The sequence below is a fragment of the Furipterus horrens genome, unplaced genomic scaffold, assembly GCF_987537825.1.
Source record: "Furipterus horrens unplaced genomic scaffold, mFurHor1.1.pri manual_scaffold_1, whole genome shotgun sequence".
In the NCBI taxonomy this organism is placed as follows: Eukaryota; Metazoa; Chordata; class Mammalia; order Chiroptera; family Furipteridae; genus Furipterus; species Furipterus horrens.
Window position 1 is genome coordinate 31,027,449 of NW_028327171.1, and position 234,190 is coordinate 31,261,638.

Sequence of the window (234,190 nt, forward strand, 5' to 3'; positions counted from 1 at the left end):
TTAAATATCCAAACTTATCCATACTACCAGTTTATATATGTGTTTCTATGTGATCATGACCCCTATAAATATTTAAGACTACTATATGTAAGGTACTGTGCTGAGGGGCAAGAAAATGTCAAGGGCCAAAGATATTTGTTGTTTGGGCTCAAATTGAGTCAAATAGGGTATTTGATGCCTATATATAAAAGCCATTAAGCAAGGTAGACATTATGAGAGTTATAAGACTTATACATGTAATAATAGAAGTGAGAGAAAAGAGAGAATTCAAAGGGGCTAGTATTTTGACTATGGCTTTAAGGAGAAGCAGGGCTTATATATTATACTATGTATTGAATGAGCTTTACACATTGTAAGAAAGTATAGCTCTTGAATGGGGACTAATGTCAGATCTGATTGGACTGACACATAGGTTACATAAAGGGGGAAAAGTAGGCATAAGATTGGAAATGCAGGCTGAGGCCCCGTAATGGGTGGCTTTAAGTGCCAACTTAAACCTTTTAGAATTTATTTTGTAGCTAATGAGAGTCCCTGAAAAGTTTTAAAGAGAAGAACATAAAATAACTCTGGAGGCTCTGCTCAAAGACTTAAGGAGACAAGGCATCACAACAGGAATAACCAAATGGAAGGCTATTGTGACTTCAGAGTCTACATAATCAAATGACTAGTTCTTCATTGTTGTTCTTTAGGGAAAACCGTAATTTCAATGATGCAACCACCAATAAAAACATTTTTGGAATCCTCTTTTGAAACCATCTGCAGAGTTCATCATACCCTCAAAAAACAAATCTACTCTGTTGTGATTCATTTAAAACTAAAAATGATATAGTCCAACAGAAGTGACTACTTTGTTCAAATTACTCTACCTCTGAATATCAAATCTAGCATGAAAGAGTTGATTTTTACAACCTTGGAGAAAATTCTAGAGGAATTTTATTCTCTGAAGATAATTCCAAAATGGAATTTCACAAAACAATTTTATATCATAAGCAATTCAGTGGTTGGCCTAAGCATAATTGTGCCTTTGATCAACAAACATTTATGTAGCTGCTCCTCTGTGATCCTTACTGCTGGTACCGAAGTCACAATGGTAAACAGCATATGGTATCTTCCCTCAAGAACTCACAGTCAAAGGAAAGGCCACACAAGCAATAGCAATACCATGGGATTTAGTGACAGAAGTACTTAGGAGGGATGTCCAACTCAGATTCATTTCTAAAACATCCAATCCTGCCTCTCAAAACTAAAATCAGTGTCAAAAAGAACTAAAGGTACCGTGAAAATGAAAAACTAAGACTTTGTTTGCTTTTGGGGAGGATGCATCTTTGTAGATAAAAGCTTTGTGTCATTTTTATCAAATAGAGACTACAAAAGCTATTTTTAACAAAACCTCCAGGAATAATCCTGCTCCTATAACAAAGCCTATATCCTTTTTTTATTATAATCAAGAAATTCAACTGTCATCATTACCATTAGCATTTAAAAAGTAAAAGAATCCCCAAAGTCAATGTGTCTAATTAATTAAATTATTTAAATTGCCCCAATTATATCATGCATTAAGATATATAATACAATTTATATGTGATGTACATAGGCATAAAGCTGATCTATACACAAATACTGAAATGAATAAAAGAAAAGTCAGTGAATTTCATTAAGGATGAGATGATTCAGATTTATAGCTCTGCTGACATTGCGTTTTAACCAATAAATGGTCTTCTTCAGGGGGCATTTCACTTCACTGAATGCAATTAGTAAGATTTCGTCTCAATTAAATGTTCTATCAAGTTACACACATAAACCAATTTTCTTGTATGAAGAAAAAAGGAAGATTATAATTCTGAGTCATGCTGTTCTGCCTATTTCCTTTCATAAAACCAACAGAGAATTAGTCACCTTTCTTGGGACGGCAAGAATAGAACAATGTCATCAGGAAGAATATCAAAGCAGAAAACTTCAGTCACCTAATGGAACCAGGGAAATACATATAAAATCCCTGTTATGCAAACCTCATAGTTCCACCTGTCCATTATCCAAACCTCATAGTTCCACTTGTCCTTTGGTCATTCAATTTTTTAAATCATTAAATACCAAAAATTTAATAGTTATTTGGAAAATTTTCTACATACCTGATTTGTTAGGCTGCATCATTTTTCTGACCCCAACCTTGTTCTTTCCCACACATACACAAACAATAAGACCTCAAAGTATCCAAGATGGTTTGATGATCCTTCTACACAGTTCTCACTCTGAATGCAACCCAGGCACCAAGGCCTGCTGCCTTTGAAACAAGGAAATTATGATGAGCTATAAACCTGGAAACCCAGAGCATCCATTAAGAGTTGCCCTAGTCTCCAATGGCAGAATGGGAGGTTTAGGAAAACACTGTTTTCAAGTTCATGGTTATTTTTTAATAACTGAAAACTTATCTAAGGTTAGTTGACTTTTCTAAAGCTCAAGATCATCTTAAACCTGAAAGCTTAAAAGCCAACAAATAAGGATTTTTTTTTATGTTAGCATATATTTTTAGAAGTCTAATAAGCAAGCTCTTTTTGGGTGGATTAACATGTTTACCGTGTACTTAGAAATCAGAGACTCATGCAAGAAATGTTAAATGAAAATGAATTTAAATAAAAATAATAGTTTTAAACTCTTAAGAGCTGTACTTTTAATATATTCTCTTTTTATTCCCTTATTCTAGTATATACATATATTTAATTTTTAAAGAAAAAATGTTAATATATAATTCCTAGCATAATATCTTGTGCTTGAGTAGCCTACTAAATAAATATGTCATTTTCTTCCAGCACAGGTCCTGAAAGGAAATCAGGTATTGACTGAAGTTCAAGCTGCACTCAATCCTTTAGCCAACATGCTATCCTATCATTAAACTTGACTTCAGGGCACTAAATGGCACTCGAGTCACCCATGCTTGGCATTCTATGTGCAAGCTCCCTTGAGAATAACTGAGAAAGTTTCTTCAGATATGAAGAGGCAAGATATCCTTTTAAAATCTTTCCAAGTAAAAATGATAAGTAATATTAAAAGATACTGGATTTCAGTTCCGAAGACTTTGTGTCAGTGATTTCTGAGCTTCACTTTATGCACATGATGAAGATAATGAGGATGCACATGAGGATGCCCCCCACCACCAAACTGAATGGTTTATCAAACAAAAGCTCTCTGACCTGTAGCCTGTAAAACAGTGGGCTCCTAAAGAAACATCAGAGAGCTTGGGGTCCAGAGAAGGGGACACCCGTAGCAACTACCTTAGGAAGGGAATGAGGGGAGTAGCAAAGGCTCTGCTTTCCTTGCCTCCAGCTTCTCTGATTTTATCTGTTTTACATAATGAGCCTCTGGGTCAGATTTAATATAAAGAAACTCTTCTATAGCTTAAAAACTTTTTTGAAAGTCATGACAGTAAAGCAATATACAATTATTATTAATTCTGTGTCAACTAAAACATGTAAATATAAATAGCAATAAAAATATTAAATTTATAAACCATAACTTTAAGAAACCTAAGCCCTTTCATATATTTATATTTTATTTCTCCCACCTATTCTCATACAATCCACTCTTACAGGTGCTCCCTGGTGAATATTTTAGGATTGGGAAAATTACGGTATCCATCCAAGATTGGTATCAAAGTCCTATTAGCTCTTCTTAAGACTCAAAATGTAAATATGGTTCCATTTACTCTAAATAATTCAATCATATCATTCACATTCATCCCCTTTTGTACTCTTAACTGTCATAAAAAGGAATATGTAAAGGACTGTTTGACATCAAATATTTTCTTAATTTTACAGCAATATATTTAAACACCATTAAAAATCTTGAGTGTCAAATTGCTCTCATGTAATGTGGGGTCACAGATTTTTGTCTCTAAAATAGTTTCCCGTACCCATAGGGGAAAAAAATTACCCAGTTGCTCTGCTTGACACTTAACATCTTCCATTATACATGCCAATCTTACTTAATTTTCTACACTCTGCTCACTAAGTTTTTTCTTATTCAATGCCCAGTTCAAAGGTCACCTCTACCATGAATATTTTTCCATCAAGAGTGAGTTTCACCTACTGTGAAGATATCATGTGTATTACACTCATTTGCTATTTTATGGTGCCTCCTGTTATTTTTGTGGTCACTTTCCCTATACACGTGGTGTTTCCCCAAGTATCTCAAATACTTGCGGGCAATCCCACCATTGGTCTTTGAATTCCCTGCAATTAGTAGAAGGCCTACACATAGTGTACTGCCAATAGTAATGTCTGAGCTTTAAGTATTTAATTTATTCTGCTTTGAATTTATTGCACAATCAACCTTACAAAAAACATTTTTAATGAACACAACAACCTCTTTCCCATGTCAACATATCTTTTTCTTTTCTTTTTTCCAGTATCCTACCAGACTTGGATGAGCTTTCAACAAATATACATAGAACACCTCTTCTGTGACAGGTTATCAGGTTAAGCACTGAGGAACAAGGTGGATGAAACAGATAAAGTAACCAATCCTCACTAAACTTACACTCCAGCAAAGAAATTAAGAAGAAAATTGCAAACCAAATAAAATAATTGTGGGAAGTATTGTGTTTTGAAGAAAATAAAGGACCAAGGTACTTTAAAATAATCTCAAATAATTAATTTGTAATACAACTGGCAATATTATAGTAGGTCGGGGCAGACCTCTATGCAACGGCTAAGATAAGATGCCAGAAGGAGCTGTAGGGTTTATTCTGTTTTCGTTTTTGTTCTTGATGCTGTTGTTGGCTTGTCTGATTTTCCATTAGCATACAGTTTGCATAGCTTTATCTTGTTAAGTTTTAACTTTATATGACTTTTTCTTTTTTGAGACTTGATAACTCTGGATTTAAAAAATCAGGGTATTAAAAAAATACATAATTGAACTTATGTATCTGAATGTGTCTGATGCTAATTTGGGAAAGAAGGAAAAAGTTCCACAGCTCCAGATCAGTCAGGGATCTGGCATCCCTCTCTCTGACTTTTACTTTGGAGGAGTGTACTTCTGGAGTGAAGTGGGGGTTATGTGGCCGCCCAAGCAGAAAGAAGGCTAGAAAAGGGGATGTGATCCTGGTTTTTCCCGCACCAATTTTTTTCTAACTCGCTAGTGACTTAAAAGAATCAAAGAGGCTAGCATTTGAAAAGATTGGGTACCATTGCCGAAGGCCGGGTTTCGCTGCCTGGGATTCAGGTCCCCATTAGCATCCTAAGCTGGGAAGTCTTTTCCTTATACAAAAGACGACTTTTCAGCTCCTGAGTTCAAGGCCGAGTCTTGCAGCCCCCGGGCCTGGCACTGCGTCAGCATCTGGCAGGGTCTCAGCACACACCTTCCGTCTCGGCGCCCTCAGCGACGCCGGGAGCCCAGTCGCTTTTCCCGCGGTCCCTCCGGCACCCTCACCGCCCAGACCCAGCGCGCTGGCTGCTGCGCCGACCCCGAGACCCTCCGCCGCCGCCTGCCCACCTGGGGCCCCCAGACCTACGAGTCACCAGTCACCGCCGCTGGCCTAGCTGCCCTGAGCTTCCGCCTTGGTCTCCTTGGTTACCGCGTTTCTTCCGTACCCATAGCAACCGAAATGCTGGGTCCTGCCGCTGTCTGCCCGCAGAGGGAGCGAAGGAGCCACGCAGGGCTAAGGACGCTGAAGGGGAGGAGGGGGAGGAGGGGGAGGGGGGGAGGGGGGAGGAGGAGGAGGGGGGAGGGGAAGATGGAGGAAAGGAAGGGGCTGCGAAGCTCGGCAGGCCCTGCTGTAGGGGTTAATCCTTGGCTACCACTTACTGAGCCCTGATTTATAACATTTAATTCATCCTCAAAATAGCCCCATTTATATCTAAGAAAATTAAGGCACAGAAAGTTTGAATAGCAACCCAAAATTACAAAGCTAGCAAAAGGTAGACCGAAGAAGAATTAACACAAGCAAGTTCAGAATTCTCATATCTATGCTCTGTTCAAGCGCTTATCAAAGGTCACAACAGATAAATTCAAGATGAGAACCCAGGTCTCTTGGCAAACTTGGAACTTTTTTTTTTTTTTTAACCAATATATCGAACAGAGTCGCCTATGGTGAGCTTATTTTTGGCTTTTAAAATACGTTGACTTTTTCATCGCTGTTTTTATATTCTGTAAATAGAATGTGTGGCTGCTTCTACAGTCGGTCAAAAAAAAAAAAAAAACTTCTGTGCTTATCCACGCTGACTCTCCCTGTTACTAGACTAATAATCTCAATGTATGTGGTTAAAATACTAACTTTTGCACCACTGCTTATAGATTAATGTGCCTGCCAATACTCATTTAAGAACACATCTAATGTTTTTTTTTTCCTTGGCAGGTTCAATTATATTAGATTTTAACCAGAATAGATAAGAAAGAACAATGATAGTCTGTGGTCATCACTCTGGGCTTTGAAATTAACGGCAGACCTGAGTTTGACTTCTAAGTCCTGCTACATTTCACCTGCTGTGTGACCTTGAACAAGTTATAAAATACAGTTTAACTAGTAGCATTACACCTAGTCCATACATGATGTAGTATGGAATAGTAAATAAAACAATGTATGTTAAGTCTAGCGCTAAGTCAGGCCCATAGTTAGTACTTAATAAATGCATAAAAATGGCGGTGGTGGTGTGACTGTGCTGGTGGTTATCTTAATGTTCGTGGTATAAATTCACTAGGTTTTTCCTTTAAATCTAACAGTGACAAGTTTTAGATGGATGTGTCATACTCCTAGAAGTTTCTTGTTCAGGACTGTGTTTCCCAGGTAGATAGCTGCGCTCTTCAAATTACCAGGCAAAGTCATGTCTTGATCCATTCATTCATTCATGTATTCAATAAATACCTGTTAGGAGTCCACCATTCCAGGTTCTAAAATTATGTCACGGAAGAAAACACAGCCTCTGCTGCTGTCAAACATATATTTTGATGGAGGCAGAAAGATAATAAATAGACATATAAATATATATCAGGTGTTTTCAAGGCAGAGCAGAATAAAGAAGAAAATTATCAGCATTTCAAATTTAGGTAAGAAGGTCAGAGAAGTCTCTGACTGCAGGGAAAGAGAAACACCTCAGCTAATCAGGGCAAGGACTACTCCAGAACAGGAACAGTAAACAAACCTTACTTCTGATGTAATGAAGAGCAGTATTTTAGGTTAAAAATCTCTGATCACTTATGTACACACTTTTTTTTTACTTCAGAAAGGAATTCCTAAAAGCATATACTAGTATAATAGTAAAATTAGACTCATAAAAATAATGTGTAAAATATTCTGGCACTTTTCAAAAGCATTACTGGACATCATCTTGCTTATATTTAGGAACATAACTTAGTTCATGCACAGCTTTGAAAAACAAATCAAAGCCACACACACACACACACACAAAAAAAAAAAAAAAAAAAAAAAAAAAAAACCATGGCACAGTGCATAATAAAATGAAGAAAATGAAGTATTTGTCTTTCAGAACCATGATTAGTGACAAAATGAAGTGTTTTCTTTCAGAACCATATAAAGACAATGACACCTCTAGAAAGCCTGTATCTTGAAGCAAAGTGCATTTAACTAATACACCAACAATTCTGCAAATAGTTTATAAAGTCTATATCAGGAGTGTGGGGCTCCTGAAAGATTTTGCAAATGCATGCTTCATCATGCCAGTGTGAAGACAAGATTTGAATGTAAGTTTTCTGAGCTAGGGGTATTCAATTTAAAGAGATAAAAATTACCCACAAGGAAAAAATTGAGAGCAAAAACTTATTGAATTTAAAGGGTAGCTTCAAGGTCATGCTTAAAAAGATACACCTCTCTCTCTCACACACACACACACACACACACACACACACACACACACTTCCATTAAGTAAGCCCAACTCATTAAGCAACCTCATTTTGTACTTGGTAGGCAGCTGCCTAGAAAAAAATTGTGGCAGGCCTCAGGACCTTTCTGGTCATTCATGGTAATAAATGTTCTAAGATGAGGAAGAAAAATGTCTGGTCTCACATAATTGTCAAAGCTTTGCAAATGATTTAGCATTAAGGTTTTTTGTCCTTTTGCTGTTGTCAGGCGTGCTGACTATAGGCAAGCATGAAGTCAAGGACTTACTTAAGAAAGGCTTATGGTTCTTGACTTTTTCTGACATAATTCACTTAACATGATATTCTCAAGATCCATCCATGTTGTCACAAATGGCAGTATTTCATCTTTTCTTATGGCTGAGGGGTATTCCATTGTATATATGTACCACATCTTTATCCAGTTCTCTATCAAAGGACACTTCAGTTGTTTCCATGTCTTGGCCACCATGGATAAGGCTGTAATGAACATAGGGGTTCATATGTCTTTGCAAATAAATGTTTTCAAATTTTTCCTCTAGACCCCCAGAAGAAGGGTTGCTGGATCTCATGGTAACTCCATTCTTAATTTTTTGAGGAACTTTCACATATGATTTCACTTTTATGTGGGAAATAAAACTGAAAGCAACAAATAAACACTAAAAACAACAGAACTCACAGACACGGGCAACAGTACTATGGTTACCAGTGGGAAGAGGGATGGAGGTAGTAAAGGATAAGGGGGTTCAAATCTACGGTGACAGAAGATTTAACTTCAGGTGATGTATCATAGAATTGTACATTTGAAACATATATAATTTTATTAACCAATGTAACCCCAATAAATTTAATTAAAAAGGCTTATGCTTTTTTTTTTCTCATCCATTCTTCCTTCAGTCTTATTTATTGCCTATATTAGGATCACAGAAAAGGATAAGGATTAAAGCAGAAGAGTCTTAACTTGACTTATACTGATCCAGCCAGGTGTTTAAAGCTGTAGATGAAAAGGGAATTCTATGGAAAGTAACTTCACAGGATGATCTGATGATAAATTCTGAAATGGGTAGGTGTTATAGTAGCTAGTCATGCCCCAGGCATATAGCATTTTAGTTAAAGGCTTATTTTTGCCTTAAGCAAGCCCTGTTCATTGTGTCTGTGCATCTAGGCTAACACACCTTTAAAATACTCCCTTCAGACTCCTCAAGAGAGCACATAATCTTAACTATGTTGTAATCCCATCCTTGCCTTGCTTTCTCCCACCTTTATCATGTAATCTTCCTTATAGTTCCTCTTTAATTTGCATGCATAAGAGAAGCCGAAAAATGTCATTTTAGGAAACATTTTTCTTAGTTTGTTGAGCTCTTGTCTCCAGGTGTATCCTCTGTTTGACTCAAATAAATTTTTTTTTTAATTCTCTATAAAGTTAGACATTCTTATGTCAACAAAACTGTCTAATCCAAAAAGACCACCAGTCCCCATCCACTGGAGACCTCACACTTAAATTCCTTTAGATGCCAGTAATGCATTCTCCTCTGACCTTTGCTTACTGAGTTGCTAGGCATCAAGTGATTATTTCCACTTCTTTCTGCAGGGTCTCAGTTGTCCTCCTGGACAGAATTTTAAGTAACCCACTTTCTCTTAAATTTTTGCATGTTCCATGTCTGACCTACAGGAAATGCTATTGCGTGCTTTTCCCTGCCACACTGTGAGAACAGGACAGCCAGCACAGTTGCCTCTCTTTGTCCCATAGATCAAGCAACCAACCAGTCTAATAGTTGCACTTCTGACTCATCCAATGAGAGTCAAAAATCAGTGCACTGTATCCTGGCTGGTGTGGCTCAGTGGATTAAGTGCCAGTCTGTGAACCAAAAGGTCACTGGTTCGTTTCCCAGTCAGGGCACATGCCTGGGTTGCAGGCCAGGTCCCCAGCTGGGGGTGTGGGAGAGGCAACCATACACTGATGTCTCTCTTCCTCTCTTTCTCCCTTCCTTCCCTTCTCTCTAAAAATAAATAAATAAAATCTTTTTTAAAAAATTAGTGCACTGTGTCCTCAGCTGCAGGGACCCACCGATGTATCTCTTACTAGGCTTCACATGATAGTCAGGGACTGTTAAGTGACATTGTTCAAAGCCTGAAGATAAGGAATGACTACATATCTTCTCAATGTCCACTCTAAGAGCTCACTTCAAAGTTACCTTATTCTCTAAGAAAATGTACCTTTTTGTGATTATCATTTACTATTCATAAGGCTCTGACTCTTTACATGTAACTGTTCTTTAGATAAAATAATTCCAGAGCTTAGGGTTTCACTGCCCTATACATTAACCAATTTCATATCTAACCTAGAAATTGTACATTAATATTTTTGTCAATGTCCCTATATAGTTAATCTATCAAAGTTTTTTGAAGCAGCCTTTCCATTCTGATGGTTCCTTTCTTAATGAATTAAAATATGAAACAAGTACTTATAAAACATTATGTTCTTAACTACTAAAATAATAATAGTAAATATTAAATAATAAATATTATTATTATTATTTTACCCAGAAAAAGTGTAATTACAAAGTAAGGGCTAAATGAAGACATTTTTTAAAAAGAAAAAGTTTTTTTTAAATACCCTTATTATATTGACTTCGGTTAGAAGAAAGACCCTATATAAATATCACTTTTTTTCTTACTGAAAGTAATTTTTAATAAGGTATTTACCAGGAGATTAGATAAATATAAACTTTCTCCAGATTCTTTACAATCACCCTTAACCCTTTCCTTCCCAGGGGTCAATTCTCCACATAGTCCAGTCTGTTCAGGGTCTATGCTTTGCTGTGGCTGGCTCAGTGGGGACAGAACCCCTGACTGGTGTATACCCCCACCTCAAGAGCAGGATTTAGATATTTCTCATTCTAACCCGTTTCTTCTCAGTTTATACCACTGCCTCTTCTTTCCGCTGACTGCTCTTTAAATGTTTGTTTTTCATGGTTATGTCTATGCCCTTCTCTGTTTCTTTTTTATTAATTTTATTGGAATGGTGTTGGTTAATAAAATCATATAGATTTTAGGTGTAGACTTCCATAATACATCATCTGTATATTGCATTCTGTGTTCACCACCTCAAGTCTCCTTCCATCACCATTTATCTTGATAGCACCAAGCCTTACTCTTTTGAAAGGAAACGAGATACATAGTATATCAGTAGCTTTCCAAAAGTACTCCTTTAATTTCCACTTCTTGGCTCCTCAAACTTTTATAAGCAGAAGTCAATGGTCAGTTCAGGATCACAAAACTAATTCTCTAGCTTCTCCTTCTTACAAGTCCTGAAATGCATTCTTACTTTGAAGTGGGGCATCCACTTCCCTTATGCCTTGACAGATACTGAATATAACATCCTATTATAAGTTAATTGGATTTTTTTTTAATTGTCAAGGATAGCTGAGATTTAGAGGCAACATAAAATTACAAAAAGATTTTTCAAAAACCTAAATTAGTATGATATTATATACTTAAATGTGTCTGAAAGGCTAAACTTAAAAGAAAAAGGAGAAGCTTGTAGTTAGGAAGTGACATTACCATTTTGTAATATTTTTCAGCATTGTAATTTCTGGCTGTCATCCATGACACAGAATTCTTCAATAAGTACATTTTCATAACATAAGGAAATTACTACTGATGTTTCACAAGTGTAGGAAAATCATCACATTTATGATGATAAATTTTTGCTTCTACAGTGTGAAATTCTTTCTCAGTTGAAAAGTAAATGCTTAGGCTTGTTGGATGGGAATAGTTTCATTTACTCAGGGTTCACCCAACACCTGTTCTATCCTAGGCTCTGCCCTAAGATGGATACAGAGGGAAACAAAGATTGCATGCCCGCCCTTGAAGAACTCATTGTCTATTGAGGGAAGAGAGAATGTACAAAAAAATTAACATGTGATGTAGCAAGTATAATATAATATGTATTTACAGTGCATAGGAGCATGCCATGTTTGTTATATGGCCAGAATTTCTCTATAGTTCAAACATATTATGTGTGACAGGGAGATAAGGATGAAAAATTATGCCTTGGACAAATTTAAAGGTATCTCAGACATTACACTGATTGCAACAGAAACTTAAGAATTGTTTTTAAAACAAAAAATAATCATCTCAGTATGTTTATAGCAACATCTTTTAAAAGTAATTCTGGTGACAATGTGAAGATGTGCAAAAAGAGTAGACAGAGACGAAAGAACAAGTTCGAAATACGGTTATCTTGGTCCAAGATAGAAATAATGAGTCTGGAATGTATCCAAGTAAAGGGCACAGACCAAGTGAAATAGATTTCTTGAACTCCAACAAGACTTGAAGACAAGGAATGTGGTTGTTGAGAAATAAGGAACTGTTCAAATACAGTGGGGACAAGGAGGTGATGCAGAAATGAGTTCAGTTTTAAGTTTTACTTAAAGATAGCAACAGAAAGTAATACAAATGAAATGTAGGGTTCATTATTGGGAAAGTAATGGGGGCTGGTCAGTATATTAAGGTGTCATCAGAATATAGAGAGTAACTAAAGCTAAAGGAAGAACTGAAAATGTCCCAGAAGCCTTCAAAAATCTACAGAGGAGATAGTTTTGAGAGAGACATTCATCCAGCGGTCCTAATGTAGACCAATATGAAACCCACACTCGGTTTACTTTATCCAGCAGTACTTATTGCAGGGTCCTCCCAAATGAGTTTAATAACATGAATGAGTTTATTAACACGATCCTCAATTATTCTGTGTCATTCATATGTTTACAGCCAAGAAGTGTGCAGTACATGCAGTGGTCATAAGATAATTGACATTGGTGTCTGAAATATCTGTTGCTTATAACAACTTACCTACATACAATTCATGTAAACAGGTCTAGAGTAGATGAAGGTAGAACTCACCTAATGAGGTTTTTAGAAAGACTTTATTGAAACATAATTCTTTTTTTTTTACTACACTCCCTAATTGAACATGAGGCTAATATTTCTTGGTACCATCCAGAAATTGATAAACAGCTATAATGGGCTCTGATAGTCAGCCCTCATACCCCTCCTTTTTCCTGGAAACACTGTGTGTCTTGGCAGCAATGTTTCCCTTTATGACCCAGCCTACCCTTGCAATAGTTTATTGGACAGGAGTCCAAACTGCACCAGTCAGGTTCTCTCTTATGAGAACGTGGAACTGAGACTGAGAGATTCTTAGGTTAACAATATCCTGCCAAGTGGACAACCAGAAGGAAAAAAGGAAGAGAAGATGAAAGAGGAAAAAAGAAGGAGGAAGGGAGGAAGTTTTATGAAAGTTTCCCTTTCTTGAGAACTAACTACATCCTAACTTGGGTTTCAGGATATACCCCTGCATCCTTAAAATAAATTTGCCTTTGTTTCTTTAAATAGTATGACTTGGTTTCAGTTGTACAGAACAAAGAATCTTGACTAAGAATTGTAATATAAAGTAACTTCCTTTATAAGGCAAGTCCAAAGTGCACATTCCCAGAGAATTCTATTAAACAACAGTAGAATTAATATGTTTCTCATAATTTTAAATTAATATTTATATGTTTACAAAGATGGGAAAGTCATCTGCCATTTTTTAAGTCATTTCTTCCAAAAGAGCTAACATCTCTTGTTTATATTTTAATCAGTTTAATTTCATAGTTTGCTTTAAGTTTAGCTGTGCCAGTTTAGTAGACAATTATTTATAATTGATGTAGCTTTAAGAAAAAGCTCATCTTCTTTTAAAAAAAAGTTGGCATTTAAGAGAAAAAAGTCACTAATTTCTGATCCTTGCCAAGTTTTAATAAGTGTATCCTACTGTCTTCTTGAGATTTATGCACGATTAGCTGTACTTCAATTGGAAAATTTGCATTTTTCTCTTAAGCTCTCAAGCTGGGAAGCACAAAACAAGAGTTACAAAGTTTGTTTGACATAAAATGTCTAACAATAATTTTCTTTCATCAACTTTATTTTCCTAAAGTTCTGATTCCCAAGGGCACATTTTTTTTCATCAGATTTTGTGAAACATTTTATAATAAGAGCTTTAACTTTGCAGAAGTTGTTCTCAAAACATTCAAAAGAAGCAGTCAAAACTCTCTTCATTATAGAACAAACTAAATTTACCATTCTTATGCCCACTGTGAGTAACGTGACCTGTGTGCCCATCTTCGCTTTAATTCAGAAAAGCATATACATCTAATGCAGCTAGCTTTCATGAAGGTGTGGATATTCACAGATACTTATTGAAGACTAACTATGTCCCAGGTACTTTGATAGATAATGACTGTAACCATGAACAGGACAGATTTATATTCTGTACTTTCTGGAAAAATAGTCTAGATTGGTGATACAAATAGGAATTTAAAATAATAACTGCTAAAATTGTGTGAGAACGTGATACTGTAGTAGCACAGAGGAAGAACACTAATTCAGCCCAACAGCTGAGGCTCAAAAAAGGCTTCTCAGCTTAAGCAATGCCCTCTAGATTTAGCCCAGATGGGTGAGTGAGAGTTTCAGACTGCTTTGGGGTGGAGGGGTAAAATTAAGACGTGCTTTGTGTTTTTTTTTTAAAGAAGCATATGCAAATTTCCATACACATTCTGATTTTTTGGATCTGTTCATTTCTGAAAGAAGAGTGTTAAATTTTCCAACTATAATTATGAATTCATGTATTTCTTCTTGCAATTCTACTAATACTTGTCTCATATATTTTGATCGTTGTTAGACACATAAATATTAAGAACTGTTATATTTCTTAGAGAATCAATTCCTTTATCATTCTGTAATCCCCTCTCTACTCCTGGTAACTTTTCTTGCTCTGAAGTCTTTTCTGTCTGAAATTAATATAGCTACTCCTGTTTTTTATTAGTGTTAGCATGCTTTATATTTATACATTTAATTTTAATCTATATGTGTGTTTATATATGAAGTGGGTTTCTTTAGATGATATATAGTTGGGTTTTGGTATTGGATGGATTCTGACACTGTCTTTTTAATTGGTGCATTTACTTGACTTTCAAAGTGACTGTTGATATAATTGGAATAATTTCAACAATACATTTTACTTCTTTTATCTGTTGCTCTTGTTCTTTATTTTTATTTTAGTCTTCCATTGTTCTGCTTTGTGTGGTTTTAAATTAACACTTTATATGATTTCATTTTTATTTCTCTCTTTGCAAATCAGTTATATCTTTTCAAAAAATGTTTTTAGTGGTTGTCCTAATGTTTGTAATATACATTTACAACTAATCCAAGTCCACTTTCAAATAACACTATATTGCCTTACAGGTGTTATGAATACTTTATAATAACAAAATAATCCTAGTTGATCCCTCACTTCCCTTGTGCCACTGCTGTCATTCATTTTATTTATATATAATATACATATGCTTATAACGCTGAATGCATTGTTGCTATTATTATTTGAACAAACATGTTAATTAAGAATAAGAAAAACAAAAGTTTTTCTTTTACCTCTACTTATTCCTTCTCTGGTGCTCTTTTTTTATGTAGGTCTTTTTCTGACCTATTTCTGTCTCTCTAAACAACTTATTTTAACATTTATTTCAAGGCAATTCTACTACAAACCAATTCCTCAATTTTGCTTCTCTGAAAAAATTCTTTATTTTTTCTTTTCTCTTGAAGAATAATTCTAGGTTAACCTTTAAAGGTACAGAATTCTGGGTTGATGATTGTTTTTCTCAACACTTAATATTTTACTCCAATTTCTTCTGACTTATACTGTTTCTGAGGAGAAGTTAATATAATTCATATATTTCTTCCTCTATAGGTAAAGTGTTTCTCCTTCTGTCTTCTTTTAAGTTCTTTTTAATCTCTGGTTTTCCATTGTTTGAGAATGATATGCCTAGGTGTAATTTTAAAGCATTTATTCTGGTTGGTGTTTTCTAAGCTTCCTAGGTCTGTAATTTGGTGTCTGGCATTAATTTGGAGAAATTCTTCATTGTTCAAATATTTCTTCTGTTTTTCTTTTTTTTTCTGTCTTGCTCTTTCTTCTGGTATTCCCATTACATTTATGTTACACCTTTTCTTGTTTATTTTTTTTTTCAGTCTCTTATCCATTTGTTTTTCAGTTTTGGAAGTTTTTATTGAAATTTTATCATGATTAAAGATTCTTTTCTCAGATGTCGTCGTCGGCAGCCGTCCGTCTCGAGAGATGATGGCGTAGCTTCCTGAGAGTCTATCTGCACCGCCGAGAATGGCTGTGCAGTCCGATTCGGGAGTGACAATCCCTGCCGCACTTGGTACAGGTGAAGGCAGATGGCCGTTGTTGCTGCTGCTGACGCTGCTTCCGCCTCGATCTTTTCTGGGCCGCCTCATCGTTGCGCGCAGTCTCCGCGCGTGACGTACCTTGCCTGACCGCGAGCCTCCAGGCTAGGCGGTCGTCTGCTTGAACTTCCCATGTGTTGAGATTGATGGAGCATTGTGTCATGTCCTTTTTGCAGATGTCTTTGAACCGCAGTTTTGGGCGCCCTGTCATCCTCTTGCCTTCTGCTAGCTCGCCGTAGAGGAGGTCTTTGGGGATACGGCCTGCATCCATTCTTTTGACATGGCCGAGCCACCTGAGGCGTCTCTCGCTAAGAACTGCATGCAAACTGCTCATATTGGCTCGCTTCAGCACCTCGGTGTTGGGGACCTTATCCTGCCAGGCGACATGCAGGACGCGTCGCAGGCACCTCATGTGGAAGCTGTTGAGTTTCCTTTCGTGCCTTGCGTAGGTGGTCCATGTCTCGCTGCCATAGAGGAGAGTGCTGAGTACGCAGGCTTGGTAGATGCGCAGTCTGGTTTTCTCAGTGAGGCTGGAATTGTTCCACGCTCGCCGGTTGAGTCTGGCCATAACTGTGGCTGCCCTGGCGATTCTCCGGTTGACCTCCAAGTCGACTGACAGAGAGCTCGAGATGGTGGACCCGAGGTAAGTGAAGTCGTTGACAACCTCCAGGGTGTATCCGTCGATGGTGATGCATGGGGGAGTCCCCGTGCCTTGAGCCATAACATTCGTCTTCGTCAGGCTGATGGCTAGTCCGAACTCCTTGCATGCGTGGGAAAGGCAAGTGACTAGCTGCTGGAGTCCCTCTTCGGAGTGTGATGTCAAAGCTGCGTCGTCGGCGAAGAGCATCTCACGGATGAGCACCTCTTTGACTTTGGTCTTGGCTCGTAGACGGGCCAGGTTGTAGAGCTTGCCATCGGATCTGGTGTGAATGAAGACACCCTCGCTGCAGTCCTTAAAGGCGTATTGGAGGAGCATGGAGAAGAAGATTCCGAACAGCGTAGGCGCGAGGACGCAGCCCTGCTTTACTCCGCTGCTGACTGGGAAGGCCTCAGAGGTTGCGCCGTTGTAGGACACCGTGCTGTGCATGTTGTCGTGAAAGGACATGACCACAGCAAGCAGATGTGGTGGACAGCCAATCTTCCGTAGCAAGCTGAAGAGACCGCTTCGACTGACCAGATCAAACGCCTTCGTGAGGTCGATAAAGGCGAGGTAGAGTGGTTTATGCTGCTCGTGACACTTCTCCTGCAGCTGGCGTAGGGAGAAGATCATGTCCACTGTTGATCGGCCAGCTCTGAAGCCACACTGGGACTCTGGGTAGACGCGGGAAGCAAGGGTCTGCAGGCGGGCAAGAGCGACCCGGGCGAATACTTTGCCGACGACGCTGAGGAGAGAGATGCCCCGGTAGTTGTTGCAGTCGCTGCGGTCTCCTTTGTTCTTGTACATGGTGATAATGTTGGCGTCTCTCATATCCTGGGGGATGTAACCCTCCTTCCAGCAGAGACAGAGTAGATGGTGGAGCGGCTGTAGCAGGACTGGTTTCCCGCTCTTTAGGATTTCTGGAGGGATTCCGTCGCTTCCTGGTGCTTTCCCGCAAGCGAGGCGGTCGATGGCTTTGCCGAGCTCTGCCGCAGTAGGTGGGGTGTCTAGCTCCTCCATGACTGGTAGGTCTGGGATGGCTTTAAGAGCAGTGTCTGTTACGGTGTTCCTCATCGCGTACAGCTCGAGGTAGTGCTCGGTCCACCGCCGCATTTGCTGTTCCTGGTCAGTGATGACCTCACCTGTCTTGGACTTAAGGGGGGCGATCTTGGAGGGGATTGGGCCTGTTGCCTTCTTGATACCCTCATACATTCCTCGTGCGTTGCCTATATCGGCGGCTTCCTGAATGCTTCTGCACAGGTTTAGCCAATAGGTGTTGGCACAGTGGCGGGCGGTCTTCTGGACTTTGTTCCTGGCAGCCCGTAGAGCTTGAAGTGTACTGGGAGTGGGCGTGACTTTGTAAGCCAGTAGGGCCTTCCTCTTAGCCTCGATCATGGGTTCCATTTCTTCCCAGTGAGCCTCGTACCAGTCAGCGTTCTTCCGCTCTTTCTTCCCGTAAGCAATAATGGCGGAGTTCTATATGGCGTCGCGGAGACGTGGCCAATTGGATTCGATAATGTCGTCTGCCGCCATTCCCTCGCCGAGTGCATCTTCCATCTTGTTGATGAATTGCTGGGTCTTAACTGGGTTGCTGGCACAACTGGTGTTGATGCGTGGGCGACCCTTCATCTTGGAGTGGAGGAAGGACATCTCTAAAATCAGAGAAGGAAAACTCTGACTCCAAAAAACCTCCGCTGCCTTGCGGCATACCTCTTCAGGGGAAAGGCTAAGGGAGTAAACCCCGACAGAAAATCCGGAGCCGGAGTCCCTAAGGCGGTTTGACATTGTAGTCAACACCGGCAACTCCTGCGGCGCACCTGAAGCCAAGCTGTATTGACTTTGTCTTTCCCTTGGACCCTTCAGCTGCGAAGAGAGGGGGGGTCTGCTGCATGGGCAACAGCAGACCCTCCATATCACCCTGCCCAGGCTCTGTAGCTTCAGTTTCACTGGAGAGGACACTCCAGCGTCATCGCAAGATGTCGACTCAACACGGGAGGAGACAGATACCGGTTATAAGCTCATCCGATTGGCGAAGGAAACGAGCGCCAGGGGTCTCCTCTGACGGTGGGAGAGGTCATCGCACCTCACTGGACAGCTACCGTCTCGCCATGGCTCGCCTGCCCCACTGGGTGCGTGGGGATCAGAGAGGCGCCTCTCGAAAAGTGGGCCACAAAACACCCGCACCAGTTAATTCCAAGCAAACAACAAGAAAGAAGCCTCCGGCTCTTCGCCTCGCTAGCTGGAACATCAGGACCATGTGCCCCGGACTTACTGCAGACCTTCCGTGGATCAAGGGTGCCAGGAAAACCGCTGTCATCGATAGGGAACTGGCACGACTAAACATCGACATTGCGGCTCTACAGGAGACCCGGTTGGCCGACAACGGAACTATCAGAGAAACCAACTACACCTTCTACTGGCAAGGGAAGTCTCCGGACCAACCAAGACAGCACGGTGTTGGGTTCGCTGTGAAGAACACGCTTGTTAACTCCATAGAGCCACCCACAGGAGGCACAGAGAGATTACTTACCCTCCGATTGTCAACAACTTTCGGCCCAGTCAGCATTCTTAGCGCGTATGCCCCAACCCTCTGCGCCACCACCGAAGAGAAAGAACAGTTCTACCATGCACTGGACGAAGCGTTATCCAAGATTCCCAGAAGTAACGCTCTCTATCTCCTTGGAGACTTCAACGCAAGAGTAGGAGCCGACCACATGGCCTGGCCCACCTGCCTTGGAAACTTTGGGAGAGGAAAGATCAATGAGAATGGTCAGCGACTGCTTGAGCTTTTGTGTCACCACGGCCTGTGCGTGACAAACACATTCTTCAAGTGCAAAGAGATCCACCAGGTGTCATGGAGGCACCCCCGCTCCCGTCATTGGCACCAGCTTGACCTCGTCATCACCAGAAGAACGGATATTGGCAGCACCCTCCTCACCCGCAGCTACCACAGTGCAGACTGCGACACGGACCATGCCCTCGTGGTAAGCAAGGTGCGCATAATGCCGAAGATGTAAGCAGTCAGCTATATGAGCAAGTTTATCAACAGCATTTTTCACTTCTCTTACAGTTCTTTTTTATTTCTAGCCTTTGTTTTTGTTTTGTTCTTAAAATGTCATCTCTCTGCTTACATTGCCGTTCTGTTCTTGCATGATGTCTATTTTATCCATTAAAGCTCTTTGTGTATTAATCATAGTTGTTTTAAATTCCCAATCTGATATTTCCACATCCCTGCCATATGTAAATCTGGTTCTTATGCTTGTTTTGTTTCCTCAAACTATGCGTTTTTGTTTTGTTTTGTTTTGTTTTTGCCTTTTAGAATATCTTGCAATTCTGCTTTTTGATATATGAACATGAAGTATGGGTAAAAGTGTTGCCAGACATGGACCAGGACCAAGGCACGTCTGTCAGATCAGTCTGAAATGGGTTTTGCAAAGTCATGAGATAGGCATTTCAGGGACCCATGTGTGTAGAAAACTATGACATGTAGTGGCAAGAGTTAATGGAAGGGTGCACAGGGCATAGAAGCCCCTGAAGAGACAAGCGCACTGCCTCATCGACGACCAGGTGGCTTGGCCCCATCTAGCTACAGAGGAAGTCCAGCAACTGGGACCATGAGCCCAGGAGGAGAGCCAGGCCCCAGAGCTGCCTGCCACTAGCCTGGCATCTGCGCTCCAGCAGTCCAGCACTGTCTCTCATCCCATCCAGGAGCCTCTCAGCTCTGCACTTCAGCCCCCAAGGCCACCACACCCAGGCTGGCATGGCTGCTAAGGAGAGAGACGCACCAACAAACTCCACCTGTGTGAAGCCTTCATGATATTTCCTTGGGCTTGGGAGAGAGCAGGCTTTCTTTCGGACTAACCAATCTTCTTCCTAACCATTCCCAGACTTGTGCTGATACACCCTTTCAATTCCTTTCCGGGATCTAATAGGTTTTCCATGCCCTTATCCTATTCAGTTGGGTTTTTTTTTCCCCCAGGTTTTCCTAAGCTAAACTCCTCTCCTATATGGTCACCATTTTGGCTACTACTGCTCATGCCTCCAAGTTCTACTTCCTCATCTGGCTTCTACTGTTCATGTGCCCAGGAAGAGAACATTCCCTAATATTTTATTGCTCCCAGTGGAGATTGGAAAGTTGAGCCTTGCCTGCCTGCTCAGACCTGCCTGTTCTGGGATTAAGTTCCTTTGGCAGAGGATATTGCTGTCCCCTGGTATGTCTGTGAAGTTGCAGCTTCCTAGTTAATGAGGCTTAATGTCTGATTCCATTTGCTCCCTTTTGTTAAGAACTAACTACCTACCTACTGTCATAAAACAAACTACTCTGTGCAGGGTAGGCCTTTAGTAATGTGGTGGAAGGTGTGGGAAGAAGGGAAACATTCAAGTCCTATGATTAGGCCTCAGTCCTTAAGTAAATCTGTGCCTCTAGACTGCATACTTTCCACATGCTCCTCAACTGTTTCACCTCCCCTTTAGGTGAGACTGTAGGGCTAATGCCAGCTGGAGTTAAATATTTCCCTTCCCCCAGATGAGTCAGGTTCTGAAAAAACCATGGGTTAGAATCTGGTTAAATAATTTCTCCTAAAGGTATACCTTCTCAAGACAAACAGAATGCTCCGGAGTATTTTTAAGTATTTTCTTTTTTGCCTTCCACTGCAAGATGCATCAGGGAATTTTCCTCCATTATTTACTGTGAGAACCTGGTAGAATTTCAGGAGGCAAAACTCACAGAAATGTGGGGTACCTCCAAGGATTGGATCCTTTCGGAGTTTTTAACTCTGAGTTGTCCACACTGTACCTCCAGCCATTCTTTAATTATAGTTCAAGTGTCCATACCCTGGACTTCTTCCCAAGGAAGTTTCTGTTCCAGTAAGTTGTGATTCTCTGTATTTACCTGTAGATCTCTGTGACTTGGGGACAGTGGTTTGCCCAGTCACTTCTCTTCTCTTATAGATCTAAGGATCATTTTTGACTTCTCCGTTTGTTGACTTTTTTACTTATTAGGATTGAATGGTGACTTCCAAATTTCTTACATGTCATTCCAGAAACTGAAATCCTTTGCTTATTTTTTAATAATAAATATGTGAAAATCACATTTTAAATTTGCATTTACTTTATTGTGAGTTTGAACAATGGTCTTCTGTATTTTTATTTCTGAGAATTGTTTCTTTTCTACATGATTGATTTTTAATTGTTACTATTTAGTCTCTACTGTAATAAGGCAATCATTTCTTCATCCAACTTTATTGAGATATATATAATGCACATATATTAAATTATACACATTTTTAGTTTACAGTCACTGAATTTTGACAAATGTATACACCTGTATAACTACCACTAAAATCAAGATATAAAAAATATATATTACCCCCAAAAAGTTTCTGCTTGTCTATTTTTAGTTAATACCCCCAGGCAACCACTGAGCTGCTTTTTGCTACTATGGAATAATTTTTCCTATTCTAGAATTTATCATAAATGTAAACATGTCATTTGTATTCTTTTGTGTAAAGCTTCTTTTACTCAATACAATGTTTCAGAAATTTTTCTATGTTGTGTTCCTTTTTGTTACTTACAAGTATTCTATTGGATAGATATACCACAATTTGTTTATACATTTATCTTTTAATGGACATTTGATTGTGTCTATTTTTTTTCTGTTATGAATACAGCTACTATAAGCATTTGTGTGAAAGTATGATAGTTCCATTTGTCACCACTTCTTTTATGAGCATAACCTGGAAATTGCATGTAGAACATTAGTCTATAAATCCCATTAAACAGAAATTAGTCATGTGACCACACCTGACTGCAGGGAAAGCTAGAAATATAGTCTGTAGCTGGGAGGCCAAGTGCCCATCCAAAATTCAGGGTTTCTATTTCAAATGAAGATAAGACAAAATGGCAACGTCAGAAATTGGCTTAATGTAAAGGGGAGAAATCACACATGGTTTCTAGATTTGAGATGGATTTTTCTGCCATTGAATGAACTGACATGTTAAGTTTGAGACATTATACAACCACGTGGATGAGTGAGTAAACTGTTCACTATATCATTCTAGTATATTTCCAGCAGGGATCAAAGCTGGAAATATAAATTTAGAAATCAACAATATGTGGGTGGAGTTTAAAGCAATGGTATGAGATGAGATCAACTGGTGAGTAAATGTAGGATATGACTTCTTCCTGATGATGTAATAATTTCACGAACTCTTTTGAGAAACCATGCTAAGTTTAAATGTAACTCACAGAATACTAGTTAGCCTAAAACAAAACAAAACAAAACACCTTTTTACCCCCTTTCCCTGTTCATACATTATGCCACTTAAGAATTAGACTCCCAGTCTCTCTCAAAGCTAAGTATGGTTGTATAACTAAAATCTTACCTATGGAATGTGAGTGCTATAGTCTCTCTACCAATCTGGATGCCCATCTCCAGACACACTCTTATATATAAGGAAAAATTAATTTCCCTCTTATTTGAGCCACTATATATATATATATATATATATATATATATATATATATATTATTTTTATTTTTATTTTTTTTGGTTTTTCAATTACAGTTGTTCCCTTTTCTCCCAATTTCTCTCCCAAGCCACTATATTTAAATTTTCCAGCAGCAAAGCCTTACCTTAACATTCACAAAGCATGTTTAATTATTTCTTATGCTCAACTAAGGTCATTTTTATTGCCACTTATTTTATTCATTTTTTATTGATTTTATCACAGTTTTGTTTTTTTTAGCATTACTTATGTAGATGTACTTTTTTTTCAAAAAAACTAGGTTGCTAGTATTTCTAAACTGCTCCAAGAAATAAAGTAATGGTGTTCTCTTGCAGAAAATTAATGAAAATTTTCTTCATGTACTTGTGATTCTTTCCAGTCATTGCCTCGATTAATTCTTGATGGTAACATTTAAAAAAAGCTAATGTAGTTGTCCTTATTTCACTGAAGAAGAAACTGAAGTAGAAATATTAAATTATTTGCCCATAAGAGCAAACCAAGTTAATGAAAAAAGTGGAATTAAAACATAATTATCTCACTTCTGTTTTTATTGAACTATTGGGTTATAAGTTACAACCAATTAAATACATGATGTAAGAGCTAAGAAGCATAACCTTTTTATCATGCAGACAACCTCAAAAAACTGCCTATCAGCATTTTTTAAATGTTAAGGAATATTAACATTTAAACATTTTAAATGTTTCTTAATGTTTAAAATATTAATTTTATTGACATTCTTACTAAGTTTATGTATATACATAGAGACAGATAAATGAAAATATGGAAATTATTTTTCAAGCAGAAAATATACTCACTCTTAGTTTTTCACACATATCAAGAACTGTTTATACATGGATATATTTTCTGCCAGCCTTTTCACTATTCACATCACTAATCATTTAATTTTCACATATTTGTGATCAAATATAAACTCAGATGGCATCTAGCATATATTGTGTTTCACAACAGAAGTGAAATTCAACAGAAATCCATTGGGTGGAGTTGTACTATAACTTACATTTCAAAGTGTTTCTCACTTTTCTGTTTTTAACCTTTTCCCCAGGCTTTATATTGGTTATGACTAAGCAATATCTGCTATTTAAATACTTTAAAAATATTTTATTCCCACTTTATACTGTTTGGAGATTTGGGTTTAGGTATTATTTTCTTTTCTGATTGCATCAAGTATAAGCCACATGCACATGAACAGAATTTCAGATTTAATAATACTATCAAAGTATAGAGTTGTTTATTATTCAAAACTATAAAAATTAATAAGATTAACTAGAAAATAACAATGAACATGGTAAAAAACAATGCTGTTCTGTCCTTATATCTCTTCAATTTATGTTTTTTCTTCCATCAAGAAGAGATGTCAGTAGTTGATATTTCAACTCCTGTGAGATAAGATGCTATGTGTCCAAAATAAGCAAGTCTTCATTAATGTTGATTCATTTTAATTGGTGCCACAGAAAGCTGCCAAAAGTTTGACATATACTTGGGGAACTAGCTTCTCAAAAAAGGCTTGTACTTGCATACACAATCAGGTATTCTCTCTCGGGCAGAATTTCTGACTTAAGTGTAAATAAAAATCAAAGACTCAATCCTAGAAAATCTGATTTCATCAGCCTGAGATGGACCTCAAGAATCTTTACATTTTATAAGCACCTGTAACATTCCAAGGATCATATGCGGAAGCACTAACCTGAGGAAAAGACAAAGAAAATGATGATCTTGCTATCAGTTAGTTCTCAGTCTTGAGCTATAGAAGGAAATAGATGCATATTAAAACTAACCTCTGGTTCAATTATCCCTCTAAATCCAATTCAAACATCCTCTGAAGGGAGATGTCAAGTTTTCTTATTGACTCTCTAGGGCTCATGTATCATCAACCCTCTCAAAAGTGCTCCAGTTACTTATGCCACTTAGAAGAATGGAGCCCGAGACTGTGGTGGGACAGTGATGAATACGAAGATTTAAAGATTGAACTAGATGGGTATTTTCTTTGGCTCACTAAGAATTACTAAATTTTTTCCTTAAAAGGATATAATGTCCTGAATATTTCACGTTTGGTCTCAGGTTTTGTATACAATAGTTATCAATTTTGGTACCAGCTGGAAGGGCTACCCAGTAAACACTGTGCTTTGTGAGGTCGCACCTCGTCTCTTTCTTCCATTCAGTGAGGCTGGACAGAGGAGAGCACGAGGGACTGCTCCTGTACCTCTCATCCTTTGCCTCTCGCCTTCCGCACTTGATCGCTAAATCTAGTTATGTTGGCCTGGCCTGAGGCTCACCCAACAGACAGTTTAAGCCAGCTTTACCATATTGGGGCACACAATCTCTTTAATTTCCTTTACAGCTCTCTTTGATTCCAGCTCATTTTACCTTTCTGTCTATTCATATCATAAGTTGCAAATTTAGAAGGTCTAATGCAAGAACACGAAATAGAGAAAGAAAGTCATGTCGCATGCTTTGGTTTGAGAGTTGGCTTACTTGGATTATAAGGGGCCTGCATGATTGACCCTCACTTACTGAGTTTTGCTTTCAGACTTGAGTCCAGACCAGAGTTAAAGAATTCTCTGTGCACAGTTTGTCTTTAATAGAGTCAAATCTTTTTTATGCAAAAATGAACTTCCTGAATATATTTAAGCCCATCTGCTAATCCTGGGCCTGTTTGCTCCAAATTCACATTTGCCCTCTACTCTGTGCTGTCTTGCAGCGGAGCCGCTGGCAGCGGGATGCTTTTCCCTGGCTCTATGTCAGTGCCTCCTAACTGTTCCGTTGCTGAATGGACAGTTGGCCCTTGAACACATGGGGTTAAATTCATTGACCCCCACTCACTCACACAGTTGAAAAATCGATGTGTAACTTCTGACTCCCCCAAAACTTAATTACTAAGAGCCTACTATTGACAGGAAGACTTACTTACAGCATAGGCTATTCATTTTTTGTCTGTGCTATATGTATTTTATTCTGTATTCTTACAATAAAGTATGCTAGAGAAAATAAAAACATTAAGAAAACCATAAGTAAGAGAAAATATATTTACAATATTTATTAAAAAATATACAAATAAGTCGGCCCACGCAAGGGTCAACTGTATAAATGAATAAGTATAGAAACAAAATCAGTCTGCATGGTTGTATGCCTGGATGACTGAGAGAGTGAAGATTACTATTAGATTGTTGTTATATTTTTATGCCTAGATTTGACCTTCTTGTATTTTTAAGAAGTAGTAGCTCTTTTTTTTTATAAGTAAATACAATAATAATGATACATTGAAGTTCTTAAAGTTTCATAATTTAAATGCCCTTCTCTTACTAAGAGCAAAGGGTGATGAAGCCTGGGATTATGTCAGGGAATTTAAATGACCTGTCTCTGCTTTTCACAGGACTTAAGTAAGGTGTCACTACAATGTCAGATATGGTTATTCTCATTGGAGAGGAAAGGCCAGGGAGAAAGACTTTGTGTCCTACCTAGTCTCATATGATAAGCATTACACTGCTTACCTTTTCTTTTCCCTTTCCTAATCATTAAACACTTGAGTATCTAATTTATAAACATGAAGAACTCAACCACTCACCTGCAGAAGCGATGAGATAATAGCTGAGCACAGAGATTCTCGGGGGTAGAAAATCTGGCTTGTTCTACAAACTCCTTTTACATCTTACTTATCTTCCCTGGTTCCAATTCTTTTGCATTTTTTAGGGTTTTTGTGTTTGTTTGTTTGTTCAGCCACCAACTGAACTGCTGTTTCCTTTGAATAAGGAAAAACAACACCCAAAGTCTGCCAAGATACACCTCATATACGCATTGTATGAATGGCCCATGATACTCTATTGAAAATAAATTATTTCCTATCCCATTGTAACATATGCATACACATCATACACACACATACTTTTTTCAACATAAGAAAATGATCAGATATGTATTTCCTTATTTTTCTTCTTTCTTGAAATACTGCTTACTCATATATTAATATTTCATTTCCAAATGTAACATGTCAAAGTGGAGAGTTGTGTTGACTAGCAAGAAGTCAGAAGGTAAGAAATTTCCCCGATTCCAGAAAAACTATTGTTAGCACAGCAAACAATAAATAAATGGGAAAGGCAAGAGGGAGCCTTTTATGCTGAGAGAAATGCAGACGATGAGAAAACTTATGAGGCTATGGAAAAACAAATCATCTTTAGGAGAACTTGCACTGGAAATGGCTTTGCCTTTCAAAAGGAAAAATGCCCTGCTGAATCAGCAGCGTTTGAGGGAGAAAAAAAACTTGTGTGGTTTTTGAAATACTAAACTCAAATTCACTGGCAAAAAAGGAACAGAGGTTGAAAGGTTGTGTTTGCATGTAAAATAAGAATGAGTTTAAGCTCAGCAAATCGCAAATTGCAGACAAGGGAAAATCAAGCCAGGGATTGGGAAGAAAAGAAACAAAGCACGCCTGGGCTGGTAGCATCCTGATGTACAAAAGAAAAATACACATAGTTGGTAGTGTGCCCATTTCACCCCACACTCTGTTTCACCGATGTGCTATAAGAAGGGGGAAAAATGAATGAGCTCTTATTCTTCTTCAGTCATAAAGCTGTTCAGCCAAGCAAGATAACAGATGATGAATCTCTACAATGGAAAATTGATTTGTGGGTTCCCAAATTCTTCATTTTGTTTATGTTTCAGAACTGTGTAGATATGACAGGATGTCTTACTATTTATTTTCCTTTTCAGTATTTTATCACAGCAAAAAAGGATGACTTGATTGTAACTGTGAAATGTAAATTTATTTTATCTTGAAATGTCAGATATACTATTGTCAGTCTACAACAAACATAAAAAGGAATAAGATCTCTGAAAGACCAGATAACATAGTTGACATTATGCTTTTACCATGGGAACCAAATTTTTAAAAATCTTCAATTGTTCAAAAAAATATTTAGTCTGGATTTTTATGAACTTTAAAATTACAGGCCATAAATTATAATATGTATGTTGTATTAGTTAGAAAATATTTTTTATCCTTAGTGAATTTATTATGTAATATGTATACATCAATTGTATAAGGATTTAATGAGCAACTATTATCACTACTGGTTAGTATTTACTACAAACCCTTGTTCTGTTTTTGTTTAAAGAATTATGATAGCACATTAAAAAAAGTTTAGTTTTAGATATCTGATACATGCAACCTTTTAGCAAAATTTGAGGACGTGTGAAACCAAGAAATAAATCATTCTGTAATTGACAGGGTATTATCGCAGGTCAACTTGGCTTCATAGAAAACCTTGCACAGGAGCAGTTAATTAAGAGCCATTGTTAAACTAATAAAAGTAAGCAAATCCCCAATACAAGAAGAAGTAGTTCACAAAAATAATCCAAGTAAAAAATCCAGCTATTGCTCATTCATTCACCCACACTCATAAACTCACTCATTCAATAAATATTTTATGAATACTTTGTAATAATAAATATTTTATTGATACCACACAACAATAATAACTGCCATTTATAGAGGCCAAATATGTGTCAGGCATTGCACATATGCAGTTTCAAAAAAGTGAAGAAGCTTGCTAAAAATTTCAGAGCTATTAAGTACAAACCTAGCCCATTTAAACACCATTGCCTCTGAAACTGAAGCCAATGTTCTTTCAACCACACTATGCTCCTTTCCTATTTCATAGCTTATACCTGGTGCTGGAGGTTAGGATGTAATTAAGATTACTATATCATGGGGTAAGCGTTCTGAGGGTCTGACTACAAAGAGATTTACTGATCTGAATGTTGAAGTGTAAGCTGGAGTTTCCCAGGAAAAGGAAAGAAAGGGAATTTCATGCAATTGGGGGATGGGGCAGCATGCGCAAGGCCAGGGAGGCAGGAGAAAATATGATATATTCAACAAACTGTGATTCTGTACCAATTTTGAGGCAAAATTTACACTATGCACTGGATGAACAAAATGTGGCCCCTGGACTCAAATATGTTATTATCTCATAGAAGGATACATCTTATAAACAACTAGGTACTTGGAAGTATGGCAGCTGATATTGTAGAATTGCATACGGGGGCACCGCAGAATTGCTTTCAAACGAGAAGTTCGTTAAAGACTTCTAAGTAGCATTTCAAGAGTCTCAAAAAGTGTTTAAAAGTTCTCCAGGCACTTTCTGCTTCCAGTTAAAAGACAGAAGACCTCAACACCATGGGAACAACTAAAACATGTAACTAATATAAAAATAACACTTACGTATGGGACTATCAAAGGATAACGTACAAAAAAAGAAAAAAGCTTGATGAACTGATTTCCAGCTAGAGGAGTCTTTCACAAGAGAGCAAGAGTGCTGGGCAATCTGGGTGCAAGGAGATCCAACGTTTGTTCAAGACACAGACCTTCACTGCCTGATAGGGACAAAACCAACTGAGCTGCTGGCAATGGTGAGGATTGTGGGATGCACAGGTATCTGAAAGATGATAAAGTTTAATAATAATTTCCTCAGCAAAGCAATCTTCTCCACCCTACTCTAACTTTGTTTAGAAAATTGAAGTAAAAGCAGAACTGATAGGCAGAAAGAAATCATTCCATCTGGCCCATCTACCACATTCTCTGTATACCTGAAATTGTGAAACCTAAAGAGATAATATGGGATTACACATCAAATCCTAATGAAAACAAAGAAATGCCCTACCTTGGGAGTCTGTATTTTGGCCAGTGGGCTGACCAAAGATGAGCTGACTCTTAGTCCCATTCAAATGAACCCTTCATGAAATATGAATAATCAATCACCTCCTCACTTTAGCCAACAGATGAGAAAACTTGAAATTCCAGGAGAAAAAATAAGCCTTATTTTTTCATTCTCATTTTTTTTCCTATTCACAATTGCTGGATGAAATAAAAAATGGAACTCAAAACCAAGGAAAAACATCAGACCATAAATAATCCCATACAAAAATTAACAGAAAATTATTTAAAACATCAATCATAAATAGGGAAAATAAATGGATAGTTTCAGCAGAGAAATATAAAGTATAAGAAAACAGATAAAATTATATATCTGAAAAATACAATATATGAAAAAAATTAATGGGTTCAGTAGAAAAATCAACAAAATAATTAAATAATTAGTGATCCTGAAGACAGGTCAGAAGAACTTATCTAAAATAAAGCCTAGAGAGAAAATATAAGATAAAAATACAGTAAGAGCATTAGTTGACCTGTAGATCAATATCAAACAGTCAAATAAATGTGTAATGGGAGTCCTAGAAGGATAGAAAACAAAAAATACGGGAGGAAAAATAAAACAACAAGATATAATGACTTCTTTCCTATCTTCAAAAATACATACATCTACAAACCTAAGAAACTTAGTGAATGTCAAGTGGAATAAGTTCATAGAATATGCACCTAGGCATGTCATTGCCAATCTATCTACTGAAATCCAAATGTAAAGTGAAAAACTCTAAAAGAAACCAGAAAAATATATCACATGTAAGGGGTGCAGGGGCAAGCTCATTAAAATACAAGGCATAACACAATGAACTGACATCTTTAAGGTGCTAAAATAAAAAACAAAAAGGTAATGTCATCCTAGGATCTTATATTTAGTAAAAATAGCCTGCAAAAATGAAGTTGAAATACATACACTATTAGATAATGAATAAATAATAAATGAAAGCTGAGAGAACGTGTTGCCATCAGATCTGTGCTACAAGAAATGCTATAAGAAATTTTTTTAGTCCAAAACAAAATGATGGCATTTGGAAATTTAGATATTCAAGAAGAAGTGAAGAATACTAAAAAGTGCATACGAGGCACCTCTAATCTTTATTCCCTCTAATTTATTTGAAAGACATTTGACTACTTAGATTTAAAAAAAAAAAATCTAAAATGGGAGTAATGGAGTTATAATCTGGTGAGTTTCCTACCTTATATGTGAAGTAAAAATAATATTAATTCAATATCAAAAATTATAGATTAAATGTGCATACTTTAGTCCCTAGAGCAACTACTTTAAAAAATAAAATAAAAATACAACAAGTAAGATAAAACATAACACTAATAATAGAGTAATTTAAAGGAAACAGTAAAGTAAGATTAAAGGAAAACAAAGAAAACAAATGGAAAATAAAATAATATTTCAAACTTCAAGAAAATTATATCAATAATTACATTAAATGTAAATAGAATAAACATGCCAAAGAAAAATTGATATTATCAAAGGTTTTTAAAAATAATTGCTAACAGTAACCAGTAACAATCAAAAAGCAATTACTATTGATCTGTGTGCCTGTTTTTATGAAACTAGACCACCTTCTTACACCACACAATAGAATAAATTCACAAATGGGTCAAAGACTTAAACGTTAGACCTGAAACCATAAAAAAGAGTAGAAGAAAACATAGGCAGCAAAATGTCGGACATTGCACATAGCAATATTTTATCAGATATATCTCCCCAGGCAAGGGAAACAAAAGAAAAAATAAACAAATGGGACTACATCAAACTAAAAGGGTTTTGCACAGCAAATGAAATATTCAACAAAATAAAAAGACAACTAACAGAATGGGAGAATATATTCTCTGATATATCTGATAAGGAGTTAATATCCAAAATTTATAAAGAACTTACAAAACTCAACACCAAAAAAACAAACAACCCAATTAAGAATAGGGCAGAGGACCTCAATAGACACTCCTCCAAAGAGGACATACAGATGACCAATAAACATATGAAAAGATGCTCACTGTCACTAATCATCAGAGAAATGCAAATTAAAACCAACATGAGATACCATCTCACACGTGTCAGAATGGCTATTAGCAATAAATTAACAATCAAGTGCTGGTGAAGATTGGGAGAAAGAGGAACACTTTTGCATTGTTGGTGGGAATGCAGACTAGTGCAGCCACCGTGGAAAGCAGTATGGAGGTTGTTCAAAAAATTAAAAATTGATCTGTCTTTCTATCCAGTGATCCCACTTCTGGTAATATATGCAAAGGAACCCAAAACACTAATTCAGAAGACCCCTATGTTCATTGCAGCATTATTTACAGCCGCCAAGATAATGGAAGCAGCTCAAGTGTCCATCAGTAGACGACTAGATAGAGCAACTCTGGAACATTTACACAAGGAAATACTAGTTGGCCCTAAAAAAAAAAAAAAAAAGAAGAAGAAGAAGAAGAAAATTTTAGTGTTTGCAACAGCATGAATGGACCTGGAGAACATTATGCTAAATGAAATAAGACAGCCAGAGAAAGACACATACCATATGATTTCTCTCATATGTGGACTCTAATGAACGAACTGAACTAACAAAGAAAATGGGGAAAAACTCAGAGATGGAGAACAGATGACAGCTGGTAGGGGGAAAGGTGAAGAGGTGGAGGGATTGATCGAAAAAGAAAAAAGGACTCATGGACATGGACAACAGTGTAGTGATTGCTGTGGGCAGGAGGTATAAGGGGACTAAATGGTAATGAAAAAAATACAATAAATATTAAATTAAAAAATAGTTACTAATTATATGCTCTCTACAAGAATTTCAATTTAAATGCAACATAGGTTGAAAGTAAAAGGGTGGAAAATATGTGCCATGCCAACCCCAACTCAGAGGACCTAGTGTGGCTATGGTAATATTTGACAATGTAGATTTTGAAATCAAGAGTATTACTAGAGAGCAGGGGATTTTCACAGTGATAAATAGGTCAATTCACCAAAAAGACATAATTTTTCTTAACATGTATGTTACCAATATTGGAGCTTAAAATTAAGTGAAGCAAAATTGTACATAAACAAAATCTAGACTAATCCACAGGAGACTTTACCCCTTTTGCAAAAATAAATAGAAAAACTTAAAATTATTGTAGTAGATTTCAACATGTTTTCTGTCGATAATCAATAGGACAACTTTTTAGTATGGAAATAATATGATCAGATTTGCATTTTTTACTCTGGTAGAATTGTCAAGGAAGTATTGAAGAAAAGTGTGTGTGTGTGTGTGTGTGTGTGGTGAGAGAGAGAAAGGGAAAAGGAAAGGGGGAGACAGAAAGAAACTCTTACTTAGTAGTAATTATAGTAATCTAGTGAGAGATGACAATGGTCTACATCAATTTTTTTTAAAAAAAACCATGGGAATAGAGAGAAAGTAATTAACTGGAGATATATTTGGTTTCTAAATATAAAAATTGATCATTTCTTCGATGTTTGGAGAAGGTGGGAGATGGTAATAGGGAGACATCTAAAATTTTCAAGGGTTCTTTTTAGTAGAATAAATGAATGTTTTCATCGAAATGGTGTGAAAGAAGAGAATCACATCTGAGAAGAAAGGCAATGATTTCACTCTTAGACACTTTTATAATGTGTGTGAGACATTGTTGGAAGTGTCCAATAGGCAATTGAACATGTGGGTCTGGATGACAGGAAACACCTCTAAAGATAGTTGCAGTGATTGAAGTCATTGGCAAGGCTGAAATAACCCAATAAGCACAGATAATAGGCCACAGGGAGAACCCTTGAATTTTGACATAGGAATGTTAGGTAAAGGAAGAGAAATCTGCAGTGGGGACAAAAATGGAAACAATGAAATGCATGTTAACCAGAAAGAGCCTGCCACAAAAACTAAGGAGGGATATTCATTTAAAGGAGGTAACTGCTGCAAGAAAGTGAAGGCTGAAGTGCATTCACTAAATTTGTTATTTAGAAAATTTCTCCCAACTCTAATAGCTTTTGTGAAGAGGTGAATTGAATAAAAGATAAAGGTGAACAAAAAGTTAATATAGATATATTTTTTTCAGGCAGCTTGACTTTTAAACTGAATAGGAACTACTGACCTGAAATTAGTAATTGTAGAAGGCATTCTTGGTGAGTTGATGTCACCAATAATTAAAAGGACTACTAAAAGCCACTAGAAAGATGCAGGAGGCATTTTCTTCAACTTAAGTGACCAATAAATTCTTCCTTATTGGAGAGATTATCATAATTTGTTTAATGTTATGTAGATATTCAACCTAAGTGACATCTTCAGAGATAATTAGCCTTTAAAAACATCTCTTTATGAGCAGCACTATCTGTGTGAAGTTTCTAGGAAAGGTATGCATTCATAAAGAAGAATGTAAAAGGACTTCTGGCCAAGATGGAGGCCTAGACAGATACGCTGGGTCTCCCTCCAAAACAAAAAAAGAATACATACACCTCAAAACTAGAGACAACCAGAAGTTCCAGGAAATCGAACTGAATAAAAGTCCAACAAAGATATAAAGAAGAAATACTCATTCAGACAGGTAGGAAGGGCAGAGCCAGGGCAGAGAGGATGCAGTGTGGTGGCATCAGCTGGATGGCGAAAAGTGCAGTCACATGTCTTAAAAAGTCAGGAAGAACACATAGAGAGCATTCCCAGCTCCTGACCAGACTGCACAGCTCACAGTCCCAGCACTGGAGAAAATCAAACCTCATTGCTTCTGACCATGCAAACCAGTGGGAGTTGGGGTAGAGGAAGAAACTGCTGGTCTCTCAGCAGAGTCTGCTTGTTTAAAGGGTCCCCATGGTCCTAGAATGTCCACGGATCCTCCCACTCTGGGAACAATGGCCAGGGAAACAGCTAGAGAGGCACCAGTCCTATCCCATATGAAAGTAGGAGAAGTACCTGGAAAGGGGGCAAATGCTGAGCAAGGGCATTGTTCCCTCTCACACCCCTCCCCCACAAACAGCACCACAACGTGGTGAAACGGGTCACCCTGTACTGACCCACACCTAAGGCTCTGCCCCTTACCACATCATAGGTGTGACAGCTCTACCTAAGACACAGAGGCAAACAAACACAGGAGCCTGTCAAGTTGAGGAGACAGAAAAGTATGGCCAAAAAGGGGGAATGGATCAAGGTTCCAGTGAGAGAATTAAGCGACAAGGAGATAGCCAACCTAACAAACAAGGAGATAACCAACCTAACAGATGCAGAGTTCAAAACACTGGTGATAAAGATGCTCACAGACTTGACAGATATCCTTAAATTTGGCAAACACATAAGGGAAGAAGGGAAAGCTATGCTAAATTAAACAATGGAAAATCCACACAAAACCAATGATGAAGAGAATAAAACTGAGATTCAAATCAATGACTTGGAACATAAGAAAGAAAAAAACAGTTAATCAGTACAGAATGAGGAAACAAGAATTGAAAAAAAAAATGAGGAGAGGCTTAGCAACCTCTGAGACAACTTTAAACGTGCAAACATCCGAACCATAGTGGTGCCAGAAGGAGAAGAGGAAGAGCAAGAAATTGAAAACTTATGTGAGAAAATAATAAAGAAAAACTCCCCAAATTTGGTGAAGTAAATAGGCATAAAAGCCCAGGAAGCACAGAGAGTCCCCAACAATCTAGACCCAAAAAGGACCACACCAAGACACATCATAATTAAAATGCCAAAGGTTAAAGAAAAAGGAAGAATCTTAAAAGCAGCAAGAGAAAAGCAGAGAGTTGCCAAAAAAAGGGGTGCGTATAAGACTTTCAGATGATTTCTCAAAAGAAACTTTGCAAGCAAGACAGGACTGGCAAGAAGTATTCAAGATGATGAAAACCAAGGACCTACAACCAAGATTACTCTATCCAGTAAAGCTATCATTTGGAATGGAAGGGCAGATAAAGTGCTTCCCAGACAAGGTAAAGCTTAAGGAACTCATCATCACGAAACTATTATTCTATGAAATCTCAAGGGGTCTTCCTTAAGAAAAAGAAGATCAAAATTATGAACAGTAAAATGACAACAAACTCACAGCTATCAACAACTGAATCTAAAAAAAAAAAAAAAAGAAAAAAAAAAACCAACTAAGCAAACCAGAATAGGAACAGAATCATAGGTATGGGGATTATTTAGAGGGTAATCAGCTGGGAAGGGGAAGGGGAAGAAATGGGGAAATGGTGCAGGAATTAAGAAGCATAATTGATTGGTACAAAATAGACATAAGGAAGTTATGAATAACATAGGAAAAGGTGAAGCCAAAAAACTTATATGCACGACCCATGGATGTGAACTAAGGGGGGTGAGATTGCTGGAGGGAAGGGGGTAACTGGGCAGAGGGTGCAAAGGGGAAAAATTGCAATACTGTAACAACATAATTAATAAAATATACTTCAAAAATTAAAAGTAAAAAAAAATAAAGAAGAATGTGAAAAACACTTCAAGGCAATTCAGCAAAAGCATACTTCTATTTTTCACAACAAACAGTGGAAAGTTTTAACATGCCTTTCTTAGTCATTTATACAGTAGAGATCATCTCCAGGTTTCTCATGAGATTGAAAAGGTGTGCAGAAAAGATGTAAATGTTAGAAAATCTAAATTATAATCCTGTAAGTAAGATGTTTCTTCTTAAGATTATCTCTAATTTGAGCACCATGCATATATCTAAGAAAATATATTACAATTCAGATTTCACTGCAAATTAGTAAACTCTCGGTTCTCTACTGTGATCTCTGGGAATCTGGTAAAGGAAGTGAACAGACTGAAAAGTGGCAACAAAGAGCCAAACCTTAACTTTATTCCTGAAAAGTAGGTGAGGGATGGGAATTTTACAAGGTGAAAATTTTGAATTTTGTATGTAGGAATTGGCACTTGCAGAGTAATGACCTAACTCAAAAGATCAGTTTTCTGATCTTTGTAGTAGTTTCTGAATGGCATGACTGCCTCCTGTCACAGGAATGAGCACAGGCTGTCTTATCGGAAGCTCCACTCAGTCCACCACTAGGAAAGCCTTCCAGCCATCTGGCTCCACTCTCAGCCCTGTTTTATAAAGCGACCCCAAAGTCAATGTTTGCTTGGTCTGCTGGGTGGCGCCAGATCATCACAGAACTAGAGAATCCCAGAAGCCTTAAGCATTTCAAAAATCTTAGATGAATAAATATAAACATATGCTTATGACCCTCAGTATACATTTTAAATTTTTATTAAAAATTTCAAAGAAGGATACCAGAAAGAAAAAAATTTGAAATCTCTCAAGTGTGGATACATTAATTTAAAATTATTTTTTCCAAATTAATGCTATAAAACATTTTTATATGAACAAATGCCCAAAGGTAATGTTTATACCTGTGACTTTCCCAATCAGAGAGACAAATATAGGTGTAACATGGTATGCAAAAACAGTGTGTGTATTATAATCACTGATGTGTTTGCAGATTGCTCTGGGAAGATCTTGACCTAGTTTGACTACCAATGTAATATCTTCACTGTGTCCCTACGTGATCCCTCATAGTGGCCCCAAGTTGATCTTTGGCTGCCATATTCTTCTCCAAGCTCATCTTAGACAACTAGAGTCTCCACACCCAACTCACAGCAAGGCCCAATTAGCCTGCAAAGTGCTGTTAACTCTCTCCTTATTAATAATAGTGCTATTTTGTGCCTCACAACTTCAAGATTTTACTAAAGCAATAGCTACTTTATTGAGGAGACTATGCAGAAGATGCTGATGCTTTGAGTGATTTTATGGTAAAGACTACTAGTTGTCAATCAAAATCCATACTCCTATTCTTCATAGCAATAGAGTTCAAAGTCGACTGTGGTCGCCTGGTTAGAGACTATGTTTTCCAGACCCCTTTGCAGCTATCTCTGAGACGTGACTGAGTTATCACCAGGAGAAATTAGTGAAAGTGATAAGTGCAATGTCTACCTCATTGGTGAAAGATAAAATTGTTTGCCTCAATATCTGCTCTTTTCCCTTGCCTTGAGTCAGCACATGGGATGCCTGCAATTCAGCTTTGACCACTGCCAGTAACTGACAGATCGTTTAAAGCCTCTGTATTTGGGACATTCTTTTTTTTTTTTTTTTTTATGGCAACTTAACCTTTACCTAACTAATACAAACATTACTAGACCAGTGACTTCTATCTCCCATGATTGCATTTTTAACATAGGCAGCATAGAGACCTAGTTACTTAATGACAAGGAGCACCTCTATCTATTGCAAGAATTCTCTACATCTTGGCAAATCAACCATGTCTGTTACTCTCACAACACTATTGACTTGAAAAGCAAGACTATGTCTTTCTAGCTCTAGCACTTAGAACAGATTTTAGTACAATGATAAGTGCATAGTAATAGATGTTTTAAAATATTGGGAATAGGAAGAGTTTGCAGTCTCTAAAATCATGCCCCGAAGGCAGCCATCTAACCTGGTTATACACAGGGTGAGCCCTGCAAAGGTTAGGCTTTATGAGCACTAATATTGCTGATAGCTGGATATAAATTCAGCCTGAAACAGACCACGTGGCTAATGCTTCCACATTTTGACCTGCCAGAAATTACATCAGTTCATCAGAAGATCAGCAGTGACTAATATTGACATCGCTAACTTTACTGGCATCTAAACTGTGCTTTAATATTACGTGTCATAAAACTGCATGAATGGTGAGATACCTACAGGTTTAATAAAAAATACGTCAGGACTAATTTTCCAGGTGATAGTAATAAGAAATTTGAATGTCTGGCATTAATGCTGCTCCTTGGATGCTGTGTAAAAACAATTCTGGCTCTCCCTGGAGCATCATCGGAAGCTGTGTTTGTGTGTGTTAGGGCACACCTGGGAAGATACTAACCTCATTGAAGCATTAGTCACCACTTCAGAGCATTTCTCAGGCTGTTCCACAAACAGTAATCTTAGCTTCAGGTGCACATTTGGTCTGCCAAGTCTAGGTATCAGTAGAACAACCCTTGAAAAGTGATTTTTATTTTGGGCTGGATCATAACAGCAAAATGAGTCATAGAAGAAAGTACTCAATCTAATAATTATTTAATCTAATATATGCCCAATGAATACAAATAATACCTTGGTGATCACTGTCAGTTTCTTCACTGAGAAATCATAGTCAAGTGTAGAGGAAATATCTGTCAGGACCCAGAGGAGTTCTCAGATACAGGAATCATAGAATCAGTGGTTTTGGTCCATTAGTCTCTGAGTCTGAAAGTGAACCCTGTCTCCTCTACTCTCCTCTGTCAGGCATTTTTTAGATTCACTTCCCTTGCTTTTGAATATTGAACATAAAGGGATGAAAGGTAGCTCTGTGCTTGGGAGAGACATAAACAAGCTGCTCTGCCTGGTGTGATTCCAGTTTAAGCTGTCTTATCATAAGCCAGAGGGTTTTGTTTTTGTTTTTTTCTGTCCAGCTCAGTCTATAAAACAAATATTTTAGTTAGGGCAAACATCATATATTAATAAAGCATTTGCATTTTTCGGGAAACTTCTAAGAATCTTGGCATGCTGACCTCTAACCTTTGTAGGTTCCTGAAAAGAATACAAATGGAGACCCAGATACCATATGTGTATGTATTTAAAAGTTATAAACCAAGCCAAAAATTTTAAAATGTATGTTTATTCTCCTGCTTCTACAAATAAAGTTTTATAATAACCAAAACTGGTTTGAATTTAGAATTCTTAAATTTGTTGGGCTTCTGTAACAAAATAGCAGCATAAGGAGAGACAGACCCCTGTTCCCCAAAGAAAGTAAGCCACTTCTTTCTCTCCAATCTCTGCCTCTATCCCACTCTGGAAAGGGCTTGGTTGCATGCCTATCCCAACCTGTACCTTGTCTATCTACGCTCCTAAAAACACCAGTACTTTGGTCCTTTCTTGGATCTTGGGGTGGACCCTCTGGCTATGCAATATCTCTTAGAGAGAACAGACTCTAGGAATGCCTTATAAAGCATTGGAGCAGACTTGGGGCTGCTTGGGAAGTGAATTCTAGGGCTTGAATTATCCAAAGCATGGTCTAAAGAGAGGCTCAAGCTCTGGATAGACATACCTCTTGGTTTTACAGACTTTTAGCTCCTTGAACAAAGGGCATAATCAGAGAAGGTTGTAACACGGGACCCAAACTCTCTTGCCTGGATCTAAGGGTGATACTGAATCTAGGCGAACGCTGTGCGTGGCGCTGTTTTCAGGCTGCTTGGGAATCTGTGAAACGCTTCCTCTCTACTCCCCGAGGCAGCGCTGTCGCCCCGGCTGGGTGGTTGATGAGTCCTTGGCCCGGACACCCTTGCCTTTCTTCTCACTGGGCCTCTTCACCAGGGACGTCGGCCGGACGAAACTGATTCTGTCTACAGCTCAAGATATTTGACAAGAGATACTCCAGGAATACAGGTGTTCCTTCCAACATGAGCTCCAGCCCTGTGCACTGGGCTAACAGCCAAGATGGAGGCCTAGACTCACACGCTCCCTCTTCCTCCACAACTAAGAAGGAATAAAACTACCACAAAACCAGAAATTCCGGAAAATAAATGGAAGTCCATCATATGAAGTTATAAAGAAGTGGTGCTCATTCGGACAGGTAGGAGGGGCAAAGCTAGAGAGGAGAGTTCAAGCAGTGCTGTCCATGGCAGCAGCAGTGATGGAGGCGGGACAGCGTGACAAATGAGATTGAGCATCTTTTCCATTCGTTTACTTCTCATCTATATATCTTCTTGACTCCTATATATGCGCTTGACTCCTGAGAGCTGATCAAGCCCAAGCCTTCCACCCATCCCCCTCTGATCAGAATCAGGGAATCAGGTCCTGGAGGGGGCAGGTGGCTCAGACACCAAGTGGGCCATCTCTACTCCTGTAAAGGAGGAAAGAGGAAGGACATCTCTAAAATCAGAGAAGGAAAACTCTGACTCCAAAAAAACCTCCGCTGCCTTGCGGCATACCTCTTCAGGGGAAAGGCTAAGGGAGTAAACCCCGACAGAAAATCCGGAGCCGGAGTCCCTAAGGCGGTTTGACATTGTAGTCAACACCGGCAACTCCTGCGGCGCACCTGAAGCCAAGCTGTATTGACTCCGTCTTTCCCTTGGATCCTTCAGCTGCGAAGAGAGGGGGGGTCTGCTGCATGGGCAACAGCAGACCCTCCATATCACCCTGCCCAGGCTCTGTAGCTTCAGTTTCACTGGAGAGGACACTCCAGCGTCATCGCAAGATGTCGACTCAACACGGGAGGAGACAGATACCGGTTATAAGCTCATCCGATTGGCGAAGGAAACGAGCGCCAGGGGTCTCCTCTGACGGTGGGAGAGGTCATCGCACCTCACTGGACAGCTACCGTCTCGCCATGGCTCGCCTGCCCCACTGGGTGCGTGTGGATCAGAGAGGTGCCTCTCGAAAAGTGGGCCACAAAACACCCGCACCAGTTAATTCCAAGCAAACAACAAGAAAGAAGCCTCCGGCTCTTCGCCTCGCTAGCTGGAACATCAGGACCATGTGCCCCGGACTTACTGCAGACCTTCCGTGGATCAATGGTGCCAGGAAAACCGCTGTCATCGATAGGGAACTGGCACGACTAAACATCGACATTGCGGCTCTACAGGAGACCCGGTTGGCCGACAATGGAACTATCAGAGAAACCAACTACACCTTCTACTGGCAAGGGAAGTCTCCGGACCAACCAAGACAGCACGGTGTTGGGTTCGCTGTGAAGAACATGCTTGTTAACTCCATAGAGCCACCCACAGGAGGCACAGAGAGATTACTTACCCTCCGATTGTCAACAACTTTCGGCCCAGTCAGCATTCTTAGCGCGTACGCCCCAACCCTCTGCGCCACCATCGAAGAGAAAGAACAGTTCTACCATGCACTGGACGAAGCATTATCCAAGATCCCCAGAAGTAACGCTCTCTATCTCCTTGGAGACTTCAACGCAAGAGTAGGAGCCGACCACATGGCCTGGCACACCTGCCTTGGAAACTTTGGGAGAGGAAAGATCAATGAGAATGGTCAGCGACTGCTTGAGCTTTCGTGTCACCACGGCCTGTGCGTGACAAACACATTCTTCAAGTGCAAAGAGATCCACCAGGTGTCATGGAGGCACCCCCGCTCCCGCCATTGGCACCAGCTTGACCTCGTCATCACCAGAAGAACGGATATTGGCAGCACCCTCCTCACCCACAGCTACCACAGTGCAGACTGCGACACGGACCATGCCCTCGTGGTAAGCAAGGTGCGCATAACGCCGAAGAGGTTGCACCACTCCAAGATGAAGGGTCGCCCACGCATCAACACCAGTTGTGCCAGCAACCCAGTTAAGACCCAGCAATTCATCAACAGGATGGAAGATGCACTCGGCGAGGGAATGGCGGCAGACAACATTATCGAATCCAATTGGTCACGTCTCCGCGACGCCATATACAACTCCGCCATTATTGCTTACGGGAAGAAAGAGCGGAAGAACGCTGACTGGTACGAGGCTCACTGGGAAGAAATGGAACCCGTTATCGAGGCTAAGAGGAAGGCCCTACTGGCTTACAAGGTCACGCCCACTCCCAGTACACTTCAAGCTCTACGGGCTGCCAGGAACAAAGTCCAGAAGACCGCCCGCCACTGTGCCAACACCTATTGGCTAAACCTGTGCAGAAGCATTCAGGAAGCCACCGATATAGGCAACGCACGAGGAATGTATGAGGGTATCAAGAAGGCAACAGGCCCAATCCCCTCCAAGATCGCCCCCCTTAAGTCCAAGACAGGTGAGGTCATCACTGACCAGGAACAGCAAATGTGGCGGTGGACCGAGCACTACCTCGAGCTGTACGCAACGAAGAACACCGTAACAGACACTGCTCTTAACGCCACCCCAGACCTACCAGTCATGGAGGAGCTAGACACCCCACCTACTGCGGCAGAGCTCGGCAAAGCCATCGACCGCCTCACTTGCGGGAAAGCACCAGGAAGCGACGGAATCCCTCCAGAAATCCTAAAGAGCGGGAAACCAGTCCTGCTACAGCCGCTCCACCATCTACTCTGTCTCTGCTGGAAGGAGGGTTACATCCCCCAGGATATGAGAGACGCCAACATTATCACCATGTACAAGAACAAAGGAGACCGCAGCGACTGCAACAACTACCGGGGCATCTCCCTCCTCAGCGTCGTTGGCAAAGTATTCGCCCGGGTCGCTCTTGCCCGCCTGCAGACCCTTGCTTCCCGCGTCTACCCAGAGTCCCAGTGTGGCTTCAGAGCTGGCCGATCAACAGTGGACATGATCTTCTCCCTACGCCAGCTGCAGGAGAAGTGTCACGAGCAGCATAAACCACTCTACCTCGCCTTTATCGACCTCACGAAGGCGTTTGATCTGGTCAGTCGAAGCGGACTCTTCAGCTTGCTATGGAAGATTGGCTGTCCACCACATCTGCTTGCTGTGGTCATGTCCTTTCACGACAACATGCACAGCACGGTGTCCTACAACGGCGCAACCTCTGAGGCCTTCCCAGTCAGCAGCGGAGTAAAGCAGGGCTGCGTCCTCGCGCCTACGCTGTTCGGAATCTTCTTCTCCATGCTCCTCCAATACGCCTTTAAGGACTGCAGCGAGGGTGTCTTCATTCACACCAGATCCGATGGCAAGCTCTACAACCTGGCCCGTCTACGAGCCAAGACCAAAGTCAAAGAGGTGCTCATCCGTGAGATGCTCTTCGCCGACGACGCAGCCTTGACATCACACTCCGAAGAGGGACTCCAGCAGCTAGTCACTTGCCTTTCCCACGCATGCAAGGAGATCGGACTAGCCATCAGCCTGACGAAGACGAATGTTATGGCTCAAGGCACGGGGACTCCCCCATGCATCACCATCGACGGATACACCCTGAAGGTTGTCAACGACTTCACTTACCTCGGGTCCACCATCTCGAGCTCTCTGTCAGTCGACTTGGAGGTCAACCGGAGAATCGCCAGGGCAGCCACAGTTATGGCCAGACTCAACCGGCGAGCGTGGAACAATTCCAGCCTCACTGAGAAAACCAGACTGCGCATCTACCAAGCCTGCGTACTCAGCACTCTCCTCTATGGCAGCGAGACGTGGACCACCTACGCAAGGCACGAAAGGAAACTCAACAGCTTCCACATGAGGTGCCTGCGACGCATCCTGCATGTCGCCTGGCAGGATAAGGTCCCCAACACCGAGGTGCTGAAGCGAGCCAATATGAGCAGTTTGCATGCAGTTCTTAGCGAGAGACGCCTCAGGTGGCTCGGCCATGTCAAAAGAATGGATGCAGGCCGTATCCCCAAAGACCTCCTCTACGGCGAGCTAGCAGAAGGCAAGAGGATGACAGGGCGCCCAAAACTGCGGTTCAAAGACATCTGCAAAAAGGACATGACACAATGCTCCATCAATCTCAACACATGGGAAGTTCAAGCAGACGACCGCCTAGCCTGGAGGCTCGCGGTCAGGCAAGGTACGTCATGTGCAGAGGCTGCGCGCAACGAGGAGGCGGTCCAGAAAAGATCGAGGCGGAAGCAGCGTCAACAGCAGCAACAACGGCCATCTGCCTTCACCTGTACCAAGTGCGGCAGGGATTGTCACTCCCGAATCGGACTGCACAGCCATTCTCGGCGGTGCAGATAGACTCTCAAGAAGCTACGCCATCGTCTCTCGAGACGGACGGCTGCCAACAACAACAACTGAATCTAGGGCAGCAGTAGGCAGCGAGGAGATTTGGGAGATGGGCTCTGGTTCTGTTTCCTGATGCTGTCACCTGATTTTGAGCTTTGGGAAAGCATCCATTTGAATACATCAATTGTTAGTTATGTTATATGATGGCATGGAGATTGGTAACATCAAATCGGTTCCCTAGGATCTGTTTAAGACTAGAAAAAAACTATTTCTGGGCACAGCCATGATAGGCATTGAAAATGGGGATTTCAAATGAATGTTTATAAAATGCATTATCACTGCAGCATATGTCACATTGCCCTAGTTACTAAATTAGTCTAATTAAGACCCAACTTTCTAGTCCCAAGTGTGAAACTATTGGAATCATTTTTCCCCTTTAATTAAGCGAGTACTCACATAGAGATACAAGTAAGACTGTACTGGTAAGATATAGGCAAGATTGACTTCCACTTCAAATCCCTCCCATTGACTAGAGGAACAAAAGATAGAGTGCATGGCCAAAGAACAGTGGTAGGTGTTACATTTTCTCAGCATCTAGACAGGGTTGAAGGGGAGTAGATCACATTCCTTAAGGTAGGGCCCATTATCACATGCCAGTCAGGATGACTGCCCTATTGACTCAGGCTGTAAGGAAGGGGTCACATTAGGTCTTTCATTTTATGAGTGCAATCCGCTGTACTTTTAACATCACCAACTGTGATGAAGCATTCTGACAAAGAATATTCTGGACAGAATACTTTAAGAATCAACCACAATGCATCTCAGTGGAAGGAAGAGGTTTTTATAAGGAGGGAGAGGGGAACAGAACAAAAAGATCAAGGAAGGGGGTTGAAAAGTTTTCTATGAGCAGGTGAGCACAGTACATTCTGATAAGGCAGGTGATAGTCTGGTGTGCGTCATCCTGGTTTAGTCATCCTGGGTTCACATCATCCCAACTTCACGTCATTTTGGATCCACAGTTGAAGGTCAGCAAATGCCCCAGAGCTAGGAAGCTTAAAGGTGGGAAGCTATATATTTTGAAGTTAGTTTCTAGGATTTTTGTATAAACATGCTGTTCATCTATAAGCTACATATTCATCAGAGTCAGCACTTACAGAAACAATGTCAAAAAATGGTGGGGTGCGTTACAATTCCCCAATGTTAGAATTGTCCACTATTACATTCACTTTTTTAAAGCAAGTAACACCTTCCAGACATAGAACACAAAGTCAGCAAAGAAAAACAATAGCCAAAACTACCTTACAATACAAAGTCAGTCTCCGTAGTAGGGAAGTTGAGGCAGACATTTAGCAGATCTTACTAAAGAAAAGCACATACATTAGGAACATATTAAAAAAGGAAAAACATGTACTGAAAGTTAAACTTGGGCAGTCATGTTACATTATCTTATTTAATAAAACCCCTTATTTCCTCATCCTGTTTTCCTAGTCATTACTTTTCACAATTTTAAATTTACTTATTTTTTATCTCTTCACTGGTTTACTGTCTTTCTGCCACCAGCAAAATATCAGTCCTTGAGGGCAGAGACCATGTCAGTTTTGCTCACTGGTTTATCCCCTTTATCTAGAACAGTTACTGGAACATGGTGGAAGCTCAGTTAAGATGTGTGAAAGGAAGGAATGAATCTTCAGAGCAGACTGACTTGTAACCCATGGAAGAAGATCTTAAGAACTCAGGCAATCCCAGTACAACAGGAATCTGGACCAGGCCTGAATAAAACTACTATACTCTTAGCTGAGCTGATTATTCTCTTCTGCCTGACTAGAGGAAGCACATTTTTAAACCAGTTCCAGGATAACGAACAAATTTATGGCATGTCATTAACATATAAATTAGTATTTGCTGTAAGCTCAAGTTGACAGTCTAGGAAAACGAACATTGCATTCAATATGTTATGGTTTTAAGCAATCACCATTAATTCTAAAATTGTCTTCACAATATCTTGAATATTGCCCTAGATGTTACTGTAGTTGGAAACCTAAAGTTAGGGGACTAGATAACACAAGGTATCAGGGGACTTGTGCTATGCTGAAGGACTTACGTAGAAGGAATTACAACTCAGTGATTATGGTCACAGCCTTCTAGATCAGATAGCCCTGGGTTCTAACTTTGAAATCAGGTCAAGACCACCATATTTATTTTCTATATATTCTTGGCTGAATTATATAACATCTTTGAGTCTTAGTTTATTCATCAGAAAGATGAGAAATAGTATCTCATCAGATTTTTTTAGTACATTTAACATAATGTAAAGTGTTTACTTTAGTGCCTGACACATAATTAGGGCTCAATAATGGGTAGCCATTATCATTAAGCCCTCTGCCAAGAATTGCAAAGACAAACAAACAAAAAGGCACTTTACATCATTAACATACAAATGGGAAAACTGTGGAACATGTTATATCAAGTCATTGCAATGTAGTATTATTTTAGATATTCCCAACTGACATTTCAAGGTATTCAGAGGAAGGGTTCTGCATTTAATCTTTATAGATTGCAATCTTCACTCTAACACATTCTTAGCTCAGTGTTGTAAAATCTTGGAAGGTCAGCTTCCTGAATCATGCTAATTTAGCTGCCACTTTGCCATGTAAGAAAGCTTTATTAAAGCTCTTATCATTTCTACTTTCTAGATATGTTTAAAGCTTAAATCAGAACAGAAAAAAAAATGATATGCCCGAAAAGGTATTAAAGCAAGGCAAATGTTAAATGCAACACACAGAATATCTAATTAAGAGTAGCAAAAAACACAAAAAAACTTTTCTCTTGTCATAGATACTGGATTTCTACATTTTAAGTAGCGTCCCCAGAGAGGCACACACAAACATCCACTCTATTAGACCTTACTTCCCAATGGTCTGGGTAGTGCTATTATACCTGGGAGTAAACTGGTCCAGTGTTTTAGAAATTTGATATCTAAAATATCTTACACAGGATTGTTCTAACATGTTAATAGTGGTATTGATACAAGTTCACTGCTTTTGATCGTATAAACTTTATAAAACATACAAAAAAGAACAGAAACACTAAATAAATTTTCATTTATCAATAATTTTATTTATTTACTAATACAGGTCTATGTTAATACAGATTAACATAGGCACAGTTTAAAACAGGAAAAGACATATAGAATGTATTTGCAAGATGATGATATTGCTAATCAACAATTTTCCAGTAATCACCTTTTCTGCTGTTCACTTCATTCAGAGTGAATCTAAATCTCTTCCCTTCACGTTTTGAGTGTCAGGATTTGTCACCCGTCCCATAAACAAAATTGAATCTAGAAAAGAAAAAAAAAAAAAAAAAAAGATACTTAGTGAATTTCTGGAGGAAAAACAAAGTTGATAGCAATTAGTTTTTTTAAATAATTTAATAAATCATTTAGTCTTTGTTCTCTATAAGATAAATAAGCAATGTCTAACAGCAAAGCCATCTCCTTTGTCTAAAATACATAATTATATCATTATTAATTATTTTCTGGTAATTTATAAAGTAAATTAGCACCCACAACACCTTTGTATGAAAAATGCTGTTATCCTGTTTTTCATATAGGAAAGCAAAAATAAAGTGACCTAGAGATGTTCTTTAAATATAGATGCTCAGGCAAACACAGCATAATAAAATAGGGATGAGCATGACAGGATTTTAAATGTAATGCATTAGCAGTCATCTTTTCATGCATGTAACATAAGCCCTTAGGGTTAAAAGTACAGCTTCTCAGATCTTCAGCTCTGAATCAAAGATCACCGCTAAAGACAATATTTTCATATCTTTAGTGCTTTCAAAACCTCATGGAGGTGATACAGTATATACATCATAAATGCAAACACCTATTTCCAGCCATTCTGTGCTCCTAAGTGAAAAGGAACTAAAAACTAGAGGACAAAACAGAAACAAATGATGTGTCAAAAATCCATTCACCTGTTTTTAAACTAGGGTAAGGGAAGTGGTTTGAATGGAACTATGTCAAGTGTTGCTTTAAGTCCTTTACAGTCATGTGTAGTAAAGGTTAATTTCAAAAGCAATAAAGTAAGTCATAATTTTAAAGCTAATGAAAAGTATATTTTAATGTATTTGGATACTATCGAGAGAGCACTTTTTCATTAATTTTTTAACTGTTCAATCCAAAGACTGGCATACTCTTGGAAGAGCCAAAAACATGGGAATAGACGTAATCTCCAGCAAACTGTTTCTTCTTTTTATGAATAATTACAACCAATAATACCTTTATGAAAAATTATAATCAATAGTAATTAAAAATTTCAGAATAGTTCTGTAAAAAGAGAAAAAAAATAATACTCCTATTTTTCAGATAGAGAGGGGTGCATAATTAACTTTTCCCAGGATATTTTATCACACTAAGAATCATCAGTGACTCACATCTTTATAATCTATTGGTATCAAAATTCTTATGAGAATTATTTGTTCAGGAAATTGTTAAAGTAATTTTTATAGAAATTCATAACTGAAAACAATAGTTTAAAATATTAAACACTCAGAAGTGTAGGACATTATGCAAAACCATTTGTCTCAGCCATTTCAATCTGCTTCTTTGACCAAGGAGAACCACATTTTAAATTAAGTATTCATGAAGTAACCAATCTACTCACTACTAAACTGGAAAGATTAGTGAAATCTCCTTTGACGTAGTAGCAATGGATTTAGAGGCAGGATGATACAGAAATCATAACTATTTTCATTTTTCTCTTCATGCCCTCTTCTCAAAGAGGTGTCCCCATACTTGTCATATTTATAGACATCTACATAAGATGAAAACAACTTTTGCCTCCTAATATTAAAATATAATAGCATAACCAAAACTAATGGCTTAAAAGCAAAGATTTCTTAATAAATACCCTGCAGTCTGTCTCTCTCTTCAACTCAAGATCTGAAAGAGTTCTAAACACAGTATTTTTTAATATGTGTATAGTACTGTCAGTTTCAAAATCACGAATCACTACTTTCTCAGAAATGACACATTTCAAGTAGCATCTTTCACAATTTCTCCTGAAAGTCTCTAAAGTTGCCCTGTGTCCTCAGCCCCACATCCTAAAAGAACAAAAAAAACATTATTTATTCCCCTGGAAGTTTAGCTTAGTAACAGCCCTGAAAAACTATACTAAAGTATAAAACTAAACTGACAGAAAAATACAAATAACGTATGGATATTGCACAGGGGAATTGTTTGACCCAAACCAATTTTTAAATCTAGATAAAAATTGCTACACTAAATCTGAAATCATTCATTTTCATTCTTCTGAGGTTGTCAAAGGAATATATTTTATGTAGAGCACTATGTCTCTCAGCAGCCTCCTATGCTACACAAAATCAGCATCTTCATTAATCTAAATAATTTCTTGAGTTCATTTGTGAAAGAAAAACAAATAAATCTCTGAATGTATATTGTCTTAAGATAGTAGCCCAGTCTATATTTTATATGGCTACAATTTACAGCCCCTGATAAATGAGTGGCCATTCATTTAAAATAATACTTTAAGAGAATAACCCTAGTTTAGAAAGTTACATTACAGTTAAGATCATAGAATAGTAGAAATTATCTCATTAAGATCTGATAGTGAAGCCCTATCACAAATAAACACATAAGTACTTTATTTTGGGTTTTGAATTTCTCTGCTGTTTAACTGATGACTATTGTATAGTCTTAGTCATCAACTTAGAAAATAGAGTCAAACATCACTATTCTAAAGGCCATGATTTCCTTGTTCATCAATGTCCAATGTAGCTTCATTTCTTTCTGTTCTCCATACTAAATAATTATATACTAATTGTAAGAAATTTGAGTTATCCAAAGGTTAAAGATGTGTGAATCAAATGACATACTGAAAGTATCTTTTAACACTGACACATCTACTATCAGAATTGAAGTTGTGTTTATGCAACTTCAGCAAATCTAAAACTGCTCCACTGCTCCCAGGGTATAACTTTCAGAAGAGTCATTCAGTATCAGTTTCATGGAGCCTAAAAGAAGAGATTGGCATATCCTTTAAGAGACCAATAACATCAGAATCCCTAGTTAATCTAACAGATTTAGATTCTGAAATTAACTATTTTCCCTTTCATATAAACCAACTTATACAGAGAAACTTTTTCATTTTCATTTATTTATTCAGTCATTTACTCAATTATATTTATTATATTTATTGATTTGTGCCAGACACAGTTTTATAGACTTCATATTTTTTTAACTTTATGAGATGAGTTATTATGTTCATATAGGAGATAGGGAAAATATGACCTAGAAAGTGTAAGTGATTGTGTTAGAACTATTAGTTAATTGAGCTGGGACCTGAGCCCACATCTGATGCTCAAGTCCATACTCTCTCTCAGTCTCTAGGGATACTGACATTATGTGCAAGGCACTCTGCCAAATACTGAACTGGATACATGAATGAATAAAAATTAATTTTGCTCTCCTCAGCTTTATAACCGTCACATAATCATTATGACTCCTGGAGTCCTAAATATAAACCTAAAGAAAGCTCCCTCACTGTATCACATTCCTGACCTCTCTTTTTCATGAAAGAAAGTACAGAAGCATCTACCCAGACAATCTACAGTTTCACAGGTTGACATTGTGTCAAATGCCTGTGCCATCCACCACTATTACCTCTACCTTTTGTACCTAACTGCATTACCTTTTACCAAATGACCAAACTGGAGACTTAGAATTGTGTGTAGCCCCTCTCCCCCACTTAGAGCCTCTACTTAGTCAATTATTGTTTGGGGATCTACTTCTGAAACTTTTCACAACTCTACAACTCTCAATTTTGACTCATTTTATAGCATTGCAGACAGCTGACTTCAGAGACAGAGTCCTAGTGCCTCTCTGCCACTTAGACAAATTATATAACTTCTGTCAGAGCTTCTATGTCTTTATCAGTCAAATATCTAACCTATTGGAATGCTGTCAATTTTAAAATAATGTTTTAAATGGTTAGCACATATAATAGCTATGTGAGCAGCTATTATTACCACTGCCCTATTTTAGGTCCCTGATGTCTCTTAAAATAGAATATCTGGTACAAAACAGGCACTCAACAAATATTCATTGAAAGAATAAGTGATTCAGATATTTAGATTGCAATTAACAACTAGAAATAGGTCTGTTTAACACAAGCAGTTCCCCCAGTGAATTCTCAAAAAGGTACCTGTTGGATTATTCTTCATAATAAACAGAAATGGATGATTTGCTATAAATTGGTTCCTAGCCAGGCTCATGATCACAGGGGTGTGTACTCCTATAAAATAGAGATGATGGTTATAGATGTTCACATTAAAATATCAGTAAAGAAAACATCCTTTAAATTAGTAAAAAAAAAAAATATGTCTGTAATACATTTTGTAGACAGGAAAGGTCATCTGGTTTGAGGAGTTAACATGTGGAAAAATTACCATTTTGTAAATGCAGAGAAGTTTGAAATAAATTTAAAAACCAAAGAGCATAAGAATAAATATTGGATCATCCATGGACCAATTCCAACTTCACATTTATGCTCAATGAAGAAGAAAGCCAGATACTAGATTCAATTTTGTGAAAGCAGTTGAAATATTTCATCTTTTAAACAGTAATTTTCTTCTCACTTTTTATTTACATTATGTGATTTATTCTTATAATGTTTCAACTCTAATTTCTATGCAGATATGTTTGCACTTTATTTCTATTCTTCAGGCTTGTGGTAATCACATCTGAGTTTAAATTCATTTCTTTAACTTACCTTTCCAAAATTATTCTGTGAGTTCAGAACTTTTAGGAGTGGCGCTGTTCATGTGTATAGGTTTTTTTTATTGTGAGATTAGGAGCAGAGATTTGCTGCTTTAACAATTATTTTGTATGATGATTTATACCATGTTGCTCTGTAGTGTCATTTGTCAATATTTAGAGTGGGTAAATTTAAATAATTGAATTTTTTTCTCCCTTACTAGAGTAAATATTTCTACACTTGATTCAGATGTTTTCTTCACTAAAAGTACGATGATTTTGCACAATTTTTTAGAACCATGAAAACAATAAGCCTTTAAAAATGTAACTTGTGTTCAGAATTAAAAAACAATTGTACAAAAGAAAGAAACTGTTCCTCTACACTCTGTTTGGGGTATGCAAATTAAACTGACAAAACGTAGATTAACAGAAGATACAGTTTGCTTTTTATCCATACAGGAGCTTCAGAGAAAATAAGTAAATACTAAAAGAAGTATTAGTCTGGAGCACTTATATCCCATATTTACAGAGGGTGGTAAATTGTGGGGAAGTGAGTAGACCAAGGAAAAAAGATTTGGACTTCTCGGGGTGGTAAAATGTGGAAAGGCAAATTATGCGGGCGGAATTGTTGGTAGATAAGGGTTCTTCAGTGAGGTTTGTTATGAGGACTCATTTCACTGCCAACTTGCTTCTGCTGTGATAAAGGTGCAAAGGCATGGCCCGATTTAGGCAGAGAGGAGTGGGTGGAGAGCTGTTTCTGTATCTCTTGTTTCTCAATTGCCTTCAGCTCAAAATAGCATTTCTGCCAAAAGCGGCATATTTTGGGGTGGCATATTCTGTTCCCTTTCACAATCAAACATAAACTTAGTAACATATAATACATGGCATTGTCCTGTCTGGATTGTCAGGGTTATGTTGCCCAAATTATCAAAAAAATACAGCACAGGCCCATGCCTGAATTAATAATTGGAAAAGCAGTGTCAGTATAACTTCCATTCTCATTTGGGTGAATACTAGAGGTTTTTTGTTCTTAAGCAGCCCCTGAGCAATGCCTGAAAGTTAAAATACTCATGCTGGCTATACTGAGGTGTAACAGATCAGGGTCACCTCTGATCCCTTAAGAATTGTTACAGCCTCTTCGAGAACTCGAGACTTAAAGTGAGATCCAGGGGACAATAGCAGAAAGAGCTCAGAACATGAAGTTAGGAAACCGACTAAGTTCAAACTCAGCTGTCAGTTAACAGTCTGACCTCAAGCAAGCCACTTCCCAGGCTGGGTCTGTTTCTTCGCCAATATAATGAGAGGGTCAGATAATGATCTATAAGAACATTTTTGGTTGTATGTAAAAGCAACTATAAAATTTGTCTACATGGGGTATAACCTCATATCAATGCAAACTTTTGATTTCTCCAAGAATTTAAAAAGAATTGCATCCCCTCAAATATAAGTTCCTTGAGTACAGTAATGCAAAACCTTCAGGAGATGATGAATGAGAATCCAGTGTGCCACACCCAGATGTCAAAACCCATTGGCCCTCTATTAAAATTAATCAAGAAATTCACATATATATAAACTTATAAAATTATCAATAAGACAGTTTAAATAATACATATTTTTGCATATTGGTTAGAGTCCAAGTAGTCCAAAAAATTAAAATAGACCTATGAAGGATTCAGTAAAGTGGCTTTTTCATTTCTAATTAAATATAAGGCTTTTCTCTAATTATTTTTAAGTGCCTCTTATATGCAGCATAGTTTCTATTCCAAAGTCCATTTGTTCAAGGAAATATATCACAGAGAAGTTGGTCTCAAACTGTAATGTGCACACAAACCACCTGGAGACCTTGTATTTTTCTGATTCGGTAGGTCCAAAGTTGGGCCTGAAGTTCTGCATGTCTCACAAGTTCCTGAGTGATGCTGAAGCTGCTGGTCTGTGACCTACAGTTGGCGGTAGCAAACATTGACTGTCAGCCACTACAGAGCACTGGCCCGAACCCTGAAAGCACAGTGCAAATACTTAGGGGAATTTAAGAAAATGCTGGAGCCTGGATCTTATCTCCAGACATACAGATTTACCTCAATAATAATTTTGGGCTGTGTACTGGGCACAGGATTTTTAAAAGCTTTCCAGATGATTCTAATGGACCTCTAAGTTTGAGAACAACTGCCATGGAGTGATGACGACAAGAATCAATGACAAAAGACTGACTTGGTGTGACAGAAGAATGAAGTTAACAATTGCTTAAGAGTGAACTTTCCTGAATGATGATGATTTTTTTATTTGAGCCTAAAGTTTTCTCCAGGTGTTCCATCTGCTAAGTGACAGGCTATCCAATTTGCAAATAAGCATATATCAGTAGATGGGCCTCAATCCCTAATCAAATTCCTTCCCTTCCATTTACATTAAGTGATAGCTGCAGAGATGCATAAGCACCTGATAAAACCAAATTATGTGTTCTTACTATAGAGTGAAAAGTGAGATCAGAATACTGCAAAAATGCCAGCACCCTAATGCTCATTGTCCCCCAATCTTTCCTCCCAGCTTGTTGTGAATCATTTGTCCTACCAGTAGATGTTGCAGCTTCACTGCCATCTTCATTTATCTCAAAGAAAACTTGTTGCATGACCTGGGAAACATACAACTCAGATGCATCTGTTGGAAAATATAAGAGTGTATTTAAGAGTTAAAATTCAGAGTCATTGCTTATTTGGTCCCAGGTTAATTACATTTTCAAATGAACAAAGAAAACGAAATAAAGAACCTCTTTCCAAGTTAGTTAATTTGCTAAAGATAAAGGTGGTTGACAAGGTTTAGCTTTTGCAGAACTGATTTAGACACAGGTACAGAGACACCAAGCTTAGACAGAAGAGTATCACGCTCAAATCAGATATCCCATTAAGTGCAATATTTGAATGGTCAGCAGGTTTTGTTCCCTTCAGCCATGGTCTGCACAGAAGATGAAAGAGGCTTTATAGATTCAATTAATCCCACTCTATGTGTTCACCCTCAAAGCCAAGTTGCCTTTTAAATTCCGTATTCAGTTTTGATCTGAGCTTAAATCAAATTTACTTTCCTTTAAGACTGGTGAGACAATGGAAGTCTAAAGAGCTTTTGTGGTATCTGTTACAAAATCACTTCAGAGCTATACTTTAATTTATGTCAAATTTTTCCGTGTACAATGGGTGTCATAGAGCGTTTTGTTCTGGTGGATACAAGCTGAGAGAGAAAACCCCTCTTCTCTCTTTGGTGGAGCAAATGTATGTGTGAACACTTCTCCTAAGGTGGCCTGTGAGGATGGTCTCCCTGCGAAGGGGGAACAGAAACCATGACTTCAGAAGTCATCAGCCATCCCTGCTCTGATAACGGTCAGCAGAGAGACAACTGAAATGTGCTCCCACGTTCAGAGGTGACAAGAGGAAGATGCACTTTGAAACTTGAAAAGAAAAGAGAAAGAGGAGCTTCCTGCCTCTGGAGAGGGAGCTGATGTGATGCAGGTGGACTCCACCCAAGCCACCAGATGTTAAAGGATTCCTGAAGAAACACCTGAGCCCTGAGCGAAGAGGAGCCAGCTTACTGGAAAAGAACATCCTCAGGCAAGCTAGACAGAGGTCATTAAGGGACACTTGCATAAGAAATGGCTTCCCATCCCTCTAAAAATAAACTCCAAATCACTTAAGATGATTGTATCTGGGCCCTGATTACTTTTATCCTCTTCTCCCCCATGTCTATATCCAGCTACAAAGTTAAGCATCAAGGCCTTAATCCTAGCTCTTCCTCATCCTTCTGATTTAGAACTCCTTTCCTGGGTTAGCTCCCTTGTTATTCAGGTTTCAGCAAAAAATTGGCACTTCCTAATAACGGTCTTTCCTCATCCTGTTTAATTCAGACATACAAGATGGAGAAAAGGGGGCATTCATTTCATTGTGTAGATTAATTGAAACGCCGAAGAAGCATCCTTAAGGTCAGTCAACAAGGCGACTTTCCCCCCAGGATTTCTGGGTATACAACAGGACTCACACAGAGAGCGCAGAGCAGATGACTAGGGGCCCATACCAAGGGCCAAGACCAAAAAGCATGTTGGGGAGGAGAAGAGAATTTCACCCATTTTCACAATGTCACCAGATCAAGTGACTCTAGCTATGAGACTGAGCAACTTGGTTTTGTATATTTCATCCTACTGTTACATAGTGGGGGTCTCCAAAAATCCCCAGAGCCTGCAGGTTGGGGGATGGGGAAAAGGGAACACCTTTTAAGATGCCTTTGCTTGACTATAGCTAGTAGCTAGTGTCTTAGTTATGCAAATGGTTTGGTTCTTCCAAGGCTCCAAGGAGGTGGGAGGGAATCTGACCCTGGAATGATGGGGAAAGAGCATACAAAGCCTGTGCAAGTTTCTGTGAATGGTCAGAACTGGTTACCATGCCCACTACATCACTGGACGCAGTCCGGGATTTAAAAATAGGCAGCAACCATTTTAGAGAGGAGGAGAGGAGCTCCACGCGGTTTGCAAGGAGGGCAGAGGAGAACTCCATGAAGCTTTGAAAGGGCAAAGAGAGAACCATGTGTGATCCAGTACAACACGGCACATGTTTTCCACTATTATATGGAGGCTGATGACATTGTATACCAGGTCCTGAAGGAGGCAGCTGACAGATGAGGGATGGGGAATTTCAGGGCATCTTTTGGGGAGCAGAGGAAGTGCTGGGTCCCGTGGGAGAACAGGGCTCTGAGCTGAAGTGCTCACTGTCCTCCCCAGGTTGGAATGCTGTAAATAAGGATCTGTTTTCCTCAACACTAGTAGTTGGGCTTTACCCCAAAGTGCCACGTGAAAGAACCCTCTTTCTCTCTGAAACACTACCACCAAGAGGGACCAGTCTGGAGAAAAGAACAGGACCTGGGAGGTAATAGGCCAAAACAAGAAATCTTGACTCCATAAACTCACTCTGATCACCTTTGTAATACTTTCCCTTAATTTTCTATGAAAATTCCACAAATGTCTTTATCAAATTAAAAAGACAAAAACTTTCCATAGCTGCTAGAAAATGTGCAAGTAAATAGTTTTGGGCCATTTGCCCCGCTGGTTTTTATGTTTAATCTAACATTTATTGAGTAACTACTATGTACCAGATGTTAAATGAGGTGATTTACATACATCCTTTTATTTATTTCTGCCACTAGAATAATTATCTCACTTAACAGATTTGTATGTTGATATTCAGAAAGGTTAAATATTTTACTAACAATGACATAAAAAGTAATAACAGAAGTCAAATCTTCACCTCAAAATTTTTGTACTAATGCTCTGAGGACATTTCACCTCAAACTTCTGAACTGCCCTGGCTGGTGTGGCTCAGTGGGTTGAGTGACAGCCTGCAAACCAAAACATTGCCAGTTTGATTCCCGGCCAGGGCACATGCCTGGGTTGTGGGCCAGGTCCCCGGCTGGGGGAGTGCAAGCAACTGATCAGTGTTTCTCTTGCACACTGATATGTCTCTCCCTCTCTTTCTCACTCCCTTCTCTTCTCTCTAAAAAAATTTAAAAAAATTAAATGATATTGAAAAACAAAACTCTGAACTACATTAGCATAGTGTCTCTTTTGTGTAAATATCCCCTAGCACTAGTGGTGGACTGGTTCACAGGAGCCTTTCGTGAATGCTTACTACACAAATGAAAAGTAGGGATAGCATGGAATCCACTCTCTTCCTAATGACCAGGCAGTGTGTAGGCCTTGGCCACGGTTGTTCTATTTCAGACCATAAGACAGAACAAAAATAGTTAAAACAAATCAAATAGGTAATTCAAAAGAGAAAGAGCTGAAAATGTTGGACATTTATTCTCTGTTCAAGGCTATTCTGTTGCACAAATTCTTTTATGAATCATTTTGGAGCTATTTTCTTGACAACTCTGCCTATAAAAAAAGATTTTATGGAATTCACAAATTGCTGGGAATTTGCAGAGTGAGTGGCTGTTTGAAATGTCTGAGGTACAGCTAGTAAGCTTCCAAAGGCCAGAAAGAAGTTGAAGATGAAGAGATGCTAGAAATATAGCTTAGTTTATTTCAGGTGGCTGCATTCCAGAACACACTCAGGGAGTGTCCTGTTGCAGTGTTTAATGTAAACTCTAATTTCTGATGCCAATGAAATTGTTGAAGAAGTTAGATCTATCTGTCAGCATAAGAACAAGTAGCAAAATCGTATATGAAGGTGACAGTGAACATCTATGTCACCTGTCTGTGTACTCCACCCAAATCCTCCACCAGGAAAACTCATTCTGTTCATTTACCCACACAATTGATGAGTGGATAAATTAAGGAATACTTCTTTAAAGCCCATATATTTTCATCATAATACACAGGATTTCCATGTTATAACACAAAAGCCCATCAGATAGATAGGCTTGCACTAATCAGGACCCCTTTTATAAAACAGAAGGCTGAATTTAAAAGAGGGGAGTTAACTAGGAGCCAGCTGGCCCTCCTCATCCATTTTTTCTCTTTAATTGTGTATTTTTTAACTAATGGGTGCTGCCAGGATGAGGAAAATTAAAAGACTGCCTTGAGTTTTGTAGTGCAAGTGAGTATCTTAACCCTGCACAATTTCCTAGGTTCAAGTTAGCATAAGAACTTCATGTCCTCAGTTTTGTAGTCAGTCCCAAGCTAAAGCTACAGGCTGCAGCATTAAAGTTCCTAGATAGTGTTCATGATCTAGCATGTTGTGAATGTCTATTTCATGGGCTCTGATGTTACCGAATTAACATTTGAAAATTGGCTTATGAGTTTTATTGGCTCTGCTTAGATGAGAGACTCAAAGTTGTAGTTACCATTGTTCAAATAAGAAAATCCAGATAAGACCAAAATAAAATCCCATATAATACTTTACCTACATAGTTTCATCACAAGCATGGTTGAAAGGCCTAGTTAACATTTTAAAATGCTTTCTGGCTTTCATTGAAGAAAAATATTTAAATGCAAAATAGAGTGCTTGTTTACAGACAGCTCAACATGACTGACATTTATTCATCATCGTGTATGTATTTTCTGGGATGGAATGCTCTTTCAGTGTTAAGAGCAGTCAGTTAGCATAGTTACTAAGAAAGTACATTAACATGATAATATAAGAATTATTTATTATATTACCTGTTATTCCAGAAAGGTCACAGCCACCACTAAATATTTCAGTTACGTTCAAAGAATACAATGCTTCTTTGAAATCTAATTTTTGTTCTACTTTAAATCTGTTAAATAAAAGAGAGATAGAGATGAAACCTCTTGAAACACTAAATACATTTGTTACAATTTTTCTTTAACCTATAAACTGGATGACTTAGAAGAGGTTATCTTGTGAAATCTTTTGTTTTCAGTACCCCAATTACATTTCCTTACATTTCCACATACTGTATTTCCCCAGTTCCACTTCGTTCTGGGTTGTTAATAATTTGTTTTCCAGATAAATGGTTGGTGGGAAGGGGGAAAGAACACTCTATCTTTTGAAGTAACAATTAACCCACTAAACGGGGTGAATGTTTTAAGTTTTCAATGGCTTGGCTCCTATAGAAGTGTACTATTCTCCTCCAGCAGCTATATGCGCTAAGTTTTTTTCACACCATCCAAGACTGTTCCTGGCAGATGTCCAAGGTGCTTTGAGAGGGGAACAGGAGCCAACAATCCTTGGAGGTAACTGTTGGCTACTGAACTACAGAGAGGCATTAATAACCTATTATCCTTCCCATCCATTGTCATAATTGAATGTGACATCATTCAGTTTATGCACACACCTAAAATCTTTCCAATAGGCCTAGTAAGGGGGTAAAACACTGAAAAGGAACTAAACATCTTCCAAAAGAAATAAAAGATAAAAATTATAGGAGAAAAACAAAAATGTCCAGTACTTCTGGTGCCACACAACACCCAGGGGGCCCAAGGGAGGCTTCAACCTGATCCAGGTCCTTGTCACAGAACAGGAAGGAATTCAAGAGACTGAGAGGAAGACTTAGCAAAGCGCAGTGAACTTATTAAAGCAATAGGATGCACTCAAGAAGCAAGAACGGGTGACCTCAGAGAAGGAGCCTGCCGATGGGTGGAAGAGTTTTATTAAGCACAGGCAAGGCAGGGTGGATGGGGTGATCTTCTGCTTCTGACACTGGTGGGCTCATCCTTGTCTCTCCTCTCAAGAAAGTGATGTATTTTTTGGTCTTCCAAATTACAGGAAATTGGGGAAGGGGAATAGGTGGTCAGTGAAGGTCAGCTTTGTGATGTCCCAGCCAGGACAGAGAAGGGAAGGAGAAGGAAAAGGGTAGAGTTTGAGGCTTTAGTTTCCTGCTCTAACTTTTCTGCCTCACGTCCAAAGAAGGACCATAAATTAGGACTTCAGGATCAGCTCACCTTTCCAGGCTGATAAGAAGACGGATATTATACAGGGAGTCTCAGAGATTCTCCTAGGCACTGACTGAGCATTGATTCCAAGTCAACAGCAATCACTGAAGCTTACTCTCCCATTTTAATATAATAATGATAATAATAATATTAATAATAATAATAAAAGCTAATCCTCACTGACTTTATAGATGCTTAAAGCCTCAATTTGCATTTGAAAACCAGGTTGCAAACTTTTTTTTATGAAAGAATAGAAGGTAAAGTCCTCAAGCAGGGAGCTATGTACAGTGACACCTCGGTTAATGACACTGCTAACAAATTTTTAGGCTTATAAAGATACTTTTCACTGTTTTCGGACTCGGCTTATGAATGTTTTAGTGGATGCGCGCGCTAACATAAAGCAGCAAACATGAACGGTCGGGCCATTCCAGGAACTTATCTTTTCCGCTGCATGTGTGTGACAAAGAAATGAGCTTGACCACATCACATAGGGGAGACCCACCAACCTGACTGGGTTGTTTCTGTTTGAGACAGTAGAAGTGAGACGCCTGATAACAAGCTGCTTCAGATCTGATGACGATGTGCTGTAATAGTGTAAGGATGGTCAGTTTCTCGTTCTACTTTCCATTCTCCTTCATCCATTTGGGTAGCTGTTCCTCTCCACCTTTGGTGAGCTTTTGCCCTTTTATAGTGTGCTTTTTACTATTTTATAAAACTTATCTTTAAATAGTGGGCAGCATCCAGAACAAATTAAATGGTTTTATATAGAAAGCTACAGGAAATCACGTTTCAGCTAATGAAGATTTTGGCTATCGAATGTGATTCTGGAACGAATTATCTTCGTTAGCCGAGGTATCACTGTATACTCCTACATCAGCCAAATTCTCAGGCAACTCCTGCCTGGGTTACTCTGTCTGTGCCCTGTTGGACATTTGCCCCTTATTCTCGGGTTGGGATGCAGACACAAATGCTCAAGCACAGGATTCTTGCTAGTTAACAGGTAAGCCCACACTTGAGCTAGAAATTATCTTGGGCAATTGGTCTAACAAGATCATTGTTTTAATTGTCAAATACTGAATGAACAGCTTCTTAAATTTAATTTTTCAAAACAATGAACAAGTCACAGCAGAAATGTACTGGGTTTAAAGTATTTCTGGTAAATTATTGTGCACTTTTGGAAGATGTTAACTCACGTAAAACCCTAGCTAAATGGAAATGGGTACAACAGGAACATTAAAATCTACTGATAATGAAAATAGCTTGCTTTATGCCGATTGTTTTTAACTTCCTGCTAAGAAAGATATTGGTTTTGAGGGTTCGTTTGTTTGATGCTTTATTACCACACTCTATTTTTAAACCGAATGGAGTATGGGCTTCTGAAAGATAGAGAATAAATGTCCCACCTATAAACTAACTCTTTTTAGGATAATAGCAAGAAGTACTGTATGTCTAATTACAATGTCTAATAATGCCTAATTGTCACCAGAGTCATTTAAGTAATAGTCCTACTTGTAACATAGTCTAATGAAACCTAGAGCAATAGGAATCCATTTAACCATTTAATAACAACACCCTAAGAAGTTAGGATTATCATTTTCCATTATAATTCTTCTTAGCATATAAAAAAGTTGAGGTTTCAAGAGGCTGATTTTCAGGTTCAAGGTCAAGATATAAGACAGAGTTAGGATTCAAACCCAGGACCATTCCAAGTCAAAGCTAATGTGCTAACTCCCATTGCCTTCTAATAAAAACATAAATCAAAATCGTAAACACATATAGTATGAATTATGTACTTCATCCAAATTTTGTCTTGATATTTGTTCTAGATTTGTTCATTTCCTTTTTCCCTTGGTCTTCCTCTAAAACTATCAAAAGAATACAGATAAAATAAAAGAATGAGCAAAAGACTGGATAGACAATGAACAACTAAATAATCATGTAATGTTTTAACATATATAAACACATCTATTTGCTTACAAGACAGAAATTGACAATAAATGCAACCATTGTGCTTAAAGGGGTCTCACACAGGTAAAAACTGCAGAAAATGAAAAAAAAGCAATTCAGAGTTTCTGTTTTGAGATGGATGTTTTGGGATGTTTCTTCCTTTTCCTTTACATCCATCTTGTTTGATGAAGAAAAAAAAAAAAAAGAAAGTCTTGGCTGGGTATCCTTTGGCGTCCCTGTCTTTATTATTTGAAATACTAGCTTTGATACAGTGAGCTTAAATAATTCTTAAAATTTTCAGTCTTAAAACTAACAAAACCAAATTTTAAAGTTGCACACAAGGATAAAAATATAACAAAATTTATAACAATGGTGAACCTGGACTATTATGTTAGTAAGTAGTAGTTTCTGGTCACTTTCTAACCAATTACCTCAAAGAGTGTGTGTGCGTGTGTGTCTGTGTGTGTGTGAGTATGTGTGTGTGAAATGTTCTATTAGCATCAGGGTTAAATGAAAAATAACTTGTTATTAAATACATAAAATATATCTGGACAATGTTTAATGTAAGCTTGGGATTCTAATTTCTATCAGTGTCCAATAGATTAAAGTAATCGAATATTTTGTAATTAGTGCTGCAGATAATCATGGCATATCTATTATCATATCCAGACTTATTTTCCCTGAGTTCACCTTCTTTCAGTCACACACAGTTCACATTCATCTACTCAGAGATCCATAGCTGGCCAAGCCTGGGATTGATTTCTAGCTCAGCAAGAATATGATACTTCATGAGCTACAGCAAGAATTATCTTTTTTCAAAAGTCTTCTTGCACTGCTACTCCACATCTTTCACCTTGCTGCTCATTCTACCACTGACCATTTGTTCTGTTCTGTGCTGTTCGTCCCTCCTGCTTGCCTCACATTACACCTGTTTTCTTACTCTTGCAATTTTGGCTCTGCCATTTGTTAGCTATGTACCCACAGGCAAGGTATTTATCTGTCTTCACTTTACTTGTAAACCTGAATACCAAAGTAGATCTCTGTCAAATTTATTGTGGGGAATAAATGAGATATGATAAAAAGGAGAAGCCTTGAGACTTCTGGTCAAGGGGAGGGGAGAGAAGGAGAGGGGAGGGGCGGAGAATGCTAGTCAGTGTGGGGTTATTCTGGGGTTATTCTTGCCACTTTGCACAACCACATCAAAGTTACAACTAAAATATGAAACAACCATCATTCAGAACTGTCAGAAATCAAGCTGAATGGAAGTCTGACAACTACCAAATGAAAGAAACCACATCTATCTAAACAGGTAGGAGGGACACAGATAGGAAATGAACTGGCCCCTCACCCACATGTGGTGGACACATATTTGGGAGGGATATCTTGGGAGTGAGGAGTCCCAGCCCCACACCAGACCCCCCAGCCTAGGGTTCCAGTGCCAGGAAGATAAGTCCCTACAACTTCTGGCTACAAAAACAAGCAGGGATTGAGTTGGTGAAAGAAACTGCTGGAACCCTAAGAAGTTTCTCTTAAAGAACCCACACACAGACTCACCTACCCAGACTCACACCCTTTGAGCTCCAGCACTGGGATAGCAGTTTGAAAGGCACCAGTGGTATACAGGGAGAAACTGAAGTGTCTGGCATCAAGGTGAGCAGAAGCTATTGTCCCTTTTCTAAACTTTCTCCCCAGAGAGCAACAGAGCCAGCAAGCTGGTACTATATCTGAGACTCCATCAACCTGGCTAACACTTTTTGACCTGCCTTGGAGATTCCCAGAGACTCTACCTCACCCAACTTATGGGCCCACCCAAGCTGCTTTTCCATATGAATGGCTGGTTTTGACTCATGGTTCACAACTACCTAAATCCTCTCAAACAAGCAACAGCTGGCCTCAGTGAGCCTCAGGCCTGGCATTAGCAGTAGCCAGCATAGATTTGCAGTTTGGCTTTGCCTGGGAATCTCCAAGCCCAGCACAAGTAGTAGCCATCTCAGATTGCTTTATAGCTCTACCAGAGTGGTCCTGGAATAAATACAGGTCAGCCCCACCCAGGAAACCCCAGGGTCTGTACACCCAATGGAGAGCTACAGACCAGGCTGGAGCACCATCACCCTGCCTCTGCACAGCTGATCATCCACAGAGGTGGAGGTTGGTGGTTAGTGGTCACAGCCAGTCTTTCCAGCTGACTGGCCTGAGTAAACCCCTCCCATTGATCTGCCAGCAGCAACCAAGGCTCAACTACAAGAGGAGGATGTACTCTGCCCACGTGAAGGACGCACCTTGAGTATCCAACTTGGGTGATAGGGGAGGCTGTACCACTGGACCTTACAGGACACCTACTACATTAGGCCACACTACCAAGACATAGAGTCAAAGAAGCTCTACCTAATATACAGAAACAAACACAGGGAGGCAGCCAAAATGAGGAGACAAAGAAACATGGCCCAAACAAAAGACAGATCAAAACTCCAGAAAAAGAGCTAAACGAAATGGAGATAAGCAATCTATCAGATGCAGAGTTCAAAACACTGGTTATAAGGATGCTCAGGGAACTTAGTGAAGACCTCAACAGCATAAAGATCTAATCAGAAAGGAAGGATACACTAATTGAAATAAATAACAATTTACAGGAAAACAACCATAAAGTGGATGAAGCTGAGAATCAAATCAATGATATGGGACATAAGGAAGCAAAAAAAAAAAAAAAGAACAACAACAAGAAGGAAAAAGAATTTTAAAAAATGAGGATAGTGTAAGCAGCCTTAGGGACAACTTCAAGAGGTCCAACATTCACATAATAGGGGTGCTAGAAGGAGAAAAGAAATAGCAAGAAATTGGAACTCTATTGAAAAAAATAATGAAAGAAAACTTCCCTAATTTGGTGAAGGAAATAGATGTGCAAGTCCAGGAAGTACAGGGAGTCCCAAACAAGATGAATGTAAAGAATCCCACTCCAAGATACATCATAATGCCAAAGGTTAACGATAAAGAGGTTAAAGATAAAGAGAGAATATTAAAAGCAACAAGGAAAAGAAGTTAGGTACCGACAAGGGAGTTCCCATAAGACTGTCAGCTGATTTCTCAAAAGAAACTTTGCAGGCTACATGGGATTGACAAGAAATATTCAAAGTCATGAAAAGCTGGGTTTTACAGCCAAGATTGCTCTTCCCAGCAAAGTTATCATTTAGAATTGAGGGACAGATGAAGAGTTCCCCAGACAAGAAAAAACTAAAGGAGTTCATCATCAACAAACCATTATTGTATGAAATGTTAAAAGGACTTATTTAAGAAAAAGAACAAGATCAAAACTATGAACAATAAAATGGCAGTAAGTACACATCTATCAACAATTGAATCTAAAAATCAAACTAATCAAGCAAGGATAACAGAGACAGAATCATGGATACAGTAAGTGTTTTGATAGTTGCCAGTTGGGACGGGGGTGAGAGGGAATGGATGAAGAGGTAAGGGGATTAAGAAGTACAAATAGGTAATTGCAGAACAGCCATGGGGATGTAAAGTACAGTATAGGAAATGGAGTAGCCCAAGAACTTTTACTCATGACCCAAGGTTACAAACAAACAAACAAACAAAAATGGTGGGGGGATTGCCTGAGGATTTGTGGGATACTGGGTGGAGGGAGGCAAAGGTGGGAAAATCAGGACAACTGTAATAGTATAATCAATAAAATATAATTTAAATATAAAATATAAAAAAATAACATGAGGACAATAAAAAGAGAAGCCTTTAGAACAATATTGACACTGTAATAGATGCTCAATAAGTGTTAAAACTGAGTAAAAATAATGACAGAAAAAAGAGGAGATAATATTGAGTACTAAAATAGTTTTACATATTATCTTATATAATCCTCACATCAATCTTAAGAAACATGTATTATCATTATTCCACATGATCACTTAAAAGTTAAGGTAAGATAATTAAAATTACATAGTTAGAAGGTTCCAAAACTCTTGGTCTTCAATATTATGTTTTATTTTCTATGATTTTCAACAGTTAATAAAAGATATTTCAAGATGCCATATCAGTCAATATTTTTAAAGAATATCTCTCTGAAATATTATTACTATTATTTAGTTACTACCATATTTTTGAAGAGAACTATAGTATTTAACGAGTTTAAACAACTGGACTTTCAAAAATTTAATGACAACTATGAAACTTTTCCCAAGGAAAATTCATATATGACATTACTTACATGCATAAACTTGCTAATAATTTCAAGGTCTTTAAGGACTCTCTAAAATCTACTCCAGAACTCCCCGGAGTCCATGCTGCCTAGTTAAGGACTGATACAAAAGAACAAAAGTCACAGTCTTCTCATTTTCCTAATAAATTTAGAAACTCAAAACAATCTCACCCATATCTAGTTAGTCACACACTCCAAAGTCTGTCTACTTCACCAGTTCCTTTAAATAATTACTACTCAGTGTCCAAATTATTGCAGTGGTTTTTAAATGATCTTCTGGGCTTTAGCTTTTCCCTCTTTTCCAAATCCTGAACATGACTACTATTTATATTAAAGAAACACATTTTCATCGAACAGCTTCTATTTTTCAAATGCCTGCTTTGTGCTGGGGTCACAAAAAGGAAATATGTGCAACTCCTGACCTCAAGAAGTATACAATCCAATGAGGAAGACAAACAAATAATTTTAATATAACTACTATGCAGAACTAAACACAAGGCACAAGGAGAACTTTTCCCAGCATGGAGAAAGGAAGATGCTGTGGGATCTTCTATAAAGAGATCAAAAAAGCTTTCTAAAACTCAAACTTTGTTTTATGGACCAATAGAAGTCATCCAAAAAATGGAGGTGAAAGTGGAAGAGAGTTGGAATAGAGTTCAGACAAGTTATTCAGCATGAACAAAGGCATTGTGACTACCAAATATTAATATATTCTTCTAAAACACTGCCTTAATCATTCCATTATTCTCCTTGAAAATTTTTAGTAACTCCCTACTATATGCAGGACTAATCCATTTTGATTCTTTCAAAGCTCAGAAGAAAAGAGAGAGAGAAGTAAATTGTTTTTAAAGTTTATTTCAAAAGGTATTATTTCTATTATTAAAAAGTAAACTGCCTGTCACATACACCATTATATTCCCCATGTTTGGCACACAGTAACAGCTTAAAAAACTACTCTTTGAAAGACTGAATAATCTCCAGGGAGAGATATATGGATGATGGGGAATTGGAAGAGAGGTTGAAGAGAGAAATTCAGATTTTAGAGACATGAATAATAAAAGGACAAGTTTTTTTTTTTTTTTTAAGAGTAAGAAGAGAAAAAAATTAAAGATAAAACTCTGGTAAATATTATTTGGGAAGAGAAAGAAAAAAGGGTAAGTCAGGGAGCAGGAAGATTTTGCACAGAGAGAGAATTAATAGAGAGAGAGTAGTGCCATAAGGGATTACAGAAAGATTTCAAGAAAAATGAGATGGTTAATGATATTTGGATCAAGAGCCCAAAGTTAGAATGAGAAAATCATAGGCTACCTTTACAGGACATCAAGGGAAGTAGAAAAGGAGATGATTGACAAAGATTTATACATACTTTGTTGTGAAGGGTAAAAGGGTGAGTTTGCTTGACAATATGTTTCTTTAAGGAACAGGAAGTTGAGATACATGTTGCTTGTAAGAGAAGGCCATGTAAAGTAGCACATGGAGAATAGAGCTGAAGTCTGGGTGTGGGTGGGTGTTAGAAAAGAAAGTGGTTTGCAGATAAACATGGATTCCCCAGCTCCATCCTTGTTGAGACCAGAAGTGAATGCTTTCTGGATTTTGCTAAACAAAATCAGTAGTTAAAAAGCAGAAGTGGTTTTATGAGTCTACTCAAGGTTGAGGGTGATTGGAGAGAGAACTAGAGAGAGGAAAAGACAAGGTGAAAAAAACATTAGAAATGTTTGGTGAGAAAATTATAAAAATGACTGATTGGATCTTGGCTAAGTGGAAAAGGAGGGAAAAGCCAAGAGTTTTAAAAGACCAAGTGTTTAGGAAGAAGGCCACAGATCCCTTCATGAGTTAGAAGGGAAAATTAGAAGTAAAAAGACAAGATACAATCTATTAGACATCTGTCTTTTTAAAAATTTAGATAGAGTATGAATCGAGCTCTTTGGGCACATCTTACTCTCTGAAAATATTCCTGTCATCTAGAAGCATAACATTAAAAAGTTAGTATTTAAAAACCCTGGCTGGTGTGGCTCAGTGGATTGAGTGTTGGCCTATGAACCAAGTGTCACTGGTTTGATTCCCATCCAGGGCACATGACTAGGTTGCACGTCAGGTCCCCAGTTGGGGGCGGGAGTGAGAGGCAACCACACAGTGATGTTTCTCTCCCTCTCTTTCTCCTTCCCCTCTCTCTAAAAATAAATAAACAAACACACAAATAAATAAATACTTTTTTTAAGTTAGTATTTAAAATTATTGCTTACTGAGACATGTCTTTGCGATTTCCATTTTGTATTGACTATCTAAAGCTGATCCTAGGAGTCTATATAATTCAATGACTGTTGTAACATTGTCTGTCAAAGGTGATTTAATGTATCTTTTAATTGTATAGTATCTAAGTATTTGGGGGGTCTATTTTCTTAAACATATAGGAGATAAATATTTGAAATTCTATCAAGAAAAAATGAGAAAAGTGTGAAAAAAATTTTTAATCCTAGCTTTCTAGTCTGAAGAGTTACATTTCTTCATCTCTCTGAGAGAACACTGAGCATTTAAATTCAGTCCTTCTCATGGCAAAGCAATGCTGGCGAGGTCCAGAGCTGCCTTTGTGTCCACACATGGAGTGATACTTCCAAATGCACTTTCCTTTTCACTGTTTGTCTATAGCCTTTCAAGCATTTGTTATCAGTCAGTTGACTATTCAAATTCCCCAAAAGTGAAAACATAAGAACCAGAATAATAAAACGACATTACTAACCTAGGGAGGCTTACTTCCACTTCTTCTTCTTGCATCTCAGAGAACCATTTCAAGATCTGATGAGCAGTAATTAGTTTTTCCATTTCTTCTATGTTCACCTCTTCTGCAGGAAGGATAAGGATTAAACTAAACTCGTCACCTTTGTAAGGCAATTCCAAAACCTGGTAGTTCATGGAGAATTCAGAAAAATAACCTGGAATAAAGAAAACAAAATACTAAATATACCTGGCAAGTCCCAAAGTCATGCTTTAGAGTGGGATTTCTCATATTACCGTATTTTGTTCTCAAAAGAGCCTTCATTGTTGGAATTTTGACTGCTGTACCATCTTTCTTAGTGAAATTCATCAGCTCTGTGTCCTCTTTTCTGAATTTTTGTTTCCAGTCCCCCTTGAAATAAATAGCATTCACCAGGACAAGCCGAGTCAGGGGGCCAAATTCTTTCCCTGAAAACATGTCTTTAATTTTTCCTGTGAAGGGGATAGAAGAGGAGGCAGAAAGAAATATGCAACAGCTCAGTGGAAATACTTTAATATAATTAAAACAAAAATTTATTTTGCAGATCACTTAAAACAGGGTGCTTCATCCCCTAAATGTAGCAATTTTGAGAGTAAAGGGCAGCACTGTTACTAAATATTTGACTTATAAACAGGTACAAACAGTATCTCCCTAGGCAACAGGAGAGACAAGATTATCTTAAAGTTGAACTGACCTAGTTAGAAACTCTCTTTAGTAAAATTATTTTCTGTAAATTGTTTCTCAGATAGAAAAAAAAATCTCTTCCTGTGTATTTAATGGTATTTTTCAAATGTTATTTAAAGTTTCTCCAACAGATCTATAGAATTAATAAGTTAATGTACCCTCAGTCTTCTATTCTTGTAGCCGTAGCCACTGACCATTGGAAGAGACAAATACATAGTTGCTGGTACGGTTTTCTTCATCTAAAAGTCCAGTCTCCTATATCAATGTCCAATGAGTATTTAAGTTATGAGACAGAGGCAGGACTGGGCACCATGGAGCTGCCCAGAGAAGTTCTCATTTTGTATGCTATTAATAAGACTTCCCTGTGAACACAGCTCACAACACCCACCTCACGCTTTCAACTTACGGTTCCCCATATGAGGCTTCCCATAAAGAATATAGTAGCATCTCACACCATCATCATTTTCCTTCAGAGAAGAATGAATAAGCAAAGAAACAGACCACTATTTATCGGGGCCCAGATATATGCTTGTCATTTCACATACATTATTGTTAGACTTTCTAATAATCCTGGAATTTAATAATATCTTCATTTTAAATGAGGCATAGCTTAGAATGTGTTAAAATTTGAATTTATCTGTGTGACTTTAAGCTTGTGTTCTTTCTATGATGTCATTCCATACTCCCTTTGGAATATTTGCTAGTTCGTATTTAATTTAAAGTTAAGATTACCATGTTTATGATAGGACTATCAACATTTATTATTAAACATTAACATGTCCCACTAAGATGTGTTAATTATTTATAGTATTTATGTGGGAGGGAGCATTCAGGATTGACAGATCTCCTTTTTTTTCTGGCCAAAGATATTATTCCTGCTGCCATACTTTAAAACTCTATACAATAACAAAAATTATTAATAAAATTCATCCATTAAGTATTCCAAAAATAGGAGTTTCTCAAAAAACAGAATCTGTGTTATTTTCAAAGCAACTCACAATTTCTCTCAGTTTTACAATTTAGTTTTCATTTGAATAGCAGGACATAGACATAGGAGATTTATCCCTCTGAGCCAGTTTAGTAGGGAAATATTCAACCATTCTTTAAGATATTAAAAACCGTGAATACAATATCAAATAATTATTTTATGAAAATGGGAAACTTTACCATCTGTTTTGCTTTCTACCCAGGCACTTATTGTTTCTGCACAAGCCTTTGAATCCTGAAAATCCACCACTTTTATGGCACTCTGAAAAAATTTCTTGTTGCCATGGAGATACTGTTCTTTCACAGCGAATCCTTCTTGAAGGTAGAGGGCATTGGCAAGATTAAATGTAAATTCTTGTTTTTTCTCTGAGATGGCAGAGAAAAATGACTTCAGCACAGAAAATTCTTCTCCTAAAAAATAATTATAATGTATACTGACATATTGAAAACAGAAAAACAACAGCTTTTCAGCTTTTTTCTAAGCAGTCTGGTTCATATCACCACTTTTTGCACCCTTAGGTATAATTAATAATCCCTTCTAATTTAGTATAAATATTTAAGCATTTATCTCCCATAAAATATTCATTTCTTAAAGAAATCAACTCTGATGTAGGAAAAAACTGCCCATGTAAATTTGAAATTTGTCAAAACAAAAATATACATTTAAACGGTGTGAAGGAAACTCCCTCGTCATAGTCAAATTTAACTTATTCTTAGTTGTTGGAAATTTATCTTTAGAATCTCATTCTTTGCATAATGTGGTATTTATTAAAGGGTAACGTTAATGGATGCTGGTGGAGCCTATGACAGTGATTACCGTCATATTTCAATATTACTTTTATTTCAGCTTATGGGCAACTGCAGCTGTCCAAGATTTGAATTTTACTAGGCAACCCCTATGATCATTTCTAGAGATGAATAAGAATCAGAGTTGCCCGTTTATTAAGGCTCATGAATCTATATACTTTGGTTGTCTACATAAACAATAAAAACCTTTAGCCATCCCAACTACATATAGCCACTAGCCAAACGGGTCCATCAGAGACAGCTAAGAATCACCGTTGGCCTATTACTTATTGTCAGATCATTCTGACCACAGTGTTGTCAGAAAGGTGTATGTGCCTATGAGAGAATTCTAGGATCTTACTCAGTGACTTTCTATTCATTACCAAAGGGTACCAATATTTTTTATTTCCTCTGGCTTAATCCTGGAACTCAGTCTGCGAACTGTATTACACACCAAAGGTTTATTCAGGGACTTTGTTATATTTTCAGTTAAATACTGAAAATATCACTTTTATAACTTTAAAGTTGATTAAATGCAATTAACTTCTACTGAAGAAACAAATAATTTATCATTGTAAGATGCCCATTTAATAAAAAAATTTAAAAGGTATTACAGAGATAAACTCAATACTCAGTGTCTACTGGATATAGGCATGTGTGTGTACATTTGTGTGTGTGTGTAAACACTTTATCAGCCCAGAAGGCATCTTCGTGCAAACAAGAGCATATACCTTCACTGGGGAGCTATCACCCCATGACTTTATATCTTGTCCAGCTGAGTAGAGGCTACATTTCAGTTCCTACTTGCCTCTTTGTCCCGATACTCTTGTGTAGGTACAGCCTACACAATCATACAGGAGGCTCTGGGAAGTATATTGTATTTCAAACTGTAATTCCCCATACAGGGAACATAGACAAAGACAGAAAAGATTTTAGATGTAAAAAGTTCACCTGAAGAATTTAGATAATTCTCTACAACCCTGTAATTCCTTACATAAGGAAGGGAAGAAAGTTCATCTATTTTACTTGTGTATGCAATGATTTCAGATGCCATCATTTCTTGCTATTTGAAGACAAGAAACATGTCAATAGCTGGGAGGCTACAAAGAAGACTTCCTGGGGGAAGGCATGAGAGCTTTTCTAAAAGAATTAATTAAGGTCAGAAATAAAATTTGAAACCAGTTTTCAGGAACTTGTAACTTATGAACATCTTTTAAAAGAAAAGGGGGAAAAAAAGAGAGGAAGAAAAAAATAGCTCCAACTCATTTGTCAGAACAAATAGATTTATGTCATGTACTTAAAGATCTAAGACCGTGTGACAAACAACCAGCTGCCCTTTGATAAATCATTAGACTCAGAAGTCAATAAAAAAATGTCAGCAAGTTGTACAAATTTGGAGGAAAAATAAAGTTATCTGCCTTACAAATTTGATTTAATTTAAAGATTAATAACCTCTTTTATCATAGGTCAAAAAGAATACATATACATGGGTCCTAATAAAATATAAAAATATGTTTAATTTCTCAAAATAGAGCCATGGAAAATCTACTAGTCATGGGATAAATAACTCTTTCGGTTTGATTGTACCACACCTTCATAAAATGTTTTAAAATTTAGCACATGTTTACTTCTCTTCTTATGAGGGCTGGAAAGCCAATTGTGAATGCAATGTGAGAGATCCAAAGATGAAAACAAAGATGGACATAGTATTAGAGAGTTTATTATAGTCAAATGGTCCATATAAATTATCTCATCCAAACTCCTTTTTTTAATAGTGTGGAATCTAAAATCCAGAGAGATAGAGTAGCTTGAGAGGTGCCAAATTACAAGGCCATTTGAATGCAGAGCCCAGGTCTCTTTCCATAATGCTCTTGGAATAAAGAAGCACCTTCATGTTAGTAAACAAAATTATTAGCGGCAAAGAAAAACAGCATTATCAGAGGTTCAGTGAACTGGAGAAGGCAAATTCTGAGCAGATGTTTTGGTAATGGGGGGCGGGGGGAAAGAGAACTGAGCATACTGAGAGCCCCAGTGGGGCAGGATACCAGGACTCATATGTTCATCTGTAGAATAAGCTAGGTGTTAATGTGAAACAGATTGGGAGCAGAAAATTGAAAATATAAACTGATTCAACAGAGCGCACCTTTTGATAATCATTGGGAACTGAATGCAGGACCAGGACTAAGATGAGTCAGGCAAGACACTTACCTTGGACATAAAATCTAAGGAGATGACAATGAATTCAGTAATCAAGATAAATAATATTTTACTGTCATATGTATTTTTAAAATCGGTATTAATTTAAATAAATGTATAATGTACAAAACATAAAACTTTAAATACAGACAAGATCATGATTACTGGTTTTTCTTTGTCTTGGGTTCCAACATGGCACTTCCAGGCACTACCTTCCTATCTGTCACGGTCTTCCTTCTGCCCTTATTGCCACTCTGCTCTTCTTTCTGCAGATGTCCTGGACATTTTATTCTTCTTCTTATTCCCCCTTCTTAATTCTGTCTCTTTTTTCTTTATTCCTTAATTTCCCCATCTTTTTTTATTTTTCAAGTCTTCTCCCTTTTCTTTTTGTACTTTTCTTCCATCTGTTCCCCCTCTCTCTCTTAACAAAGCATAACAGAAAGCAAATTTGGCATATCTTGTTATATGTGTAAAAATGTTAATGTCTAGTTGCCTGTATATACTCTTCTAAGGAAAATATAACGATTTTTATTATTGTTCTTATGATCTATAACCCTCACTGAATCATTTTTGGAATTACTTTCAGGCAAGTCACTTAATATTTCTTTGCTTTGGTGACCTCATGTGTACATCAGTATTATGTCTACCTCACAGAGTAACTGAGAAAATTAAATAACACCATGTATATCAAGCACCTAAAACAGTATTGCTAATATATATATATATATTTATTTATTTATTTATTTATATATACATGTTTGACACTGTCATCATTATTACTCTGATTATTATTATATTCACCCAGAGTTGTTAAGATATCTGTGTTTCTCTGTAAAATTAAATCCATTTAAAGTAATTTAGATTTTAGGGGTTCTAATTTGTTAGTTTATCATGGAATCAACTTCACACATCTTCATAAATGTTCTGTTTTCAAAACAGTATCATGTGATTTAAATGTTTCTGGGACTGTAGCGGGATTTGCTGAAATTAATACTGACAGTCAAGTCTAAATCTGCAACACACTGGCTTCCTTTTACAGTATTCACAACGGAAAATGCTTCCAATTAACTTCACTCTCACCAACTTTTGTTATTTTACATAAAATTGTCTTTAACATGACCCAAATAAAACCTTGTAAAAAAGAAAAATAAATTTCGAAATAGAACTACACTGAGCTAAGACAAATATAGTAAAATCAGTTATAATGAATAAACTCCTCTGATGTTCAGGACATGTTATCTGACAGAGATGTAAAGTTTAAAATGAGAATTATCATGGAACTTGAGAGTACAGGATAGCCAGGGAAATGCGTAACCTTCCTTACATGGGACACCAGCAGACTCCAAAACAACCACCATTCACACGCAGAAAAACCTCTGAAAGGATTATTTTTTCAAATTGTATTTAAAAATAACCAGATAAGCATTAAAAATGTACTCATTAGTTCTTTTTGGTCTCATTTAAGGGAAAAGTTTCAATTTTACCTAGAAAACTAATTTTTAAAAGCTAATGAAATAAACACAAAGAGTTCTGGGTGAGGGTACTCACCAAAACATTTTTATAAGTATTGGAAACAAACTAATGAAGAAGGTTTAAGTAAGAGGCAATAAAAGACAACAATTAAAAATTATATTCTGAAAAAAAAAGTTATATTCTGAAGCAGTTGTATATGAGAAAATGATCACAATATAGTAAGTCATAGAGGAAGAATATTTATGTGTATAAATACATATATGGATATATATATGCATATACAGAAACACACATACACAAAATTTAATCTCAATTAATTAAAAATATCTAAGATCAGAATAACATATACAGATATACTCATAATTTTATATCTGTATAAAATTAATTTCCTAAAAAATTATTTTGGTAATGTTTTCATTAGAAGACAATTATAAATGAATGGACATGATTTACATTATAATTCTGCATTTTATTATAATTTTATACTTTTTACAATTTTTTTTATTTATTAAAATTCCATGACCCTGTAATTCTCTCTAATATTTTAAAAATTAAATTTGGGTAGATATCATCCAGTACCCATAATCATATATAAGAATCTTACCAGTTGAAGTTTCCTGAAATTTCAAAGTTTGTCTAATCTGCTGAAGAGCTTTTCCTTTTGCTCCCAGTTGTACCATTCCTAGAACCAAAGTTGTTCCAAGTGGGGAAAATATAATGTTGTTCTCATGAGATGAACAAATAGCTTGATAAAGATCAGCTGCAAATTCAGCATCTCTTTGAGCCCAGCGTCTTGAGGCTTGACTTCCAGAGAAAGTCAGTAGAAGACTCCACAACAAGATCTTAAACATTTTGACCTCTGTGTATTAATTCAAAATGTATTAGTTTTCAAAGTAATCAGAGTTTATCATATCACACTCAAAAGAAAGCCTTCTACTTATTAGAATTTTCTGTCTTATTGGAATAAATTACCACAAAAATATTCTAATGTCAATTTTCAGATTAAGTATCATGTATTAAGAGAAATAAGCTTTGTGCTAATGGTATTTTTTATATTTCTTTAAGAACCAGTTCAAAATACATAGCAGTTTCTCAAAATCAAAAGGAAAATTATAATTCTGGAGTATTGTAAGTAATACTATCTCTAAATGGCTACATGATATATTTTTCTATTTTTTCCCATGGTTTTAAGTAGAATACCTGGAGCTGATATCAAGGGAACTCTCCTTCCAACTACTCTAAAATGGTTTATAGACCAAAAAGAGAAATAAAGTTAAAAAAAATAAACACACTCCAGTGTAGTTTCATACCTATAACATTAGAAAGTTAATATATTCTAAATCAATTAAGTAACCTGGCTTTTTACAACAGTAAAGTTATGAAATCTTTAGGGCAAAATACTTCAAAACCAACATGTACTTTTCTAAAGGGAGAAAATAAAACCCTCAGAAAATTATAAAGAAATGAAATTACAACCAAATATAAGCAGTACAACAATAACAAAAGAAGAAAGCAATTTTTTTAAATGAAAGAATAATTCAACAAATAACAAATATAAGAAAGCTGCAATTGAAACCCAAATCCGAGTCACAACACTACTCACACCCCACTGAAGGGCTCTCCATTAAAACTGCTGAAAATTCTGCCCTGATTACATCTTGAGCACAACGAGCTTTTGCAATTTTACTAAAGACTTGGTGGAATACTGACACCGCAGACCTCATAACTTATAGTAACAACTGCTTTTACCTTACAAATAATACATTTAGTAACCCTTAATAACTCCTAATTGAATAAATTGCTAGGAAGTAACTTTTCATTGAGGGGTAAAGATAAAAGTTTATGTGTTATTAGTAAATAATTGAAGAACTATATTTCTAGAGTGTTTTGCAGATCATTAGGGGGGTTATCGTTACTCACAAATGACTTAAGTCATGAAGAATCACTATTACATGTAAAGATCACTAATAGTCAAATATTCTCCAAAACTAAGCTGTGGAGTCATTAACTATACACACACACACACACACACACACACACACACACACACACACATACATACATACATATATATTAGAAAATAATTTGAAATATCTAAATAAACTCTACTTGCTTAGATATACAATTGGCAAAGGAAAAAATTCTCAAAGTGCAATCCAAAATAATTGTCAGAAAATATTTTGTTAAACTAAAAATTAGATACATACAAAAATCAAGGATTAAATTAGTACACAAAGTTGTAAGTATCAGTGCAACAATAGTAAAAGCTAAGGCGTAAGAGAAGTTTTACATGAAAAATAAATTTCCGTGTACCATTTTCTAATATATTCACTATCTGAGACGATTTCTGCCTAAAATATCAGTTTGTAGATATATAGTCAAAATGTTATCAGTACCTTTAAGTCATCAAGGCACATCTTTATGTTATTGGTTTGTATTAGAATAAACAACAATATTATGAAGGATGTGACTTTCTCCTTAAAGAAGAATCTGGATTATCCTTTCATTATTGTTAACAATCTTAATAATTAAAATTTACATTCTTTGAGCATCCATTTCTCACAGAAAATTTCTAAGTACTTAGTAATTACAAGCTCACACAAAATATTGATTTAAAAAATTAATTTACCATTGGCTTTTGTATTATATCTTATTAGAAATCACAAAGTACTAATGAACTAAACAACTTGATGTATAGTCCTATAAGAATTTGATATTCAAATATATAGTGACATCTTTTAAGGTGAATAAAAGCAATGTATTATTTTGATAAATTTAAGTATTTACCAAAGTGAACTGAAATGCTATTCCTATTCTATTAAGCACTCATAATCAATATTATTGCATATAAACTTTATTCAAAAGCTATTCAATTTTAAGGTACTTACTCAAAATTTGCTTCTGATCATTCACAGCAAAGGTATAAGTAAAATATGGCTGCTGAGAAACACTAGTACATGCAACACCTGATCAGCCAAGGCCAACTCTATTTACCTTGAACACTCCTAGATTAATTCCTCTAAAACCAAAATAGGTGTTCACCACATTTGTATGAAAGGACTCACATGATCAGATTAATGATCCATGATGAAATATTCCAGAACTGAGAGAGAAAACAATACTAGAATTTTTAAAGATCATTCAGTTTATATTCTACTTCCTCTATAATAAGTAGAAACAGAAGTTGGAAGAATGTGCCAGTGTTTGCAAGTTTGCTAATAATTAGTCCTTTTTGTTTCTCAGAGGACTCCCACATCAGATCACCAATGTACTCCATCATAAATATTTCTGAATGCCTATGAGAAAAAAAGGGCAGAGACAAATTACTGCTGCATTTACAAAGTTCTCTACAAGTCATTAAATTATACAATAGCCAGAGGAATTTCCTGTGGCTACAAGGCCACAATCTTTAGTAAAAAGTTTAAATATTAAAGAAATAGAATCTTTGTGTTGAACAGAAAGACCCAATTTATGATTACATGTTTATCTAATTGTATCAAGGTATTACTATTAAACATAGGTAATTGATAGTTAACATTGGTGTTACTTTTATGTGCTCTTACATTTTTTCATATTTTTTCTACAAACAGTTCATTAATAAAAAATGGATGTGTAAATTGAATGGGTTTTGATCTCATTATTCTAGTTCAAATCAATCATGTCGATGGCAATCAGATATTAAATACATTGCATTATTCATAAGGGGCCTCTGAGAAGAGAAATAAAAAATTTGTTCCAGTTCCAGTTAAATACATATTTACTATTGATTACTAAATGTAATATTTTTCTGGTAAGCCTATGAAAAAGAAGTAAAATGAATATGGATAATCTTTAAAAGAGTTAGTTCAAAAAAATTTTTTTTCAAGGATCCCATTAACATCTTCTAGAGTCTTAATAGAGCTATAACTTAATAACAGGTTTGAGAATCTCGGTGAATGATATTGGCCATAATCTTCTTACTAAAAGTTTTAATTGCCCATCCATGCATCTCTAAATGTTGGGTTATAACCTAATATTACTTACTCAGATATAAGCAACACAATTCCAGCTTTTAACTTAACACTGTTCAAAGTTATTTTCCAGAAATACAGTTATGCAATACAAAAACACTATCGTTCTTTTGTTCTACTCTGCAATTCATAAATAATAAGTCTGAATATCCAAGGCTATGATTCAATCAATGCTTTTCCACCCATGCAGTGACACCAGCAAACATCCATCACAAGTACACTTGGGCACCAAATTGTTGTGTCTACAATGCTCAGATCATAATATAATCTACCACAGAACAGGCCATTATTTTTCCTTCCAATGACAAAGACAGGCACTCGGTCTTTGTAAGATCATTTAATGCAGTTGTTCTGTAGGGAACTCATGTTAGAGCAGTTCAAGCAGACTGTACATGTTCCTTTCTTTTGGGGAGTGAAAGCAATCAATGGTCATGAGTTTCTCCTCCAAGGTTTAAGCTCTTTTACTAAACATTAAGATACCGCAATTGTTCATAAAACATTACTGCAAAATTTTAAAAATATTTTCACAAATGTATTCCTTTTGCAGCTCTGTTTTGCCTCTAAAGCATCAGGAAAAAAAATTATTAATTAGTGAGAGCCAAAATGTCTTGATGCACCATCACTACACCCACTGTAACAAACAAACAAACAAAACAACCTGGGAATATGTAAAAAAAAATAATAGCAAGGGGTTAGAGATTCAATTTTATTATCTTTCTCAGCATTTCTCAGTATTTTATAATTTTTTAAAAGTAAAAATGTATTTAATTCCATACTTTAAAAATACACAATCAAGTGCTCACATTAATAAATAAAGGGCTTAAAAGTTAATTCCTCCATAGGTTAATTTCTAGTTTTTTCCCTCTGTCATTTTGGTCCATATATTTTGGGTAATAAGAGGAAAATTGTTCTGAAAAGAGAACAAGTTAAATTATATTTAGTGTAAATCTTTATACTACAAACTAGACTACTGAAATGTATGGCATACCCTATTTTAATGTGACAAAGTTTTTTTATTGTAGAAAAATGGTTCTTAAATAATTAAACCTAAATGTTAATCTCAGAATTAGCTTATAAAGTCTTTACTTCTATTAACATTTGGTAGGTGAGACCCTGCCTAGCACAATTATATTAAGGTGTAAAAGAAGAGTAAGACATAACTGTCTTCTTTTTCCTTTTGGGTGTGTTTTTTTCCTAAACATTAGAAACAGTATCATTAAAAGACTTTCATACTTTTAAAAGTTCTATTCTCATTAACTATACTTGTGAGACAGCTCCTCTTAATTCCTTTCACAGAAGAAGCACTGATTTAGGGATTAAGGGCACAAACACCATACGTAGTGCCTTACACATGTAATAGAATAGAGCGGATCTGTCTGTGTGAACCAGACTATTTCAGACTAATCACTTCAGACAAAGTCATCTCTAGGGGTAGAAAAAAGTGAAATATGTCTAGTAAAATAATTTCTAAATTATACTAGGAAAACTAGGGGGTTCATTTAATCTTTGCTTAATCAACCATTATATTTTATGTGCCTTCACTTCAGAAAGCTGATGGCAGGAGAAGTGTATTCTATTTATTTGTGTATACATGGTGTTTAAGAACAGTCCCTTGCATATGCCTTCAATAATTGGATGGTAGATAAAAGGACGGATGGACAAATGGATGAATGAATGGATGCATGGGCAGAAGAATGGATGGGTGCATGGATAGGGAAAAGAGCCTTCACAAAGTATTTGGTACCCATATTATTTCTCTTTAACATCTTAATAGCCTTTTAACTTGCTGGAAATGTGGCTCAAATCTCAGTCCACTGTTCTGTCACCAATAGATGATTCATAAATCATATGCTCAAAGTTTGAAATGATGAATTGTCCAATCAAATCTTCAACCAGTGGAGGAATTCTCTGTAATAACCTTGTGAAAGAGTTATTCAGCCTCTGCCTGAATATCTCAAGGAATCCTTTGTCCCAAGGCAACATTTTCATTTTCAAAACTGATTTACTTTGAAATACCTGAAGTTTAGAGAAAAATGCTGATATAATACAATTCCTCTTTCTCTCTCTGTTTCCCCAGTTGTTAACATTTCACCACATATGTGTACTCTATCTGTATAACTAATTTCCATCTATCCTTCCATTTCCCTGTCTCTATAATATGTGTGTGGGGATATATATGTGCATGCATGTATATAATTTGTATTTTCTGAATCATCTGAGAGCATGCTCCAAACATAATTTTCTGTCACTTCTAAATATTCCTTTCTATCTGCTTGTCTATATATCTGAAACTGTGAGTTCACAGTGATATCTCTAATCCCAATCCAAAATCTCAGGGTTCTTTCTAGTTTCCCTCCTTTCAAATGTTATAATTACCTTCTACAATAATGAGGTATCTGACTCTCATTATTCTCAACATATTTACTAATTCCATTCATGTATTTATTCAGTTATTATTTGCTCACTGTAATTAATCTTCCAACCACGCCAGTCATCTCCTTCACTCACCCCCTCTGCCTTCTCACCTTCTAATACCCTCTCCCTCACCCATCCCATTCTCTTGGCTCCGGTAAGCATATCTCTGGTGGGTCTTTCGAGGCTTCTCCTTCCTTTGAGAGCCATACAATGGGCCTGCAGCCAACTACTCTGCACCAAGATGGTAAGTGACAATGGGAAGAAAAGGGAAAAAGAGATACTTTTTCATGTTATTACAAGTATTAGGAAGCAATTCTAAAATCTGCCTTCTTAAAAGTAAATCCATCAGTTCTACATTTACTGCTTTTCTTCTCTACAGCTTTGAAATTTTTGAGGATAGGTTGTATCTCCATGAATTCTCATTCTTAAATAAGATGTGACATGTCTCCTTCCTCTTAACATGCTTTCTAGGGTCTTGACCAACTCTGAAAACATTTTCCAACATTTGTTCCTTGATTCTGTCACATGTATTATTATTCTATATTTTTCCTATATCTGGTTGTCACTCAATGAGAAAGAAAGCAATATATATAAAAGTCCCAATGCCTGACTCAGGATACATTTAATTATAGATAGAATAGGTAATTGTCTTCTAAAAAACTTCCCTCTGTCTTCCTCTCCACCAAACTAGAATGTGTGCTCCACTGATGCTGGAAATGCTGTTGTTAACGTTCAGTTCACTGACTTTATAAGCAGTAAGAAGTGAGTAAACACAATGGTGAAGGGCAAAACAACAGTTTTTGGAGTAAAAGAGAGAGATCTGGCTCCAATCCCAAATCTGCCATCCATGATTGGGTATTCTTCTAATGAATCCAAATCTCAGATTTTAACCATAAAATAGATATATCTTATATGACTATTGTGAAATTTAAACACAATGAATTTTTGTAGTTACTGGACAGAATAGGCTCTAATACACTGTTAATTATTAACCTTTATTTTTATTTGTTATTGCAAAATCTTCCTAAAATAGAAATATTTTGAAATGATGCTTTAAAATACAAATATATAGTAAATCAAGTTATGTGAAAGATTTTAATTATTCCTACAGAACACAAAACATAAAGCAACATAAGAATATTGGTTGCTTGATAGATGATGATATTTATAAAGAAAAGTGGATTAAAAACGTGAAACATTTGTTTCAGAACCAAGCATTTTTTTATTTGTTCTTCCACGCAGAGTGAGTTTTTATATAACCTTGCAACCCTTTTTTTTCTTAAGGCTGTTACCTCTTTGGTTGTACTATGCCACTCAGTTTTAGAGTACAGTATAACGAAGTCTAGTAGTAGAACTTATGCAGTAATTCCTTAATAAGTACATATAAGAATGGATATAAGTCAATAAGAATTAATAGGACATCAGTAATGACAAGGTCTAATTGCATTATCAGTATCATTTTTTAAAAATCTAGAAAGTGTAAGTAAGTGGGCATACTCTTCTTTGTCAAGTTTGTTCATATTCACTGTGTCAGTACTTTTTGTGTTTAATTTCAATGTAGGTTTTACAATATAAGTTGACCAAAATGTTTGTTATAGAAGAAAATTAAGGTGTAACTGGTCAAATGCTTTGTTCTTAAATTGTTCATTTTCTATATAAAAACACTTGAGAATAAGTAATACCAATTGATACTGCCCCTCTTCAGGCCAATCTTTCTTTTATTGAAAATAGAAAGTGAAAGGTGATAGATAAAAACATTGTCTGAAAACAAAACATTCTGAAGTTGAAATACAAAGTAAAAAGGGGGGACAAAATTCTCAATTTATTTTGTGCATTTTATACACATACTTTATGTCAATAAAATATTTTTCTTTCAGTTATAATTGCCTTTTATTTCTTTTTATCTTCACTTCACTACTTGTTTCTTGACGTAATTGCTTGGCTTTCCTTTCACGATCCAGAAAGTCTTTGGGAAACAGGTTTTCTTCAACAAATACAGCTTTCAAAGCTAAAAAGTGTGAAAAAAATGACATGTAAATTATAATTGAGAAGGGACCCAATTAAATGAAATAGTGGGGAGAAAAATAATCAAGTTTCACTTCATTTTAAAAAATGTATGTTTCAAAACCCTGCATTTTGGTGGAGCGGGAATTTTTCTCTTAAATTTCTGTTATTCTTTTGACTTCAATTTAAATATAAAAGTTAAATTTTAACAAAGTTCTATTGTTGTATTCATATAATGATAGAGATCCACCATTTAACAGTAGAAGACTAAAGAAGATTGTTTTCCATTTTTGTTTTTTAATATATTTAACAGCTATCAAACACTCATAAAAAACCAAGAACAAATTATTCTGTATTGAAAAAAAGACAATTAAAATAATCAAAACACAGTTTGACTGTCTGCATGACTGAACAAGTACATTTGCAATCATATCCTTTTAAGATGCTTTGATCTGCAGGGATCTGTGGCTTCAGAAAGAAAAAAAATAAAAAGCCAAATTATTCCCATGAGTGATTATATTGTGCATCAGTGAGAAGTAAGAGGAAATTGTGCCATGCATTCAAAAACATAATTTTGGCCTTTTGCTTAATTTTATCGTTTCAGCAAATGTTTATCAAATATATATTATGCACAATGTTCTGTACTCAGGTGTAAATGGGGCACAAATATAACTAAGTCAGAGGTTTTCTTCTCTGGTAGAAAGTAGGAGCAGTACCTAAATAACCAAAATATCATATAAAATAGGATACAGTTCTAAAAAGATTTAAGCAATGGGAATTGTGGTTAAACATATAAAGAAATTATAACATTATGCAGAAACCAGAGGGAAAGCGTTAAGAATTAGATACCTTTTCAGGGGAACTTGAAGCCCAGATGAGATTTTAATTGATTATAAGAATCATGGAGGTGAGGCAGGGTTACCACAGTGGAAAGGAAAGGTCAATCGGAGGGAATGGAGTGAATAAAAGTGTGGGGAAACAAGAAGTACTGTTCAGGTAACTCTGAATAATTCAATACAATTTAACAAACATGTAAAATATATGAAGGAGATGAAAGCTGAATGAGTTTGGAGCTGGACTGAGGAGCATTTTAAATGTCAAGCCAAGGAATTTGAATTAAACCGTGTAAATATTGAGCAACTTCACAATATGGTGGGATCTTTATACATTTAAATTGAAAAAAACAAAAACCAAAAACAAAACTCCATACTTCCCATTCAAACCTATCTATATAAGTCAATATATTCCTCCTTTTCTCTTAAATTTATACAAGAACAACTACGAAAATGAGGGAAAATAACTCTGTAAATAAATTCCATGTCAGGCAAAACCCAAAGGCAGATGTAAGCTGCAGCCTACAACATATGAAGAAGGGCGGCCGAACAGCTGAGATTGCACAGAAGCTACACAAGACAAAGTGGTAAGAATGGAGAGTGGAAGTCGGCCAGCAGAAGCAGCATCTCAGGAAGTGTTAGCAAAATGACAGCAAACGTGAGGAGCTCACCCTGCAGTGCAAAAGCTTGTCTTTCCTTTATACCTACGGATGTAAACAGAGGTGAATGAAGCTGGATATAAAAGCCCTCCCTTACCTCCCGTGGTTCAGAGGAACAGACAAGGCAGGGCTACATAAGAATCATACCCATGAGCCATTTGTTGCTAACAGCAGTCTGTGCCTGTGGGTTGTAAAAATTGAAGGCCACACTAATCGTATCACAAGCTCTCATCCAGGGACCTACTACAAATTTCAAGTCTAAGAAAAGCCATTTCAATAGGTTACTTATTTAAAAGAGAAAATTCAAAAAATAAATAATTGCCATATCATGGACACAGTGGTGTTATAAGCAAAATTAAAAACAAAACTTTTTTTTTAATAAACAGCAAAACAAATCAATATGTGGACTACCACCACTGGATAGATAAATATTGCTACTAAGCATTTGACACAAATTATTTTTTAATACTTGAAAAAGCACTTGTCCCTATAAAGGAAGACCACAGAGCAAAAGTGAAAGAATTCAGGGAAGAAATAGGAAATGGTGAAATGTGAGCTGATAGGACTCAAGAAAATATAGAAAAGAAATATCATAAATGAGAACAGACATAATGGGAACATGGAATATACAAATGAGAAAAACAAATAAGATGAAAATTACAAAGAGAACAAATTAAAGAGGAAAATGACAGATGTTGAAAAAAATAGATCCAACAAACACATAAATGGGGTGAGTCCTTAAGATAGAAAGTCAAAGCTGAACAAATATTTAAAGGTATCACATAATAAAACTTTCTTCATATAAGCAACAACTTGACATATATAGAAAAGACATGCGTCATCCTTCAGATTCATCCAGGATTGGATCCAGGAGCCCATGCTCTAAGTCTCTTATGTAAAATGGCCTGGTACTTGACTATAACCTACACACATCCTCCCATATACTTAACTCATCTCTAGATTACTTATAATACTTACTACAATGTAAACACTATGTAAATAGTTGATACCCAATATTGTTCAGGGAATAATGATAAGGAAAGAAGTCTGTACCTGTTCAGTATGGACTCAACCATCATAGGCCTAACTACATAGTACGTATCGGCAACAAAGTAACGTTCTTTTTCTAATATTTTCAATATGCAGTTGGTTGAATCTATGGTTGCAACAGCCACAGATATGGAGGGCTGACTGTACTGTGTACCAGGAATAATAGACTTGAATGGTTAAAACTAAGCCATAGCCTAGTAAGTTATTAGACTTTAAAGATTAAAACAAAATCATTTAGTAGCCAGACAAAATGATCAAGTCACTTAAAAAGGGAGAACTGTGTCTTGCATTAGATATCTTCATGACAACGATCAATACCAGAACACAGCAGAGCAATACCAATGAGATAATCTAGGAAAGAACATGTGAGGTTTGAATATTATAAACATCCAAGCCATGCCTCAAATCTAAAAATGACAAGTAGTTTCAACATGCAGAGAATTCAGAATCATCAGTCCCACAAGTCCTTTATAAGAAAATTGCAACAAAATAAACTGAGAAATAACTGGGGAAATTTTGGAAAAAGATTTGGTGGTGAGCACTGAATATAAATGTAGAAGTGAGACTAAAATAATGTGCAGTTTAGGATGACAAAACACAAGGTATATGCCACATGCCTGACAATGAAGAAATGATTTAATTAATAAAAATTGGGAGGGTAAAGGAGAAGAAGCTTTATTAATGATAAACCAGTAATAGCTACAGACAAACAACTTAAACCAAGACAGGTAATAGCAAGATATGCAAATTTAAAATAAAAGTAACACAAAGAAAGATCATATTATTGAATAAATTGGGTTGAAGAACAAAAAGAGGGAAATGTAGAAGCATTTTTATTTTATTGTCACTCAGCATGAATCTAATAGTCACTGTCTTAGAGAAATTAAGGGCTAGAGGGATTAACGAACCTATGATTATAAAGGCACCACTAGAAGGAACATATAACAATTCTCCAAACAAAAACAAAGAAAAAAAGTAAAGATCATGTGAAAACCTTAAAGTATATATAAACAATAAATAGCATAAAAGAGTACGACAAATACAAAACTAAAATGTCTAACTTATCAATAAAGGTAAATGTGGTTAATTTTATGATTTAAAAAAATGTCTTTAGTTGGATCCAAAGTAAAAGCCAACACACATTTAAAATAAGAAATATAGAAATAAGCCAGTCATAGAAAGGCAAATACCATATTATCTCACTTATATATGGAGTCTAATGAGCAAAAAACGCTAACAAAAACAGAACCAGAGGCATGAATACATGGAACAGACGGATGGATGTTAGAGGGGAGGGGGATGGGTCAGGATAAGGGGCAGAGGAGATCGGGGACACACGTAACAGTGTCAAAACTAAAAATCTTTTGAAGTGATTGAGAGAATTTGAAATAAAAGGATTGAAAGAGTATCTAGGCAAATGGAAACAAAGGAAAGCAGGGCTCAAAATCCAGAATCATAAATGCATATAGAAACCCTCAAAGGAAACACAGAAACTCATAATTATGGTCCCCAGAAATAGATGATAATAGGAACTGGGTGGATCAGCATCATGGAAGCAAGGGAGACTTTTCTCTGAATAATTTTTTAAATGTTCTAGTATTTGCACTGTTAAATTTTTTTTTTTAGCAAAAATTAATAAATCTGGAAGTACCTCATAAGCAAAGCTACAAATGAAAACACTTTCTATTTGCCTAATACAGTAGGAGATAATGTGGATTTCTGTACATTAGCACTTGGTCTTGTCCCATCTGACTAGAGGTTAGACTTCGGAATCATAAGGCATTCTGAACACCTTAGAGCTCGCCTGAGATTCACCGTGGGAGCCAAGATGTTACTTCTGAAATAAACTCCAGCTGTTTTACTGGGTTTTGTCTCTAAACTATACAAAACATTTTCAAAGTAGCTGACCGGTCTTCAGGATAATTAAACCAATAACTAACTGATCAGCCCTTGTAAAGATCTTGAGAGACACCATCTTGCTGGGATAATTTTTTTTTAGTTAAAAACCAGAGGATAAAAAAAAAAAATTCACATGCAGGGGTGGATCCCTGTTTTTGGAGCCTGAAGCTAACACATTCAGATCTCTCTTTAAAAAAAAAAGAATATAAAATTACAAATACAAAATTATCCATAAAAGTAGCTATTTATTTAGAATGAGAAAAAATCTTCACCAATTACTAGAGTTTTGTAGAGTTGAATTCTTTTCTTCTGAGATCTCTTTTAGGAAACGTACCTGAAATGCTTACTCGGAAATGATTCCTGCTTGCAACCTGGCTTCTGCTCTTTACCTAAAACACTCTAAAACTCCCAGCAACTTCCCTAATAATCACAAGAATATTTGCAGAGGAGACACATAAAACAACATAACCTTCATTGGTGTTGTTGGCAATCTCCTTTATGAGGCAAAAGCAATGTCAAAATTAACCTAACACCTTCTAAATGGATAATGGTAATCATTTCCTCTCACTGTTCAGAGTATAGTAGAAACATTTGCTAGGTTAGTGACATACTGTTTTTATATAATGATTTGGGTGAGTCTGCAATGTGTTATGATACATGTTAAGAAACCATTAAACCATTTATTGACCTTTTTTAAGATTATAAAAAATGTTTTCAACCTTGCTCTGATGATTTGTTTGCTTGATGTATTAACTTGGCAAGGCTGAAGTTTTCAGTTGTTCAATTAAATACTCATCTACATATTGCTCTGAAAAGATACTGCTGATGTAATTAAAGTCCTAATCAATAGACTTTAAGTAAGAAAGATTATTCTGGCCCCAGCGCAGGCTCCCTCTCTGGAGCCTTTCCCCCTTCTCCTCACTCCGGCGCTTTACCTTTGTCTTTCTTTCCCTTAAGCTCCGAGGGCCCTCTTTTGCCTCTGTAGCTTGTTTCCTGAGTCCACACAGCCCAGCTGGTTCACTTCTTTCTATTTCTGTGACGCTCTAAATAAATTTTCTCTTATTTATTGGGGTAAAACAAAGGAAGATTGTCCTGGATAGCGTGGTGAGTCAGACGTAATCAAAAACAGGGCTGAAACTTCTCTAAGAGAGGGAAGAAATTCCACCACTGGACAATAGTTTCTGCCTGTGCCCAGCTTGAGCATTGATCTTCCCTTTATTTTGAACTTGGTCAGCCAGCCCTCACAATCCCGTAAGCCGATTCCTTGTCATAAATTTCAACGTCTGGTCCTGCTGATTCTGCTTCCCGGAATCCTGACTGATGTGCTCGCCATGAAATACACTGTTTACCACAGAACAATTGCAAAGGGAAAGTGTTCCTACCGAGACAAGTAAACTGGTTTGCCAAGTGTCCTGTGGTTTGACCGGACTCTGTTGGATATTCCTTGAAAAGAAAGTTTGTGTTTATTTAAATATACAGCTTATCTTAAAGCACCATCACGTTCCTCCATAGGTGCTAGCACAGGAACCTCAGGGGTCAAATTTCTTGCTTCCTGGACCCCACAACTCACTTAGAATCTTGGACAGTGGTTCTCTTAGACTACAGCCAACATGTATGGATCCAAGGGGTCACATCCCTTCTTCATACCCTTAAACGGCTTCCCTTTACACTTAAACCCAAGCTACATGGCCCCATCTGGCCTGACTCCCAGCCCCCCTTTAAACTTACCTTGTACCAGTCTTCCTCTCTCTTACTCTGCTCCAACAAAACTGACCTTTCTGTCCCACCTCAGCAGCTTTATTTACACTTCTGTTCTTGGAATTATCTGGCCTCAGTTCTTTGGGGACTACTTCCTTCTTCCAGGATTCAGCTCACCGATGCTCCCCCTAACATCTTAACACATTATCTTGCTTTGTTTTCTTCATATCTCTTACCAGTATCACTATTCAAACTTAATCTTCTTCTTAGAGTTACCTATCCATTGTCTATCTTTCTCCTCCAGGTGATAAATACAATGACAGCAAAGACTTTGTCTGCCTTTATGCCTAATATACTCCTCACCCCAGCATTGTGTCTGGTACATGGAAGCTGTTCAACAAACATATTTGTTGAATAAATGAAGAAAGGAATGAAGGTTTCTCCAAGCATGCAAAGAGGTGAGCTCAGTCCTCACACTCTGGAATTCTTGTATTTCAGAGACCTGAGGGTTTGGCCCACTAATGGTGAGAGAAGGATGGTTCATGGGTCATACATTCATATATCTATCCACTTGCCACAGCCCCTGCTCTTCACCATCTAGCATCATTTATAAGCATTTGCATCCACTATTTCCTACCTGGGAAAATAGAATATTTATACATTCATCACTTCATTTGTTGGTTGACTGTCTGACAATATGTATTATAATGATAACAAAATGGTGTTTTTAAAGCATTAAAAATAAAAGATGTACTGGTCATGAACCTATTAAAAGATTTTCAATAAAATAGAATGATTAAGTGATTTTAATGACGCAAAGTTAATCTTTTGTCCTCTAAGTCTTCCCTTGCCCCCTGATTGGCCACTACTCAAATGAACACTAGTGACAAACCTCACAGTGGCACCCTGGAAAGAAGGAACTTGGAGACTGTGTAAATATAGCATGGAAATGACGAGCTGTTATTAGTCTGCAAATGTACAGGACTCCGAAAACCTTCTTTCACATCCTCCATCCTGTTCTAAGTCTTCTAGATAAGTGCTTCTCAAACTTTAATGTGCATTAAAAAAATCACCTAGAAATCCTGTTAAAATGCAGATTGTGAATCAATAGGCCTGACTTGAGGCCTGTGATGGATGCTACATTTCCAACATGTTTCCGGGTGGTGCCCATACTATTATTCACAGCCCACATTTTAATGTCAATATTCTCATTCCTAAATTTAGACTCTAGATCAGTATTGCCAAGCTATCATTGAACTTCAGCTACCAGCTGGGTCATAGAGCAACAGAGTGGTGAGGAATAATCATAATGCTGTAATACTCTTCATATGACCCTTATTTGATTGTTATTTGGAACCTGTAGAGACATCTTTTTCTTTAAAAAAAAAAAACTTTCTTTTAAAAAACAACTGTTTTAGATCGACAACAAAATTTAAAGGCAGAAAAGAGATTTCTCATAAATCCCCTGCTCCCAGACATGAATAGTGCCCTCCATTATTTACATCATTCACCAGAATAATAAACTATTTTTACATTGACACATCATAATCATCCCAGGTGCGTAGTTTACCTGAGGGTTGTATATTTTGGGAGTTCAGACATATAAGTATAATGATATATAGCTCTTGTTATATCATCATAAAGAGTATCTTCACTCTTCTAAACTTTTTCTTCTACTCATCTCTTCTCCCTCGACCCCTGACAACCATAGATTATTTCACTTTCTCCATAGCTTTACCTTTTCCAAAATGTCAGACGGTTGAAATTATACAGTGTGTACCTTTTCAGATTAGATTGTTTCACATAGGAATAGTTATTTAGATTCCTCCATGCCTTTTCATAGTTTCGTAGTTCATTTTTTTTAATGCTGAATAATATTCCATTGTCTGAATGGACCACAGTTTATTTATCTGTTATCTATTAAAGAACATCTTGGCTGCTTCCAAGCGGTAATTGTGAATAAAGCTGCTATCAATACATATCTATGTGCAGGGCTTTTCAATTCCTTTGGGTAAATACCATAGAGCGTGATAGCTGGACTGCATATGAGGATGTTTAGTTTTGTTAGAAGCCATCAGGCTGACTTCCTGTGTGATTTCACATTCCCACCAGCATGTAGGAGAGGTCCTGTCATTTTGGCCATTCTAACAGGTGTGTGGTGATATTTCATTGTTGTTTTACTTTGGATTTCCTTGATAAAAATATGATGTGAAACAGCTGCTCAACCTTTGGAAAAATATTTTTCACATATTAATGACTTCTGTTTTGTATGACCCAAATCTTGGTGGCTGTATATGGCTTTTAAGATGATTTGTTGCTATTGTGTAAACATAGATATGAAATTACAGGAAGGATTTTTACTTCTAAAATGTCTCTGAGTTTTGTGCTCATTCTGGATCTGGATCTTTAGTCATTTTAAATTTTCTGGAGAGGATCATGTGTAGCAATATCACATTTCTTTTTTTAATTTAATGTTTCTTGTAATTTTTTCATCAATATTTAGTCCTCTTATATCTATCTCCCCAGCAATCACCACACTGTTGCTCGTGTCCATGTGTCCTTTTTCCTTTTTGCTCAATCCCTTCACCCTTTCCCCTCCCCCACCACTAGCTGTCATCTTGCTCTCCATCTATGAGTCTGTCAATATCTCATTTCTTATTTAAAATGAATCTATTTATAAATGTTTTCTTCTTGTGTTTTTTAGTGTTTTTCTATTACAGTTGTTCCAATAGTCCCCCATTGCTTTCTCTCTTCTTGTGTTTTAAACATCTGTTCAAGGAAGAAGATTTTTATAATATAAATGATTTTTTTCTTTTCTGGTACTAGACTTAAGGTTATATTCTAAAGCAAAGATATAGTAAAGTAAATGTTATTAAAGGTCTATATGCGCACTTTTCACCTGTAGTTTAAGAACTATGGAGAGAAATTTAGTGTTTCAATGGAAAACCATATATTGTCAGGTGGTCAGATTTTAGCTGAGTTCACCTTTAAAAAAATTTTTTTTTAAACTATCTTGCTACCTCTTTGCACGCTGCAGGTTACCAATGGATATATGGTTGAGGATTGCCTGTCTCATCAGGCAGAGTTTGGAAATATCTGCAAATTGGATTGGAAACACCTTGTGCCACTTGTGAACTCTTACCAAATTTTCATTTTTTCTAATTTTTCTCTTTTTTTTCCACTTTTTCTTTTTTTTTTCCCCCAAATTTTCAATTCTTCTACTTTCCTTAAATATCTGACTACAATCATCTAAACTAATTTTTCCAGTTTGCAGATCTGATTGACCCTGAGAACTATCCCCTGACAGCCCTGCAGCTGCCCTTTCCCTCAGGACCCCCAAGACTCCAGGACAACAGATCTTTGCCACCACCCAGCAACATCATACACCAGGTCTGTCCAGAAGGTATCCATCCGTGCACTATGAAAAATAGAGACATTTGCTGAAGAGGATACAAGATACAAGAAACATGGTACATAGGACAATGATGCTTCAGTCCGCTTCCAAGTAGGCACCTTGGGGCCTCACACAGTTCTCCCAATCGTCATCAGCTGCCCTGTTGCATTTTACTGAATCTCATCGATGGTCTGAAATCTCTTCCCTTTCAAAGGTGATTTTAGTTTTGGGAAAAGCCAGAAATCATAGGGCACCAAATCTGGGCTGTAGTGGAGATGAGTCACCTGAGCAATTTTATGTTTCACCAAAAAACTTTGCATGAGACGTGATGCATGAGTGAGTGTGTTGTCATGATGAAGCTGTCAACCACCAGTTGCCCACAGCTGCGGCCTTCTGAATCATATGCATAGTTGCCGTGGAGGACTGTTCAAGCTTACAGCAAAATTTGATGCAGATTTGTTGTTCTACTCACTAAGTCATTTTGAATGTAAGAGCCACACAGTACACATGCTCACTCAGTGGACATCTACCACCCCCACTGACTAGTACACTGAAGTCGTCATTGTTCATGCATGCGCATTCCAGTCCCCTCTCCTTGGCTGCCCGGTTACACTGATGTTGCAGACTGATTTATATTAACAATGGCTGGACTTTTTCCAGACAGATCTTGTCATATTTCAAGTGGTTTTGTAGGAGTAATACCAACAAGAATCCCCAAAAGATGCCTTGTTGAATCCTGCTTTGCCCTGCCCAGGTTTATGATCACCCCTGAGTTGTTCAGTTATGAGGAATATTCCTTCATCATGAACAAATTGGGGTGATAATGATGTTGAGCCTTTCCTGATCCCTGTGCTCCTGAAAAGCGGAAACAGTTAAGAAGTCTTCCCACCTTTTTTTTTGTTGTTGTTCTGGAAACAGAAATCAGCAAAGGACCATTCTTCCCTTTCTCATATTCTGAGATAAGACCCTCCCTACCCCTCTCCACAAGTCTCAAAAGACTTGTGGATTCACTGACCTGCTGGCCCCCTTCCTTTTCTTTGAAATATTCCTCTTTAATGAATATTCTATCCATTGCAATAGCCTAATCGAAATCTGTGTAATCACCTCATTCATTTTGTCTTTTGACAGAATACCACCAAAACAGTTCACCTGAGGTATCATAAATGCAGCATTTTCTCTGCACTGGAAGTTTTAAAGATTTACTGATACAAAGTAAACATATTGGTGAAAACTGACCCAGAGACACTTCTAAGTAGGTTTTTGAATCAGACATTTCAAAGAGGGGTTTCAAGCTGTTTGCGAATCCATGGGGAACAACTTGGAAGCTAAAGAGAGTGTGAAAGACATTTCAACTTGAAAGGGAAGGAAACAGAACACAAAAGGACATTACAGACTCAGTAGGTAAGACTACAAAGTCACCTGGGAATTTTGAAGTGTTGGAAAACTGTCTCTAGTTCCAAAGTGATAGTTTAGAACACTGGAAATAAGTCTGGCAAAAAGCATCTCAGCATACAATGGCCAGATAACTTCTGCACACTGTAATTATGGAGACTGCAGGAATGTGTGCAAAATGCAGTGTAAGGACTTAAGAAACACTCTGTAATGGTAGGGTGGAGTGGATATATTAGTAATTGAGGTTTTTTAAGTTCTCTTTTGTAATAACAGTTTTCAAATGGAGCAGTATTATATTGAAAACAAAATGAACAATTTTAAATAAAAGTGATAAAATAGATACTATTATAGTAAAATGGTTGATTTTAGAAATCAGCATAAGCGTAGGCTGCCTAGAGAATATCATTTGTACAGTATTTGAACAAGGAAGGCTGCAGCTAGAAATATTAAATATATGGCAATTTCTCATTTAGGATCCCTTTTATTAGCTATGTGACACTATGTAAGTTACTTAAACTCTTTATGCCTCTGCCACAGACTTTTTATGTCTGTGTCACAGAGTGCCATCAACTTTTTATATAGAACAATAGGGACAATGACATTTCCTATACCATAGAGCTGTTTAGGGAAATAATAATAATAAAAGAGTATCAATAAAGAAAATGCATCAAACTCTTATTAGCTGTCAGGCCCTGTGCTAAGGCCATCACACAGATTATTCATTTAATGTTCATCACAACATTATGAGAATGGTATCTAACATGATTCCCATTTGTTGTTGAAGAAACTAAGGCACGGAGAGTTTGATTGACCTGCTCAAGGTCAAATACCTAGCAAGTTGGAGAGTCTTGATTTGAAGCCAGGCTTATGCTTAAACGTTTGCCTTTACACTTTTATTGCTTTGAGTGTTCCAACTTTTATTCCTTCTATAAACAGAAATTCTCCCAAAAGACAGCTGTAGCCCACTTTATAACTTAGTAGAAATAATGACTGCGATTTCAAAGTTTACAAAATAATGTAAAGAAACCGGAGTGGGGGAGAGGCATGAAGATCCAGGTAAATGATACTTTGCCAGTTATCAATGTATTGCACCTAAGTTCCAAAGTCACTCAGTGATAACTGGATCAGAGTCCTGTAAATATTTCTCCTTTGCCCGCGGGTGTGATGTTAAACTCTGTCACTAGAGGGCACTGGAGAGACACTGAAGAAGAAATGGATTTCTCTTCCAAGTGGTTGCTCCTGTCACCAGACTCCTGTAGTAGTTTCTCCAGCACTACGCTCTGACAGCACGGCTTACCCAGTTCCAAGCTCCTCCAGCTCCAGACTCCTGCGAAGCACATATGGCTTCTCCAGAGCCCAGAGCCAGAAGCTTCCACTGTCACTCTCTCAGGTGGCTTTGCAGCAGAGCGTCCCCTGTCTGGCACTGCCCAGGGAATGGTTTTCCATAATACCCCAGGAGGCCACCAGTGCCACCCCCAGTGCATAGCCCCCGCTGCACACCCGTGATGGCTTTGCAGTGAGTTCTGAGATTCGGCAGCTCCCTGTGCATGGCTGCCCCTGGCGCCCCTGAGAGCAGACTTCCAGCAAGTTCTGCCTGCTGGGTGGGCATGCATCTTCCTTGGTCTCTCTATCTCAAATCTTCACATCTGCTATTCCTGTGTTCTTTAAAGTTCTCTTTGCTTCTTACTAGCCAATTGTTTATAATGCTTATATATCTATTATCAGAAAAAAGTGAATTTAAAAATAAAATTAATTCTAAAATTAGCCTGTCTTGACTGTCGTTGGTCTTTAGTTGCTATTCTTTAACTTTCCTTTCTACTTCAATCAGTTTCTTAGAGAAGTGTTAGCTTTTCTTGGTAGCTGTCCCATGGGCACCTCCATCTCAATATATTCTAAAAACGAACTTTAAACCACCTTCTTCTCCTGCATTTTCTCTCTTAATAATAGTCTCTTTTCTGACATAATTTGCCCAAGCTAGAAACCTGATAGTCATACGTGTCTTCACAGCTCACCAGGTCATAGTCCTTAAAGTTGTTTTTCCTTAACACTTCTCAAATTAGTACTTCCTTTCTGGAACCTCCTTATCTTCAAAATAATAATATATACCATTTAATGAATGCTTAGTATGTGATGGTCATTTTGTTAAAATTAACCCATACAACTCTAAGGATCAAGTATCACTATCCCCCATTTTGCAGATGAGAAAATTGGGACTTAATAGCTTATGTAATTTATCCAGATACAGACAACTGGAAGAAAGCAAAATGAGGGTTCAAGTCCCCACTACTCTAACATGCTGCCTTCAATCTAGTCTCATTGTACTGCATTCACTCCACAGTTTCCCGAGAGCTTTCTAAAATGCAAAGCTGGTCATGTCACTTTCCCATTTTAAATATTTCAACAGGAATTTTATTTCTGGATAAGATTTAATAGGTAATCCAGGCCATTCTTTGCACCAGGAAAGAAAAAAAACGATAAAAAGAATTTGGTAAATTACAGAAATAAAGTTTTAAAGCCATCAGAGGGCTGTGGAAGAAAAGATTATTGAATTAAAAATCTACAGGTGGTAGAACCCTTCTTAGATGAGCTGAGATTGCTAAATATTTTCTTTCCTCTTGGGGATTTATGATGTCTGGGTGTTTCTGAGAAACAGGCTTACCATAGACAGAGAGACTATTCTAAGGGAAAGTAAAATTAGAAAATCTTTTGATGACTGTGTGGGTTGGTGTGATGTATTGGAATCTAGAGAAACTTCATAGTTGTGGCCAGTGTTCCCCATAGGACACATCCTGAGTGCTGGGGTGGAGTGGGAGGTGGTGGGTTGGACTGGAGAGGCAAAGAAAGGCTTCTGGCAGTTTTGCACTTAGAAGACAATATTCCACTAAAGGGAGAGGTCTAAAACAGACAGACATTTGACATCAGAAGTAAACTAAGAATAACTAAAGCATAACCCAGCACTGACCAAGCTCAATTTCTAATTGGATTAGCATGTTTGGCCATCATGCCCTCTGTCAAACTAAGGATAGGGTGAAAGTATTTCTGAGAGAAAATAACATTAATTTCAGTATCTATAGATTGTTTATACATAATTTCTGTCATTTAATAAAAATGGTACAAAATTACATGACTTACAAAGAAGAAGGAAAATACTACCAATAACAAACATAGACATTAGAAGCAGACACAAGGATCATGTAGATATTGCTGTTAGCAGGCCAAGAGTTTAAAATTACTATTACAGATGTTTTTAAAAACAGAGAAAAAAATGGAACAAACTGGATGAAAACATGAGTTATTTCAACTGAAAATTACAAACTACATAAAAGATGTTCAAATGACTTTATAAAACTGAATATATATACATACACACGTGTGTGTGTGTGTGTGTGTGTGTGTGTGTGTGTGTGTGTACTGAAATTGGGAACTGATCACAAAAGGTTAAAAGCAGACTGGCAAAAGAAAAGACAGGATTACTGAATGCAAAGACAAGCCAATACAAAATACCCAGAATGAAGCCCTGGCCTGGCTGAGTAACTTAGTTGATTAGAGCATTCTTCTGATACACCAAGGTTGCAGGTTTGAGCTCCAGTCAGGGCACATACAAAAATCAACCAATGAATGCATAAGTAAGTGGAACAACAAATAGATTTCTCTCTCTCTCTCTCCCTCCCCCCTTCCTCTGTCTCTCTAAAATCAAAAATAAATTGTTTAGTAAAAAATGAAGCCCAGAGAGCAAATAAAATGGAAGGAGAAGAACATAGAGAACATTTGTGATATTGAAAACCTAATGTGTGTAATTGCAATCCTAGAAGCAGAGGACAGTGGGAATAGAAAAGAAACAATATTTTAAAAGATAATGGCTGAGAATTGTCCAAAAGTGAAGAAAGTTGTATTCAAGAATTCCTAACACCCCAAGCAGTATAAGTACAAATAAAAATATATTTATACCTATCATGATAAAACTCATGAAAATGAAGGATAAAGAGAAAAACCTTTAAATCAGCCAGAAAAAATAAAGATACTATATTCAAAGAAGCAATAATAATATTAAGAGCTCGGTTTTTAAAAGGACTATGGGAGCAAGGAAACAATGGGACAAAATCTTTCAGGAGTTGAAATTTTAAAAAATCCTGTTATCTAGAGTTGTAAACCCAGTGAAAATATCCTTCCAAAGTCAAAATAAAATAAATGCATATTTAAGACACATAGAAGCTGAAAATATTACTCATCAGCAGCATGACATTATAAGAAAAATTGTAGAAAATTCTTAAGACTAAAACGTCAGAAGAAAACCCTTACCACAAGAAGAAATAAAGAGCACAAGAAAGAATATTGTAACCTCTAATCACTAGAAGAATAAAACAAAGAGATATAAAAAATAAAGAATTAATAGAAGACATAAAATGGAGTAATTAATAATATTTGATTAAAACATTCTGATGTTTCCTCAGTTCTGGTAAAATAAATACCAAGGTTCTTAGCACACAGTAAATTAAGTGCTCTATGATCTGGCCCCCATTTACCTGTCTAGCCTTAATTCTCATCATGCCCTTTCTAGACCCCAGCTATTAGGGACTATGTGTATCTAACCCCCTTAGCACACCTTGTTACTCATACCACACTGCATTTGTATATGCCACTCCTTTGCCAGAAATATCACCCCCCTTTCTTCTTATCTGAGTAAAACCAACTTAGCATTTAATATCCAATTCAGGCATAATTTGGTTTCTCTGCAAAAACCACCTGTGAATCTCCATGTAGTCTCTGTCTCTACTAGGTGGTGCTTATCTCTATCATAGTCCTTGTTGTAAAACACAATCTTTCAAATCTATTTCTCCAACTAGTCCTCAAGATTTTTGAAGGCTAGGCCTCTGTGTGTTAGCCCTGTGTCTCCAGCATCCAGTCCAGGGTCAAGCTCAGAGAAGACGTTCAATATCTACCTTAGGAAAGGTAGCAAACATTATTCCAATATCAGCTGGTTGAAGACTTGATGCATATTATTACACAAAGCATGCGACAATCTTCTTACATCCTCCAGACCTTTATTTCTAAATAGCACAGCAGTACTTAAAACTCAACCCATTCCAGACTCAACTGACACAGCAGCCACCTTGGAGTCGTTTGGACTTCGTCCTGCCTCATTCCCGATGTGTCTTTTTTTACATTATTTCCTTGACATTAACTTTCTGTTCCCTTCTTTCACCCTTTGAACTTCTACTCATTCAAAGTCCCAACTCAGATGTTACCTCACTCTGAATTCCCTCCTATGCCTGAACCAGAGTTGACCTGGCTTCCTCTTAGTCCTTCAGTAAGACCTCATCTGTGAAGTCATGTGTCATACATTCTGTTATCCTCAATAGCGTGCTTCTGTCTCTCCCTCAAGTTGGTGAAATGTTAGATAAAAAGGAACTATTTTCATTTGTAGAGAAGGCAAAGGAAGAAAACCTGAAGAAAAATTTTAAAAAGAAGAAAACCTGAAGAAAAAATTTAAAAAGCAATAGAGAAAAAAAAAATTTTCCCAAAACTGTATGGAAATTACAGAAAATTTTAAAATTAAAATATCCAGGAGAAAATATATTTCTTTTTGAAAACGTATTAGATTCTTTTAGGATTTTAGGTGTTTCCTTCCAGCCCTCTGCCCCACCGCCCACACACGTTCTCCCTGCGCATCAGGAGAACCCATCTGTGGATGGAGGAGGATGTACACGGTTCCTCACATAAATAGGCATGCACAGGGCTGAGGGGAGGTGCTGGCTGCCCTGGCTGCTGAGCTCTCCGACTTCCTGCTCTCCGGCTTGCAAATGCTCCCTGCTCAGTTCTGACTCCCGGCTCCATCCCAGTTTCCTCCCATGTGCGAGTTCTGCGTCTCAACAGTCTTTACTCTTTGTCCTAGCTTTCTGAAGCTTTCTAACTGCTTGTTCCCTAGGTTCTCTTCTGTCTGTGACTCAGGAGGACAAGATTAGCCCTCCTCACATTTCTTCTTCAGGATGAATCACCCTGGGGAAAAACCAATAGGATGATAGACTGAAAGCCATGTGAGGTGCACTAATAGTTATTTAGAGCTTTAACCTTTATGGATTCATGGTTTTAAAAGGAATGAGCAGAAGCCATAGATGACCCACAGGAGAGCAAAGAAATGATTATAGACATAGAAAAGAGAAACCCTGGGAACAGGCAAACAAAGTGATAATACTTGGAGTGGAAATTCTGGCGAAGAGAAATGACAACTGTACCTTGCTCACAAGCGGAATTAAAAAAAAAAAATGTTGGCCAGCTGTTCTCCCTTTCCATAGGGAACCCTTCAGAGACAAGAGCCCTGAGCTTCCTCAAGTGTGGACATGAAGAAACACTCACCTCCTACAGGGTTATTATTTCTCAAGGATGATGCTGAATCCCCATCTTGGAGGATGTATAAAGTTTAGAAACCACAGGTCTCAGGAGATGGTTTGAGTGAAGTTCTAATCTTTTGATGATTACAAGTCAAAACTTGTACTTTTCATTAATTATTTTAAATGAGCTCCCTGCAGTGCCCATATGCTTTCTGAGGGCCTCACTGAGAGTCAGGCTGTGCTATCTACTCCCGCTGTCAACTCCTATTTATGGGTAGCATTTTTGTACAGAAATTATTCTTCAAAATCTTAGAAACTCAGCGGCCCGTGACAGTCTGAAAAACAAAGCCTTCTTTTACACATAATGTTTCCAAATCTTGAGAGATCATTCATTTACATTTCCGAAGTTCAGCTTCCTTGTCCTCTCGTCCTACTGCCCAGCTCTGCAGCTGGCAGTCTCTAAGACAATACATGTCAAGTAGCCTCTATTTATATTGTTTTACATGCAAAGAACAAAACCAAAGTGTCAGAGATTCTGTTCTAAAGCAGTCTCGTGATGTCTCTCAGGTATCAGTTTTGAAAATTAAGATTACGTGAAGGGAGGGCTTCCCATCCATGGCAACTCATAACACATCTTCATGGCATTCTGACTTGAGAAAAGTGACAAAATAAAAGTACTCTTTTTCCGTATCCCAGCCTGTTGGCTGTCCTTTCTGAAAGCTCAGATCAGCAGCTGAGCTATAAATCTTAGCAGTCAAGCCAGACTTCATTGCACTGCAGCCTACACAGCATACGTGTGTTCCTTTCATGTGTTTCTGTTTTATTTTTCTAATTGGCTGAGTTTCATGGGGAGAGACGGTAGAAGTGTAGAATGGCTGCGGACTTACTCTCAGAAAGTGATGGGTCCTCTGGAATTTGGGGACACTCCTCCTCTGGCTCTTCCCTAAAGTATTTCTCAGGGTCTAGAAGAAAAGCCGGTTTATTCACTGCAGGCAGCTCTTTCAGGGCTCCGAGGTTTAACGACCTAAATACGCCTTCGCAGCAGCAGGTTTTAGGGCAAGATAGAAATGAAAGTACAATGTCATTAATTCCTCCAAAGGAACCAACACATTTCCAAGTTAGTTTTTAAAAATTTACCCTTCCTATTCCTCAGCTGGTACAGCTGCTGCCATCAGCAGACCCTATAAACACAGCTGTTCACAACAAATCTGTGGTCCTGTCATTCAAAGGGACCAAAAGCAACTCAAGGCTCCCCCATTCATTTATTTTTTATTTTGTATTCTTTTGCTATTTCCCCTTGAAAATGAGTATTCTACAGTTTGGGAAAAGCTCCAGTTTCTCTTTTATCTATTAGAAAATTGTATCCTTTGTAACAGAAAATCTACTTTTTAGGCATTTAATTAAACAACCTCTCTAAATGTCTGGATTCACAGGTACTTTTTCATTTTGCTAACATGGAAACCAGGGCTGTGATATTGTATTTATGATGCATGCAACAAGGTGATGGGAAGGAAGGCTCCTTTAGTCACACTCCTAATTAAACACAGAGTCTTGGACAAAGTAAAAAAAATTTTTTTCTTTTTTTTTTCTACAAAAGCTTAATTCAAGATATGATTTCATGTTTGTCTGATTGTTAGGCCTGCGAAGGTGGGAAGGATGCTTTCCTCACAGTGGTGGCTCAGTATCTAGGAAAAGTGAACTAATACTGGTCCTGTGCTACGGCAGTGGCCCTCACACCTTGCCAGGTTTCATAATCACCCAGGGCTGGGGGCTGGTTAAAGCATAAATGACTGTGCATCACTCCATTTCTTATTTAGTAGGGCAGGGATGGGACCCCAACTTTCACATTTCTGAGTTCCCAGTGATGCTGAGCTGCTAAGCCCGGGAGCAAGGTTTGAGAAACAATGTGTTATGTCAAACCAAAGGAGAAATCTTCACAACCTGTAAACTATCATTATGCCCTTCTGACAGATAAAAGGATTTACATAGCTGGTAAACAGGAGACCTTGGACTTAAGCTCAAGTATGTTTCACTCCAAAGGTCAAGCTCCAGGGTATAATGATAATCATAATAACAATAATATTGCTAATAAAATTGAACTGAGTTTCTATAATATGCCAGGCACTGTTCTAAGTACTTTGCATGTAATATTTCTTATAATCATGACACAAAAATCCTGTAGAGTAGATCAGTTTGTAAATGTGCATTAAATATTAACAAATAATTAACTTTTAACAGCAAAATTTCAACACAAATTCTAAAATTAAAGTATCTGCTTTATGAAAGCACAGTTTTCCCTTGGACATAAGTTGAAACAAAGATTAGTCTTATTATATGATGAAGCTTCGGGAATTCTCGCTACACTTCTAAACAATACACTTAAGTATAATAATGGTTTTTTTTCCATTAGTTTTTTTATAATTCTTCTTCTAGTCAGTCAATAACTAAACTTGATGCATTATTCTGTGTGGCTTTGGGCTTCCTGAGAGCAAAAATTAGTGTTTACTCATTTTCATCTCTTGAATACTTAGGGGAAAGAATTAACGTTCTGTGTCAGCTCTATTTGAGGAACTATAGTGGGCACCTTACAGGTTTTTCCTGGTTTAGATCTTACACTTCCGCTGCTTGTACACTGTGCTGCCTTGAACAAGTCACTTAATGCCTCTTAGTCTCACTTTTCTCCTTTGTTAAGTGGGAATCACAAGACTTTACTTTCAAGTTTATTAAGGAATACCAATGTTCCTGTACACAGAGTAGCTACTTATCTTATTCATATCAATCAATAAAATAACACTATAAAAATACATCAATGGTAATTACTTACCGGGTGGTTTGTGTATAACTTCACCATTGTAAAGGTTATGTGCTTTCTTCTTATATATATTTTTTTCCTTATATTTCATACCTAAATGTGTGACTTCTGATGATCTGACGCTGGAAGAAAATAATTTTTGATTAAATAACATTAACCACAAAGAATGAACATACACTTCCTTGATATATATATATATATATATATATATATATATATATATATATATATATATAAACTTTGACCAAAAAAAATCTATTCTGTAGACCTAAGTAGTGACATTTGTTTGCACTGAACAAGCCAAATCATTGAATAAAATGCCTGCTAGCCATGTAATAATACAAAATGGTAAGAGCTAGAGAGGCCGAGAGGAAAGTTAAAGCAAAGATGCTGTTCTTGTAACAACTGGTGGGTCAGAGAAAAAGCCATGCAGGAGAAAACTGATAAAAAAACACAATATGCTTGCCCTGTGTGCCCATTATATGAGATAATCAGTGGAATATAGCAAAAACTCTTTTATCCTATGTCAGACCTGTATCTTTGCTTATGGTGCACAAAATTCAGGAAAATTCAGTGTTTTTGAGGACTGTCATACAAATCTATAAGAAAATTTTAGATTAGCTTGATTCCAATGGAAAAAAAAGTTTTATCATTAAAACACAGAGTGAAATCATGATATGGTTGTATATAATGCTGGTCAGAAAACAAGAAATGGTCTCCAATATATTTAATACTCATTGTCTTAGACCTCAACCTTAACAGCTACAAATTTCATTGTCAAAAATCTGACTCTTTAGTTTGTTCTGGCATATGACAGTTTCTCAGACTTTCCTTGTTTTTTATGACCTTGGAAGTTTTGAGGAATACTTGTCATAGTTTTTATAGAATGTCCCTCAATTTTGATTTTTCTGACATTTTTCTTAAGGTTAGAGGGGGTTATGGGTTGATGGGAGGAAAGCAACAAGATGAGCACTATTCTCATCACATCTTATCAGGGGAACATGCTATCAGCCTGACAACGGTTGTCGATGTTCACCTCATCACCTGGCCAAGGGGTGATGTTTGCCGAGTTTCTGCACTGGCTTTTAAAAGTTATTTTTCCCTTCCCTTCTGTACAGCCCTCTCTGGAAGCAAGTTTCTAAGTATCGCCTATGCCCAAAGGGGGATGGGGAGGGGAACTCTACTTCCTTGATTGGGGGTGTATCTACATAAGGTTTTTTTTGTTGTTGTTTGTTTTGTTTTTTTGAATTATAGATTGTTTTTTCTTTAGGAACTCTTTGCCATCCAAAATATTTGTAGATAAAAGTGGATAGAAAAGATTTGCTCTTTATTGTTCTAAAATAAGCATAAAGGTCAATGAAACAGACCTCTACAAAAGGATCAATTTGACATAACGTTAGAGCCATTCTATAATAAAGAGTGGTTGAATTACAGAGAGGACTCTTTGAGGACAGGTTGCAGTTTTTCCCCCTAAGTACACACTGGAATGGCCTCCCTTACAATATGCCATCTCCTATGAATAAGAACATAATGTTTAGCCAGTATCTGGGCTTTGAAGAGAAGAATGATGGCATCATTAGAGAATCATTTCAAGATGGCAAAAGAGCCCTCAGTTGGTTGGGTATCTACCCATGAAGCGAAAAATCACTGGTTTGATTCCTGGTTAAGCCACATGCCTGGGTTGAGGGTTCAGTCTCAGGTCAGGTCCCAGGTCGGGATGTGTACAAGAGGCAACTGATCAATGTTTCTCTTCTCTTTCTCCCTCCCTTCCCCTCTCTCTAAAAAATTAATTAATTTTTTTTAAAGAGGATAAAAGAATCTGTAACAGTGAGAAATTAATGGTGGATTCAGGAAAGTTAGAGTATGAGGTAGTAAGACCTTGTAGATATTAGGTTAAAATTTTTCTTCCAGAAAAATAGTTTTGAAACAAATTAGGGTATAAAAAGTTGAAGGAGGCTTAGAAGTAGTGAGGTCTATCTTCGGACTAGTTAATACCAAATCTCGTTTTTCCCCAAACAGCCTAAACTATTTCCTGCTTTTAGACCATTTGCTTTCTCATCCAATGGTATTCAAATCAAATATCTTTTGTATAAAACAAAAAACTTTGCTTATCTTCACTGAGGAATTTAATACACAGAGGGAGAGAAGTAGGCAGAGGGTAGCAGAGAATCTCCAGAGAATGGGAGCAAATTGCACATGCAGATGACTGCCTAGGAAACGCGGCTGTACCAATAAAGCTCCAAGGCAAAGGGCAGTTCTGTGACAACCGGACTGTAGCTATAACTTCACATTCAGAGGCCAACTACTGCTTCTTTTCCGTAGACATCTGACATTTGGGAGACTGGTTAGTATAAAAATATACAGAGAACTAGAGAGAGGTAAATATTCCTAAAAGTCCAATAGTTTTCATGGATAAAGACAAAGAAGCAAAAGAATGTAATAAAGAGCTTAGTGTTTAAAATGTTTTGCAAACATATCTTACATGGTGATGCAGGAAAGCAGGCCTGCTATGTGCTCTGGTAGCCTTGCCATCAGTTCTATGAGAAGGAAAGGCTCTAACTGACCTCTTGTCTATTTGTTCTGGCCATAGAAGTGAGAAATGATATGTGATAAATCCCCAGGGCCCTACTAGGTATTAAATGAAAGTGAAGATCCCTAGAGTAGTGCCTGCAGCCAGCTACAATACTCCTGGGAATGATTAGACAAAAAAAAAAAAAGGATATACAGCACTTACAAAAATAATAATTTGTTGTGCAAGTATTTTTAAGACTTAAGTTTCAAAAATTGCATAAACTTTTGTTTGCTTTAATTTGTCATACATGGATGTATGATAGTTATTGTCATGGATTGTTGGTAAAGGTAGACTGTCAATCCTCCAAGTGTTTTATGTCACTTAAGACCTGATTTTAAATGATATTTTAATGTTTTGTGTATTTTTCTCTTACAGATGTCTATAAATTTTCCAATTTAATTTCTCACATAAGATCTATTGGTGGAATAATTAGATAATCAATAGCATATAAATAATATTAAATATCAGTTCCCTCATTAAAATAATACACAATTTAGAAGATCATAATTAGTTCACATATCTAAAAATATTAATTTTAACTGTATCTTCTGCCTTACATAAACTTACTTAAAAATTATTGGAAATTTCTGTTTCATTTCCTACCTGATTTTTTAATTTTTGATTTCTAATAATTAACCTGATCCTCACTAAAAACATTTCTATGATAGCCAAAGGAAAAGTTGTAGATAAAAGGAGGTAGAAAAGACTTGCTCTTCATTGTCCTAGAATAAGAATAAAGATCAATAACAGAAACCTCTATAGAGGGACAGTTTTGACCTAACATTAGAGTCATTCTAAAGTAAAGAGTGGTTAATAACAGTGATGCATGTGAAATGGTGAGTTCATCCCATTGCAATTATTCTGAAGGAGGCTGGGATATGCTTCTCTTTAGGGTGCCCAGGAGTTAGTTTTGTAGACTTCTAATACATCTCTCAACTCAATTATTGAATTATTAAAGGTTAATAAGCATGTGAAAAAAACATTCACTTCTACAAGTAACTTTAAAATGCTATATGAAATAATAAAGAAGGTAATGACAATGTTTTTAAGACAATGACAACATGCAATGTTGGTTCAGAGGCAGCCATTTTCATCTATGTTGGAGAGAGAGCCCACATGTCAGGACAGCGATTTAACAAGATGACCCAACAGCCTTTAATCCTTTTGATTCAGCAACTCCACTTCAAATAATTTATTCTAATGGTGAACTCAGCTGAGTACTTTAACAAGTGCACATGAAGGTATTTAAAGAAATGTTTACCCAGTTAAAATTTGTAATCAGCCTAAATGTTTGAAAAGAATGTTTAAAAAGCCACATGAAACTCTCTCAGGGAATTATTAATGAATGTTGATGTCTGTGGACATTCATATTAAAAATACAGAAATGAGCTTGCTGTGTATTTTTGAGTGATAAAACAGGTTATAAATTATGTATACTAACTCATTTTTATAAATTGCACATTTATTTATTTGCATAAGTACACCCAGAACAAGCCTGGAGAGTGTTAGCAATTGGTGATTTCTTTCATCTTCTTCTTGCTTATTTTTACTCCAAATTTTCCCCTAATGAACATTTATTATTCTTATATTAAAATATCCTGACGTTATATTTTCTAAATTATTTTATCTATTTTTTCTAGATTAATTTGTGATTTCATAAACTAAATATTAACATAAGTTAAGAAAAATGCATGTCTACTGTAGTTTTTGCTGCCTGTTTTATCCTGTAATTTATTTCTTCTTCTTTTTTCATTTTCTAATAGTAGTAAGATTTTTGCAAAACCTAAGGAAAGGTAAAATTCATATCTCTGTCTCAATTGTTAACTTAGCATTAAGACTTCTTTATCCTCTTAAACTCTATATTCATCTTCATCTCCCCAGAGCTTAAATGGAAGATGACATTTTACCACTGACGTACTTCTCAGACATAATATTATAAAATATCCAAAGTACTATGGGAAACTGATACTTACATATAAACCAGAAGATAATATATGCCAAGGTTTTTATCCTGGGAAAAGAATCTTAGGGGTTAAAATGAGGACACAGTTTTTGTTTCTCCATCTTTCTTACTGTTTCACCCCTCCATCTAAACATACTCCCACCGAAAGCACTTTTCCCCCTTTCACCTCTTTAAATCCTTTTACGTATTTCTTTCATGTTTTTGTTTATAGACAAGAACTGGCATGGTTTTTCTCCTTGGATTTACTAATCTGATTAGGAAAACAGCACATTCTTTAGAATAATATATTCTTTGGGAAACAATAATCTGTAATGTCCTCAGTATTGGGTGGAGGCCATGAAAAACATTTTACATTGACATTGACATTGCACCTGTATGTTTTCCACACAGACTTCCTGGGAGAATTGAGGGAAATGCCTGACGGGGATATGTTTTTAACCTTTTTTTTTTCAATTTGTTCAATAATTCTTAAGTGACATTATTCTGTACTATCTCATTACAAAATGTCTTAAAATTATTTCAATCCAGTCAGCTAAATTATATAAAGGCATAAATTTTTATTTCTTGATGTACTGTAATTTGACAAGACACAATACAGTAGTGATAACTTTGCTTCTTACAGCTGGAAATTTCTCCCAAAGCCTACAGACACTTACAACCAAGGTGAGAAGATCACCCTGCTGTCCACCTAGTCAATCAGGCAGAATAGAAAGCTCTCATTTTAAAAGAAACCTGTGAATTTTAAAACCTACATGTCAGCACTAAGTTTCATAACACAGAGTGTCGTGCACCAATAGGAAATGTAATAAGGTGAGATGGAAGTCAAGGAAGAAGTAAACAGTTCAAATTGCTCATTTTAAACTTTAAGGAAAGGTCCATTAAAAAAACAAAAGCTGAGTTTGTCACAAGGAAGGGGAAATGAAGATATTTGCTGAAGTACTCTTAAACAGGAACCTATAATACTTGCTTTTACTCTTTTAGGGGTGTGACAGGAAGAAAAACAATGAGCTATCTGTGTTATCCTGGGCAACTTTATTTCCTGATCTATAAAATTGAGTTGGACAGCTGGGTGGGGTATTTTGTCATAGCAAAAGTCCTTCCATTCTCAGGATTCTATTATTGTACAAGATTGGTCATGCTATATTTCTAAATTGAAAAGATCATTCTGCCTGAAAGTAAAATGCCACTTGACATTTTAGCAAGCCATAATTCAAAGAAATAGAAGAACAAATATCAAAGTGTAATTTAGTGTAACAGAAAGTTTAAAAGGGATTTTTTTCTTCTATTTGCCTGTCGACAGAAGTCCAAAAGGTCTGAAAGCAAAATAATTAGTTGAGGTAAAAAGTATCCCATGTTCCTAAGTGAGGTAGTTCCCAAACCAACCTGGTGACACCCAGACCAACCACCATTCTAGGATATAAACAGATCATAGATGCAATAACATAAGACAGGAGATGAGAAAGTTGGTGTGCCTGAGGCCCACTCCCAGGTGAGTAGAGGGAAGTTTCCCCTTGAGTTCTAGCTTCCCTTCACATAGATCAGTCAAAGATTATAATGGGTGCTATCTGCGGAAATCATTAGAGAGACACAGTAGACCAGTGGTTCATTAATTCCTGAAAAAGTCTACAGGCAAAATGTTGTGCTGGAGCTACCCAGGTGAGCAGGATTAGAGGGGACAACCAGGGAACAGTTGGTGTGGCAAGGATGAGTAAGTTTCCTATTGGCCAAGCAGAAGTTAACCCAAGAGGAGTTGTGCAAGAGTGAAAGCCTGCCTATGCACAGGAACTATAACAGAAAAACACTGTGATGTATATTTCCAAAGGTAACCTCAGCTGGTGGCATAGAGCCACAGGAGACTGGTCAAAGAGTAGACTGATCTGGAAACGTGCTGAGATCCCTGAGTGGGGTTATCAAAGAACCTACAACTGTACTCCCTTAATGTAAACTGTGGACTTCAGTTATTAATAAAGTATCAATATTGGCTCATCAATTATAAAAAATGTACCACACTAATGCAAGATACTCGGTGGTGAGGTGGCATATGTAGAAACTGTATTTTTTGTGCAATTTTTCTAAAATCCTAAAAAAAAAGTTAAATATGCATATGGTAAAAATTTGTTCATTATATAAAAGAAAATACAATGAATAAAATCATCCTTTCAAAAATGAAGAAAAGCTAAAATGAAGAGAGCATAGGTTAGCAAAACTACAGGAAACCATAGCTATTTAGAAATAACTAAAGCACCTAGCATGAGAGAAAAAGGAATGTAAAAACGGGATTTAGCAGAGTGGTGCAAAGAGAAGAAATGGCTGAACGGCATGAAGGAAGAGCTAGAAGCATTAAAAGGAGAGTCATGTCTAATAATCAAAGTTAGGCTCTTTGAACTTCTGTCGTATAACCTTCTGGGCACCTTACCAAAATCAGGAGTAATATCTGACGTACATTCTGAGATAGATATATACATGCATACATACATACATTTATTTTTGAAGAAGGCTAATTTCTACAATTAGGTTGTTGATGGAGCAGAAACAAAGGACTGGAAAAAACTAAATAGAAATCAAGAATTCAGTGGAGACAAGAAATAAGAATGACATATAACCCTGAGGACATAAATTCTCCCCCTGTCACACGAAAACTTACTAAATCCCCAAGTTTGAGAGAAATCGTGAGGTAGTCATTGGACATTGCAGAGTGCAAAAGGGTGGTTAGACCAGTCTTACCCAGGTTTCGTCTAGACTCCAACTGACATCTGGGTAACACTTTCCATTACTTACTTATATGTTGACTCATCCTTGTTTTTCTTATCAAGTAGAGAATGTTCCGCTGGATCTAAACATGATTCCTCCTTAGAAAGTACAGGAATTTCTCTTATGCTTTCTTCTTGAATCTCATTTTTTGTTAAATTATTATCTTTCTTAGGAAGAGAAAAACAGTTTTCAATTTGCCAATGCTTTGCCTGTGAAAACAAAGAGGTTTATTTTATTTTTATGATTTTATCTCCTAGAACATTTATATGCTACACTGCTAATAAAAGTCCCAGGGATATACACAATAAAAGAATAAGACACAGTTTCTGTTTTCAAAAAATTTACAATCTTATAAAGGAGATAACACATATATATAATTTTAATACAGGTAGAAAGGGATAAGTATCATAAGAAACAAACAGAAATTCCATGAAAAGATAATAATGAACTACATAAAAAAAGGTATCCCTATTTTAAAGTCCTGAATAGAAAAATGTATATTGACTAAAAAGAAAAATGAAGCTTTTGTTGAGAGTCATCAAAGTTCATTTTTGATACAACTACTTTTCATCTTTTTTCCTAAAAATTTCAAGAGCCAGTCCAATTATTGAGCATTTTTCCCGAAAATATATGTATTCTATAATATGTATTCTATAATGTATCTTGGCTATAATTCTTAACATGTATCCATCTAGCAAAAGCTCCCAATGACAACCTATTTTATATTTTAAATACAGAACCAATTTCCTTGTCTCCTATCAATTCACAGTGTACACACAGGAATGCACCAGAGAATGCAGCCAGTGTGAGAGGAGGGTGAATAGGCGTCCTCAGGATGTCTGACTGGTCTACAAACTGATAGCCCTGTCAGAAGGTTGTGCTAAGTAAAATGCAGACAGGAGCCAGGAAGATAATATCCATGAATGAATCGAGGCTCATATTAGATGATCAAGAGCAAATAAAATCCACCCTCAGTGTGTATAGACTATAGAGAAGGGTGGGGAATGCACTGAATTCGAGAGAATTCCTTTTACAGTTATTCTCAGGGAATGACATATGTTCTTTTCCAAAAAAAGCAAGAAATCTGGATCGTACATGAAATCTTTTCATTTTTATTTTTAAAAATATTTTATCTATTTTTAGAGAGAGGGGAAGGGAGGGAGAAAGTGAGGGACAGAAATATCAATATGTGTGGTTGTCTCTTCCATGCCCACAACTGGGGACCTGGCCTACCACCCTGGCATGTGCCCTGATTGGGAATCGAACCACTGATCCTTTTGTTTGCAGTCCAGCGCCCAATCCACTAGCCACACCAGCCAGGCCATTCTTTTAATTTTTAGATGTCGGCAACTAAATCAAATTTTAAATAATGGGTGAATAGGCACAAAGTCACTGGCTCCCAGATAAGGAGCAGGGGAGGTGCTGATACAGGGGGATCTGGTGAGGTTGCTGGGGAGACAGGAAGGACTCCCCTGAGGCAGTTGGGGAGAGCCCAGGCCCAAGAGAAGGGAGGGGTCAGGAAATGCTGGAGGTAGCAGGATAGATTTCCATACCCTCAGGCAAAGGGTAAATAAACCAACCAGTGTGCCAGCATCGACTTGCGCCCGAAACCCAGTTAGCACAGTGCAGAGATGCTGCGCAGGCTGACAGGCATTATGGACCAAGGGAAAAGCCCTCCTCAGAGGTCAGGCGGAGGTGCCGACCTGCCAGTCCAGCCCACGGTATTGACTAGAAAGCCTGACACTTCAGGAGAGCATGGAATTTTAGGCCTGAAAATTTAAATGGATGGCGGGAAGAAACTTGCGCCTTCTGGTTCCCCTCGCTCCTGGGGTGGAGGCCAGCTCATAGCAAAGCCAGCCCCCGCGCCCCAAGGTCGCCTGACCCCCATGGCATCCCATGGGACGTCATGGCTCTGTGTAGCACCCACAGTCCAGAAGGCAACCTTCTCTGCCTCCAAGATCAGCACCCGAAGGTGCGGGCCGGAGTGCTCATCAACCCCGGTGGCACAAGCATTTTGGGCGCTGAGTCCCGGGGATGGAGCCCCTGCACAGCTGGGGAGCGGCAGCGTGGCGCGGGGTGGCTCTGTGGGCCACGTGCACACTGTCTCCAGAAGGGTGCCTGAAGCCAGACTGAGACCCGAACCAGCTAAGCAGCCTAGATAATTGCCTGCAGCTGCCAGCATTTCTCAAATGACTATTTTAAATGCGTGAAGGAATTCCAGCTTTGAACTGATTTGACAAAGGATGGCAGAGCTGTATTCTTTAGGTATTTTAGAGGGAATGGGCTCTGAGGCAGAAGCCTGTCATTCTTCCAAAATGGTGTAGTTTTAAATAAAAGACTCCTTTTCTTTTTTACCAAACCTCTGCCTCTGGAATTTATGGGGGACCAGGGGCAGGGGGCAGCAAGAAGACCCCATCCTGTTTGGCAAAAATGCCAGTAAACAAACTCCACCCAATCCAACTGCGGTGAGTGCTTAAAGAGGCACTGAAGAAGTGCGCACAGCACCTATTTTCTTTTCATACCACAATCCCCTGACAGTTTCCTGGGATAAATGTATGGTTAACTCATCTCCACTTCCATTTCTCCAACTCTAGCAAGAGACAGACAACACCACTTACTTTTAAAAGTCTTAACTTGTAAAGCTATCTCCGATCAATAGCTATGTTGTAAAAATGATTCACGTTTATTAAAAAAACTTCCTCCATTAAATATGTAGAATCACACTGTATTAAATTTTAAATAGTTTAATCAGATGGTATGTAATTCAAATATTAAGTCTTAATGTGGGACATTAAAATATATTAATGTTTTACTCCTGTTTTTATAATTGCCAGACCAGAATTAACTCAACTAAAAGACAAATTCCTCATTCAAATGTAGGGCAAAAGTCATTATGCTTTACAAATCGGGTTCGTTCAGTAAAAATTGTTTTGATCCTAGCTATCTTTACTAACTGGCTCTCTTCTTATCTACATATTTCCGTCTGGGCCCATATCTTGCTGTAAAAGGGTGTCTCACACACTATGAGAAAGACATTTGCTATTGCTATTCTCCAGCACCTGCTAATTTTTCTGTTCCCAACCTTCCTCTCTCCCTTCTTTCTGGTCCAAGTCCCTTGTACCTCTTGGGTCTAGCAACACCCATATTCAAGATGGCTTGATATTAAAAAGTCTTAACAAAAAAACTTTAAAATCTCAAGCAGAATGGACTAGAAAACACAGTTGTCGCTGCTTTGCCAGACTTGACTTTGTGAAACTACACCAGCTTTGGTGACTTTTTCTGTCTTCAACAGCAGGGAAAAAAGAAAACAGAAAACTATTTTTATGCAGGTTTTGGGGGGCTGAAGTCCTTCAAAATAACTAACAAAAAACTTCAAAGGTCTAAAAACGAAGTTTTTACTAGCACATACTTCTTAATTAAAATAAAATTTAGATACAGATTGTGTTTCGTGGGCACAGTTTATTTGGCACCCACACATAAAACAGTCTTATTTTTGCTTCAGTCCCATCTATGAGACTTCTCATATTCCAGACGTCACCCACTTGATGACACTTTGATCACCTGTCATTCTATCCTCCACCTCATCTCCTGTGAACCTACGTGGCCTGTCTGTATAACACTGTTGGCACTGCATTCACTTCTCCACTGCCCGAAACAGCTTCCACCCCTTTGTGTGTTCAGGATGCCAGCGTGCACCACTCTGTCTCACCCACTACATGCCCACCCACACGCTCCTTCAAGTTCCCACGCAGACGCGGTTTTTTTCTAAGAAAAGTCTAGCACTTGCCTCATGTACAGAGCGGGAGAGACTGCAGCTCCTGAGTGTTACCCCGAGACTCCCACATCGCCCGGCCAAACATGAGTCCCCCTCCCCAGGCTATTTTCTGATGTACCCTCACCCTTCACATCCTAAAGGGTTGAACAGAATTCTTTCAGCACAGGTGGACATCATCAGACTGACTTTATCAAGAGAGCAACAACAGACTTTGTCTTCCCCCATGAAGGGAACTGCTGTGCACTGACAGCATGGGAGTGGCACCTGAGGTTGCTGGATGGAACCAAGTCCACTGGCCAGATAGAAATTACGGTTTCAGTGCAACCTCACACCACTGTGTTTGAACAGTACTTGTTGAAACAGATCAAACCAATATTTTATTCCTCAAAGCACAAAGGAACAGGAGTAGAGTTCCCATGAAAACAAACAAAAAAAGAACCAAAATGTGAGAAGATGAGCACTTCCTTTATCCCATTCTCCCACTTCCATCTGTCCCCCCTCACATCTCCATCCCCTCCCCCCCCAAACACACACACACAGGAAGGTACAAATGAGAGCTTACTTTCATGGGAGGAGGGGTTAAAAGCATGAACTCTGACATAAGGCAGCTTGAGTTAAAAGCAAAACTCTACCACTTATTAGTTTCTGTGAGCTCAGGCAATTTACTCAAACTCTCTGAGACATGTTTCCTCACCTCTAAAGTAGGAATAATAAAAGTTCTTCCATAATGGGATGGGCAATTGTGAAGATTGCATGAGATAAAAATAGAGATCTTGCAACAGTGCTCCAGGAATACAGGAAAAACTCAGCAAATGTCAGCTATTACTATTTTCACAGGAGTAAACCAGATGATGAACAAACAGCAAGGTTGGTTTTTTTCCAAAATTTTCTATTTCATTATTACCTTGATTATTACTTGACAGTCAGAGTCAACTGTGTTTAATAAAACATGCAAGTATTATCCACATTGTATTTTGACTCAGTTTTGAAATGGAAAGAATTCACTTATTTTAGAAGAGAAATTTTCAGAAAGTGCCAGGGTTGATAGTAAACAGGACAAAAGACACCTGGAGCTATACAGCTCCGGAATGGAAGTCAGTTCTTTCTTGACTAATGAGCATCAACAGGCAATGAGATTCAAATGGAAATAAGCCCAAGTCATACTAAATGTCAGGTAAATACTAGAATAATAAAGAAGCAATATTTCTACCTGACCGAAGATCCTGACAGAAGCACCACAGACATCGGTGACACAAATGTTGCAGTCTGCAGAGGACGAGATAATCAGTGACCTGCCAGCCCGCTCGCACATCTCTAAGGAACTTATCTGGTCTTCATGAGGTTGGAACAATCTTATCAGAGTTGGGGCCTGTGTGATTTTGCTCTTACTGGAATTAACACAGTACTCCTGAAGGAAAAGAAATGCCAGAATTCTAAAAAGTCTAAGTATTAAATTATTGCAGTGATATAACATTTCTTTTAAAGAACATCTTATACAGGAATAAAAAGTAGGCCCATTTGGGAACAATAACCTGTGATCCAAATGCAAACAAATGGTTCATGATAACACAGGTTAGAGAAATAATATTAACACTTTAAAAAAAGGCTTCTAACTTACTGAACTAACTTGAAAAAGGAAGAAAGGGGAGAGGAGAGATAAAAAGAAAAAAAATGAACAATAAAGTCAGTTATTTGATAGAGGGGAACTTTATCATCTCTAGGTAGTCACATATTATATAATTTTATGATCTTAGAAAATTGAGGTAATCCGTGACACAAGAATCCCAAATTAACTCAGGATGGCAATAATGTTAGAACCAGTACTTTATTTAAATTATGTTTATAGTTTTATTTCAAATAAGGTATATCCTAATTATACTCAGACAGTGCTGCAGTACCTTACTGACAATATTGCATTCTTAAACTGGGTGATTGACTTGAGTATATATTAACAGAAGATTTTTAATATTAAGAAAAATCTGATTTTCTCTGTAAATTATTTAAGGAAGTCCCTGCTCAATACATATAAAAGTTTCCTTTTAAATATCCAGACTCTCGGGGGTTCATCTTGGAAGTTATATAAATGTCTGACCACTATGCTATACACCTGAAACTAATATAATATCAAATACCAATTGTAAGTAAAACAGTTTTTAAAAATTAAAAAATTAATGTAAAAATAAATAAAATACTAAGAATGAGCATTTCTTCTTTTATCTAGGAAACAAACAAGACTGGATTCATAGTTATCTGCAACAGAAGACAATCAAAAATAAAGATGATGTACATAGACTGTTTTCAATTCACCTCTATATTCCAAATTTTCAACCATCCATCAAGATCTCCTGTGGTGAGGTATCGATTCAGTTTATCAGTAGCCATAATAATAGATCCAACTCCAGTATGAGCCAGAAATTCAGCCAGAAGTTGTTTCGTAAATGTATTCCAGAATCTGACATACCCAGATCCTCCGCATGACAGCAAGTTAGCGCCTCCTGACATGTAAAGGAACACTGAGTGAGGAAACTGTGACAATAATTACCAGAAGCAGCTTCAGTGGCTTGCCCTGTGGAAAGCGTATGCACGTTGTGGAGGTAGGTAGCCCTGAGGTCAATTCACAGCGTTTTAGTTCTCTCAAATATGGAATAGAGATAATCCTATGATAACCACACTGGTTTAGGTTAAATATTAAATGAGATATGATAGGTAAGATGTTCCATTAAATTTAGTTCCCTTTCCTTCATTCATTATTTTGATATTGTTTTTTTTTAATTAAGACAAGATTATTTGTCCCTTTAAATAAATTTATAAGATATCAACTGCAACTTGATTATTATATTCTGATTACATAAAACCCATCTTTCTTGATAACCTACTGTACATAAATAACAAAGAAGTAAAACTCCTCATGCACAGATCTGACTGCATATATGTAGTTATAGCAGCATAATTATTGCCTTCTCTGTATAGTAGCATGCTTAGTATTCTATTTATAAACTTACTTTTACATTTTTAATCAAGAATTTATTGTAAGCTCTTATGAGACATTTTTTTGGTCGATAGGCCTAAAACTAACCTTTTCATTTTCCATTTTTATATGCTTTGTAGAAGCACTTCACCTAAATTATTCTGCTATGTCAAAGTTCCTATTATTATGTGATAAATCTGTAGATGACTTTCAATTTTCTTCACAAATGTACTGCCGATTAACAATCATATCTATTTAAAGTAGAAATAATAGCATGTAGCTGCTTCAGTGGAAACAATGTAGGAATACTGATAACATCAAGAAGAATTAGTCAAGGAAATGAGAGCAATTTCAGGACAATAGTTCATATTGTGAATATACCTGAGCTCCAGAAAATAAAAAGTTTTAGAATTTAATAGTGTCAAAAGCTGCATCAACACTAGGCTAACATAGCCATTGAAAACAGAGAGGAAATTAAGAAAATGTTTATTTTATGTATATAAAACTAAGTAACTACAGCAAATCATATGGTAGCACCAGTGTTCTCTTACATCTCAGCAGAAGCTCTAACCAGGATCTTGATGCACAGCTGGTAAAATCACCCCAAGTGCTAGTCCCACGCCAAAAAATTTAAGACAAAAAGTAGTCAGCTCTCATGCCCTGGGATCAGCAGTTATTTTAAATTTTGCTATTGTCTCCAATCTTCAGGTTTCACACTATTTTCTCCTAGCCAGTTTTGAACAAGCTGCCAGTGCAGTCAGTCTCATGCTGCTGCATGTAGACCTAAGCTTAACGCATGTATTTGGAGCATTTTTATTTTTAAAAATTGTTTTTAATTAAATTTATTGAGATGACATTGATTAATAAAAGTATATAGATTTCAAGTGTACAATTCCATGATACATCATGTGTATATTCCTTACCACGCCCTCTACCCTACCAAACTTCTTTATGTCATGACTGCAGCACCAATTCTGATTGCTGCCCATATTAGGCAGCTTGCCAGAGCTTTTCTCATGCTGATTCTGACATATGCAGTACTGTACAAATTGCTGGTAGGGTCCAGTCTGGCTCCTGTCCTTAGACCCATCCCTGAACCCTAACCACATTTGCTCATTAGGGTCTCCAACGACCTAGTACTGACTGTTAGCTAGATGCAGTTGAACTCTAAAAGACTTAGATACGATTGGATTAAATTTTCTTTATTGCTCTGTTTTCCAGCATTTTATAATGGATCTAAGCATTCTATAGTTAAAATATAAATATATGTAGTTTACCTGTCACTGAAATGTTTTTTCTTGATTCAAGGAAGCTAAGCTTCATGACAGCATTATTGACCTCAGTGCCAGTCTCCAAGGAACCAGCTCCCAGGGTAGCCTGGTCTGCTGTGGGGTTGCTGGAGCAGCTCCTCCCAACATTGAGGAGCTTTTCAGGCTTTATATCTGTGATAAAGACAGAGCCAGGGTGTCTGCATGAAGAGGAACATTGCTTTTCAAACAGATGCTTATGAAAAACAACAGGCCCACCATCACCATCTCAGATGACCCCATCCAGTCTCAGAATAGCCTTCTGCTATTTGCTTCCTCAACCTCAATTTAAAGGATTGTTTGATTCCCTTTTGGTCTGCATATTTCATATACTTACACCATTTTCCCTTGATATGAATTAATAAGGATTTCATTTTGTAGTCACTGCTAACATCTTAAAGATCTTGCCGTGTTTAAGACAAATGTGATTCTATTATCATAACATTTTCAGCTTTTTAATTGTTAATATTGATCTTGCAAATAATTTAGTAAACATGAGATGTGACTATTTAAATATATTTAAATGAGCTTTTTTTTTTAGCAATGCTGTTAGTGAGTTACCTTGGAAACAATATCGCTAACTGTATTTTGATAATCTTATGACACCATCTCCAAGCCACACTAATAAAAACTGAGGATGTTCATTTTAGAACCTATGAGTTGTCTGCACATAGTTATGAAAAATCTATACAGAAGTATTTTCAAATTTTTAAAACAAGAAATCTATAGCAATGCCTCATGTGTTTTAGAAACTTGATGTTATCTTCTTTTCTTTCTTATCCATCTCTATGTTTTTAATTGTAGCCACAGTTAGGTTTGCTATAAGACCAAGACAATGCTCTCCTGAAGGTCAAAAGAGAGGAAGAAGCAGAATTCCATCCTCTTCATGGAGGGTTCAGATGAGCCCTAATGGTTAACTCCTTGTACATAAGGCAGGTCGGAGTTTTGGGTCTGCAGGCTAGTAAGCCCGAAATTTCTTAAATTTGTTTCTTTAATCAAATAAGTCCCTCCACTTTTCTCTGTCTCTGTCTCTGTCTCTGTCTCTCTCTCTCTCTCTGTCTCTCTCTGTCTCTCTCTCTCTCTCTCACACACACACACACACACACACACACACACACACACACACACGACTGTATCTAATGACCAGTCTTTTCCTAAGGTCCAATTCAGCCTCTGTGAGTTTATCCAATTGAGACAACAGAACCGTGTTGGGCCATGAAGAATGACATATTCATTACCTGAATAAATTAGCGTGAGGAAAAACCTTTGGTATCTAAGGAAACTAGAATAAAATGTGAAAGTCAATTGTCAAGACATTTTACTTAAGTATAAAATATTCATGTGCTCAGCTAAATTCCCATAAAATACAATATACTCCCATCTAATGTTCCTCGCAGGTTTCTAAAGCAAGAAATAATTTAAGATTTCCAGGTGGCATAATATTTAATATGAGCTCCAGACTGAGCCTGAGCAGCCAATCAAGTGAACATGAGTTTCCATTTTCTTGCCGAGGGTTCACTCAAAGGCAATTTGGTGAGGTTTATTGGAGAAAACTAAACTAGATAGAAATGAGAGACCTGCTCCCTGCTGTCAGTGATTCAGAAATGCTGATATAGTATAAAGATAAAAAATGGCATGCCATGGAGAATTTGCTAAACCAAGTAAATCTCAAGGTTTTTTAAAGTCACTTTGACAACAATATCCCTAATCCCTTGTGCTTATAGCCAATCATCCATAATTTAGGAGCAAGATGCAACAGTACATGAATAAACAACCAGGCCTACTATGGTTTGACTCAGCCACATTATTTTAGTTTCAAACTTGCCCTCACCTGATTTTGATTTTAGCAGCCTCTGGTAATCAGGGTGAAGGACACAGTGTGCAGTTTCTGTTCTGTGGTTCCACAGAATAATTTCTCCATCATAACTCCCTATGTGAGGCAGGATGGAGAACATAAATTGCCAGAAAGTTAGAGAAGTTAGAGCAACAGCAATGAGAAGTCATTATCATAATATCTTGCATGGAATCTGGCACTTAGTAGGTAGGTACTCTATATTAATTTTTGGAGACAAGAATGAATAATAATAACTAGTATTTTTATTAAACTTGAGAACATATGATCCTCACAACATATGTGTGCATTAAGTATGATAGAAATAACTTTTATATTTTTATCTCATAGTAATAAAGCTTTCAGAATAAGGGCTTTACAATTAAAAGAACTTGAGTTTAAGTCCTGGTTTTTCCACTTACTATTTGTGCAACTTTGAGCAAGATATTTAACTCTACGTGATGCCACAATTTCCTTCTCTAAAAATCTGGGTTAAAGTTGTATTTATCTCCTAGGGTTGATGTGAAGAATGAAAAGTACTTAGAATAGTGTCTAGCATATGATAAGTATTGAAAAAGTATTAATAATAATTATGCTACTTTTTTATTATTGAGTGAGGGCAGGCAAATCAAGTTTTCCTACGTTTCTGTTTCTTATATCTCTTCTCTGGGCAGGGGGCGGTATCTGTGTGTGTGTGTGTGTGTCTTCTTTTTATTCTCTCCCTCCTATATTCTTCACTGCATATTGCTTTCTCCAATCCTAAGTTTTCCCTGCAGAAAGTCTGTCCCCACTGCTCTTCACAGAGAACACAGAAAACCCCAAATAATGAGGCTAAGTCTGACCGAGCCTGTCTTGAAGGGGAGCAATGCATGCCAGATCTCTGCTCTCAGCAGCTCAGTGTGGACAGCTCCTTACTGAGCAGAGTGTCAATGTCAAGAGCAGAGGAAAAGAACTGAGTTTGAGTGGGAGGTACATAGGTGTCTTTCCTGGGATTTGGAGAGAGAAGAGAGTAATAATACTAAACTTTGTACTGTCTTGGAGACAGCAACCTTTGTAACTCACAAAATAGCCAAGGGTGATGTATTTCTATGCATTAGCTGCCCATGGTAGCGCCCACCTTCTCCTATGATTTTGCAATGCCTTATTCTTAACATGCTTGACTAAACATTTTCACATAGGACTGATGAAATGAGAATGAGTGAAGACATTAGCTATTCGTCAATTACAATGGTATTTAATGACACTTCAAAATAACAGCTACACAGCCTTATAGATTACTTGTTTCCATTGTTGTTCAGTGTGTGATACTCCCAGTGGAGCAGTGTTGGCTCTACTGGGAGGTAATCAGGGAAGTCCTTAAAAACAGTGTAATTTTAAGTGTAGATTGAGCAGTAAACCTCATATTGTAACACTTCATAGACATCCTGGCTCTTTTCCTGTAAGTTTTCATTCTTTTTAACTGATGACATTTTTTATTCTATTTTTAAAAAGTAAAAATATGGACTTGTTAATTTCATGGTGCAATCTGTCTTTGTAAATTGTTTTCTTTGGCCAGAAATGATACAATATTTTCTGATTCTCTTTAATATGTCACGTCAAAGTCTGCCCATGGATGTTTTTAAGAGCTTAAATGTGTTACCATTTTTATGAAGCCAGTCTTTAACCATTATTACTTAGACTACATTGTGCCAAAGGGTTAATACGATACCATTATGAAACACCTGAACACCACAGAAGTGTAATTTCTATCCAGGAGTCATAATGCTACTCCTGGAAAAAGGACAATAAAACTAAAAGCTAACTGCATTAAGCCCTTACACAAATTACCTTATTCAATCTTCACTATAAACTAAGATATAGATGCATTATTGTTAGCCAGAGAAAACTATGATTTACAGTGTAAATAACTTGCTCAATATTGTGAGTTGCAAGTGGTGAAAATAGGATGTGAAGCCCTAGAAATAAGGACCAAGAGTAGGAGCTTCAAGTGCAAGGGCTGCTTCTTCAAAAATCGATTCATTCTGCAGTTGGGAAACTTTTTTTCTTTTTTAAGTGAGTGAGATAAAAGAAACCAAACTTTCACCATTGATTTCCAAGAGAAGGTTTAATTAACCTGTAACAAGAGTTTGTGGAGGTGAAAATGCAGCGCACAAGATATCATCTTGGTGCTGTATCCCTCCGTTCCATTCTTCAGGCTGGATGAAAAATTGATTGAAGTTCTGAGGTCGAAACACAGTAATAGCCCTAGTAAAAAGGATATAAAATTCAGCTGTGGATCTAAAAGTGCCTATATAGACACTGAGTAGCTATCGTCCACTTGGGCAGGGTCACTTGAGAGGCCTGAAACACTACACTACCTAAAATTTCACCCCACATATCATCCATTAAATGATCTGGTAAATAATAAATACTTAGTATTAGAAGGTTACTTATCCTTTCACAATAATTAACACCAAACTTGTGTGCATTTGTCAGATTATCCATCACCAAGACCCTAAAGCAAAGTTTCTCCATACGGAACCACTAAGAATTTTATGACAGTAGTAACAATAAGAAGGCATAGGTCTATGAACACATCATATTTGATAGTTTGAAAAAAATTAATAAGGTGTCTTTTATCAGAGCATCCAGGACATATTAACATTTCCTGTGGCATCTCCCATACATACTCGACCCCAGAGTCCTTTCACACACAGTGTCTTGAAGAACTACCTGTTGTGGAACACACCTGGAAAATGCCCCTCCAATGGAATGGTGCACAGGACAGATACATTTGAAACAGAAATAATTGTTTTAAGAAGGTCAGTATTTTGGAGTACTGCTGATGAACTTGAGGACAAGTCAGGATGCGCAGAGAATGAAATGCCTGGTGTCTGATAAGGAAGGGAGGAGCACAAAAATTAAATTGTGAGGGCACTAATACCTCACTGTTCCCACGTGATTTGGTCTCTGCCTACCAGCCTATGCTAAGCTTCTCCCTCCTTCCAGTGAGGGAGCATTTATATCCACAGGCTTGGTGTCTGCACCTTCATTCTCTTCAGCTCCCTGAAGTCCTACTTCAATATTCCAACCACTCTAAAGGTCTCCCAATTGTCCTGTCAATGTAACAACTTCTTACTCACTGATGGATGAGGCTTTCTCCTCTTGGAAACTCTAGTATGTCCCGCTTTTCTTTCTGCCTCCCTGATTTTCATTCGCCATTCCTTGTTTTCCCTTCCCTTCTTTCTCTCTCTCTTTTTAATATGTATATTCTTGTCATTTTTCCAGTTCTTCTCTCTACCCAAAAGGGCTTGTTCAGGAATTTGTAGACCACCATTAGCTCACTCACAAATGGTTCTTAAATCTCCCTTCATTTATAACTTTTTCCAGTGTTAAGTAGTTCTCCCTTGCCAGTTGATAGTTGCATATAATGCTCATATCAGCAATATGTCAAAAATCCAAAATTTCCATCTTCTTTCCACATCAGCCTTCCTTAAGTTCGCTATTTTGGTTAATAGATCAGAATACCAGCCTCTTGCATGTCTTTCTCTTTCTCAGTCCAATAAAGTACTCAGATTCTCCCTTCGCAGTGTGTTATATATCCATCTTTCCCTAGTTCTGGGCTCACTACCTGATGGTTGAACAATTGTAACAGTCTCTTAGCCAGTTTCACTGCCTCTTGTCTGCCTACCTCTGGAACATTTTTCATCCTGGTACTAGATTATTCATGCTATTTCAGGAAGCTCTTATTATGCATTTATTCTACAAGCATTTCTTGTTTTCTCTGGAGGTCCCTAGTCTGCAGGAAATAGAGCCATAAGCATAAAATGACTAAAATGCAGTGAAACGTGGTAAGTGCCAAGGAAGCGCTGACAAACTGCCATGGAATTCCAGGTGTAGAAATCACAGAAGGCTGGTTGAGGGGTCCTATGGGAGCCGAGCCATAATAGATGGGTAAGATTGTGAGGAGGAAGCCATTCTACACAGTGAGGAAATAACATGAGCAAAGATAAGGCTCATGTTCTGCTGAGCCTTACAATAGTTTCCCATTTCCTACATGAAAAAATTCAAATATGTGGACCTGTTATTCAAAACACAGTAATATTTGGGTTCAATCAGCTTTTTAAGTATTCTTTCTCTTGATGCTTTTGTCTTTGCTTTTTAAAGTAAAATGTGAATGTCCAACCAAATATTTGACAGAGCTACTGGGAGCCACGGGGTAAATACAGTAGAGCTTCCTAAGTGTTAATGTTACTCAAAGAGTTTGGGGAAAATATATTTTACATTAAAATAAAACTAGATGAGTTAATGCAATAGAATTCAATTTTCACCTGGGTTTTAGAGATAGAATATAAGGTTTCAAATAAATTCCTTGCTTACAGGAGCTGTTTTGAACTGTTAGAAGTATTCAGAGGCCAAGTTTCCAAGGCACACTTTCTTGTTCAACCCAAACAATATTCTCTTTTTCTCTCTTTTTTAAAAGTATATTTTATTGATTATGCTGTTACAGATGTCCCAACTTCTTTTCCCTTTGCTCCCCTCCACCCTGTACCCCTCTTCCCTCCATCAATCCCACACCCCCTTAGTTCATGTCCATGGATTGTACATTTAAGCTATTTGGCTTTACCTTTTCCTGTATTACTCTTAATATCTCCCTGTGTATTTTGTTGCTACCAATTGTGCTTCTTAATCCCTGCACCATTTCCCCATTTCTCCCCTTCCCCTCTCCCAGCTGATAACCCTCTAAATGATCCCCACTCCTATGATTCTGTACCTATTCTGGTTGTTCACTTAGTTTGTTTTTGTTTTTATTTTTTAGATTCTGTTGTTGATAGTTGTAAGTTTGTTTTTATTTAACCCAAACAATATTCTAACTGTCCCCTAAGAACCTTTATTGTTCTCTAAACACCCTTCATGCTTCTACCTGCTTTGTTTCCCTCATGATATGGATTTCCTTTCACACACAGACCCATGTCTACCTGTCCATACACCCATTCTATAAGGCCTGTCTTGTTCTGGTAGGCATCCTTAATAACTAGAGTCAAAAGAAACAGCTCTCTCTTCTGACCTCTTACATTGTTTGCATTTTACTTATAACACTTAATAAATACTATGCAGTCTTCACTCCTCTGTTGGATTATAAACTCTCAGAAGCCAGGGACCTTGTCTTATTCTGCAACCCAACAGTAGCAAGCATAGTGACCTACACATATGGAGTGTTCACTATATATTTGTCAGAAAAATTCTCTGCTCAAATGTTGCCTCCTTGAGTAAGTCTTTTCTGACCACCCTAAGTAAAGACTCTCTCTTAAGTCTCTCACCCCTCACCTACATGACTTTTCTTTATTACATTATCATTATGTCATATTTTTGTCTATGTTTATTTTTCTGTTTCTTTTCCATAATTAAGCTCTAAGAGAGGAGGGACTTTATCCCTTTCTTCATCAGCAGTACCTAGAACATAATAGGAATTTAATAAATATTTGCTGAAGCAATGGATGAATAATTCTATATGCAAAATTAATAATTTAACATTAATAGAAGGTTTAGCAAAATATGATAATATAGGTAAAGTAACTTGAAGTTCTGGAATTATAGCTTTATATGTATATATTTTTAATTTTTTCTTTACCTGTTAGTAAGTTTGACTGAAGAGATTAACCCTCAGAAATGGAGAGTGTGAGGTGGGAGTGAGAGGGAAGAGGTCAGTCCTCTATCTCTTCTGTTATCACTCAGCTAAAATTCATTATCAAATCTCTTTTCATGAAGATACCCATATTAACTAGGTATATTTAGGGAGTACCACCCAAAGGCACAAAATTATTTTCATAAAATGGTGCATAAAGTTTCACTTCTGATATTTGACCTTGTGTGTCAAAATCTCATGAAACTAATTAGCTGCCACCTTCTCCCTAACACCTAATGTGAACCTTCCATTTGAAATGACAGTTATCCTTAAAATACCCGCAGAATCCACACTGTATTTCTTACATTTTTAAGTTTGTACTTTTGCCAAGAGTAAAATTAAAGTACAGAGTGAGCCAGTTTCAAGGCCATTTTAAGAGTCTGAGATTTGCTCTTTCTGACATTGAAGGACTTTACTAGTTCTATTTCACATTTGAAATCCTGAGCATACTGTTACTGAGTCATTGTGTCATATTCTGAAGATGATCATATCTGTAATTCAGAATTTAAATACAATGACCAATTGTGTGAGAACAAAATTAGTTTTTCAGTAAAGTGCAGAAAAAAATACAAAACAACAACAACAACAACAAACAAAAACTCTTTTAAGATGAATGAGCTAGGAAAATAACTTTTACTAAAATTTATCATGTAAAAATTGTCATGGAAAGAACAAAAGAACACAATCAACAACTTGTTTCCTTTGAGGTTACTTGTTCATGTGTTGTTAGTGCAATTATCATAAGAACCTGTCTACGGACTTTTAATCTTAAAAGGAGTATCCCAAAGGCAGAGAACTAGTTCACTATATGTCAGTTCACTTTTATTCTTTTCCCTAACACTAAAACCATCACAAAATTATGTTTGAGGGTTATCTGTGAATTTCAAACATACCTGTCTCCTCCTGACCTCTAACATGGTTATTCAGAATAAGTCACAACTTAGGAAGTTTTCATACTGATTCTTATCTTAATAATAGAAATCACTTGAGTCATATAGGATTATAGTTCCTTACTCGTCGGCAGCCGTCCGTCTCGAGAGACGATGGTGTAGCTTCTTAAGAGTCTATCTGCACCGCCGAGAATGGCTGTGCAGTCCGACTCGGGAGTGACACAGTATCTGTCTCCTCCCGTGTTGAATCGACATCTTGCGATGACGCTGGAGTGTCCTCTCCTGTGAAGCTGAAGCTACAGAGCCTGGGCAGGGTGATATGGAGGGTCTGCTGTTGCCCATGCAGCAGACCCCCCCTCTCTTCGCAGCTGAAGGGTCCAAGGGAAAGACGGAGTCGATACAGCTTGGCTTCAGGTGCGCCGCAGGAGTTGCCGGTGTTGACTACAACGTCGAACCGCCTTAGGGACTCCGGCTCCGGATTTTCTGTCGGGGTTTACTCCCTTAGCCTTTCCCCTGAAGAGGTATGCCGCAAGGCAGAGGAGGTTTTTTGGAGTCAGAGTTTTCCTTCTCTGATGTGCCCTGACTGGAAGATCGAACCAGCGACACTTAGCTCGCAGGCCGACGCTCAATCCACTGAGCTAAACCAGCCAGGGGTAGTTCCTTACTAAGGTAATTATTATGAATTTAATATTTTGTAATAGGTAAGTTTTATTGTTGGGGAACTTCAAATCCTTAATCTTATTTCATTTAAAAATAATATTAGAAATCAAATTACATCATCAGCTACTTATTGAACACCTACTTTTTACAAAGCTTTGTGAAGGATGCTGCGGTCAATAATATTTTTAAAATTATTTGAAATTATATTAAAGATTCTTTTTTATAGTGTTTGTGTAAGTCTAGATATTTTACAGAGATAAAACCTTCATAAACAGTGATTTCATCTTTAACAGAAAGAAGAGAAATAGAGTGGAGGAAACTAAGACTCTGATCCTATTTTTATAGAGTTGTTAAGTATAGAATCAGAATTTTAAAGTAGAATAAAATACCAAACTATTATGGTTATTTATTTGATTTTACCAAATTATAGATAGCACATGACTACTTTAAACAAATGCAAATATAATTGATCATTCATTCATTAATTTTACCAAAATAAATATAAAAACGTATTTAACCAGGTATTTTTTTAATTGACTCTACATCAGTTCACAACGTTGTCTCTAAAGTATATTTTGCTTAAAATGATAAGAAATACATTTCTGGAAGTTCTGAATTTAGGGTTCCATTTTTATTAGAGAAATAATCTATATATAAGAACGACAGTGTTTTGACTTCTGGTCAAGATGGAAGCATAGGTAGAGATGCTTTACCTCTTCATGCCAACATAGAAAGAATTACAACCAGACCTCAAAAACAAATAACAACCAGAACTGTCAGATAATAGAGCTATATGGAAGTCTGACAACTAAAGATTTAAAGAAGTTATATTTATCCAGATGGATAGGAGGGGTGGAGTTCATGGAGATGGGGTGGAGAGGCAGTATGACTTGGACAAACAGCAGCAGGAGAATGGAATGGACAGTCCCACATTCATGTGTGATGGATAAAAATAAGGAAGGACACCCTGACAGTGAGAGATCCCAGCCACAGGACAGGCTGCACAGCCCAGGGTTCCAGCACCAGGAAGATAAACCCCCATTATCTCTGGCTGTAAAATCCAGTAAGGGTTGGGGTGGCAGAAGAAACTGCTGTATTTTTGTCACTTAAAGGGCCTGCGTGGTCTTAGAATGTATGCAAACCTCAGTGTAGCAAATGGAAGGGTGCCAATGCATACGGAAGTGGGTGCAGAGACTGGAAACCGGGCAAGTGCCAGGAAATTTGTCAAAAGCCAGGCAGCAGCATTGTCCCCTCCTAAAACCCCCACCACAAATAATGCCACAAATCAGTGAAGCAGATGGCCCTGCCCTGGCAACCACTTAAGGCTCCACCCTACACAATTTACAGGTGCCTTTGCTACACAGGCCACACTACTCAGACAGGGAGTAAAAGCAGCTCCACCTAATACACAGGAACAAACATAGGGAGGCTGCCAAATTGAGGATGCAAAGAAATATGGTCCAGATGAAAGAACAGAACAAAACCCCAGAAAAAGAACTAAACAAAATAAAAATAGCCAACCTATCAGATGCAGAGTTCAAAACACTTGTGATAACGATGCTCAGAGAACTCATAGAGTATGGCCAAAAAAATAAAGGAAGAAATGAAGGCTACACAAAGTGAAATTTAAAAAAATATACAGGGAACCAACAGTGAAAGGAAGGAAGCCAGGATCCAAATCAATGATTTGGAGCAAAAGAAAGAAATAAACATTCAACTGTAACAGAAAGAAGACCAAAAAAAAAGAGGCTTAGGAACCTCTGGAACATACTGACAGCCAAATCATGGGGGTGGCAGAAGGAGAAGAGGAAGAGCAAGAAATTGAAAACTTATTTGAAAAAAAAAAAAAAAAAAACTTCTCTAATTTGGCAAAGGAAACAGACATACAATTCCAGGAAACACAGAGAGTCCCAAACATTTTGGACCCAAAGAGGGCCACACCAAAGTACATATTAAAATGTCAAAGGTTAAAGATTAAGAGAGAATCTTAAAAGCAGCAAAAGGAAAGCAGAGAGTTACCTACAAAAGAGTACCCATAAGACTATCAGCCGATGTCTCAAGAGAAACTTTGTAGGTAAGAAGGGACTGGCAAGGAGTATTCAAAGTGATGAAAAACAAGGACTTACAATCTAGATTACTCTATCCAGCAAAGCTATTATTTAGAATGGAAAGGCACATAAAGTACTTCCCAGATAAGGCAAAGCTAAAGGAGTTCATCTTCACCAAACCATTATTATATGAAATGCCAAAGGGAATTACTAAAGAAAAAGAAGAATATCAAAACTATAAACATCAGAATGACAAAAAACTCACAACTATGAACAAATGAATCTAAGAAACAAAAACAAAAACAAACTAAGCAAACAACCAGAACAGGAACAGAATCATAGGTGTGGAGATCATTTGGAGGGTTATCAGCTGTGAGGGGGAAGAGAGGGAATGGGGGAAAGGTGCAGGGACTAAGAAGCATAATTGGTAAGTACAAAAATAGACAGGGGGAGTTAAGAATAGTATAGGAAAGAGAGAAGCCAAAGAACTTTGACGCATGACTCAGGAACATGAACTAAGGGCGGGATTGCTGAAGTGAGTGGGTACTGGGCAGTGGGGGACAAAGGGGGAAAAGTTGGGACAACTATAACAGCATAGTCAATAAAAATATACTAAAAAAAGAATTACAGTGTTTCTAAATCACTAACATGGGTTCTCTAATTCAGGTGTTCCTTAGGACAATTTTACAGTGGCATTTACCATATCTTACTTTGTATGTGTTGACTCCCCAATTAGAATGTGATACCATTGAGAGCATGAATCATGCTTCTTCACATTCAGTCCATCATAGTTTCTAATTAAATGCTTTTCATCTAGGTGCAGCTTAAATACATTTGTAGAAAGGAAAGAGGAAAAGTAATAGTAAGCTAAAACTTTAAGGTGTTGTTAAGTTGATAATATGTTTTTTATATGCTTCTTCAAATGTCCAGAAATGATTCATTAGCTTTGATTGGTAAAACTAACCTACTCAATCAAATTATTTGTTTGAAAGAATATAGTTGCTTTTCAATGATAAATGAATTCATCTGTAACTCAGAAATGGTGTAAAGAGCATGGACTTTGGTATAGAATTCTAACTCAGCTGCCTATTAGCTCTGTAAGCTTGGCCAGGCTACCCAACTTCTTAAAGCTTCATTTTCTTTTCTTGTAAAAGAGGGTTGATGATGCTTAACTTCCTGATTTATTGTGAGAAGAGAATAGATTTGAATATCTACTCTGCATGCTTCTTATTCAGAGTGTGACTAATGGGTAATTAATCTTGCTAATCTTCAGATTCCCTGTCTAGTCAATGAACATTAATTAAGTCATTCAACAGATATCATTGAGCATCTAATATATATACTTATTAGATGCTCAGTGATGTATATATTCCTATGCTAGATAAAGTACAAAAATCTAGAGAGCACAAAGACAAAAAGGAGACATATTTTCATCCTGGGAGTAAAGAAAGATATCTGGATGGGGAAGATATCTGAATGAGACTTGAAATAGCAATAAACATTAGCCACGTGAGAAAATGCTTGGAGAGAGGAGAGAATAAAGGCAAGGAGATGTGAAACAGTGAGGGTTGTATGGGAATACCCAGACAGCAGGTTGATCCTTGAATGTAGAATGTACGTGAGAATGAGTGAGAATGAAACTTAGAATAGGTCCAGGCCAGAGGGGACTTCGATTTTTACTGTATTATGTAGACACTCGAAAGGTGTCAAACAAGGAGGTGACACTGACAGAATGCAGTGTAGAAAAAAAGAATTGCCGCTAAAATGTGGAGAATCTATCTAAGAGGTAAAAGGGAGGCATTACTGGAGGAAAGAACAAATTAGAAGGCTGTGACATTCACGTATATGGAAATAGCATTCTCAGTTATACAGTTGTAGTAGTAACGAGAATAATTGAGAAATATTTAGAATATAAAATAGATAAGGCTTAATGACTAGTTGGTGGTGAAGTTGAGTCAGAAGGAAAAACCAGGATAGATGTCCAAGTCTCTGGCTGTTAACTGAGGTTCTGAATGCAAGGGAAGAAGCAGGTTTTGAAGAGGAGAATAAATGATATGTTCAGGTTAGAATAAATTGAATTTGGGATTGCAGTCAGACACATCCAGCAAGCAAATGGATAAGTGAGTTTAGAGAGAGAAGAGCTAATGATAGAGATTTGAAGTATCTATAAAATATTGTATACCTTCCGAGATGAAGCTGAAGATTAAATTAGATAATGTATGTAAAGTATCAAGTGCTACATAGTTCTATGAATAAGTTAATGTGGTGGTATGTTTATCTATCTAACTCAATAAATGCAACCCCTATTCTATTCTGGGCAAAATTATCAAATGTGTCTCTTGCTTTAGCTATGGCCTGAAGTCAAAGCTTCAGCTTAACAGTTTTCTCTCGGTTTTTAAAAAAGCTTAATAAGCGGACTATCAATTTTCTAGTCATTTCTTCTCTAATCACTAAACTGTTAAAAAGTTGGCTTAATGGACCGTCCTTCCCCAGGTATAACCAAACAATTGACCTATTCTCTTGCCTCTTGTGTTAAATGTCTCCTGGTAAAAAGGTCCCTGCAAAGATCCTCCAAAACCCATTCTAACATAAGGCCTCTGATTTAGGAAATATAATTTTTAAATCTAACAATATAAAGTGAAATGAAATAATCGGGGGTGCATTCCTTAACTTTTAATTCCAACTAAGGGATCCAAGTCCTGAAAACCTTGTGAAGGATGGAAAAGTTAGAGAATAATGGGAATTGGTGACATTTTCTCCTCTCATTTTAGTCTTTCCAAAGTTTCCTCCCCAAGATTATAGAACATAATCACCCACCATTTTTAGATCACTCTATACATCTCATCTTTTAAAATTTTTACCTGTAAGGAATCAAAAGATCTTATATTTGATGCTAATTTTTAACTATATTTCTAAAGATGTATAATGAAACAAATGGTATCTCTAAAGTTTTAAATCACACTGATTAATTTAAAACATTTTTTATGTTCAAAATTTGAACTGGATCAGCTATATACTACACATCTACTCTGCCATGGTAGTAGAGAATTACATTTATTCATTGCCACAGCCTAATTATAGATATTAGGCTATAGTCTGTTGAAGTGGTTATGAGTCATTAATGGATCATGATTGCTCCCAGGGATGAAAAGAAGCCTTGTCTTTCAAAGGTGAGGATGATTGAATTAGTTCTTAATATCAAGTAGAATAATCTGAATTACATTTCTCCACTTATAGTTAAACTTTCCCTGAAAACTATGCTGTGGGTGGCACTAGGTTTTCTAGTCTGGATATGCATGTTTGCATTAGAAGGAAAGCTTTCATATGATTGATAAAAATCCCCAAGTATGTACTGCTAGCCTTCCAGGTATAAAACCTGTTTAATCCCAGCTTCAAACCCTTAAGATTATAACTGTATAGTGAATAATGTTGGGTAAATTACCTACTAGAGCAATATTTTGTGAAATGTTGAATTTATGGACAATATATCTTCAAAACTTAAAACTTTAATTTTCCTAGTGCTTATATGGTGCAATAGAAAAGACCCTGTTTATGTTCTGTTAGTTCTCCCAGGGAAAAGGAATGAAAAGTAATTTTCATTGTAATGAAATGGAAGAACTGCTCCCTTTGAACACTAAGTGGGCTATGAAGGGCCCTTCTCTGCACTGAAATGAAGGAGGTGCTAACACGGAATTCAGTGAGCTATTTCCCTCTTGTGCTGCAATTTAAAATAAGCAGCAAGAGAAGGAATGAGCTCCTTTTAAAGTTGAGGTAATGTCATCCACACATTAAGAATTTATTGCCTATAAAATTTGGGAAACTTTTGGAGTTAATACTCAGGAAGTGCTATTATATCCCTACCTGGAATGGTTAAAGGAAAAGGCAGATTCCAAAAGCCAGGAGAAAGCCCTATAACAATTCTCAAAGCTGCTCAAGCTCTATGATCTTATAATATTGCAGTCACTAAGCATTCAGTCAATTCCAAACAGTTTCATTCAAATAGGTCACCAGGAAGTTAATGACTCAAAATCTGTCAAGATTTCTTTTTCCTTTTAGATTTTGATTTAAATAAGAACATTCTCCTTTTGCCTTCCCATTAGTTTTGCATGAAGCATATCATACCTGGCCCAGCCTGTAACCAGTATTGTCTTCTTAAGAACCAGGATCTGTGAAATATCCACAGCTCCCTCTTGCCCAATAGTTAGTGTGTGGTGACAATATCCATTGAAGTCCCACACCTTTAAGAGAAAAATTAAAATCACTCTTGAGACAAGAAAAGAAAATGTCTTCTTCAATGAGTAAAACAGCACATTATAATAAGATTATTCTAAATTTTTGTCTTTCCATTCTCAACTAGAGTTGATTCACTTGGGATATGTAATAATTAAAAATTCTCTCATCATTTAAATTTAGCCATTATATTAATTACTCTATGTGTGATCATATTAGTCTATTCTAATAATATTTGATTCAAAGGCTAATAAATTAGTGCATATTTTAAGAAGGAGGCAAATTAAAATCATGAAGAACTACATTTGGAGTGTGTTGAAATCCTGTTTCTCGCTCTAAGTGTGTCTCTAAAATTTTGTTTTCCCATTCATGACACAGGGACGTTACTCCTCAGGATTGTTTGGAACTTTAAAAATCTAATACAGAACCTGAGAACATTCTTGAAACATTGTTTATAAAAGCTAAAGAGTTGAATCAACTTAGTTGTTCATTAATAAGAGACTGAACATCAGAATATGGAACATCTATACAGTAGCATATAATGTAGCCATTAAGTAGAATGAGTCACCTTCAAGTGTCTAAGTTCTGCCAAAACTAAACTGCTACAGAAACTTAAGCAATTTGCTTTATCTCCCTGGGCTTCAGTTTTCTTATCTGTAAAACTGGGATAATAATAGCACCAGCCATATTGGGGAGTGTGTGTGTGTGTACATAAGTGCTGAAACAGTACCTGGTTCATAGTAAGCATACAATAAATGTTATTTAAGATTACGATTATTGTTTGCACCTGTATGAATCAATGTCCGAACTAGGAAAATGCAGAACAGCGTGGAGAGTGACCTGCCACTGAGCACGGGTGCCCATCAGCTAGAAGCACGCATAAGAAACTTGTAACAAGGCAGCCACAAGTACGGAGTTGGGAAGAAGGGTGAGAAAGAGACTTTCTTTTCACTTTATATCTATTTTATATTTTAAATGTTATTATATGCATACATTAATTATTCAAAACATTAAATAATATAAAAAGACACTTCAAACCTTTGATAAATAGGGCAATACCTTTAAATTACATAGCTATTGGCTTTAGATGCTAAATGATGAATGAGATTGGAAAATGTCATTCATTCTTGTTTCTTCATAGAACATGGCCAGTGCAGCTGTATTTATGTGTCCTGTGCAGAGGCTGCTATATTTCAGAACTTGGTTGTGTTATTGTGATAAAGATAAATGTACCTTCAAAAGCTGTGACTATACTACTAAATTCACATTAACTTCCACGATGTCAAGGCTTAAGTTGAGACATGGAGCAGTGCACACCTCCTCACCCATTCACTTTGCTTTCTTCTACACATGGCTTGTATCCCAGCCCAACTGAAATAATACCCACTAATAGGTGTTGTGCAGATCTGACTTCCCCCACATCCTATCCAGCCCCTTAGCTGGAACTATTTCAGCAACCATTGACAAGCCTGCTCTGCCCTGGATGGCTACTTTCCAAGATATGGATAAAGGGAACCTAATTCACATATTTTACTTTTCAGTTCTGTCTCATACCCCAGGACTAGTAGAAGGGATACTTGTTTGTTCCTTTTGCTTAAGTCATTGTCTAATACTCCACTTCTAGTTATTCCTGTTTTATTGCACCTAAATTATTACAATTGAAATTATCCCACTTCTGTCACACACTTTACCAGTAAGTCCTCCCATGAATTAGATTACTTTGCTTAAACCCAAGCTTCCAATTCATGCTTGACCCATTAACCTTCCCAGAGTCCATGTTTAGCTGACTTGCAGATTCTCACTTCCCACTGACCATTACCAGCCTGGGGTTCCCTGCATGCTTGCCCCCAACTTCCATGATGTTACACCTACATAACCAGACAGCTTTCCTTTACCTTGCCTGAAGCTCACCTGAATGCATCATAAATCTTATCATGGAAGGTACATGTAATTAATACTCTTATAACTCCAGATAATGACAGAAGTTTGAAAAACATTTAATGCTTATTCAGTAAACTACCTTCTTCTTTTGCCGCAAAGTTATCACCAATCAAACCCTGTCATTACTCTCAGAGCTGAAGGGGGCAAGGAAGATTCACTAATGAGCATGATTTCAGACTGTATCTAGCTTTGCATGAAAATTTGATCATTTTTTTGAAAAGTAAAAACAGCACATTCTTCCCATAAGAAATTAAAAATTGTTACAAAATTAAAAAATAAAGCATAAAATCATGTTAGTTTAAGATGAATAATAAGATTGTGATTGTTCCTCCTTCCTTCTTCACTATCTCACCTTTACATAAAAACACAAATCACAAAATGGGAAGATATTAAAATACTAATTTTCTGAAAAACTTGCCTCTATGCTATATTTAAAAGTTTACTTACTTGCCCTGATTTCTCATTCTATAAATTGAGAAAAAGAAAACTAGAGACATTAGCTAAAGCCCATAAAAATTATTCAAGCCTCTTATTCTCCAAAGGAGTTCTCTCTCCAGAGCACTGGAAAAAACCTTTCTGAAATAAGTAAGCCAAGTTGTGTTTTCATTTTAAATAATTTACTCAGAAAAATCATTTATTCATTTTTCCCACAGAGGTGTATTTTCCTAACAGCTTTGTTATTAGATGGTTTGGGTTATTTAGCTCTTCTTATCTTGTCTCATCTCTCTTCTTGCAAGGCCAAAAAGGCAAAAATAAATATAGCCATTGCTGTGTCTCCTCTCACAATATTCCAGCCCACTCACATCTGGATAGAAAAGCATCACTCTGTTCGCACCTTAATAGTTCCATCTGTGCTGCCAGTCAAAAGCCGCGTCTCATTTGCATCAAGGGCCATAGTGTTGATTTCTGCATTTCCATGGCAACCAGTAAATTGTTTGACTTTCTGCCCATTGTCTATCATCCAAAAGGAAACAGTTGACCCCACATCAGAGCTGATTACCTAAGAGAAAATAACATTGCAAAGAAGTTAAATATAGTCCCAGAATCCAACATTTTTATTTCAATAAGAATATCTAACTTGTGTGTTTTCCCTAATGGGATCCCCCAGCATAGACACTTTTGAAATGCATTTTCTTTCTTTTTGTTGAACTGATAACATTTCAATTTCTAGGCCAGAACTCAGGTAATAAAGTCATGATTCTCTTTATGAGAAAAAGATAGGAATCTACTTCCCTTACCCACCATTCAGCTCAGTGTCTAGAGGCCATCCTGAAATCCAATCTTACTGAAAATAAACTTATAAATCCTTTGCATTTAAATGAAAAAGATGATTTTATTAGTCATGCAATCTGACACTATTTACTATATGAAAAGACACATTTTATTACAAATCACTTTCCATTTAGCATTCAGAAAAAAAACCACTATCAGCCATTATGGGGAAAAGTTAATTTCAACAAATTGTTAGGGCTTGTGCTTTTGATGCCATTAGTCCCTTTCTTTATCCCTTCTCAAGGTCCAACAGCTGAACACTGTTATTAATGGGTCACTAATAAGAAAGAACACAAGAAGGTTAAATATATATCTGCATGTACACTCCAAGAGGAAGGCAACAAAATAAATGCTAGTAGGGACAGAATTATATATAACAGTTCAACACTGAGAAATCTTATAGTGGCAAGTAGATTGCTAATTTCAGCTCTAGGCATTTCAGCACCTTTTAAAAGATTTATAGGTTAAGACTATCTCACCAACAGGACTTCAGGACCTGAAAGATGAAAGGAAAAAGAACCACTAACTCTATAAATGTGTAGGTAGGAAGTCACCTGAAGCAACAGCTATTTTGAGAAAATTTAAAGTATGTCTTTATCAGCTTAAGTATTGATTACCATTGTATAAATTTATTTAAAAATATGTTAAATTTGAGTGTCAAATTTTCATAATTAAATGGGGTAAAGCTTGTCAAATGTACATTGAGTAGGGATGGGTAGCCGGCCATCAGTCAGGCACACAGTCCGTCATTCTGCGGGCACACCCTGAGCCTCCACTCTGTGCCCAGCTCCATGATGGCAGTGGGTTCACTGATGAATCCCTGCTCTCAAGGAGTCTTCAAAATAGTGTGATCTAGCACTTTAATGATCATGCCGTGTAAATAACTGTGTTTCTGTTTGTTTGGGTTTGTGCAATATGCCTGGTGGTTTAAGAGCAGTGGTCCTGGAGCCAGGGTGCCTGAGTTTGAATGTCAGTTGTCTGACCTTGAGCTCATTGCTTACCCTCTCTAAGCTCTAGGTTCCTCACCTAGAAACTAGAGAGAATCATAGTAACTACCTCAAACTGTTTTTAAGAGGTTTAACTAAGCTAATGTTTGTAAAACACAGGGCATGACATACAATAAATAGCCATACGAATTAGCTAGGGTTACTATTCCGCACCTGAAGCCAAGCTGTATTGACTCCGTCTTTCCCTTGGATCCCTCAGCTGCGAAGAGAGGGGGGGTCTGCTGCATGGGCAACAGCAGACCCTCCATATCACCCTGCCCAGGCTCTGTAGCTTCAGCTTCACTGGAGAGGACACTCCAGCGTCATCGCAAAATGTCGATTCAACACGGGAGGAGACAGATACCGTGTCACTCCCGAGTCGGACTGCACAACCATTCTCAGCGGTGCAGATAGACTCTTAAGAAGCTACACCATCATCTCTCAAGACGGATGGCTGCTGACGACGACTATTCCATTTAAGCTTTATTTGTCTGAACTTTTATTTGGGTTGATACCACTTTGTATATCCAAATAAATTTAACAGAAATATGTTTTTTAAGATGTTATTTATTTTTTAGAGATAGGGAAAGGGAGAGAGAAAGAGAGGGAGAGAAATATTGATGTGCGGGAGTTACATTGATCAGTTAGTTGCGTCTTGCATGCCCCTTGCTAGGGATTTGGCCCACAACCCCAGGCATGTGCCCTGGCTGGGAATCTAACTAGCAACCTTTTGGTTCATAGGTTGGCACTCAATCCACTAAGCCACACTAGCCAGGGCTAACATAAATATTTTAATATCATATTTTCTTCCAGCCATGACAGGGAATATAAACAATTATAATTTTATAAATCAGATTTATAGATGTACATTAAGATTTCAAATTATATCCTACTTGTGAATATTTCTCATAATTGCTTAGGAACTTTTATTGTATTCATTAAAGACAAAAGCATGAAAATATAATTTTCTAAGCATGAGAAAATTTTGATAGTAGTCTTTGAAGAAATGGCTAAAGGTTGTAAAATAATTTTATTATTTCTATTCAAAAAGCAATTTTTGAGCACCAATTACATGCTAAACAGTTTAATCCTAAAAGATGAGCATTCCCTGACAGAAATTAAAAAATCAAAATAAAATAAGGTTATATTGAAAAAAAGACTTGCTTACTTGTTCAAGACTGGCTCCAGCCACATTGCAAAGCAACTAATCATCCACTTCACCACTATTATCTAATGGAGACATTCAATTAAAAATTAGTAACATTCACTTCTTGATGCTTGCCTGCCTGAGCTCCAACACATTATTCATTAGTGTTCAGCACCTTTCTGTACTCATGTAACAATTTCTCATGAAATCTGAATCAATAATGACAACAGTATATAATCAGTTGTATAGAATTTTACAGCAATCTGCCTTAAGGTGCGAGCTTCACGAAAACAATGTGCTGAAAAACAAGGACAGACTGTGTCACAACACACAACCAGTATTAACCAGAATCGACAGTCACTGTGACAATGCAGAATACAAGAACAACAAAGCAGGTGAAAAGACTTTCTGAGTTTGGTGAGGGAAGATTGCCTTTAACATCACTTGGCAGATGAAGGACATGGTGTAACTGTAAGATGGAGGGGACTCTATTCTTAGCAAGCTGTTTTTATTGGTAATAAAGCCAAGGAAGAAGTATTGGTATCACATCTATATGCCACATTCTGATGATATCAAATCTCTTTAAGTTTCCACTTCCGTCCTGGCTGCTGCTCATAAATGAGGCATCAGCCAATGAGGGCAGGGCCCTGGCAGTTTGCAGAGCAGAAATGGCCTGGTTTCTATAACTACGACACTCCATGGCATTAGGCCTCATGAGCAAATCCTGGTTCTCATGGGAGCATGCTCCACCTTCTGTACCTGAGTTAATAACTGTTTAGGAATGTAAGGGTCTTTTTATCTCTCTCATCTGAAGCTGTCATGGCCAATCAGACAATATGAAGAGATGTGACACTATGTCCATTTCCCCTAATTGTCTTCTTGCTATGCCAACGCAGTAGGCATTTTAGCTGTCTTTTATATACATACCAATCTGAGATCTAAGCAAGAAGAGGAATCAAAAATTAGCAGTGGATGGCGCTGGCTACCACGGTACCAGGACATTCGATTGAATTTTTGTTTTATAACTTTTTTAGTCAATGCTGTTTATGGTCCCTTAATATAAAGAAGATTACCTCTTTTATTTCTATTTTGCATCACATCTCTGTAAGTTACATCTAAGTAAGTAGCGAAGTGAGGAGAATGATAATATCTTAGAGTCCTTACGAAGGCTTCAAATACTTTAAGGCAGTCATTCTCCATTAATAAATCTTATTTATTGGCTATCACCTCTTCTTAGATTAATTTGTAATATGCTCTTTCAAGTTCATTCCTTAAATTTATGGAACACCTATCGCATGCAATGCAGAGTATCTAGGCATTGGATATACAGCAGTGAAAAATTCCTGTCCTTCCATCTAGTGGGAGAAGTCAGGGAGGATGTGACCAATTAGAAAAAAATAAATTGTATGCATGTATATATATAAAGTGGTAAGCATTATAAAGAAAAATATATTATTGAGAAGTAAGTAAAGATCACTTGGGAGTTGGTGCAAAACTGGGGACTCGTTTGAGGAAAGATGTGACCGAGGGGAAGGAGGAAGCCATACAGATACCTGGGTGAAGAAGGTTCCAGGGGAAGGAAATGGCATGCAAAGGCCCCAAGGGAAAATGTCCTTGGCATGCTCAAGGACTGGCAAGAAGGCTAACAAGGCTGAGGCAGAGTGAGGGGAGGAGTCATGGGCTGTGATCATCTGCGGTCATTGTACAGGCATTCCAACACTCCTGAGGTCACCAGGCACCCACAGCAACCAGGGGACAAATCAGAAAAATATCATTTCCCTTTCTTTGACTAATAATTATGTACCTTCTACCTTTGTGTAGTGAGCAGTCAGCTAGTTCCTGAGACCCAACCAACCCGGTCACCACAGTTATGTATCTCAGGTGAATAAACTGAGTGATTATGCCCACGAGACCTCTTGTCTTTTCCGATATAGTCTTTCCTCTAACTCAGGCCACCTTGCGGTGGTCTCCACTGCTTAGGCACCAAGGAATTACACAGAGGACACGCAAATATGACATGCTGCTGAACAAGACTTAATCCGCACAATTATGCACACAGGATTAATAATGAATATAACATCACTAATATCAATCTATAAGGGGGTAATGAACCCAAAAGTCCCAAGAGTCCAAGTCCAGCTTGTGGTCCCTTGGATCCGGGAGACAGAGAGGATGGTCAGCATTGTGCACAGCAGACTCCAGGATGTCCATGTAAAGCACTGAAAACTCTTTGACTCTAAACCCCCACCACCTCCCTCATTATTAAAACAATCTGAGAAAAAAAATACTTCAAAAATTAGTTGAGACAGCATTGGACTCCCAGGTTCCCGTTCTGCATGTTCAGAATTCTTCAGCCCATAAGTTAAAAGATGAACAAACCAAAAAACCAACAACTCTTCTTAGATCAATATAAGAAATGAAGTCACAGGGCAAATGACTGCCCCCAAAATCAGAAAGACTAACAAGCAAATAAAGTCACAAAGTATCAAAACTCAGGAACTGGAAACCACCCCCTATCCCCCCCACCCCCGGCAGAAGGACCAGGATAGGAAAATGGCAACTGCAATTGACAAACGCCAGAGGCTCAAGGTGGTCGAGTCTGAGAGTTAAAGTTCCAGGGGGAGCCAGTCACTGGGGGACAATTTTATGTTTTGTTTTGAGGATGTCTACCATGTTTTTGGGGTAAATATTGAAGAAAAATCCTCTTGTACTCCTGGCAGGGGCAGGAGAAAGAAACTATTTCTAAATTTGTCAGAGTACTCCGTTCATCTTAACAAGGTCTGCCCTCAGGGGAAACTATTTAACCAGAACTTAACCTGCTAGGGTTTTTTTTTTATCAGAGGCTAATTAACCTGGGGAAGGGAAATAACCAAATTCTAGCTGCCTGTCACCTTCCTGTCCTACCCAAGAGGGAGCGGGGGACAACTGAGAAGCCTATATGAAAGTCACAGTCCAGAGGCACTGGCTCACTAAGGAACCGAGACCTAATCATAGGGTTCGAGAAAGCTCCACTTCCCCCCACATGTCGTCACTACACTTATAAAGGCCTATTCACAGAAGTTGCGTTTACTCAGCGTATCATGTCCAATGATGAAAACAAAACAAAACAAAACATACTAAATGGCAAGAAATACAGTTTGAGGATACAGAGCAAACATCTGACTCAGACATGGCAAGGATGTTGGAATTATCAGATCAGGGAATTAAAATAACTATGATTAATATGCCAAGAGCTCTAATGGGTAAAGTAGATAGCACTGATTCTAAACTGATTCTAAAGATGACATAGAGAGGCCAGACCCAGATGAGCCAGCACAATACTGCAGGAGAAGAACAAAGTCAAGAGACTGACACTACCCAACTTCATAATGTATTATAAAGCTGCAATAATCAAGACAGCATGGTATTGGCAAAAGAATAGACAATAGATCACTGAAACAGAATAGAGAGACCAAAAATAGTGCCACACACATATAATCAACTGAGCTTTGATCAAGAAGCAAAAGAAGTACATTGCAGAAGGCAGTCTTTTCAGCAAATGGTGCTGGAACTATGGACAACCACATGTTAAAAAAATAAAGAATCAAGATACAAACTGTTTAGCCTTCAGGAAATCTAATTCAGAAGGGATCACAGATCTACATTTAAAACAAAAACACTATAAAACTCAAGGAAGATAACACAGGAGAAAATTTAAACAACCTTTGGTTTTGCAATGATTTTTTAGATAAAACACTAAGGGACTAGTCCATGAGTGAAATAATTTATAAACTGGACTTCATTAAATTTAAAAATCTCTGTTCTGCTCTGCAACACACACTGTCAAGAGAGTGAAAGGACAAACCACAGGCTGAAAGAAAGTATTTGTAAAAGACACATTCTTGAGGTACTATTGTCTAAAACATACAAAGAACTCTTAAAATTCAACAATGAGAAACTAAAGAACCCGTTTAAAAAATGGGCCAAAGACCTTAACGGACCTCAACGAAGAAGATGGGGCATAGTGAAACAATAATGTGATGCCTCACACGAGAACGACATAAATCTGGAACACTGACTACACCAAATGCTGATGAAGATGTGGAGCAATGGAAACATTATTTCACTGCTGGTAGGAAAGCAAAATGGTATGGTCACTTTAGAAGGCAATTGGCAATCTTTTTATAAAACTAAACATGATCTTACCCTACAATCTAGCAATCAGGCTTCTTGAAATTTACCCCAAAGAGTGAAAACTGAGGTCCACACAAAAGTCTGCATGCAGATGGTTAGCAGCTTTATTCATAATTGCCATACTCAAAAGCAACCAAGACATCCTTCAGTAGGTGAATGAATAAATAAACTGTGGTACATCCACACAATGAAGTATTTAGTGCTCTAAAAAGAGCTTCCAGGCCATTAAAATGTATAGAGGAAATGTAAATGCCTATTACATACTATTGAGTGAAAGAAGCCAGTCTGAAAAGGTTACTTACTGTATGATTCCAACTATATGGCATTCTGAAAAAGGCAGAAGTATGCTGACAGTAAAAATAGGTTTAGAGGAGGAAGGTTGGAAGACAAGGTGGAGAATAGAAGACTTTTAGGACAGTGAAATTACTCTATATGATGTTATAATGGCAGACACATGTTATTATATATTTGTCTGGACTTACAGAATGTAAAATAGCAGCTGTGAACCTTAATGGATACTGGTTACATTTGGTGATAAGGATGGGTCAATACATGTTCCTCCGTTGTAACAAATGTACCACTCTGGTGGAGAATGTGAGTAACTGAAGGCTGTGCCTGTGGGAGGACAGAGGGTTATGGGTATTTCTGAACCTTCTCAGTGTCGTTATGAACCTAAAAGTGCCCTTTGAAAAATAAATAAGGAAAACCACAGCTGAGACTGTAATGATATGATAGGTTGAGGAAGGAGTCCTCTCCTACCCTGCTCATAGATTTAATTTGGCTTTTATGGAGAAGATTTGACAGTATCTATCAAGGTTACTGACATAAATAGTTTCTGACCAGTTCCAGGAATTTATTCCACAGATATGTCCTCACTTGCAGTAAAATTTGTGGGTTCAAGGTTAAAAACTACTGCATTACTTGTAATAGAAAAATATCAGCATTAACCTAAATGCCTATAAGAACTGATTAACACAAAGCCTCCTAGACCCATGTAATGGAGTACCATAGACTGGGAAAAAGAAAGAGTATAATCTTTAGATAAGGAGAGAAAATGATCTGTAAGCTGTATCATTATGTGATAAAATCAATGCACAGAGCAATGTTTCTGTGCATATAACATGCTACCATTTGTGTAAACAGCACTTAAAATAAGATGCTCTTAAAGTTAATAATTATATGTATTTAAAAGTGAGTATACATCATATTTACTTGTGTATGAATAGAAAAGCCCTGGAAGGGAGTTTATGAAACATAAAACTGGTTGCCTCCAGGGGACAAAACTGAGTAGGTAGACGCAGGGATGAGAGGGAAATTTCTCTGTACATCCTTTTGTTCTGCTGAGTATTGTAACACTGGGATGTGTTATTCCTTCCAAGCGAATCACATTTAAATAAACGTGTGTGTGCATGTCTGTGTGAGCGCATGGTTAGGTTTTGGTGTAACCTTAAGACTAGGGTACTTCCCATGTCTCCATCTAGTGATGAGGCCTCATAGGCTCAGACTGACATGAAATGAAGACTGAAATTTTCATGCAGAAAAGCCACATTAACACAACAGAGATCCCTTGGAGCCCAGCAATGAGGCAGGCAAGTGTTTGTCCACTTCTGTTCAAAAGACAAACTCACTAATTTACGAGGTATGACGCCTTGTAAGATGGAGATAAGCTTCCCTTAAGTTTATCAGCCTACCTTTTCTTAGATTCTGTAATTACAAAGGGAACTACAAATTTAATTATTTAGACTCTCAAAGATCTCAATTCTCCAAAATAACGTTGTATAGAAAGGATGACAAAAGATGCACTGTTACTAAAAAATTATACCCCAGTCTCACTTCTAATGAATGGCGTGGTGTTATGTTTCTTGTGATAGTGTGGGAGTGAGCATTAGTCTTCAAGAAACAGTGTCACTCTAGATGATGTGAGGAAGGGCTAGACTTCACATTATCAAAGCCCACATCTCGTGCTGGGGATGAAACCCCACCCAGGGTCTCAGGAGCCCTGCAGGAGACAGCCAGGCAGCGCTGTCTGCCGTGTCTCTTTATGTAACCGTGTGTGTGATGAGTATGTTTACACTTAGAGACTGGATAAAATGGTAAGTTATGAGAAGCAATTTGTGTATCAAATTATATACTATGCATATATTTTAACCTAGAAGTCATTTCTAAGATTTTACCCTAGAGAGCTAAAGTCATGAGCGTGAATGCAGTTATGTACAAAAAAAATTGTAATAGCAAAATTCTCATCAAGGCAAATTGCTCAGTAAATGATGATACATACCTACAGTGGGATATGTGCTGCCTTTTAAAAATGATGAAATAAATCTACACCCAGGTACAAGGAAATACATTTCAATCTATTATTGAATAAAAAGTAAATTACTGAACCATATTTATGTAAAATACTCTACGCACAGAAACATATTTAGAACGTGGTGATGTTTAGTTTTTTTACTTGAGCTTTACTGCATTGTTTTAATTTCTTATTGGTATGTAATATTTTATAAAAATTAAGTTATTTCAATAACAAAATAGTAAAGAGTATTTTCTGTCAAAATTTGATGACACCTAATTGTCTAAGGAGACTATAAATGTGTTCCAGGTACAAAACAAACTGAAACATTATCTATTTTACAAAAACACATTACCACATTAGGGTGAGAGCTATAGTAATAACTCCAAAACTTTATCCGTCATGTTTACATCTACAAATACATTTTTTAAACTTTCCTAAAATTCATGAGTTTTTAAGAAACACTTTATTTAAGAACTCAGTGCAAAGACATTTTATTAGAACTCCCTACAGGATATTGAGTTACTTTGATTCTTTCAAAATTGTGCATTCCAGGGACTCCCTCAACCTGCCCCAGCTTGTTTTGCTGCTGGCTGTGAAGGCAAGTTTGCAGGGTGAAACAAAGCACATGGTTCTTTCTAAGAGGCTTTGCGTGGCTTACCATCACTTTCTTAGATTAGATGCCAATGTGAAAAGCAGGACCAATAAAATGGCATCAGTCCGATCAAGATAGCATAATGTATATAAAACAAAGCAGAGTCACTCTTGTCAACTAAAATGGCTGTCAGTCAGCCATGACACTTTGGTTCAAGAGGAAAACTACCTAAGTCAGAGCACACCCATCTGGCAAGGAGACACAGCTAAGGTATCTGTGTATGTAATCAGAGTAGCCATGTCTGTAGAGTGGGACCACCCATAGATAGGATCCTTGTGAAATTTCACAGTGGCATCAGGGGTGCCAAGCAGAACAGCTATGTACCACCCATGGCCTCTGAGGCAAATCCCCCACTTGGCATCAGGGGTGCCAAGACATTTATCAAAAGGCCCAGAAGGCTGGAACACACCACTTTCAAGGTATAACTGAGGCACGTTTCAGACCGCTGCTGAGACAGCCGAGCTCCACACACCAGAGTTCTGCTCCATGCTGTGCTGATCTCCATGGGCATTGACTGCCAGAAGCTCAGCTCTACTGCCCACCTGACTCCAGAGATCCTTCCTTGCAAGACATTGACAACTCCCTTGTCCACTGTGCTGTCTCCCCGACTTGCAGACTGAGATTCTGGGTCTTGAGTTCATTATCTTCCACTGATTACTGTGTGTGTGTGCTATATGTCTCTCAGGCTGTTAAGAGTATGAGTAGGATATTAATGCATGTTGATGTTTTACTTTGAGTGAACCTGTATTCAATAAAAGCTGAGTGAACAGCATAGTTGCTGTGTGTGACTCTCGTCTATTCTTCGGTGCCAGATTGCTCAGCAAATAGCCAAGCAATTGCCTGGATGACTTACAGGAAAGACTATATCTCTAACCTACACTCATGACAGCCAGGGCACCAAAAGTCAGAAAGATAAAGAAAAGTCACAAAAATGTGCCAAGTTGCTTTTATATAGGGATTGCGTTAGGTCCCCACAGAAGTCAAATAGATTTAAATAATACTAATAAGTCAGCAACATTTGAAGTGACAACAGAAAAAAAGGTTTTTCATTAATTTCAGACAAATAAAAAGTCTTCAAAAGCAACACCAAACCAGATAACCAAAGAGCAAGCATCAGTGGACTGAAAAATCATGGCTTTCTTTTCAGCTTAGAATGAGAAATGGCAATCATTGACCAAACCTAGCAACTGAGCACCTATTTGGTGCTAGAAGAATGTTAGGAGTTGTTGGAAAATACAGAAATGGAAGACAAGGATCCTTCTCTAACATTAAAAACACAGGAGGAGAGGAAAATAAGAGTTAAGTGTTTAACTAGAAAACAACTACAAAAACAGCCCATGCTCAGAAAGGGGTGAGATAAGCATGTCCGGGGCTGTCCTTGGAGATTTGGGGACCTGAGGACCAAAGTCGAGCTCTAGAACTAAATGTTTATGAGCAGAAACTGCAATGGCTGAGAAGGGACCGGACCAACAACTTCCTCACCTCAGGGGTATTCCTGAACAGAAGCCCAATAGAGACAACACCCAGTTCAGGGTCCCCTCCATCTTCCTAACTTTTCCTAAGCTCTGCTTCCCTGTGACTCATGGTTAAAGAAAGATTAAGGAATATCAAGAAGTTAACAAGCAAAAGAAGTGTCATAAAGCATCAACATTCAACCTGAGAAACACGAGGGGCCCAGGGGAGCCTTGCTAGGGCTGGCCACTTAGAAGGAAGGAGCTGCTTCCGAAAGACAGGCCATTGCAAGGATTGCTGGTGAGAGATATGCCACTGTTTTGGTGTCTATGCCCCCACAAGCACCCATATTTTTAAAAGTCAGTAAATTGAAGCTTAGGCATGGTAAGTAATCTGCCCAACATTTGAACTCTGATTTCTCTAACCCAGAGGTTCTCAAAATTTTGGATCTTGGGGTCCCTTTACACTCTTCGAATTATTGAAGAATTCAAATAGCTTTTATGCATTTGGAAGACATAGATGATAGATAGACAGATACATACATGCATACATATATACATACATAGATAGATTATGAAATTTACATTGTTAGAAATTTAAACTGGGAATTTGTTAAAACACAGGAGTACAAAAGCACACATTCCTTTGGGCATCACAGCAATGATGTCATCACTCATCACGTAGCCTCTTGAAAACCCCACTCTACACTGATGAGAAATGAGCGTGAAAAAAAGCAAACAACAAATTAATATTGTGAGGAAAATAATTCTGATCTGGCAGAATCCCTGAAAGGATCTCAGTTTCCTGGGGTCTGAGATCACTCTGAGAATTACTGTTTTATTGCCAAGTCTGTATGTAATAATTTTTCCAAGACCAGACTGTGGTACCTCCAGTGAATGACCTTCATGATCTTTAAGCTCCCTTTACTGCTTCAGTTCCCACATTGGCCAAGTGTTCCCCAATGGGCCACACCAGAATAAACCCTCTCCCCATAAACACACTGTAAGCGCTCAAGCCTCTTTGCAGGTGCTCAAGTTGTATTTTCTGTTTGAAACTATCTCCTTCTCCTTTGACAGATTCTCACTCTAGCTTTCAGGTTTCTGTTGAAATATCACCCACTCCAGCCCCAGGCAGAATTGGTGACTTTCCATGAGCAACACTTTGCTCTTACCTCTCCTTCATTATACTGAATTCCACTGCTGCCTTGTGAGTTGGTAATGTGTCTGCTTCCCCTTTCTTTATCCCACAATCCCGTCCTGAGGACCCACCGAGCAATGAGCACCAGGAAGACACCCTAGACCTGCCATTAAAGACTGAGTCTCCCTCAGTCCTGGATCCTGGTTTTTCTTTCTTTTTTTTTTTCATTGTTTTCATACCTTTTTTTTAAGTATACTTTATTGATTATATTGTTACAATAGTTCCAATTTTTTCCCCTTTGCTCCCCTCTGCCCAGCACCTTCCTCCCCCAACAATCCTCCCCCACCAAGTCCATGCCCATGGGTCGTATATACAAGCTCTCCAGTCTCACCCTTTCATATATTCTTCTTCTTCTTTTTAAATAATTAATTAATTATTTTAACAATAAAAAATAACAATCCCTCCCTCTCAGACTTAAGACCCTTTATAATCTTATAAAGGACAATGGGAGAAGGTCTCGAGCTCCTCTAGCTGCTTCAAGCTGGACATGGTCGTCGTCCTACCTACCCTTGGGTCCAGAAGTCCCTAATTAGAGTGGGGGTGTGGAGGGGAGGGTGGCCTTCCCACATGGGGATGGATAGTGCAGACTCCAGGTAGGTTGGCTGTTCCCAGACAACAGCATGCTTGATTTAACAGGTTAAAGCTTTTTTATTTGCTTTGTCTAATTATTCTAAAGTAATAAATATCACTGGTTGATCACACTATGGGTGATACTGTTTTCTTTTACTTGACTGCCAATACATTTTTATACTTACAAATGTAATACAATGCTAAAGTGTTTCTTTATAGCTTAGAAGCTAATAGTTGGGAAGCACTTATGTATGTGGTACACAACTCTATGTGCTTTATATACATATTAATGCTTTTGATTATTTATACTATTAACAGAAAAAATAAAGAGGTGTGAATACTCAACTCAATTGTACAGTAAATCTTTCTACATTGTATACTATATATGCATATTCTATCATTGCCTATAATTCACATATATTCATGTTATCTTGGCTTTATCTTCACATCTTAAATGGAAGATTACAGATCTCCTTTGTGTCCCAATTTCCTGAATTCCTCAGAGAATATTGCTCATCTTACGGCCAGACAATAGAGGATCTTGACATCTAAGCACAAACCCATCTTTTTAACTTTGCAGATCTCAATTAGCAAAATGTTCTCCTGGAAACAATACATTGCTCAGTGGCCCCCTGGGAGCCGTATTGACTGGTTGCCATCATAAAGTTCAGTAAAACATTTATAGTGGAACAATTCCCGCAGGCGGAATTCAAAACACTGTTTTTTAAAGGATTTTTATCTCCTAGAATAATCAGAAAACAGAATGCTTGAAGTAGCGACAGGACACAGTACTCATTACTAACAAAGAGCTTTCCTCCCCTCGCACAAAATTCAAACTACTAGTGTCTGTCTGACTGCAGAAGCTCCTGCAGAAGGGAAGGCAGGAACGGGTTGGAGTTTTTGTTTAATTGTCTGCAAGCCGGATCCTGGCGATCTTCTGGGCCCCTGCTGTGCTGTCACTATCATGCCTGAGGAGATCGTGGCAGCGGACGGGGCCGGCTCCCTCTCCGCTCCCCCTAGACTGGCCCTCACTGTCCGCTAAGAAGGCCCGTGGTCTGGGGGCATCTCCGTTCCAAGGGGCCGGCTTACTCATTGACATGCAGGTAGCGCTCCCGTAAGCAAAGCTTCATTAAAGGGGCGGGAGACAAACAGCACTCAGGCTGCATACCAAGTGGCACCGCATTTAACGGAATCGTTTCATTATGAATACATTCTGGGCTGCCACTGTGAGCCACTGGTGTAAAATATGCTGGCAAAATGGATCTCTGCTAATTACATTTCGTGAATATTTTAGAACTTTCTACGGGGATACAGGAAGATGGTGTTCATAAAAGAAAATTTTACAACCAGATTTACCTGCGTTTGCCATCAAGACCCAAGCACGCAGGTAACAAAGATAAATTCAATCACATTACATGTTGTGTTTGTTTTAGCTGGAATATTGTCATTTCCGTAACTATCAATGCTGCTGTGGTCACAGGCAGAAATGAAATCATCTTCAAATCCACCCGAACACACATTATTGCAGAAAAGCACACGCCTATTAACTCATTTCTTTCCCACATTTCTTTTCCTATATTTGTTCTCAGTAACTTTAGATGGAGGTAAGGAAATGAGCCTCTGCATGTGGGGACATGCTGGGAGAGTGACAGACAAGCATTGTTACCTGCTTCAGGACTGAACTGTAAAGGACACAAGTGACTGCATTCTTGTGGCTTCTCACCCTCTGGCTGGCTTCCCTTTCCATTGCCAACAACACTAGCTGGTGATTAAATGAGATGAAAAGTCGACCACGGGCTTCGTCAAAGTGGAAGAGGCATCTGAGGTCCTGAGTTCCGGGGACAGGACACACTATCCGCTGGATGGATAGCTGGTGCTGAATATCCCAGAGTCTCAAAACCTGGAGGGAAAGTGGTCAAGGCATATGAATAAGTCAGGAACAGTTCTAATTTTTCAGCCAAATTGTTTTCTGCTTCATCCTCGTCCCCGGGCTGACAGCTGTTTCCTCCAGAGTGCTCTAATTATTCATACTTCTGCCCTAGCACGTATCGCTTTTCCCTTGTCCATCTAAATACCTCATCAACAGCAGTCTCCCCCAGGAAGGGACTGTGTTTTGTCTCAGTCCCTGGAAAAGAGCTTGGCATTTAGTATGTGCTAGTGGTAGGCAGACTAATGTTCCCCAGAGATGTCTAATGTTCTATCCCTGGAATGTGTGACATGTTATCTTGCACAGAAAAGGGGATTTCACAGTTGTGATAAATAAACAACTGAAATGGAGAGGTTATCCTGGATGATTTGGGTGAGTCCAATGTAATCACAAGGGAGCTGACTTTGAAGTTGGAGGACCAGGGCCTCAAACCAAAAAAGCTGTAAGTAGCAAGGAGACATTCTCCACCAGAGCTTCAGAAAGTAGAGCTCTACTAAAGCTTTCATTTTAGCCCAGAACACAAAATAATTTTGTATGGTTTCAAGCCAAGTCTGTGGTGATTTGTCAATGTAGCAATAGAAACTAATACAGTCTCTCTCTGTCTCTCTCTGTCTCTCCCTCTCTTTCCTCACACACAGACACACATATAAATATATATATATATATAAAAGACTTGGTATTAAATCATATCAAGTTCAAATAATCCACAGATATTAGACTCCTACTCAAGCACAATAAAGACACAAAGATAATATTCAGATAGAACAAGACAAACACAGAAAAAAATAAATAAAACAGAAAGAGCAGCTTTGCAAGTGCAAGCGTTGCCACTGTGAGTCATGGTGCAGAATTAACTCAGGCAAGTTAGGGAAACTGAGTCAAAATGAGGACAGTGAAAAACCCATCCCAAGGGGACTAGCAAGCAGTTCTAGGGCTAGACTTCTTAGGTTCTAATTTTAGCTCTGTACCTCCCTGTCAATTTATTCTATATGGATATTTATCTAATTGAATATCTCATATAATCTACAATGATATTTATTATAATTCATCAAGTATCTTGCAGAAATAATTATACTTGATGCACATAGGGTAACTCCTCCATCTATCAACATTTATAACTAATTTAAAGAGACCTAATCAATTATTAAACAGGATTACTAAGTCTTCTAATCCCAAGAATATACAAGGTGGAGCAAAAGTAGTTTACAGTTGTACATATAGAAAATAATACAATAATTAATAAATAATACAAAAATAAAGTTGGTGTTTTATGTACTCACAAGTTTTGCCCTATCTTGTATATTTGTAAATTAAATCAAGTTTCTTTGTCAAGAATTTTTTATTAAAGAACTTATTCTGGTTCTTAATCATTACTGAATTATTTTTACTTAAAATATTCCAGAAGTTCTTCAGAAAATGTTTATTCAGGACTTCTGTCCAAGATGGAGGTCTAGACAGACATGTTATGTCTCCCTCCACAACTAAGAAGGAATGCAGCTACCTCAAAACTAGAGATAACCAGAAGTTCCAAAAATCGAGCTGCATGGAAGTCCAACAAACAAAGATATAAAAAAGAAATACTTATCCAGACAGGTAGGAGGGGTGGAGCTGGGGCAGAGAGGATGCAGTGTGGTGGTGGTGGCGGTGGCAGCAGTGGCAAAAGGGGCAGGCCAGAAGAAAGTACAGTCACTCATTTTAAAAAGTCAGGAGGGACACCTGGGGAGCATTCCCAGCTCCTCACCATACCACACAGCTCACAGTCCCAACACGAGGGAAAATAAAGCCTCGTTGCTTTTGACTATGCAAACCAGTGGGGTTTGGGGCAGAGGAAGAAACTGCCAGTCTCTCAGCAGAGTCTGCTTGTTTAAAGGGCCCCCATGGTCCTAGAACATCCACATACCCACCTACTCTGGGAACGACAGCCAGGGCAACAGCTAGAGAGGTGCCAGTCCTATACAGAAGTGGGAGAAGTGTCTGGAAAAGGGGCAAGGGCTGAGTAGCAGCATTGTTCCCTCTCAGACCCCTCCTCCACATACAGCGTCACAACATGGTGAAATAGGTAGCCCTGTACTAACAAATACCTAAGGCTGTGCCCCTTATAATATAAACAGGAGCAACAGCTCTACTGAAGATGCAGAGGCAAACAAACACAGGAGTCTGTCAAGATGAGGAGACAGAGAAGTATGGCCCAAAAGAGGGAACAGATCAAGGTTCCAGTGGGAGAACTAAGAGATGAGGAGATAGCCAATGTAACAGATGAGGAGATAGCCAACCTAACAGACAGAGTATTCAAAACACTGGTGATAAAGATGCTCACAGGCTTGTCAGATATGCTTGAGTATGGCAAATGCATAAGGGAAGAAGTGAAGGCTATGCTAATGAAATAAAGGAAAATCCACACAAAACCAATGGTGAAGAGAAAGAAACTGGGGTTCAAATCAATGATTTGGAACATAAGGAAGAAAAAAAAAGTCAACCAGTACAGAATGAGGAAACAAGAATTGAAAAAAATGAGGAGAGGCTTAGCAACCTCTAGGACAACTTTAAACATGCCAACATGTGAATAATGGGGGTGCCAGAAGGAGAAGAGGAAGGGCAAGAAATTGAAAACTTATGTGAAAAAGTAATGGAGGAAAACTTCCCAAATTTGGTGAAGGAAATAGACATACAAGTCCAGGAAGCACAGAGAGGCCCAAATAAGCTAGACCTAAAGAGGACGACACCAAGACACATCATAATTAAAATGCCAAAGATGAAAGATAAAGAGACAATCTTAAAAGCAGCAAGAGAAAAGTGAATAGTTACCTACAAAGGGGTACCTATAAGACTATCAGCTGATTTCTCAAAAGAAACTTTGCAGGCAAGTAGTATTCAATGTGATGAAAAGCAAAGACCTATTATACAACCAAGATTACCCTATCCAGCAAACCTATCATTTAGAATGGAAGGGCAGATGAAGTACTTCCCAAACAAGGTAAAGCTAAAGGAGTTCATCATCACCAAGCCATTATTATATGAAATATTAAAGGGACTTACTTAAGAAAAAGAAGATCAAAACTATGAACACTAAAATGACAACAAACAACTATCAACAACTGAATCTAAAAATTAAAAACAAAACCCAACTAAGCAAACCAGAATAGGAACAGAATCATAGCTATAGGAATCATTTGGAGGGTTATCAGCTGGGAGAGGGGAGGGGGAGAAATGGGGAAATGGTGCAGGGATTAAGAAGCATAACCAGTTGGTACAAAATAGACAGAGGGAAGTTAAGAATAATATAGGAAAGGGTGAAGCCAAAGAACTTATATGAACAACCCATGGACATGAACTAAGGAGGGTGGGATTGCTGGAGGGAAGGGGGTTACTGGGCAGAGGGGAGCAAAGAAGAAAAAAAAATGTAACTACTGTAACAACAATATCAATAAAATATACTTAAACAAATTTATCCGTAGAAAAATATGTTTTACAAGAACCAAAACTTGCAAATAGATTTCAATGTGTTCTAAATATAAAGAGAATTAATCTACTATTTCTGAATGTTACAGCCATAGATTAGACATAGCTAGATAATTTTCAAACACTAATGTTACTTAGGATAGTCTTGCTCTTATTGTCCAAAATCCTGTCTTGCTTAGTATGGACATTGTTCTAAAATACAAAAATTAATTTCATGTCAGAATAATAATCAGGGGCATAGCTGAGTATAGATTAATAATAACTCAACAGTATTGATGGACTATAATTCTCTCAGAATCATTTTCCACTGTGTTGTTCAAATAATTAATATTGGCTTTAATATTTCATTGACATTTAGTCATATAAATTTATATATATATATATATATGTGTCCCCGTCGTTGGCAGCCGTCCGTCTCGAGAGACGATGGTGTAGCTTCTTAAGAGTCTATCTGCACCGCCGAGAATGGTTGTGCAGTCCGACTTGGGAGTGACACGGTATCTGTCTCCTCCCGTGTGGAATCGACATCTTGCGATGACGCTGGAGTGTCCTCTCCAGTGAAGCTGAAGCTACAGAGCCTGGGCAGGGTGATATGGAGGGTCTGCTGTTGCCCATGCAGCAGACCCCCCCCTCTCTTCGCAGCTGAAGGGTCCAAGGGAAAGACGGAGTCAATACAGCTTGGCTTCAGGTGCGCCGCAGGAGTTGCCGGTGTTGACTACAACGTCAAACCGCCTTAGGGACTCCGGCTCCGGATTTTCTGTCGGGGTTTACTCCCTTAGCCTTTCCCCTGAAGAGGTATGCCGCAAGGCAGCGGAGGTTTTTTGGAGTCAGAGTTTTCCTTCTCTGATGTGCCCTGACTGGAAGATCGAAGCAGCGACACTTAGCTCGCAGGCCGACGCTCAATCCACTGAGCCAAACCAGCCAGGGTTATATATGTGTGTATATATATATATATATAATAGATGAGCAATAACCTCTCTAGTCTATGACAGGTTACTTCTTGCTAATAGCAATTAAAATTAGAGATTTTTTTTTTATCAGAAAGTGTATATTTGTGAGTTTTTCTTCCTAGAAATCATGTCACGGTATGAGACCTCCCATTAGCTTTTCAACTTTCCCTGTACCAGCACATTCTATACCAGTGGTTTTCGCCTTGACCTTTGAAACATCTATGGTACTTTAGAAATTTTCCCAGGCCAATTCAGTTAGAATCTTTTTAATTTCCCACACATTTCTTTTGTATCATACCTTAACTTCTCTACTTGGTTCTAAGCTCAATGCTAATCTTAAAAGAGAAACCTTAGGTCTCAGCTTAATCAGTAATATTATGTGGCTTGGCTTTAAATCAAATAATTGTACTTCTCTTCCTTCTTAGTCTATATCCTTGTAACTGTGAAAAAATCCCTCATTAATTAAGTTTTATTAATCCAGTCCTTTGATAAATATCACTTAAATATCTACTTAATATTTGTGAATCCTGCGTTTTCTCCTTTTATATTCAAGTTGATTTTTGGAAAAGAATGAAGCCACAGTTCCGAAAGGACTATATTTAATATCAGTTTTTATAGAAATGTTTTCTTTATTCTTAGGAGGAAAAATACATAAATTGACAAACACCTAAGCTTAAAAATTACAATTAAATAAGTGTTGTTTTTAAAATGCTTTCTGCCAATTTTCATCTAAATTGTACTATTTTTTTTTACATCATGATAACTACACTAAGAACTCGTGATGGTTGTCCATACTCAGACTTACTAACTTACTGTTTAAAATGCAAATATTGAATTACTTACATATACTAGAACTAGATAACTTGAAACTCCAGTCACCCAGATCCTAGTTTTAAATTACTCAGGTTTTTCAGCTTAAATATGGGATGTTACTTCTCTGGTCCCTCACCTTTCTACCAAATGGGCCACTGTCAGCTCTGAAGTTCTGTCAGTTTAGTCTTGAATGTACTGAAATGCCCAGCCCATTATCTACAGATTCCAAAATAACAATTCAAACAAACTCAGGCAGATGTATCCAGAAGACTGACTAAAGAAATGACTTTCACCATATTTTCAGTCTAGTTCTCCTGAAGAATCTCTCCCTGCTTTCTGCCAGAGATAGGCAGAAGTATTTCACATAGGCATAATAAAATTATAACAAACAGCCATGACCAGGTATGGCTCCATTGGTTGGGCATCATCCTGAAAAATGAAAGGTCACTGGTTTGACTGCTGGTCATGGCATGTGCCTGGATTGCCAGTTCAGACCCTTAACAAAGTGCATAGGAGAGGCAACCGATCAATGTTTCTCTCTCACATCAATGTTTTTCTCCTTGTCTTTCTCCCTCACTTCCCTTCTCTCTAAAAATAAATAAAATCTTTATAAAAAAACTATAACAAATAAATAACTAGTAAATAAAGGAGTAAATAAAATCATCTTTACTTATTTCCTTCAAAGCTACTTTTAGTATAATATTAAGTGAGTAAAATGAAAAAAAGAAAGGAAGAAATTTAAAGTGTTTAGGTTTGTCCCCCCCAAAAGGAAATATTTTAAGTGTTTATAGTACTATAAATATCACACTTATAAATGGATAACTTCATAGATAAGATAGATTTATGAATATATATATGGATAAAGCATCTGTTTTCAGTGCAGTGTTTGAAGCCAAAACAAGATGATATACAGATTGGCAACACGTCCAAGTATAACTCAAAGTAGTTAGGGAAAAGAAATCATAATTTCCTAATAATAATATAAGAGTGAGGGAAAACTAGAAGACAGACTCAGTTGACTATGGAAATGAGACTTGTTTGATTTCATCAAATACATATTACTAATTCCTGCCATCCTGTAGGGGATGGATATAAAATGACAATAAAGAGAGAGATAGAATGAATATTATCATTAAGGGATTCTGAGATCAACTGTGCAGCAACTCAGGTCTCCAGGGGTAATCTAAGAAAATGGATAGTCTGCTTGCAGATAAGATAACAGGAACTGAAAACATTGGCTCTCCTGAATATACCTTTGTGTGTTAATGAGTCTATTTATTTAGCACTAAGCCTTTGGATAATCCACAAAAGCATAATCAGTGAATACTTAAAGGTAATTTTGTTTGACATGACATTTGCTGGCAGAATGCCTTGGCAACTTTTTTATCTTAAAGTCATATAATAAATCTTCCTTTAAAAGTATTTTCACCATTTGCTCAATACTTAGGTCAAGCAAGATCTTAGTCACAAATTAAAATCTTCTCTTGTGCTATCCATTTTTAAACTGTTATCATAGCTATTATTCTTTTCTTTTTTGTTCATTTTCAACAAAAATGAAAGAAGACATACAAGACTCAGATTTTCAGTGCATTCTGTCACTGACATTGAAAAACTCAAAATGTTTCCTAACACTATGAATTGTTCTGCAGAAATCTCATTGGTTTCCCAGTCCAAATTGGGCAATAAATCTAACCAGTGCCAACATTTTACTTCAGGTGCTTTCTTTTTTAGAACAAACGTTCAGTAAAGGAATTTTAAAATTTTGATTAAATTGATTTTTTTTGCCATTCTCATTACTCACACAACACTGAAAAAAAAAAAAAAAAAAAAAACAGAATTTTTCCTGGTCTTAAAAAAAATTCAAACTTTGTTTTTCAATGATCACAGTTCCTCTTTTATTTTACAAAGTAAATTTTAACACTTTACGTTTCTTTCTTTTTTGAGCTACTTAATATTTATACTAACAACCATTTTGAAGAACAAAGGAACTCTGGTTCAAGTATCACTGCAGAGTAGGGTTTTGTTGGGGGTTTTCCTGTTTCAAAGAGGCATACCTCTGAATAAAACATAACTACTGCCTTGCTGGGCCTTCAGGGAGTGGGAACAAACTTCACTGTTCTAAAAGAAGAAAGAGACAAAAAAAAAAGTTAAAGAAAAAGAAAAAGAAAAACTTAAGATAGAGACAGCGAATAGTAGGCAAAAAAGCAGAGACTACAACCAGGACCCTAAGCCTTGGACGGGCAGCAAGGTGGAGGCACCGAGGCAAAGCTGTCCAATTAAATCGGACAGCGGAAAAGAAGAATGCAGTAGCCTCAGGACAGAGTTTTCCTCATTTCCACAACGCAAAAACAAATACAAATCTCGTCTGGATGAATGCATCTTCAGTTTTAGTTCCTAGGAATGCCTATAAGTTTAACAACAGCAACTAAACCAAGGTAACACTACAAGATAACCAAACATAAAAGGCAACACATCGCCCTGAAGGATAATCCCCAGAATAGCAAATATTGGATATGCATCACCAAGGACTCCAGAAGTTGGAATTATTAGATAAGAATGTAAAATAATGAATATAGTATTAAACAGCTGAAAGTCAAAATCCCCAAAATGAGCAAACAATGAAAGACTATTCAAAATTGCCAAGCAGCTTTAAAATCTCTTAGAAAAAAAAACTATGTCAAAATTAAAAACTCAATGTATGAGTTATATAGAAAATGTACATACCCCTATTAAAAGCACCCTTTTTAAAGTTAAGAATATATATGATAAAGTTCTTTCTAAAATATGAAGGAAAAACCTGAACAAAGAATAGGAAACAAATGTATGCATTTTTTTCCTGAAAAACAGCTAAAAGAATGATTAAATGGGCAAATGCAGGATATGCTTTCTCAATATTTAAAGATGTTAAATATCAACTTCAGTAAAATTCCAATTATATACCAGTATGCCTTACTGATCCTAAAATTTACTGGGAAGGATAAAATGGCAGACAATAGTTAAAACTGAAAAAGAAAAACAAGAAGTATGAGTTGCCCTACCAGATATTAAAATACAGAGTAAAACTATGCTGTTTAAAAAAAGTAAATTAGTGTAGAAAAAGACAAGTAGACTAATAGAATAAATAAAGCATCCAGAAATAAATTGGTGTATACACAGTAATTCAAATGATGAAAATGATAGCATTTCAAGCCAGAGAAACAAACCACTCAAAAAATAATCCTGAATATTTATTTGTAGAAAACAAAAATTGTACACAAAAATAAATGACAAAGTTAAATACAAAAATATCTACAATATAAAAAGTATCAGCAGAAAATAAAACATAGTATTTTTATAAGAGGCATGGACAACATTCCTAAGCTAGATACACAATCCAGAGCCACAAAGAAAATCACTTCTTAGACTCAACTTTATAAAAATTATAAACATTTTAATGAGAAAAATGACATAAACAAAGGTAAGAATACATGTATGCTTGAAAGACATTTTCATCCTATATAATAAAAAGTAATCAAAATATTTTTTTAAGTCAGTAAGAGGAAGACAAAGTCTAGTTAATAAGATAGAGGGCATGATCAGATAATACACAAAAAGCAGGAAATGTAAATGGCCAAGAAATATTTGAAAAAAATTTTATCCTAATGCTTTGTCATCAGACTCACAAAAAGGTGAACAAATTATTGGTGTCTACTATTGATAAGAACTTGGGGGAATGAGGACCTTTATATACCTCTGATGAGTATTCCAATTAGTGCAACATTCCTGAGTTGAAGTCACCAATATTTATGAAAATTATTTAAGAGGTGCATTCTCACTGACACCATAGCATTACTTCTAGAAACTTATCACAAAGAAATTTACTTATGAAATGTTAATGGTGTGTGTGAGATAATTGGATTATAATGGAAAAAAATAGAAACAATATATTTTTTATATAAAGGTGATTAAATAAGTTATGGACATTCATATTATAAATTATTATGTAGCAGGTAAAAACTCATGTATATGTATATACTCACATAGGAAGATCTCTAGGAGAGATTATTTAGGGAAAAGCAAGTTGCAGAAAAATATGACTCATATTATACCAATAACTGGAAAACTAATAATAAATACTTTGCTCTATTTGTATACACACATAGAATGGAATATATATTAATACGTTATAAAACATGCTATAAAAATATAATACAATATATTAAATAGTAATAAAATGCTATGAGAAAATACACATTAACTGGTAATGATAGTTATTTGGGAGGAGAGGGACTGATCTGAAGGGGAAATTAGCAACAAGAATATTCCCTTTTTTACTACATGCTTCTTAACATGTGATTTTTATGGGAGGGCATTAATCCTTGTACTTAGGCAATTAATACAAAATGAAACTGACTGTTTCTGGGTAGAGGGAAGTTGAGAAGGAGGAAGATAGAGAAGGGAAAGGAGGACAAACAAGTGAGACGGAGGCACCAGCACAGAAGTCTGAGTGTATATTTTCCTTACCAACCTTGACTCTCCAACATAGAAACCAGGCTCTGGGCAAAACTGGAACCTCAAACAAAGGATTAAGTTCAAACTGATCTGTTTCTGGTAGTCAAGTCAGGATTAGTAGCCGAGGAAAGAAGGATTAAGAGCAAATAGAAAAGCCTAATCAGGTTCAGTAGATGGAAGATCAACCCTCAGCAGAGACAGTTCCCCTGGGCTTTGAAAATCCTTTTATTCTCCATGGTGATTCCTCCTTCAAATGACCAAATTGCTGGCTGCCATCAGGGCCTTGCTATCAGTGACTGCCATCTTCTGAGACAGTTTACATATCCCAAACAAAATGCAACTGGACATTATTTAGTAAACTACCAAATTCTGTAGGGATAAACTTATTGCTTAGTCATCACTGGAAAATGGTAATAAAGCAGTCTTCCAAAAGAGGACTGGTCTCAGATCAGTTTGGGAGAAAATTAGATATATGAGTAAATTGCTTTGCTCTAAAAATCCTCTAATTTAGCAACTCATTGACCAAAACATGGTTTACTCAAAGGCTGTTTTAGAAAAAGAATGTTTACTTTCATTCCCCCTGTTCTTGAATTTATCCCCCAGTCCTATAAAATATCCAAAATAATTATATGGCAATAAAGCAGAGGTTTAACCTGGTAGAAGAAAACTCTGTTTTTTGTTGTGAAGACATAAAGACTGAGATTATTATGCATTTGTCAAAGTGAAATGGATTTAGACTGATGTGAAAGAAAGCATGACAGGCTTTATTACAATGTAATGGTTTTGGACTCAAAGCAAAAATAAAATGATAAAAGTGTTTTGGAAGAGGTCAGGTAGTCTTAACATTGATAACACTGGGGAACACAATTTTTGTTGGGTTAGACCTGACACTTGTTTTTGACTAATTTTTGGCCTCTGAATTCAAAAATGATGCCAGTTTTTCTCTATCATGTCAACTTTTTAAGGCACAGGATACCCTCCCTTTGTCCCCCAAATCATACAAAGTGTACATACAAAGGAAAATAAAGAAAAAACTTACCTGAATATACTGTTTATTTAGAGTTATTTTATTCATATAAAGGCTATATATTGTTACTATAAGTCAAATTGTGTAGAAGTAATAAAGTTCTGCTACCAAACATCCATATTAAGGTATTTTATCTCTTCAAACGACAGGCTAGGAAATGCCAAAATGAGATACTTAGAACAGTCTCCTTCAGTTAGCAAAGCTTTAATAAATTGCTTCATGAGACCCAGTTCTATGTACAGAGGTGGGAATATAATGTTCTTTCTGTCTACAAGTGACTCATGTACAATGTTTGGATTAGCAGGTTTGAGGTCAGATCTTGGAGGCCAATTCAACTCCACCCAATGCTTCTCACAAGCTCTGTTGTCCCACATACACAGAAAACAGGGATACACAGAAAACTTGGTCCATGTTGTTGACCAAGAAGCAATCAGACCATTTGAAGGTCGACACAGATGATCCAATTATGCTTGGGATATTCCAACAGATCAATGACTCTCTTTATGTCTTCATATTCTTCACAAAAACAAACTGAATGGTCAGTTGGGACTGCACCAAATAAATTGCCATTGTGGAGGAGGACGCACTTCAAGCTCTGCTTTGAGCTATCAATGAACAGTCGCCATTCAATTGCGTTCTGCATTAGAATTCCCAATTCCTCCATTAAATCATGTATGTTATTGCAATACACAAAGCCACCATCACTTTGAAAGTACATACTGCAGAAATGCACTTTCTCTTGATCGAAAGTAGGATACCTTCGCTTCTTTTTCAAGCAAGTTTTTCTCGTGCAGTCTTGATGGTAGAAGTTCTGAAGCCTTTTTGGAGAGTCCCAAATCTCATGCCAAATCATTCAACTCATGCTGATCAAATCCCTTATGAACTGAGTCATCTTCAATTTCAAAATCTTCATTGTTGCTGTCACTTAGTTCTTCACCATACTCCTGTTTTTCAGGAGAGGGTAGTTTAATAAAAACTGGCACTGGGATTTCAGCTGAATGAGGCACTGGGCATATAGCTGATGGTAGGCTAGGATACTCTATTTTACACTTATTTTTCTTGTTATATCCTGATGTTTTCACTGTACAACAGTAAGAGTCACTTGAATGATCTCTGGGCTCTCACAAACCATAGGTATACCAAATGGCAATTTATCACGTGTTCCCTTCATCCACATCCATAAACCCTTGACACACTGCTTACACACCTTGTGAGGGGCCCAAGACTTATCTTGATCACCAAGTTTTACTTTAAAATATGCAAAATAGGCTTGCCTGACAAATGCACTGATGTTTGTCCTTTGATTGGGAATGATGAAACTGCCACAGATATTACAAAATGAATCAGGGTTGTTTAGGCACTTACAACGAGAAATAGCAGAGGTGGACACGATCTGAAGGAAAGGAAATGAGTAGGTATGTAAATAAAAAAATAGATTCTTCTAACTCCTTGCATGCAGGAAAGAACTCGGACTACACTTTGGAATATGATTCACAATATAGAGAAGCACACAACCACTCACCACACTGTCTCATCGGTAACTGTCGCTGGTCTCCAAAATCATCCCCCACCCTTCCCCACTCAAGGGAGGCTTGCTCTCAGCCAATAGGAGAGTATTAGTGCTTCCCTTAATCCAGGCTCAATCCAGCCTAGAGTGGTCGCATTAAGATAATATGTACAGAAAAAACTTGATATGATAGAAAAAAACTAACTGCAGTTTTGAAATCAGCATGCCTATTTAAGTCTAAAACAGCTGAAAAATCAAACTCAACAGAAATCATGTTTAAAATTGTTCCCCTGTGTAATAAGTGCACACAATCAATTCTGACTCTCAAAACATTTTCTTCACTTGCTTTTAAAGTTATAAAACTTTTCAAAGAACTTTGCAATAATAAAATACCTGGTATTTATTTTATATTTATATTTAATAGAGGTTTGTTAATTTGACTACTAAACAAATTTATTAGTTCCTCAGAGATTATTGAGGACCTACTATATGTATGCACAATAAAAAAAAAGACATACATAGTTCCTCACTTCACAAATTCTATCAGTTAGTTGATGGTTGCACTATTTCCTATATCATTTAACATGTGCTTAATATGCACTAATATTTGTGAGGTCCTGGGAAACACAAAAATGAATTCAACAAAATATCTGCTGTCAAACACTCAATCTAGTGAAAGATACAATGTACATATACAACCTTGAGTATACAAGTTAGATTGTCTTAAATGCAATAATGGAAGTTAGAACAAAGTGCTAAAACATCTCAAAAGATTAAATAATGAAATTTGAGTAGGACATCCAAAAAAGGTTTTCACTCTGACTTTCTTTGGTGCTTGAGATTCACAGTAATGTGTCTGCACTCCAAGATGTCAACAAATGATCTTTGAACAAACACTGCAAGGTGCCAAGCACTGTGACAGCATACAAGGTAAAAAGATCCTGACCTTGTTTATGAAAGCAAATAACAATTTGAGTACATGACACAGACTCTAATAAGGGACACACAGATGCAACAGATGCAGAGAAACACCTAGTGTGCATGAAGGACTCAAAAAAGTCTGAAACTTCCTGGATAAATAGAACTTTGCCCATTGATCATGGAGAAGAGGGGTTGAGGATAGAAGGCAGAGCACCCTGCAAAGCCCTGAGGCTGCACAGCAAATGCAGACAGGAGTCTGATGTGGCAGGAGCATTGACTGAATGGAAGAGGAAAGCAGGAAAGGGCTTTGTATAAAAGTTCAAAAATTTTAGAATTGATATTTAGACCAAGGGCAAAGCTGAGAGGTTGAAGAATTTTTCTTAATGGAGGACAGATTGAAGTCAGACCAGTCTGAAAGTGGGGAGACGTGTTAGGAAAACTTCTTAGTATTTCAGGCAAAAGAAGATGAGATTTGGAATTTAAGCAGTGGCAGTTGAGAGGGTATAAACAACAGGAATTGGCAGTTGATTGGTGAAGTTTAAAGAAAAAGAAGAGGATTTATGTGATAAGTACACAGTAAAATATGCTCATTTGGCAGAACTTTTGGGTGGGGTGAGATTAGGAGTTTAAGATGAATTTCTGGTTTTTATATATCACTTTAGAATAAAACAAAATGTCAGATTCACTGAGTCTCGGAAGCTGTCCCCTGTAAGCCTATTGTCCACCCATCTCTTCACAGCCAGTTGTCTTGAAATTTATCACATTAACTGGATCTAAACGTCAGGCATCATGTAAAATGAAAACTTTACAGAGGAACAAATGACAAGATTCTTAGACATTAAGAAGTTTTCCAGAGAATTCTGGCCAAGATGGAGGCCTAGACAATCTGAGTCTCTCTTCACAACTAAGAAGAAATACAGTTACCTCAAAACTAGAGACAACCAGAAGTTCCAGAAAGCAGAGCTGCATGAAAGTCCAGCAAACAAAGATTAAAAAAAAAAAAAACTCATCCAGACAGGTAGGAGGAGCAGAGCTGGGGTGGAGAGGATGTGGTGCGGTAGTGGCAGCAGTGACGGCAGCAGCAGCAGCAGGACCAAAGAAAGCACTGTCATGTGTTTTAAAAAGTCGGGAGGAACACCTGGGGAGCGCTCCCAGCACCAGACCAGACTGCAGAGCTCACGGTCCCAGCACTGGGGAAAATAAAGCCTCATTGTTTCTGACTGTGCAAACTAGTGGGGGTTGGGGTGGAGGAAGAAACATCTGGTCTCTCAGCAGTCCTAAGACATCCGCAGACCCACCCACTCTGGAAAGACAACCAGGGCAACAGCTACAGAGGACCAGTCCCATATAGAAATGGGAATAGTGCCTGGAAAAGGGGCGTGTGCTGAGCAAGCAGCATTGTTCCCTCTCAGATCCCTCCCTTACATACAGTGACACAACATGGTGAAACTGGTCACCTTATACAGAAGAATACCTAAGGCTCCACCCCTTACAATGTAAGAGGTAAAACAGTTCAACCTAAGACACAGGGGCAAACAAACACAGGAGCCTGTCAAGTTGAGTAGACAGAGAGATATGGCCCAAAAGAGGGAACTGATCAAGGTTCCAGTGGGAGAACTAAGTGATGAAGAGATAGCTAACCTAACAAACAAGGAGATAGCCAGCCTAACATATGCAGAGTTCAAAACACTGGTGATAAAGATCCTCACAGGCTTGACAGATATGCTTAAGTATGGCAAATGCATAAGGGAAGAAGTGAAGGCTATGCTAAATGAAACGAAGGAAAATCTATACAAACCAATGGTGAAGGAAAGAAAACTGGGGTTCAAATCAATGATTTGAAACATAAGAAAATAAAAAACAGTCAACCACTACAGAATGAGGAAACAAGAATTGAAAAAAATGAGGAGAGGCTTAGGAACCTCTGGGACAACTGTAAACATGCCAACATCTGAACCACAGGGGTGCCAGAAGAAGAGGAAGAACAAGAACTTGAAAGCTTATGTAAAAAAATAATGAAGGAAAACTCTCCAAATTTGGCAAAGGAAATAGACATACAAGTCGAGGAAGCACAGAGAGGCCCAAACAAGCTAGATCCAAAAAGGACCACACCAAGACACATCATAATTAAAATGTCAAAGGTTAAAGATAAAGAGAAAATCTTAAAAGCAGCAAGAGAAAAGCAGAGAGTTACTGACAAAGGGGTGCCTATAAGACTATCAGCTGATTTCTCAAAAGAAACTTTGCAGGCAAGAAGGGGCTAGCAAGAAGTATTCAAGGTGATGAAAAGCAAGGAATTACAACCAAGACTACTTTATCCAGCAAAGTTATTATTTAGAATGGAAGGGCAGATGAAGTGCTTCTCAGACAAGGTAAAGCTAAAGGAGTTCATCACTACCAAGCCATTATTATATAAAATGTCAAAGGGACTTACTTAAGAAAAAGAAGATCAAAACTATGAACACTAAAAGGACAACAAACTCACAACTATCAACAACTAAATCTAAAAAATAAAAACAAAATCCAACTAAGCAAACCAGAATAGTAACAGAATCATAGGGATGGGGATCATTTGGAGGGTTATCAGCTGGGAGGGGGAAGAGGGAGAAATGGGGAAATGGTGCAGGGATTAAGAAGCATAACCGGTTGGTACAAAATAGACAGCGGGAAGTTAAGAATAATATCGGAAAGGGTGCAGCCAAAGAACTTATATGCACGATCCATGGACATGAACTAAGGAGGGTGGAATTGCTGGTGGGAAGGGGGGTAGTGGGCAGAGGGGAGAAAAGGGAAAAAAATTGAGACTACTGTAACAACATAATCAATAAAATATACTTAAAAAAACAAGTTTTCCTGAGGGGAGATAAGTAGTAAATAATGTGGTCAGAATTCAGCAGGGACTATCTGGTTCCAGTGTGGTGGTTTTTCCTTCATATTTAAAATATCCCAACAATATCAAATAGAAATGACTCATACTTAATTGAAATGTTTTTAACATACCTGATATTCTTCAGATTAACTTTAATTTCTTACTATGTCTCTTCAATATCAGAGCAACATAGCTAATCGTCTGTGTCTTACCAAAGTAATATTTCTTCATCCGCATTCCTGTTTTTTTTTTTTTTTTCTGTTGAATTAGTGAGAACTTCTGAAACTCTTAAGATATGGCCTATTAGGAGCTCAATAATAATAATTAAATTTATAAGGACATGGTTGGGAAAAAAATTAATAAAATACTTCACCCTGCTAGTCAGAAGAATTGTGACATGACCATCGACATCTTTTCCAAATATATTAGATTTCCAAAGACACAGTAGTTAGTATATTTTAAAATCTAAACCATCTCTCAGAGTGATCCAGGATCAAAGATTGATTTTGATAGAGCTAAATGAATGCACAAAGTTACTTACTTTATCTTGGGAGAAGCTGAAAAGTTGTTTTCTTGCAGCAAAGAATTGGACAGCTATAACACTGGCTGAGTGACCCCAAAGGACTCCAGCTGGCTTAGAGACAACATAGGGGTTCCAAAGGCAAACTCTATTGTTAATGCCAGCAGTTGCTAATCAGGATCAGAAAAAAAAAAAAAAAGTTTTTTAATAACATGAATAACCCACATTTTCTTTTTGAAATCAATTGATCACATATCTGTAGATAAGTGCTTTCTGAGCACTAATGTACCCTGGCTTAAAGGACAAAAGTCTTGTCATTGTCTAATGGCCCAGGCAAATAGGGTATGAACTCTATCATATGAAAGAACTGAAACCAAGGAAGTAAGGGACAAGGGGTCTCATGAGGTGAAAGGACAATACAGCCCCATTTAGGAAGCAACCAGCTGCCCATCCAGGAAGGGACAAAACTCTGCTTTCTAGTCCTTGTATTTCTGCCCTCCAGTCAGTACAGCCTAGGGATATATTCATTACACATGTCCAAGTTATCCCAGGAGTAAGAAATAACTAAAACAATATTTCAAGTTTCCAAATGAATTAAAAAGTATAAGGAAACAAACTAATTTTTCACTGTCATGCAAATAATTGAGTATTTACGAGCAAACAAGAAGCACAAACATATTTTTGACCTGCTTTATTGAGAGAATAAGGTATTTTTGAACACAAATGGGCTGCACTGGGCGAGCAGGTCAGGAACAGAGAGCACACTGCTGCTTTGGGTCCGTGGAAACACCAGAAGAGCCTTCTTTGCTGTGCCCTCGTTTGGGGCTGGCTGGAATGGAACTTATTCACTCTTATTTTGTCAGCACTGTCCCAGGTACAAAGTGGTGATAGTGGAAAGGGGTTAAAATATCAATCAATCAATAAATCAATGAAATGGTTGATATTTGAGTTCTTCCAAAGTACATTCACCAACCCGCCCCCACCCAGCATTCTCTAGTAAATCTACAATACCCCTTGCAAGTTTAATGTTGGCATATTCCATAATTCATATTCAAGATATCTTTTACCATAGTTGTCAGCTATTATTGTTGGGAAATTTAAGGAATCAGCCCTCTCTCTAGCTAAGAGTCTACCAATATTCTTCATATGAGTGATAATTATTGAATGAGGGTTAATGAGACCCATTCTGTACATCACGTATGTTCATTCTCTGTAACTACCCTTATTAATTTTTTAATAGTACCTCACAGTTTTCACAATATTTGAACTATTATTATACATATCACATTATTCAGCTGGGGTTGATATTAATGCCTGAAATCCTTCATAGCTTATTTTCTCAGCTAAAATATATACTTTTACATCAAAAGAAAAACACTCCTTTAATAAACTAAAGCTAGAATAATCTAAAAAATTTTAAGATCATTGGTTGTATTCAGAAGGGTGAAAACATTCTATATTTCACAACTTATACGTGTGCATGTGTGTGGGGGGTGAGTAGTAAGGAAAATTATGTATTTGGGGGGTCAAGTTTCTGGTGGTGTTAGGACAATGGCAGAATGGCAGACACTGCACATACTGCCTTATTTCTATATATGACTTTACTACCTTAACCAATGCAAATAAAAACACCAACTAAAGTGCTGGGGTGCTTTCTCATATTTCCACCCCAGAGTAGTTCACGTACACTGCACATCATAATGCATCATTATCAGACATTCTCAGGCAATAAAGTGTAAGCCTCTCAAGTTGGTCTCTCTGGCAATAAAGCAACAAGGTGGAGAGGCTTGCATACAAATAGACATCCAGACTCTTATGAGGCCGTCATAGTTATCATGATTTATTTTACATACCAATTAAATTGAGCTGAGAGTGGTAATCAAAAGCATGAATGCCCTGGGCAATGTTGAAGGATGTCACTTTAAGATGCTTTTTTGATTTCTCTCTCCAAGCCAGCACCACAGTATTGGTATTGTTGGTTGTGCTGGAAATGATAGCATCTAAAGAAGCACTGTAGGTAACTGATTTAAAAAAAAAAAAAAAAAAAGGAAAATAATCTTTCACTGATTTCTCACCAGACATGAGCAGAATAGAACCATTTTAATATGTAAAGATAAAAATGAAACTCAGATTATGATAACACAAGCCAAAACCTCGCTCACCTTTCCCCCAACCTCCCATTAAAGAACGTACAGTGAAAAGTTAAAACAAAGTCCACATTTGAACTTTTTACCCAACCTAAGGCTACCTTGAATTTATTTTTTAATTGGAACACATGGCAGGAAAAATATTAATCACTATCATTCTATGGGGCTCTGGAGATCTAAGATGAGTAATTGGCCAAATTCCTGGGTTCTTCCTCCTGGGTCTGAAGCAGGCAAACAAGAGCTTAGCAGCCATCTGCTGCTCTCAGAGATCCAGCTCATGCCCAAACCACAGCTTATGTAAGTTGTGCCTGGCCTAGAATGGTTGAGAGTGAAATGGCCAGGACTCAATGCCCCACCGAGACACACACACAGCTAGAGACCCGGGTAAAATGGCTGTCCCTGTATTCCTGATGACCCAGTACCAGATGATATGGAGCAAAATCCTATTTCCCAAGCAAGGAGAGTGAGGACTCTTTTGTCAGGAGAGGCTTTCCATTCTTTCAGGCTCAGCCTCCAAAAGCAAAGAAGTATAGCTGATCTTTCCCCACCTTTCAACCACTGCTGCCTTCCATGTGAGGTGGAAGTTCTTCAGTACATTTCGCTCAATCATTTGTGTTCAGAGTTGAAGGATTTCTTGTTTGACCTCAAAATTAAATGCCTGCCCTACATAAAGAAGAATGTTATAACTTTGTAGAACTTAGAGTTGCTTTAATAGAATGGCCCTTAGAAATAGTTAAGATCTACATAGTCCATAGAATCAAGAGGGATTCTGTTGTTGGAAGACAATTCTCAATAGATTGCTAGAATTCCTGCACTTCTTTTGAAACTAACCACCAACTTCCTTTGTTCTAGACTATATTTTTGAGGATGTTTGCATAGGAAATAAACAGGGATGTAGATAAGGTGTCTCTTTGCAGCAAAATGTAGACAAACTTACTATCCAGAACAGGAAAAGTAGTGTTTTTCCCTGGAGTGAAAGGCAAACATGCATCCTGTCCAGTTTAAAAAACTCAGATTCTCTAAACTTCTTTTTTTTCCTACAGCACAAGCCACACTGCATGTGCAAGTATTCACCTGGAACCATCACTTTGTCCTGTGAGACTTACAGGCAAGGGGAACTGACATGAATGTGCTCATTCTTGTGCTGTTTGCTGTGCTGTAAGCAATACAGTCCTTTTTCCTCTAAAACAGGAGTCTTAGGTCCTCTGTTATTTTAAGATTTTTGTCTCCAAATTTTTCTCTTCTTATAAGGACAACAGTCATATGAATTAAGAGCCTACATTACTCCAGCATGACCACACTTTATCTAATTACATCTACAATGAGACTGTTTCTAAATAAGGTTACATTTCAAGGTCACAGGGGTTAAGACTTCAACATATCTTTTGGGGGGACACTATTCAACCCATAAATCTACCTTTTATGTAAAAAACAAAGGGACATTTAAAAATATGCATATAAAAATATATGTATGTATCTGCTTATTTGTGCAACATGAAAGGGTGACAAAAGAACCAAGAAACCAAACAAGTGACAGGAAGTCAATAACAGGTCACTACTACCCCTAGGCTGACAGCAGGCTCACCCTAGGGTAAGCATACAAAGGGAAGCCCATACACTATGTATCTAAATGTTTAAAAGGAAAAAGTCAAGTAACAAATTGTAAAATAAAAATGTTCTATCCTTCTACCTTACAAATGACTTTATAATGACAAAATTTTCAGATATGTGTAGTTGCTTTTTTGTACGAATAAAAGTTGTCAAAAATTTATTAAAAATTTCTCCAAGGAAGCACCACAACATTGATTTTGTATTGTTGGTTGTGTTGGACATGGCACATATACATATGTGTGTATATATATATGCACATATACATTTCTAAATAATTACTAAAAGCCAAGACATTTTGAGAAACAGGATAGCTAAATACATTTCTTTCCCCCAAGCCTATTCAACTGGGTTGATAACTAGAATTTATTGATTTAAGAGCCTATACTGGCATTTGTGAATAGCTTAATTTAACATACTTCATATTTATCTCACTAGAAAATATATGGCTTAACATAACCAATTTAGGACTAAGTTAATGAGACTGAGAATATCCAGCATGTCATCTATACATATCCTGTCTCAAAATATGGCATCCCATCTTCAAAGATTCATTGGACATCTACTATGTGCCTTGTGCTACGATGAGATTAATAAGAAGAGAAATAGACACAGCCTGGAGGCCCCCAAACTTGGAATGAAAAATGTAAATCAAATAACTAGAAAAAACTTTAGCACATAATAAATTCATAGATTGAGTGGTACAGAAACTATAACAGAGGTTCAAAGAAGAACAATACAGTGTGGCCTTCAAGGTTTAGATATTTGATGAGTGTTGACAAAAAGATATTATGTCAATAGATGAGAAATGGTGATAAAACACATGTGTGGGAAACAAGGTAAAATCCAGAATTTAGAGCTGAAAGAGGTCTAATCAACTTTTCAGATGGAGCAGAGACCCATGCGATATCAATGATTTGGCCAGTCAGCAACTGATTGTTGTCAGACTGTGGATTTGTGACTCTGATTCGATGCGATTTAATGTTATATACATTTGGCAGAGCTAGAGTACAAATTCAGAATACAGAGCATGATCTCTTGAAGTGATCAAGAGATCACTTCAGTGGGAACAAGGCTTCTCAATTTTCAATATGCATAAGAGTCACCTGAGATCAGACTGCTGTAAAAATGCAGATTATCATTCAATAAACTAAGATTCTTCATTTCTACCAAGTCTCCAGTTGCTGTTGCTGATGCTCGTTAAACACCACACTATTACTTTATACTCCAGGAAATTATTTCATAGTTCTTTAAATTTAGGTCAAATGTCCCTTTGGAAATACAATGAAAGCTAAATACCCTATCAACCAGAAAAAAAAAAAATGTATATGCACACAAAATTGTGTATAAAATACCAGAATTTTAGGAACCTCTGTACCTTTACTCATGAAGGCTAACCATGATAGATCTGGAGAACTCAGGTGACGAACATCCAGATACAGGGTAATTTTGGATGGCTAAAACACTTCACTGCACTTTCTCAAGTGATTCTTAAAGTTTCTATTACTAATGATGTTCACCCTTTGTGTTGATCAATACTTATTTTGAGATCCATGTTTTCTCTAACTTCTACTTCTTTAAAGCATATGAGTTTAACTGGCCTTTGATGCTGGGTTTCTCCTAAGCAATGCCAAAGCACAATTACTAAGCAAAAAAGGAAACCCTGGGATGGTGCAAAGAAGATTTTCAGCAAGGGGACTGCAGCAGAGCTGCTTTACTGAGCAGTAAGGATACAAAATAAGTCACTGTGAAGTGTGTCAGGAAATAGAACTGCCAAAGACCCAAGTGGTCTGTGTCTCCACTTGGCCTGGAATTTGCCTGGATGGTATGTTTGTTGCTCATTGCCCATTATGGAATCTCCCTCAACTTATGAATTACTTGTAATAATTAATAGGATAATTTATTGTATGTCTCCTATGTACTAGGCATCATGCCAGGTGCTGTATTGTGATCAGCAGCAGCAGGAACATTGCAGATGAGGAAATAGTCCAAAACCAATTCACTCAAGACCAGGCAGCTAATTGGAGGTGGAAGGAAGTGAGATTGAGCCAACCCCTGTTTGGTTGTGAGCTGCTTTGTATTACTGCATCATTCTTTTCCACTAAGCCACACTGCCACAGGTTTGCAGATCTGAGGTTCTTTCTATTACCAGCTACATTTATGTGCCCCATGCTCTCAATTCCAGACCAAGCCCCACTTTAGCCTAAGTCTTCCCTTTCATGATCTCTTCACCTTTCTGTTGCCACTTACCCTCTAGGAACAGTGTTTTTATGACTTCTTTGTTCTCTCTCCATCCTTTTCTTGCATCTACTGTCTTTCCTTCTAACAAAGAAAAATAAAAAGAAGGGCGGAAGAGAGAAAGAAAAAGGAAGCAAGGAAGGAAGGAAGAAAGGGCAGGACCCAAGAAGTGATCAGTTACTATAGAGGTGAGTCCTTTGATCCTCCCTGGGGATCATTAATTTTAGGGGTCTAAAGGTCTCTGATCACCTACTATACCACTGTTGCTATTTTACTAGCAGTACCAATAGTATTATATAAAATCTAATGACAATTGTTCTCATTAGAAAACAACCTCACTGAAATTAGTCCCTGTGTTTACAGAAGATACTAAGGGATATTGTAAGATCTAAATTATATAACACACTATAATTATATCTTCAAATTCATAGAACCTCTATAATAACATTATAGTATAATAAAAATAAGTTATTTCCACCCAGAAAATTACTCTGTCAAATGTTCCCACATTATATCCAACTATCCCTTCAGTTTTGAGGCTATAAAGAGAGATGCAGAAAAAAAGTACATTCTGCTCTGGTATTCAAAGTATAGCTTTAAGATTTGAATCTGCACATTACCAAGTGACATTTAGGGGCCTGTATGTTACATGCTGAAGGCTGAACAATTCACACTTTATTTCTAAAGCAAGATATAACTTGTTCCTGATTAAAATGTCAGAACTCCTGAGAATGCCCAAGTAAAAGGTGAGAGTAAAGCTATTTCCTTAAAATCAAATGATCTGATAGATAAAATTGTTTTTCTCACTTCTTAAGGATAGTAAAGGAAATGATAGGTTATGATGTTTTTAAAATATCAAGTTAGAGAATGGGATGAGCTGATAAAATAACTTATTTGTTTTTAATATTCTTGGTGAGTTTGAAGATTGGTAGAGAGAAAAAAATTAAATTTCTTTTACAAAGTAGAAAAGAAACAGATCATAGATACAGAGAACAAGTATTTTGATTGGTTGCCAGAGGGAAGGGAATTGGATGGATGAAAAGGTGAAGGAATTAAGAAATACAAATTGTTACTAAATAATCATGGGGATGTAAAGTATCAGAGGAAATATAGTCAATAATATTCTAATAACTATGTACAGTGTCAGATGGGTATGAGATTTGTTGGGATGATTACTTAGTTATATAGTGTCTAATCGCTGGTGTATACACCTGAAGCTAATATAATTTTGTACATCAACCGTAATGGGAAAAATTATATAAATGACTTTTAAAAAGAGAATACCAACAGAAGCACAAATTATAAAAGATTGATAGATTTGACAATAAAATTAAAAACTTGTTTTCATGAAAAAAAAATCATAAAACAAAATGAAAAACAAGCCTCCCACTGGGAGAAAATATCTGTAACAGAGATAACTGAAAAAAAAAATTGCTAACTACAATATAGAAGGAACTACAAATTAATAAGAAAAAGAAAAACAACTCAACAGAAAAATAGGCCAGGTAATTCACAGAAAACGAATCCTAAATGGCCAATAAGTTTGAGAAAAGATGTTTTATACTCACCAGTTATCAAGGAAATGCAAATTAAAACCACAGTTGATGAGTGTAGTTCACATTCATCGGATGGGCAAAAGTTAAACACACAAACAATACCAAGGTTGGGGAGGGTGTGGCCAAGCAGGATCCCTTATGCCCTGCTTAGGAGAATGCAAACTGATGCAGCCAGTTAGAAGAACAATCTGGCAGCAGGTGGCAAAGTTGTGGAAGCCCTGGCAGTTACAGGGAGGCGAGCCCAAATCCACAACTCAGCAGTTCCACTCCTAAGCATGTGAGCTGAAAAGACTCCATGTATGTGCATGTGGAAGTATGTAAACAAGATTCTAAAAGCACGATTTGTAGTGGGAACAAAAAAAGGGAGCTCCCTGCGTGTTCGTCAATAGGAGACTAAATAAGGCGTGGAAAAGTCTACAGCCTAAGCTGTAACGGGCAGAAGCCGTTTAAATCGACACAGGTTTATCTCGCAATGTGGACTGATACAAGTTGCAGGAGATTGTAAACAGGATGATACATTTATATAAGGCTTAGAAACACACAAAATGATACTGCATAGCATGTACTGATAAAAACCATATGGTGAAAATAAATGCATGAAAAATAAATTTCTGTTAGATAATATTTTGAGGGAGAAAAAAGACAACTTGATCGTGTTTGTTCATTAAGATGCTAACTTCCAACTTTTCTGTTTCCTTGCCATTTAGACATTTTTTAAAAAGGCATTAAGGAAACCTGCTATCAGTCCTTGTCCTAGTGTGAGTCAAAATGACCCTGTATAACAGCAATTAGGTAATGTGGGGAAAATGATTTGAAAATGAAAAGTTATACTTGAAGACTAAATAAGCAATGTTATTAGGTGCGGTTAGAGTAAGCTAGAATAAGGCCACTCTATATCATTTACCAACAGGTAGATCTGTAGCAGGGTAAAAACCAGGCTATTTCTAACTAGGAATTTTTATCATTTTTCCAGGTTTTTACTTTATGACTCATGTGACTAAGGAAAACACCCTGCCTTGAACTTCCTTTGATGTTCTCTTATTTGAGGGAGTTTATTTTCAGTTGCATTTCTTATTTTGAAGTGGGAGTTCCATTCTCTGAGACCACCACAAGGCTCTCTATATTCTGACAACTACCATTTGAAAGAAGAAAGATAGAAACAACTCTACCTACTCCATCTTTAAAAATCAAAACGCATTGCCCTGGCCGGTATGGCTCAGTTGGTTGGAGCCCCATTCCGTGGCCGAAGGGTTACAGGTTCAACACATGCCTGGGTTATGCATTCTGTTCTGTGTCTGGGTGCGTTCAGTCGGCAACCAGTCTGTGCGTCTCTCTAACATTGATGTTTCTCTTTCTCCCTTCCTCTCTTTCTGAAAGCAATGAAAAAGTGTCTTTGGGTAAGGATAAACCATTTTTAAATTAAAAAATAAAATAAAAATGCACCTAATTCAGGAACGCTAAGCAATTTTTCAAATAATGCACTTAATTGAGTGTTCAAAATGCTTATTAGACCCATATTCATGATACAAATGGATCTTACCCTTCCATCACGCTACAGGCAGACACCTCTTTCTTCAAGCCTAGGCAACCAGCTCACATCTGGTTTCAGCTGCTTTAAGCACAGTGAGAGAACTGGTAGGAAAGGCCAGTGTCCAGCTAACTCGAAGGTGCACCACACTTTTGTCTGGAGGACTGATTTAGACACAGCAAAGTGGAACGACACACTAGCAAGACACTAATCTGACTTCTCTTTCAAAGCCAGTCCTTGTCAATTAGGAAGTCTCCCTGAGGAAACCACCTCACATCTGTATCCTAAATTCTCTGGCACGGCTCCATGAATTAGCACAGCAATTAGTGTCCTACCTTCTCCTGGCCACGGTCAAACCAAGGGGGCAGAACACATTTCAACATAATAAAAAAATCAAGTTTTTATTGATTATAGCTGCACCTCCATTCTGTGGTTTCCAAGGTTTCCAATGATATTGTCTGTGTAAGAAGGCAATTATTTGGGACCAAAAACAGGAAAATTTTCTGTGATTTAAGACATTTATATCTTGCCACTCTTGCCCCAAATCTCTGTACTTACTTTGTAAAGCATTTCAGAATGTAATTATTTCTCCATTAAAATATGACACAGAACCTCTCAGACAAGATGAAAACATTTTCTCTTTCAAAGTGTTAACTAAGAAGTCTGAACCTTATTTTAAAGCAGCACACTAATATTCTGTCTGAAACTGAGTTTTTCCTTTGAACTTTCAGTTTTACAGCTATTTTATCCTTAGCTTCAATGAAACACTATTGTCATACATGCTCATATATTTCTGTCTTTTCTCAGTTGTATATTTTCTCTTCACACTCAGAAGAAAATCAGCAAAAAAAAATTTCTTGAGTTCTAATAATATCAATTCATGAAGCTGGGGTAAAAAGGATATCAAAATGAAAGCAGCCGCCAGGTGCTTGCTCCTGATAGAGCAAGTCATGCAGACCAGTGAGCACAGTCACCACGAAGCCCATTGTCCCGTATTTGACTCCAGACCCCTTTCCTCCTCCCTGCCTTCTCCTCGTATTAAAATAACTGAGCTGCAAACACGCAAAGAAAAAAGTTTTAATTTCATTTATATAGCTGAATCTGAGAAAAAGCACACATTAATGGATTTGGACTGAAGTAGGTCCCCCTTGCAGAAGTGCTACAGCATCAAATCTAAAACTTGAAAGAAGAGAAAATCTTGTACAGATATTTCACTTTTCTATACTCTTTACATTCTCCTTTTTGAGTTTTCGTCTCTTCTCCTTAATTTCCCCCAACATCCATTCATACAGTATTAAACTACACATGATCTGTAAATGCATTTTTCTTACCCAACCATTTTCCTTTAACCATAAATAATCCTCTATTTAATTTAAAAAAAAAAAACATTCTACAAATATACTTAGAAATATTTTATTTGGTTTCTCTCTTTTCTTCCGAAATAGTTTTCAATAGCATTTGCCCAAGGTCTTAGAGCATTTGAGTTGCTCTAACAAAATACACAGACTGAGTGAGTTATACAACCAACATGTATTCTTCACAGTTCTGGAGGCTGGGAAGTCCAAGATCAAGGCACTGACAGATTCAATGTCTGGTCAGAGCACATTTGCTGGTTCATACATGGCCTCCCTCTTGCTGTGCCCTCCCATGGAGAAGAGGTGAGAGAGCTCTCTGAGGTAGCTTTTATAGGAACATTAATCCCATTCATAAGAGCTACACCTTTATGAGCTAACCATCTCTTAATATCATTGCATTGGTTGTGGGGGGTGGGGGGATGTCAGGATTGCAACGTGTGAATTTTGGGAGGACACAAAAATTTCATCCTTAATAATTTGCCTCTGTACTATCCCCAAAGTCATGTCCTTCTTGCATGCAAAGTACATCTCAACAGTCCCCAAAGTGTTCTCATTACAGCATCAACTCTGAAGTCTAAATTCAAGCCTCATCTAAATATCTCCTAAATCTGATATGGTTAAGACTCAGGATACAATTAACCCTGAGGCAAATTCTTCTCCAAACCATGAACTTGTAAAACCAGACAAATTATGTGCTTTCAAAATATAAGTTGGAACAAGTGTTTAACAGGCACTTCTACTATGAAAAGGGAAATAGGAAAGAAGAAAGCAGTAATAGGTCCCCAGAAAATACAGAACCTAACAGGGAAAATACAGTTAAACTTTAAGGCTCAAGGCTCCTCTTTGCCTTGATGCTCTGTCTTCCAGACCCACTGGAATAGCACTGTCACCCCCATGAGTACTGTCCTTGCTGTGGCAGTGAATCCACCCATGCTGGAGCTCTCTGAGGTGGCCCTTCTCATATAAAGGCTCCACTGGGTACATTCCTTGCCATAGGTCTTTGTAGCACTCTCCTCCCGCCTCCACTAAGGCACTAGGCTGGGGTATCTTGGCTGACCTGAACCAGAGAGGCAACCCCACCCTTTGAAACCTCTCTGCAATATCCCAAAAGAAAAGATCCAGTAACTTGAAGACACAGAAATAGAATCTAACTAAATTACAGCATAGTGATTAAAGAAAAAAGACTGAATAAAAATTTTTAAATCTCCATAACTTGCAGAAAAATATCAAGTATCTAACATAAACATAATGGAAGGCCCAGTAGGAGGGAAAAAAAAGGGGGGGGGGATAAAAACCTGCAAAAATAACATTAGAATAAATTTCAAACTTAATGAAAATTATAGACCTACATATCCAAAAATCTCAATGAATTGCAAGCAGAATAAACACACACATATACATACCAAGAAAAGTAAGGCACATCAATCAAGTTATTTAAAATCAGAGAGAAAGGAAAAATCACATAAATCATTATATTATGTGTTACAGGGGACACTAAGGATAATAAAGACCATATTGCCTGTTCTAAGAAGCTTGTCTTAATTTTTGGCTTATGTATAATTGTGATTTGCATGTGAGGCATCCATATTTATTTGTGGGACTGGGAAGGTTATGATAGACAGGACCAAAATTCTGATGTGGGTACAGAAGTTTGTAGGACTGGTTCACAAATTGAGCAGCATATGAAAACTAGATTTTAAAGACTTAACCCAGGAGAAAAGCCACAATTGAGAACTTTGCTAATCATGCAAGAAAGAGTTCATCTGAACTAAATGGATATAAAGGCAAAACAAGGAGCTTGGCAAAGGTAAAGGAAGTTTCAGAAACAACACTGGCAAGAAATACTCTTCTTTGGTGGCAGATCTGGAATATCAGAGAATAAAAGATCCTTCAAAGGGAGGCAACATCAAGAAGGCAAGTTGGGAGGAGACTAATCATTTGGCCCAGTAGGGCACCTGTGATCTGCAACTAGAACATTCCCCACCTGGAGGCTGAAGTCTTTGTAGGACATTCCAAAATGGCTCATCATGCCACATTTTTAGACCCCAAATACTGAAGATTCCTGTTTCAGAAGGTTGCTTGTTTCTTTCTTGCTTTATCATTGCCATTTTCTCATGATCAAAAGATTTCTAACTAGCCAGTCTGATAGCAGTTTCTTTATTTGTCCTCCAGCCCATCCTGGGCAGAACTACCAAATACACCTTTCCTAACACTGTCTGCATTTCGGTCTATTCACATTTTCTGAGACCTTCAATGCTTCACTGTTTCATTTCCTATCAAATGTGAATTGGCCTGGTTGCCAAGATCATTCAGCATATGTTCTTATATGATCTATTTATTTTTATTTCTTCAATATTCAGTCTCTTATCTACTCATGTCCACATATTCCTCGTCATTATTATGCCTGTTGTTCTACCTTTACTCACGTTCACCACACTCCCTTTTTCTCTCCGCCTATCCATCCTTCAAGTACCACCACCCACCATTGAAGCTTTTGCTCATGGCTTTTCCAGCTTAAGAATTATAATAGGAGTCAAAATCTTGTTTATACAGTTTAGTAGCTAATTTTTTGTGCCATGGTACAATGTCCTAATAAATTATTTTACATCGGTCTTTCTTATTTATATGTTAAGTTAGGTTTAAGCCTATAATTAATCTTTGTTCTACAGACTCCAATGCCTAAGACAGTTTTAAAACACATAAAAGATAAATAATTATTGATTGATTGACAGACAAAGTCCATAATTTAGATTAACTGGCCAAAGTAAATATACCTTCTCAACTATTCTTATAAAGATTATCTACTTAATTACAACTTTTGATTCCAAAAACTAAGAAATATGTAATCCAAGTTAGATAGCCAAGATTCCTAATATGTTTTACATATAAAACTTTTCTATAGTCAATTCCTAATTTAGAGGTTGAACTCCAAAGTTAGATTCCTTAGGTTATAAACACAAGTCTCTGCTGTTGATACTAAACTAAGTTCCAATGTTCTCTTACTAGTAGACAAGAAAATCACAAATCAGAATGATATGTCAGAAATATGATGAGCAATGAATTCCCATTCACCAAGAGAAAAGTTCTTATCCTTCAACTTAACTGTTTACTTCACAAACAGGGTTGTTTTTTGAGAGGTTTAAATGATATTGTGATAGGGTCTAGAGTGAGAACTTTTCATTCTTTCCCTGAGTATAGAAAGTATTTAACCCCCTGGCTGCTGTGGCTAAGTGGATTGAGCATCGGCCTGCGAGCCAAGTGTCGCTGGTTTGATTCCCAGTCAGGGCACATGACTAGGTTGCATGTCAGGTCCCCAGTTGGGGGCGCGAGTGAGAGGCAACCACACAGTGATGTTTCTCTCCCTCTCTTTCTCCTTTCCCCTTTCTCTAAAATAAATAAATAAAAATAAACAAACAAATAAAGTATTTTTTAAAAGTATTTAAACATTACCCATGTTCATAAAAAACAACTGCAGTTTTGAAACATTACTTGTTTCAAAGATCTCTATTAGCTAGTTCTTCATATTTATCCATATTAATATAAAGTCATAGTATTCAAATAATACACTGAAATTCAGGAAAACTACTACAAGTAGATTTCAATAACTATGACTTTATTAACATAGTCTATCCAGTCTTTGGTTTATATATTAAAACATAATGTGTTTGGAAGCAGCTTCAATGGGCCTCTCCTGTTTTTAGTACTGTGATTTTTGTTTCTATGTTATAAAATGTAACACATAGTTTTTTGCCTGTCACACATAGTTGATGATGGCCAAAAATTATAACTTTTTTCCCCACTATTAATATCATGCCAGAATTAAAGGATTGTTAGAAGGTACCAAAGACATGGTATGATTTGTATTGAAGGAAAAAATGCAAGATCTATAGGTTTTTTTTTTTTTTTTTTTAGGATCTATAGGTTTTTATGTGGAGTATTTTTATTGTGACACATGCATTAAAGAATTACTAACCTCCTAAAACCCCCAAAGGGTAAAACTAGCATGAAACCAACAGTTAGGTTCATTTTGATTGTCTCTTCTCCAAAGTATATTAGGAATAGAACTACAATATAACAGCCAATGAGATTGTGTTTCCATTTCTTGCAGTGGGCATTATGTAATGTAGCAATTTAGAAATGAGAAAATTACCATAGTCCCCAGTGTCTGGACCAAAGGAGATATATAAAGCAGATATTGCACACTGGGGTCTTGAGGCATCAGATGCAAATTTTGTAAAATTTAGGCATCTTGTGAAACTAATAAGCTCATTGGTGACTAAGTTTATGAAAGTTCTGGCTTTCTATAGATTCTGTTTTATAACATAATCCTATCACACAGACAAATGCTGCTCAAGTATTCTAGATCAGAGGAACTCAGTCAGTATACCAAAAAAGTACAAAAGGTAATTAAGAAGATTCCATTAATTGCAGAAGAGAGGGGATGGGTGGAGGTGGAAGAGGATATAAGGGGGATAGATGGTAATGGGAAAAAAATTTTTTTTAAAGATTTCATTTCAAAGGCAGTCGTACTAATATAGTTCCATGAGAACATAAAGAAAACAAAGGAAGTGATTTTTGAGGGAACTTGTTAAATTCTTTGATTAAGCAGTCCTCAAGTAACTAGATGAGATTAGTTAGGATCAGAGTTGGGTCAAAGCTAAATGGATTCTGTGACAATTTTCTCCTTTTTCTTGAGATGTTTTGAGTGCATAGTTCACCAGAATTAATTGTACGAAGCACAATTTAGAAGAAAATAAAAGGAAGAAAGCAATTCCCACCAGTATACAGGGGAGACCAAAGAGTCCAGGACAAAACCTGAGAACCAATTACTAGCTTCTATACTGGAACATTTTGTGTGAAACATTTTCATCAAATAATATAAATGTAGAAGTCAAAGGATCGTTTCATTCATTATTGTGGAAATTCAGTACCTTGCCTGACCCACTCTCCATGATGAAGTTTGTGCTTTAATGTATAGCAACCTTTGTGATGTCCAGAGAGAAGTTCTGCCCAACTAATGGTCATGGTGGCTTCTTCATCTTCACATGTACTGGCTGGACGCTCAAACAGGGAAATCATGGTCATTGTGAAAACGATGGCTTGAACCTTGAGAGAAACATTGAGAAAAAAACAAACAAGGGCAAAGAAATTGTTGCAAAAAAATTCTATGTTCGTTAAGACTAATAAAAAAATCAATATTGAATTAATAGGAAATTCTTCAATATTATTTATAGGATGCAAGAAGTAATATTAGAAGACAGAGAAACTATACTGTTAGTAAGACAGTTACCAAGGGTGGTTTATTTGCTTTTATGATACACTAGTCATTAAAAACAATAAGAATGAAAATATTTCACAATTATGAAAGGGAACTGTTCAAATTAGACCACTTAAGAGTTCATAGGCTTATTCTAGTGTCATTCTGTAAGTAATAATTTTGCAGAGGTCAGGTGGAATTTGATAGGAAGACAGAAATCACTGCATCCATGTCTGACGTCTGTGCTGCCCTCTCTAAAATATCTATCATTTGTTACATGATACAGGAAAGAATCACTTTCCAGGAGGCTGGTACTGAGAAGCCTGAAACCTTATGAACTGAAATTAGAAGAATTAAGTTGAAAGAGTTATGAGAAATAAATTTAGACATTTGATATTTAATGTTTATTAATATTAGGATCTAATAGATGATAAGCATCCTATGGTGAAAAAAGCAAAGAAAAATTTTAAGATGAATATTGAGATTATAAACAGTCAAAAAACCCACAATGAAAATGGACTTAATCCATATTTGCCATGTCCTTCATGTGTGTCCTTATAATCTATGATGTAATTCAATTAGAAGATCACATTCATTGCATGCCATTTCTATCTTTAGCTACTGTTTGATGACTAAATTGATAGTGTTCACTGTTATGGTTCCCTTACTTACCTTTCCAGTTATATCTCCAAAAGACAGAATTGATTCATTGGCGTCAAGGGGGTCGTACCAATAATCCATGCAAATTGGTGTTCCTTTCAAGCCCTGGAGTTTATATTGACAAGGAAATCCTTCTTTGGACAACAGATCATAAAAACAAATCTCTTTACTTGTAAAAGCCACCGCTATCTAAAGTAACAAAATAGAAAGTCAGAAAACATTTCTGGTGGAATTAGTGAAATCAATATGCAAAGCAGACATTGTTCCTTGAGGGTCCTTAGGAGCATTATGAAGTATTGCATGGTGCACAAATGTGCTTTATTCTAACTTTAGACACTAGCCAAGAACAAATTTTTCCCATTGAAGTCATTTGAACATACATCATACATTCTTGTCTATCTTCACTTTATACACCCACCAACTTCTGTCCATGGAGACTAGATGACTAATCACAAAGAAAAACAAAGATACAAAGAGCTACAACTTCAAACAGTTATACCAGAAACTTTTCAAATCACATTTTACAAAGCAAGCAGAAGCTTTCACAGAAATCAATTGATAGAAACTTGGTAAGAAGCCTTCTGAAATCAGATAATATTCTAAAATCTATTTTTAAAAGGGTAAATAAGTTGGTCAATAAAATTGACAAAACTCACCTAAACTAACGCAAGGAATAAAAAAGATACACATCACTGAAATCATAAATAAAAGAGTGGATATTATTTTCAACTTTATAGAAAAAAAAGATTATAAGAGAATACCATGAATAATCATATACCAACAAGAAACTTCAATGAAATGAATAACTTCACAGGAAGACAAAAATTACCTAAGTATACTCAAAAGGCATATAAAAACTCAGCGGACATATGAGACTAAATTAGTAATCAAAAAAATTTCCAAAAAGAAAATTCAAGTCCCAGATGACTTCACTAATAAAGTCAAACAAACATTTAAGTAATTGACACCAACCCTTCTAAAACTCTTCCAAGAAAATAGAAGTGGAAGAAACGCTTCACAAATCATTTTATGAAGACAATATTATCCTAATATCAAACCACATAAAAGCAACACAAAAAACTGCAGATCAATATCTCTAATGAATATAGATGTAAAAATCTTCAAATATATACTAGCAAGAGAATCCAACAACATATACAAAAAAGATGACAAACCATATATATATTTCCAGTACATGGGTAGTTAAGTTTAAAGCCTTGATATTGGTGTCTCTCAATCAGGAGGCACAAAATGCCTGGTTCTCTCTCTTCTTGGGATGTTAACAGCTATGGTTGCAAGATGATGACATGTGAATTTATATATATATATATATGTATATATATATGTATATATATATGTATATTCCATATATATATATATGGAATGAAAAATAAGTTTGACATACAGGTACAATCAATATTACACCATACTAATAGAATAAAGGACAAAAACTGTATGATCAACTCAACAGATACAAAAAAATTTTTGAAAAAATCCAACACATTTTTATAGTAACAACTCATCAAACCAGGAATAGAACTTCTTCAACCTAATAAAGACTGTGTATGAAAGAAAAACAAAATCTACAGCTGATATGATAATGGTGAAAATATATTCTCCCTAAGATCAGGAACAAGATGAGAATGTTCACTCTTACCACTTCTACTCAACACTCTACTGAAGTTTCTAGCCAAGGGAATTAGGCAAGAAAAATAAATAAAAGCATCCAGATTGGAAAAGAAGAATTTAAATGATCTCTATTAGTGATGGCATGATCTTATATGTAGGAACTCCTAAAGAATCAATAACAACTAACAATAATGACAATAACAACAGCAAAGATTAGAACTAATAAACAAGTTCAGCTAAGTTGCAGGACATAGATTTTTTTTTAAAATCTACTTTATTTTGTATACTAGCAATGAACAATCTGAAAATAAAATTACCAAGAGCAGTGCTGGAGAAATGAAAACACAAAAAATGCACTGAGGTACAATATTTTTAAAGTACTCATTTGATAAATGTATAAACCCAAAATATATAAAAACCTACCAAATCTTAATAGTAACAAAATAAAGTCAATAAAAAATTAACAAAGGATATACAAGTAGCAAATCAGTACATGAAAATATACTCAATAGTATTAGTCACTAATGAAATGGAAATTAAAAACACAATACAATAAAATACAAACCTATGAAAATGGTTCAAATTAAGAGAATAAAAAAACCTGATTATACCAAGCATTGGCGAGGATGTGTTATTTCCACATAATTGAATATTACACATCAATAGAAAGATAAACTACTGATATACCCAACAACATGGAAGTATCTCAAAATAATTAAGCCAAGTTAAAGAAGTCAGACAAAAAAAAAAAAAAAAAAGGAGCACATACTATGATACTAACTGTATAAAAGTCTAGAAAATAAAACTAAGCTACAGTGACAAGAAGTTTCTCTGCAGTTACTTGACAAGGAGGGATGGGACTAGTTGGAGGTAGGGTTACAAAGGACACAAGGAAAGTTTTGAAGGCAATGCATATGTTCATTATCTTCAATATACACTTGAGTCTTCACAGGTACATAAATGTATTAAAATCTATTAAGTTGGATACTTTTAATATGTGCAATTTATTTTGTGCAATTATATTTCAGTAAAGCTGTGTTTAAAAGTCAGTACAAGCAACATTCTTGAAGCGTCTATGTTGAGAGAGAACAAAGGAAAGGATAATATTTATCAGTCCTGGAGAGAAGAAACAGCAAGTATAATCATTACATAATATAGCCACACAAACATTACATTATAAGAACAGAATGCTGTACAAGACATAAAAATAAATCTGGACTAGAACTTTATTTTAAGCCACACCAGTCAAGCATTAACAGTGGATCTTCAACAAGAAGAACAGGATATGATGTCAGCTGACACTATGGAGGCAGTAAAGACTGAAGCAGAGCTTCTGAAATTAGGCTGCTTCCATTTACAAATCTTGCAACACTGATTACATTCTGTGTGGCTGGGGCAAATTTCACCACCTCTCCTTGCTCAATCTCTAATTCTTAAAGTTAGAGTAATATCCATTGCAGGATGATATTTGAGGGGATTAACAAAAAAGTGCATGTCACATAAGAAGCTAATGAAGATGAGGATGATTCTTAATTTTTCCAGGAAGTAGAGCACACTATTTTCCACTTAAAAAAAAATGCTTGGTCTTTAAAGAAATGGCTGATTCTGGGTCTAGCATAATAAATATACGAGATGACCCTGGAACATTTGTCATACTGGGAGTAAAGACATTTTCAAGGGTCATTAAGGTTATATCAAAAAAGACTCAGGAGCTGACATATATTAGGTTCCACTGACCAAAACTGCTACAATTTTAGGGATGAATAATAACTCAGTGAATTGATATAATTCAATTTTTTAAACCCATGAATTTGTACTGATACTGATAACAATAATAATAGTGGTACTCATGTTTTATATTCAGAGGATATTAGAAAATCAGCTCATTATTTTGAATACTGTAAACAAAAGACTAGGCCTTTATTCTGTCTTTGTTATATAATTTGTACTACACAACAGCTAAATAATTAACCAGGGGAATTTCTTTTTATAGAGCTATTCCAGCTTATAAAGGAAGTGAAAATGGTGAAATTAACATGTCGTCATCTTGCAACCATAGCTGTTAACATCCCAAGAAGAGAGAAAACCAGGCATTTTGTGCCTCCTAATTGAGAGACACCAATATAAAGGCTTTAAACTTAACTATCCATGTACTGGAAATACAGAGAATAAGTGGATATGATAAACCCAGGTAAATAGAATCTGCAAAACTAGAATGTGGGAAAGTCTAAAGAAGAAACCACTGGTTTAACAAAAATATGAATCAGCAACAATAAAAAAAAAAAGCAAGAATAAAGAAATGAAGGAAGATGTGTAGATAAAAAGAGACATACCAACTACTTACAATATTTGAACTTTATTTGGATCTTGGTTCAAACTATCTTTCAAACAATCAAATTATAAACTATTGAAAATCATTATATTAGAAAATATGTACATAACTGAATATTTAATGACATTAATAAATTATTGGGGACTTCCAGCCAAGATGGAGGCATAGACAGACATTCTGCGTTGTCTCCCTCCACAACTAAGAAGGAATACAACTACCTCAAAACTAGAAACAACCAGAAGTTCCAGAAAATCAAACTGCATGGAAGTCCAGCAAACAAAGATATAAAGAAGAAATACTCATCCAGATAGGTAGGAGGGGCGGAGCTGGGGTGGAGAGGACGCGGTGTGGTGGTGTCAGCCGTGGCGGCAGTGGCAGGCCAACAGAAAGTGTGGTCACTCATTTTAAAATGTCAGGAGGGACACCTGGGGAGCGTTCTCAGCTCCTCACCATACCACGCAGCTCACCAGCCCGGCACTGGACAGAATCAAGCCTCATTGCTTCTGACTGTGCAAACCAGTGGGGGTTGGGGTGGAGAAAAAAACTGCCAGTCTCTCAGCAGAGTCAGCTTGTTTAAAGGGCCCTCACAATCCTAGAACATCCACATACCCACCCACTCTGGGAACGGCAGCCAGGGCAACAGCTAGTGGGGCACCAGTCCCATATGGAAGTGGGAGAAGTGCCTGGAAAAGGGGTGAGTGCTGGGCAAGTGGCATTGTTCCCTCTCTGACCTCTCCTCACATACAGCGCCACAACGTGGTGAAACGGGTTGCCCTGTACTGACGAATACCTAAGGCTCGGCCCCTTATAATGTTACAGGAGTGACAGCTCTACCTAAGACACAGAGGCAAACAAACACAGGAGCCTGTCAAGATGAGGAGACAGAGAAGTATGGCCCAAAAGGGGAAATGGATCAAGGTTCCAGTGGGAGAACTAAGAGACCAGGAGATAGCCAACTTAACAGATGAGGACATAAACAACCTAACAGACACAGAATACAAAACACTGGTGATAAAGATGTTCACAGGTTTGACAGATATATTTGAGTATGGCAAATGCATAAGAGAAGAAGTGAAGGCTATGCTAAGTGAAACGAAGGAAAATACACACAAACCCAATGGTGAAGGGAAGGAAACCAGGGTTCAAATCAATGATTTGGAACATAAGGAAGAAAAAAACAGACAACCAGTGCAGAATGAGGAAGCAAGAATTTAAAAAAATGAGGAAAACTTCTCAAATTTTGTGAAGGAGATAGACATACAGGTCCAGGAAGCACGAAGGGTTCTGGGAGAGCTGGACCCAGAGGGGACCACACCAGGATGCATCATGATTGAGATGCCAAAGGTGAAAGATAAAGAGAGAGAGTCCTGGGGGCAGCAAGAAAGAGGCAGAGAGTTGCCTACAGGGGGTTGCCTATAGGACTATCAGCTGATTTATCAGAGGACAGTTTGCAGGCAGGAAGGGCCTGGCAAACAGTATTTAATGTGATGAAAGGCAATCGGCAACCAGGATTACTCTATCCAGCGAAGCTATCATTTGGAATGGAAGGGTAAATGAAGTGCTTTCCAGACAAGGTAAAGCTAAAGGAGTTCATCATCACCAGGCCATTATTATATGAAATGTCAAAGGAACTTACTTAAGAAAAAGAAGATCAAAACTATGAACATTAAGATGACAAGAAACTCACAAGTATCAACAACTGAATCTAAAAAATAAAAACAAAATCCAACTAAGCAAACCAAAATAGGAACAGGATCATAGAGATAGCGGTCATTTGGAGTGTTATCAGCTGGGAGGCAGGAGGGCAAAAAATGGAGATATTGTGGATTAAGAAGCATAATCGGTTGGTACAAAATAGACAGGGAAGTTAAGAATAATATAGGATAGGGTGAAGTCAAAGAACTTATATGCATGTCCCATGGACATGAACCAAGGGAGTGTGGGATTGCTGGAGGGAAGGGGGTTACTGGGTGGAGGGGAGCAAAGGGAAAAAAATTAGAACTACTGTAACAACATAATTAATAAAATATACTTAAAAAAAGAAATTATTACTATTTATATCAACTATGATAGCAGTATTATGGTTATATAAACAGAGACACATTTTAAAAGTACCAAATATTTACAGGTTAAGTGATTAGATGTTGTGGATTTCAATAGAGAGGAGATACAGATAAAACAAGATTGTCTGTGAATTGGATAATGGTTAAGGGTGGATATTGGTTCTTAATATCATTAGTCATGCTTGAGTGTGAGTTTAAATTTTTTCAAGGTGAAGTTTGCTACCTACTTAATATAAAATACTAAGAACACGAATTCTTTAAGCTGTATCCTTCTTATAAACTGATTTTGCTCTCAGTATGTTACCTCATTCATAGGCATAGTTATATAGATGTTTGGACTGAGTGGGCTCTACACATTAAAATTAAGAAACTGACTAGTACAGTGGTCAAAATCATCAAAATGAGACAAGCAGTTCCCTGCAATTGCACTCAGCTGTGCCATGAATTGTAGCACCTCTGAGGTCTGCATATAGATCCATGATCCTGCTGCAAAGTATATAGTCATAAAGGTCTTATTAGCTAGCAATGCAGCATAACCACATTTGGGGCAAAGCCAAGCTTCTGAGTCAGTTATCAGTTCATTTCATTTAAAGGCACACAAGATGTGGTGGGGATGGACTGTGGGAGAAGGGTGGGCAGGGTGGTGGGGGGAGCAATGGGAGAAAATGTGGGACAACTGTAATAGAAAAATAAATAAATAAATTTAAAAAGAAAGAAGGAAGGAAGGAAGGAAGGAAGGAAGGAAGGAAGGAAGGAAGGAAGGAAGGAAGGAAGGAAAGAAAGAAAGAAAGAAGGAAGGAAGGAAGACAAGAGAAAGGCTTGGAAAAGAGCCTTTCCTCCCTTAGCTCTACTTGAATTTCCTCAAAGTCAAGTTAGAGACACAAAAGAGTAATGCAACTCTGTCACTATTGATGTTACACTTAATACCGATCTGGAACCCTGTCCCATCATTTTCCTTCTTATATGAGCAGTAAATTCATTTATAAAGACTTTGTACCTTGTTTACATTTTCCAGAGAAACCAGACTTGTCACCCACAGGTGTTTAAGCTTGGTGGCATCTGAAGTGATAGGAAATGTTTCTTGCAGCTTTAAATTTTCTCCCCAGATCCCAAATAAACCTTCCTTACTGATGGTCAGATAACGACTCGAACTTTTTAAGAATATTACTTTTTGAACGGTGTCCTTGTGTTTCCCTGGGAGAAATTCAAGGTCTTTCCACTGGGGAACCACAGTCACCTTTGCTCGTTCATCATTCTCATAGAGTGTTAACAGCATAAATGAAGTCAACTTGTCCCAACTAATGAAGCCATCTTGGGTCACATCCACTTTGTCAAAGAGCGTCCCATAGTCTTCCTTTGTGCCCCAACCAACAATCTCTGTCATGCTCTGCATAAACTCTTCTCTGGACATACAAGTGGTTTGACTTGGCTCTGAGGGCTAGAAATTGGGAGAAAAACAAGACAGCAGTGAAAGCATTGTAAGTACCAGAGCATGGTGCTCCTCCCCAAGGCCAGCCTAATCAGCAATTCTTCAAAGGTGCAAAGAAGAATGTCTATTACTTTATAACAGTACTAAAGCAAATTGGTGCTGGGAGCAAATAATCGATAGGGCTACAAGCAAACATCCTTAGTAACAAATGATCTTATAAGTGGAAGAGGGAAGCAGGAGGGTCAGAGATTTGATATTATGAGGGAAGCAGGGATGAAAGCAATGTAAGGCTATGTGCCAAGGCAGGCAGGCAGCCTCTAGAAGTTGAAAAAATAACAAGGATTTTGATTCTACTCTAGAACCTACAGAGGAGAGACAAGTCCGACATCACCTTGATTTTATCACTGTATAACCTATTTTGGAACTTATGACTTCTTGAACTATGAGATAATAAAGTTGTATATTTGAAACTACTGAATTCATGGTAATTTGTTATAACATCCACAGGAAATTAATACAGTGGTTTACACAAAATGGATGAATCCATGAATAAAGTTTAGTACAGCCAGTAAATTACACAATAGTAGAAATTTAATCCAAGGGCAGGAAGTATACTTCTGTAAATATACACAAAGAACAGTGAACCCATATACCATTGATTTTTGGTGTTCATGGTAGTTATGTTTTATAAAGTCTCTACAAGTATTAAATCAGCAGGTACTTAGCCATTTCTCCTAGAGGAAATAAAAGGTTAGGTTTCTTTGCACCATATTTTTATCAACTGATTAATTCATAATTTTGTATCATGTGTGTTTCTGTTGATCACACCTAATTTATTATACATTGTTAACTCATTAACACTGAATTCACAGCCAATAGCACTATAACTCATGACTCAATGAAATTTATCTAACACATGTATTTTCTCCATAAGGCACATCACAGCCTTCTTGCACTTAGACAGCCCTTCAGCACTACTCTTGGGTGCCATTTTAAAGAGTGAAATCACCAACAAAAAGCATAAAAATGCAAAAAAAACCTTAGCACTAAATAGACCATAAAAAGGACACCTTTTTACAATAAAAGAACAGAAATAAGAAAGCAGAATATTATCTTGTTGGACCTCAGGCTGGAGTATGCACATTGCAAGACTAAAATATTTTGCTACTCTGTATATGTCTGTAAGTGTTTATAAAATTGCTTAAGTATTTAACATAGGAATACATATATCTTTGCAAATAAATATTGTCAAGTTTTTCTAGTATATACTCAGAAGATGGATTTCTGGGTCATATAGTAATTCTATTCTTAATTTTTTGAGCAACTGCTGTACTGTTTTCCATAATGGCTGCAAATTTTAGCAAGTAGGCAAATTCACCAATACAGAATTCATGAGTAAAGTAAATCATCTATATTTCAAGAAAGTACCTAGCTTAATATTGACAGATTGTTTAGTTTGGTGAAATTCATGATAAGAAAGTCTACTTTTCCTATTACTTCAGAGCCAAAAAAAAAAAAAGGATTGACAGTTAGCTCTGTGAGGCAACATATTGTAGAGAAAGTCAAACTATTGGTACATTTAATTCTGAATCCACCAGGCATTGGGGGGAACTACTGGAAGGTTACATCACTGCTGAGTCTTAATTTCCACATCTATAAAATGAATATGGCAACATCAGTCACAAGAAAATTGTTACAAAGATTAACTGGCATATCAATAGATGCAGAAAAAGCATTTGACAAAATTCAATACCTATTCATGATGAAAATTCTCAGTAAACTAAGAATAAAATAAACTTCCTTAACTTGATGAAGAATATCTGCAAAAAACATGCAATATGCATAATGGTGAGTAATTTGAAACTTTTTACAAAGATCAAGTGCAAGGTAAAAGTCCCCCCTCATCATTGCTTTTCAATATCATCCTGGACGCTCTATATAATGCAATAATACAAAAAAGGAAATAAAAGATATAAAGATTGGGAAGGAAGAAATAAAATTGCATTTGTTCTCAGATGACATGATCATCTATGTAGCAAGTCTGAAAAGACTGACAAAATCCTGAATCTAACAAATGGTTACAGCAAGGTTGTAGGCCGCAAGGCTAATACACAACACTCAATGGCTTTTCTATTCAGCAACAATGAACACGTTGAATTTGAAATTAAAACCACAATACCATTTACTTTAGCAGCCACAAAACTGAAATACTTATGTATAAGTCTAACAAAATACATATGTACAAGATCCATGTGAGGAAATCTACAAACCTTTGATTAATGAAATCAAGGACTGAATAAATGAAGAGATAGTCCATGTTCAAGAACAGAAAGACTCAAAATAATCCAAAGATTTCATGCAATTCCAATAAAAATCCCAGAAACTTATTTTGTGGATATCAAAAAACTGATTCTAAAGTTTATATGGAGAGGCAAAAGACCCAGAATAGCTAACAAAATATTGAAGGACAAAAACAAAGTTGGAGGACTGATTCTACCCAACTTCTAGACTTCTTATAAAGTTATAGTAGCCAACATAATGTGATATTGGCATAAGAATAGACAGATCGATGGGACAGAATAGAGAGCACAGAAATCTACCCACATGGATATAGTTAACTGATCTTTGACAAAGGAGGAAGTACAATGATGAAAAGATAACATTTTCAACAAATGCTGCTGGAATAACTGAATATCCACATGATTTTTTAAAAAATGAATCTAGATACAGACCTTATGCCCTTTACAGAAATTAATTCAAGATGGATCATAAACCTCAACATAAAATTGAAAACAATAAAACTCCTAGAAGATAACATAGAAGCAAACCTAAATGATCTTGATTTTTATGATTTTTTTAGATGTGATATACCAAAAGGCATGAATAATGAGAAAGAGATTTTATAATCTGAACTTCATTATAATTAAAAACTTCGGCTCTATAAAATATAATGCCAAGAGAATGAGAAGAGAAGCATAAACTGAGAGAAAATATTTTCAAAAGATACCTCTGTTAAAGAACTCCTCCAAAATATACAAAGAATTCTTAAAGTTCAACAATAATAAAACAAACAATCCAATTAACAATGGGCCAAATATCTTCTCAGCAAAGAGATACACATGGCAAATAAGCTTACTAAGAGTCAAGGAACTGTAAATTAAAACAACAATGAGATATCACTGCACACTTCTTAGAAAAACTGGAACACTGAAAACAGCAAATGCTGGCAAAGATGTAGAGCAACAGGAACTCCTCCACATCACTGGGGGGAATGCAAAATGGTACAGACACTTTGGAAGACAGTTTGGCAGTTTCTTCCAAAAACTAAACATGCTCTTACCTACATAGATCCAGCAATCACACTCCTTGGTATTTACCCAAAGGAACTAGAAATTTATGTCCACACAAAAACTGGTACATAGATATTCAGAGCATCCAAGATGTCCTTGAGTAGGTGAGAGGATGAATAAATGCTGCTATCAAGTCATGAAAAGATGCAGAGGAACCTTAAATACATAATGCTAAGTGAAAGAAGCCAATCTGAAATGGTTACACACTGCATGATCGGTGGTTGCCAAGAGATTAGAAAAGTGGGAGAGGGAAGCATAGTCAGAGTTCAGAGTTACTTTCAAGGCAGTGAAACTACTCTGTATGATACCCTAATGATGGATACATGTCATTACTCCTATGTAACTTTAACAACATACATATACAGTACCGCAAAATCCCGCCACATAGCGAAAAATCCACGATAAATAATTAAATATAATATTTTTTAAAATCCCGCAATACAGGGAGGCCGCAATAAGTGAAGCACGATATAGAGAGGAAGTACTGTATTCATTTATTCAAATTCCCAGAAGGTACAACTCTAAGAAAGAACCCTAATGTAAACTGGACTTTAGGTGTTTATTTCTATGTGTCTGTGTAGATTCATCAATTGTAACAAATGTACTAGAGAGAGATGTTGATAATAAGGGAAGTTATGTGTGTTTCTGATCAGGGATATAGGTGTAATCTCTGTATTTTCCCCCTAATTTTGTTGGGAACCTAAAATGCCTCAAGAAATATAAAGACTTAATACAAGAAAGATTAAGTGAGATATTTATGTGTGCAAAGACTATGTAATCGGGTATTTAATAGAAGTTAATCTAGGTTTCTAATTAAATTAATTTCCTGAGAAATAATTGATGTCTAGCCCTTTGAACTACTCAGAATTCCAAAATTCTTATCTTTCTTAAATTATTTTTAGTCTAACAAGCTTAGATAGATGAAAATTTTTCAGTGACCCAGATTTTAAGTGTAGAGAAAGAAATCTGATCCTAAAAACACTCCATCTGAGCCAAAACTGAAAACTGTTTGTGAAAGCTAAGTCAATGTTGATCTTTTATTCTAAATTGTTACATCAATCAACCTCTCCTATGTTAGTATTCCATTAATTAAAAAAGGAAACATTTTATAGCTTAATCTCAGAGTATTTTCTTCCTATGAACTAATAATTTATTTTTATTTCTAAGAACAAAAAACTGCTCTGACAAATATCAAAATACTCTTTCTTATATACTAGAACATGAATTTGAAATTAGGCTATAAAGAAAGAAAAAAACAAAATTTCTTCCCCAAAGTAAGTTAAACAATAAACTTAATATTTTCTGCATCTCGATAATGCCAGTAAAGGTTAATTCCCTGCTAAATGTTTTAAAAGAATAAAATCATAAATTAAGCATCATGGCAGCAATGACTCTTCTCTGAGGATTCAGATAATTCATTTGTTGATGTGTGTGTTTTGTGTGTGTGTCTGTGTATGTGTGTGTGTGTGTGTGAGGCCTTTGGAGTTGTACATATTATTGGCCAAAAGGTTCCTTTGTGTTTTTCCATATGATGGCTTTAGTAGCACTTAGTTGTCTTTAACTTCACTTGAAATAATTTTGTTAGATTGTATTGTGACAGCTGTCATATCAGTGTGCATTTAAAAAGAAAACATCAAAATGGTGAATTCTTGTGTACCATTTTAATATTGAAGATGGAAAAACATAAGTGACATTTTTGGCATATTACACTTTATTATTTCAAGAAAGGTAAAATCACAACTGAAACACACATAAAAATATTTGTGCAGTGTATGGAGAAGGTATTGCGACTGATCAAACGGATCAAAAGTGGTTTGCAAAGTTTTGTGCTGGAAATTTCTCACTGGATGATGTTCCACAGTCGGGCAGACCAGTTGAAGTTGATAGCAATCAAATGGAGACAGTAATAAAGAACAAGGAATGTTATACCATGGGGCAGATAGCCAGCATACTCAAAATATCCAAAACAAAAAAGTTATTGTTGGAAAAAAAATGTTTGTTTTATTTTATGGAAAAGACCACATGAACTTTTTGGCCAACCCAATAATTACTAACTTTAATAAACTTATCCTGCCTATTGTATTGGGGTGGGTAAGTGCTACCTAGATGGTTCTAAGAGACTTCTCAGTGGGTCAGGAGAATATGTGTAGGACAGACACTCTGCAACAGGGTTAGTGGAGTCCTATTTCTATCATGATATCAGTTGCTAGTTTTGGGGTGTAACACGAAACAGCAACTGTGTACACACTGTTTCAGCTGCTTTTCCTCAGAGGTAGAAATATAAAGTATCCTAAGTGAACCCAGCGAAAGTCAAGTTTACCTGTTCCCAGAAACCAAGATCATTTCATGTGTATAATACCTACATCACTGTGAGTAATTGTAGTTTCCACCTTGTCCTGAGCCACCTATATTGCTACTCTCTGAATTGCAGGTGAACCAGAATTCTGTCTTAAACTCCTGAGCAAAAGGTTACTCCACATGGAACTTGAGAGTATTACGCTTAGTGAAATAAGCCAGGCAGCAAAAGAAAAACACTATATGACCTCACCTAATACAGGAACCTAATAAACAAAATAAATGAGCAAAATAGAACCAGAGGCATGTAAACAAGGAAAAAATTGACAGTGACTAGAGGGGAGGGAGGAGGGGGAGGAAGGAGGAAAGAAGAGGAAGGGTCTAGTCAGGGAACTAGTATAAATGACCCAAGGACCTGGACAACAGGGTGAAGACTGACTATGGGAGAAGGGGAGGTGGGTGTGGCAGGAGATAGCAATGGGGGAAAGATGGGACAACTGTAATAGCACAATAAAAAAATGGGGGGGGATTATTCCACAGAAAGGAAGATAAAATAATCCTTCAGTCTAAAAATGAGCTTGAATATAATATGATTTAGTTGCTACCAACTCTCAACCTGCATTAGATTCAGTAGTGAGTGACAAAATAATTTATCTTTGTGTAATCTTTGGATTACACACACATACACACACATATATCTTTGTATGTATATATTTCTGTATATATGTATACATACATATATATTTACATATTTAAATTAGTGCTAATTCAGTTAGCATCTGGGTTTTATGCCTCGGTTTGTTACATAATATTTGTGTGACCACAGGCCAGCCATAACCTGTCTGAGGGTTTGTCTGAGGGTCCAATAAGATAATCTGTATATAAGGCTGTCCTTACATTAAGTAATTCTATTAAAATAGTTACTATTGTTAAATATATATCCATATCAAGCTAAATTCGCAAGCATATATTTAGTATAATTAGGGAAATACTAATAATTTAGGAAATTTAATTTCCTAAAACACAGAGCACAAGACAATTAATTCTCAGTCCCTTCAATTGAAAGTTTAGTCAGCATGGCTTTAATAAAATTTTCTTCCAATTTGTTCTAATTTGATGTGCACCCATCAAGTAAAAACTACCTAACAGTGTTTAAAAGTATATCTTTCACTCCTATTAGTCAAGACCAGTGTCTGGTCTTTTTGAGGAAAAATTTAGTAGCCCTCTCTCTCTTAGAACTCATTTTCTGATAAAAGTAAAAACTGTATGATCCATTAGAAGACATATTCTCACTCAGCCCTTACTGAGATGATGTTTGTAAATTTATTTTGCTATGTCTGTTTAACTATTAAGAAAATAATGACTTATTTCCTCAAAATTATCTTGCAAGAAAAGTAATATACTCAGAATGTCTGGTTGATTATCTCAGTTGGCATAATGTTAGACCTTTAGAAAAGTTTCCTGTTTCCCCGAATCACTTTTCAAAGAATATTCTAAAAATCATTTCCATCTGCCTAGATAGGTTTTTCTGCAGCTACAATCAGTACCAGTGAGCTGCCTCTCTTTTTTTTTTCAAGGACCTCTGTAAAATCCCCTTTAGCTTCTGGCTTTGTAAGATTTGGATTTCACTAACTTATAGGAAAACTGAGCACTAAGCCTAAGTGCAAACCTTCAAAAACCTACCCTTTGCAAGAAATGCCACAGCCCTTTTCTCTTTAAGAAGAAATTATGTGCTTTCAATTAGCAATGTGTGTGAGCCCATACATTAAAAGAATTTTTTTTTTGCACAAAATAATCTGTTTCTACTATAGAAAAAACAAGCTATAGTCAAGCCAAAAATTAAAAATCTCCATAATGCCACCAGCCCTTCAGGTTTTTTCTAGTCAGAATAGAGTATCTCTGTATAATTTACCAGATGGTGGCATGATATACGTATCTCTGATTGCCACTCTTCCACTTGAGGTCATGTCATGAAGCTATGTCTTGTACAAGATATACTGGTCTTCATCATCACTTTGAAAGGCTGCACAATATTTTACAGAAAAAGACATACAGTTTATAAACTCCTATTATCATCAATTATTCCCAATTCCTTCCAATATTTCCTGAAGAAAATTTCGTAGAAGCAGAATTGCTGAGTCAAAAAATTCACACATTCTTTAAGTTTTTGGCATATCTTGACAAACCCTCCTCTGGAGATGTTTGAACTAATTTACATTTCCATCAACAAAGTATGAGATTGTTTATATTGCCCAAATCTCACCAAGTTGTGATATTCTCATTCTTCATAAGACTCATCAGTCAGTTGCTAAAAAAAGAGTTCTAGTGAGCCTAAACATTTACAAACTTCCTGGTAAAACAGAGCAATGCATTCCCAATGCCTGCCAACTCTTAGAAATGTGGTTTATGTTTTTTTCTCCCTTAGCTATTTCTTATAGCAATATTTTATAATAAAATGAGGAAAGAAATTTTTTCTTTTTTTTCCTACTCTGTAAACAAGGACTTTCCCAAAACAATAATACAGGTCCCAGTTAGAAACAACGGAGAGAGCACAATTCAATTTGATCAGAAATCTGGGTATTCTCTCCTCTATCACAACCGACAGTGTTTTTGCATGTCACAGACCCAAAGATCGCTGTCTTTATTCGCTGGTTACTATCTTCTCCCAGATCCTGAAAATTGATGCACATTAATACAAGTGTATTGAGCATGTACACCAACCAGCACACATGCTAGCATAAGCTAGGTTTATTTTTTCATTTAATAAACAAATATTTATTAAGTGCCTGCTCCATGTCAAAGTCTATAATAAGCACTCAGCATCAGCTTTCAACAAGACAGACAAGGTCCATGTTCTTCAAATATTTATACTTAAGTGGGGAGGCTGGGTGTGCTGGTCACAATGGTTCTAGGTACCAAAAGTAATAAGATCACGAGTCACACTAATTATTGTTTTCTCAATGTAATTTCAAACTGAATTTAGCCTTCAATCACGTCAAAAACATTCCATAGATAGAAATCTTGTATAACCCAGAAACCTTTCCTTAGTTTGAAAGCTTTTTTTATTACCTTTTCTTCAGATCATTAAAATTCTGCAATGGTTTTCTCTACATGAAAAAATAGTTTCTAATAGGACCTCAGAATCTTGGTTTCCCCATAAACTTGCTAGTTTTATCAAGCACTTCACCATAACTAACATTTCTTCTGCCACATATTTGGCATGATTTTGGGGTAATGCTTGTGACAGCTGAGTGAGTATGCGCTATCAAAATGCGTTCTTTCCCCCATCTCTGTAATTAAATTTAAAATTAACATGCTGCTTTCCCATGCTTCATTCTGTTGCATTTGCCTCAATTTCTCTTGGTTACAGAGCATATTGGTTATGAATATGTATTAGGGTTTGCTGTCAAACCCTGTGAACGTCTTCTGGAGCAGATTAGATATGTTATTTCAAAACAAAGGCATCGGTTTATAGCACCCCTTGAAATTTTCACTTATCAATGAACATTCATGAGAGATTGAACAGCAGATCAGTAGAGACTAGTCTACTAGCCAAGGTTCACAGTACCTCTTTTCCTTGCTTCATTAGATTTTAGTTGGTTTTAATTTTCACTTATATTATAATATCAATGATCCGAAAGCTCACCTATCTAAATGGAGTTTAAATTTTGTGACTAACAAAGACACAGACCTTGAAATCCCTGTACTGAATTTAAGGTTTGGAACTAAAGTTTTCCAAACCAAAATTTCAAATTAGATTTCCTGTCAACTCGTAAATTAGAATTGAATTACAGCTGCAAGAAAAACAAAATCAATAAATCTATCTTTCACTCTTAAAAAAGGGTAGTCATAATCCCCGAGATGTATAATTGTCCATATCATTTTGCTCTATGGAAGTTTTCAGTTCTCTGCTTTAGACTTAAATGATGTTTATTACTATCATCTGTTTTGTCTAAACTAGAAACTTGAGGGAATGAGCCTGACCAGAGGAATGGTACAGCCAAGAGACAATTGAGTTTCATTGATCTTCATTTGGAAATATCACTACAGAAGGATAAACATATACTGTTTTTAAAAATAATTTTAATTGTCTTTAAAATATATTTAAAAACAATTTCTCTCCTTTCATTGGAAAGCATAAATTGAGTCAAAGAATTTCATGCACCCATGAATTGCATGCATGTTAGAGCTGGAAGAAACTTAGAGAAGCTGCACAAAACCCTTTACTTAAAAGGAAAATATTGAGGCCCAGAGAGTTAAAAAAACTCCTCAGGTCACACAGCTCACTGTTGACAGAACTGGGCTTACAACAAAAGATTTCTAGTTCCTAATCACTTTTATTATACCATAAATATGTTGATTTCAACAAAACCTTATTATCTGTAGTATAAAATGTTCATCAGCAATCCAGGCAGGTGTCATATCTGAGTCTCTGTCAACCTGGCTCACACTGTTCACCCTACCCTGATAATTCCCTGAGACCTGCCCCACCCAACTTTTGGGCCCACCATAGCTGTTTCCAGTGGCTTTTTTCATAGGAACAGCCTGACTTGGCTCATGCTTCAGACTTCCCTAAAATCTCTGAGACAAGCAGTATCTGGCCATAGTGTGCCCCATATCACACTAAGTGGCCCCAGGCTTGGAACTAGAAGCAGCCAGCCTTGGTTTGCAGTTTGTCCTGTCCTGCGCACCTCCAAGCCCAGCACAAGTAGCAGCCATCTGCAGATTGTTTTGTAGCTCATGCCGGATGGTCCTGGGCAGGACACAGGCGGTGGCTGACCTTGGGCTGCACCTCTTGGGAGGCCCCAGGGCCACTCACAAGTGACACACTCAAGGGGTGCACTCGGTGGGCACCGTCGTCGTCGTCGGCAGCCGTCCGTCTCGAGAGAACGATGGTGTAGCTTCTCAAGAGTCCATCTGCACCGCCGAGAATGGCTGTGCAGTCCAACTCGGGAGTGACACGGCATCTGCCTCCTCCCGTGTCGAATCGACATCCTGCGATGATGCTGGAGTGTCCTCTCCAGCGAAGCTGAAGCCACAGAGCCCGGGCAGGGCGACATGGAGGGCACCAGACCTCTCCAAAAGTATGTCCTGCTCCACAGGGTGAGCCCTGCACTGTTGATCCTCCATGGTAGTTGCAGCCAGTCCTTGTAGCTGATGGGCCTGGAGATAAACTTCTACCATTGACATGGCAACAGCAATCAGGATTTAAGTACAAGAGAAGGGTGTACTCAGCTCATAGAGGTGGGGGACAAACCTGGAGTGCCTAACTCAGGTGAGCGGGGAGACTGAGCCTCTGGACCCTCCAGAACACCTGCTACATAAGGCCATTTGATCAAGCTCTACCTAATACAAAGAAAGCATCACAGGGAGATTGCCAAAAAGAGGAGACAAAGAAACATATGCCATTTAAAGAACAAAACAAGACTCCAGGAAAAAAAAAAAAAAAACAAAGCTAAACAAAATGAAGACAACCAATTTACCAGATACAGAGTTGAAAACACTGGTTATAAGCATGCTCAATAGAGGAAGAGTAGATGACCTCAGAGAGAATTTCAACAAAGAGATAAAATATATAAAAATGGAAGTAAAAAAATAAAAAAGAACCATTCAGAAATAAAGAATACACTAACTAAAAAGAAGAAGACATTACAGGAAATCAACAGGTCAGTCAGTAGATAAAGTAGAGGAGCAAATCAAAGATTTGGAAGATAAGAAATCAAAAACACTCAATCAGAAGAGCAAAATGAAAACAAATATTCAGGACTTCCAGCCAAGATGGAGGCTTAGACAGACACGCTCGGTCTTCCTCTACAACTAGAGAGGAATACAGCTACTTCAAAACAAAAAATAAAACTAGAAGTTCCAGAAAATAAAACTACACGGAAGCCCAACGTATGAAGTTATAAACCAGCGGCGCCCTTTGGGCAGGTAGGAAGAGCGAAAGTGGGTGGTGCTGTTTGCGGTCGCACCAGGGACAGCGGCAGGGAGAGCAATCCCAGCAGCAGGGAGAACAATCCCGACTGCAGTCGAACCCCGGCAGCTTGGAACCCCAACACTGGGGAAAGCAGCCATCACATCGCCCTGAACAGTGAGGCTCAGAGGGCGGGAGGACGGATCCTGGTCTCCTAGCGGAATAACTGCAGGAATCCATCTTGGACCCCCGCCCCCACACAAAGTGCCACAGGGCTGCGAAATAGGTTGCGGATCGACGCCGGTCGCTGGGTTGTGACCAGTACACAGGCACTGTCCCCTATAGCCGGCCCAAGAAAACAAAACACATCTGTCAAAATGAGGCAGACAACTATAAAAATCCCGGTGGCTCAGCTCACCAGGCAACAGACGAAGAACCTGACAGATGAACAAATAAGAAACCTGTCAGAGGCTCAGTTCAGGGCCATTGTTATCAGGTGGCTTACAGAATTAACAAAAGATCTGGAAAAAGATGAGAAAGAATCGAAAAACACTCATAATGAAAGGAACAAAACCACATATGAGACAGATGGTGAGGAAATAAAATCCAGAGTTCAAATCAACAAACCAGAACACAGAGAAGGAACAAACAGTCAACCAGTGCAGAGAGAAGAAACGGGAAGCAAGGAAAATGATGAGAGGATCAGAAACCTCTGGGACAGCTATAAAAGGCCCAACATAAGAATCACTGGTTTGCCAGAGGGCGAAGAAGATGAACTAGAAATTGAAAAATTAAGTGAAAAAATAATGAAGCAGGACTTCCCAAACTTGGGGAAAGAAATAGACTTACAGGTCCAGGAAGCACAGAGAGTTCCAAAACAACTGGATCCAGGGAGAACCACTCCAAGACACATTATAATCAAAATGTCAAAAGTTAAAGATAAAGAGAGAATCTTAAAAGCAGCAAGAGAGAAGAAAAGAATCATGTACAAAGGGGTCCCAATTAGACTATCAGCTGACTTCTCAAGGGAGACCCTGCAGGCAAGAAGAGACTGGCAAGAAGTATTCAAAGTAATGAAAAGCAAAAACCTACAACCACGAATACTCTATCCAGCGAAATTGTCATTCAGAATAGAAGGGCAGAGAAAGTGTTTCCAGGACAAAAAAAAAAACTGAAAGAGTTCATTAGATCCAAACCACTGTTATATGAGATGTTAAAGGGACTGGTTTAGAAAAAGGAGGATCAAAACTATGAAATATAAAATGAAAACTGCATCACAAGAAACAACAACAGAAGCTAGGGAATTGAAACAAAGGCAAACTAAACAGGCAACGAGAGTGGAAAAAGAACTATAGGTATGGGGAACATATTGGGGGGAGGTCAGCAGGGAGGGGGAAGGGAGAGAGGGAGGGAGATGATATAGAAATTAAGGATCATGGTAGGAGGGAATGGAATAGACAGAGAGAGGTTGAGAAGAACTATATGCACAACTAATGGACATGGTCTAAAAGCGGGGGACAACTGGAGGGAGGGGGGCCACCGGGTGGAGGGGAGAAGAGGGAAGGAAAATTGGGACAAATGTAACATTATAACCAATAAAACACATTAAAAAAAAAAAAGGAAGAGCAAAACGAATATATATTTTTAAAAAAATGAGAATGGTATAAAGAGTGTCTGGGACAACTTCAAGTGTACCACTGTACACATCATGGGGGAGCCAGAAGAAAAAAAGAAAGCAAGAAGTTAAAAACTTATGTGAAAAAAATTTACAGAAAACTTCCTTAACCTGGTGAAAAAAATAGACATACAATTTCAGGAAGCACAGAGAGTCCCAAACAAGATGAATCCAAAGAGGCTTGCTCCAAGACACATGATAGTGAAATAGCCAAAGATTAAAGACAAAGAGAATCTTACCATAAAAGCAGCCAGAGAGAAGCAGTTAGTTATCTACAAGGGAGCACCCATAAGACTGTCAGCTGATTTCTCAGCACAAACTTTGCAGACCAGAAGAGATTGGCAAGAAATATTCATAGTGATGGAAAGCAAGGAACTACAACAAATCACTCTACCCAGCAAAGCTATCATTTAGAACTGAGGGCAGATAAAGAGTTTCCCAGACAAGAAAAGACTAAAGGAGCTCATCACCAAATCAGTATTACAAGAAATGTTAAAGCGTCATTTTAAAAATGGGATGGATGAGAAAAGTGCCAAGATTAAGAAGCACAAAGTGGTAGTTACAGAATGAGCATGGGGATGTAAAGTGCAGTACAGTCAATAATATTGTAATAACTGTATATGGTGTCACATGAGTACTAGATTTATTGAGGCGATAACTTAGTGAGGTATATAATGTCTAATCACTGTGTTGTACACCTGAAACTAATATAATATTGTATGTCAACTGTAATTTAAAAATTAAAAAAATGATTTAAAGTAAAAAATTATACTTATAATACATTTTACATTTGCTATATTCTGGAAAATTGTCTATAAAAAAGTTTTGATAATTTACAGTCTTAGTAATAGTGCCCATTTCCCTGATTCTTGCCAATAGTAAATATTATTGGCCTTTTTAATCTTTGCCAAATTGATAAATGAAAAAGGATGTCTTCTGGGTTTTTTTTTACTAGAGTTTCAAATCTAATTTCTAATGAGTTTGAGTATCTTTTCACATGATTAGCAGCTTTGTGTGGTACTTATTCTTCAATGCATAAACATGATAATATATGGACTTAAAACTATATGTGATTTGTGTACGTGCATATATGGATAGAAATGAATAAAAAATATATTGGGAAATATAATGTTAAGAGTAGTTATCCAACGGTTTGGCTGAACTAAGTGGCTGGGTTGGTGAAGAATGGGGTGGTCTGTGGGCTTCACTTTAAAACTGGTTTCTCTTCTCTATCCTAATTGCTTGGACAGAAAGGGCCCAAAGGTCTGAGAGGGGAGAAACCTAAAATATTTCCCTCAGCCCAAACTAAGTATAATGGGCAAAAGGGTTTTGGACAGGTGAGATGTGCCTGGCACACCTTCCTCCAAAGAAGCCCTTTTTTTCCCTAATGTGGGACATTGAAAAATTAATACCTGTATTTTGTCATCTAGTGGTTATGGATTGAATTATGCCTTTAACCCTGTTGCCAAATCTGTTGCCCGCAGAATACAACAAGGATGCCAGCCTGTTAAATCAAGCATGCTGTTGTTCGGGGACAGCCAACTGACCTGGAGTCTGCACAATCCTTCCCCATGTGGGAAGGCCACCCTCCCCTCCACACCCCCACTCTTATGAGGGATTTCTGGACCCAAGGTAGGTAGGACAACGACCATGTCTAGCTTGAAGCAGCTAGAGGAGTTCGAGAATTTCGTCCATTGTCTTTTATAAGATTATAAAGGGTCTTAAGGCTGAGAGGAAGGGATTGCTATTTTTTATTGTTAAAATGATTACTTAATTAATTAATTTAAAAAAAGAAGAATATATGAGGGGGTGAGGCAGAAGAACTTGTATGTATGACCAATGGGCATGAACTTGGGGGGGATTGTTAGAGGAGGGGGGGTGCTGGGCGGAGGGGAGCAAAGGGGAGAAAATTGGAACTATTGTAGCAATATAATCAATAAAATATGCTTTAAAAAAAAATGATTGCAGGTTGACCATAGTCATAAAGGAATTTCATGTGTTACTTATATTTTTTACAATGAGAATAATGTATTCCAATGTCTTAAAATAATAAAGTGACTGTTAAGTAAATAGAATCATAAACACAAATAAAATTGCATATGACTGGCTACACCTTTTTTTGCTTCTCATCCTTCTACTTTTGTCAACGTCAGTAGTTTCTCTACCCCCTTGAAGGATTTCCCTAAGATCTGGTCTTAGACACTCTGCTCTCTCCTCCAGCTCTCTCATTTGCATTCATGGTCTCCACCCTCACACTGGTATTTGTCTGCCTGCCAAAACCCTCTACTTGGCTTGAAACGGATAATGGCATTGAACTTAATCAAGACATGTGCAATTAGAGCAACAAAAAGAACATATAGGAACCTCTTAGAAGAGAAAATAGCAACATAGTAAGGTGCTAATCCAGCCTGGGTAGTGAGACAAGACTTTCCTTAGAGTGTGATATTTAAACATGAAGTGTAGTAGCTGTTATCTGGGAAATTTCATTAAAGCATCCAAATAACTAAAACATGAGCAGCATGACTGAAACAGTGTGGGTACTGTCCCAATGTCAGGTAATTTTGTGACTGACTTGTCAGACCCATAAATCCAGACTAAACACTTGTAGGGAGGGGACTGAGGGGAGGGAGTGGGAGAGGGGGAAGTAAGGACTCCTCTGAAAGGAATGGATGGTCCCATTTTCTTACAGTTTTAGGGAAGGAACATGGAAAAACAGGTCTTAGACTGGCTTGAAGGAAAAAATTTCCTGTTATCTCTGGGGCTAAGAATCAGCCTGGTCTCCAGGCTATAAGTCATGAGATGGCTGATGTTTCCAGGGCGATGGAGGGGCTGAGAGTAGCCCCTTGCCCTAGAAATGTGGTCAGAAGTGAGGAAGTGGAACAAGTTAGTAGGATACCATGAGAAGGATCCCAAGCAGCATTGCCCAACAGGACTTTCTACAACAATGGAAATATTCTATAATCTGCACTATCTAATATGGGAGTTGCAAGTCACATGTGGCTACTGAGTACTTTAAATGTGGCCAGTGCTTTTGAGGAATTGAATGTTTCATTGTATCAAAGTCTTATTTTATTTCAACTTAATTTAAATAGCGACACATGGTTCGTGACCACCATATTGGACAATGCAGGTCTAGAGCGAAACTGATGTGAAACCTGGCTTCAGATTGCTGAGAATGAGGAAAGAATGTATGCACACATAGGAAGCCAAAGGGTAGAGGGAAATAGTGTACATGGTCATCCTTAGCAGAGAATGGTGTTACTCAGAGAGTTGAGATGTAATGAAAGTCATATCCATAAAATAGTGGTAAGCCATGATGAAGAAAGAAAATATTGCAAGGAACTTGTGCCTAAGGAAGTGTGACTCAGAGTCTTGGGAAAAAGTTAGAAATAACCAAGGGGCAATTCAGAGGTTTCCTATTTTTAATAGCAGAATTGGTCGGGTTTTGTGTCATCACTGGGCATGCTGTACTCGGTAATATGTGAGGAAAGTGAAATCAACATAATACAAATTACAGTTCTTTGTCTGTTTTCTTGGTGTTTTTGTTTTGTTTTTAAAATCTAGGAAATGTGAAAAAGTAGGCTTTGGTCTACAGGTCTGGCTACATCGATGCCCCACAAATAGACAGTAATAAGCATCTTTTCTTTTCTTCTCTCTCCTTTATAACAAGTCTCCGGGGTTGCCTTTTCTGTTCCAGATCTGGCTGAAACTCAAGGTTAAAATGTTTGTTTACCAAAAGCACTCTATCAGCCTCTCTGATCCAGATTAATTTTTACAAGCACCTGTTCCAAAAGCACACAGGGAAATTGGAAAAGGCATGGAGGTGTTAGAACTTGTCAAAAAACTCAGCACAAAAGCCACAGTGTGTAGGAAAACCAATTTTTCATGTGTGTTGACACACAACCTCACATATTGTATTTTGGTGATGACATCATTTGCTAACCTCACCCATAAATTCTAGCAAGTCAGACAAAATCACCAAAGAGTCCTTTGTCATTTCCAGTTGTGCCAGCTGCAGTGGTATTGGATTTGCCTTCACACTATATTACCTGATGGTGAGAAGGACCTATAGATCCTCACTATTTTCTGCTGCCATCAAAAATAGGCTTTTTGATTCCACTGAGGGAGTTGGGGCAAGATATGTTCTGACCTGCTCCCTTTGTTCGATAGGTGATGAATTGACTGAGGCTGTTGAATGCACTGTGTACTATGTAACAGAGTTATAAATTAAATTTTTTTGTTTACCTTTTCACCAGTTCTCTTTGAGCTGCCTTTAGAAAGAAAACAGAATTTAAAAAGCAATAGGTTATTATCTTTTCCTTTTATTCTTCCGTTCTTTCTCTGCATTGATTTTATTGTAGGAACTGTTACTTGCTGATGACACATTAATTCCAAGTTACACAGATACAGTGCCTGTGCTATTAACTTAGCATGCTCGTTTTGTTCATGAAGTCCTTATTCTATTCCTTAGAGCAACATCCCAGAGAGAGGTTGTCTTGCAGCCAGTGGGGCCATGCCATTTAATAGGCTGGAGAGTTGACAATCTACCCCCTGAGCCCTGGAGCTGTCTGCCCCATAGGTAATTCAATTAAATATTTTTGAGCTTCATTCTCCTTATGTGTAAATGGGAAATAAAAAGGTCTCTCCTGCCTACATTCCAGGTTTGTGAGAGGATCAAATAACAAAATCCAGAAGTGCTTTATAAAATCTTGTAATATATTAAATTTGTATTTACCATTTTACCTCCACTGATTCCCAGAAAGAGTTTTAGTTCAGTCACACAGAAGGTTCATAGGCATTTGGACTATTAAAGCAAAAATAGAAGAACAAGAGACATAGATGAAAATAGCAGATAATTGTTCCAGAAAAATCTATGTTAAGAATAGTTCCATCAGTTGAACACTAAATTTAGCTTTTAACTTCCTGGCAGCTAAAGGCAGAACACAAAATACCATTAGGCACATGACTCACCCTTATTTACAAAATGAAGCATGTTGGTTTATTTGGAGAGAAGAAAATTTCCCTATCATTAAATTATAAAAATTGTGGGTGAAATTGTTTTCTGGGCACACAGCTGTCTACATTTTCCAGTCACCCTTGCAGTTGGAATGTGAGCCTGGCCCACAAAACCTTCTCCAGGTGTCCCTTCAGGTTTTTCTCCCATACTCGCTTGAGACATGGCAAGTGTGGAAGGCAGAGGTTAGAAAAAGCGTAGGTACCTGAGTCCCTTCTTGTAACTGTTCACCAATTAGAACTTTCTGCTTTCTACTTTATACGAGAGAGAGAGAAAAAAAAAACAACACTACCATGTTTGAGCTATTTTACAGTTTGCATACTCTATAAAAATTAAGGTTTTCTAAGTTGGAAATTTGTTGGATAACATAATATGCAGAATTTGGGGGTTTTCTTGTTTGTTTGTTTTTCCTTCCTGACTTTGCACGTCATCCTTGCACAAGGCCATGCTAATCTTCTCTGTATTTTTCCAATTTTAGTATATGTGCTGCCAAAGCGAGCACTAGAGTTTTTAACCAGTAATTTCATCTAATCTTTTTTAATCGTTAGGAACTATCTCATGTTTTGTCAGAGAGGAGCAAAATCTAAAGGTTCAAAGGAAAGGGAATGAAACAAGCATGGGTAATTTTATTCACGCATTTGAGAGGGTGACTCTTGGGGTAAAAAGCAAAGAAGCAAGAGATGACAACAGCCAGCAAACATGAGACATTGTCCAGGAAGTGCTGTTCATTCGGGTACGTTGATAGTGAAGATACAGTGGGCGATGAAAAGACAGAAAAAAAGCTGTTCCTTAATACATTGGGAGGAATCTTGAGAGTTTAGAAAGAAGGACAAATAACGAAAAGAGAAAAAAGGTCTAAACCTGATCGTCCTGATCTCCTTAGAGCCTAGCCTGCCTGGCGGGGCAACGGAACCCTCAGCTTTGACCCGTTGGAGCAAAGAAGCGTTGTTAGTTGGTCCTGCTGTAGAATCTGTGCAGCCCTCTTGGGAATTTTATAAAGACAATCAAGCATGAGGATATCATACATTCTGTGGATTTATTCATTTTATTACACCTCAAACACAGTTCTCAGAACGCACAATTGCCTCCTGAACTTCTCTGGTCCTGTTTGTACAAGTGCATTTTGTTTAGATTCCAGTCACCATGCCCCCGAGACAGTTTGTTCTGAGAACCCTCCCTGAACAACTCTAGGAAATTCCTGCTTGGATTTTTACTATGCCTTTCTCACATTGAACTGTTTTTGACTCTTCCTACTTTGCATATAAACACCCTACGTTTCACACAAGGTTTAGGAGATTTCATTGCTAGCTACTTAAATCTAAAGATTTAGCAGGACTTGGGCAAATGGCAGCATGGAGTAGATAGGATAGGGCCAGCCAGCCCTTGGTTCTGGGCCCATTATCTGGGCCAGAACAGATGCTCTAAGAGATGAAACAGACACAGTTGTTGATGGAGGCAGGTCAAGACCCAGTCCAGTGTGTCCAGCAGTACAGGCAAACTATAACCTCGGGTCACTGGGCAGCAGAGCCTCTGGGATCAAAGAGCACAGTGTCCTGCCAGGCAGAGGCCAACAGTGAGGAATTATGGAAAAGAAACACTCAAACACCTACACAACCAGACTTTGGGAAGAAACTCAATATATGTCAGGCCTCAATGGGACTTTTCCAACATTCCATTTCCTTTGACCCATAATTTCTACTTCTCAGCATTCCTAGAAAATCAGCAAACCATAGCAATCCTTCTTTACACAATAGCTGGTTCTTGAAGTGTCTAAGAAAATGTAAACTATGGTTGACATCAAAATAATATGAATATCCAGAGACTATGTTGTTTCTCTAAACACTAGCTGTACTACATGAAAGTTTGACGAACAGCCATTTTTACAATTCTATGAATAATACAATGTCCCTTCTTTCAAGCTGACATATGGCTCTTTGGACACCATCAGTTGAAAGAAAATGAAATTCACACAATTATTTTTCTAGTACTTCTACCCAGGTAACTTTTTCATTCTAAAGAAGAGGACCAAGGCTTCAATGAAAAGTCTTTGAATATTAATAAAGTATAAAGTAGGAGATGGAAAATGAAGTTCTTATACTCATCTATGTCTTTGCAAACCTTATTACTCCTACTTCCTACCACAACTAAAGGGAATGTAGAAGCGGAGTTGTGTTATTAGAAGTCTACTTGTCTTTAGGATATATATGAATTTGAATCAAGACTGTAGAGACCATGTGGTTCAATCTCTGCTCACTGAACATGTAATACCTCTTAACTGAGCATTTACTCTCTCAAGTACTCTCTAGACAGTATCTCACTTAATCCTCACAGCAACCCTATATCTCCATGTTAGAAGTAAAGAAAACTGAGGTCCAAAGAGGTTAAGTGATTTGCAGTCACATTATACATGACAAAACTGAAATTCCAATACTAAGTGATCGTGATTGATTTGTGCCATCATACAACAAACATAAGCATGACTTACTTTCTTCCCAAATAACATGACTAAGATTGATATGGTATGTAACACATTATTTGGAAATATGTGTGAAATATTTGTTCCACGATTGAAAGACTCAATTTCCCATTTTTCAACTAAGCACCACCACTGCTAATAAAGGAGATGAACTTTATCTAATGTCTGACAACTCTTCAGACTCAAATAAGCAAACTGCATGTAAAAAAATAAAATGAGAGAGAATCTACTGTCAGAATGTTGTCATTTCTAAGACCATCTCTTTAGTGACTGGGCTACAAGTCACTGCCTTTAGAGTGCAGTGTTGGAGGACAGATGCCAGGGCAATTTCTCCTTTTATATCTGTATCTATACCCAACACCTACGACTTACTGCTCATGAAAGATGGGTGAGACTCACTCAAATTGCCTTGTGTATCATTCTTCTCTAGGTGTTCATGCTGTGTTTGGAAATCGTGTTGGCTCACGGGATAGCATTTAGTCCTACCTGCACATTGGCCATTGAACTATTTCATTCTGGGTGTGTTGAGTCTTTTTTTTTTTTTTCCTTGAAAACACCTGCAAAGTTCAATTTCTTTTTAAAAAACTGTCATTCGATTCTCTATGTTCATGAATGCTCTGGACTGCAATTTCTTCTGCTATCACTAACATGTGCTTTTCCAACTGGTAATTTCAAAATAAGTGGTCTGTCCTTTGAAATGTTCCAAGTTAAAAAAGAAAAAATAATCTGGAGATTGAATTGACCAGTTTCACATGGGTTTACTCCAGAAAATCAGTAATTTGAAAAGAACACCTACCCCCAACATTCTGAAGCAGTTTTAATCTCTATCATATTGATGTTATCATACTGACCCTCCTAATAGACCCAAGCATTCAAACACTTTGTTCGTAGAACCAGAACAAAACTTCCATATTTCTATTCATTCCAGGGTCACAACTGTTATAATATGATGTTAAATTTTTCTGAATGTCTTGTCAAAATGTTTGCTATGTCTATCAAAATAAGCCAAGTTCATTTGGGGCATAGGACATGAACAGCACCAAAATCTTCTGGGCATGTGGGCGTGGATAACCAGCAAATACATGAAGATGAGAACGAGGAAAATGTGGGGCACAGTATGTCTTTGCTACTACATATGATAGATTCTATTATAAAGAAATGATTGACAGCATTGAAACATTAATTCATCAATACAGATAAAACCTAACTTATACAAAACACAGTATAGATATTTTTCAGTGGTCAGCAATTTTTTTGGATAGCTAAAAATTAAATTTTGTTCCAATTACAGAATAATATAATTGTTAGATTTCATCACACTGTGCTAATTTTAAGGTGATATTTCAAAATATTAAACATAAGGAAGTAGAAAGAGTTGGGGCTCATGCCTACCTAAATTCCACAGCACAGAAGAGCACTTCCTCCTCACTTCATGAGAAACTAAAAATTATTTTAATGTATGCTTTTTATGGTGCATAGTTGCAGAATTCCAAACTAATTAACTAAGAGAGACAACAAATTACTCACTTATAATTAAAATTCCTAAGGTTCATTTTATATGTAGAATTAAAAAAAAAAAAAACGTTAAATTTTGTTTTCCTTGGCATTGCTTCAGTATTTAGAAAAAGAGTGAAACATTAGTCCCTAGCGATGGGACTCAAAGTCTCTATTGAATAAGATTGTTGCTTACCTCAAAGGCCCTCTGTATTTTGATGAGGTCACCCACACTGAGCTGGTTTTCCAGCAAAGCCATGCTGTGGTCTTCACTTTCTGTTCTCTCTGGTCCAGGCCGTGACCCCTTGTTCAACTCAAGCGCAGTGCTCTGGTAACTCATAATGGCTCCATCTCTTCTCAACAGTCTTCAACTATTTCTATATAATTCTTTTTCTTTCAACAGGTGTCTTTGAAAAGAAACCCAACTTAGCAATAGAATTTCAAATAAAAGTACATTTCATGGCTTCCAATAAGGAGGCACAATGTTCAAGCTGAGAGAGAACGAAAGCCCTCAAACCCCACGCTCCCTTAATTCCACGATTTATTTTCAAAGCCCACAGTCCAATCTTTTTAAAACACCCTCTCCCATACTCAGTTGAACCTGACCTGGTTAAAAATGGGTAAAGCTTCCCCCGTGTTTATAGTAACTGACACAGGGTGCAGTTTCTAATCCTCATTTCAAATGCATTAGAAAAGCAACTTCTCAAAACTCCTTTGGCCAACCTTGCTTCTATTAACATGTTGTGGTTTTAAACTCCATTTTCTTGTCTGGAGACACGAGATGAGGCAGCTGTACAGTCTGCATCCCAATGAAGTGCTCCCCTCTGAAAACCACCTTCCCAGCATTGTGGAGTTTGTTTCATGTGTTCCTGCTGCTTTTGTATGTTTCCTGGCAACCAACCTGGAGACAACTACAACTTCTCCTTTTCTCCTCCCCCTCCAGCCCCAACTAATGACTGACCTGAAGGCGTGACTATATGATGTAAATACTGAAGTTTTCTTTTGAAAACACAATTCAGCCCACTCATTTTTTTCATTGAATTTCACTGCTGTATATTTAAAGACAACTTTTACAAATATATTTTCTATGATGCATGTCATGTATTACGAAATGATATGATTGGCCACAGAAAAGAGCATGACATTCAGGAATTATATGTTTTGCACATAGGAACTGTTTTTTCTTAGTTAATAAGAATCCACTCCTTATATTCTCTCTGTCTTAGTTTCTATGTACTTAAAATGGGGATGGTTTAATACGGTTTTCAATTCACTGAAAATATGAGGAAAACACAGCAAAACATATGATAAACCTTATCATATTATGAAACTACTTATAGTACCATTGCTGGTTCAGCTACTATTAATGAAAAGGATGGAAAAAGAAGACAAGTTGGCCTTTCTTGAGTATTTACCGTAAGCCCTACGGTGAACACTTCATATTCCTTACCTTGTTTAAGCTTCACTACGACGCCACAGGCAGATAAGATCACTATCCCCACTTTGTAGCTGAAGGCCACATGGTTAGTAAGGTGTGGAATATAGCAGTGAGCATGGCTCCCCCTTCCGGAGCCTGAACTATGGACAATGCCCTCTCTGCACCTTATTTTCATCTCTGTAAAACTGACAAGTTGTCACTGAATATCCTCTAGGTCCTTTCCACTCTGTCATCCTATGAGCTGTTGTTCACTAGGCGCATGGTGATACCCAGTACATTTCCTACAACACAGAAAAGGATACATCCCACAGGCATTCTTATACCAGTTTTAGAAAAATAAATTAAATTTCACTTATGCATGCATTAATTCATCTTTCTGTCCACAATTCATTTATTAAAAAAACTACTTTATATCAAGTTTTGAATAGGACCTGGGACCTACCTCAAGGGGTTTACAGATTTTTAGGAGCAATTACCTGCCTGGCTCATCTTTCAGGCCAATCCCAACCTCTTGCTGTTTACAGTGCTGTGTAGAGAAGGATTCTGAAGTCTTATCTAGGTTCAGAGGAGAAGGGTGGCATTATAGATTATAAATGTTTATCATGGGCACAGAAGGTAGGAGGGGCGTGTTGACCACACATTTCTCTTTTTTTTGGTTTAGCCCTTCATGTAAGTTAGGAAACCGTATTTAAGCCCTAATATTATAAATTCTAAGTTACCTCACATAAGAACAAAATTTGTCTTATACCATCCTAACTTGGAAATTAATAATAGTTTAGATCAGCAGAGTTTGGCCCATAAATGTTTGCAAAATGTTTTATAGTGGTGTTCTGGAGTGTTGGGCTTTGTTCAGTAACAGACACTAAGGAGCGAAGGAAGAGGAAATTTTAAAAAGCATTCTGTGAAGCTGCACCAGGAGAGTAGGTATCCCACTGGCTGATGCAAACTTCTTAAATATTCTGATACAGTCAAACTGCCTGGCCTGCTTAGCCTTCATAAAGATGCAGCTCTAAACATTTTCATTAGTCAAAACAGGAAAATAGAATGATCAGTTAACAAATTACTGGAGAAGTTAATCAAGTGACACTGCTTTCTTTTTTTTAAAAGATTTTATTTATTTATATTTAGAGAGAGGGGAAGGGAGGGAGAAAGAGAGGGAGAGAAACATCAATGTGTGGTTGCCTCTTGCATGCCCCCAACTGGGGACCTCGCCGACAACCCAGGTATGCACCCAAACTGGGAATCGAACCAGTGACCCTTTGGTTCACAGGTCGGCACTCAATTCACTGAGCTGCACCAGGCAGGGAGGGGCATCATCATTTTTTTCTGTAAATTTATGACATTAGAAATAATTCTTGATCATAAAGTCAGAAAAATGGTTTTAAACTTTGTAACTGTGTGGTTGATTTTCAGATTAAACTTCCACAACCCTGTAAAATCCATTACTGGCCTCTTAACTGAAATTCATCTTTTGGCTTGTCATGAGGCGATTATGATTTTGTGAATACCTGCCACATGCCCACTCCAATACGAGGCTCTTTGGGGAATGGTGTAGTGATGGAGACAGTCTGTGCTCCCAAGGACTGGACAGTTTAGCTCGGAGAGAATGCTATCAAATGTACCAACATTTTCTACCTTCTGTTACCGTGATGGGCCAACACTCAGTAGCATACTGAACAGCTAAGCACCCAAACGAACAAAGCAAGCTGATACATCCACTGTCCTTCACTTCCTTTGGAACCTTGGGGACTGATTCACTCTGTCCATTGAACAGACCCTCCCATGTGTGTCCTTATCACAACTCCCTAGTCCACCCCCCAACCCCTGCTCTCTTCCTCCCTAGCAATTTAAACTCACCGACATAAATGTAGGCCTCATCCTTCCTCTAATTGCTGTTCCCTGTTTGCCCTCCTCTCACACTGCAGCCTGTTCTAACATTCTTAATCTTTGCCTAGAATTCTCCCAACACCTTACTTTAACTGAAACCAGCTGCTCCTTACCAACCCGTTTCCCACCAAACCATTCAGAGGTGAGGCTGCTTCTTGTCCCAGTCCCTGTCCCCTGCAGTCAGCAGAAGGTTGGCTTCCCACTGTCTCTTTGCTTCTGGAACACCAGCTTTCCCAACAGGGTCCCAGTGGCCAAACCTCCCAAGACTCATTTTCAAACACAACCTCCCCTCAGAGCCTGAGCGAAAGGAAGCACCAGTCCTGCCTTTGACAGCCTTTAAGCCCTCAGTAAACATTAGTTTCCTTCCTTCCTTGTTCCTGATCCTCCCAATTTAAATTAATTACTCCTTCCACTCTGCAACCACAGCATTTTGTTTGTACTTTAACCACAGCACTTTTTCTTTCTGCCTTGCAATATAATTAGTTGCCTATGTATCTCTCTCCAATTACATAAACTCCCTAAGAACAATGCCCAGTGCAGAGCTCTGCATAAACTACACAACATATAGCAATGTGTACTCAATTGTAAAATAAGATAGGAGGGAAGTGAAATTCATCTAGAGCTTTGAGTTTCCAGGACAGGATCCTGGGAATAGGTGGCAATGAGTCAGAAACAGAGGCAGAATTCATGAAAAAAAGGAAATGAGAGAAACAAAATATGAGATTGCATCTTCAAGGCATTTTTAATACACTAATTGAAACAGTCTTGAAACAAAGCTTTTTTTATACATACGATTTCCAAGTAAGATGAAAACCTATATTGAGGCCCTACTCTGTGCCCGGCACTATGTAGGCACCAGAAAAGCAGAGATGAATGAGACACAGCTCTGTGCACGCCATTGCTCAGAGACACACAGAACAGTAAATATTGGTCTTAAATTGATCCTATCTTTTGAGAAAGCAGGCCCTAAGTTAAATCTTAGGCAGCATGATGTTTACCTTTTTCTGATGTCCTGAACAACTGTTCAGAGTAACAACACTGTCTTCATAACAGTATTTCTCAGATTGTTCAAGTATTTGAACACTGAAAATTCATGAAACAATGATATCCTAAAATAACTAAATGTGTAATTCTGCAATAAACTGCTTATTATTGTACTTTAAGTTCTAGTCTAAGCAAAGAGTGGTGGCCAAATTTTAAAATGCATGCAAGTGGAATGTAAAATTAAGAAAATCCCATTTATTAATTTAAGTATCCCTATCTATTTGTAAAAGGCCACTGTGGTTTTACCAGTAGACACATAGAACTCACAGAACAGACTATTAAGAAACAGTGCTTAAAAAATACCTCAAGTTCAATCTTTTTAATGCACATTCGGATGGGTCCTCCCAACAGTTAATCACTTTTGAGTCCCTCTTTGCTTTAACAAATACTTTCCTTTGAAATCCAGTTTTCCATGTTCAAGGTTGCACGTGGGCTTGTTGGTTGTCAGTGAGGCTCTCACTAGGGAGCCACTTTCTAGGCAATTACTCTGAACTAGGTTACCAAATTCCTTTATGTTGCCTCTCCGAAAGCACACTGCATTTTATTCTACTTAGAACTTTAGAACAGTCTGTCAAAGTCACCTTGATATTGAATACTTGCATCCATGTATAGAATTGCTAAAAAACAGTCATAAAATCATTGCATGAAAGGAATCACTGAAAATCCAGTAAACAGTTATCGATTTCCTCTTTGAAGAGAGAAAGAAAGCAGGTAGGTTGGAAATTAACAATTATTGAGTTCCTAGTATATGCCAAATACTGTGTCAGGCACTTTCACAAATGTTATTTTATTAAACCTAAAACTATGCCTACAAGATACTTAATATTCTTTTTTTTTTAAATTGTTGATGGAACTAAACAAGTACCTTGACCAACTTCACACAACTTATAAATCATATAACATAATAATATGCTGTGGTCTCTGCTAAGACTTTATATACCAATTCTTTTGTCATTTAATTCTCTTTGAAATCCTATGATATGGGCATATTATGGTCACCATTTTATAAATAAAGAAACTGAGGCTTAGACAGATTAAATACTTTATCCAATATCACCTAGCAAAGAAGTAGCAAAGTATTAATATTAGCACAGTCAGAGGAAAGTAAATTCTTCCAGACTTGGGGAGATCAAGTAGGAATTCATAGAGGGATTGGAATATTGTAATTGTAAAACAGAATGAAGCAAAAGTATCCATCATAACACTTCATATGGAAGCCAACAGTCTATAATCATTTTTATTGCATCTAGGTTGTTCTGATATCTAAATCCATTCCATATCAATATTTTCAAGGTTATTTATTCATGCAAAGGGTGTGCATGTGTGGTTTTTAACACTTTGAAAAAACATTTTCTGCCTTAGAATGAGTCAGAGCTAATGATAATTACAGAAGTCTTCTCTAAGAATACCTGGTCTGTCTGGCACTGTCTGAATCTAGTTTTAATAACATCAGAAATGGCTCTTTCCCATAACCAACAGTGTAACTACTACCTGTCATAAAGTGACTTTTAGACAGTTTGAGTGCCCAAGTCGTCAGAATCAGATGTTTTGTTTATAAAGAATCAAAAACTATTCTAAAAGGGAAGTGGATTTAATTCAATATAGACTCTCTGAATGGGTTAGCCTCAAGGGAAAATGATACATATACATATACATATACATAGAAAGACTAAAAAGAGAGGCAGAGAAGAGGAGCTGCGTAAGAGTGTAGACTCTCGGACAAGTTGCCGAATGAGCAAGGGAGGATAGTGGGGTAGTCACAGTGCTTTGGATGAACACTGATCACTAATTGGGTGGCAGAGGTGTAATTTGGAGATAAAATTATCTCTGGAAAGGAAAAAATATGAGACAGAGCTCTAAGGTCAGAATCAGGAGACCTGTATTTGAATGCAGTCCCCACCATGTCTATATAACTCTGGACATTCACCTTCTTTGCGCTTTACAGTCATACACAGAGATAATCTAATTGCAAACTTCAAATACTTGATTTGAGGCTCAAATGAGATCATGTGAAAATGTATGCTAACCAGAAAGGGTTATGTAACTATTTTTTGGTTGGTTCATTCGTTCATTTTATAACATTTTTATGTGACTTTACATGTGCAGGCACCACCCTGCTGATACCGATGGTTATCAGTCATGGGTCTTAACAGTAAGGGGCATAAAATTAAAAAGTGAATCATACAGGTAAAATATGCTATAAAGTACTATGTGAGTTGAGTTAAAGAAGAGATAACTTAAATATAGCTGAAGCACAGATGACTTTGGAAGAGTTGACTCTGTACATGGTTTTATGGCTTGAATTGTGTCCCAAAAGTTCTCTGTTGGAAGTCCTAATCCCTGGTACTTCAGAATATGACCTTATTTGGAACAGGGTCATTGCAGAGGTATTAGCTAAATTAAGATAAACTTATACTGGAATAGGCCCCTAATCCAATACAACTGTGTTCTTATAAAAAGGAGACATTTATTCATAAATGTACACACAGTCAGAATGCCATGTGAAGACTGGAGTTATGATTCCACAAGCCAAAGAAGCTGTAAGACCTGAAACAAATCCTTCCCTAGTATTTCCAGCCTCCAGAACTTGAGATAATACATTTTTGTTTAAGTCACTCACTTCGTGGTACTTTGCTATGGCAGCTTCTGAAAACTAATATCATTGGTTATATCTATATAGATATATAAGAAAGTTTATGTATGGAAATATATGTCATTAATGTTTATTGTTATCAAACACCTAGCACAGTGCGTGGCACATTATGGACACCATTCATAAATATTTATTGAACGAATGTTTTAATGAATAAAAAAAGATCACAGAAAGAGGTGTGCAGGGGACCAAGTTCCTGGGAGGAGGGGCAGGGGAGACAAATAAGGATACGTATTTTTATGTTTCATACTTCTGCCCTTGGTCCAATCCTCTACTTATTATACACACATATACACTCAACCAGAAAAAACTTCACTCCTGTGAAAGATGCTGCCCTTCCAACTTTATATACTCTAAGGAAGTCTAGTTAGAAAACACAATTTTTAAAAATAAAAGGCAATAAAAAGGAATTCAAAACTTGCAAAAAGCAGAGCTCTCAGACAAACGTGCTCTAAAAGACTGAAAGCTGTGATCCCGAGAGAGAGCCCTGCCAAGATAGATATTTCTCACAGAACACAGTAGCTCCTGAGCACAGCACTCTGATGAAAAGCCCTAAAGACCAAGCAAGGGCCTCTATTTCTCCGTGGCAGGAATAGCAATAGTCCAATTAATATCAGAAGTACACTCCTAAATCAAGTTGTTCAGTGTACTCATAGAGAAGGCCTCTTACAAAATGCAGATGGAGCTTTTGCAATCATTGCCTAGACCAAATGCTGTCAGAGAAAATGGGTCTTAATTTGTTCAACATATTTTGGTTTTGTAGTTTTCAAGATTAATTCTTGCCAATGTCTGTAAAAACACAAGGTCCTTTAAAGGCAAGCTTTTAAAACACACTCTCGAATGAGATAAAAAGTATACAGATAGTAGGATGCTGACTACTGTTTATATTCACTACAGATGTGTGTGTGTGTGTGTGTGTGTGTGTGTTAGGAGAGACAGTCAGCTCAGGAAAAAAGAGCTCATCCACCTACTGGGAAAATACAGCGGTGCTAATGGTCTGGCTCACAAATTTATTTACCAAACAGGATGCTAAATTTAGGGAAGTGAGTCAGATTTTCAACTAAGGGGAAAATGATACAAATCTATGACGACTACTAGCTGCTTGACCTTGGAGGAAGTTATATCAACTTCCTCGGCTTCAGAATCTTCATTTAAAAAATTAAATCACATGATTTTTAAAGTTCCTTCCAGTATTTAATTTGAAAAAGCGGGGAGGGAAAAGTACAAGAATGCTGTGAGATCCATGGAAAAAGCATGTTATGTTCTAGGGAATATTATTGTAGTCATACTGGTAGTACTCAGAACATGAATATGGACATTAATAATTTTTTTGGTGATGATAGAACTCGTATGATCAACCAATGAATCTGTTGGTCAAGCATTTGTATACTTGCCACATGTTGAGCCCTACACTACCTGCTTCTCCCGTTGGATTACCAGTGGGGATTTTGGTATTTACTTATGGCAAGTGAATTCTATCAGAATACTACAATATAAATATATTTGCTTATTCACCCATTTATTCATTCCCCCATACACTGATACTATGGGTCAAGCATAGTGTTAGGCATTGGTGGTGTAAAGTGACAAAGACAGACTGGCCCCTGCCTTCATGAAGCTTACAATCCAACAGGGTGAGCAAAACAAAAAAGCAGAGCATTACCATACAGTGCTGTAAGAGCAGTGATGCGGTAGATTCAAGGAAGAACACACAGGGCCTCTTAACCCTGAGCTGGAAGATGAGGAAAGATGTCATTGAAAGAAATCACAGCTCTGGTGGTACCCAAGTGATATTTAGGTATTTGCCAGATATTGTAGGAAGAAGGGATTTTAAGCAGAGAACACAGTATGCCAAGGGTCTGGAGGGAACCGAGTTCACGGTGGATTTCTGGGGATAAAAGTAGTAGAGTCTGGAGGGGGAATGTCACATAGGGAAGGAGGGCTGGGGAGATGGGGCAGGAGTCCAGCTGCAGCAGTTAAGCTGGGCTAGGTCGTTATTGAGGAGCCAGGTGTGAGTACTGAGGGCACTGGAGGTATGGACATTTTTAGGCAGAAGGTGCAACATGACGAGATGTGCATTTATAGGTTACTGATGCCCAGTGGTTCTCATCTAGGTAGGACCACCTCACTTAGGAAGACCACTGGCTCTGGAGTCACTTCAGCTATTACACCTGGGAGTCACATAGCACCCCTCCTCCCACCGATGCCCATGACTGTGCCACTCTCCAGGTCAGCCTGCATCTCATAATACTAGTTATTCATTTCTCCATAATCACTGCAACAGGGAAGTACAGGTGCTTGAACCATGAAGAGTCCTGGGCTGGACTCTCATTTTCCTTAGCTCCACTATACATAACCTCCTTATAATTCTTGGAATAACTGTATTAAGAACAACTCTATAAAAGGTCAAATGCCACATATTTCTGAGGCTTGTAAAGGCCACTGAACTTTTTCCTCTTTTTCCTCTAGCTGTCTTCCAAGTTTGGGTTTCCTACCCACACGTCTTCCCTGCTTCTTCCTTGCTAATAAAACCCTCCTCTCAAGTAGAATGTCATGTCCAACACCACGCAAGATGGCTCACTTTTTCCTTAATTTCATTATGTATAGGAATGGCCACAGGACACATGACAAAATTCTGGCCACTGAAATCATAAATGTTGTGGGTCCTGGAAAGGCTTTGGTTTTATATGGTAAAACAGGCAAGCTCACTATTTCTTCACCCTGCCCTTAAGTAGGACATCATGATTGAAGTAACTCAAAAGACTACAAAAACCTCAGAAAGTCAGTGCTTGAGCCATTTAACCAACATCAGCAACTGCCTTTCTCTAGATGTTATGTTTTTAAAAATTGCTATGTATTTAAACATTAGTTTTGTTACTGGCAACCTAATACTTCCTGATGCAATTAGGAAGACAATCACATTTTCTTGTTAGGAAATACCAGAGAATATGCAAGGTGTAAGAAATAAATGCAGTTTTAGACTTAGACCCATGTTTCTGGAAACAGCAAAGTGGGGTGTTCAATCAAGAATGGGTTCAGAATGTTGGGGTGTTTTCTTTGTTTCGCATTGGGGATGCAAGGAGGGAGATCAAGATGCAGGGATCAGCGCAGATGAGGATTCCAACCACTGATCATAGGAAAGCTACACCTGAAAGCTTTTTCCTGTTTCAGTCTTTTGTATTTTTGAACACACCAGTGGAAGCAAAGGAACAGGTAAGGGTTATTATTCTTTTTCTGTTACCTGGGAAGCAACTGTTGTGTATGTATTTCCTCTGAAGCAGGAATGAAAAGCAAATAAACGACAACGACAAATCTAGTTCTCTTTTATTAGATACGTAGAATTGTAGGGATCACCCTTTTCTAAATTATAAGGAAATTCTGATTAGCCAGGGAAATTCTGTAGTTAATTTTACAGGTGAGCAGAAAGAAGAGCAATGCCTAATTACGCTGTCCACCTCCTTTTTCACTCCCCTCCTTTTTAGTGGTAAATGATCAGCAAAAGATGGAGAGGGGGAAATGGAGAAATTAAGAAAATAAATGTAATGTTTATTTTGGTATTAGGAAAATAAATGAATATCTTAAAATTAATCATCTGCAAATAGAGCTACCGCAAAACTACTATAGATCAGGTTATTTTGGTTATAAAAAACAAGCTCATTCAGATAGCCAAGTAAGGAGGGTTTGTTAAGTAGAGCCATTAAAGAGAGGTACGGAGGGAGGGGAGAAAGAGAGGGAGACAGAGACAGAGAGGGCACTCCTACAGAAGTAAGGAATGACAGCACCAGCAAGTTGGATTTAATACTATAAAAAGTACGGGAAGGTCATTCTGGAACCCAACCAGGGCTAGGATTGGATTATTTTATCTCAGTAGCAGTCAATTCAGATTTTCAACTAAATGTACCTTGAGAAACTCTCCAGCTGTTTCTTTTTTTTTTCCCCCATTACAAACTGACAATTGACTTTCAGATCGATTCCACCACCTCATCCTGATTCAGTTTCTGCTGTCTCTCACTGTTACTCACGGGTGCCCCTTCTGCTTTATAGCTTCCTCTCCCACTGCCAGCCACTCTTTAGAATTATCCAGGTAGAAGCCGGAACAAGACTCTTAAGTGGCCTGGCTTATCATGACTGAGCAAAGCCATATCATGAACTGGCAATCTGAAAGGCCATCCGCCAGCAACTTTTTGCCCTTGGATAAGGTTTCCGCCCCTGTTCCAGTCAGTGTAGCTGGGAAAGGTCACATTCAAACAGCCACGATCCCTTTCCTCCAGCAACAACCATGGGTGATAGTTTCCTCAAAGGAGTCTGGAAGAAACCAAGGTAGTTCATATAGTGCTTCTGAGTACCATCAAAAGAGGAGACAGGTAAGAAACAGGTTAGACAGTATACTGCTATACAGAGAGCAACTTTTTATCAATACTCATAAAACCAGACACTGTAGGATAATTATAGAATAAAATGAGATATTAAATATGCATGTGAATAGCTGATTCGATTTAGAAAGATGACCACTATTTCCCTGCAGTGGTATCAAATGACTGGGTTTATTTTCTCGAAGACCTCAGTAACACATGCTTGAAAAAGCTTAGCACTTTTGCTTGAAATATAAATGTCAAATGGTCAAAATCATAAAAACTCTCTAAAACATTTTCTTGAAAAAAATTAAAAGAAAAATGCATAAACTTATAAAGAGGCTAAAATGCAAATGCCAATCAAGAAAGTAGATAAAATAGTTCAGTATACAGCTCACTTGGGATTTAATCTATATAATTTCTTCTTTTTCAAATTCCATTTAAAATAATGTCCTGTTCACAACTTGTAGCTTTTTAGGTAACGTGCCCAGGTTAAGAGACATCTTTTCGGAAGCACTATTTGCTCTTTTATTTAGCATCTTTACAAAACAAAAAGAAGTATCTTAATTATTTCATGCTGAGTGAAATATTTTAGTACATTTATAAGGTAACATTATTTTAGTATATTTAAAGTAATGTTAGTTAGAATTGTCTTCTAGGACATTTCCCTTGCTCTAATTTCTTTTCTTGTAGCTGAAAGGCATAATATGCAAATTAACTTTTACATTCTTGGGTTTTTTTCCCCCATGAGCTTCATCCCTCCTTTTTTAGTATTAATTCTAGCATCTATCTTAGGTCTTCCCTAAGATATATCAAGGTACAATACTTTTTCTTAGCATTCTCTTCCCTGATTCTTTTCTCTGTTGCTCTACAAGAAAAGTCCTCTTTTCATGTAACATCTTTACTCATCTCTTAATCTCCTCTACAGATTTTCTACACTTAACACATATTTGATATTATTGAAGCGAAAGTAGTCTAATGAGTCATTCTTTATTTATGAAGTGCCTACTAAGTGTTAAGCATTGTGCTGGCTGTCTTTCCTCTTTTGGCCTCTGAATGTTTTTCTGTGTATGTTTTAGGAGGCGGGCTTCTGTAACATTGTAATGACAATAAAATTGTTTACAAATCTCATTCATTAGTCCTAAGACTATATTTCATCTTTCTTTAGGCCTACTTGTTGGTAAGCTATAGTTTTGGAAGGACAGAGGTCAAAATACACTATTGATTTGCAAAATTCAAAAACTAAATAATTGTAAATTCAGAACCCAAATTACTGCAATGACTGACCTCATTAGTGATGTCACAATCACATTGCAAAGAGAGTATTTCACATATAAATTCAGATTTTTAAACTGTTAGTTCTTCTAGTTCTATAACTTCTTTTTGTCATTTTCAATAACAACCATTGGTAGGTACCAAAATTTTACTTGCCCCGTAAGTCATGAATTTCATAACGCTGGGCAGGCAATTTCTTGAATGGTGCTGTAGACTGAATTATGGTCTCAAAATTCATTATGTTCAAGGGTCAGCACCCAATGTGATATTTGCAGATGGAAACTTTTGGAGGTCATTAGGTCATGAGGGTGGGGCCTTCATGATGGATTAGTACCCGTATAAGACACCAGAGAGCTTACTATCTGCCTCTCTCTCTGCAGTGAGAAGGTGGCCGGCCATCCACAAGGCAGGACTAGAGCTCTCACCAGAACCTGACTGTACTGACACCCCTATCTCAGACTTCCAGCCTCCAGATCTGTGGGAGAATAAATTGTTATTGTTTAAGGCATGAAGTTTATAGTAGACTAATACATATGAATTTAACCATCATTTATAGCACTAGATTTTACTCAAAAGTCGTACTATTCCATCATTTATCACAGTTAATTTGCATAGTTCACTGATGACTGAAAATAACTGGACTCAATACACATTATTTCTTAATCTGAAGTCCATGAGCTAAGTATTCCATTTGAGCCAACATGAATCTGTAATTTAGAACTTTCTCTGCATAAAAAAGTGTATCCCAAGTTAACTGGCAGATGAGCAGCAAGAGCACCAAGACTGGGGAAAGAGCAAAGGAGCACATTTCCTACTGGAACTGCCTATGGGAGATGGGACAGAGAGAACTGAGGGGAACCAGCAGCTTCCTCCTGAACCTGTCCCCCTCCCCAAAACACCAGGTGATGATTAATCCCTAAGGCCCAGTCTTTCAATCCATAGGATTCAGGGATTTTGGATTTCACAAATTAACACAATTATTTCAGAAACTGAAAAAGGAAATTTCAGGTTGGGAGGACAATGATGGCTGTCTGATTCTTCATGTTCCCTGGGCGCTCCTAAATAAAAGGATACTTTTAATTATGAGAGTAAATTAAACCTTAGATGACTTACACCTTCAGTGCTGGGAGACAGAAATCTCTAGAACCTCCAAATCACCTGTAAGCAGAGAAGGAAAATTCCCACAGAGCTCACACTTGCCTACTGCTGGCGGCAAGCCTGTGAGCGAGGAGATCAAGTAAGGAGAAGTTTATGAGATTCTGTGGAAAGGAGTAGAAAGGAACAGAGGACTTAGAAAAAGCTAAGGTAAAATCATCCCTAGAGAGAGAAAGTACAAGAGTAAACCAAAATTCTGATACTAGGCAGTTATTTTGATAGTCCATAGGACTAGTAACATGGAAGAGGCAGGACTGGGAGTGGTGGCTTTGATGAAGCACTGGATCCAGAAAAGAAAAGAGGCAGCAGAAGAAAAGAAGAAAATAAGAAGGGGAAATTAAGTGTCTGATAGTAACAAACATAAGACAAGGCACACTGAGCTTTCTTTCCCCATGAAAACAATACATTTCTGCTGCTGAAAATGCCCTCCCTCCCTCCAAACAAACAAGCAAACCAACCAACCAACCTTCCAAGATGCTAAATAAAACCATACCAGTACACCCCAACTAAACAGAATATCTTGGCATATGAAAAAACTAGTCTAAATCAGAAGTACTAAGAAAAGCACAAAAACAGGGAGAAATGAGAGTTGACTGAATTCAAGAAAGAAAAAAAAAGGAATTATACCAGAAATCAAGATTAAATTTAAAGATGCCTGAGAGAGTAGATCTGGATAAAAATTTAAGTCTTGAAGACAAGTAGGGAAATACAACCAAGAGAAATTAAAATAAAATAGAGCAAGAAGTTAAAAAGGTTAGAAAGTGGTTAAAACAGAAGATAGGCAAAGAGGGCTCAACATATGTTAACTGATGTACAGTATCAGAAGGACAAAAACAATGGAAAATAATTATTACTGAAAACTGTAATCCAAGAAAATTTTCCAGAAATAAAGGAAGACCATAATCTACACATAGAAAGGGCCCATCAAGCACCAGCCTGACATAGAACAATCAATTCTGATATATATCCTAATAAAACTTCTGGATTAAAAAAAAAAAAAAAAAACTTCAGGGTTTCCAAACAAAAAGATAAGTTAATGTAAAGGCAGGAGAATTAGATTGACATTGGACTGCTCAAAACAACTTCCAGGGTGGGGTAAACACAGGTTTACTGTTGTATGTGAAACACAGTTATTCTTGTATTATTACTTAATTATTGTATAATTTTCTTACGAACAACTTGAAACTTACGTTTGCCCCACCCTATATAAAGTAAGGTAACAGTCAAGCCACATTTTCATGGAATGAAAGAAAATGTGAACCAAGCATGATATATACAACCAAGACATCTTTTAAGTATCGAGACTGTAGGAAAGTAATGTTGACCATACAAGAACTCAGGAATATTCATCCTCCTCCTCCTCTTACACACACACACACACACACACACACACACACACACACACACACGTATTATGAATGCTACTAGAGGATAAATTTCATCCAATCTAGATGACTGAGAAAATTTTGGCAAAAGTACTAATCATGAGCAATTCATGTATTTAATTATAGTTTAGATTGAAACAATGGTGGGACCAAAGGTGGTAGCATATGTTTTGATAAAGTAGGAAAATGCAAAGAAAGTGGGAGATGGGAGAGAAAAAGAAGAATGTAGAAAAAGAACACGGGCTTTCACTTAGATAATAAGTGAGTTAAAAGATATAAAGATATATTTTTAACCTGATATATCAGACAGTACAAGTTTAAGGAAAAAAGGGATTAAAAATTCTATAAAATATTAATCCAAAGCCACAAGGATAAATATGCACACCTTCCTAAATACCAAAAGGAATTGTTTTAAAAAAGCAAAGTAGTCACACTAAAAAGAAAAGAATACACACAGAAATTATAGCAAATAATGTAGCAGAATTAAGCCCAAACATAATAGTCATCTCATTCAATGTGAATGGGTTTAACTCAAGGTCAAAAGACAAACTTCAAAAAGCATTAAACTAGACAAAGAAGACACTTTACAATGTTAAAATCCACATTTCACATTTAGGATGTAACAGGTATGACTATACAACAAATAACACAAAAACCACCTTTATAAAACAAATACTACAGGAGAGGCAGGGAGAAATAGAAAAACACACTACGAATAGACACTTTCATACACAGTACAACACAGGTCCAGTGAACAACAAAAAAGTAAGGATATATGTTTTGGATTTATCGTGAATACTGTATCCTAATAATAGAGAACATACAACCTTTTCAAGTGTGCATGAAACATTGACATAGATATGCAAAAATCTGATCATATATTCAGGCACATAGAAAATATAGCAGGTACCATAAAGTTATTACAAATTACTTCCTAATTATAATGCAATAAAATAGAAATTGTAATGCAACCCAAAAAGCTGTTCCATTTGGAAATTAAAGATATTCAAATAAACTTAACTCTTACGCAAAATAGGAAATACAAACAAAAATTACAGAATTTCTGAAAATAGTAATAAATACATCTGTGGAATACATTCTAAGTACTGATCAGAGAAAATTTCATAGCACTAAACACGTAAACCAGTAAAAAAATAAAGATTACATATATTCCCACATGAAAGACTCTAGAACAACAACAAAGTAAAATAAAAGAAAGTCCATGGAAGGAAATAATAAATACAAGAACAAATTAAAATTTTAAAATTTGAAATTAAAGAAGTAGAGAACAAAAATATTACATCAAATTAATGAGTAAAATCCTGTAAAAACAAAAATATAAACAGAGGATGTGCTAGTTTAATAAAGAGGGGAGAAAGTGCAAATATACAGAATAAGAAATAACAATACAGAAGTGGCTATTGCTAGAGAAACAATTTAAAACATAAAAGATTATTTCACTCACTTCAATAGAAATACATCTGAATACCTAGAGGATATGGATACTTTCTTAGCAAAATGACTCCTGCATCATTAAAAGGAAACAATTTGCATGAAAGAAAAGAAAAAGTTATCGATGAATTACTTCACAAAAAAGCACTAAGCCCTGATGGTTACATAAAGGAACTGATAAATTTTTCTACATAAAAATTTTAAACTTTATGAGAAAAATAGCAAAAGCAAAATCACAAAGACATAAACATGGTCCTTAAATGAAAGAATTTCAACTTATAGTTGGAGAAATGAAAATTAAAGCAACAGTGAGATATCATTTCTCACCATCAGACTGGCAAAAACTCAAAAGCTTGACAATATATTGTTAGTGAAGTTTTGGGGAAACAATGTCACACATTCCTGGTGGGATCTGAATTGCCACCATCTTTATAGAAAGAATTTGGCAATTATCTAATAAAACTACACATGTATATGTCCTTTGACTTAGTAATCCCACTTCTTGGAATCTACTCTGAAAGTATATCTCAACAAAACAGAAATGCCTATGTAAGATTATTCATTGCAGTATTATGTTATTTTGCAAAATACTGACCACCACCTAAATGCCCAAGCATAGTGGATTGACAGAATAAAACAGGGTACCTACACACCATGGAACACTGAGCATCTATGAGAGAGAGAGAGAGAGAGAGAGAGAGAGAGGTGGGGGGAGTGGGGGGGGAGATGTCTAGGAACTTACATGGAGTGATTACTGGGGATGTTTAGTGAAAAATGCAAAGCCCATGAAAGCAAGTATGTAAAACTACGTTAAGGTAGTCAGTAAGCACATGAAAAGGTGCTCCACTTCATTTACCATTAGCGAAATGCAAATGCAAACCATGAGATACCACTTTATATCTACAAGAATATCTACAGAAATAGCCATTCACAAACACTGGTGAGGGTGTGGAGAGTTCGCATATGTCGCTGGCGGGAATGTGAAATGGAACAGCCACTGGGAAATCAGTTTGACAGTTTCCTAAGAAGTTAAATATAAATTTATCACACAATCCAACAATCCACTAAAACGAAATGAAAACCATGCCCATATAAAGACTTGTAGGTGAATGCTCACTACAACATTATGCATCAGAGCCAAAATAGAAGCAACCCAAATGTCCGTCAACTTTCAAGTGGAGAAATGAAACCTGGATGGACCTTGATACATTATACTAAGAGAGACCGCACTCAAATGATAGCACTGTATAATTATATTTATACGAAATGACCAGAAAAGAAAAATCTAGACCGAAAGGAGCTACTGGTTGCCTGGCACTGGAGAGGAGACAGGGTGAGGGAGGAACAAGGATTAACTGTAAACAGAAACGAGCAATTTTATCGGAATGATGAACACGTTCTAAAACTGAATTATTGTGGTCATAATGCACAACTCTTAAAACGGGTGAATTGTGGAGTATTGAATTATACCTTAATATTTTTAAAAAAAGTTATGTGGATTTTATGGGATATAAATTACACATCAATAGTTTTTTATATATTTTTAAAGAACATGTATATGGAATGACCAACCAGTTTGCCTGGCTTGCCCAGTTTTAGTTTTATCTTAAAGTTGCGTCCCAAGGAAGTTCTCAGTCCAAGACAAACCGGGGTTGGCGTCCCCACATGTATGCCACCTTTCGTGTAAGAAAAGAGGGGGAGTGAGAAAGCACATTTACTACTTTTCTTCATAAAAAGATACATGGGACAAACAAAAAACAGTAAAGTTGGATACCTACAGGGGTGAGAGTGGGGGAGTTGGGCAGAATAGATATGACTGACACTTCTCTCACTATACCTTAGTATATTTCTGACTTTCAGAAGCATGTTGATGTTCTATATTTAAAAAATAAAATTACACTAAGGATGGGAAGTTTTGGGGGGAGGGACCTTAAACCTGGAAGAAAACTGAAACAAATGAACTCAATTTATTTCAAACAAATGACATAATCATGGTGAAAGAGAAAAAAGAATGAACCGAAGTAATTTATGAATACAGAATGTAATTATATATTACATATAGTCTTGGGCAGGGTACAGATAGGAAAAGAATACAATCTTACAGGCTTTTAAGCAGGTGTTTTACAGTGATATGGGCAAAAGTAGGAAAAACGACTTTAAATGTAGTATAGGGTTAAACAAGTGAATACACTGATGGACTTCTTTGGGAGCCAGGATTCTTAGGAAGAAGGAACACAGAAATATGGAATGAGGAAGGCAAGAGAGAACCCTAGGAGATGGATTGAAATTGGAGGTACTAGTTTGAATGCATGATTTCTAAAATCAAACGTGGATGTGAGCACATGTAAAATGTACGTGTACATGCATATTTGCGTATATGACCATTCCCTACTTTTGTCTGAAGAGGCCTAGCATCAGGAAAGCACCCAGTAACA

At 37.3% G+C, this 234,190-nt stretch overlaps 2 protein-coding genes and 1 non-coding gene across 3 annotated transcripts; all 3 read right to left on the reverse strand.

Moving 5' to 3' along the window:
• Positions 1-47,680: 47,680 nt before the first annotated feature.
• Positions 47,681-78,730, reverse strand: SERPINI2 (serpin family I member 2). Its single transcript, XM_090275142.1, has 9 exons — positions 78,661-78,730; positions 76,377-76,631; positions 71,498-71,728; positions 69,904-70,098; positions 69,632-69,824; positions 59,502-59,599; positions 54,935-55,021; positions 51,819-51,908; positions 47,681-47,929 (listed from the first exon to the last, which is right to left on the reverse strand). Exons 2-9 carry the CDS (start codon positions 76,621-76,623, stop codon positions 47,853-47,855), a joined length of 1,218 nt encoding a protein of 405 aa, XP_090131268.1. The 5' UTR covers positions 76,624-76,631; positions 78,661-78,730; the 3' UTR covers positions 47,681-47,852.
• A 5,214-nt stretch (positions 78,731-83,944) lies between these two features.
• On the reverse strand, positions 83,945-215,454 carry WDR49 (WD repeat domain 49). The gene is made up of 18 exons (XM_090273497.1): positions 215,311-215,454; positions 192,465-192,905; positions 185,456-185,632; positions 184,458-184,632; positions 170,948-171,115; positions 169,116-169,264; positions 152,277-152,510; positions 137,704-137,868; positions 134,820-134,935; positions 123,548-123,678; positions 121,435-121,533; positions 119,574-119,738; positions 117,636-117,823; positions 116,539-116,736; positions 111,581-111,762; positions 104,280-104,389; positions 102,343-102,489; positions 83,945-84,205 (listed from the first exon to the last, which is right to left on the reverse strand). Exons 1-18 carry the CDS (start codon positions 215,452-215,454, stop codon positions 84,075-84,077), a joined length of 3,120 nt encoding a protein of 1,039 aa, XP_090129623.1. The 3' UTR covers positions 83,945-84,074.
• Positions 211,541-211,646, reverse strand: LOC150020831 (U6 spliceosomal RNA). Its single transcript, XR_016513458.1, has one exon. It is a non-coding gene; the product is annotated as a U6 spliceosomal RNA (small nuclear RNA).
• Positions 215,455-234,190: the final 18,736 nt, after the last annotated feature.

What these genes read in the sequence shown, in the direction of transcription:
- WDR49 (XM_090273497.1), bottom strand. Translation starts at nt 215,454, where the DNA reads ATGAGTTACCAGAGCACTGCGCTTGAGTTGAACAAGGGGTCACGGCCT. An exon ending in TCAGCTTCTCCCAAGATAAA is followed by an intron (nt 152,511 to 169,115) that starts GTAAGTAACTTT and finishes CTTTCCCTCCAG; the next exon opens with GTTTTGAGACTCTGGGATAT. An exon ending in CTGTCAGGATCTTCGGTCAG is followed by an intron (nt 111,763 to 116,538) that starts GTAGAAATATTG and finishes TTGTTTTCACAG; the next exon opens with GCAAAGCATTGGCAAATTGA.
- SERPINI2 (XM_090275142.1), bottom strand. Translation starts at nt 76,623, where the DNA reads ATGTTTAAGATCTTGTTGTGGAGTCTTCTACTGACTTTCTCTGGAAGT. An exon ending in TCTTTTGAGAACAAAATACG is followed by an intron (nt 69,825 to 69,903) that starts GTAATATGAGAA and finishes TCTTTATTCCAG; the next exon opens with GTTATTTTTCTGAATTCTCC. An exon ending in TGAAGCTGCAACATCTACTG is followed by an intron (nt 51,909 to 54,934) that starts GTAGGACAAATG and finishes TCTATTTTATAG; the next exon opens with GAGTACACACCCCTGTGATC.